Source organism: Apostichopus japonicus, chromosome 22, assembly GCF_037975245.1.
Source record: "Apostichopus japonicus isolate 1M-3 chromosome 22, ASM3797524v1, whole genome shotgun sequence".
In the NCBI taxonomy this organism is placed as follows: Eukaryota; Metazoa; Echinodermata; class Holothuroidea; order Aspidochirotida; family Stichopodidae; genus Apostichopus; species Apostichopus japonicus.
The window spans coordinates 25281647-25526342 of record NC_092582.1 but is presented as its reverse complement, the minus strand read 5'-3'; the positions used below and the strand labels follow the sequence as shown (position 1 = coordinate 25526342).

At 37.8% G+C, this 244696-nt stretch overlaps 4 protein-coding genes and 3 long non-coding RNA genes across 13 annotated transcripts; 4 read left to right on the top strand and 3 right to left on the bottom strand.

Moving 5' to 3' along the window:
* Positions 1–1957: 1957 nt before the first annotated feature.
* Positions 1958–46463, top strand: LOC139963827 (uncharacterized). Of its 4 annotated transcripts, XR_011791768.1 has the most exons (13): positions 19682–19693; positions 27117–27245; positions 30862–31058; positions 32010–32156; positions 32547–32630; positions 33434–33487; positions 35665–35823; positions 36816–36910; positions 38221–38343; positions 38592–38750; positions 40067–40209; positions 40987–41162; positions 44301–46463. XR_011791768.1 is itself a non-coding variant. In XM_071965011.1 (12 exons), the coding sequence occupies exons 6-12, from the start codon at positions 14258–14260 to the stop codon at positions 35689–35691; spliced, it is 669 nt and encodes a 222-aa protein (XP_071821112.1). In that variant the 5' UTR covers positions 1958–2219; positions 5849–5951; positions 7097–7308; positions 9177–9401; positions 11145–11282; positions 14187–14257; the 3' UTR covers positions 35692–35821. The 4 variants fall into 4 exon arrangements, 1 of the variants encoding a protein (XP_071821112.1); XM_071965011.1 differs by lacking the exons at positions 32010–32156; positions 36816–36910; positions 38221–38343; ... (2 more) ...; positions 40987–41162; positions 44301–46463 and adding exons at positions 1958–2219; positions 5849–5951; positions 7097–7308; ... (1 more) ...; positions 11145–11282; positions 14187–14292 and having other exon boundaries at positions 19555–19693; positions 27117–27249; positions 35665–35821; XR_011791769.1 differs by lacking the exons at positions 19682–19693; positions 27117–27245 and having other exon boundaries at positions 31003–31129.
* On the bottom strand, positions 22628–25210 carry LOC139963828 (uncharacterized). Its single transcript, XR_011791771.1, has 4 exons — positions 24984–25210; positions 23935–24122; positions 23332–23545; positions 22628–22816 (listed from the first exon to the last, which is right to left on the bottom strand). It is a non-coding gene; the product is annotated as an uncharacterized lncRNA (long non-coding RNA).
* Positions 46464–51442: 4979 nt separating the features above from the next.
* On the top strand, positions 51443–126851 carry LOC139963941 (uncharacterized). 2 transcript variants are annotated; one of them, XM_071965180.1, is made up of 11 exons: positions 51443–51626; positions 80465–80534; positions 81598–81900; positions 83856–85034; positions 88742–89058; positions 92317–92525; positions 97417–97511; positions 105969–106024; positions 117080–117115; positions 123996–124060; positions 124560–126851. In XM_071965180.1, the coding sequence occupies exons 2-10, from the start codon at positions 80471–80473 to the stop codon at positions 124056–124058; spliced, it is 2322 nt and encodes a 773-aa protein (XP_071821281.1). In that variant the 5' UTR covers positions 51443–51626; positions 80465–80470; the 3' UTR covers positions 124059–124060; positions 124560–126851. The 2 variants fall into 2 exon arrangements, with proteins under 2 accessions (XP_071821281.1, XP_071821282.1); XM_071965181.1 differs by lacking the exon at positions 117080–117115.
* On the top strand, positions 56175–62492 carry LOC139964156 (uncharacterized). The gene is made up of 3 exons (XR_011791853.1): positions 56175–56768; positions 58434–58648; positions 59364–62492. It is a non-coding gene; the product is annotated as an uncharacterized lncRNA (long non-coding RNA).
* On the bottom strand, positions 65550–73943 carry LOC139963943 (uncharacterized). Of its 2 annotated transcripts, XR_011791800.1 has the most exons (4): positions 73322–73943; positions 69907–70159; positions 69142–69331; positions 65550–68402 (listed from the first exon to the last, which is right to left on the bottom strand). It is a non-coding gene; the product is annotated as an uncharacterized lncRNA (long non-coding RNA). The 2 variants fall into 2 exon arrangements; XR_011791799.1 differs by lacking the exon at positions 73322–73943 and having other exon boundaries at positions 69907–72972.
* Positions 126852–130793: 3942 nt separating the features above from the next.
* Positions 130794–135443, bottom strand: LOC139963972 (monocarboxylate transporter 12-like). The gene is made up of 3 exons (XM_071965241.1): positions 135327–135443; positions 133389–134246; positions 130794–132704 (listed from the first exon to the last, which is right to left on the bottom strand). Exons 2-3 carry the CDS (start codon positions 134203–134205, stop codon positions 132574–132576), a joined length of 948 nt encoding a protein of 315 aa, XP_071821342.1. The 5' UTR covers positions 134206–134246; positions 135327–135443; the 3' UTR covers positions 130794–132573.
* Positions 135444–139798: 4355 nt separating this feature from the next.
* LOC139963556 (4-trimethylaminobutyraldehyde dehydrogenase-like) lies at positions 139799–157338 on the top strand. Of its 2 annotated transcripts, none has more exons than XM_071964412.1 (9): positions 139799–140041; positions 142040–142185; positions 145942–146071; positions 146852–147058; positions 149079–149203; positions 150236–150376; positions 151750–151938; positions 153328–153557; positions 156989–157338. In XM_071964412.1, the coding sequence occupies exons 1-9, from the start codon at positions 139879–139881 to the stop codon at positions 157194–157196; spliced, it is 1539 nt and encodes a 512-aa protein (XP_071820513.1). In that variant the 5' UTR covers positions 139799–139878; the 3' UTR covers positions 157197–157338. The 2 variants fall into 2 exon arrangements, with proteins under 2 accessions (XP_071820513.1, XP_071820514.1); XM_071964413.1 differs by lacking the exon at positions 139799–140041 and adding an exon at positions 140100–140127.
* Positions 157339–244696: the final 87358 nt, after the last annotated feature.

Here is a 244696-nt window from a genome sequence, read left to right as displayed (position 1 = left end):
AATATCTGAATCATCTGCAGGCATGATTTTTAACGGTTTTAAATTTTACTTGTTTTTTTCCTTCTTAAAGAAGCGAATTTCCCTCCTCGTCCCCATATGAAGATCTCTCCATCCATTGTGTTGATCATTGACGTCTCTGCACGCGTGAGGGGGGGGGGTGGTCTTGCAGTAAACGATATGTATCGTCTCGTTAACACCGCGGTTTATGGTATGCCGCCAGCTGGCAGATTGTGGCAATTCATCCTAAGCAAGAGATAGTATCAGATTGATACAAAGTTCAGTGGTGGGATAATGAATGCTCCTTGTTTTACGTGTTTCATTAGTCAACGTACTGATAATAATCATTAAATTTATAAACAAATAAAAGAGAACACACATCATAAGTTCAAAATAGGAAAGGGAAGTCGGGTGTGGATGGCTGGAAATCTGGACACACTAGCCTATATGACGTCATGATCAATTGTTGGTGCGCAAGATATGTATCACCACATATATCAAGACTGGGGTGGAGGGTGGGATGAAGGGGGGGGGGTGAGGTTGACGTGGTTAAGTAACATTATTTAGGTTGTACTGAGGCCACATGTGGTTCAATATCTTACCACGAACATTGCCTTGCCAAAGTCAAATATAAATGAAGCAATTTTAGCTCCTATTTTGCCGGAAGACATTGTTTTCCAAGGTAAATATATTACGTAAAACGACAGTCGATCCATTGTGAGAGTGAAGCAGGAGCGGGAATTGTGTGGGAGGCTAATGTGACCGGAACGATGGTAAAACCTGATCATGTTTGGTTAGCGTACGTATGAAAATAATTTAACATTTAACGACACTTTAAGTAGCATGTTTGTGTGTAAATTTGAAACTTCAGCTTGAGCAAACTTGAGCAAAGCGTACGAGCGCCCTCTAAAATAATAAAGTTTGCATCACCCAGGAGAAGGACACAACTATCTTCTGATTATAACAAAGGTATCGTAAGTTGAAGACTGTGGATTACGGTCAGGATAGTCAGAGTGAGGATGAAGGATTACTTCGATCATCCATGTTTATTTGAGATTAGAAGGGCCGCCCTGAAGTTCGTTAGTTGTTGATGTTTACAATAATGAATATTCAAAGAAAATAATGATATAAATATTAAACATCAAGAGAAACAAAGGTGGAACCAGAGTAATGTACAGCTTACTACCGCAAAAGCTATTTCCATTCATTGGAGGTCGGAGGCGGGGGAATTGTGAGAGATTATAACCAAGTTGATTTCGTTGACGTTGTGAATGCAACTATACATTTACAGGCTAAATTTAGTTATAGCTGAACCATTCATTTAAACGATTTGTTTATGATGGGAGTTAAAGGCCAAACTTGGACAGGCTGACTATCGAAATATTGCTTGTTATGGACATTTGGCATATATGGATACAAACGATTATTCCGGTTAATTAGTCTATAATCTAGCTTTTGAACGATAAGTCTGCAAAGTCGGTCAAAAAACCTTGATTAACAATGATAAACTCCGATTATTAACCAGACAATCGGTCAAATTTTTATAATCCAATTTTATTGACTATAAGCTTTCATTTTCAGATGTAAAACCTGGAGTACCGGTTCAAAACAAGACCGGCATTTAGCAATGATCTAATTTTTCCGATAGAATCAAACTGGAATATATCATTAGTGGGAATTTGCTTTGCCATAGTTGCTTTGCCATGATTCAGGAATAATTTCGACATGCGAGTAAACATCCGGTAAGATTAGCATAACAATACGAGTAAATTCCATTAATTCTGAGTGAGAAGAAAACCGCAGGTGGCTTTAGCTTTGTGAACAATCCAGGGACAGATGTTCTGTTAGTCATACAGTATTGTCTTAATGTGTAAAAGTAAGTTGGCCTGACGTTTCGATCCTAGCAGGATCTTTTTCAAAGGCTTAATGACAAGTAACAGTAACAAAACGGACAAAAACACGCACAAAAATACAGACAGGGTTAATGACAGGTGGCACAGTAATTACTGCAAAGCTGTTACACGTTGAACTACGAGTCCGAATGGTGAAAATGCGCGGCGGCTGGGTAACGAAGACTACTCCCTAGCCGTACAAACGGAGTACATGGTCGACACACTGCTGCGGCGGTTATTTTATACTGCATGCGAGATTCAGATGGTAGCCTAACTTTTCTCCAATCGTTTTAGTAAATCCATTTTGATTGAAACATTCTTCACGGACAGGTGAGTGTGTGCAAGTCTCAAATAGATACAAAACAGATACACAAAATGGGTTTTTCCATGACATAAGTAAACTTGTAGTAGTAACCGAATCTAGGTCTAGTGACATTCCGCCATAGCTTAGGTACATGCCGCCATACATTTCCGCCATAGGATTCGAGCATTTCCCCATGGCACCGCATAGGGCGGAAACGTACATTTTAGGAAGGACTTTACACTGGTGTACAGGAATGTACCGTTGAAACTTACTTTAAATCGCATGGAAGGAGAGGTACACCGTCATCAAATGTTTAAAGGGTGGTTGAAGTAATTGAATTAAAATAAAAATTGAGAGATTCTAGTTGTTGATTTAGAAATTAGAAGGCCTATTTGCGTACAGACCTGACTTAATTGGTAGTTTGAAGTGGAGCAATATACAGTGCATGTGTAGAACATTGCACAATGCTTGAATCATAAATTGTCCTAACAAAGCTTTACAATATTCCATACCTCATATTTCTAGGAATTTCTTGTTCCCTAGCCCATCTTTAACGCATCCTAACAATCCGTTACTTGATATTCCTAACTTGCATGCTAACGTTACCCCTACCAACAGTTATGTACTCTTATCGCCATCATAGAAAAAGTGCTTTACCACCATGGTGTTCACATGGCGGAAAGGCATGCACTTTTCTAAGTGGTAAGTACCCCTTTTGACCCTAATTCATAAAGGGGTATGTAGTTGAAGAAACCATATAGATATTTTTATGAAATTTGGGTTAGGCCTAAACGGTCACTTAACTGACAGTGACAGGCAGGTGTTCCTGGTGTTATAAAATTTACACAGTATATAATATAGGCCTAGGCTATGTACGAGAAGGTGAATCACTTCTAAGCAATGTAGCACTAAATTGTCCACCCTTTCCGTTAAGTCTCGGAAAAAAAAACAGGTACTTGATGCTATCGTTAATACAGTACCTTGCCACTGAAAAGTATAAACAATTTGGTTTGAACTGAGCAGTAAACTATATACTAAATGCATGAGAACAACTCTGGAACACTCGTATGTAATTTGAAGGGGTAAAATTGAAGGCAATTAAGGCAGAGAAAATAGGATTTTTTTCTTTTGAGTTTGGTGCTAGAGTGATGACTGACGGGAAGCGATTCTCCTTCTCGCATATATAGGCATAAATATTTATATTAACTTACTGTGGAAATTGTATAATGCTAGGGGAAAAAATGGCCACTAATTGTGATAAACCTAACTGAAAGCATGTCAACGACATTAAAGGTTTGTCCTATACATAGCACATTTGTTTTCTTTATTGCAAATGCCAAGGATTCAGTCAAGGTGGAGTAGTTTGCAACACAAATCCTCATAATACTACCAAAGACCTACTGTAGTCCACTGTGTACGGTGTTTAATTCTTTGTACATTATCTAGTCTTATATTATTTAGTCTAACTTGCTAAGCCTAGGATATGTCTTCTGTGCATTAGAGTATGAAATTTGCCCCTTAAGAAATGTCTGCTCTAGCTAGTTATCAAAGGGGTGTTAAATTTCAGCTTCTCAATCTGTATGCAACTAAAATAATGTCACTGCTAATGTGTTTACTAAAGGGGGGGGGGGTTAAAACATTTGGTGATTACATTTAGTTGCTGGTAACCAGACAGTTTGAAAAACCAAGAGAAATTTGTTAGCCATTGGGTGTGCACGTACCATGCATGGAGAGTCAAACTGAACGCAGTACAGTATCTGTAGTACTAATAGCCTTTCACCAACTTCTTGTATGAGCCCATTGCTATTTACTTAGTATTTTTTGGGATATCAGTTGAAGTTTGAATGTGAAATGTGTATGTACAGTACATGACCATTGCATCATGCATAGAAGTTATATCTTTTATATCTTGAAACTTTAACTAGGAAACAATGTAATTAAATGACTCACATAGTTTCACTGCTGTTATATTGTACAACAGAGGAGAAGCTTTCTCACATCAAATTTGTATAGAAAGTCCTGCTTACTCACCACTTCGATAAAATGTTAGGTTGGTTACTCAGCATCCCTCTGAACCTAGAAGAGACTCTAAAGCTCTCAAATAATGCAGGTGTTTTTTGCCAAATTACAATAAGTCATTCAAGCTTCCATGTGGCAATATAACCAAAGAAAAGTAAAACCAACTGCTAGACATGCACAGGATTGTAAAAAAAATGTAAAAATGGTCTCTGCACGATCTGTACAGTAAGTACTTACACATGTATACATGTCCTGTCAAGTACGGGTTATCATTATTTCATGCCTAAAATTATAACCTTATTGATGTATAATTTGAACCGTGGCTAATTTTTTTCTGCATTGGCATTTGGCTCCAAGAGTTACAGTACTTAGCTGTTCTGAAAGAGATATTGAAACAGTAGTATACATTGGCATTTGCTGCAAATTTCACAACATGGTTACTCATGATTGCTTTTGGTACCTTTTACTGAATGATCCCAAGGTGGGATTTACAGTATGGAAATCACGGCTTTCACTTACAGTAGTTCCTCCTAGCAGGAACTTACAGTATATGCCAATTTCTAGTGTTCTTGTATGGTTACATTAAGGTACTGTAATGTGTACTGTAGTGGCATGGATGAATTAAAACAGTACACTCAATGAAGCTACAAATTCTGATTCTTCCCTCACCTACTACAGTATGAGCTTGGTGAATTATGAATGTAATGCATTTTGTCACACTGTGTGTTACACAGTTATAAAACTATGATGTTCTGTGAAGATTAAACTGCAGGTTAGGACAATTGATTTTCATGCTTGTATCGATCATAACCTTATATAATGCTACACTGTACTCTACTAGGCTGAGCTTTATGTAACACAATAACATGCAGGGAAGGGGTCGGGGAGAGGGGCATTGAAGAGATCTATTCGCTACTGGTTGATCATTTCTGGTAAAGTTGGATAGATAACGACTAACTGTGTAATTTAAACAGAAATTTTTTAAAGTAACCTACTTCAATGCATGCAAGTCTCGTAGAAGGCTGCCTGTAGATTGCAATGATATCCAACCTATTAATGTAATATATATCATGTACAGGAAGAGGAATATGACACCCTCACCTGGTACACTGGGCCTTCCATTTTTGATGGAGTCTGCTTGGGGACCTACAAATCTGGTGCCCTATGTTCAGATAAAAATGTATAATAGGCATGGCAGACAGAGACATTACTCTAAGATCCAAGTCTTCCAAGATATTAAAAAGACATGTTACTTAAAGCAACCGTCTGTGCGAGGCAACCTCTCTTGCTCAAGACACCTCCCATCTGCACCCCCCCTCCCCCCCTTTCAAAAAACCATGTGCAAGGAATCTTGCACTTATGGAGCTTTCATAAACTTTCTACACCACCTTTGTAATACACTGAGATATTATGGCACTCTTCAAAGTTGGGGTACCTGTAGTACACACTTTTTCAAGATTTTTTATTAAAACTACATTCTGGAGAGATTAAAAAAGACCCTGCTGCACAGTATTATAAAAATCTTCAAGAAATGAAAGTTGCTTTTATTTGACAACACTTTTATTGACCTTTAAGTGATGAGCATAATGTGGTCTAGATAGCTATCTATCTGCTTTTTATGTTTATTTGCTCACAGAATGGATACCGCTCAACTTTCAATTTCTGCAGAGAGCTCATTGCCTCACAACACAGTTGTAACAAGAAATATTTGAAGTCAATCAGGTTATTTGACAAACATGGTAAGAACATACACTGTATAATATCATGATGTGATAGCTTCTATGTGCCATTCAACTGATAATGCCATGTTGCATTTTTGTGTTGAAGGATATGGGTTTGTGACTCTTTACTGTGTGGGATAACCACACGAGGGAGTAATTGATTATCATCATACTTGGCGGGTGGATTTAGTGCAATGTTTCTCCATATTAACCACGCCATACCACATTTGGTCACATGTTGAAATTGTCTATGTAGTTGCAAAAATGTGGCAAAACGAAAGTCAGAAATTCTCTCAAATGGGTATGATGATACTGCATGGGTTTATACACACATGCTATACACATACAATTGTTTCATATTAATAAGGGGTTTAGCTTAGATATATTCAGGATAAAAGTGTCTTTAGAGCTTTTGTATAAATTTTTCCTAAGAAGCAAACAAATTATGAAATGATTCTCTATTGGAAGATTGCAAAGAAACTATAACCATTGCAATCTCCTTTGTGTTTGTTGAGTCTCCTCTTCAGTGTGTGTTTGCCTAGTTGTAATCTATATGTGCCTCTTTGCTCTTGTGTATTGGAATCAGAATTCACAGTCGATTGAAATTGATGATGTTCTTATGCAGCCCTTAATAATAATGCCATGAGTCATTACAATTTCTCAAGAAAGGGAACCATGATAATTACTTGGTATTATTTTGCCTTCATCCCTCTCCCCTGCATTAAAGAAACCAATAGATATCAGACACAGGGGTTTGGTGATCTGTTGATTAAAGGCATTGAAGACTCGCCCGAAACCGCGTGCCCCATCTGAAAAAAGTTAACTTTCCGTTGCTTGCAAGTGATTTTTTTTGTGTCGCTACAAAATGCAGACAGTAATGAAACGTAATACTTTGTTATCTTTTATCTAGACCTGAGATGTCTATCGCTGCTATGTACACTGTGTTGTGGGTATTGACCGTAGCTGCATGTAATAATCTTGCACAAGTGTCTAATTACCGACGGTAGCAACATGTGTGTATTTTCTGGGATCGATGGTGGTGCCTAACACTTCTGTTACACCTCATTCGAAACTAGGTTAGATGACCGGCATGAGATACATTCTTTGTGCGTGAGTCTTCAATGCCTTTAAGCATGCCTCTCTTTTCCATTTAATCATTACAGGAATGGCTTTTTCTGTTCAAGTGACTTTTTGCCATTGCACAAATGATGCAGAGAGTCTTGTGAGATGTGGTTATTGGCCATCCAGTCCAAGGAAACCAACTTCTGCAATAAGTATCTGCTTGCTAAAATGGATTGCAACAATGGAGATGCAATCTTCTCTTAAGTCTATATGCCAATCATTGATGTGGCTACATGGAATAGCAGATAACGATGTGAGTATGTAGTAAACTTTGCAGCTTGTTGTGTTCTCCTAGATCTGGGTCTTGAAATAATTAGAAACTTTTGTTGGTAAGAATTTTAGGTAATGGAATCAGAATTCAACATGTAGTAATACTGACTGCACATTGATGTTCCCAGGAAGCAGTGCGATGTTGTTTTATCAGTGAGTAACCATTTGAAGTTAAGCACACATAGGGGACTCCACCGCAGCTAACAAATGTCTTATTTAATACTTTAGATGGCTTGCTTTCTTGTCTCAAGTTGCTTTTTAAAATAAAAATTTGTTTTTGACACAGTTTAAATGTGCCAAAAGGAAAACATATCTTAGCTTTGATTGATAGTGGGTTTGGGGGAACTGTATGCGATTAATTTTAAATGTGGATTTTGTCGGTGGACACTTTTTTCATTATCTGCAAATGTCCTTCATTACTCGCCAATTAATGATGTTTGCAGGGAAAACCTTGGCTAATATCTTAGTTTGCTGTTTTGTGATTGATATATGTAAAAACCTCTATGGACATGTTAAAAAAGTGGAAAACAGCGACAAAATGAAAAATGTTGCTTTCAGTTTTGATGTGCTAATATTAAAAAAGTAACAAGAAATAAAATATCATCATGAAAGCATATTCAGTAACAGTGTTGGAATAAACAAACATGATCTAATTTTCTGGAAGTGAACAGAGCAGACCAGTTTTAAATCAATCATAAAAAGTAGTTGCACTCTCTCCAAATTTAAATGATGCTTTGTTTGCACACTTAACATCTGGAATCCTGAAAATATTAAAGTGGATAGTACTATTTTTATCAAGTCCCTTGAGAGGACAGAATAGCATGGATTAAAGCCTATTACAATACATAATCCCTCATCAGTCTTGTTTGTCTCACCATCTTTATCAAGAGGTTTGTGTCTGTGAACATGTGGTTTATGTTGATCCCACAACTATTTACATGCAGTATGACATGGTTCTAGGACAAAATCCCCCCGGACAAAATCCCCCCCGGCCAAAATCCCCCCAATTAAACCAAAATCCCCCCGGACAAGATCCCCCCAGACAATATCCCCCTGACCCATACAAAGCCTGCCTGCAACAACCAGGGATGGCCCAGGTGTGACAGTCAAGGCATGGGTCATTGCACTGGTTAGGGTACCGGTCAGGGGACTGGTCAGGGTACCAGTCAGGGTACCAGTGAGGTTACTGGCGAGCATAACTGTGAGGGCTCCTGTTAGGGTACCTGTGAGGGTACCGGTCAAGGTTCTGGTCATGTGACTGGTCAGGGTACCGGTCATCATACTGGTCACTGTACCGGTCAGGGTTCCACTCAGTGTACTGGTTAGGGTACTGGTCAGGATACCAGTCAGGATACTGGTCGGTACCGGTCAGTGGACTGGTCGGGAGATCAGTGAGGGTAATTGTGAGGCTACCTGTTAGTGTGACATTCAAGGGACCGGTCAAGGTACTGGTCAAAGTACTGGTCATTGTACCAATAATAGCAAGGGTACGTGTCAGTACGTGTCAGGGTACGTGTCAGGGTGCCTTTGACGATACCAGTGTGGATACCGGTCGGGGTACTGGTTGAGGTACCGGATGACGGTACCCGGGGGGACCGGGATGACGCATTTTTGTAAAGAATTGATGGATTTTTTATAGCTTGGGGGGATTTTGTCCTGGGGGGATTTTGGCTTGGGGGGATTTTGGCTCGGGGGGGGGGGATTTTGTCCGGGGGGGTTTGTCCGGGTTTCTTTTTTGTCCGGGGGGATTTTGTCCGGAGGGATTTTATCCTGTGACCTTATGACATGTGTCCATTTCATTTACAGTTTATGGTAATCTTTCATTTTACATTTTTTCTACTCCCCTAATAGGAAGAGGGGAACATTTTTGTCAGTTTTTATGCCAATTTTGGTCTTGTCAGAAAGAGCAACTCAGGCACAAGTTCACAGTCACTGAAGCATGCTACAAGGTACTTCCTTGATGATAAAGAAGTTAATTCTTTTGTAGACAGCTACCAATCTGATGAAGTGGACAAAGAAGACGCTATGGTAGGGGACTTACACACTTGGAAAACAAAGACTTTCAAGCTATCATGTGTAAGTTCATGTATTTTCTTTTTGCCTAGGTAGAAGCTCAGATATTTATGATCAGTTAATGATGTAGTATCCAATGATGAGCTCACATTCTTAAACAATTATGTTTGTCCTCCTGACCTAACTCTGGTGCTGACCTGGGAGTGACCTTCTGGTTCTTTTTTTTGTCCAAAATGAGAAGTTTTAACTTTTCTCTTGTTGAAACACAGTATTTGTATTCAATGAACAAAAAATATACATAAATTTATTTCATCTGAAATCTACCATATATCTGCAATTCTGATCAGCTCAAATGGTACAGCTTTTGCAGGCAACCTGATCATTTCGAACAAAAAAGGAGGGTGGGGGGGGGGCGTTTATCTAACTAAACGGAGGTATTGTCCTCAAATGACTATAATTTTTATCTTTGCATGCCTACACTTGCAATCTATGTCTCTGAGTTTTGCACCTGGTTGGTGCACTCGAGTCTATAGCTTCTTTTGTGTTCTCTTGTTTTCAGTTGTTTCAAAATTATTGAACTTCTTGAGTTATTATTCAACTACATTCATTTAAGCCACATTTGAAATGTGCAATCTCCTTTGATGTACATTGTGTTGTATTTTGTGTCATATCTCTACGATTGTAGCAACTTCCAGGCAGCCAATTCAATTCGCTCAAAGAACAAATCCGCAAAATTGCCATCAAAGGGTGTCTTCGGCTGTGCATGTAGACATGGTATTCCTCACCTTTCCTTAAGCATGCGCTGTGTCGGGTGTCCACCCAGGCCTTACATTGTACCCAGTACGCACTAATATTTTGTAACATTCGGCGCTTGATAAATTCCACCAAGATTGCAAAACACGACCCGCATAGAGACGATATACAGACGTAAACAACAATCTCACGCAACTCAGGTCTTTCCCGACTTGAAGGTTAAATTATAGTTTGAAACTTACTCTTTACACTGATCAGAATATTTGAGTGTCCGATGTCAACCTCACGTGCAAAGAATCACAGTCTTGTAAGTGATATTGGCGATATTTTGAGATAGATTTGCGTTTGGCTGAATCGCTTTCAGTACCAGTCTTACTACACATTTATATACCGTTGTTTTTTCGTAGTTACCAGATTCGTGATTATCTGATTTGATTTCATCTTATTTACCTTTTCTCGAGGTTTATCCTCAAGTGCCCCTACCATTGTTTTGCCCAATGCATTTCACGATATACCACAGGCCCTGCCCGTTTAGCTATAAATTATTTGACCCACAATTGCTATTGTTCGAGTATCGGTACCGTTAACGCTGCGTTATTGATGAGTAAGCATTAGTCATTGTGTTGCCAATCAGTTGCCGATCCGTGATTATATTTAATCGAATTCTAAGGCTGTAATTATTAGTGGGTTAAAACTATTTCGTTATTGGGGGATAATACTAGGTTAAGTGGTCATTTGATTCACTTATATTTATTAGATATCATTAAATTTTACATTTGATTAAACCCCTTGGAGACATGATTTAGAGGGAACGTTTTGCTCATGAGACCCGCATGGGTGGGCGGTTTGTGGACATTTATGTTGGGTTGGGGCCTTATAAAATACTTACCTCCTTGGTATTTTAGTTATTCTTCCCATGTTTAGCGAGCTTCAGACTGGAACATTTTCAGATTTAAAGGGCTACATTGTAAATTAATGGTGTAGTTTTAAGAAGTGTGTATGCATTTTCTCTCTTGGTTATTTTGAATGGCCTTTATTGTTTTATCTTGACAGTTTACCTTGAAACACAGACAGTGGAAACCAAGTACTGACCTTTGGCCGTTATTTCTATTTCATGGTTAAAACTCAATGGGGAATTCGGGACACACCTATACGCACCCCCTGAACCCAGTAAATGCGCCATGGTGAACGGTGAGTATATCAAGTTGTGCTATGATTGTAACTCAAGTTCTGTCAAAAGTATATAATTTATTGAGAATTTAATGAGAAATTTAATTCAGATGTACAGTATAAAAAATAAACAAGTTATAATACAATCAAATTAAGAAATAATCAGCTAGCTACATTTGTTGGTCAGGAAGTTATATCATTATTTTTGCATCCATGATACAAGGAACGGGGTGTTGTGCTGCTTCAGTCAATTCGTGTAAAGAACCTTGTACTATAAGCTCTGCAGTACCCTAGTAGCCATGTTTGGGTATGCACTGAATAGTAATACTTCCATGGGCAAGTTTGAGGGTATAGCTTAGGATCTTTCAACCACTTGGGCAGAATATACCAATTTGATGTGGTTGGGAATGGCCGATAGATTTAAAGCCTGTAAAATGTTTGTCATACTGCAGATGCTCTGTAAACATATCTTTGACTCTTTCAAGATCCTCTGCCATATTTTAAGCCTAATTTATGTGTCACAACTATGAAATGTTGAGCATTAATAGAAAATACCAAGATATCCAATGATAGACAGGCCACAGATACTGTTATTTCTCACATAATCTCATTCCATTAGTTAATGTATCTTTAACAAAGGAATATCATTACTGAAATATCCTTTCAAGGGCTCTGTGTCACATACACTTCCTTGACCATAGGTCTGATGAAATGGATTATTAGGTATAGTACAAATGCATAATGTTTGTGTTGCTTTGATATATGATGATGTTAGTGAAGTTCAAGTGATGTAAACCAAAACTTCAACCTATTTGGCAAATTTGCATGTCAAACTCAACTTGCTAGAACTCTTTGACTATCAGGAATGAAATTTAGTTTGCATACTTCAGAAACTAGTGCATTGTTTGTAGTAACTCCTGAAGGTTATTCATCACGTGAACACAATGAGACATGCTGGTGGTTGTCGTGTGCATTCCTGAATGAAGTCCTGAACTGCTGTTCTTTGCCCTCTTTTTATTTCAAGACTATGCTTTTCTTCAGACCAAACTACTATATCCTTTTAGAGATGTTAACATCTTTTCTTAATGATGATAAGATGCATCAGAGGTGCAAAGCACACTCAGTATCCACAATCGAATTAATGCATTCCATATCAATTCCTTAGCGCTCTTCCTTGTGCAGCGGCGGAAAGTCACGATAGTTACTACCCACACCCCTCGTTGACTTACTGTTAGGCCATGTTTTTCTTCACTGATAACAGTTCTTTCCTCATTTCATTACACTTTGTCTAAAACATCTTTAGAAAGGTGGAATAAATCTCTTCATATCTCTGTTGTTTCCTAGTTTCTATTTAGCATGGCACAATCGGACTTTGGGGGTTAAAAAATGTAAAAATACGTAACTTTTGAAAACCAAAAGTCACACGTAAAACACACATTGCAACATGTAGCGTCGTGTGGCTTTTCAAACTCCCATTTTTGAAAGTTCAATTGCGTCACTATAACACTGGCCCTCCTCTTTGTCTAAATTGAATATGCATTACAAATGAGTGACAGATTCTGTACATATAAAAATTATTGTGATTGGTTCAAGTTTTCAATCGGACCTAGGGGTAACAAATGAGAGTCTTCGTTAGAAAATATCGACCTTCTAGCCCAACCTCGAGAGACGCTATTGAAGACGCCCACGTGGTAGCGCCTAGTATAGGGGACTGTAACTACGCACTGTTTAATCGTTTATGTGTAATTGTATTAAAATTTGTTATTGTACTGTTAAGAACTCAAAATTAGTTTAAAAACACATTTATTGGTAGTTTTTTTTACCCAAATTCCCATATACATTGAGAATGCAATAGTTTGCGTCACAGCAATACAAAAAAAAAACCCGCAACAGAATGGATCAGTCCAATCTTCCTGACCGCGTTGATCACAGCGCTCACGTATGGGAGCGATGAGTCACACTTAATCCTTCAAAGAGCTTATATTGCAGTACTTTTTAGTGTCGTTTTGGGGGGTGAAGGAATTGATATGATTGATCTTGTCATCCTAGAAGCCTGCACATGTATCGAAAAGTGTATGCTCTCCCTACGCTGCATGTCAAATTGTATGTAATTGGTTTCTGTAGTATTTACACACCATATATTACTGTTTATGTGGTGTAACTTGGCCATTGTGGTTGCACAGATATCAAACTTCTGTATATTTAGTATGTCTGAGAAATTGGTGAAGCAAAGATTGCTTCTGATCATGCTCTTTTATTTACTCATCCTGAGCATGAAATAGTAAGGGATAATTCTAGTGAACAATTTAAAGCATTTTCTGATGGAAGATTTTTATACATTGTCCTCATAGTTCTTATTTCTCTTTCTAACCAAGTGAAACTTGTCCCCTTTTGATGTTTTCTGCTTGTACAAATCTACTTTTAAATATTCACCAGTTTCTCACTAAAAGCACCATTTGTTTGAGCACATCTATTGGGTGAATGATGTAATGTGTGCAAATTGGCAAAACAATCGACTTGCAGTTGGCAATTCCAAGTACACGCACAGGTGATTCCCTATTATATATTACTGTACGTACACATTGTGAACGTAGGTATACAGCCTACCATGATCACTTGATCATACATAGCTAATCACTGGTAATATTGATGCAGATTTAGATTATATTTGTACTTGAAGATCTGCATTATTGGCCTAAATTAGCACCCTATATTGCAAAAGTAGTCTTGTATTAATTAATGGTCTTGCCATGGTATGAAATGAGCTCTGTACTTTCCACAGTAGTTCTAAATAAGGATCATCCTTTAAGCCTTGAACTAACACTAAGAATTTTCTCTCAAGTCCTGAAGGGGCATAAGAATTGAAAGGTATATTAGCAGCTTTCTCCATGTTAACACTTTTAGGTAATTTTTGTCCTTTTGCAGGTATGCATACCCGGCACTTAGACTGTTAAAGAAGTTGGTTAATGGCAGTACATTACACTATCATGTAATTTATGATATTGCGTGCAAATTCAAAGGACACATTAAGGTGCGTACCTTCAACACCTGTATGTGGAATACAATATGCCCAATACGTAATGTATTTTCCTTACCATTGGAAACAGATTTACAATGTAGAGTTAATCTAGGTTTCAGAGTGATTTCTAAATCTGATTCCTTGAATTCGTTGCGGCACATTGTTGTATTAATTGAATTTCATGTAGGAGGAAAGTATGCGTCACATTCTTAGCTCACACTAGTATCCGACGTAGACATCGCCCAATTTCAGATCCATCTATCTGAAACTATCTGTCTATAGATCTGTCTGACCGTCGGTCAAAATTGGGTTTATTTGCATTATGAAGCATTTTTATCACAGAAAATTGGCATACATGTGATGCATTATAGCTGCATAGTGAAGGTTTTAGGTAAGCAATAGAAGTTCTCATGTGTAGAACCCTGTTGTGTGGACAATTCCACAAGACCAAGATCAGATTATGGTAATAAATTCACACATAAGACAGTAAGTATATTGCAATTGCAGCAATTATAAGTAATGAGTATGTCTAATATCATGTAAGTGTCATATCATGATCAGTGGTTCTATAACTGTATGTCAAAACCAGTCAAATCATGATAAACTTTGTTCCGTATGTTTTCCTTTACTAAATTTTAATGTAACCTCCAGGGTGCATGAGGCATTAGCCAAAACAGAAGAGAGGAATGGCATATCAGTCCAATGGTCTCAAGAATCCCCTGAGTACAGTGATGTGTCAAGAGACAGAACAGAAGCATGAAAGTCATGCAGGAACAGATGAGAATTCAAGCAGTAGAATACTGTTACCTCAAAGAAATATCACGTAAATATAGTGGTATGTACACATGGTATCTCCATCTGTGTTATGTGAAGTATTCTGCCAGTCGGTGCATTTATATCAGATACTGTTGGAAAGTCAAACCTTTGCTCTTGTATAACTTGTATTCATGAATAACCTACCCAATAGCACACAACAACTTGGGCAATAATATTTTACATGCACTGAGTAAGAATGTGGCTTGATTTATAGTACATAGAAAGGAAGGTTTAAGATATTAGTTAATTTGGACCATACATATACTTATTTGAAAGACATGCAACTTGAGGTACTCTGCATTGCTTTGTATAGGTGGCCCTGTTCTTCAGTATGCATGTAGTGTCAGTGATGGAAACACAAGAGTGACTAACAATATGATGAATGTGGTGATGGTTGTTCATGTTGCACAGGTTATACTATCATTAAATATGATACAGGAAAGTCATCACTGGAATTTCTTGATTTTGTGATGAGTTGACAAATATAGTTTAGGAATATCTTGAAGAGCATATTATGAATAACCTATATACACTAAACCTGCAAAATATTTCATTAATTAGGGCAATAGCAAACACACTGAGCAAGTTTTGTTAGATGGGAATGGTTTGATATTCAACTGTGTCAATCTTTACCAGGTACATTGTCATTGAATCACCAAACCTATTATTGTGTAAGTGATTGCTCTACTTCTTTATGATACAGATGGGCAGGCTATTGCACAGAGAGTGACAAAGCAGCTGAAAAGGTCTGCTGGTTCATTGAAGAGCTCCATTTGTGGATTCAATAATAAATTTCCCTATCAGCAATCTGTAACATTTGCCCAAGTTGCTGATCCTTCAAGTGACTTCTACCATCTCATGAGTAGTGATGTACTCAGTGTGAGTAGTTGTTTCAATATACAGTGTACATTTGATGATCCACATATTAAGTCTACACACCATCTCATTAATTTGAGAGCCTTCCATGTTGGGGCTCGTGGAACCATTACATACCCCCTATACTGATAGACCAAAGTGTATACTCAGCATTTGACCACTGTTTCATCACTCAAGTTGTTAATGAAATGCAAGAAAGTCAGAGCACTTTCTAACAGTGACTTTGGAATAGGTGTTAAGGCATTGTTAGCTCTCAGTGACCTATATGAACTGGGCATCTTACTCCAGGGGGGGGGGGGTGGATCTTGACTCCTGAAGATAATAATTTGAACCAACGTAGTGAAAGTTGAACGTTATTTTATTTCCTATCAATAATCTATTTGCTTGCAGTATAATCAAGACATACCCCTTGTCGTCTGGAGAAAGGCCATTGATGCTCTGAATCTGTGTGACAGAGGCCACGAAGAGGAAGAAATTGTCAGAACAGAGATGAGAACAGAGATGAAAAACACTCTCTGTTTTTACCAGAGGGAACAATCTATCATCCAGGCTGAGATATCAAAGTTGGACCTAGGGAGTAGATCACTGGTAAATATGGGCCTAAAATGTTTGCTGCATGACAAGCAGAGTTATTATGAACAATTGGAAGAAAATGCTACATTACAGTTTGAGCAAGCAGTAACAGAATATCTTAACATTGAAGCTAATGAATTGCTCTTAAGTGATGATGACACATTGGAAGAATGATCAATACAGTTTCCATAGCAAAAATGCAAATGTATAACCTGATTGTTGTAGCTCTTCTCAAAGTACTCATAACAGACTGTTTGTTCTTTTATTCTCATTATTCTTTTCCTTTTATCTTATTGCTTCCATAGGGAGGATGAGATTTTGTAGTTCCTTTGCTAGTTGGGCTATATACAGATATCTGAGTTGTCATAGCAACAGTTGCCAGGCTAAGGATGTGCGGTCTTAAGCTAAGCTTTTATGTACAGCTCACTTTCAATACTGGCCTTTGTAGAGTCAGTGGCGGAGCTACGGGTATTGGTCAGAGGGGGCGAAAATGGTCTGTAGGGCGCTTTTGACACTATCTAAGCGGAGCGCCACCACAGGTTGGCGCGGAGCGGACAGAATTTTTTTGAGTAAAGATACTCCCTAGATCGCCGGAAATGACCCTTTCCTGGCCATGCTAATTTGCAGATAAACGAAGACTAAATAGCCGCTAGAGCATTTTGTCAGAAAATAACACCAACAAAATGTGACAAATGTCAATAGGTAGATGAGAGCGCGATAAACAAGTCAATAATCGCAAATAAGTAAAAAAAGGTTAAAAGCTGAACAGGGCGCCAGCAGACCATTTGAGTCCGTCAGGGGGGCATCCTCCCCCCTGACTGTATGGATGCTCCACCACTGTGTAGAGTTTTTTAATGGTAACTGCTGATCTTTTGCGATTCAGCTCACATACCCTTTTAAAAAAGCAGATGATGATAGCCTGTCTTACACCAATCATGATTACTAACAGCTAGTGATATGCTCCATAGTTGTGCAGGCAATGCATCGCCGGATGCAATTCCACAGTAAATGTTATGTGAACCTACAATATGGACCTCAGAAAGTAATTCAAACTTCAATATTTTTATGTTATGTAGAAACCAAATGTGTTAATATGCGTCATTTTATGTTAGTATTATATTGTGAAATGTACTAGCTCAATATGAATTGACCAAAATAGGCCCAGCGGTATGTGGTCTGATGCCTTCGATTGTAAAAAATTAGATCAGATTCCCCTCTTTGATTATTTGTGGGACACCAAAAGGACCTATGGGATGGTTATGTGGTGTATGTGTGAGAGTGTATGAGGGATGTGTATGAGGGGTGGGGAGACGGAGAGTGCCTCAGCTTGTCCAAATCTCAAAAAGGGAAAGTTACTTTAACTCCGAATTAATATGTGAATAAATGATTGTTTTTCATAGAGATCAAGGTCATTTGAGGTCAAAGTCTGAAAAAATTTGAAAATGCTACATCTAAGAAAGAAATATTGCTTGAACTTCCAAATTTGTTTCTTAGGTACTGTACCCTTTGGTGAGTAAGTCTCTACTGATGTTCATGGGGTCAAAGACCGTGTGAGGTCTAGACCTAGATACAAAGGCTTTGAGATTAATATGCATACATTTTACAAAACCTTTGCATTTTGCCATTGCCTGCACAGATTAACTATTTTGCTCACCAGATTGAGATTAGTGCATGGCCCAATGTACCTTCCAATGGATTGTTACTTCTCCTTGTATACATAAAATGGACATTAGTGCAGAGGCAGTCAAAATAAGCACCAGCGGTATTTACATACATTGCAGAGCATCTCTTGAAAGTATCAGCATTTCACCTCAAAGCCCTTAATTGCATCAGCAGTAGGTGGTTTTCTGTCCATTGAGAGTGTTGCAGTTGTCCAATGGTCCAGTATGATTTCAGACTTTTACAACATAAAGAGATATCTTTGTATGTTTGTATTTCAACATGAATACAGTATGGAGTGTTAACATGCATCACGTGCATGCAGCTGAAAAAAATACAATTACATGTAGGCTACCTGTGATGTGCTTGTGATTTTGCAAGTTGTGAAAGAATTCCATTGACTGGCACAGAGAAAGCTCTTTCCCCACATATCTGAGGTAATCATGCCACATATAGACATTGACACAGATGGCTACAATATACTTAATAATGATGACAGTACCAATTGTTCATTTTCCATCTACTCATAGCTAAATGGCACATTATTGCTCTAAATATTTTCAAATGTTTTACAGGTACCTTATCTAACATTCTGTATACAGGGCAGTTACAACATAGGCCTGTAGTTTGTCCCCCATCCTCAATCAATGTAGTGATATTCTTTTAACTGTTCCTAAAGGAGGTTTTCTTTTAGCTGTTACCAGGCCTGTTGATTAGTGTTGCAGTAGAAACTAAGTGTTTTTGAAATAAATATTAATTCCACTGCAATTTGTTACTGCATCCTGTCCTTGGAATTTATCTCAGCTTGAAAAGATTTTGAGGTTAACTTTATGGCATTAACCCTCAGCAGCAGCTGTGATGACATTTACCTTAGTTACAACCTTCTAAAGTCTTGCCATATTCCCCATTGACAAATTAGAGAAGAATCAACTGAGGTAGCATATAACCTTGAAGTCACTTGTAAAAAATAGTGAGGACAAGCTAGTCATAATGTAGGAAAGACCTGGGCACCTTGCATGCTCACCTGAATATTGCCAAGTAAGGACATGTAGAAATGGTAAATTTCCTCTTGATTGGTAATAAAAAGATTAAAGAATTTTGTCCAAAGGTGACCATATTTGAAAATCTAGCATATAGGGCCAAATACAGTAAACCTTCAATGTTGTAAAGTCCATTATAAATTTGCTGGTACATGAAATATTGGGTGGTTTAATTAAAACGTAAATAAACATTTAACAAGCATTTAAGCAATTATGCTTTTGAAATATGACTACATGTTGCTAAATAGGCTTCATGTAAATTAAATAAATTGCTTCCCCAGCAGAATTTACATTTCTGTTTCTTTTGTAGGAATTCACTTACGGCTGATGAGATTAAACTACTTGAGGAATATTGGTGTAATGGGCTGCAGAGTTATGGGAGCAGTTTGAACAAGAAAAAGATATTGGAGTTAACCAAACAAACTTCATTAAGTGCAAGAAGAATAAAGGTCAGTTTAATATTTATTATTTTGCTCAAATTTGAACAATGGGTTAATTTTCTGCCACCGCTGTTTTGTTTCCTATGAGTATATTTTGAGAGCTCAACCCGGGCGGGCCTGATGTTAGAAAGCCCACTTAAATGTACTCTAAGGTCTTTCCAGTAAGAAAGCCAATAATGGCTGGTAGAGTCAGTTGTGCCATGTAAAATTAATCCATATTTAAGCAGAACGTGAAAGTCGGTGAACAGCTGTACTGTACATCGGCTAGGGATGGTGCAGGTGTAAATTGTGCAAACTGTTCTGTTAATTAAGAGGTCATCACTTCTGCATCTCTCAGAAACCTCATAAATAGGTCTTACTTGGACACATTGTATAGCACTTGTCTATGTGTTCTCAATATACTGTAGGAAACACTCCCTGTTTAATTTCCCATAGGAGCAGTACTCTATGACTCACAGACCAGAGTGAGCAGTTTCATGCAAGCCATGATACATGCCTGTCCTCTTGAAAATTCATTTATACCCTTATACAGTGTTTACATAGTACATAGGCCTACTCATTCTTACCCTGGTCAGCAGTATAATTTAGTCATTAACCTTTAAGAAATGCTGCAAACATGACATGTATCTGACATTTGTTAGATTGCAAATTTGGATGTTCTATTAATTATTCCCACTCCCCCTCACCCCCCCCCCCCCCCCCCCCCCCGCTATACTGGATGTTCTTTCAATAGGCTAGTTTATCATGAATATCCTGCTTACACTTAGATCCCCAGTGTGTGATCATGCCATTGGAATTAGGTATAAAGTGTTATGTGACCAATACAGCTGTCTTGCCATGTATAAAACTATGTCACATAATTTGTGTACAGGTCTCAGTTGATCTGTGGTCATGAATGAACAGCTTTGTTAGGGATCTACTACCCCTCTGAAGGGCTTATCTTGTAAATTCCTCAAACACAAGGTCTTTAAACTTTTGATGGTTCAGATCTGCATTTGAACTGCAGAACAAATTTACCATCCATAATCTTAGGATTTCCTAGGTTGGACCTGAACTCCTTCAGGGGGTCCACTGTAAACAGAGAAATTTAATTCATATATTGTAGTTGTATGTTTTTGTGTATAGTGGAGGCAAATTACCTCAATCTGTGGCCATTTCCTGAAATGTCACAGCTGAATGTATTTCCAGCGCATTGTGAAAGAAGTTTTGTTTGGGCTTTCCTACCCAGGTGAAAATTCCAGTTAATACCTGTTGAACTGGTTTTAACAGGTACCTGTTGCAACTGGTATTTGGTGACAGGTAATAACAGGTATTAAATGGTATTAACGGGTGTTAACTGGTATTGACAGGTATTAACTGGTATTAACAGGTTTCAACTGTTTTCAACAGGCATAACAGTTTTTAACTGGTATTAACAGGTATTAGCTGGTATTAACAGGTTTCAACTGTTTTCAACAGGTTTCAACAGGCACAACAGCTTTAGCTGGTATTAACAGGTATTAACTGGTAATAACAGGTTTCAACTGTTTTCAACAGGCATAACAGTTTTTAACTGGTATTAACCGGTTTCAACTGTTCTCAACAGGCACAACAGCTTTTAACTGGCATGAACAGGTATTAACTGGTAATAACAGGTTTCAACTGTCTTCAACAGGCGCAACAGCTATTAACTGGTAATAACATACTGTATGAACTGGTTTCAACTGTTTTCAACAGGGGTAACAGGTTTTAACTGGTTCTGTTTTCAACATGTCTTTACTGGTATTGAAAACGTTTGAACAGGTAAGAACATGTATGGAAGGTTTTAAGCTGGTTATAACAGTAGGATTTTCCACAGGTTCAATTGTTTTCAACAAGTTATCTGGTGAAAACAGGTGGCGATGAATTTCAACAGGTTAAAATTACTCTTTACAGTTGCACATGATGTAGGTCTAACACTTAACAAGCAAGTTAAGGCGAGGGAGAACTTCCAGCAGATGGAGTAAAAATCACTGTTAACAAAAATCTGAAAATATCATTTTATTCCAACAAAGTTAAGACAAGTTTAATGGATCAAACATGAATGGCAAAAGTATAGTACTGCACAGTAATGCAAAGTTGAGGGCAATGAAAAAGAAAACATAAATTTGTAGTCTAACAAGAAAGCAAACTTCTGAAGTAAACGCTTTCATATTACACATTAAAAACTTACATATATTATGAAATACCAACTAAATATGTTCATTAAAACAATGATTTCATGTATTGCTGTGGCAATTAAGAAAGGAAACTCTATCTGTTAAAACAATATAAAGGTTAATTTTTTATCAATCATTATATCAAAATAAAAGTTACAGCTGAATAGATAAAAGTTATTCAAGAGTTAGCATTACCAAACTATGTAGTGTGCAATTCTGCATCCAAGCAGACAATAATAACTAGTTAGACAGTAACCTTTTGAAAGGAATTCATTCTTAAATTGGCTACCAATCAGATCTTAAAAAACAATATTTACCTACAAAGCATGTATTTGTAATGCATATTTATACTGAACACATATGTGACGACAATATACTGTCTATTCTGGAGTTGAATAAAAATCTGAATACTGTTTAATGGCATTTGTCCATACTGATTACTAGAAATGTTAGTTCTTTAAAAAAAATAAGGCAAAAGTGGAAACATGACTTTGCCAAGTAAAAGTCAACATCAGTCTATAATAGTCATGGTTAAACCACTTTCAAGAAAAAAACTGTCCAGAAGGTCTCCATTGAAAACTTGAAATTGAAAAGTTGTAATTGACAGCAACATACTTTCCATTTCCTGAATTTAATTAAAAAACTAAATACCATATAATGGCAAACAATAACTGTTTAAACATAATAATAAATATGGGTTTAATCCTACTTTGAAAAAAGAACTGTCTAAAAAAATTCCTCTGAAAAGTTAACTTGTCAGTGACAGCAATATGCTTGAATAAATCTAAAGACTGTTTAATGGTAAGCAATAACCATTGAAAAAAATAATATGATACTAATGTTTTAAGGCCTTCTTTGTTTTACGATTGACGTCAGCTTCTCGGATATGTATTTGCTGAACCTTGCAGCTTCCTCAGTAAACTGCAGCTTTCTTTCAAACGTTCCACGAATTTTGCTGCAAGAAACAAAGCGTATGAACACTTAAGAATTGAAATCATGATTAACAGTAACAGTGTGGTCCTTAAACTTAACAAACTCTCTTGCATTGCTAGATGAGCGCTTTCATGGAAAGTTAAGGTCAAAATTTCCTATGGTTTAGAATGTCTCACGATATTTATCTCTGTTGGTATCCAACCTGAATGGACTAGCAATCACAGTCTAACCAAGAACATTCTTTTGGTTTAGAATTTGGGTTTGCTCAATCTTTTCGTTGGAAAAACTACACCACTATGGTAGTTTGATTGTAGGCTTCCTGTCAGAACTCAAAGGCAATTAAGAACCAACCAAAATGATATCAGTTGTTAACTCATGATACTGGAATGCATAATCCTACTGATAAATAGTTCTGTCAGTGTTAAAAAAATCCTGAAAAACAGCTTATTCAGTAAATTATATTGTACACTTGTGTACTAAGTCATGAGCTTGTAATATAAATGGTAACTTGTTTGAAAGCTTTTCATAATGACTAACCTTCCATAGCATTAAGCTTCACAGGAGACAACAGCGGTTTTGCATCTCTGTCACTGTTGAATCGTGTGCAAGCATTCCCAACGACTTTCGTTTTCAAAGTGTTGGTACCCCAAATCAACACCAGTAAAGTCTTCACGAACAGAGAGTGTTTCTCTTAACTACAAATGGCCTCCCACTTGTCTTCAGGAAGCCCAAAATCTGCACCAATATTGACCTGTGAACAGAAAATATGATATACAGTACCTGTAAGCATATATACAGATATAGCACATGATAACTCACATTATCATAAACATACATTAACATTAAAATTTTATATCAACATATTGGGAGGTAAACATTTAAATCAAGGTCCCTCAAGTTATAAGCCAGGAATAGCAGCTTTACCAAATAATTACTAGCTTTGCACTATAACACCAAGTTATTTTTCAAAGCTTAGTAACCATGTTTATAATTATCCCAAATCAGTAAAAAATTGGCCAAACTTATGATGCTTGTACGTAAATGATGTACCAGACTGTTTTTTATATATTATATATAAACAGGTTATGAAAAGTATCAAAATAATATCATTACACATTTGGGTACAATAGTTAAACTCACCCTTCCATCTTTTTTCTCTATGGCACTTGTTCCTTTGCTTTTTGGACTCTTGGATAAACTCTTAATATCATCTTACACCATTATGTCTTTAAGCCATATATATACGTTCTCCTCTTCTGTTGTTGCCTCCACACTGGTGTCGTACATCACAGGAAACCTCACCTGGATATTTGGTTTTTCAATTCTTCCTGGGAAAAGGAAATAGCAAAGCAGTAGTCATGAATCATTTGAAAAAATGAAATAAAGTTGTCACCACAAAGTGATGTGAGATTTGCTTCCACAATAGTCTGAAAAAAGGATTCCCAAAGTCTGAAGCAGACTGTATAAAGCTGAACATTTGAACCAGAGTGTCATCATTGCAACCAGAATCAAATGCCCAGACTACAGAGATAGAAAAACATGGGCTTAATATTTGTTTGTTTTTAAGATCTAAAAATACAAGATTTTAGAAACACAAATGCACTGAGCCAACTTATTTATAGGCCTAATTGTTTTACGTTGTTATTTTGCTTGCTCACTTAACAAGTCTTATTTAGACCTAGGCTAGAGAAGAAACAGTTCTTTGTCACACTAAGTCAGTTTGTCTTTCACTCGTTTTTTTAGTCTTACTAGTAGTAGTACTAAAGTATATAATACCGGTGACTAGCCAACATAATTTGTTCAGCCTAATGTAACAGTAAGTTTGAAGGTCTAGCCTTGTTTTATTCAATATCACATAGCCTACCCATTCAGATTCACATGGGAAATTCAAGAAATCTTTACCAAATGAGTGTAGACCTAAGCTTCAAGTAAACTACAGTATTGAAACTCAGTCCCAGCATTTGTTTGGAAATAAATTAGAAGATTATGTGCGACTGTTCAATCTAGCGCAATACACACATAACACATTGTTAATTGGTGTTTAGAATGCACAGTTTAGTGTTGAGAATGCACTGCAGTATTCAATAGAAAACCTAGGCTACTCACTGTCATTGCACTTGTGTATTGCGAAACGCTAGCCTAACAACGGTCACAAGTGCCAGTGGCCTAACAATTAACGTTAGTTTTACCTCCAAGTTTAAGGAACAACAGGTAGGCCGATGGTGGCGGTTAATACTTCCATTCTTCTATAGATCTTCTTGGGTGATTAACAGTTGAAAGTTGCTTAGAGTGATCGTATTAAACCATGCCAAGCAATGCTTACGCTGTGCAATGCAAGTTGCCGTTGCTCCTCGGTTTCGAAATTGAATATGGTGTTGAAGTCAAAGTTCAACCTCGTACAAAATGTGATTATCGAAAATTTACAAAATTGTCTTTGGCCCCAATTTGAGAGTTTCATGTCACTAAAAATTACAAATATCATTAATTGATATCAAAAATTTAAAACAACTGTAAATAAGAAAGAATTAAATCATAATACAATTTAAACATTAATTATTTTTATCTTGATCTTGACTTGGCAATATGTGTCTTACTTTCTTAGACTATGAATCACTGATCTAAATATAGATGCGAGCTCGTCTCAATCTTTTGATGTATGTGTATGCTACGTATTCATATACTATCTGGAAGAACTCTCTCATAAATTTAATGTGAATTTTTCATTTTACCTTAATGTACCAAATAGGATAAACAATTCAGTGATCAGACATATGTTATACCACATCTTTGCAGTGGCAAACCAGCGAGGGCGGGGAAGGGGGAGGGCAGGGGAAAGAGTACCTCCACAAAAATGTTTGGGGACGTGATGTCCGACGGTGAAAAAAACGAAGGGAGCAAAAAAAGAGGAAATAATTGCATTATTTTGCATATAAGCCCTTTATGAGAAACAAAAATTTTCAAGCCCCCCTCCCCTCATAAACCTTCCCTGACAACGGTGATCCACCATTATGTGCCTTAAAGTGGAGACAGAAATTTGAACCAACTGGTACCTGTTGAATGCAACTGGTGTAACAGGTACCTGTTAAACCAGTTGTTTTCAACAGGTACCTGTTAAACCAGTTGTTTTCAACAGGTACCTGTTTAACCAGTTGTTTTCAACAGGTACCTGTTAAACCAGTTGTTTTCAACAGGTACCTGTTAAACCAGTTGTTTTCAACAGGTACCTGTTAAACCAGTTGTTTTCAACAGGTACCTGTTAAACCAGTTGTTTTCAACAGGTACCTGTTAAACCAGTTGTTTTCAACAGGTACCTGTTAAACCAGTTGTTTTCAACAGGTACCTGTTTAACCAGTTGTTTTCAACAGTTACCTGTTAAACCAGTTGTTTTCAACAGGTACCTGTTAAACCAGTTGTTTTCAACAGGTATTTTACCTGTTGAAAGCAACTGGTTTAACAGGTACCTGTTAAAACCAATTGGTACCTGTTACAGCTTACAGGTAATTTACCTGTTGCAACAGGCAATTAACTGGTATCAACTGGTTTTGGTCACAATACCTGTTAAAACCAGTTGTCGTTAACAGGTACCTGTTAGTCCCTGTTGGTTCCGGTTAAAACCAATTGAAATTGTAACAGGTATTAACAGGAATTTTCTCCTGGGTAATAAAGAGTTAGCAGATTGATTTGAAAATTTACATAGTTTGGGTTCATTTGAATTATATCATTGTATGGCAGCCTGCAGCAATCAGGCTATCAGGATATATCTGAGCTCAGGTTAAGATTCATCATCTCAGCTACCAGTATGTAGAATGCTGGGGCATTCCTTGCAAGGTTTAAATGTGTTTGCTCTGTGGTGCTCTACATTAAGCATTTGAAGCAAGTCTTAGCAGCAGCGTGGCAAGTTGTTTTCCATTCAACCTACATCTCCCATCATTACGTTATAACGAAGTGTACAGTACTTTGACTTCAACCTTCTTTCACTTAAATTCATTGGCAACATAATGTGCTACATCAGCATATTCTTAGGCCTGTCTGGATTTTGTATGGATTACACTGTTTACCAATTGTAACTTACACTTGCATCAGTGACTATTCATTCAATGCTTGCCACGCATGGCAATTGCCACCAGCTACCATGATGTTGATGAGCCAAATGTTGGTAAGCTGAGTTGACCAAATCTGTCTTATTAATCTGACGATGAAAAATTGCATTACATAGTTTTTTAATTGAATTTAGCTTCTGACTTGATCATACTTTATTGGATTGTTTGTAATTGTTTGAATGACACTTGACAAACCGTTTGTTTATTTATATATCTCATTAGAACTGGATTGACAACACAAAAACAAAGCAAGTCAGAAGAAAATTTGGCAGCCGCAGCAAAGTACCTTCACTAAAACCCAGAAAAAGAGTGCCTATAGCTGCTTCATGGCAGAGTATATTTCAGAACATGGTGGGTAGATATGAAGTTCATTACTATTTGAGTTGTCAAGAAAACCCAACCTTGATTCTGATGCAAGTCACAAGTCTTTTGATTTTATTTTATATTGAGCAAACATCCAGCTTTACTATTGGCCTTCTTTATGGTGGTTTTGAAGGAGGTGGCTTGCATCACCCCCCCCCCCCACCCCCTTAAAAATCCTTCCCAAAATCACTTTCCTTGATTAGCTGTGACATAGATTGTTAGCATGCATGCCATGATATTTCAAAGAAAAAAACTAAGAAAATGTGATACTTAAGTACTGATCATAATGGTGGTACTACACCTAGCTGTTTGCTCTTTCTGACTGGGGTAGGAGTCCAACTTCCAAGTATTCTTAAGTCCAACACAGGACTAACAAAATGTAGGGTGACGTGTCGGTTACTAAATTTCCATAAGAAGAGAAAGTGGTGAGCTTCTAATGATTTCTTTACCATACGTCAGCTCATACACAGCTCAACATGACAATGTTCCCCTTTATGCAACCAAGGTAAGGATATCATGTCTGTCTGACATAAGTCTACAGTATCTGTCTGTCAGCCTGCCTCTGTGTCCAAATTTTGATTCTTCTTTTCACTCAGTATCCAATGTAACTGGATAAAATTTGATGAAGTTGGATGGTTTGTTATCTGTGCTGTTCATGAGTTTGTGATCAAGGTCATGTATGGCTTATAATGTGTCATAGATATGCCTGGGATATTCAAGAATTTGAATGGGAGCCTACTTCTATATAGAGCGGATTATTAACATGTGATTATATTTAGTTTGCAATGCCTGATCAAGATTCATAGTGTTCTCTAGTCCTGATAGTTTGTGAGAACTTAATTACTTGAGGCCTGATCAAAAGTCGTGTAGGGGTTCCCTTAAAGTCATTTTGTGTTCAAAATATCGTGCTTCTATGTAAGCATGCATGTTTTGTAGGATATGGGTTTGTCTCCTGCACAGGTACAAATGTGTACAATAGATCTGCATGCAAGTTGTCAAGTAATACTGTATAACGTTCTCTGGAGTGATCTATAGATGCTACACTCGGTACTTTCATTGCATGAAACAATTAGTTCTCTGTCTGAATTCCAAGTAAGGGAAGCCTCGCAAATCTAACCGCCGGTTCCGGGCCGGCGGAAATCTCGCACTCCTTGCTCATTATGCATGTGCATATTGGTCCCATGGTTGAATGCACACACGCTGGTTGCCAGCCGGAGTAATGAGCACAGCGCCCTGACAACACAAGGCTGGTTATTCTTCACAAACAATTAGCAAACTTGGCCAAGTGACCGGATTAACTTTTGCGGTTTTGACAGTCAATAGGGCGGTAGTTTATGTTGCAAAGTGACTTATACACTAAAATCCGCCACTACCAAATGTCCGAGATTCAGTACTTTATATAATTCTTGCAAATCTTCCACGTTATCAAACCTCACAAATAAAATTTCTTGGGTCTCTTATGAACAATTGTGAAACTCCGCTACTCGAAAGTTCGATAAAAGCAGCCTTTACCTGGGCCTATACATTATGAGCCTTGTTCAACGAGTGGTACGTAACTATGAATTAAAAACTGAATCAGCCATTGCATTAAATATATGCCCCCAAGAGCTTCAGAAAACCCATATTGACAAACCAGAATTTAAACAAAACAATAGTTAAGCTATGCCACATATGTATGTTAAAGAGAGAACATCGACCGTAACGTTGATCTCTGAAGCTAACTGCGACACAAATTCAACGAATAAACAGATGGTTTTGATTTCCCATTGACTGAGTGTGTTAGGCTGCCATGTGGTTAGAGATATGTTACTATTCGGTGAAAATTTTACTATACGTACATCAGTTTACAACTGCAGTGTTTACCCCTACTTAAATATCATCGTAGGCATACTGCCAAACAACCCCCCTGTTTAACACCTGTTTGTTAACATTTTTGGCACGTTTCCAAAAAACTTTTCATGGAGTAAACTATTTTGGCTCCACTCTAGAATTAATTAGGTAAGTCAGTAAAGGATCGGTAAAGTTATGCGAAATATTATCTTAGACGTTCAAGAAAAGTATATATCCCCGTAACATTAAGGTAAGTAAAACACACCTCAAGCCAACCGACTCCTCCGCATGAACAAAACATTCTATTCCCCATGATACACGAGTCTATACCATACAGACATAGCACGATATCAAGGCCCCAATAGCTACAGTATGGCTATCTTTATGAAAGTAAACCTTTTAATCCCATGTTTTAGGCCACTTGGCATGATTAACTGAATGCTAAATATTGTTTCCATGTCCTTGTAGAAAACGTCAACTTCGCAAAATACAATTAGTTGTGTTTTTGTTGTTACGTGAGATCCGTAACCGGCGAAGTGGTTAGGCTATTTACTATACACTTAACTATGGTAGGATATTAATTTTTCCTTTTTTTTTGGGTGGAAATTCTAGAAAATACTTTCTTTTCCCCCCGCCAGATGTGGTCATATGGTTTATTCATAAATGGGTGTACTAGAGCCTTGTCTACATGACATTAATTGCATTTAGCACGATATGCCAGTTTCGCGTGAATTTTTCGAAAGTATTTTGCTCGATCTTTCGTAAAATTTGAAAGGTGTACCAACTTACTGCTCGTACACAATTGCTAATTTCTCTACTGATTTTCAGAGTAGTTAAAGGACGTTTTTTTTTACGAAGTTCAAAAGTCAGTAAATGGAGTTGATAAACTTTATTTCTTTCAACTTTCTTTAATGCTAGAATAACATTTACACTTAAAACGGAGAAAGGATAATCGCATTTTTTCCGCATTTATTTCACAAGAAATTATCGTCATTTGTTCAATCCTCATGTCTACGATCTAGCTGGCTAAAAAAAAGTACAGCTTCGCTGGAGTGCGAAAGATTCCCTACAGTCAACCGTTTTTTTTTCACCTAGCTAGGTAGTTTAGGTCCTGTTCTATACAACTTAGTAGGATTATTCTAAAGTCATCCCGTATGTTAGGCTCTGGTTCACGCTTATGTGCACGTGTACAAGAAGTGAGATTGTGATTTCAGTTTTTTAGATTTTTAAATCTTAAAAATTCAGGAAACTTAATGTCCTTGCAAGAAGGCAACGAAACTTTTTGTTCCTACTTGGCCGACTGGGAAAATAAGAAAGATAGCATTTTAGATTCCTGCAGTGTAAATTCACATTTCCTTACTTATTTTTCACAAGAAGTTTTGCTTCTGCAGTAGGATAAAATACGGCGTATAAACATACTATCTTTTTTGAAACGTTTGAATACCTTGAGACTTAGCTATGATGTTTTGTTCAACTCACTATTGTGTTCAAATCGGCTTAGTAAAAACTTGACCGCGGCTGTGAATGTAACTGTATAGCTTGGAGGGTGGTTTGGAGAGAGTGTGCACTCAAGTGTGACTCATTATCTGCTTGTGGCTGTGCTCATTATAGCCGCGGAAAAATCCACCGGCCCGGACATGGCGGTTAGATTTGCGAGGCTTCCCTAATTAACCACCTTTAGGGATGCAGCTATCTGGATAAAATACCTACATTGAGCTGCCTTTTATCACCATTGCCAAAATGAGTTAATCTTCTATTCTTCTTTGTTTTGCAGCAACATCACCTGAGAACCAGGGTGCAACCCTTAACAAAGCCAATAAAGCATGGAAGAAAGTCAAGGGTACACCAGAAGTCAGCAGATACAAAGAGCAAGCAGATAACAAAAATAGGATGGAAGCTGAAGGTACTACAATCAGGCAGGAGCATGAGAAGGTCATGGCCAGGCACATTTTGACTGAAATCAAGAAAATGGTAAAAAACTGAAATAGCAGTAACAAAAGGCTTTCATTTGCAGTGAGAGTGTTAATACATACAATTTCATGGTATGTCAGTAATTACATACTGCAGAAATTTTAGTGGAAGACTGATGAATATAACAATCTGTATGCAAATTAGCAAAAAATTAGAGCTGCATATCGTTTCACTCCCATCTGTAGGTATGACATTGCAGGTGTTATCATGGCTGCTTATTAAATAGTCTTTCACTTATGTTTTTATTGCCTGAGTAGGACTCCAATGACTATGCCAAATTATGTTTCTCTATATTTCATTACCGATGAAAATACTTTAGTACAACATTCCCATGCACTTGACACTTGACATAATCATTAAGACGCAAAGTCTAACCAATTTCCCCCATATGATAGAACTTGCATGGAACCGCTATGTACCTCCACATTTTGTACTATTAGTGTGATATCATTGCAATTAATGCAGAGGAAAAATCTTCACTGTTCCTATTGTTTTTTATTAATATCCAACTAGGAAGCTACAGTGATGTGATTTCAGTAGTAGTGGGTGAGGGAATTTTCTGCTCTGTACTGAAGAACAGCAAAGTCATATTTCAAAGTATTAAACAAAAAAACAACAATCACAATCAAATTTACCACAAAAGTCATAACCAGTGAAGCAGATTGACTCTGTGATGTTGCATGTTAACTCCAGTTACTGTATTTGTTCATCAGTAGAGGTTACCAGCATGTCCGCTATGATATCGTTGACTCAAATAACTAGCAATTCAATAATGCACCTGAAAATTGCAATGAATTATTATTGGGGCATTGTGGTGGAAAACAAAAAGAGATTCCATCTTTTTTTGCACGTTTGTTTGTGTGTGAGCGTGTGTTAGATTGTTGAGGGTGCTTTAATGTTTGTTCGTATTACTGCATGGGAGTAATATAATTGTTCTTCATTTCTTTCCAGTGTTTTCATCTTCAAGAGTTGGACTATGAAGCAATGTTCGTTGCCATAGATACCGAGCAAAATCTCCATAGTTCAGGAACTACTGAAGGCCAATGTTTTTAGATAAAGAGGTAGAACTCTTACGAAAATTTGGACTGAGTGTTATAGGTATGCAAAACAATTTCAGTGTTGAGTTACTATTCATTGCAGTTATTTATTAGTCAAGTTTTGTGGCATAGAGACTTTAAATGCCTGGAAGTCAGATTGCTTTGACTTCATCCCTCTTACCGACCAACATCCCTCTCAAGTTCTAGCAAACCAAGAAAAGAAAAAGAGTTGCTGATATAAATTTGAAGTAGTAAGGAGAATTTCAACACCACAGCAGTAATATGAACGGGTTTTTCAGTAGAAGTCAAATCTATTAAGTGGTGTAATGTACAGTAGCATAATTATCCAACAAAAATCAACTGCATATGAGGAAATATCTAAAGGTCATACATTCATTTTGAAGATAGATTAAACTTGTGATAGTTTTTTTCTTTCTGTTTCATTCAATAGAGGGTAATGCTGATGGTCCTGTTAAAGAAGCAACCCGTGCAACACTACGTACCAGCGTGCAGGAGCTCTTTAACGAAAAATACTGTAAGTGAAACTGACTAACTCATGTTCATCGATTGCATCTTGGGAGAGAAATATTAGTGTTGTCTTATTGTCACTTACTCTTTAGCAATTAACAGGATTTTTTTTTATATGATAAAGTCAAATTCCATTCTTTAATTGCTGAGTGAAATACAAACAAATGGAACATCAGTCAATCAGTTTCCCAATTGTTCACAGTGCTACTTACATTAGCTGCCCAATATTGATTGTTCATTATGATGAGCTGCAGACATTAAAATGCAATATTCCATTTTTTCAGCTCATAGTAAAGTATTTACTACACAAACAATACTGTGGTTTCCGTTTAGTTGAAAAAGAAAGTAATTTAGATGTCAAAGTTAGCAGATTCTCACTGACCAGAAACCTGATTCCTACAAGCTAATAGACGTACAGGTCACCGTGTGATGTCATTCTGCAGAGTGTACCGCTAACGCAAACAATAACAATGGACTTTCCTCGTACTTCTCGTAAGAAAGTAAGCCTTTTATTAACTTCAGTCTTGCAATAAACATGCAGTTACAAGAGAAAGAAATGGTTGTTAGATTGTTCACACATGGCTACTTGAACTCATTTTGGTTGGCAGTTCTTCAGTTACAAGTAAATTATGGTTACAAACCTGCATCAACGACTGATCATATTTTGTAAGATTCGTTGCCATTATAGGCCACTTTACATAGTGTGCAGTATAATATTGAGGTCTGGCTGCAATTCCGATTCCTACCTTGTGAAAAATATCAACATTTCAGGTATTTCTTCATTTTTGTTGCAATTAATCGTGTTTGCAGTTAGCTTTCGGTCAGTGGATGCAGTTGAATCCAAGAAATACAAAGCTTTGCGGGGTATGTCTCAGTCTTGCTGCCATAAAGTACTTTTCAGCAAGTCACACTCCACAAAAGCAGATACACAAGAAATTGGAACACCACAGAAAAAAATGCCTGATGGATTCCTTGTTACACATTTTAAGAGTTTCAAAAGTGAAAAATGCAATAACTTTTACTGTCTCAGTAAAATATATACATGCTCACAATGCAAATCGTCCATATATGTTGTTATAGCTGGTGTCGTTGGTTTTGCTAAAGAGAACTACGTCACACAGGACCTCCTTGTGTAGCAGCGTACAACTATCTTTCGTATATAACTATCCAACTATCTTTCGTGTACAACTATATTTCGTAACATGATCTATTTTAATGCACTTATGGGATAAATCACAGCTGAAGCTAGACAATTGAGTATGCACATTAGAATAACAATTAGGCAATCGTGGCTAATGAGTTGATGCATACTGTATATCAAAATTAGCTAGGGAGACAACCTTTAGAGGGCCTCTGCGTAGACACTGACCTCGACATGTTTTTGTAGACAGATTAATGAGAGTGGGCTACGGGGAGGTGCGCAAGGGGACGGTAGTCGAGCACAATTGGATTGGATAATTTCAAATGGTATAGCACACATGCCAAATATTCAAAGCATACTACCAATAAAGATCACTATTGTAATGTATTGGTATGGAATCGTATTGGGTGATAATTTATATGTGTACACCTTGTATTGACCTGGGAGTGACCTCTTGAGTCTGGTAAGCAATAAAGCAGAAAGCGATCAAAAACCGTTGTGTTATTATCCTTCTCAATCGGTCAAATCGAACCCGAGACATAACAACTTTCTCCATTAACATAAGGCCCAATTGGAACTAATCAGACTGTGCTAGAAGTATCGATCTAGTATAGCCCATCATTCTTCCTAAGGTAAATAGAAAAGCTTAAACTATTCGCTGGTTGAATAAGTCATATTTTCTTTCATCCCCATTGTCTATAACCCTTCGTATAAACCTGGATTTACCTAGATATGACCATAGGCGTAGGAGCCCAATTTGATTGGGGGGGGGGTGGCTGTTATTACCATTTTGGGGGAAGTTGTTACAATGATGATGATAATAATGTAAGTTTAACCATTGAAAAACACATTGCAATTTATTTTTCTTTCAGTAGGTGCCGAAAAATTCTCAGCATATTGCCAGAATTTTCACAAATACGTATGATTGAGGGGGGGCTGCAGCCCCGCCCCCCAGCCCCCGCCTCTTACGCCTATGGATATGACTAACTGACATGAAAACAGCAGTCAGCCTAGCGTATGAAAGATATCGTTTATACCAAAAGGTAAAAATTGTGAGTTTAGAAGTAAACATCTAACATAACAGCAATTCGTTCCAAGGAAACTTTTCGGAAGGATGTATCCTCTGTCCCAGTCATCATTTCTGAAGTATGCTGAACATATTTTTGCCGGCATATGGTGGGAAACCTGGGAGCGAGAAAGGCTTTGCAAGTTCTCCTTACAAAATAAATCCCAAGCCTGCAGCGTCTGTCGTCGGTTTGATGACTGGGAAACACAAAGAAACTAAATCTTCGGTTCTAAAAAGTGTATTGGCACCATCCTACTACACAAATCATTGGCATTTTGATACTAACAGTTTATATATGACAGAGTGTCGTACAGGCATAATGTAAGCACCGTACTGAAGTGAATAGCTGGATCGAAAGGTTTTCCTCAAACGACTCCGCACATCTACGTCACAGGGTGACCTACAGTCACTTGAGCGCTTAGGAATGTTTGCGAAAATAGGAATTTTTTTTATCCGAAAGTGCTAGGTTTTACTGAGTCCCATAATTACTGTACATAATGCAATGTGTCATAATGGAAGTGAAAAGATGTAACATAAATTTGAACGGATTAGAGGATGTAGAAAAACCACCAGATATGCAATTTAATGGAAACTTGCAAAGCTTTAATGTTGGGAAGGTTTCCACTGAAAAGAACAGTTCTTGTGTGTAAATATTACACTGTTAGCTGGATGGAGGCATGAGCTCGAGTTTATCATGTGAACTAGTAAACTATGTTACTAGCTATCTGATTTAAGGAACATTGCTATCCCTGCAACATTTTAAGGACACATGTTTATAATGGCAATACAATGCAAGTTGAATACACATTGTTAAACTGGTTTATATGATCACAGATGCAGGTACGGGCAGAAGAGCAATGAGCTACAAGCAGCTTGCTATGGGGAGTATTGTGGTAGATGGTCTGCCACCTGGTATTACCTGTAAACGACCGTCTGCGTATGGAGTCCATGATCTGCAAGCAATATTACGCAGCCAAAATAGTATTACCATCCGTAAGTTTTGTGTTGTGTTTGCATGTCTTACTAGTAAAGCCAGCTCATGAGACCAACAAGTTATACTATTCAGTGAGCAGATATCCTTTTGCTGTTTACAGTCATTTACAGTCATCAATTGTTATAAAGCTAAGCAGGACAATTTGAACACTTATAAACATGATACGAGAGGAGGGGGGAGGGGGTGGACGGGAGGGTGGTGGGTGGACGAGAGGGTCTGGGTGTTTTTGCTGCAGAACTTCATTGAAATTGTCACATGATACATGCTGGTAGGTACACACAATACGGGCTTGAAGGGAAATAATCACAATGAAATATATTCACTGAAATGGAGGAGGGAGGGGTCTGTCCATAATAGAGATAGTGGTATGTTATAGTTACACCACTACATAAACATTTTGACCCTGGGCTTAGGGTACTTGCTGTTTTTTCATCCTGTAATAGTGTTCATGACTGTACACATTTATATTGTCCATATATTGTTGTATATACTTATAGTGTGTGTAAGCTCTCGTGAGAACATAACATTGTAACCAATAAAATTTGTTTCATTTTCATAGGAAACATTCCTGCTTTTCCTCACAAGGTATTTCCAGCAATGTAACTAGAACTCCAGATGCCAATTGCCTATCAGCAACTGAACATGGTACGTACAAAACATATATCGAACTTAAAGTTTGCTGATATAACATATTTTTTAACGACATCTTTTGTTCGATTTTACAGCACAAGTCATTCCACTTCCTGTTCAAGATCTAAACCTTTTGGTTTAAGTTGACCATTTGTAAAAAATTCTCTTTAGCAAAATGACTGTACTACACTCAGGCTTATTGTAATTCTGTAGCTTTGTAATGACCATGATCAGAATGTTAATATGCCGGCAGCAGAATTGCACTTATCAAAGCTTAAAACAAAACACAAATATAATTAATTTTATATAATGTGCTCGCTCACTGTGTTTGTTCCCTTTTCTCTGTAATTTCTGTTTGCAGTGTCTGTGAGTGATGATAGTCAAATGCTAGACCAGGATCAAGACCAAGGCTCTAGATGTGTGATGAAGCTGTTCATCCATCCTACGACCAAGAGGGTCAGTGGTTTGGCTGTCATGTTCTACTTCATTTCTATCTTTATTGCAGTGGTTAGAAAATTCTTTGCTTATGCATGCAACAAGCATTGCATTTCATCATTTTTGGTTTTGATGATCATCGTACACCTTTTTAGCTGTGATGCATGCATGTGTATGTGTTGTGAAGCAAAGCTTGTAAACACGATATCTCACAAAGAGAAGCATGGACATATCTAATACATAGAATATCGGTTTACCACATTAAGTGCAAGAACTCTTTCATTTTGGTGGAGGTCAGAGGTTTTTTGGGGTCAACAGAGGTCAAAATTGTAAAAACTTCATAAACAAGATATCTCTAGAAAGGAAACCTAAAGAACTATCTCATGTTTGATATGTGGATGAAATACATTGAATGTAAGTAGCCTTTCAGTTTGGTGAAGGCAAAAGGTCAGTTGGGGTCAACAGGTTAAGCTGTGAAAGCCCTTTAAACATATCTCAAGAAGGGAAGCTTGGAGCTATATCATACATGGTATTATAGTTGTATCAAATTTCAAGAAGCCCATGATTTTGGTGGAGGTCAAATGGATCAAGCTGTGAGGAATTGTCTATTCAATATCTCAACAGGTAGTTTGCTGCTAAATAATAAGCTAATATGTCACAATGAGTTCAAGAAGCTTATCAGTGGTTACATCAGGGCAGGAGCTTTCATTATGGATAGTATCTTATATATGCTTTCTCTGTCTTATTGAGATCTATGTTGTACAGCCTCACCACACAGTAGGTCAGATCGTTATAAAGGTCAGATTGTTATGCTATTGCTTATAAATCTTTCATCATTGAAACCACAGTGCATTTGTGCAGTCTGGTTCTTCTTTCATGTGAAATGTCAGATTTAAACACATGTTTTGTGAAGTGACATGCAAGGTGATATATTACCGGGTCTTTATTTTGTATCTATTATCTCCAAAAGTTACTGGAGTGACAAAGATTTTGTAGTATCTTAGGGGAGTATTTGTCACCATGACACTCAAACAAACCCTTCTTAGTGTACCAGTGTGCCAGTGAGCATTCCTATCCTAATAGGTGTTGATTGGCACCTCCATGACTCAAAAGTGAATCACATCAAAGCCATTTAAATTGTAGCTTCTGTCCTTCTTAAATGAGAATGGTACCATTACTTCCAGTCATTACATTGTGCTGAAATTACAAATTGTTTATTCTTTTTATCCCTTTCATCATCTGATTTCATTGGAAGTTACGAAGATTTTAACATCCGGATGCATGAGTTTGCACTTCTAATGAAACTATGTATCATCTTCATTTCTCCATAGGGACCTTCAGTCATTCTGCTTGACATAAATGAAGACTGTTGCAGTCATGTCCAGAAAATACTGAGGGAGATGTGCGTGAAGAGGTAGAAGCAGGAGAAGAAAAAGAGCAGGAAGACGAAGCAGGTATGGTGATCCTCTTTCCATGGTATTACACCTTAACCAACAATGTAGATGATTCTGTTGCTTTTAACAGATTTCTCAACATGCTTACATCTGTTGCACATTGTGGGTTCCTGCTTCTAGGGCATAGGCCTACTGATTTGAACATAGTTTTCAAGCTGGAGTAGCAACTTCCTGATTAATCATTCACCACTATTGTTGTTAAATGATTAAGTTTACCATGCTAGTAAAGGTATTTTTTTTTGTTTCAGCTGATTTCTTCCCGGTGGAGAAGGTCCTGAAGAAGAGGCAGAAGAAGGGAAAAACTGAGTATCTGGTCAAGTGGCAGGGGTACTCTTCAAAATGTAATCAACGGGTAGATGCAGGGAGTATCTCAAAGGAAGCCCTGGATATGTATTAAGGCAAACCAGGTATTTTAATTAGCATTTAAATGTGTATGTACTCAGGAGGATCATTTGTTGGATGATGTTGAATCACTTATGACCTATTCCTGGCCAGAGCTTAAGTTACACATCATTTTGAGGTTTACCTGTTCTTTAATTTTATGGTATCATTAATGAAGTGAGCAATCACAAATTTATGGTGACAATCTTTACATAGAAACATGTTAGTGTTAGAGTTTCATTACCAGCCATTACAGGCGAGGAGTTACTCTTGGTGGAAAATGGACAAAAGGTCAGACGAGGGAACATCATGTCAATATAATGGGCAGGCTATCCAAACCCACATCAATCCGCTTCATCAGGATCCCTTCCCTTAGTCCCTATTCAATGTTCTGGGACTGGTACAGCAATATAGAGACTGTTACCTCTCCCCACAGAGGTTGAGTACCAAGCACCACGAACAACAAAGTCGGCGTCAGACGGGCATCCCTGCTCGTTTAAAGGATTTCTTCTTATATCACCTTAATTGAACTTTGTATTTAGAATAGCATAATTGTATAAGTAGTAGCTGGACAAGTGTTTGGTTGTATGTTGAGTATAATTGTGATGTTTTAGTAGAGTAAATGCCGGGCTATGGCATGCCGTAGCTGTATTTATATGTATTTAATGCATCTACATGTGTGGATGGGTTTTTTTAAATGTTTTATGAGGAAATTTGAATAATATATTTGTATTTGTGAAAAGATGCATGGAAAAATGAGGACATTTTCTAAAGGGCGGGGGAGTGAGATAAGAGTTGACGTTATATCATGTTAATTGTCTATATGTGCAAATGTAGCTTATTGCATGTTACAAGTATTTTAGACAGCTGCTGTGTATGTCAATGTTATTTCTGTTATGTGGTTATGCTAACCCTTGATTTGATTTCAATCAGTCAATAAATGAGAGAGGTTTACACAGATCAGTAACAGTTCCAGGCCTGCCGTTACGCCTCCAACATGCTAAATCTCGGTGTGCAAATAGTGGATAAGTCTTTAGTGTTTCTAACATTAAACCATACTTACACTAGGAGAAAATACACACAATGTGGAAATTGTTTTATTGCAACTATATAATTAGTTTTGAATCAATATAATATAGTAACAGGGAATATTATTGCTTCAGAGACTGACATGCACCAGTGCAGTAAAATGCTTACTGTCTTCAATTTCATGGGGGTGAACGCCTCATGTGTACCCCTTCTCCCCTCTGGGTCAGACATTGATCGGGGTTGGGATATTGGAGTCCAAGGACACTAGCATATTATCATATTCAGGTTTACTAACTGCTCCACTTTAAAACAGACCTTCAACATCAGGAAGTAAAGAGAAAAGAAAGGTTCAGCACAAGTTACCTGTTCTTCACAAGAAGAGGAAGGGTAATAAGGATCAGCCAGTTGTCAGCCCTTTAGAAAGCATCAAGAAGTGAGCCCATGCAGTATTCTTAGGTGAGAACCCTTAGAAGCTGTCAGGTACGGTCGCAGTACAATAAACTGCCTCAGGAATTGGAACCGTTGTGGTTTTAGAACAGGGGGCCCCTACTAGCCAGATTGAGCATGCCAGACAATCTAATCTGGCCCACCAAAATCGAAGGAAAAAAACCCAAACTTTTTGGTTCACCAACTTACTGGACAAAAAAAAACGTGAAGAGAATTGGATTAAGCTTTTCATCATAAGTTTCATCACGAATAAACATTGATAAAAGTTTGTCCTAGATGCTAATACAATCATCTTCCATGTTCAGCAATCTATTTTTGGCCTTCTCCTGTGGCTACCATGGTGGGCCCGCATACTGTATGAGTATTATTCAGCAGCCCACAACTAAAAGGACATTAGGCAGCTGTTAACTTCATTTTACATCACTTTCTGTGCAGTTTCCTTCATACTGAGCCATCTGTATGCTTCCTACTGCATGCCCATTAAGAACTGCCTCAACTGTTGACTTTTCACCAGAAATATACAACATCGACAGTAGTACCAGCTTTTATTTGAGTGTTATCGGGGAGGGGGTCAGAAGTTAACCCCATAAATAATGTGTTCATTAACTGAACATTGCTTTTGAACATTCTGTAACAATCATTATAGTCACTGTGCCCATTTGGTTTGAATAGTATTGTCATGCTTTATGGAAAACCTTTTGCATACCTACAGTATGGCATTTCCCTGTCAGTTGATGATAGCTTTGTTACAGAAATTTATTTACCATTGTGTTAACTTCTCCACAGGTGTTGCAAATATTGACATAGCAAATCTAGAAGTTGGTCTGAAGTTGAGAGAAGTGAATGTGTAATTTCTCACCAAGCTGAAAGAGGCTATGTTAGATTTTAAAAACCACAGTTATCAACCACTGACTGTTATAGCAAAAACTTTGAAAAACTGGGAGAAATTTTCAGAAGCCACGGTGAGTATAATCAGCGCTTGATTATAAAGTGATTTTTATAATGGAGTGCTTTTTAATTGTTTATCAAAAACCATGCAGTAGTGACTGCGTGTGTGTGTATATGTGAGAGAGAGACACCTTAGCTCAAATTTTGAGAACTTTGATAATTCAACAAGTGCAATATGCATGAAGTTACCTTACTGAAGTAAAGGTTAAGTGAAATTAGTATGCTTATCCCTCAATCGAGTGCTTACCACTTGCTGTTATTTAGTACGTCAAAAATTGTTTGAGGTCCGCATCACTACAAAATCTGAAACTTTGTTAACAGGTTATCTCACCATTTACAGCTTACATCAAGTTCACACTTCGAACAATTAGAAGAATGTATTCGGTATCTACCACCTTAGTAAATTCTTCACTGTTATTGCTTTGGGAGGGGCCAAAGGTCATATGAGATAACCAATGGTCTAAACCTGAAAACTTTGTGAATGAGCTAACTCAAGGAATAAAGCTACATAGAATGTCAAATTTGTCCCTCTGATTGAATACTTGCCATCTATTGTTTACTTTTTTTTAGGTACAAATGTCATTTGAGGTCAATTTGAGTTAAATTCTGAAAACATCTCACCAAGTACAGCTTGCATGAAGTTAATGCTCAGTATGTAGACACTCTTAGTAAATACTTCAGCTGGTAGTGTGTTGGGAGAAGTCAAGGTCATTTGAGGTCACTAGTGGTCAACAACTGACAACTTTTCTAACTGAAGAAGTGAGGTTTTGGTTACCCTTACCTAACACGAATATATTCGATAAGTATTCTATAAGTATTCAAAGATTTCCTTAGCATTCAGAAAATCTACCATATAACACACAGTACAAAATAAGTATTCGATTACTAATACGAATAACTATAAGCCTTCGTCAGAGCCGAATTATGTAAATGAGTTAAGTATTCGAATACCTGTTAGGTATTCGAATAGCTCTTCGAATATGTATTCGAGTAGCTTTTGGAATAGCTATTTGAATACTTAGCTCATTTACATATAAGTATTGGCTCATTTAAATAATTCGGCTCTGACGAATACTTATAGTTATTCGAATACTTATTCGCTAGTATTCGAATACTTGTATGCTAATTAGTTATGTTATGAAGGCTTAACAGGTTTCTGAATACTTACTTGAAAACTTATTGAATACTTGTATGCTAATTAGTTCCAAGTAAGGAGAGTTAGGAGTTTGGCCAGCTCAAGTTGTCCTAGCTTCTTGATTAAATCTGCTATTAAAAGTTGAATAACATTCACAAGGAATAAATATCTATTTGAAATGGAGTATTAAGCACAGAATACTAAAACAGTAGGTCTTATGAATATGATCGATGAAATTTTGGAAACGCTTCAGCTTTTAAATCCTCTGCGGTATATTTCAAATATTTTTGCGCTGTTCAAAGTGTAAGGGTGTTTGCCACTGAAAATAAATGTTTGTTCTTGATCAGAGAACTCTGGGTTTGGTGGGAAGACCAAACGCAGAGCAGATACTTTAAAACTGGAAAACTCAACCGGATTGGATCAAAAGAAATTATAATTATGAATAACAAACAATATTCAGCTGATCTGGGCCCAGTCAAAGAATTAAATAAAATAACTTAGTCGTGAGGTCACACCCAAATGTTAAAGTAAATACACTTAATTTAAAAGTCTGTTCTGGTGAGTTGGCCTGCTGGTGACATTAAGTATTCTACGACATCATATCTTCCACGACATCAGATATTCCACAACATCAGAAATAGTTGAACACAATAAATGTCCGATCCCAACAAAGTATTATCCTTCAATTTATAAGCAATGGTGTCGCAGGGTATCCTTCAGTAAAATAATGTCAATATCCTCTGTAGTAAAATAATGTCCTTTATAAGAAATGGTGTCCCAGAATATACTTTATTGTAAAATAATATCATTTATAATAAAATAGTGTCCCAGACAGACAGTTGAATATCACAACTTCCATAAAATGATAAGGACTACAGTAACTTGAACTATGTAAATTAAGGTTTAAAACAAACTATCCAGCCATTAAAACTATCTTTCTCTTCTTTTGCAACTGCCTTGCTCAGATACTTATAGCCAACTGCCTAACTCCTTATAACCCTCACAAAACTCCCTTTGTTACTAAAATATACACACACAGACCCCATTTCCTGTGAGAGCTAATTTCCAGGAAAACAAGATAGTTGCCTAGCAACCTAGAAGAGGTAGAAGTGTAGAGGTTTTAATCCACAAGACAACATACAAATATACTGTACAAATGTATAGCCCCTCTGTTCAGTGAGCACTGCACAATGCACCTAATAAACAAGTAAAACTATGGTACAAAACAAAACTTTATGTTAGAGCTGACCATCTTACAAAAGGAAATAGGTATTCGAATAGGCATTCAATGAAATAGGTGTTCGAATACTTATTGGAATAGCTATATTTAGCACTCTCTAAGCATTCGAAGGAAAGAAGTATTCGAATACCTATTGGAATAGTTATTTTAAGTATTCGATTAGTTATTCTAAAGTCTGAATGCTTAAATTTTTGAAATACCAACTATATAGCTATTCGAATACTTAGCAAATACTTAATAGTTATTCGTGTTGGGTATAAGGGTAATGTCAAATTTGGTACGAATTAGGTCTCCTTAATAAGCATTTGTCTTCTATTTTTTGGGCTGTTGCGGTCAAGGTCACTCGAGGTCAGTTAAATTCACAGTCTGAAAAACTTCGTAAACATTAGAATATAAGCCCTAGACGAGAAGAACAACATGAACAGATCTTTTACTTGACATGTGGATTCCTACATACATCAAAATATTAAAAACCTTTGCAAACACGATAACTCAGGGTTGTCCACACCTTATCTTTGAGTACACGTTTAGTTCTCCTTCGCTAATAGTTGCAAGAGAAGTTTTTCCATTTCACTGTGGATCCCGTGTACTCAGTAGAACTCTCCCCTCCAATGCCCTACAATAACAATAGGCAAAGGAATCACTAAGCCTCGTGGCTTTCTGTTTGCATGTCAATTACACCTGATCTTTGAGGACAAAAGTCATGACATTACGCTACTTTGACTTAAATTACTGTTAATATTCATTTTCACATTTTGTAACAAATTTGTCTTTCAGGCAAATGGATACCATTATGAAGTTATTGGTGGCATCCACAATCTGACAGCCTGTTAGGAGTTGAGAGAGAAAAATCCAGACAAGAATGTGTTCGCTTCCCGTCTCTGTATAATTTACAGTAGGTCTCTGTCTAAAGATGCAAAACTTTGGTTAGCAAACAAGCACAACAAAATAGGGGAAACTCAGGCATCAGATGAGCATTAAGGAAAAGGTGACTACCGTGAATGTAACATTGTTTTTATAGAAGAATTTCTGTCGAGCAGTTATTCTTCTCATTCCTCCATATTGTATATTCAGGTTGCAATGACCAATGCATTATGACATTGAAAGTGTGCATGGAAAGTCCTTGTCTATACATAACACATAACTCTGTGTTGTGCACACAGAATAGCTCTGTTACAGTATGTGAATTTTCAAATGATTGTTATCTAATCACTCTCATGGGGAGGATTAGGTACAATATTGTAGTTCCTTTGCCAGTTGGACCATTAACAGTAACACGCAACAGTTGCCATGGTAGTGGTTAGTTTTCCCTTGTAGGGATAATCGAGGGGTCATTCATTGTGGGGTATTGCATGGTGACCGGAAGGGCATGACTGAGGGAGGGGTAAAGAGTTTTCTGTGTGGGGGTCCAATTTTATGTCAAAAAGTCCTCTTAAATGGCTGGGTTGAGTTTCTTAAACATTGGTATGAAGCTGTCCTAGGGTAAACTTCTAGCAGACCCCGGAAACATAGGTCAAATGTCACATCAAATTAAATTCAATATTACTCCAAGGGGATACATTACATTCAAATGGAATCTGCACTTGTATAATGGGAACAACATGTAGGCTACTAATACAGGCAGAAACATGGCCTCTTTCATAGTATTACTCAGATTGTAGAGGACAGCATAGTGATAGCACTGCAATCATATGACAGTATAGTCCTGCTAACTTATCATATCAAAAAACATTTGCAGTCTTTGTTCATTTGTTTTTGACTATGAATGCAACAGATAGGAAATAAAATGGTAAGACTGTCAGGGTAGAATAAAGTTTTATTTCTCTCTTTTTTCTGAAGATGACACAGAAATGCTCACGCAGAGTCTGTTTGTTCTGGCCATTGTGTTTAAGAGGGAAACCAGTGCAAGGAAACTTTGATGGGATGATGGCACCGAACTTAATGTGCTTACTGTTGCTAGGGATGATCCTCTGACCACAGAGGATGAAAAAAGGTGTATAGCACTGATTAAAAGAAGCCTATAGATTTTGGTGAAGGTCAAAGGTCATTTGGGGACAACAGGGAACAGGGAGGTTAATTGTCCTGTACGGTATATGTGTTCATATTCAGGAAGTGGCAACACTGAAACAGCCACATGGTCTACTACTCTGCAAATCCATAAATGCTTGTTTTAAGTGTGAATGAAATCAAAAGGGGGGGGGGGGGAGGGGCGGGTAAGGTTACAGGACTTCTCCTATCATTGTATTTTCTTGGTGAGACATTATTAGTAGGGGTATTGGGATGCCCATTAGAGCAATCTGAGGGTCTTAATACATTCTTCAGAACTGCATTGTAAGCCACTTACTGTTGTAATTAATCATGTAATTTCTTATTGCTAAATGACACTCCGAGCAGTAGTGGGGCGTATTGGTGCGCTCCTCAGAACTATATTGTAAGCAACTAAATGGCGTTACTTCTTGGTGCTAAATGAGACTCCAACCAGTAGCGGGGCGTATTTGTGCGCCCTTCAGAACTGTATTGTAAGCCACTTAATGGTGTTACTTCTTGGTGCCAAAATGACACTCCAACCAGTAGCGGGGGCATATTGGTACGCCCCTCAGAACTGTATTGTAAGCCACTTAATGGTGTTACTTCTTGGTGCTAAATGACACTCCAACCATTAGTGGGGCGTATTGGTACGCCCCTCAGAACTGTATTGTAAGCCACTTAATGGTGTTACTTCTTGGTGCCAAAATGACACTCCAACCAGTAGCGGGGGCATATTGGTACACCCCTCAGAACTGTATTGTAAGCCACTTAATGGTGTTACTTCTTGGTGCCAAAATGACACTCCAACCAGTAGCGGGGGCATATTGGTACGCCCCTCAGAACTGTATTGTAAGCCACTTAATGGTGTTACTTCTTGGTGCTAAATGACACTCCAACCATTAGTGGGGCGTATTGGTAGCTTTCTAGTCACTTCGCCCAACAACCATTTCGCCCAACTGCCATTTCGCCCAACCAGCCTGGTCATTTCGCCCAACCAGCCTGGTCATTTCGCCCAACCAGCATGGTCATTTCGCCCAACCATCATAGTCATTTCGCCCAACCTTATTTTTACTAATATTCAGTCAGAATAATATTACTTTTTCTATTCCACTAGTTCAATTTGATTTATTTTGGGTTAGGTTACTTCGTAATAGGTAAATAAAAAAGTGAGGTCCGCTCGATATCGATCGGAGTCTGAGCAGTTATTTCGGGTATAATGGGAGGATTACACTACTTTAGGCGTTTACGCATACAATGGAAGTTATATTATTATACAAACACAAGGGAATCGGTCTTTATAAAAACCTATCAAACCTAACCCCTAAAACACTGATCCATCCTACTGACTAACAATTCCCGAACGTTTCCTTATTAAATTGAAAAAAAAAATATATAATCACATATGTAATCAATTTAACCACGACTTCAAGTTTCCTTAATACTCGGTTCGTATCCCGTAACGTTAACAATTCCCGAACGTTTACTATATCAAACCTATCAAACCTAACCCCTAAAACACTGATCAATCCTCAAGTTTCCTTAATATTCGGTTCGTATCCTGTAACGTTAACATTTCCCGAACGTTTCCTTTTGAAATATCATATTTAATCAAGGTTGGGCGAAATGACCAGACTGGTTGGGCGAAATGACCAGGCTGGTTGGGCGAAATGACCAGGCTGGTTGGGCGAAATGACCAGGCTGGTTGGGCGAAATGGTAAGGTTGGGCGAAATGGCAGTTGGGCGAAATGGTTGTTGGGCGAAGTGTCCTGCTTCCTATTGGTACGCCCCTCAGAACTGTATTGTAAGCCACTTAATGGTGTTACTTCTTGGTGCTAAATGACACTCCTAAGCAGTAGCGGGGCGTATTAGTTCACCCCTCAGAACTGTATTGTAAGCCACTTAATGGTGTTACTTCTTGGTGCTAAATGACATTCCCAAGCAGTTGTGGGGTGTGTTGGTTTCACAGATTCTCTCTTGTACAGGAAAAAAAGGTATTTATTTTCCTTTTACTTCATGTAACGTACTAAAATTCAGTTTATGGTCATGTTCATAAAAGATCATATGTAATACATAAGTTAGTACAAACACAGAATAATTTTCTCATTGTGTTATATTTTGTCTCACATTTATATATCTGCAGTATGATTACAATGCATTTGCCTTTTTAACTCACATTTTGAAGGTTTATAGACAATGACAGTCATAGCGTAGTTTTTTCCCTTATATATACCGTATTTTTATACCCGATTGCAAACGTCATTAGAAGCAATATAAATTCTGGTAAATTTATCAATGTTGAACAAAAAGTTTTTTTTACTTAGATAAAAGTCAGGTTTAACTAGTTCTTAGAAACCCTAAATGTTCCTAGTCTCTTTCATCTAACCACCTACGTAAATAATAAGTGGACTGTCCATACCTAGTCAGCACTGTAAGCATATTAGCAATGTCTCTCATCAAACATGATTATTCCTTCTTTTTTTTGCAGTGCCGGAATCAATATTTGCATAATACCCGAATTTCCCTGAAATATGTTCTTGTTGAAAGAGGGGTACGGGGGGTAGGGCTGAAATCCCCCGCCCCCAACTTCCCAAATTCGATATGAATATTGTCATACGGGTACAACTCTAGCAACCTAGAAATTCACAAAAAGGTTGGTTGTTCCTGTCACCATGGCCACTTGTAAAAGTGTAACATTGCATCATGCATGGGATAGAAGGTCGAACTGGGAACACTTAGTATCATTCAATTAACACATATGAGTGAATTACAGTAAACAGGGAGCAGTGCTTGACAGCATCTTAACGCATAGTAACACTAGCACATATCCAATTGTGGATGCATGTTATACCAGCACATTCGATACTCTTACAGTAATATCAATGTAGGTCGCATCATAAAGATACACATATCAGCTTGTTTTGGTTGAGTGCAATATAAGTGCCATAATCAACTATATAAACATGTTATTATTCAACAGTTAAGATGACGTAGGATTTGCATAGGTAACAAAAATAATGGCTGAACCTGTAGGCTCTAAAATTTACAAAAAAATGCTTATGTAGCATGTACAGTAAGGGTTGCTACACTTGGTACAGGGGAACAAAACTATAGCAACAACTATTGTAGCGTATGAGAGTTACTTCACTTGGTACAGGGGAACAAATCTATTACAACTACTAATGTAACATATTAGGATTGCTACGGTTGATAACAGATAAACAGCATTTCTATCCTTTTCCTTTGTCAGGTAAATTTCGTTTGTTTTATATTTACTTTTATATACTCTTTTTGATTCCTCTTTGTATGCTTTTCTTTATGTTTGCTACCATTTCAGTGAATTGGATTTGCACGAAAAGATACGAGTGGCCTCTTCAGCTCTACTCCATTTTGTTTTGTTTTGATATGTTTTCCATCCTTCCAACAAATTGTTAAACGTACAGCGGGTAAAATAGAAAATGAAACCTCATTCAATGCGTTTATATATTGTTTGGATTTTTCCGGCAAAGGAAATGATCGTGCTAGGAGTATTGTTACGCCCTGGGTTGTTCGGGATGCGTGTACCCCGTATTCTGAACACGCCCAGGGCTACTAAGAATATGTTTTCCCGTTTTGTTTGAATAATTTACCCCGCGATTTGTTGCCATTCACCATTCCATTTACTTTTCTTTTATTATGCAGGTCTCTTTCGCTCTCCCCGTCGTCTGCCATCACCAGCATTCCAGGCATTCGCTCTTTTATTACGCGAGTTGTTCTGTTTAGCGTTTATCTATTTTACTTTCACTTGCTCTCTATACCTTGTTTCATTAAGACGTTGTTCTTCTTATGTATTTTGTGTAATGGAAACCTAATTTATTTCGTTGAAGTTCGGGCAGAGAACTCATGGAAACCAGCGGTGAGCAGCACGGCTATTGCAGTAAAGTAGTATTTCAAAGACAAGGTTTATTTATTTTAGAGAGCGGGTCCGGGAGTGAGGGCTGACTAAGGGCGCCATTTCGTATTTGTATTGTAAAGTAATAATTTCCCGTCCAGGTTGGCTTCTTTGCATGTTATAGACACCTTAGGTAGGGTCAAAGTAGGGCTCTCCCCGGAGGTATTGCAGGAGTTAATCGGGCGGGAACACATTAGGCGGTATTGTTCAGTTTGCCGTTGGCGCCCCGTGTAGGGTACTCACTCTCGTGATTCTTAAGAGCCGTGCTGTCCACGCCCTGGTACGTAGTTATTGGTTATTTATTTAAAGTGAATCTCTGCCCGTTGTTTGCTTTTATTTGTATACGGCAGAAAGACACTACCTTATTTTTGTATGTTTAAAGTTAATGAAGTAATTAAATTGTTGATTTGAGACCCAGTTCTCTTAAACTTTATTCTTCTCTCCTTTTTGTGTATTGGTTCAAGCCCTCCTAACATAGTCAACGCCCCCCCCCCCTTTTCCCCTGCCCTGACATCAGGTGCATGGCCTCCAGCTACCTGATAACCCACGCTACCGCTCGGCCTCGCGGGGTGCGAATTTCTTTTTCCTGAACCTTTCGGGCAGTGTACGTGGAGTTTAGCCAATCAGAGCGAGGCTGCGTTGATGACGTACTACTCAGTAAAGATGGTCAGTTGGGTAAATGCGTTGCTTCAATAACATAAGGTGGAAAACGAAAGTCCGCGAGTTCAGGCCCCCGTGTGGATTTTTCCCCCATTTTTCTCATGTCCAAGTATTATATCATGAATTGAAAATCGATATTATAAGTTATGTCATGGTTTTAGTGCATGGTCATCTTATATATGAAACTCCGAAGATAGTGTGGCGAAAATATATATAGTTTCATTTGTTTATTTTCCTTCTAGATCTTATTAGAGGGAAATCGGTCTCAGTCCCAAAATGTGGTACATCCGTTTTAGGAAAGTTTATCCTAATTTAAAGGCAGATGACTGGCTAGAATAATAGACAAGGGAAACAAATATTCATTCTGGAACAATTTAAAAGAGCGGATTTATTGCATAATAAAACAAGGGCAGTGCTTGCACTCTTATTTACATAAATCGCTCATCAGTTTACAACAAATATTTGGCAGTTTCCACAATGAACCGTTAATTACCGGACCTCGTCTCTCTCAAGGAGTTGCTGTAGGAAAAGTTATTTCATTGCAATCGGACCTCCGTTAGGTTTCCAATAATTAACACATAGAGCAGGATTTTTAATAAATAAACAATAAACCAATGATAATTTACAAGTAAAGAAAGTCAAATATGCTTTATCTAACTGATGTTAGTCGATTCCTAAACACAGTTCCAGGCGCAGAAAATCAAAATGACAATTAAATACAGGATCAGACAAAGGCTTTTTAAAAAAATATATGATTAAACGGCCAACTAAAATTACTTTTTTACTTGCAAACAGCAACTTGACGAGTGAGTCAAAATTTAATAATCTTAGCACTATAGCAACAACTTGAAATTCACAGCGATCATACATCGCCGTTTTTCAACAAAGAAACCGATGCAAACGTCACGTAAGTTGTGCACAATGATTCAGTATAATGTTATTAGTGCAAGGCCTACATACCTTAATACTTTCTGTTGTAGTACAACAATGATGTTGACTTATCGAATGTGATTTCCCCACTTCAACATTTGGTAAGCACGTAGAACGTCATCAACACAGCCTCGCTCTGATTGGTTAAACTCTACGTACACTGCCCGAGAGGTTCAGGAAAAAGAAATTCGCGGCCGGGGTACAGGGGCGTTACAGTATTTCTAATAACTTTCTATACGCAATGTTTGGATTAATAGTTATTGCATCCTTCCGCCAGTTCAAACGCACGCGCATGGTAGGCTTTATTGACCTCACATTATGATAATATTATGTATGTTACGTATCTATATATATCGCGTGTTGTAGAACAATATTCTTTTCCGGGTTTGCGCTCTTCACTAAACTACACATGTGCTGCCTTATGAGTAATTTGTGACACACGCGCTCAAAAACAACTTCAGCGATGAAGCTGTTCAGAAATCCATAGTGGTTATTATACACCACGGAGCTGTCTTTTACTTTATTTTATGAGAAGATTGGATCAGGCGAATTGAAGCGTACGTACAAAATGACTAAAGTTACTTTTGACTTCATGTTTAGGCCCAGTTATAATTAAATATCAACGCGATCCAATTAGCGCTCAACGTTGTGTATACTATATGATTTGCCTACAGTAGATGTAGGTCATATAATTAAGCCAGTTATAGTAGTACTTGATTTACCTCTCTGTCGTTACAGACCAGTCTAGTAGGCTACAACTCGTTTGATTTTATTGCAGAGTAATACCATAGCGATAGAGTTGTTAACATTAACGTTTTTGCTTCAGCTCAAACACATTGATTTTTGCACACTACGTCACTGCCGTAACTTTAGGTCTTTGTAGGCCTATATCAATTATTAAGTCTGTTTGGGGCAAAGAGTAGCTATTTGCGATCGTTAATATCTTATATAGAACATTATCTGAGGAAGTAAAGCCCATTATAATATGAAGGTAGGATACTATTAAGCATGGTGGGCTCATAATTGACGCACTTCAGGATTTGATCAAAGATATCTATCAAGGAAAGCTACAAATTACTCAGCTGTATGTGTTTTTCATATGTGTAGTTCCTCAGAAATGTTATGATCTCAAAGTATTTAAGGTTCTGTACTGTGCTTATGCACTGTACTACAATTGAGCAGAATTTGGCCACAAAATGTCTGCTGTGTCAAGGTCTTTCATACCCCTAAATTGACACATTCCTCAAGTAACTAACTGTAGTGTAGGCCTAAGTATACATCCATTGACTTTGGATGCTGTTTGCTATGCTCTGAACCTCTAAGCTCAGACAGGTCAGGTCCCAGAGAGAAGTGGTGCATATAGAGGTAATTTTGGTTATTTTTAGGGAGTAAGATTTCCAAATGTCCAAAAACTGTGCAAAACTGGGGGAGGGTGTTAAAAGCTGAAATGGATTTAAACTCATGAAATATGTAATTCTGCTTGACTCCAAAAAGAATTAGGTGGCCTGCTGTATCTATGCTAGTTATAATTGAAGGTGCGTCAATTACGGGGGTGCGTCAATTATGAAGCCTTTACTATACTGGTTCTTGTCAAAATCACAGTCACTATGGTAGCTCACACCCATTAAAAGCCCCATTGACTTACACACTAAATCACAAAAGTAATGTGGTCTTTAAGTCTAGATAGAAGTTTTCGATCACTAGCTAAACGCTACCCATCACCGGATAGCTGACAAATTGGCCTTTCATGGCACCATCAATTTTCCGTATCATGACCGTGTAGATTTTTTGCTATCCGAGCAGGGGTGGATCCAGGGGGGGGCCGACCCAGCCCCGGCCCCCCTTTTTGGAAATCAGTTGCTTTTTTTTTTATGTGGGAGTACTTCAAAATCATAACTTGGTGAAAGAAAAGCCTAATATATCCAGCTGCTCTTCCCTGAAATGCGATCGTTTTTATTCCAAATTTGAAACTCAGACAATTAGTTTCAAATGAAAGGGGGGGGGGGGGTGTAGGCGGTTTTACACTATGTAACGCAAAGTAGTCGCCAAGAACCTGAAGTATTTTTAAGGGAGGGCCCGAGGAACATGAACTTATAGCATGCTCCTCGTGGTGAATTGAGTGTACTGTTAATAGTAGGAGAGACTAGCCCTCATTGCATCTGAGGCCACCTGCAAATGCAAAAAATTCCAAAGGTGAGGGGGACACCCCCTCCCCTTAGACCCCTCCCCCAGGCTGGCCATCAGTCTTCAGCCCCCCCCCACTCAAAAGTACCTTCTTACGCCACTGTAATTATCTCATTGAATATATCTTGTTTTATGTGTTTTCTTGGGGTAAATCTGGTGTCATAATTTTTGTGCAAAAGAAAAAACGAATCGACGCAATAATAGTGTATCCATTGTACATGCACTGTTGAGCGTTGTTAAATATGTGTCTATCGAGAAAAAATATTTGCACAAAAAAAGTGTCTGCAACGTTTCTGGTTTTTCTAGTTTTTGGCGAAATGTTTCACCATTTTGCATCTAAGCACTCACAATTGTATGTTTGTATGTGTGTATGTATGTATATTAGATCCTCCTGCAAGCAGGAACTCGCGAAGAAGCCTCATTGGCTTATCAAAGCCGCAAGCTGACCGAAGTCAGTCTCAGTCAGTCCCTTACATTCATATTTAGCGTCCATTAACCAAAAATTTCAAAGGGGAAGGGGACAAACCCTCCCCCTAGACCCCTCCCCCAGGACGCAGATCACTAAAGTGCTACTATCAGGATGTCGGCACCCCCTTTCTCAAATTCCTGGATCCGCCCCTGCCGAGCCAGAAGTTTTCGTCACTTGTAAACAAACCTCTTCACTCAGTGGTAAACAAATTTCCTACGCTGCTCCTGGGAGGCCTAAAGGGGTCTAAAATGCCTCAATTGACCCAATTTTCTCACCACATATACTTACATGTACTCACCCATACATGCTCTTCAACATGCAAGCCACAAAAGACTAGATCATGTTTGATAACAGGTCACAAAAGATGTTCTCCTGCTGCTTTTTGGCACTTTTCCTGACGGAGAACAATCGAGCGAATTGATATAGACTCTAATAGGAGTATGCCACCCTATGCATTGGTGTGCCCAAAATCCCTAGTGCATGTATAGCTCTGTACAATCTCGTGAAGCATATAGCGTATGTATATGAAATAGGTACGTGATCTAACACTGTAGCTATACCTACCCATACTGTACGTCCGTCAGTTTCACACGAGTCCCGTGATTGCGTACTAGAGAAATCGTTGCTGAATAAGGAAGTTTACCATTGTAACATATAGGCTAAGGCTGTATACATATTGTAACTTTACATGTTCAACTATAGTAAGGAGAAACTAGGGGCAAATAAAATTGTGTTTCACATTGTGTTATAACTGAAAAACTTTAAGGGAAATTTTAAATGAGGGATGATAGTAAAATGGTTCTGCTGAAAATACCTGATATCACTTGTAAATATGCACAACAAATTAAGACGTTTCATGTTTGGTGGAGAACAATGTTGAGCGAGGGTTATATGACAAATGAAGATTCAGATACTGCTTCCCTGAGCTTGATATTTATAACAGCCATTCTTGTTCGAATAGTATACTCATATCAAATACAAAACATAATGGGGTTGCTGATGCGACAAATTGCCTTGGTGTTCGCTTTGGAGAGATCTGCCTCATTGCACCATTTACGTAAGACTATATTCCTATATTCCGGTCAAACACAACTGCTGTGAATTGTTTGCATATATATGGCTTAAAACCACAACCTGATATTTTGATAAGTGGAGATACACATTGTCAATAATTTGTGATGTTTTATGCTGACATGTGTCAACTTGAGCAAAATTAGTGATGTTATTATGGCAACATTTCCTCTCTTCCTCCTGAAGCGAACTGCGTATGGCGGGGGAAATTACCAGATTTAGGGTCCTGCCCTTCGAACTCACAAGTTATAAATGAGGATGCAAGAGTGTTCTTGCGTTGAAACTACGGCTGACAATTTATTACACAACTCTAAATAACAATATATACATATGAATAAATCATGAAACATGATAATATTAATGGCTTATTGAACTCCTTTAGGGGGAAACTTATATAACTACCTTAATCGCAAATCATAAAAAAAACAAATAAAACAGATGAATGACACCAATCTGTACTTCCCAACACCATTAGTCTGACCTGACTAAACACTACTTGGGTTTTCAAGACACCAAGAATACCAAAATATGGGACAGTAGCACAACCTATCAATCATGGGAGCCTCTGCTCAGCCCACGCCATTGGTGAAACTCCTACATACTGTAGTAAAGCGAAATTTTGTGGTTTGCACCCTATGAATATTTACGTGTTATTACGTAATAGACTATGTAGCATTAGTTGTGCCGTATAGCTATTGCACGTGTGTTTGTCAATTCTGTACCCGCTGCAATGATGGCTAACAGCGTCTCTGCAGAGTTCCAGGGTTCGACTCGTAAACCCCATAGTATTTCTTTAATTTTATTGCTCTCGGGTCATAATCTGCCCAGAGTAACCGATATTTCGACTGTCTGGTTGTAAGTGAGGAGATGGCCCCCTTCTAAGAGGCAGGATGCCTTGGGTTTTGGCTGGTTTTCGGCTTCAGACAAGAAGCCACTGGTTTCCAAGATGGCGGTTCTACCAACATGCAGCGAGCTGGCGAGAGAGTGACCAACGCACCTTATGGAGTCTTCGATGTCCACGATCTTACGCGCCGCGAGCGTAAAGAAGTTTTCTTGAAATGTGGGGAAAATGCAGGGCCTGATCACATACAGGCAATGAAGCTTCTCACCCCCTCGAACAAACAAAATAAAACCCGCTAAACTCCGCTTAATATAAATAGTTATCCCCCTTTGTTCCATATTGGGACAGTTTTCTGAGTGTGATTTCCCTTTTTTCGTTAATTATTTGTATCAGTTGAGTTTGAACTTATCAGTGTGATGTTATGTTGTTTATGTGTATATACTGTATATATGTGTGTGTATATATACTGTATATATATATATACAGTATATATATATATATATATATATATATATATATATACTGTATATATATATATATATATATATATATATATATATATATATATAGCACTGGATTGGTATTTACGTTTACTTCTCCAAGTTGGTGCTTAGGTTTACCTGAGGTGAAATGATTGGATCAACTTGAAATTTTACATCAGTATACCTTATGGTACTAGGACTGCATATCAGTCGTTATAAGTTGCTACCTACTTTTTGGGTCATTTGGCAAGGAAAAATCCAATTGGTCAAACCCTTACGGTAAACCTAAGTCTTGCTCTCAAAGTATATCCCCCAGTTGGTATATAAGTTGACCTGACGTACAGGCATCCGTAGTTTTCTTGACTGCGGCAGTAGCCTGTATTCAGTGTATACGCTCTACACTGTGTACACTGTATACGCCCGGGCTAACGCTAAAGCATACCCGTAGGCTGCATTGCATGCAACCCAATAACAGTTTCGGCTAATATAAGATGATGTGTAGTATCTGTTCCCTCTCGATGCAAGGGGACTGGGCTTGAGATCGGGTCAGTCGTTCGCCGGGTAGTTTGGTTTTCGTGCCCAGGTTCTTTCCTTGTTGACTTTTTCTTAAAAAAGTACCGTTAACACGAAAACGTCTCACCAACAACTTCAGGTAAGGTCCATGAGATTAGTCAATAAAGTTTGGTGATATTAATAACGTTGATATTATAACGTTGTTGCATACAGCTTCACGTAATTTGTTCATACCCATATTCCAATACTATAGTCTAGACTAGCTTCTACTTCTAGCCTACAACTTGTAAGGCCTAGCCTACTGTACGTTCGGCTGTAGCCTAGGGCCATAGTCCAAGTCCTAACACTACCTTAGCATTGGGTCAAGGGTAAACTGGTCTGTAGTTTGAGCTACAAATTAATACCAACTGCCAGAGAAATTAGATTTCAAGTAGGTCAGCTTAACTTCTTAGCCTACTGTGCATGTATGTATCATATATGGCCTTAGATTTTGCTGGACAATGTTACTGTACATTGCCCTAATCATGACCAGATACTGTAGCATGGTGGGCTTATAATTGACGCACTTAAGGATTTGATCAATGATATCTATCAAGGAAAAATCCAAATTACTCAACTATGTGTTTTTCATACGTGTTGTTCCTCAGAAATGTTCTGATCTCAAAATATTTAAGGTTCTGTGCTTATGCACCGTACAATTGAGCAGAATTTGACCACAAAATGTCTGCCATGTCAAGTTCTTTCATACCATTCGTCGATAAGCTAACTGCAGTGTAGGCCTTAGTATACATCCATTGACTTTAGATGCTGTTTGCTATGCTCTGAGCCACTAAGCTAGTGTTATCATATTGAGGTAATGTTGGGTATTTTTAGGGTGTAAGATTTCCAAATGGCCAAAAAACGTGCAAAACTGGGGGGGAGGGTGTTAAAAGCTTAAAAAATACCACAATTTGGTCAGCAAATACCTCAAATGGATTCAAACTCATGAAATACTGTATGTAATTCTGTTTGACTGCAAAAAAGTTTAGGTGGCCTGCTGTATCATTGCTAGTAATAATTTAAGGTGCGTCAATTACGGGGGTGCGTCAATTATTTATTATACTGTACAGTAGCTATGCCTAGATTATTAGAGACTGAAGTCACCATGCAAATGCAACTTACAAGTAGCCTGTATTGAATAAGAGATGCTATAAGTGCTAGAACTTTTCAAAAAGTTCTTGGAAGTCTTTACTCTCCAAAATATTCTCAGACATTCTAAACACCACTGTACTGTAAGATGTCTGAATATCCCAGTGAGGGTATCAATAAAAACAGTTAAAGGATATAATACTTGAAAATCCAGCATCAAATTTGGGCCAATGCAGAATACTGTACCTTTAATCTAAGTCTCTCAAGTGATACATTGTGTTTCTTTTGTGTCTTATTGATAACTAGCCAAAATTTGTACAAAATAACAATGCCATGCGTCCAAAAGGTTATTGAGTCAGTACAGTTCCATAATGTAACTGTTACAAAAGCAGAGTGCACCTAATTAAAAGTTAACATCTTCCAAAAATCTATATAACACAAAAATTTGATAAAGCCTTCTATCCCCTCCCTTGCATATAAGTCATTTTGTTAAGTCTATTTAGATCCATAAGTAATACCAAGTTGACTAAATGTGCAATATTCAGTGTTAAAGATCTGAGCTCTGTATTGGCCCAAAATATATTGGAGAGAAGTGTACAATAAAAATTGAAATAATGCACATTTACACTCTGACCATTTGATATTTATTTGATTGGCACTGTTAATGTTTTCTCAGACAAATTTGATGATCAACATTCTCAAGATGAATGACAACAGCCCACTATCCAAGGGAATAACACTGTACGATGTAGCTGCCATGCAGTGAAAATGTCAATGTTGGAACGGTAGCAATCATAGCTAGAGCACAGATGCCGTCTGGGACAGACTGATGTGGTGACCTACTGCACCATTGACATCAAAATGGAAGATATTTTCTGAATTAACCAAAAAGTAAGTTAATATTCTGTAGGTTTGACATCGCATAAACTTGATACCATAGGACTCTATTATCTCAAATACGAGTAACATCTGAGGTAATTTATTCCAAAGTTATGGAATGAAGAAAGAAACAATCAGAAGGGATGAAAACTTTTGTATGATCTGGTTAATGTGGTGGTATCTTTCCCTCTATCTCCATAGTATTTAACTACACTAGAGCTATATCCACTCTCTGGTTTTTCACTCTTAATTAAAGGTCAATGCAGGACAACACCAAATTGTCAGGCTAGGTCCACATAAAATGTACATGTATATTTAAATTTTGAAATCTTTACAATTGGTAAAGCTTAAATGACTTGCAACTTTTAAAAGCACTTGCTATGGTAGGGAGCTGTTTCAGCTCCAATTGAATGCATGGCTGCATAAATAAAATGTGTAATGTTGTATACAAGGCAAGATGAATCAAGAATTAATGGGCCCAAAATGGGATGGATAAACGAATTGAAATTTACAGTGAAAATATTATATATGAAAGGTTGTGAGATGATTAAAATATTGGCTGAATTACAGGAGATTTAGTTTTGTAAAGCAGTCCATTGTTTTCTTCATTTGTAGAGTGTGAGGTCTATTCGGTAATCGCAAAACATTCCAAGCTATATTGCACGTGCAATAATTGGGACCAAATCAGCATATCTTTAAGAGAAAGCTTTTCTTTTTGTACCAACAGATGGATAGATCTACAGGCTGATACAGCAAAGGATATGCTCTAATTAGAAATGCCAGGCAAGATGATCACACATTTTACAGTGGGGTGAATTCAATCATCAACCAAGCTTTTCATCATGCTGTACATAGTGGTATAGCTCCTTGTTGGGCTTATCAATTAAAAGCTTGCATAGAAGCCGATGCCAAGCAAAGCAAAAGTATGTCCTGTAAATCGCAAAGTAGATTCACACGTCTCATGTACATCCTCTGGGACACAGCACATCTTTCAATGGAGTTAGGAAGTTGCTGGGAATAGTTGTTGGATTGGCACAGTAATATAGTATTTGCTTCACATAAATGCAGAGCAGTAACAGAAAACTAACTAGTTCCAGGATATGTTACACTGTTACACCATATAAAAGATAGAGGAAATTAATATGATAAGCTTCAAGCAGACAGAACCAAGAGAATGCAGACCAGTCTTCATGGGAAGTCTTCTACATATTTAACTGTATGAATGGACTCATTCTTTTGCAATGTACTTCTTGAAATATTTTAGTTTGGTGACATTGTGGCACCACATGTTTTTGTAAGTATTAGGGAACATTTGCAGCTGCTTGTCAAGAACATGGAACTTGTTATACAACTGAAGTGGTCCTGATGCTTAAGTGTTGAGGTTACTGGATATCTTGCTGCCTTACCTTGCTTTAACTGTTCTTAAATGCATTTCTCATGTTTTAAGATGTTTTAATTTTGTATTCCAAGCAAGATCAGCAAGCCATAGTTCAGTAATTTTCAACAACCACAACACAGATACTTGTGCAGGACTAAGGGCATTTGTTAAGCAGATTACTATTATAAAAATCTTTCAAACTTTTATCCCTCAAAATCTCCAGGGGTACACTGCATTGTTTCTGAACCACAGTTTCACAATTCTACAAGTGGGGTTCAGGGATTATGCTATGGGAAAAGTTTACAATATTAGGCCTGACTTAATTACTGAAAGCTTGTGGTCTTTTATTACACTAAGAACCAGTTTACTCTTGAAACAAAATTAAATTATTTCCCCTCAAAATTGAGGGGAGTGAATACAGCAAAGGCACATGCAACTAGCACCAATGTCATGGAAACCTAGTGCAGCCCAATCAAACATACTGTAAAACCACAATATTTGTATGAAATTGTGCAATCCAGGGGTATTGTGTATCACTTTGTCCCTCCAAGCATGGAAACTCCATGATATTGTGGTAATTTGCATTGGTTACAGTATTAGATACAGCATATACTGGTAAGTCTAGATAAATACTTGAGGTATAAGTTAGCTCCCAAAATGTTTCTCATGTATGACAGAGGTCAGTAAATTGAGGTCATGAAATAGTGCAAGTATCCTGTTTTATGTGAAATAAATCTTGTGGAAAATATAAACTGGGATTGAAAATGCAATCAACTGCTTGAATATGATTGTACAATTTTTATTGTGTCTCGTCTTTTAATATCATGCTAATCTCCACTACTGTATGTGTTTGGTAATAAGCCAGATTTCTGGGTAGAAGTTTAAAAAACAAATCGTCAACAATTTTTGATGAATTTTAAGCAATCACATTCACTGCCTATATCTCTGTTTATGTTTTGAGTCAGCAACACAGTATACTGTACAGTAGTGTACAGAAAGGGACACTTTCTGTTGTACTCCTGATCAATTGAAAATTGTTTGTTGTTTGACTGTTTGTAGCAGTATTCCTCTGAGGAGTGAAAAAAATTAAACATACAGTGAACAGTTGCAACTGCGCATGCATTTATACATTACTTAAATTATGTTCTGATGCAATTCATGTAATATTCACTGTCAATTTTAATTCAAAACTGCCAATATACCATTAGTTCCTGAGCCATACTTTTTTTGCTTTAAAAATCTGGCTTTGAGTGTATAGTATTTTGTCAAAAACATAAAAGTGGAGGGGCTGCTTTTCATCATTCCCTGAACAGGCTTTACCCAATTTGTTAACCATAATGGTAACATATCAAAATGTCTGGGGGACTTGCTGCAGTGCTGACAATTTTCAAATATTTCCATGGTTCCACCAGGGATGTTAGAGATAGACAAACAACATTTAAGCTTTCTTTAACGTTTGGTTTGTGCCAACAATACTGTTTTGGGTCCAATACTAATACCTAAATAGGGTGACAGGACAAAATCCCCCCGGACAAAGTCCCCCTAGGACAAAATCCCCCAGAGCCAAAATCCCCCTGGACAAAATCCCCCTAGACAAAATCCCCCTAGGACAAAATCCCCCCAAGCCAAAATCTCCACAAGCTATAAAAAATCCATCAACTCTTTACAAAAATGCGTCATCCCGGTCCCCGGTATCGTCATCCGGAACCGTCATCTGGTACCGTCATCCGGTACTCTCACCGGTAGTTCCATTGGTACTCTCAGTGGTACTCTCAGTGGTTCCCGGACCAGTACTCCGACCATAACCTGACCGGTACCCTAATAGTGAGCCTGACAGTTACCCCCACCGGTACCCCTCCCTGACCAGTACCCTGGACTTTACCCCGGCCGGTACCTTGACCGGTATCCCAACTGGTATCCTGAAAGGCACCCTGACACGTACTCTGACATGTACCCTTACTAGTACTGGTGCAATAAACTTTGACCAGTACCTTGACCAGTCCCTTAAATGTCACACCATGGAGCTATATCCCATGGCCACACTAACAGGTAGCCTCGCAATTACCCTCAATGATCTCCGGACCAGTCTCCTGACCAGTATCCTGACCAGTACCCTAACCAGTACACTGAGTTGAACCCTGACTGGTAGAGTGACCAGTATGATGACCGGTACCCTGACCAGTCACATGTCCAGTACCTTGACGGGTACCCTAACAGGAGCCCTCACAGTTACACTCGCCAGTACCCTCACTAGTACCCTGACCAATCCCCTGAACGGTACCCTAACCAGTGCAATGTCCCATGCCTTGACTGTCACACCTGGGCCATCCCTGGTTGTTGCAGGCAAGCTTTGTATGGGTCAGGGGGATATTGTCTGGGGGGATTTTGTCCTAGAACCCCTAAATAGCACTCAAAACGGATAATGGTACCAGACGGTACCTGTACGTTGTCTGCTAGATTCATACGATGTCAAAAGGCTAGAACCAGCGTTACCAGCGACAGTTGACGAAAAAACGCTAGATTTGCGAAAATAAAACCCTAGAAAACGCTAAATGGTAGTTTCCCTAACATTCGTGTTGTTTGGAGTCAATTTAGCACAGATTCGTAGGATGAATGGTCACCGATCACAAAATAGATTTTGAATAGTTGATTTGAGTGATAGTCTGACCCAGAAAATTTGAAAAAAATATGGAAATTTTCGGTAGGAAGTTCCGAAGATTGGGCAAAAATACTCAAAATAAATTTGGATGGGTCTCCAAGTAAGAATTTTGTCTAAATAATCTGAAAAGTGGTCAATTTTTGGTAAATTGAACTAGTTTTAGGCAAAAAACGGTAGAATTACCAAAATTAGAAAAAACGTGCGCTAGAACCCCACAAATGACTAAAAACGCTAGATCTAGTGTAAAAACGCTAACTCTGGTAACACTGGCTAGAACATGCACTATAATACTGTTAACAGTCGTCAGTAGGTATATACCGCACTCATCTCATATCAGTATTTGTTTCTAATGTCACAACAGGCAGCGGCGGAGCGTCCATACAATCAGGCGGGGGGGGGGGGGGACTCAAAACACACTCCGCTCTATAGGGTTAAAAGAACTCAGCGAGAGCAGGCAGTAATGAAATTTACTTACGTTAATGAATTTTTTAAATCTCATTTAGGACAAATTATTAGGTCTCCCTGGTAACATCATTTACCCCCCCATTCTCCCCTTCCCTTCCTCACAATCACCGCTTCTCTTACACCTAATATATGAGATATCCTCGTAAAGCGTGATGAACTAGGTCCCTCATTTATCTAATGCGTGGGAGGAACTCGAAACTTTCTTCCTTATCCGCATATTCCAAGCTTTCTCCAAGAAAAGAGTTACAGTACCTATTACCCAGATTTTTAAAAATATCCTCCCTCCTCATAAAACGTGATGATCTATGTCTCTCATTAATCTAAAGCATGGATGAACTACCAACTTTAAGCATATTACAAAGTTTTTCCACAAAAGAGCTACGGAACCTACAACACACAAATGATGTAAATGTCACTAAACGGCATCCGTAGGGACATCGTTTTTGGGTCCACATTTGAGTTTCCATCATATCTTTAATCTGCTTTTCATGTATATCTTTTATTGTGATTGTTATGATGACCACATCTAAGGACTTTTGAGTCGTATTATTGTATCCAGTGGAATTGTCTCGCTGAGATATAAAAGGATGAATTTTCCGTACGTTTTCACGGTAGGCCCCTCTGTTCAAGGTCAATGCACGACTATAACATTAGGTCCACTAAGTGCGGATATTGGTCTCCATTTGCCACTATTGCAGTAAACCCAACCGAGCAACGTATCTACGGTGTCTCTTAAAAGAATATTATTAACAAATTCGAAAAGAATTTTTAGTCTCTTTGGTGTCATTTTAAAAATATTTCTGATAACATTACGTACAGAATTCTTTTATATGAGAAAGGTACATATGAGAAACATGACAATGACCGTGATAAAACCAATTTCAAGATTACTAGCGATCAATTCGCTCAATTTGTTTCAAAAAAATGATTGAAAAGTGATATGAATTCCTCCTCATTCATTCTTTTTATTTGAGCATGTTGAACGCTTGCGATAACATGTCATTACGAATCATTGCAGACGCTCACCCAAACCGTTAAAAAATACCGCCCCTCTCCCCCTTCCCTTCCTACACTGAGCTCCCAACAGTGGCGGAGCGTCAATACAGTTAGGGGGCGGATGCCCCCACCCCCCTAACGCACTCAAATGGGCTGCTGGCGCCCTTTTCAGCTACTTATCACTTTTTTACTTATTCGCGATTATTGACTTTTTTATGGCGCTCTCATCTACCTATCATGTGACATTTGTCACATTTTGTTGGCGATGACACCTATTTATTCTTCGTTTATCTGCAAATTAGCAAGGCCCGGAAAGGGTCATTTCCGGCAATATAGGGAGTATCTTTACTCAAAAGATTTCTGTACGCTCTGCACCAACCTGTGGTGGCGCTCCGCTTAGATAAAGTCGAAAGCGCCCATACAGACCATTCTCACCCCCTCTTACCAATACCCCTAGCTCTGCCACGATAACAGGAGTGACTTTCCATATGTTATTGGTAGGAAATTGCAGGAATTATTGGAATCCTCTATGAAAACTATACGTAGGTAGTCTTGTTTGCGTGGGGATTGAGTTGTGTAAGTTACACAAAAATGTAGATATGCTTTCTTTACTCTTGTGGAAAGCCGCTTTCACTTTGATATCAGATAAACCTGTGGTACATGCAGTGACGTAGCCAGGATTGTTCCAGTGGAGGGGTGGGCGCTTGGGGGGGGGCTTGACAAATTCCTGGGAGGGCCTCTTGTTACTACCAGAGTAGTAGCCCCCCCCCCCCCCCCCCCGTGGCTACGCCACTGGGTACATGGTGCCGAAGCACATATCTTCAAAGTACTGTCTCCAACTTTCAATTGTTTCAAGCTACTGTGTGACCAAAAAGAAGTTCTCAAGATGAAGTTGCAGATCTGAAAGGACCAGTTATTTAGGAAACCTTTCGACCACGTACACCTTTGAAGTAGGATAGGATTACACAGTATTTGAATTCTTCATCGATCGGCTTAAATTCTTAGCTTTATTCGTTGTATATCCATCTCTAGAAAACACATTCCAGGTTCTACAAGGCTTTGTATTAAATTAGCTGAAACTCTATAGACCAGTCTTGCAAGGTTTAAAGAAATGGCTCCTTACATACTTTGATGATTCAAATTCATACAGTGCAAACTCATCCAGATGCAAATTCATCAATATTGGTCGAGAACTTGCTAGAACATTCAGTAGGTATATTCAAATTTAAACAGTTGGCAATGAGGTGCCACATCAATCTCATATTAGACGACAGGGAGATGGGTTAAACAATCTCCCAAACCTGTACATCTATGTTACCCTAACCTACAGCGAAAGTTAAGAATAATGAATGAAATTCATACTTCAACCAAAGCTAGTCATGTTTGTCAACAATAGCGATAACTGGAATTTTGCATCAAAGGAAAACCCTATTTCTCACCAGGCAAGTCATAACAGTAAGCTGTCTGAATTAGCATCTTCAGATCGAATATGGGTTTGCTGAGTTAGGGAGCAATATGTTCGAAGTACAAGGATCAACCAATGAACACAATTTTAACATAAGAGGCAGAGATAAGACACTATAGCAGAAATCATTATGTCTTCTTTCTGTTTATTACTGATAAATGCAAATATTTTCATTAAAAATCAATATGAAATTTTATGTTACTTTCAGAAATATATAAACAGAGCAACTTCTACAACTTCAGCTCATTCACATTCATGCTATCAGCTAGAAAATTTACCATGAGACACATTTTCTATGAGGCATTGATGTGAATACTACTGACATAACTTGTGCTATTCAAATAGATAAAGGGCTTGGTCAAGTCATGAATAAGGCTCTGCCCCATATATTGCACATGTACAAAAAGGGTTACTGCTGTACATGCAATACTTTTTAAATGGGGAGAGGGGGGGGGGGAGGGGAGAGATGTAATAACATGTTGAAAACACATCTTTTAATTTGTCATTTTTCTTTTGAACATATGCAAATGCAAGAAATGAAAGCATTTGGAAATTTCTTAAAGAGATAGGCAGTTGTTGCCCTTGCACTGCCTTGAAGTCTGAACCACTGTAAATATTGTTGAAGGAGTAGAGTTCTGCGAATCTCTTGATATTCAAGTAATAAATTTTTCTTTTACTGTTTGTTAAACAGCTCCTAGCAGTAATATGTATTTACACGACATTGTATCTGAGGTTCATTATGTAACCGGTGTTTTCTACATACAGTCAAATTAAAAACCAATGTTAAACTTGTTCACCTGCAATGGTCTAAATTCAGAAAGTACATCAATATCATATCTCTTTTGCATGTTGTGTAACGGTACTGAATTTTAAGTGGATTATATTTATCAATGAATATAGCAATGTTTTGGGTAAAAGCAATTAAAGCATCCATTTGAACTTCATGTTTTCCTTGCATTGTTTGCTACTTCCTCCTATCTAGATTCGAAAGGGACATATAGATAAATGCTCAATACCTCAAACAACATTATTTAACCTTGTTTCCCACAAAAAATGTTCTGTCCCAGTTTCTGTAAACTACTCGGGATAAAGGGAGGGGTGGGGGTGGGGGGGGGAGTTGGACAGGTTGGGAAACTAAATATTTGAAAGAAGTTGTATTTGACAATAAAATTCACCTTCCCAAGAAAGTAATACAGTTCTTTAAGTGGCATTTTATGAAGGACCTACAGTATGTAATGATGGCAGAATTGGTTATTGCCTCCTGCTGAAATGTCCAATAAAGACTCGCAGTATTGGAATGTTCATCAGATTCCTCATTTTATAGAAACATCTGTGTTTATTGAAACTTTCCTAGGATGTTGCCAACAAGATGCAGTTGAAGTCTACTGTACCTTGTTGTCAAAGGTGGAGCTCACAAAAAGTCCTATCAACTAGTCTTATTCAAGCAGTAGCAACATGTGGGGGAAAAAAAAGCAAAATATGGTACAATTTTGTTAATATTATTTTGAACTATTTATCCCAACACCCTATCCTCCTTTTAAGACTTTTGCAAGCTTGTAAACCAGTTACAGCACTCATGCAACATGATATGACAAAGGTTCATTGCCAGAACATAAAGCTAGCAATTTGGAGTAAATTTGTTAAAGAATGATGAAGTTAATACACTGCAATATTGAATGGGGCTCAAAAGAGCTTAAGAAGTCTTTTGAGGTACATTACTTGTTCTGATAAATATATTAATTGCCCTAAGATTCAGCTATTAAAGCAGCTACTAGTCAGATACTAGATAGTATGGGATCATGACGGTTTTCAGATTTTACCTATATTGGCCTCAATTAACCTTTGACTTGGCTAAAAGCATTAGCGTGAACTCGGCACATGATACACCTGCATACAAACTTCCATTCATCATTCCAATATTGAACTATCATGTTAACAGGGCTTTCAGTTTCAGATATCTAGTTATCTCACATGGGCTTCTGCTATACTGTACAAATTTATAGACTAGTACTCAATGTCAGAAACCTATATGCACTACATATGACTACCAACTTTTCCTTGTTGAGTTAGATGCTCTATGTTACTCTACTGACCTTGAGTAGCCTTTGACCCTCAATGAAGCCAACACCTACTGAAAATTCCAGTATAAATATAAAATTAATGAAATGATTCAGAAAATACTTTAACAGAAAGAAAAACTATTATAAACACTTTGTTCATACTGACCTCAGCGTAAACAATTTAGAGACCAAGAACATATGGTATAATAAATATTAGCTAACATTTCTTCCTTCTACTCTGCAATTTTGAGAGAACAATAAGCAAAATTGATACTGGCAATGTAACATGGCAACAATAACAATAATTCACAAATGATGATGACATCAGAAAAAGTAGCAACCACGACAATGATGATGATTTGAAAGTCTTAATGAGCAATCCTAAATGTAACTAGAATATCACTTTTAGTAGAGCAGGGTTCTCACAAACACGTTTTAACCTGGCGGTGGTCGTGGTTTGAATATGATTTTGCCTCTCCCTGCATGGTTTGAAAGTTGAGCGCCCGGGCTGAACATTTATGAACCAGGAAAAGCTTGCTGCCACTTATTTGGTCCGAAAAAAAATTATAGCATGAGGTAAATTTCCTCCTGGGTGCATAATTATCATAACAGTTCAAGAATTTTTACCAAAAGTGATCTTTGGTATCTGGAGTCGGCTCGGACTTGAGGGGTCTTGGATTTGGCTCAGACCAGATGGACTCGGACTTGGATCGGACTCTGGCTAATTGGACTCGACTACAGCTCTGCAGTAAATATAAAGAGATAATGGATTGTTAATAATTTATGATATGATGTTGTGAAGGTAGAGACTTAGAGAGTACTCCTAAATGTAATGGATAGCATTAAACTCTTTGTTTCACTAACAAAAGGATTCTCAAATACAGTACTAGCAACATTACAGCTAGAATAGTTGATTACCAATATGCTGCAGTGAAGTAAGGGAGTTATATAAAGAGCATCCCTCAATGTAATGACTAGGATGAAACTCTTAGTTTCACTAACAAAAGTATACCACATGCAGTACCAACATGTGAGGGGGGGGGGGGAGGATGCCCATTACATTGAGGGTCCACTAGACTTAAGGTTTGCTAGACCCAACATCCCCATTGTGGGAAGCATTATTGAGCATCTAGTTAGCATTAATAGGGTAACTGAAGTATTAAAAGACCTTGGTGTCTCCCCTCCCAGCAGTATAACAACTGGAATAATGCATTGGTGAAACAATGTTTTATTTCATACAGTGAAGTAAGGGAGTTACATGAATAATAGTTAATGCAATGAATATGATTAAAATCTTTGTTTTACTAACGAAAATTATTCTCAAATACAGCAACATAAGAATTTGTATAAATGGATTATTAATAATGAATTTTATGATGCTGTGAAGGAAGAAAATTCATTAACAAATTTTAATTTGTATGCATGTCATATACCTGTCCAGAAACTAAAAAGAAAAATTAAAACTCATAGAATGCACCGTACCTGGCTCCAAGCAATGACATATAAATCTAGTCCCCATTGTATCTACAGAAGTTGTTTGTCCAATTTTAATCGAAAGCCTTTCCTTTCATTGAAAATTTTGATCTTCAGTAAAAATATTCTTCAGTCTGCAGATTTTATTGATGACAGTACTTCCTTCTCTTGTGGAGAAATTCCACCAGGTCTTGTTAACCTACAACAAACCAAAACAACATTTCAATCATATGTCAAAGTTTCACTGAAGTACATTCCATGTAAATATTTTTTAAAAGCCTCACATTTTGATATTGACATTGTTGCAAAAGGTACAAATAAACACATCATAATCAAGGTTAAAATGTGATGGTGTGTTAACACCTCAAGTGTTTGCTTCACAATCCTACCTACAATTCATTCCAGCCTGTCAGATGGCAGATTTACAGTACATTTGGTTTTCAAAGACTACACATAAAGTCATTTCAATTCTGATAACATTCTATGATGGTGGAAGTAGCAAAGTAAAACAAAAGGTTTGGCAGTGGACTTGGTGGGAAGTGGAAAGTCTTTCTTACATTACTTTGTTAGCCGTTGCCTTAGATCGTTTACCGTTTTTGAAAATAAACAGCAAATTTTCATCATCTTTGTTCGTGTTGAAACTTAGTACAGAAAATTTATATTATGTATAGTGTGTGTTGATCAGACTTAGAGGATATTAAAGGGAAGACTTTAGAAAACTAACTTTAGGTCATAGGGATTTAAAATATATCTCACAGTCAATACTGTACTTACTGAATATTAAAGACAACTGGGGATGTTTGCAATATATGCTTGTGGGAGCTCCTTATTTCCATATAAGCCATTTCTCGCTGCATCCCATGGTCAGCATGAACCAGCAGCTCAAAGTTACAGTACTTTGATATCCTGTGTCGACCTTGAAATTGCAGCCCTGTACTTCTTGCAATAAAGTGGAGCATATCTGCTGTGGTGTTCTCATTCTGCACTCATGCATTCCTCAAATTGTGCCAAATTTAAGCCATCTTTTCTGACAAGAGAATGAACATAAATAAGTCCAGATAATTGTTTCATAAATTGCAAGTGGAAGTCTTGACAGTGCAGTTCCCTATTTGATGTCAATACTTAGTGTACATGTTGTCCAATATTCATGTCAGTTTAGTTAATTTAGCTATCACTTTTTTCATGGAAACCGCATATGCAACAATTGAGAAAAATGCCACACTACTAAGTTTGAATATTGACCTATCACTTGGTATGTAAGTTGTACCCAGGAATTTAGCATGCAATCACTTCAAGAGATTGACTGAGTATTCATGCATGGTTCAATGCCTCATCCCGCATGCAGTTCATTTACTTAAAAATTGCATGCACCATAGACTATGTATACCGGTACATTTAGTCCCTCAACGTATCATTTGGGGTTTAAGCTCAGGACTACTCGTGTACACAGACTTTGGCATTATGACTGAGTTCATTTTTAATGTGTGGTTTCAACGATGTTGAAACTTTCCACTCACAATGGCATACAGTATGTGTGCGTGTGCATTGGTGGGAGTACTGTGTTTGTGATCCTAGCTTGTAAACACAGTTTCTCATGACAGTAAGCTTTATTGGACAGATCTCATAGTTGGTACAGTATGTACATAGATGCATCACAAGTACAAGAAGCCTACTGTTTTTGGTGAAGGTCAAAGGTAATTTAGGTAAAACTGGTCAAATTGTGAAAACTCAATTTGAAGCATAGATAGATCTATTTATTGGTATGTCTAGGCCAGTGGTTAGGTCAACTGGGCAAACTTTTTTGAAAACCTTATTTAAACCATACATCTCAAGCCAGGGTACATTAGCTTGCAGTGATATATAATGTTTAGTATCATGCTATATCGCTACAGAAGGCTTTCAGTGGTCTTTTTAGATCCCCAACTGTCACTTTGAAAATGTTGTTTATCACAGTTCTCAATAGTTTTTTGCTGTATATTATTAAGATACAATAAGTTGTACATGCAGCCTACACATATACAGTAGCATATATGTCAGATTGGCAAATTCATAAAATAAAACTTATTACATAATGGAAACCATGTGCAGTGCAGTTTGCATAATGGTGATTTATTTATACACCCAACCAGCTAGTATCGGATCATAGCAACATGTTACCACATGTATGCATTTAAGTATTTTGTCACACAGTACAGTGCTAACATCATACAAGGGAGTTGTTACTGTTCCATAATAACTCTGATCATAATAGCCTGTTCGTGCAGGGAGTTGTAATGGAACAACTCCCTGGTTTGTGCCACGGACATGAGAACTATCTAGTGCCTGTTGAACATTAGTCTTGTGCATTTTCATGTTACTTACTAACACCAAATTACTACACACAGATGGTCATTTTTAAAAGTATGAAAACTGAATATAATCAAGAGCTTTTATTTGGACATGATACCCAATATGAAACTACTTTAGTTGCACATACTGTATGTATGCTGGTTTTTATCATGAATGATTTTTTAGGAGCCATGAATTTGTTTTTTTTATGAAGTAGTTCTGGATTCCCTTGGCATTTTAACCTGATTGAAATTTAGCCTCTGTGATTGCACTAATATGTGAGACCATTGATTAACCTAATTAGTAGCTTTTAATGATGAAGACACTGATAAAAATTTCATAACTCATTAGTGTGAACACAATGCAAGGTTCAATGAGGTACTGTGTATTTCCTTAAAATGCATGGCTGGTGGTTTTTCAACATACTGTATATACTCTAATCCTTTCAAATATGTTACATTGAATCTTTACACTTTTCCATTGATATATCACAGACTGTGTTTGTTTGTTATGGGACTCCATAAAACTGGATCAAACCTAGCAATTTTGGACAAGGAATTTGCTCTCTTCGCAAAAACCCCTAAGTGCTCAAGTGACTGTAGTTCACCCTGTGATGGCATTGTGGGACTTTTTGGAATACTTTTGATCAAGCTATTACTTCAGCACTATTAACACTACCCCCATCATAACGTTAATATCAAAATGTCTAAATTACTTAGCCATGATTGCCTTGTTATTCTAAAATGCATACTCAGTTGTTTACCTTCAGCCATGATTCATCCCATAGGTGCAGGGGAAAAAAACTCATGATTCAAAAAAATGTTGTACACAGCTACACTGAGGCCCTGTGTGACTTAGTTCTCCGAATCAGAACCAATGACACACCACTACTACTGTACGCACAGGGCTAAGTGATGCACACTAACACGTACAGAGAATATTGTGGGGATGAATATTGTACCGAGACGGCAAACGTTTTCACATTTTTTACTTTTGTAACTCGTTTATGGAATATGGAATCTATCAGGCCCTTTCTTTTACGGTAGTGTTCCGTTTGCTTGTGTATCTGTTTTTGTGGAGTTGTGACTTTCTGACTGCCTTATTTTATGGCAGAGAGATTGAGACATACCCAAAGATTTATATTTCGTGAAATGGTTCATAATTGCATCGCACGAATGCAAGTTCTTTCATACCCCTAAATTGACACATCTGTCGATAAGCTTACTGTAGTGAAGGCCTAAGTAAACATCCATTATCTTTGGATGCTGTTTGCTATGCTCTGAGCCTCTAACCTCAGAAAGGTCAGGTCCCAGAGATTAGTGGTATTATATTGAGGTAATTTTGGTTATTTTTAGGGAGTACGATTTCCAAATGTCCAAAAACATGCAAAAACACAAATTGATCAGCATATACCTGAAATGGATTCAAACTCATGAAATATTTAACTCTGCTTGGCTGCAAAAAGTTATGGTTGCCTGCTGTATCGTTGCTAGTACTAGCTACAGTAATAGTAGGCTAGTATAGTAGTAGTAATATTTGGAGGTGCGTCAATTATTAAGCTAAAAGATCTGGAAGATCACCAGGCTGCAAAATGTGTAGGTTGACCAGTCTGTTACAAGTACATACTTTAGTTAATTTATCACATTTTATATTCCGAGTATCAGCAAAGGCAGTAGCAGGCAGCTGTGGTTTGCCATAGCCAGTAATACTGATAGGTCTAATTTAGGACTAACGTTAGGCCTAAGCTTGTCTACTCTTAGTCTAACTCTAACCATGGCCTTACTTTATTTGTGTTCAGCATGAAGATATTTACTCTAAATGTTATTAATATATCCGGAACACTTATAAGGAATTTACTTACAATGCATATACTCCACCAAATTTCCAAAAGCCAACTTCAAATGGACAACGTTTACGGTAACCTGCGGCACTTTCCTTTGTAGACTACCTGGCTAGGCCCACATAAAGTAACGTTGAATGTAGGCTATTGGGATAGCAACGATACGATCCGATCGACTGCCTTGTACCGAACACAGAAAGAACTGCTTATGGATGGGGGCGTTGTTTCGTTACGTATAAATTTGCCAGTTAAAATAGAAACTCTTATTTTCTTAAATATCCCAAATTAATGGAAGAAAAAGTACAAACGCGAAGATTTCAGTGTAATTAGAGGAACCTGTAAGTTTCGGAACTATATATAGCCGCATTTGGTCAAAATCGAGGTGTAAAGTTGGGATCAACATATATACCATGTACGTAATTCTGTTATATACCCTTCAGAATTACCTCCACTTTTGAGGGGAAATTTTACCCTTTAAATGAACGATTTTTTTTTTGTAACTTCGGAATTGAAAAGTTTATGAGGTAATCTCTTAACTCGAAATAATCATTCCTCAAAGGAAGTGAAATTGATTGAACAAGAAGACCCTAGACTTAGGTTTACCTGGTGTCAGGTAAACATATCCCCGAGGTAAACCTAAGTCCCAGCTATCATGCCATGAAGTAAACCAAAATACCAATGTATATATATATATATATATATATATATATATATATATATATATATATATATATATATATATATATATGTATTGTGAACATCGTTATTTGATCTACTCCGAAACGGCTGTGTTATTTCATTTAAATTACGTATTGGAGTTTATATTTCACGGATGTTGGACTTTATTATATTCATATGCCACTTGTGAGTATTCTTTGAACCAATTTGACATTGTTTTCGCCCAATTTACGGCGACTTGAAACCCTTTTGCCTCTGGGCTGTCAAGCCTAAGTTGTCTTGGATACTTACATCAGTTCTGCGAAACTTATTTCTGTGTGTGGTGCACACGTTAACTATGTCTACCTCCATTGCCGAGTGCACAGTGTGCAACTGCATGCAGGCAAACCTATTGTGTTGTTTTCTTTGCCAATCATCAGTGCATGCATTTGATTGTGGAGACAAGAAGAAGCTATGCACATCATCATTGTATAATATGCTGGACAATGCATCTAAACTCTACCCAAATTTTTTCTACATCTGTAACTCTTGTAAATCAAACAAAGAGGTTAGTGTCAACTCCCCTGATCAATCGCGAATGTGCGATATAGAAAAGAAAGTCGATCGCCTGGAGCTCAACCTGAATGAAATTAAGAATCTCATCGAATCTAAAGGCCAATCTCAGCAATCAGCTGAACAAGCCAAAGGATCTAATCATGCTAGCGTTCCGACTGCCCCTGTCATTGGCGAGTGTTGGTCAAATGAGGAGAAAATGGTCGAAATAAGGAAGGCTCGTGTAAGCAAATCCGCACTGGTTATTCCAAAATCTCCTATTGACACCACCACACTTGAGAAAACTATTGTTGACAGCAATGTCCAAATTAGCAAATCTTTCAAAAACAAATCAGGCGAAACCATTATTGTGTGTGACTCAGCTTCATCACGTGACAAACTATCTACTGCCATCACTAACAACCTGCCCAAAATTGGAACAATTAAAAAAGCTGGTACCATGCTGCCAACGATTGCAGTTGTCGGGTTTTCTGCGTCCTTTGCTGATGACCCTTTGCCTGTTCTACTTCAACAAAATCGTTGGTTGGAAGAATATTTTGAAATCAATACTCTTGGAGATCATATTACTCATCTTGTTTCAAAGCCGTTGAGAAATGATGAAACCGTCTTTCAAGCCATATTCAATGTGTCCCCATCACTTCGTGACTTCATGAAAAAACATGGTGATCGTATCATCTTGGGTATGAACTCCTGCAAAATTTATGATAGATTCCATGTCAAGCGATGTAGCATATGTCAACTGTTTGGGCACTATCATAAAGAATGCTCTAACAAAACCACCCCTTCTTGTGCCATCTGTGCAAATGACCACGAAACCAGGCTATGCAAAATCTCCTTTGACGAGACAGATAAACATTCTTGCATTAATTGCAAACGTGGCAACTCTGGAACTCGCGCGAATCACATGGCATCATCTATAACCTGTCCTCAGTACGTCGATGCGCAGAACAAAGTTAAACGACTGATTGCTCGTTTAAACTAGACATTAGTTTCCAGGACGGCAATACTAAGACTTGTCGGCAATCACAAAGGAAATTTATATTGGAGACTGCTAATGTTCGCTCAGCTCGAAATAAAACTTCTTTAATCGTTGATCATATAATTCATTCTGGCACTGACTTATGCTGTTTAACTGAAACTTGGCTTAAGTCAAGTGATACTGTCTCCGAAGCTGCCTTAGCGCCTGAGGGTTATTATTACCTTGGAGTTCCTCGACCGCAGGATAGAATTGGTGGTGGGACTGGTTTAATTGTTCGAGCCTCAATTAAGACCAACCTCTTGCATTCTGATGAAAAGGCATCTTTTGAATATTCTGAATGGCTGGTTGCTATTGACAATCTCAGAGTTCGTTTAATAATAATCTACCGTCCTCCATATTCAGAAGCCCACCCGGTCACCATTTCAACTTTTTTCCGAGAATTCAGTGACCTCCTTGAAAACTGTGTGCTTTGTCCTGAAAAACTTATTCTTATTGGCGACTTTAATATTCATGTGGATAATCACACTAGTACTGATGCGACTAAATTTACTGATATTATGAATACGTTTAGTCTCCAGCAACATGTCTCCATTCCAACTCACGACTCCGGACACACGCTTGATTTAATCATCACACGATCCACTAACGATATCGTGTTATCATCTCCACAAGCTGCTTTAAAAGTGTCTGATCATTGGTCAATTAGATGTTATCTTGACCTTCCTATTACCAAACATTCAACCAAAGAAATCAAATACCGGAAATATCGAAGTATTCATATTGATCAATTTTGTACAGATATTTTGCAATCCTCATTATGCACAACTGAATGGCTTGACTTAGAGAGTTTAATTGAATGCTATGATCGTACTTTAACATCTGTCCTTGATATCCACGCACCAGTTCTGACCAGAGTAATTACCGTTAGGCCAACAGTACCTTGGTTCTCCGATCATTTGAAAATTTTACGTTCCGCTTGTCGAAAGGCTGAGAGAGTTTTCCGCAAATCTGGTCTTGAAACTCACAGACGGGTCCATCGCTCTTTGCGGAATGAGTATTCATTCCATCTGGACTATGCTAAAAAGTCCTTTTATACATCAACCATCCGGGACTGTGAAGGCGACACCAGGAAACTGTTCACTGTTGTAAAGTCATTGTGTAATAAAAAGCAAGTTGTTACTTATCCGCCACACCAGAACACTGTGGAACTTGTTAATGACTTCGGACAATTTTTTATATCTAAAATTGATAAAATTAATGCTAACATTGATTCTATTGCTACTGGTCCTTTTGAACCTTATGTTCAACAGCATTTCCAATCGAAGTTGACTGGGTTCAAGCCACTTTCTAACGATGAAGTTCGCACAATTATCAAATCCTCTAATACGGCTACCTGCAATCTTGACCCAATACCCACTTGGTTACTTAGAAAGTGTCTTGACCCCCTTTTGCCTGTATTGACTACCATGATAAATCTTTCACTTAAAAATGGTAATGTTCCTGACAAATGGAAGATTGCTACCGTTACTCCATTGTTAAAGAAAGCAGGTTTGGACCCTATCTATTCTAATTATAGACCAATAAGTAATTTGAGTTATGTTTCTAAGTTAGTTGAACGTGCTGTAGTTAATGAGATTGTCTCACATTGTTCATCACATGCTCCTTTTCCTGATTGCCAATCTGCGTACAGGCAAAATCACTCTACAGAAACTGCACTTATGAAAATTCATAGTGATATATTGATGAACATGGACCAACAACAATGCACTCTTTTAATCCTGTTGGATTTGAGTGCAGCGTTCGATACTGTTAACCATGATATTCTTATAAACATATTGCGTACCCAATTTGGTATTGTTAATAATGCACAAAAATGGATTGGTAATTATCTGTCTTTCAGAAAACAGCATGTATCTATAGAAAATATCTCATCGAAAGATTTCTCTTTGAATTGTGGTGTACCACAGGGCAGCTGTCTCGGTCCTGTTCTTTTTCTTTGTTATGTTTCTCAGTTGTTTACCATTGTCTCTAAACACCTTCCTAACGCACATAGTTATGCTGATGATACACAATTATATTTATCTTTCAATGCTGGTTCTCTGTTATCTGAAGAACGGGCTGTTCTGGCAATGCAATCACTTATATTCGAAATAAGACATTGGATGATCAGCAATAGGCTAATGATCAATGATTCTAAGACTGAGTTTCTTTTAATTGGGACTCGCCAACAAGTTGCTAAGACTCGGGTTCAGTTGATAAAAGTAGGTAACGTGGATATTAAGCCATGTGATAGTGCAAAAAATCTTGGGGTTTATCTTGACAGCAACATGTCAATGGACATTCATATTGGAAAAGTTTGCTCAAGGGCATACCATGGACTCTATAATATTCGTCAGATCAGAAAATTCCTGGATGAGGACTGTACTAAAACTCTTATTAATGCTTTTGTAATTAGTCACATCGACTACTGTAATGCACTCTTGATTGGTTTACCTGATTATAAGCTTCGTAGAGTTCAAATGGTACTTAATGGAGCGGCTCGTTTGATTTACGCTCTTCCTAAATTTTGTCATAGTACTTTTACTTTACAATCTCTTCATTGGTTACCTGTACAGCAACGCATTGAATTTAAACTAATCTTGCAAGTATTTAAATGTTTAAAAGGTCTTGCACCTAAGTATTTATGTGATATGATCTCGGTGAAGTCTAGTTGTTACTCTTTGCGCTCACATTCTCGAATCACACTGCATGTTCCTTGTATCAATCATAATACATTAGGCAATAGGGCTTTTGCCTACAAAGGACCTCGGTTGTGGAATTCACTTCCGGTGGAATTGATGCGTATCGACTCCTTGACCCTAGATGCTTTCAAGATAAAGTTAAAAACATATCTGTTTAAGCTTGCTTATTCTGATTGACCCGACTGGTTGGCTTTTTACTTGTTAAGCGCTTTTGAATGTTTTGTACAAAATTAGCGCTATATAAATGCATTTATTATTATTATATATATATATATAATTAAAGAAAAAAGGGAAATCACACTCAGAAAACTGTCCCAATATGGAACAAAGGGGGATAACTATTTATATTAAGAATATATTAAATTGAACCGTGAGGATATATATATATATATATATATATATATATATCCTCACGGTTCAATTTAATATATTCTTAATATAAATAGTTATCCCCCTTTGTTCCATATTGGGACAGTTTTCTGAGTGTGATTTCCCTTTTTTCTTTAATTATTTGTATCAGTTGAGTTTGAACTTATCAGTGTGATGTTATGTTGTTTATGTGTATATATATACTGTATATATATATATATACTGTATATATACATGTTTATAAATAATTACTCACAAACGGAATGCGTGTGTTAGGAGTTTTGGACCGTAATTCAATAAGTCCTCACGGTTCAATTTAATATATTCTGAAGGGGCTGTTCGACGCCACTTCTCCACGGAAGCCACAATAATATTATCATTGACGATATTTTTTTTTATCTGGTCACATGGTGAAGAATCACTCAAGTCATTCTTTGAACTATTTTCATGAGAACATTACATTTTCTGTAGACTTTTTTTTTTTTTATAGCATATTTGATTAGTTTCACTATACCTTGGTGACGAAATGGCATGTCACATTGGACAAAATGGTAGCACATTCAATAAACATGTCACGTAACATAACCTGTCAGTTCCGATACAGAAGCAACATTTGTTCACCTCCATCTATATTCATAATGGATAATGCTTCGGTTTAACGTTGCCTTCGTGTACTAACCGACCAAAGAAAATTAACTTCCACGCTGAAGTCTCCATGGTCTATTGCAACCTCTCTATTGTCCTACATCTGGAACTTTCATGACAGATGGAGTCACTCAAATTCAGTGACAGCTCCCTGCCTATACTTCACAGGTCTCAATAAAAACGGATCCTGCTAAATAATCCCACTGTTCTCGTTGAAAATAATTCTTTGATATAAAGAACAACATCAAATTTTAAACTGGTCGGAAGGGTGTGGGAGATTAATTTCTTATGGTATATCACATTTGACCACATATGTACATTTGATAAGGAATTATGCGCATCTAATGAAGGGAAGCACAACATTTAAAGTTACCCATATCACATAAGAGGCACCAGAGGATGTCGTTTGCATAACAATGAAAGTGTGTACACAAATTTATACAGTGAAATTTTGCTTGACCTTTTGTGTAAGAAAACCATTCAGGAGATCTCGGCCTTGGACCTTCAGATCTCGGCCTTGTTATTTTTAGTACACTTTAACGATAACTAAGATGTCTGCAAGTTTGAGCCTTGTTGTTGTTAGTACACTATAACGATAATAACTACGATGACAGCAAGTTTGGTCCTTGTTCTTGTTAGTACACCTTAACGATGTCTGCAAGTTTAAGCCTTGTTCTTATTACTACACTATAACGATAACAACTACGATGACAGCAAGTTTGGTCCTTGTTCTTGTTAGTACACCTTAACGATGTCTGCAAGTTTAAGCCTTGTTCTTATTACTACACTATAAGGATAATAACTACGATGACAGCAAGTTTGGTACTTGTTCTTGTTAGTACACCTTAACGATGTCTGCAAGTTAAGCCTTGTTCTTATTACTACACTATAACGATAATAACTACGATGACTGCAAGCCTTGTTCTTGTTAGTACACATTCATTTTACGTGGAGTAAAAGTCACAGGTTATAGCAAGCAAACAATAAGTTTGCATTACTTTTACACAAAAACACAACACAAAAACACACATACAATAATCTAGGGAAAATTCTGACAATGAATTGCTGAGTCGAGTGTGGTTTTTAAAGACAATCTGGTGTTTTTGATAAAGTGAATATAACAAGCTGACGTATCTTAAATGTTTAGTTGTAAATGATACCGTGACGTCAGAAACTAACAGTTTCAGTTTTGTTCTACAGGTCAATATGGCACAGGCGGACCCCTCTCAAAGCCCAGGGAAGGACACAGGGACAAACCCTGCAGAATTAGGTAAGATACTTTCAGTGAACAAGTAATAATAATCGGACTACATACGTATTGCTTTATCTGTCCTTGTGTCAGAAAACCTCTGTACAAGACCAGAGTTTACATGTTTTTGGTGAGGGATGGGGGAGGGGGCTTTGGCAGACATACGTTTTAAGACTTTTAATTGAGTGTACAGCAAGAAAGGCAGTGACTGCGTATACATTCCTTTGTTCAAGTATACACAGTTGAAAAGCGTGTATGTTCAGCGCACTGCATTGTAAATTTATCTCTCGCACAGTACAATTAATGTTCTTTACAATACAGTAGCCATATTAGACTTGAAATACTCCATTCAGCACTTGTAATCCTTCTCTGGTACAATCTGTACATGTGTACTCGAGAATTTGTTTTAAGGTTACTCCATGAATCAAGTGAACACATAACCTTCCTACAACCGTTTAGACCTGACATTTTGTTACACCATAGCCGCCAATAGCTCGGCTAAAATTTGACAACAATTCAAGCGTCTTATTCTGAATGAGAACGCACATATTAGCCCATCAATGTTTGAAGTAATTTTGCCAATGACTGGTGACATTATGCATATATTTGAGATAACTTGATACTCTGAGTTAGAAAACTTAAAGCGACCTTAATTGACATTCGACTTAGGATATGTTTAGTGAGTAGGAGCAGAGGAATACATATTTCACTAGGGTTGAGGATGTTCTCTGTATGATCAAATTAGTGACGAATTAATTTATTTCTTGCACTAACCATAACTATAACTGCGAACTATATAGGTAACTAACTACATGGGTTAATTAAGTGACATGGATGCAAATGTCTTTGATTTATGTCGTGGTAGTAATATAGGTATATACATTAAGACGGTACACAAACCCAATTGCACTCTTTGACTGACAGCATTGTAGTGAGGAACATCCGTGGAAAAAATAGTGAAAAGGAAAGGAACGATGTACGCCTATCGATAAACTGTGGAGGCTTAGCATGCACGTTAACATGCACACCAGACTGATGTAGTTTTGAACTCTTTGCATCGCCTTCATTTGTTCCTATTTCGCAGGTTTCGGTCTTTTTAAAGTCGACCTAGCTGATCATCTGAATGTTACCACGATTAAACGATTATCAACTTTGCTTGGATTAAAACCTGGAGAGATTGATAGCATCAATAGATCCAAGACACCTGGATTAGAAATGGTGGATCTTTTGGAGGATCGAGGAATTATAACTCCGACTGATATAACAGATCTTTTAAAGATGTTACGCAAATTGAAGCTGGCTGGTCTCGCTGCGCGAATACGAAGTTCTTTCCAAACAAAGACTTCCCAAGCAAAGAAGAAGAAGAAGAAGAAGAAGGATCTTGAAGGTAATCATCTGTTCTAAATATTTTCATGTTTACAATCACTCAAGCAAGAGAAAAAAGTCACAAAAGTATTTAAGATCGGACTATAACATGATAAAATGTGGCTATAACACTTGGCTTTGATAATATTAATTCTCATTTTCAAAGATACCGATATTTGTTGACTAACTTGACTATTCATAAGGGTTGAGTTTGGAAAGAAGAATAGCCGAATAAAAGAGAAAATGTCTGATGTATCGGAGTATCATAATTGAGTTTATGTAAAAGCCTCTCTTGTATATAAAACCGAACTAACTAGAAAATAACAAGTCCCTACATATGAAGTCACTCTGTATTCTCTGACAAAAGATTGGTGACTGGGATTTATATAAGAGAAATTCGATTTTTGTAAATACGTCAAATGAACTTCAAATGAGCGATATGAAACAGGAAATTATGGAACGAAAACATGAAAATAATATAAAAACCTAGTTGAAACGAACGAACGAGATAAAAAATAGACAAACATTTTGACTGCAGCGGTATTCAAAGCTCATGAAATAATAACGTTATTTGTATGCTCTCCTTGATGATTTCCAGATAGTTCATCGTTTAAGGTTATTATTTATTTATTGCTTTGCCCGTTTTCATTACACATTTCAAACTGTATCCTGAATGTCACGTATTAATATATAATGGTTTGGGTCTAAACTTAATTTTCTGATAGCAGCCATTGTTCCAGGGACGTAGCCAGATGGGAGCAGGAGAGCGGCTGCTCACCCCTCCCCCTTTTCAGTGTCGCAAACAATGTTAAAAGTGTTGTTTTTTGGCATGGTATTTTGTCAGTGCTCTTTTGATCTTGAATACTGTTCAGCTCCCTTAACACAATTATAATCGTAGTAGCATTCAGGACTACTGATGCAGTACTTACAGTAGTTTGGCAGATGCAATTAGCTAAATTTAGCCTATTACAAGCCTACAGTTGGCCACTGGGTAATACAAATTATAGCCTGACTCGATGGAGTGTTAGCAACTGTATATGCACAACGTGCGTTCTCATCCTTTCTATGATTCGTCATAAGTTGTTGCACGAACAGCATGTTAAGCTAGCAATTGTACGTGATACACGCTTCCTATACATACTAATTACACTGCTAAATATAAAAGTTTATATTGTCCATCAGTTAAGTTCGTCAAATGTATTAAAGTCCAGACATTGGACAATAAACAAGAATCATCCTACTGGAAAAATTGCACAAGAGCACTACTGTATGTTTGTCTATCTGATATAATATGTAAAAGATCGAACATGTAAAAGAATAATTCGAACCCGAAAAAAAATCTGCTGATAATATGATAAAATATGATAATGATGAAACTGGGAAAACATTGCACCAGATCGCATCTAAGGACCTTCAACTGTTCAAAAATTTCTCACCCCTCCCCTTACATCCCTCCTCCATTTCAGTCGCAAAATGTTCTCCCCTTACAAATGCCTGGCTACGTGGCTGCAATGTTATCCGGTGTCAAAAAAAAGAACGTCGAATAATTTGTTGAAATGTTTCGTTCTTAACTTGGACAAAGTGTTTATGCTAGGCTTATTCTGATTACTGTAATATTTTGTCATTAGCAGAAAGAAGCATATCTTTGTTTCTTTGTTCATCCCTCTACTAATTCGCAAAGCACGAAGCGAGGTAAAGGTAATATAGGCCTTATCATCTGTTCCAATCAAAGCATCAATTCGTGTAGTTTGTATTTAATATCTGCATAGAAGTACTAGTTAATTTCCATCCTGTGTGTTCGAGGAACACTGACCTACACCATTTAGACATAAGAGAATTGACAAGGACTTAGTGACAAACTCTTACCTTTATATACAGATTTAAATAAAAGTAATTTTCATGTGCCTCTAAATAGAGGACAGTGTTTAAATGTAAATTTTAAAGTGTTCAAAAAGCTTTGTGTTTTTTTATTCTCAGAAAAGAAAAGAGATTTCATCAAGTTTTCAAAAATAGCCTATCGAAAGCATTACGAAACAGCAAAGCCATTTCCTTCCATGAACAAGTGTGGTGTTAACAGTATATTTGTTGAGGGAGGTATTTACTACTTGGCTCAGGAGGGTGATGCCATGCAAAACCCCGATGTTCTAGAATCGTTAGAATCTTACAACGATATTCTGAGCAGCCCCAAAACTGAGTCAAAAAGAAAAATCATTGAGGCTGACCCTGGGTACGGGAAAACAACACTTGCATCACAGATTGTCTATGACTGGTGTACTGAGGACCCTGAATCTCCTCTCAAAGTTGTAGAAATACTTATATTTCTCCAGTTGAGGGAACTGAAAAGTGTTCCGTCTATATACACTGCTATAAAGAATTCCATAGTGCCCAAAGATGAGGACATGGATGAAGCTTGCATTAGGGAAATCCTCAAAGCCTACAGAAAGTCTGTTGTCATGTTATTTGACAGTTATGATGAGTATCCTGACAAGAATGAAACCGAAACAGATATCTTCTCCATCATTGAGATGAAAATGTTTCAAGACATTCTTGTCATCATACTTACCAGGACATTGATCCTCCCGCCTAACTTACACCCCGAAACAAAACGAATCAGATTAACAGGGTTTGGGGAGGCTGAACGTCGAAACTATGTCCTGAAGGCGGTGGCTGTTGATGTCCACTTGGCAGATCGGATCGAAAATCAGCTTCAGAGAAACCCCTTCTTAAAAGATCTCTGTCAGGTCCCTCTCTTCTCCACTATGGTTGCTCACATAGTACACGAGAGGCCAGAAATCGAGATATTTAGCACAGTAACAAGATTTTTCACTTATGTGATCGAATGCAATCATAACCATATGAAAATCAAGAAAGATGCTAACACTGGGGTGCCTGCTTTTGAAACGGAACTAGCTAAGCTGTACCGTATTGCTTTCGACGGCCTCACACAGAAGAACCAGCAGCTGGCATGGGAGAAGACATATTTAGTTTCAGAACTTGGACAAGAGTTCTATGATAACTATATAAAGCTCGGGATGTTGGTACAGGAAGTGGTTTTTGACATTCCCAAGGGTCAATTTAAGAAGGTTGCACGAATATGGCACAAAATCATCTGTGAGTTTTATGCCGCTCATCATCTGGTTTGGATTCTTAGTGAAGGTAAGTTTTCAGTACCGATATCATTGATGCACAGTTTATCATCTCTGATGTGTAAGATAATTAGTTAACTTGAGAGATGAATGTTTTGTTCATATGTCCTCTCATGTGCATAAATAAACCAAAAAAAATAAAAAAATAATAAACAGCTTATGCTCCTCGTACCCCACCCCACAGTGCCTGCTGTACATTAACATTCATACAACACGTGTGACAATGTAAGCAAATAAAGAGTCATCATTTGCCACTGACCCACTTTAACGCAAGAACGAATTGGGTTTGGATCTTTTTATATTTTTGTTTGTTGTATTTGAAGATACGAGAGTCTTAATGTAGAGATACCTTCAAGAAGACCAAGGCAATGTCAGATAAAGCAGACTACACTGGATTTTCAAACAAAAACAAATCGTACACATCTGGGTAATCTGGGATGGACATGAGTTCTTATGTTGCTGTGAATATATAACCATATTGAATACTTTGACTTTTGTATTTATTAAACAACACGTTATTCAGCCTACTGTATTAACTAGGTTTCTGCTATTTGTGCTCATCAAAAAGATCAGAGAAAGGTAATGATCAAAACTATGCAAGTAAATATATAAACCAGATCCTCATCACATTTTGTATCACAAAGATATGAATTATTAGAGTGGGTAATATTTTGCATCTGGCAACATTACAATGAATGATATCATCAAGGCAACACTGCTGAAAATATCTTTGTTTTTATTCATCATGTTTCAATCACTTATCAAAATAGCCATGTAGTGTTAGCCCCAAAAATCGTATTTTTACCTAAATATGAGTAGTAGCATTGATATTCATGATTCCATTTTCCTTTTAGTGTTCGATTATTTGTTAAGTCAATCTAATCCAAAATGTATAAAAAATTAAGCTTTTGATTATATCTCATCTCACAAAGATTTCATAGATGACCTGGTCGACTACCACAATAACAATACACAAAATGTTAGAACGTAAACAAACGCCGTGACTTTCTCCATCCTCGGCAACTTAAGTTTGCAAGTAACAAGACAAGATCACAAACTAATAAATAACATTTAAAGGAATCTGTAATTTGTGTGGCATTATACAAGTAAAATATGTGACAAGCCAGTCAAAACCTAATACCAGATAAACCAAAATATTATTTCAAATTAAATCATCTTCTGAATTCTCTCTTTTCCCTGTTATTGTTTTTCAAAGTAAGTTTACAATTTCGAGGGTAATATGCTGAGAAGTATTTTTCAAAACATTTACCAATTCAAGCAGAGAAGAACTATAGATCAGCAACACTGATGACCCTAACTCACATGAGGTCAATACTATAGTTCATATGCACAATTATTTGCATAATAATTTGCACATAGATATGTTACTGACAAAGGAACTTAAGGTCGTACTCTATATTAATAAAAAAAACACTAACTTTAAATAATTATAGTCTTAAAACAACTCTTTTAAGAGCCTGAAACCCTGAATCAGGATGTCCCTTTTACCTTGTAATACCATGTTCAGGCCATACCACTCCAAACTCAAGAAGCTAACTACAGTACTGTATATATGCAAAATATCGCAAGTTATGCTACAGTAGTAGTAGTATCTGTACCACCAACCACAATATCAGCCAGGATATTGTAGGAATAGGTTTGCTCTCCAAGCCTCTGTCAATGGAGTTTGCAAGTTTGTTGGACTGTGGAATCAAGGAAAAGTGTTAAATTTTATTCGGTGGAAATGTGAAATCAAAATCTAAAGGTCAGAAAGTTTCAAAACAAAGCACATTAAGCAGCTTGAATGGAATGATTTATCGAGAATGAAGTATCTTTATCAATATGAAGCTAGATGCCAATGGCACCTCATAAATATTCAGTGTACTGTTTTAAACAAGAAGCAGAATCCAAAAATGCATTGTGGTTTAGATGATGTAACATGAGCAGTTTTCTTTATGAATCTGACGTAATGTACAGTGAGGATGTACAAGTTTACAAAGTTTTCACAACTTGACCCCTGGTGACCTCAACTGATCTTTGCCATCCACCAAAAATGATAGGCTTCTTTTACACAATGTGGTACTCTTACACACCAACTACAGTATGAGGTCTGCCCATGCTTCCCATCTTGAGATATCGTTTTTACAAGTTTTCACAAGTTGGCCCCTGGTTACCCCACCAAAAACAATAGGCTACTTGTAATTAATGTGGAACTTCTACACATCAAATATGACATTGGTCTGAACTTCCCTTCTTGAGATATCGTGTTTACAAGCTGGGCGTCACAAGCGAACTCACGCACACACACACACACATGTTTGCATTACATTCAGACCGAGGACCCCATTGTATTTTCCATTGTTCAAATCCATGTACTCTAACCTTAACAATACCCCATACAATAGAATTCTTCCGAGGACGTGGTGATTCTTTAGAAATCACAACCGAGGACCTGAAATTGTTTTGTTCAAGTCCTCGGTCAGATAGCAAAACAAACGCACACATTATACGTCATTATGAGTGCATATGTTACGATTATCATCAAAACCAAAAACTACTGCTTAACCAGGAATGCAAAAAACCCATTGAGGTTTAGATTACATGCAATAAGCTGTATATTCTAATATCTGATGATTACATTCTTTTATAGACATCATTCTTACAAGTCTCTACAGCTGGCTCTCTGTTTCACTGACATGAAAAGACCAATGAAGTTCACAAACTAGAACGTAGCGATGTATATCAATTATGTAAAACAACTCAGACATTTCCTTATTGACTGACAATATCATCATAGCCTGTTATAACAGTTGACCTTCTTAAAACAAAACAATATGAGGAGGTCTGTAAAAGGATGTTACAATTTGACCGGTTGAGAGAAATACTCATTTACTGCATCCAATTTAATGTTTTCACTGTAATATAGATCTACACAGATGATGCTGACTTTTTTCTGTGTTGTTTATTGTGCCCCTTCACAAACTGAATTGTTAAGACCAAGCTTACTGACAATGTGAGCAGGCATCTAGCTGAGATGCAGATTTGACTCATTCTTCCAGTTGATTGCTAATAACCTCATATAACCTTTGACCCTAATTGACCCTACTTTTGGTAAAGATTAAAGAAGCCCTCACAGGATGACAATTTGGACAAGTTGCATAAGCAATGGGACCATTGTGGTAAACCAGTCAGACTGACCTACATTATATTGAGTAATAATGATGATTCTGTCCTAACATACTTAAATGAAGCATGTAATGAAGGCGGGCTTAGAGTAACTATTTACTTTTATACTGGCCTGTCAGTACCACAAGCCAGCAATAAAGCTTGTAATGAAGGCAGGCTTAGGTTTACAATTCACTGTCGTACTGGCCTGTCAGTACTTACATTGCAGTAACAAAGCATAAAATGAAGACAGGTTTCAATGTTATTATTCAATGTCACTAGGCCTGTGCTTAGACCTGATTCCTATTTATAATTACAGTGATATTAATGATGTCACAACAACATAAAACATCATTGACATACACAAAGGGATTGATAGTTTTACAAATAACACTATATACAATGGTTACTTATTAAATTATAGGAAGATTTGATGCTACAAATAAGACAATGGTACAGTGACACTATTACAATGTGTCAACACCTTGATCTCATGCCTACAGTGAATTGTACACATTAAAACCCATATAATCTGTCTTCTTGGATTTGTAGGAGCGTCTTCAGCAGCGTCATCAATCAATGTGAAGGAAACCTTGAAGAGCATCAACCCGCTTGACCTCCAGTATGTCTATCGCTTTGCATGTGGACTCAACAAGTCAGCAGCAGACATCATCGTGAAACACCTGCAGGAAACCGAAGAGGGACGTCAGTTTGCTATCCTTTGCATGCTTGAACAAGAAGAAAAGTCAGACCAATTTATGCTGTCAGTTAAGGACTCTTTGTCATATATCTTTTATATTGGAAAAGAAGATACCATTTTGTTACAGAGGTCTAACATACAAGTCCTTGAAGCTGCTTCAGCTAAGCAGGTAATTTTCAATTTGTGTACTATTGATACTCTCATCACATCAGAACCAATTCTTAAGTTGAAAAAGTTAATCCATCTTGGTTTAATTTATTCAATATTTGTGACTCAACTTTGCTACCCACATTGTTAAGATTCTATTACAATAGTTCATTGCAATTATCGGCCAACACTTTTTGTATTTATTCATTTGGGTTCTGATGTTCATTCTCATTGTGGATAGACAACAAACTAACTAATTAAATTTCCTTCCTGAATGCCAGGGAAATGTAATAAATATGGCACCACATTTAGTGTGGACCATTGACTCATTGTCTAAATGTAGCAGCAACGATTGAATAATAAATGATGATATAAAAGGCGAAAAAATTGTTTACCCTCGTGTAACACGATTTTCAAGCAATTACATATTGGATGCTTAAAAAAAAATGAATTATATTCTCTACTGACAATGTTTTCATGTTCAAATACGTAGGTGTAAGATAAGGTATAAAACCTTCCTCAATAATTTCTATTTGCTTTTGTTTCTTTCATTAACTTGTTAATAACTTCATGTAATTAACATTACTACTAACATCGCACTGCCGTCGCTGCTTATGCATGCTCTCCACGTCTATTGATCACACCATATAAATATCCAATTTAGCTATTATTAGCTATATTAAACAGTTTTAACTACTACTATCTATTATGCAGGCCCAGGGCATTAGCGCGATAGCGCGAGATTGCGCGATACGCGCAATTTGATTGCATTTGGAATAAACAATTAGTAAAAGCCACTTGCGATTATTATTTTTTAGTTAATCCGTCTATAATCCATAAACATCTCGTAAAATTCCTTGTCAGCCTCTCCTATGAAATAAACGAATGAATAAATAATAATTTCTTCCACATGGTAGCCTAACTCCACACTAAGTCAATGAGAAATCTAGCTAAGCCTAACCATCTGTTTTCAAGTGGTTACCTCATGAGCTGACCTGGGTCAAGGAGGGGTTGGGCATTTGGGGGTCTACTGGCAGGGGTACCCCACTAATAGAAATTTCTGGAAATGCCCATCCCTTACATATGAAGTGACCCCTATCATTTTCCAGTAGGTTTCAACTGGTTACATCATGAGCTGACCTAGGTCAATGAGCGGGGTGGGCATTTTGGGGGTCTACTGGCAGGGGTACCCCACTAATATAAATTACTGGAAATGCCCATCCCTAACATATGAAGTGATACCTATCATTTTCCAGTAGGTTTCAACTGGTTACCTCATGAGCTGACCTAGGTCAATGAGGGGAGGGATGGGCATTTTGGGGGTCTACTGGCAGGGGTACCCCACACATATAAATTACTGGCAATGCCCATCCCTTGTATCTGAAGTCCTAACCATCATTTTCCAGTAGGTTTCAAGTGGTTACCTCATGAGCTGACCTAGGTCAGCCGTGAGGGGTCAATTATTGATGACTGGCAGGGGTACCCCACCTCCAATAATTACTGGCGATGGCCATTTGTTGCTCTTGGGGCCATACCTGACACATTGTACTTACTTTGATATGGTTACCATGAAATATGATCTAGGTTAGCTTTTAGGTGACTTTAAAATTGCTCTCCCAGCCACACACCAACCACAGCCGGTTTGCCAGTCATCTGGTTTCGTTTACAGGAATGCACTGTGGACATTGTGATGTACAAGGCAACCGGTTACCTTCTCAGCTAACCAAACCCTCTGGGCTCCCGCTCTATGATGATTTGAGATGAATATCAAAGATGGAGTTGATGTGATTTTACTGTCCAATTATATTTCAAATCATATTTCCAATATTAAAGCAAAATGCAAATCAAATAACAAACAAAGTACATTCAAGATTATATCCATAGTTGTGTGACCTACCTAAACTATTCAAGGTTTTTTGTTTGATGGAGTGTTCATTACAAATACCTCTAACACATAGCAAAAGATCCAAAGGGGAGGGGGACACCCCCTCCACTTAGACCCCTCCCCCAGGCCGGCCAACAGTCTTCAGCCCCCCCCCCCCGCTCAAAAGTACCTTCCTACGAAACTCATGGCCACATGATATTTAATAATTAATTAAAATGGTTTTGAAATTTAATGTGCGCCATTTCTTTTACGCTGCAACACGCCATAGCAGACGTTAGGCAGAGCCGTAGCTCTAATTATTAATTAGTATAATTAACCCTCAAGGATATGAAGTGTATCCATTTAACAATATTATTTGTAAAGAAAAATGTAAGAAGCGGGTGATACTATTTAATTAGAAGAAACGATAAAGTTTAGAAATTTAAGGTCATAAGCAATACCTTGAAATATCTACAAACAGAAAGAAAGAAAAATGTTACATTTCGAAAAAATCCACGACAAGTTATTTCACAATCAAACCGTAACTTAGGAATGAATTTAATAACTAAACACAGATAGACAAAATCTTTTAACAAATCGTATTAATTGGAAATATTTATAATTCAAGCAGAATAGTAGGATTTGGATCAATAATTTTATAATTTGTATATTAAAATTTGAGTTTCAGCCTCATCGACCTTCTCTCTTGAAACTTGAATTTGATCTACATCTGCTTCTCTAAATTGCATTTTTAATGATACGAAACAATCTATTTATTTAAATATAATTCTTCCAAATCTCCTTAAACTTTATAAAAACCTTGTATTATAGTTGAAGTAGAAGTTTCCTTTTCATGATTCCTACTACACTAGTGACTAATATTTACATTTAAATTACTTTTACCTTCTGAAAGTTCTCAATTAAAACACAAATAAATTTGATCAATATTTTTCTTCAAAAGATAGAATAATCTCAATTTCTATTTACCCTTTTTATAATATAATTATCAACCCGTCATTGAGATTTGTTTCCTACTAACTAATAAATTAAAATATGTAGACTCACATTCTTATTTTATTAAACCTTACTAATGTAGCTATAACACATTTAATTAATCATTTAATTGTAAAACAATTAAAGAAACCCTTTAATACTACATTATTTTCCTCTAATCTAATTATTTCTGTTAATATTTGTCTCCCCTTAAAATCAATCCCTTATTTCCTTTCCATTAATTTATTCCTATTCACAAATAAACACGACCCAAATGTTTTAGTTTATCGCTTTACTTTCCTCTATTTTTATTGCGTTATTTTTATTATTTATAATATGATAATAATTATTCTAGTCCTAACCAAATCCAATCTTTTTATCTCTATCTACTCTATTATCAGTATCTCTATTCTTTCATTCTAGATTCCTATCTCCTGTGTGTATCTATTCCACTGCTCTCCTAGAGTTGATGAGTCTCGTCTGAACCTTATCCTTAAGTCTGGTCTCTCTCTCCCTATCCTGAGTTCTCTCAAGAAGCTGGAGATCACTGACAAAGAAAGGAGACTAACTAATGAAGAGTTGGTGGCCATCTTGTCTTACTCCTCACAGTGTAAAAGCTTGAAGGTGCTGGAGTAAGTATTCCGGTGTAGATGTTAGAATCATCATAACAGTTAAACAGGGAATTAATTTAATTAATAAAAGTTATCAATATTAAACTAACAATAGAGAATGTAAAGTCTGCTGTAGTTTAATGTCAAGGATTGGATTTAATTAGATAAGTTGGATTTATTTGAATAATTAGGTCATCGAGACAGGAATTCTGTAGGATATTATGATAAATAAAACAAAATACAATGGATTAATAGGGAATATTTTAAGAGAGTATTTGTAAGAGAGGGGTGGAGGGGTGGTTGGGGTTGTTTAAAACGTTCTTTGTTTAGTTCATTGTTAACATTTAACTAAGAATTAGGTTTTAGAATGACAGGAATGTTTATTAGGATAAAATAAGATATACACAAGGTAGTTGGATTTAGTAAAATTAATATTCTTTCTATTTAAAGTAGTTTTATAAGGAATAACTGTTACTTTTGACTGAAACCTCTGAAATATTTGATTTTCAATTATGAACAATTAATTTAAAAATTTCTCAACGAAAGGGATTGAAAATCGTTATTAATATTAAAGTAGTAAAATGATGGCAATAAAAATAGTAATAACTCATAACTTTGTTGTTATAGACTCCCCAAAGTTGTGATCAGATTATGATACTTATAGCAAATACCAAACAAGCAACCAATAAAACAGTTTTAGTAGTCAAAACTTCAAAAATAGCTACTCAAAATAGGTTAACAAATTAAAACAAAATAAAAGTTAACAAAAAGGATATAAATACTTGTTATTGAGTTAACTATGAAGTTTAAAAAAAAAATTATTGCCGTAAATATCATTAAAGGCAAATCTGTATCTGATAAATTTTAGAGGTTCAAGTTTAAACCACTTAAAACTACATCAATTTCTTCTTTATATAGTTTGAAATACGATGTTATACAAAATAAGCAAATTTAATATTTATGCTTATATTTTAACATAACTAAAAATGTAACCGAGAGCTTCAGCTTTGTATAATTCATAACTTTCAACAAAATCTGTTTAATGTTTTAATATTCCTCGTATTAATGTTACTTCAAACTTGATTCGATCATGACGTCCCTACTTGGCCCTTTACAATTCAGTGTTAATTAATCCTCCAAGACCCCCAACCCCCCCCCACCCCAAACCACCCCCCCTCTCGCTCCTTCTCTCGCCTTCTTTGGTCTCACAGATCAAACCTCGTAAAAGTGTATCCTTTCCGTCCTTACCATTCACTAAACAATCAGTGACATCTTCAACTTACAGCTGACGTGTTTACTAAAAAGAAAGTCGCACCCGCCCCCCCCCCATCGCACCTCCACCAAATATTTAGTATGTGGAAAGAAAGCTGCTTAATATATGTTATAAGTGAAATACCGCCATTCCAGGAATAACTGTAACCAAGGAGAAAAATATTACTGGAAATAATACACTTTGGGGTTTTGTTTGGTCTGACTATAAAAAAAATGTAACACATTATGTTTATTCCCTATCTAGACTAAATACTTTACATTAATCCCAGTGTGCTCTTGGGTAAGTTTAGTCTTGCCCCCTCTACCCCACTCCCCTTCAGACACCTTACCTGGACCCACCACCACCCCTTCCTTCGCCACTCCCCCATCCCCGTCGTACATAATCGTTTTTTAGGCCCTTCAAATCAATTCTGTTTCTACCCAATAACATCATCAACGTTTTACCACACACAGTAGGCCTACTCTGCTTGTACAACAGTTTTCTGCACAGACAATTGATTCAAACAATTTATTTCTAAAGTAAAAAAAGTTAACAGTAGAGATGACACACCTGGATCTCCTGTAAATACCTAATTAGCATAATAATAGATGACAGGAGCCGGTTAAAGATAATGAATAGAAAGATAAATGAGTCACGCATCTATTGTACACCTGGAATGTTGTAACTGCCATGCAACGTAACTATGGAAACTGACGATAACTAGGTCTGTCCGTGTCTAGCAGTGGCTGGGAATAATGCATCATTTTATTCAATACGGGTTAGGTATATATCAAACAGCCATTCAGTGATACTGTATGTCATATGCCATGATATTACAACGTGTTCTCATTGCTATTCTCTGTTTATATATTTGAAATGAGTAAACTTGATTTCCTTGGTTGTTTAATACATCCCTCACTTGCTCCTCTCCTTAATTTGATAGAAGGAATGTTTTATTTCCCTTTCTTCAATTTTTCTTTCTTTATGCACTCCTTGTTGGTATATGGAAGTCTGCCTAATTAACACATAATTGAATAGCCATTAATATAGCTCACATATCTAATATGTGACTACAAACATTGAAGGTTCTTAATTGCCTAGCTCTATGAAGAACATTTTTATTCTGTAAAGTTGATTAAACGTAACCTTGAAAATCTTTGAGGTTTTATACAATATGTTCATAATCCCATTATGACGTATAAAGCTAACAAATTATGCTCCATATAATTTGTCTTTCCTTAAGCTGTGGAAAAGGAAAATGGTTAATTTTTAACTGATAAACTATTTAATTTGAAAATCGAACGTTTTGAATTCTTTAGTTAGCCAGCCCTGTCTACTGTTTTGTTCTTATCAAATAATATCAAGTGACTCAAACGTCTTCGACATTTATGCTGAAAAGTGTCAGCACCACATGTTTTACAGCGGCATCTTTATCATCAAGAATTGGTTGATTTTAGTGTTTACCATTACAACCAATAATATTATGATTAAATCGTGCGAATTTATTAAGATGAAATATTGTTCGTGTTTAGCAGGGAATGAGTTATTCGAAGGTTCATGCCGCCTATAGCAAATCTAAAAATATAGTCATAAGATCCAATACATCCCTTAAGTTAACATATTTCGCAACATTTCTCAGCCATAAACATAAGCAAGCAAACAACAACACGAATAAGAAAACAAAGCACATGAGAGCTATTAAGATTCGTTTTATGGGATCTTATCTCTCTTTAAATATCGAATTATATACTGCACTAGTTGTTTTAATCTGCACAGAACAGGTGACAGTGAATTAAATTATTCCATCGAAGTTTAAAATGAATAATATACAATGACAACTAGAAATCGATTTCAAATTTGCAACTAAACTGTTTCTAGCGAATTTAGAAAGACTTAGAAGGCTGTCATCATCACCTTCATACTTTCTTCCAAATGGTTTACATTATTGTAATAACACAAGCTAACAAACAGATTTCTACACAATGAATGAACCTACAAGTTAACAATCGGAATCAACACTTTTACAACTGCCAGGTCGTAAATATGGCCATTGTCAGTTAATATCAGAAGTATATACCAAGTCAGTATAAAATCAGAACCAAGATTAGCATAGAAAAAATAAATAGAAGCAAGAACCATGTCACAATTCGCTAACTCCTCCCCCACCCCCCTCAAGGAGACAGATGGCAAGGGGGCTCTTGGTGACCGCATGGCCCATCCAATAACAGAAACCAGGAATACCTACCAATGTGCCTTTGAATGTACAGTTGATGAAGTTATAATACAATTACCGCATGCTCTGCTTCCAAAGACACCTTGATATCTGTCTCAGCAAAGTAAATCTGATATGGTTCATGAACGCCCATGGTACATATATTGTTTGTTGCCGAGTTAAAGAAAAGACAATTATTCACTTGTTTAAATTAACTCATTGCGTAATGATTTGCGACGTTTTACATGAATCATGGTGTTATGCTGATTAAAACTTTTTTATCAGTACACTGTGATAGTCACATGGTCGCCAAGTAAAAATAAAAGGAATATAAAACAGAAAATAAACCGAAGGAGAGGTGTTATGTTCCTGGGAATACAGTTAGTAGAGATCTGTGGGTTATAGTATTCCGTCGGTCGCACATCCGGGGTTTTCGTTTCGTCAAGTCGCAGCGAATAGAGTTAAAACATGTTAAGTTATTGTGCCTAAATATCTCGAATCTACGCTTTCAGAAGGCATAAAGAGAAAGAAGAATGCTCTACGCATAGACCGCTAGGCATAATAATGCAAGATAAAGTTGTGTATACCTTCGTGACGGGTGGGCACATAACGCGTAGTCAATTATTCAATGCTTTAAGTTGTTTGCTCGTATATCAATAAATCAACGATTACGTGAGACATGATCTAAGTTTTAAGCTGATGAAGAACCATAAACCCACATTTTGTATACATAACTAAGGAAAGTCACTATCTTCTCGAAACTTTTTTGACCCATTTTGTATATATACACACACACGATTAACTATCTTAACACTACACATTGTATTAACCCCAGCCACATGACGTAATACACATTGTACATGATGACAAACTCGGTGATACATGTTGAAAATTTATAAATATAACCAAGGTGAAGAGTGTTCTTTAAATTTAAACAATTGTAAACACATAACGACACTTTTAATCAATCTGACTTCAAGCATTAACGCTTTTATTTCATTTCACCTTTACCTATTGTCATTAAGCTAATTAAATAATCCAATGCTCTTAACTCCCTCTTCCCAAATTCTAATTAAATTTCATTTCATGTACTTAATAACATGAACTACAGTAACAGTGTTGCAACTAAAATTGTATTTTTACAGAACTGAGATCAAGGATTGAGGTTCCGATGGAAATTTAATTGTTATATTTGATACATCACAATGCTTCGTAAGCAGCAATTTTGTTACACTTCAAAATAAACTTGTCATTATGTTTCCATGTATGTATACCAACATTTGACCTCCAATCTCATTTATCCGCCTTAATTTGATCCACAATATCATTCATATCTTATTTTGAACATATGAGGTATTTTAATTTCTTTATTATATAAGATGGATAGCACGCCAGTCTCCTTAGAATCGTTACCATGATGTGATTCTTATTATTACTAATATTCACAGGTTTGGTCCATTTTACACTGCAAAAGGATATATTCTACCAGACACTATTCCGGTCACATCGATCCCACCATCTTTGAAATCAAGAAATGTCAAAGGTAAAAGAAATGACGTCAGTACATTAAAAGTATGGACAAGTAATATTAATTAATACATGGACGCTTTGAGAGTAGGGTGTTCTAAATAAACTAAATTTACACTATATGGAGCATATCTGGAATATGCTCTCTTCTAAATTATTCAAATTATTATAGTCCTACATTTCAGAATATTGCATGAGGAGCAAGCTATCATTAAATATATCACAAAGTACTGGGTAGGCAATCAGGACTGGAAATTACTCCGTATGTGGTGTGTAAGAGTTAATGAACAGACTAATGTATACATAACACGTGTAGAAGCATGAAACCAGCTATTTAAGCACTAAGGATATTCTACTCATATATATCACATTCAATTAACGTAACATGTAAGGATATTTATGGCATCCATGGTTGTGTTTTATTTATTACCAGCGAAATAGGATCAAGTAATTAGAAAAGGTATACATAACACGTATAGAAGCATTAAACAAGTTATTTAAGAAAAACTTCAAATATACTAAGCATATTCCACTTGTATATATCGCATTTAATTAACGTAACATGCTAGGGATAGTTAAGGCATCCATGTTTGTGGTTTATTTATTACCAGCGAAATAGGATCAAGTAACTGGTGCAATGATTTGTATATGAATGCTATAAAGTACGTCTGCTTACACCAAAGGTACAATACTAGTTGGAAGTCTTACCATGATTATTCAACAACAAATTAAGAATGTGCTGATATGCTTATTAAGCTACATATATATATATCGCAGGTTTTCCTTAGTTTTAAATTAATCGATATAATATTATACAAATAATGAATGGTTATGAGTGCAATAGTGCAATATTTCATGAGTTGAAAGATGGAATGTTCCATTCAGCGAGGCGCAGCCGAGTTGAATTGAACAAATTACATCTTTCAACGATGAAATATTTGCATTATTGCACGAATGGAAACCATTCATTATTTGTTTTATACAACATATTATATTAAGATGGGTAAAATGCACTCATGCAACAGATTGTTTTGAACAGACAGGTTTCTCTGCTCTCTTACCATTGAGAAAAGTGCTACCAAAAAAGTATAACCCATGGTTCTATTTCATAGAGTGGAATAGAGCGGTTTTTGCATGCAATCAACGAGCAATTGACCAATCAAATGACCAGAATACAATTAGGTGTTGTATAATAATTAATAATTGGACGCTTTGAAAGTAGGTTGTTATAAATAAAATAAATTTACACTACATGGAGCATATCTGGAATATGCTCTCTTTTAAATTATTTAAATTATTATAGTTCTACATTTCCGAATAATGCATTAAGGAGCAATATATCATAAAAAAATATCACAAAGTAGGCAGGCAATCAGGACTGAAAATTACTCCGTATGTGGTCTGTAAGAGTTAATGAACAGGCTAATATTCCAGATACTGTATAAGAAAGTGTATACATAACACGTGTAGAAGCATTAAACAAGAAAAACTTCAAAATATACTTAAGATATTCCACTCGTATAAATCGCTTTTAATTAACGTAACATGTGAGGGATATTTCAGGCATCCATTGTTGTGTTTAATTTATTATGAGTGAAATAGGATCACGTAATTAGTGCAATAATTTGTATATTGAATGCTATGAAATACGTATGCTTACATCAAAGTTACAATAATAGTTTGTAGTCCTACCATGATTATTCAACAACAAATTAAGTAAGTGCTGATATGCTAATTAAGCTACATATTCCCAGGTTCCAATCTTCGGTCACCAATATCTGAACAGATAAACACATAATAAGCGTCGCAGTAAGCACTCGAGCAGACATGCGCACAACAAGCTGTACAGTACCACCAAGTCAAATATATTCATACTGAGGTAGCCTGTATAGGGACACATCCACATCAACTCTCAGACTGGTTTTGTACTACTGCTGTTTTAGATTAATTCATAGCACTTTAGGGGAAATCTTACATCTGACTCAAAATACTTTAGTAACCAAACTGAGCAGCGAAGATGTTATTTTAAAACTTATTTAAAGGTTAACGGTCATTTGAGATTAGCAGAGGTCAAAGTCTGCCGACATTGTTAAACACGAACTTTTAAAAATGTTTGGATGTATGTCAATCTTTGTATGATGATTTTGAGTCATAATAAGTATACCTTAGCCTTATCATTTTAGTTAACTTCAATGGTTATTCAATGTCCTACAAACAGAGATCTGTGGAAGCCTATATTAGAGGGTTATCTTCTGATATCAGATTCCTAAAATATTTCAGTAAGTACGTCACTGAATTTTCATGCATTGTTCATCTCTGATATTTTACTACAAGAGAGGTTGCCAAGTAAGGTCAACTTTCAAGAATGTCACAAATTGTTCGATTGTTTGTTTATAACAAATGTCTCCATCTGAGAATAACGTTTCCTTGTCGTTATATCCAAATATATCTTAAAGCTCAGTACTTTACTGATTAGTAATAAAATAGAATAAAAAGATGAATGTAAACACTACAGTGAATTTGTATGTAAAGTAAAGTGGAAGTTAATTTGATATATTTTACTAGATCGATAAAGTCACTGCTATAAGTCCAGGTTGTATTTCAAATTTAGATATTGTATGTCACCTATTAAAAATATTCATATTAAAGTTGAGTTATAATAATTTTCAAAACTGTGGATAACATTTAACATTTAGGCATGCACTGAGAAGCCCATGTCTTCATTTATTTAACCTTAAAAAGCAGAGATTTAACATATTGTAAAACTGAATATCTTGATAACCGGGATAGTTTCACAACATCACAAGCAATCAATACCTTTACTAATATTCTACCTACTGTTAATTCATTATTTAAATTAATTCATAGTAATTTAAATACATACAAACCTCTCTACAGTATCTCCACCACTCAATAATATTTCTCAGACTCGTACACATTGTACCCTCATTCATTGTTCTGTTTTTAAAGGACACATCGAGATTCCCATTGTTAATGGTGGAGTGACGTCACTGCTAATGATGTCATCATTGATCAATCTCAAAGAAATAAGTAGTTAGTGTAAACAACACATTTGCTCACATAGAGTTAATGTTTGGCTATATTAGACAGATGTGTGTTTAATAGCTACTAAATTATCTCGTGAGGAACAGCTAATTAACGAGAGATTCAGAGAATATGTATTCAAAGTCACATAAGTTTGTGCATTATTTAGAATTTCGGAAAGGTCGATATTTGGACGAGTAACCAAGTGTAAAAAACTTAAATTGATAATTTTATTTTCGGACGCTTTCATAACTTATTCCTGCCGCCATCCCCCCCACCCTCCTCACCCCTATCCACTTTGTAAAGCGAGGTATCAGCTGTTACATGCACCGTGTTCCTACATCTCTGGTGTATTCTTAGAACAGTTTAAAGAGAATTAAACAAAGGAACCCTAGGCGTAACACAAAAAAAAACTTCCTTTACCGAACTGGAATGCTCTTAGATCCAGCAGTCCTCTTACATGGAGACTGGCTACGTGGTTATGAAATTGTTATATTTATACTTTTACATACTGTCGTGTCAAGCACTTAAAGTGTCGTGACCCCTTGAACCCCTATGTATATTAATGTATGCCATTTATAAATTCTCTGTTAAACTTCCCTTAAGTCATTTTCAGGAATTAAAGCATGTATGATTCTGAATGGCTGTTTACTGGCATGTGACATTAACATAAATTTGTTATTGGGTAAAAGTGTCATGTCTTTTAACTCGTGTCTGGCGAGTTCTATAAGCCAAATCAGTCTTGCTGTATACCTTTACTGTATAAGATCTCTGTGCGTGTGTGGCACGTTAAAATTTATTATTATCACCGATTGTCGGGTTCATCATGTTAATTCAGTTATAACCCAGTAGAAAAAATTGCAAGAAATCATTTAAATATCTCTAATATTGAAATCAAGAAATGTCAAAGGTAAAAGAAATGACGTCAGTACATTAAAAGTATGGACAAGTAATATTAATTAATACATGGACGCTTTGAGAGTAGGGTGTTCTAAATAAACTAAATTTACACTATATGGAGCATATCTGGAATATGCTCTCTTCTAAATTATTCAAATTATTATAGTCCTACATTTCAGAATATTGCATGAGGAGCAAGCTATCATTAAATATATCACAAAGTACTGGGTAGGCAATCAGGACTGGAAATTACTCCGTATGTGGTGTGTAAGAGTTAATGAACAGACTAATGTATACATAACACGTGTAGAAGCATGAAACCAGCTATTTAAGCACTAAGGATATTCTACTCATATATATCACATTCAATTAACGTAACATGTAAGGATATTTATGGCATCCATGGTTGTGTTTTATTTATTACCAGCGAAATAGGATCAAGTAATTAGAAAAGGTATACATAACACGTATAGAAGCATTAAACAAGTTATTTAAGAAAAACTTCAAATATACTAAGCATATTCCACTTGTATATATCGCATTTAATTAACGTAACATGCTAGGGATAGTTAAGGCATCCATGTTTGTGGTTTATTTATTACCAGCGAAATAGGATCAAGTAACTGGTGCAATGATTTGTATATGAATGCTATAAAGTACGTCTGCTTACACCAAAGGTACAATACTAGTTGGAAGTCTTACCATGATTATTCAACAACAAATTAAGAATGTGCTGATATGCTTATTAAGCTACATATATATATATCGCAGGTTTTCCTTAGTTTTAAATTAATCGATATAATATTATACAAATAATGAATGGTTATGAGTGCAATAGTGCAATATTTCATGAGTTGAAAGATGGAATGTTCCATTCAGCGAGGCGCAGCCGAGTTGAATTGAACAAATTACATCTTTCAACGATGAAATATTTGCATTATTGCACGAATGGAAACCATTCATTATTTGTTTTATACAACATATTATATTAAGATGGGTAAAATGCACTCATGCAACAGATTGTTTTGAACAGACAGGTTTCTCTGCTCTCTTACCATTGAGAAAAGTGCTACCAAAAAAGTATAACCCATGGTTCTATTTCATAGAGTGGAATAGAGCGGTTTTTGCATGCAATCAACGAGCAATTGACCAATCAAATGACCAGAATACAATTAGGTGTTGTATAATAATTAATAATTGGACGCTTTGAAAGTAGGTTGTTATAAATAAAATAAATTTACACTACATGGAGCATATCTGGAATATGCTCTCTTTTAAATTATTTAAATTATTATAGTTCTACATTTCCGAATAATGCATTAAGGAGCAATATATCATAAAAAAAATATCACAAAGTAGGCAGGCAATCAGGACTGAAAATTACTCCGTATGTGGTCTGTAAGAGTTAATGAACAGGCTAATATTCCAGATACTGTATAAGAAAGTGTATACATAACACGTGTAGAAGCATTAAACAAGAAAAACTTCAAAATATACTTAAGATATTCCACTCGTATAAATCGCTTTTAATTAACGTAACATGTGAGGGATATTTCAGGCATCCATTGTTGTGTTTAATTTATTATGAGTGAAATAGGATCACGTAATTAGTGCAATAATTTGTATATTGAATGCTATGAAATACGTATGCTTACATCAAAGTTACAATAATAGTTTGTAGTCCTACCATGATTATTCAACAACAAATTAAGTAAGTGCTGATATGCTAATTAAGCTACATATTCCCAGGTTCCAATCTTCGGTCACCAATATCTGAACAGATAAACACATAATAAGCGTCGCAGTAAGCACTCGAGCAGACATGCGCACAACAAGCTGTACAGTACCACCCAGTCAAATATATTCATACTGAGGTAGCCTGTATAGGGACACATCCACATCAACTCTCAGACTGGTTTTGTACTACTGCTGTTTTAGATTAATTCATAGCACTTTAGGGGAAATCTTACATCTGACTCAAAATACTTTAGTAACCAAACTGAGCAGCGAAGATGTTATTTTAAAACTTATTTAAAGGTTAACGGTCATTTGAGATTAGCAGAGGTCAAAGTCTGCCGACATTGTTAAACACGAACTTTTAAAAATGTTTGGATGTATGTCAATCTTTGTATGATGATTTTGAGTCATAATAAGTATACCTTAGCCTTATCATTTTAGTTAACTTCAATGGTTATTCAATGTCCTACAAACAGAGATCTGTGGAAGCCTATATTAGAGGGTTATCTTCTGATATCAGATTCCTAAAATATTTCAGTAAGTACGTCACTGAATTTTCATGCATTGTTCATCTCTGATATTTTACTACAAGAGAGGTTGCCAAGTAAGGTCAACTTTCAAGAATGTCACAAATTGTTCGATTGTTTGTTTATAACAAATGTCTCCATCTGAGAATAACGTTTCCTTGTCGTTATATCCAAATATATCTTAAAGCTCAGTACTTTACTGATTAGTAATAAAATAGAATAAAAAGATGAATGTAAACACTACAGTGAATTTGTATGTAAAGTAAAGTGGAAGTTAATTTGATATATTTTACTAGATCGATAAAGTCACTGCTATAAGTCCAGGTTGTATTTCAAATTTAGATATTGTATGTCACCTATTAAAAATATTCATATTAAAGTTGAGTTATAATAATTTTCAAAACTGTGGATAACATTTAACATTTAGGCATGCACTGAGAAGCCCATGTCTTCATTTATTTAACCTTAAAAAGCAGAGATTTAACATATTGTAAAACTGAATATCTTGATAACCGGGATAGTTTCACAACATCACAAGCAATCAATACCTTTACTAATATTCTACCTACTGTTAATTCATTATTTAAATTAATTCATAGTAATTTAAATACATACAAACCTCTCTACAGTATCTCCACCACTCAATAATATTTCTCAGACTCGTACACATTGTACCCTCATTCATTGTTCTGTTTTTAAAGGACACATCGAGATTCCCATTGTTAATGGTGGAGTGACGTCACTGCTAATGATGTCATCATTGATCAATCTCAAAGAAATAAGTAGTTAGTGTAAACAACACATTTGCTCACATAGAGTTAATGTTTGGCTATATTAGACAGATGTGTGTTTAATAGCTACTAAATTATCTCGTGAGGAACAGCTAATTAACGAGAGATTCAGAGAATATGTATTCAAAGTCACATAAGTTTGTGCATTATTTAGAATTTCGGAAAGGTCGATATTTGGACGAGTAACCAAGTGTAAAAAACTTAAATTGATAATTTTATTTTCGGACGCTTTCATAACTTATTCCTGCCGCCATCCCCCCCACCCTCCTCACCCCTATCCACTTTGTAAAGCGAGGTATCAGCTGTTACATGCACCGTGTTCCTACATCTCTGGTGTATTCTTAGAACAGTTTAAAGAGAATTAAACAAAGGAACCCTAGGCGTAACACAAAAAAAAACTTCCTTTACCGAACTGGAATGCTCTTAGATCCAGCAGTCCTCTTACATGGAGACTGGCTACGTGGTTATGAAATTGTTATATTTATACTTTTACATACTGTCGTGTCAAGCACTTAAAGTGTCGTGACCCCTTGAACCCCTATGTATATTAATGTATGCCATTTATAAATTCTCTGTTAAACTTCCCTTAAGTCATTTTCAGGAATTAAAGCATGTATGATTCTGAATGGCTGTTTACTGGCATGTGACATTAACATAAATTTGTTATTGGGTAAAAGTGTCATGTCTTTTAACTCGTGTCTGGCGAGTTCTATAAGCCAAATCAGTCTTGCTGTATACCTTTACTGTATAAGATCTCTGTGCGTGTGTGGCACGTTAAAATTTATTATTATCACCGATTGTCGGGTTCATCATGTTAATTCAGTTATAACCCAGTAGAAAAAATTGCAAGAAATCATTTAAATATCTCTAATTTGTGTAATTCATGTCGTTCCTGCCACCATATCATCGGAATAAGCCTTACCGGGACGGACGTGACACATACAGTATACATCATTTACCTTTGAATTTAAACAAAATCCGTTTTTTTTCTTTTACCAAAACTATTTAAACAGTTTCATAATGGTTCTCGTGATGACGTCACTTGTGTTGGGTGTTCTCTGATCAGTTCATTGTCTCTTGGATTATTATTCTTGATCTAAGTGTATAATTGATCAGATATATTAATGAGATGATATAAATCCTAACCTGATTGGTTTTATAACTAAGAGGATGTTGGTTGTAAACTGATCTGGTATAACACCGAGATGATAATGATAGTAAACTGATCGGTAATCTTACTGAGATATCATGGTTGTAAACTGATCAGCTACACTGTACTGAGATGATAATGATAGTAAACTGACAAGATCAAAATTAAGGAATCAACCAGATTGATTACTCAGCTGATATGAAGTTATCATCGAGAGCCAACATAAATCCGGTTAATGAAATGTTCATCACTTCAATCCAGACCAATTAAGCTTAAGTATGCACTGATACTTAACATTAGTCTCTTTCATTTTATTTATACAGTTTGGAATAGTAGCGACCCTACATGTCGTCTAAACTTGCAGACCGGTCAATGGCAGGTAAGCGATAATTCACCTTTATGGCAGCTATTAATGATAAAACAAGTTCGCCCTCTGTCTTTCATTCACATTAATTATTAATAACAATATCGTGATAACATTTGCCGGTTAAATGTACATGACTGCTGTCAGCCTAATAATCTTTAACAAGCAACATAAATATTAATAGTAACTGGTTGGTGCGGGCTGGGGTTGGTGGGGGGGGGAGGTTGTAGTCTGTATGAAATATTAAATGTTTCATACAACATAACTTCCAGATCCCTTCCCCTTGCTTCTACTGCAAAGTTCCGGTCCAATTTACTTCCTTCTGACCCTGAATGTAGCCCCGTGTGTCTTTACTTACTCAACTTTATAATTATAACAATTCTCCTCAAGTACATACATTGGCGGACTGGCCACACGGGCATTTGGGTAATGCCAGGTGGACCGGGGGGCCGGTGGGCTGGGGAGCCTGGTAAAACAGCCAATTTTCACAGTAGCTAATAGAATACAGACGGGCTGTGTAGTAATATATTTGTAACTGGGAATCAGCTCATGACATCACCATGTTAGTTAGTCTGCTAGTTCGTAACAAAAGAACGTGTTAATGGCAACCCGTCCGTACTAATATTTTTACGACAAGATATACAAGTACGGTGACCAATGCATTCTGACATATACATAGCACGTTGTTAACGTTTTTAACTCAGTTTCATCAAGTGTTACTTCTGGAAAATTATTTTGGGCCTTTATTAAAAGATCGTTGTAACCTACAAAATTGAGAAATGTCGCACCATTTTGCATCTAGGCATTCCTTAACTTAAAAAAAGTCCCTAAACCCCCCTCCCCCCCCCCCCCGGACGACGATCACTATGTAAGTAACATATCAATAAATAATGGGCCGGTCTAGGTGAAAAATGCCCGGGCCGGTTTTAAGACCAGGCCGCCCTGAGTACATATTAATAACAATGAAACATATTCACTTACATTAAAGTATGATGAACAAAATCAGTCTAATCATGTTTTTAGCATCACTCCTCCATAACGTCCTATACAGAAAACTGTTATATTGTGCATGATGCATATGTTTTTCAAGCTCTAAAATTCATTTCGAGACAGCCGTCACTGCATTCAAAGATATAGCAATGTGTAAAGGATACTCCATTCTAGTAGTTTCAGTTTTCAAAGATGCGACACTGTCTCTCGCATCATTCAAAGAAAAGGGTAATTTACATCGCTAAGAAAGAAGGGATGAGAAATATTGAGGGATGGGAGCTGTAAAAGACAACAGATGGGGTGGGGTCGTGATAGCATTGTTTTCCTGAATACCATTCAGCGATCACAACACTAAGTTATATACTGACACACCCGTATCACTACCATGTCAGTGACAGCGTTGATATTACAAGTATTGTAAAGATAGGCCTATAGATTAAAGGTATACCTTTAGACTGCAGGTTTGTTACACATTGTGCAGTATGTTGAAGTTAATGTTTTTATTTGTGTGGGTTGTGAGTGTACATCCAATGAACTTGAAGTTTGGATTCCGATGAAACCATAGAACGTTATGAACATTGTCAGGTCTTTTATATGTTCATTTAATTTCGGTGACAATAATAATAATAATAAAATAATACTTATATAGCGCGTTCATCAGCAACGCTGCTCGAAGCGCTTTACAAGAATTGAAACAATTAATATACAGGAAACAATTAAAAACAGGAAACAATCAAAAGCATATAGTTGAAAAATATCGCCTAAAAGGTATTTACCATAAAACTTTTAAAAGGATAGAAAAATACATTAAAGCTAAAATGTTAACCATGGCACATTCAGCAGTTGTAACAGTCGTATAACAGTCCGGTTAATCTACTCTTTAGCCTACTGTAGCCGCCCGCTAGCTGCCCCCGTATAGATGCCCCCGTATAGCTTCCCCTGAATAGCTGCCCCTGATTAGAGGTTCCTGTATAGCTGCCCCAATAAAGCTGCCCGTATAGCTGTCCCGTATAGCTGCCCTACACAGCTGCCCTACACAGCTGCTCGTGTATAGCTACCCCAGTGTAGCTGCCCCGCGTATAGCTGCCCCTGTATAGTGTCCCCGTATAGATGCCTCTAATATAGCTGCCCCTGTATAGCTGCCCCCGTATAGCTGCCTTCGTATAGCTGCCCTACACAGCTGCCCTACACAGCTGCCGTGTATAGCTGCCCCAGTGTAGCTGCCCCGTGTATAGCTGCCCCTGTATAGTGTCCCCGTATAGATGCCTCTAATATAGCTGCCCCTGTATAGCTGCCCCCGTATAGCTGCCTTCGTATAGCTGCCCCTATACAGCTGCCCCTGTGTAGCTGCCCCAGTATTGCTGCCCGTGTATATAGCTGCCCACGCATAGCTGTCCCAGTATAGCTGATACATGATTCTAAGTGGTTTTGTTTACGGGGACCGTCCAAGCATTATCACGACACAAAATGGTAGTTAGCTTTAAATAATTTGTCTCCATCCAGTAATTACTAAACAAGTTAACTGTTACAATTTTTGGGTGATTTGACCTGAAACTTATTATCTATACCACTGTCTGGTATAACAGACAGCACATAGTAATACACTGAAAACTTAAATTGGTCCACCGACTAACATAGCGTTAGTCCATCTGGTGCCTCTACCGACTAACATAGTCTTAGTCAGTTGCTATACCGACTAATTTATTCCTTAGTCAGTTGGATTTCTTAGTCGGTCATCTTAGTCCGTCAGCTTAGTCGATCAACAATATCTTAGTCGGTAAATGTATATTAGTCAGTTACATTAGTTGGTGACATTAGTCGGTTTTACCGACCAATTTATATGAGCCACCGACTAGTTTATAGCAGGTTTTACATTAGTCAGGATGGTGCCTCTCCCGACTAACCTTTCTTAGTCGGTATTGACTGACTAGTTGCAATGACTAGAATCACTGAAAGAATTAAACCCGTCTAGTTTCACTGACTAGGATCACTGAAAGAAAAGAGAGCAGAAGAAACACAAATAATGTGTACGTTGGCAATATTTATTTCTGATAAACTTCTGATGTCTGCAAAAGCTGACTTTCGACCGATGGAGAAAAAATCACTGTACAAAAATCTGAAAATATCATTTTATTCCAACAAAGTTAAGACAAGTTAATGGATCAAACATGAATCGCAAAAGTATAGTACTGCACAATAATGCAAAGTTGAATCTTGAGCAAGAGTTCCTCATGACTTTCGTTTTAAAGTGGTACCCCAAATCGACACCAGTTAAGTCTTCACGAACAAAGAGTGTTTCTCTTAACTACAAATGGCCTCCCACTTATCTTCAGGAAGCCAAAAATCTGCACCATTATTGACTTGTGAACAGAAAATATGATATACGTGTAAGCACAGATACAGATATAGCACATGACAACTCACATTATCATAAACATACATTTACATTAAAATTTAATAACATATTGGGAGGTATACATTTAAATCTAGGTCCCTCAAATTATAAGCCAGGAATAGCAGCTTTACCAAATAATTATTAGCTTTGCACAGCATAACACCAAGTTATTTTTCAAAGCTTAATAATCATGTTGATCATGTTAATAATGAGCCCAATAGACCGGGAGTCCAGAGGGTTTGGTTAGCTGGGAAGGTAACCAATTGCCTGGTACATCACAATGTTCACAGTGCATTCCTGTATATGAAACCAGACGACTGGCAATCCGGCTGTGGTGGGTGTAGCTGGGAGAGCAATTTTAAAGTCACCTGATAGCTAACCTTGATCAGCTTTCATGGTAAACACATCAAAGTAAGTACAATGTGTCAGGTATGGCTCCAGGAGCAACAAATGGCCGTCGCCAGTAATTATTGGTGGTGGGTTACCCCTGCCAGTGATCAATAATTGACCCCTCACGGCTGACCTAGGTCAGCTCATGAGGTAACCACTTGAAACCTACTGGAAAATGTTGGTTAGGACTTCAGATACAAGGGATGGGCATTGCCAGTAATTTATATTGGTGGGGTACCCCTGCCAGTAGACCCCCAAAATGCCCATCCCCCATTGACCTAGATGAGCTCATGATGTTCAGTAACCAGTTAAAAACTACTGGAAAATGATAGGTATCACTTCATATGTAAGGGATGGGCATTTCCAGTAATTTATATTGGTGGGGTACCCCTGCCAGTAGTCCCCCAAAATGCCCATCCCCTCATTGACCTAGATGAGCTCATGATGTAACCAATTGAAACCTACTAGAAAATGTTGGTTAGGACTTCAGATACAAGGGATGGGCATTGCCAGTAATTTTTATTGTTGGGGTACCCCTGCCAGTAGACCCTCAAAATGCCCATTCCCTCATTGACCTAGGTCAGCTCATGAGACCAGTTGAAAACTACTGGAAAATTATTGGCAGGACTCTATTTGTAAGGGATGGGCATTTCCAGTAATTTATATTAGTGGGGTACCCCTGCCATTAGACCCCCAAAATGCCCCTCCCCTCATTGATCTAGGTCAGCTCATGAAGTAACCAGTTGAAAACTACTGGAAAATAATTAAAGGATTCTATATGTAAGGGATGGGCACTTCCAGTAATTTATATTAGTGGGGTACTCCTGCCAGTAGACCCCCAAAATTCCCCTTCCCTCATTGACCTAGGTCAGATCATGATTTAACCAGTTGAAACCTACTGGAAAATGATAGGTATCACTTCACATGTAAGGGATGGGCATTTCCAGTAATTTTTATAGGTGGGCTGACCTATGAGCTGACCTAGATCAATGAGGGGATGGGCATTTTGGGGGTCTACTGGCATGGGTACCCCCCCCCCAATATAAATTACTGGAAATTCCCATCACTTGCATATGAAGTGATATCTATCATTTTCCAGTAAGTTTTCAACTGGTTACATCATAAGCTCATCTAGGTCAATAGGGGATGGGCATTTTGGGGGTCTACTGGCAGGGGTGCCCCACCAATAAAAATTACAGGCAATGCCCATCCCTTGTATCTGAAGTCCTAACCAACATTTTCCAGTAGGTTTCAAGTGGTTACCTCATGAGCTGACCTCGGTCAGCCGTGAGGGGTCAACTATTGATCACTGGCAGGGGTACCCCACCACCAATAATTACTGGCGTTGGCCTTTTGTTGCTCTTGGGGCCATACTTGACACATTGTACTTACTTTGATGTGGTTACCATGAAAGCTGATCTAGGTTAGCTATTAGGTAACATTAAATTGCTCTCCCAGCCACACCCACCACAGCCGGTGTGCCAGTCGTCTGGTTTCATATACAGGAATGCATTGTGAACATTGTGATGTACCAGGCAATTGGTTACCTTCCCAGCTAACCAAACCCTCTGGACTCCCGCTCTACAGATCAGTAAAAATTTGACCAAACTTATGAAGCTTGCACGTAAATGAAACCAGACTGTTTTATTAAAACAGGTTATGAAAAGTATCTTTAATATCATTAAACAGTTGGGTACAATAGTTAAACTCACTCTTCCATTTTTTTTCTCTATGGTACTTGTTCCTTTGCTTTTTGGACTCTCGGATAAACTCTTTTGTTCTGCGAAGGGTATCAATATATCATCTTAAAACATGTCTTTAAGCCATATATAACACAGTTCTCCTCTTCTGTTGTTGCCTCCACACTGGTGTCGTACATCACAGGAAACCTCACCCTTGACTTGGATATTTGGCTTTTCAATTCTTCCTGGAAAAAAGAAACAGCAAAGTATTCATCATTTGAAAAAAAAAATTTAAAAAGTTCTCACCACAAAGTTATGTGAGATTTGCTTCCACTATAGTCTCAAAAAAAATCCCAAAGTTTGAAGCAGACTGTATAAAGCTGAACATTTGAACCAGAGTGTCATCACCATTGCAACCAGAATCAAATGCCCAGAATACAGAGACAATAAAACATGGGCTAAATCTTTGCTTGTTTTTATGATCTATAACAATATAAAATTTTAGAAACACAAATGCACTGAGCCAACTTATTTATAGGCCTAATCGTTTTTAGTTGTTATTTTGCTTGCTCACATAACAAGCCTGTTTAGACCTAGGCTAGAGAAGAATCCGTACTTTGTTACACTAAGTTTGTCTTTCGGTCGTTTTGATTTAGTCTTACTAGTAGTACTAAAGTATATAATACCGGTGACTAGCCAACATAATTTGTTCAGCCTACTGTGACTGTAAGTTTGAAGGTCTAGCCTTGCTTATTCAATATCACATAGCCTACCCATTAAGATTCACATGGGAATTACAGGAAATCTTTACCAAATGAGTGTTGACTTCAAATAAACTATTGAGACTTATAGTCCCAGCATTTGTTTGGGCATAAATTAGAAGATTATGTGCCACTGTTCAATCTAGCCCAATACACACATAACACATTGTTAATTGGTGTTTAGAATGCACACTTTAGTGTTGAGAATGCACTGCAGTACCCAGTAGAAGCCTATAGGCTACTCACTGTCATTGCACTTGTGTATTGCGAAACGCCAGCGTAACAACGGTTACACGTACTGCGTAGCGTAACACTAACCATAATACAGTACTAGTGCCAGTGGCCTAACAATTAACTTTAAGTTTACCTTCAAGTTAAAGGAATAACAGGTAGGCCGATGATGGCAGTTAATACCTCCATTCTTTTGAAGACCTTCTTGGGTGATTTACGGTTGAAACTATGAAACTATGCCAAGCCCAGCAAGCTACCGTTGCCTCTCGGTTTCGAAATTGAATTGAATCGAATTGGGTTAAAATACATTAGTCCGTCGACACCCGACTAAGCTACGATTATGGCGTAAATCGGGTGTCCGTATCGTTCTTAGTCCATGGGTTAAAATACCTTAGTCCGTCGCCACTGAATAAGCTGCGATTATATTTTCCTTAATCAGTGTAAACTGACTAAGAAGCAGTGATGAAACAAAGATTTTTGCTAGTTCGTGTGCATTAACTAACGTTACAGACTACTGTAATTTAACGTTAGTCCGTGGCAATATTGACTAGTTTATTTTTTCAGTGTATAGTATATTGCTATAGGTATTCTATTGCAGTCGCTACGGACTAAGTCTTGTTTGGTTATATGGATGAAAGTGCTACAGTATGCACATAGGCGTCAGAGGCGGGGGGCTGTAGGGGCTGGGGGGACTGCAATTCTCCCAACCAAAAAGTTTTGTGAAAATTCGGGCAATATGCTGATAATTGTTCGGGCACCTACTGAAAGAAAAATAAATTGCAATGTGTTTTTCAATGGTTAAACTGATATTATTATCATCATTATTACCGTATTGTAACGACTTGCCCAAAAATGATAACCAATATTGAAGGGTAATAAGAAGGCAATTGATTGTATGTGATTGGCATGCGATGTAATAACCGATGTATGGCTATATACAGCTATGTACAATAAGATGTTGTACACACGCACAAAAAAATGGTTATATTTTTCGGGCAAGTCTTTACAGCTCTCCCAAATCAAATTGGGCTCCTACGTCTATGAATATGCATAGCTATAGAGACTTTAAACTAGTTTTGGTGATTTTCTACCTTTAAAATATTGACATAAATTATTCAGTTGAACATTTTCATTAGATTTGTTTTAAACTGTTACAGATCAGTGAGCTTTGGGACATTAGTAGGTGATACAGGTCACGGTAGGTTAGAGCGTTAATCTAAGACAGGTTTGTCTAACCTACGGGCCACAGTCCGGCCCGCCGCAGGGTTGCGTCCGGCCCGCCAGAGATTCTCTACGGTGCGAAATTTTAGTGAGCGGATTTATTGATAACTTGAAGCTATATAATCAATCATTCGAACCTTCTGGGTCCACAGAACTGCATACAGGTCAGTATGTGTGACACTCTCAGCAGGGGGAGGGGGGTGGGGGCTGGACTTTATTCATCTGTTTTATCAGGAAGGAAAATAAATCAGTGCGCTCCGCGCAGTGCTCACATTTTGTTGCCTTGGGCTTCGGGCAAAAATCGGAAAATCGAGCGTAGGGTTCATGCGGCCACATCCTTCATCATAATCATTCCATGTGGCCCTCCTCTGCAAAAGGTTGGACAACCCTGATCTAAGATATGATCTTCATTTCCCCCGACACTCTTGAAATGGGCACAATGTTACATGTTGTGAGGTGTCTACTTCCTGTCAGGCTTACAGTGTACGCCATAACCCCTGTGACGATATTACAAAGTTTCATCACCATTTGTATCATCCATAGCTTTCTATTTTGTTCAAGTTTCTGTTGCGACTAGAAAACTACATTTTTTATTTTACTATTAATTGTCCCTACTCCTCTGTTTCAACTTCCTGTCAACTGACATGAAACAATATTCATGTGTTCCTCAAGCAGACATCTCCGTTATTGTGTTATATTATTCATTTAACATGAAACGAAACCTTATACACAACCATAAATGAGTAGATAGATGAAGTGTTAATTCATGTTATCACATGTCGCACTGTAGGACAGTAGTCTAATCCAGTAAACTTCAACCCAATTAAAGACAACCGGTCATAAAAATCCATGTATTGTCTAATTATCGTAATAGCATATATTTCTCTGGTTTGATTTGTTATTTATAAATGAACATATCAAACATGCAAACAACTTCCTTAAATATTCTAATGGAGGGGGGGGGGGGGTGTGGCTAGGTTTCTATACTGAAGTAACGATAATTATATTTTAAAAAATGTTCATTTGTCAACGACGAGGAGTTATTTGTCCAGGATGTTTGTATCGTACAATACAACGTATACGTCAGAAACCTTGTGACTAGGTATAGTGCAAATAACATGAGGTATGTTACAAATAACATGAGGTATGGTACAAATAACATGAGGTATGTTACAAATAACATGAGGTATGGTACAAATAACATGAGGTATGGTACAAATAACATGAGGTATGGTACAAATAACATGAGATATGGTACAAATAACATGAGATATGGTACAAATAACATGAGGTATGGTACAAATAACATGAGGTATGGTACAAATAACATGAGGTATGGTACAAATAAATGAAACTAAATGAAGTCTCCCTTCCACGCTCGTACTCCAGCACTTTCGTCCTATTTCCTAATTATTCTTGTCCTTCTTTCTCCGCATGTAGACCTCTTTGTGCTTTCATTATAGAAGTAATTGCCTTGTGAATCAATACAAATTCTCAATATTAAAGTAGAGAATATTCAGACAGATAAATCCTTATTAAACAAAATTAGTCTATCGTGCTTGCAATGTCTCTCTTTCACTCCGTCTCTGTCAAAAATGTTTTATTGGTGAAAATATCGATGCATACTTTTCATCTCTAGAATATTTACGTTGTGACGCCTCTGTACGCAGTAATACAACAGTCAATAAATGTTACTCGGTTCTAATAGTTTCAGTTGTAATGGGATTTGAGGGATCCCTATTGATTATATTTTATTATTTATTTGGATGAATGTATGTATACGTGGCTGATATGAATGTCTGTGTCCAAGCAGGCTTAGATATGGAACGATTTTTAACTTGAAACAAAGAAACAGGTGTATTTTTTAGGTAGATTTCATCAACTAGATGTACTTTAACTTATTTGAAAAATTAAAGTAGAGGTGACTACATTAAAGTTCAACTTAAAGGTGTTAAATTTAAGATTTTCATTTAACTTTCAAGAAACGTCTTTTGTACCATCCTCTGTGTGTACAGTACTATGAATAAGCAGCAGCAATATGATACAAAAAGAGGCAACGGTGAATCTGAACTAATAATGGTTTAAAATAGTTGCATTATTTCTTTCTTCTGTGAATAACTACTAATTTGTATAACGTAGAGTCTTGAAGGAGCCTGGGCCAGATAGTGGGGAAGGGTGGGGTGTTCAAAGTAACTGGTAATGTGGTTGATTTTTAAACAATTAACACCCTGCAAATTAATAATTATATTCAAGGGCTGAAAATATCACAATGCAACATCCTGGCCTTGTATCCTCACTTGGTTCATATTCTTTCCACCAGAACAATTCAATATGTTTGTATGTTATAGTATTATAAACGCTCTGATGTAGTTGAGTCCAATTATTCCTGATTCCGAGCCTAGTCCGACAACCACTTGGTTCGAGTATATGGTAGTCTCGAGTCTGAACAGAGTTCTAGAGAGATATGAGCAACCCAAACCAGGTCTGAGTCCAGCTAATACATAGAGACAAAGCAATGCAGAGCTCATACTGTTTCTGCCTATACTAGTCTAATAGACACACAGGGCGTATCGGTTAAATATACAGACTCTAGTCATTCATAAATTTACAGACCGTCGCCTCCTGGTCTAAATTTTCCCTGCCTTAGTTGAACAGAGAGAGTCAACTATTGCGAAACTGATTATTTGCACATGTAAAAAACTTCAATAAACATACAAACACAGGGTAAACTTAGAAAGAAAAACATCTGTGCAGGGTTTATTACATTTCCTTATTTTTTCAGTGTTAACAGATCTCCACCAGTCTATTTAATGCTCCCTAATTGTGTCTCTTATTTTATGAGTTCATCACACAACTGCATTTCCAAAACTTTCATGGATATCTCTACACGATCAACAACACGATAGAAATATCCCATCTAAGACGCGGTGGGGGGGGGGGGGTAACCAATATGCTGCTTTGTGAACTGAACAATATTTTGCTTTATTTTGGCCATTACGTCAATCCAACCACGATGTTCTGAGTTCTATCTTTGAATACTGCCCTCTTTTCCCTCCTCGTCATCCTCTCGTCCATGGTATCCATCTGATCATCTCAGTGAGAAGTTTATCATTATGACGTCACTCAGTGTTTGATGACGTCACTCAGTGTTTGATAACGGGTTTAAAACTAATGTTTGTGTTTATGTTATTAAGTCCGCGCATCTTATAGTGACGAGTCTGTCTCCTATATTGACTTTAGTGTGTTCAATACAGATGTGCGCATATCTGCCAGCAATAGTTTATTGCGATATTGGTGAACATATATCATTCTAACTTATACATGTTTTACTTTGCCTTTTTTTGTTTTCCTGAAACACAATTTCAACATCTCATGATAATAACCTATCACTTCCTTTCAGCCCTGTGACGGACTGGGTAAACTACCAGGAGAAAGGGTAAGAGAGACAGGGATTCATGTTCCAGTTAATTAGTAACAGTTATTTAGTAACAGACAAGGAGGTGTTAATTACTGTGGAACTAAGAAATAAGACAACAGAGTATTATACTTTGTTTCTCATCAGGGAGGAAAGATTTATAATTGAAGTGTATCGAACAGGGAATTTAGATAAACCACTTACAAGTTTATAACTCGTATTGGGGGTAGCATTGTTCTCAATGTCAAGTTTAGATGCGGCCTAAATTATCTTCCTTCCGCATACACATTCAAAGAAATGCTCAACAAAGAAACGGAGAGACTTTTAAATACTACAAGATTTAGTAAGATGTTATGGAGCGTGACAAGCCGACACACGTACACACTCACAAAAACTTGAAATATTGCTTTTGAAAATATCTGCCTAAACCCCTCCCCCCCCCCCCTTCCGGTAGATGCTTAATGATTATTTCATATCACTCTGCTGATGTACATATCATAATTCGTTACTGGTTCAAAAAGTATCAAAGAAGCTATTTTAAATTTCTTATAGTAAATCCTTTGTTCATTCATTTCTTCGCCAAACATAGTTTCACAGTTTATCAACTATAAAGGAACTGATTTATTTTGTAAAAGTCACTTCTATTGTTACATGAAAAAAATATTAACATCATTAAATGTCAGATGACGATTACAGTGGTAACATTTTTCTCAACACACAAAGCGCTAACTCTAGAAGTTAATACTCAAATTTCGCATTAATCTCTACTCCGGTATACTTTGATAATATAAAATAATGAGAATCATTCTCTAGGGTCAGGGAGGGGTTGGGGATGGTTTAGGAGGAGCTTAGCTTCTCGCAGAAATTCGGTAAACGATACAATAATGTTTGCATGTAAGCATCATCACATACCCGTCAAACAGGAACACTTTAATTATTGAAATTGAAGAGATAAACTGGTCCTCTCTTTTGGTAATGTGAGTATGAGTGAGTCTAGGAGCAAGATGATTACTGGGTTGTGAGGGTATCCGTTGGGTTATACCATCATTATTATTCATTGTGATTTGAGAGGGTCCACTGTGACATAAAATGACTAAATCAGAGTAGAAACCATTCACTGTGGAATGTAAGCAAACTAAGCTGTTGATATACCAAATGATAAGGAACTAGAAACAATATAAAAAGTAAATGTTTTAGTATCTGAGGGATCACGTGTGCGACGTCTTTCTACGTCGGATTCCACGGATTTAACCAGATTCTAACAAAATACGAATGGATGATTGCTCTTGCTCTTTTCCCCAACTGAATGTTTCCCCCTTTTTGGTTAGCCGTCTTAATGGCTCAGATATCGTTGCCAAATTTGGGATAAATCTAGAACAATATTGTACCAGACCGAGAAAGCTGAGCTGTCTAGCATCTTTAATTGCCTCAACTTTCTCATCACTTGGGCAGATTCCGTCCACTAGACAGTTTATGTCCCATGAAAACAAGTTCAGTCATTCGGAGTTCACATTTCCGTTTGTTCAGTGTTAATCCAGCCTCTTGGATCCTCTGCAGAACCTTCTCCAGTCTTTGGTCGTGTTCCTCCACATTCTTGCCGTGTACGATAATATCATCGGATATGTTATGGGTGCCATCACATCCACTCACAACTTGCTGAATAATATGCTGGTATAGCTCTGGTTCTGAGCTGATGCCGAACATCAACCGTTTATAGCGGTATAGTCCTGTGTGCGTAACAAATGTAGTGATTGCACGTGACTCCTCGCTTAGCCCGATCTGATGAAATCCCATATTCAGATCTAGCTTACTGAATACCGAGCTGTCGTTCATGTTGTGTATGATCTCCTCTATAGTTGGAATTGGATACCGTTCACGGATTACAGCTTGATTAGCCAATCTCATGTCGACACAGAGTCTTATGTCTCCTGACGGCTTGGGTACAACTACCACAGGGCTTACCCATGGGGTCGGTCCCACCACTTTCTCAATGATATCCTGTTCCTCTAGCTCTCTCAGCTTCATTTCCACTTTGTCGCGCAAGTTGAATGGTACTTGTCTCACCTTTTGGGCTACCCGCGCAATGTTTATTTTTGCCTCATAGTCCTTCAACTTGCCAATTCCTTCAAAGCACTTCGGAAATTTCTCAAGAACATCCTCTTTGGTTTCGATTTTCCGGATTCTGGAATTTCGGGGTCCCAGCTCGAGTACCCTCAGTGCCATCGCTGTCTTTTTCCCGAGCAGAGAATCTGCTTTCCCTTTGATTACGAAGAACTCGCTGTTTGTCTCCTCTCCATCGATTTCCGAAGTCGTTTGGAATTTACTGAGTACATTCAGGGGCTTCTGATTCCCATATGCGAAGAGCTGTTTGGTCGCTTTTTCAGATTTGCACTTGACATTATTTGCTTTGAGATACTCCCATGTCTCTTCTCCAATGACACTGCATGTCGCTCCCGAGTCGATCAGTAATGAAATTGGAACACCCCCTACATTGACTTCCACAAGTCCTGATCCGGTTTGATCCGTCATAATAAATACATATTCATTGTCAGACTGTACCTTGTTTACTTTATCGCTACTTGGGCTGCGTTCCTTTTGAATTCTTTCTGGCTTGGTTTTACACAGTTTCGCGTAATGCCCCTTAAGTTTACATTTATTACAAGTGGCGTCTCTGGCAGGGCGTTTGCATCTCTTGCGATGTGACCTGTATTGCCACAATGAAAGCATGTCCCTGTAGGCCTATTCTGATTGGGCCTATCTCTGTTCTGTCCCTTCCCACCTTTGGGGCCTGTTCTCTTACCGTGGAATTGTTTGTTATCCACACTGTTGACTTGAGCAGCAGCTTGATGTGGAGTAACATTCTCCATTTGCCTGAGCTGTGTATATCCACTGCTTCAATCGATCGTGCTATTTTCTGCAGTTCTGCCAGTATTAATGTTGACCCTTTCAGCAGTAACTTACGTCTCAGTTCATTTTTGTGACATTTGTCGATGACTTGGTCTCTAATCTGTTCGGATTGGTTTTCAAATCCACAATTATGTGCTTGTCGCCGAAGTCTAGCAACAAACTGGTCCACCGTTTCACCTTTGTCCTGACTCATCTGTCTGAATACGTGGCGCTCAAATGGAATATTAATTTGTGGTTTGAAATAGTTGTCTAGTGTCCTCAGTGTCTTTTCGTACTCGTCTGCTGTGTCTGTAACACCCGAGGTCACTCCTGGATCAGCTAAAGTCTCGAATACCTCTTGTACGTCCATACCGGCTGTATGTAACAATAACGCTTTCTTCTGTTTAGGGTCGGTGATTCTTTTTCCCACAACATAGTACTGTAGTGCCCGTTTCCATCTAGTCCACCTGGGGCCTATGCTGGTAACATCACCTGTCACGTCGAAATTGCTAATATTCGAGTCTAAATTGATTGCCATCTTGGTTGTTGTTGAGTTTACCGAGTTTTGTATCCATCCTCGTCGCCAATGCGACGTCTTTCTATGTCGGATTCCACGGTTTTAACCAGATTCTAACAAAATACGAATGGACTCGCGGCTTTGGTTCGATTAATTTATTCAGCCTTTTTTGTAGAACAATAACTCATTGTGACCAGCCATCAAAGCCATCAAAGCTGGTGACGCTATTTAGAATCATGCGACAGTACACAACAACGTGCATCAGGTAAGTTACAATGAGGGTCCCTTTAGACTAAACTGACATGATAGCAACGGCGTAGGTATTTAATGAAGATGAACCTACGTGTATGTGAGGTGACTTCTCAATATTTACAATAAAAAGTCAAAAGAATGAAACACAATAATCGGGCAATATGCTTAAATTAATTTCGATGTGTCAGTCCAGAGTCGCGAAAAATACAAGCAATTTTCAAGATTGCTGTCTCAAATTTGATTGATTTCCAGCACAACCTGATACTGCTAGTATTACATGTTATGTAATCGGCCAATGTTTTAAATATTTTACCAAACTAATATTATACTAGTCAAATTGAGATATAAGGCATCATTCCATTTATTTTCCAAGTCATGAAATTAAATTTTGAAATATTTAATGTGAATATTAATCCTATAAGCATGTCGCCTAAACACATTTACAAACAGATGGCGCATGTAACACCAAATCAGATTTTTTTTTTTTTTTTTTTAATTTGTTTCATTATATGTAATGACACCTGGTTAGTCCAGCTAACAGCAATGTTCTTATGGATGTTTTTTTGCATCGAATTATGTCTTCTTTTCTAGAATTAACACTGCTGTTGTGCTGTTTTCATGTTATATCTAAATTACTGAGGCCCTGTTAATGTTTAGTTAGCTTACACGTACAGCTAGGATTGTTTGGACGTAGTGGTAATAACGAGTATTGGGTTTGTATAGTCACCATGCAGAAGACGGATGAGTTGACGTGATGAAGTATTTCTGTTGAAAGGCAGAAAAATAGCAGCTTGTAGTTCAATTTTTTGAAGGCCGAGGGAGGAAGGATTCATCTGACTAAAGTATTTAATTCTAAAATATGTTATCCAAAGTTGAATGAAGATGTATATCACCCTCACCCCCCCCCTCACCCTCCACCACCCCAATAGGCTCAGGAGACCAATTTGTTTTGAGGGGCTGTAACGGCTTGCCTGAAAATATAAGCAAAAAACACATTGCAAATTAGATTTCTTTCAGTAGGTGGCCGAACATTTTGATTTGGTATGGGGGCTGCATACCCCCCCAGCCCCCCCCCCATCGCCTTCCCCCCATCGCCTCCTACGCATATGACCACCACCACCATGGACGCATATTAAACGTCATAAACCGCCAATAATGTTATAATTTGTTTATAAACAGCTGTCATATTTCCCTTTGATCGTCCGTATTGCCCTTCGTTTTTAATTAGGAATCGCTATACTGATACTGTACAAGGAAACTAACAACATAGTAGAAACTTCTAAGAAAGTAATCTGGCTCATAATTTCTTATTTTGGATGTTTCCATAGCTGCAAAGTAACAGGTTCCCAGACATTGGTACTATGGTAACCACAGATGCCCGGATGCTGTGTGAATGGGATGTTAGTGTATTATGGTCGCGAATAATTTTTAGAGGAACAGTGATTTTCAATCATACATGGTTGTGTATATTTTCGCATTGGGGTCCCGGGATGCCATACAAAATACTTAAAAACTTGATTTTAGGAGTTGTTTAGACTTCGTAGGCATTATGCCTCCAGGTCCAACTAGACCACTGACCATGGGTTTTAAGCGGGCACTTGACCGTCGGAACATTCACAGGGCAACGCTTCAGACCCACTGAACATAGGGCCTGAGTCCGCCTGCCCCCCCCCCGCCCCGTCCCCCTGTTCATCTCAAACCTGTGTTATTGGGACTAGTTTAAAAATCACCATGGACCTAAAATCTGAACGATTTATCCTTAATTAAATTATAGTTTTGGAGAACAAGGTAACACTAGCAAACAAGACTCTGTCTTGCGCACTATAATATGCATTTAAAATTAACTCCTAAACTGTTAATAGTCTTTCGCACTATAATATGCATATATAATTAACACCTAAACTGTTAATATTCCTCCACTGAAAACAAATGTTGCTAACAAATAACACAAGTTACGCCATAACAAAACATAAGAGCAGAACCCGGTCTAGCATGGTCAAGAGAACCGACTAAAATAACGATCCCGTTATATGTCACGAATGGTGACGTCATGGAATTTCCTTATTAAAGGAACAACAGTATACACGTCAGATAGTGACACGGCCTACCCAACATTCTACTTAACCTTTAAACAAAGTTTAATCAAATTGGTTTCAAAGTTCTAGAGGGAGAGGGGTGGGTCCAGCTGGAAATATATAAACCACATTTATGGATTAAACTCAGTTTACCTTCAGAATGGGATACACTGGTGACTGGTCATTTTAACACCCTAAGAATGATGCACCTTTCACCAACTCTTGAACTCTCACCTTTCTATTGCATAATCACATGAGTCAATGTCCAGTTTGATTTGACTCCTACATTTGTGAATTCTTATAAGAATTACCCAGAATGAGAGATGAGTGACCTGGGTATGTTCCTATCATGATTAAATTAATGTTTGAAGGAATTGTAGAACTTTCATGATGATGAGAATGTTAAACCCTGCGGCTAAATTGAAAATGGCTACTCAGCTTGACGGGATCAGCTTATAAACAGGACTGAACATTTCCCTGCATCCAGCAATGTGTGATATTACATTGGGTTGCATTGATCGAGTCATCGTGATATCCATGGGAAATCCCCTGAGTATGTCATTTGATGGTTACCGGCAGGGAAAAGGATGGGGTTTGGAGATAATTGTACAGTAATCCTGTTTTACACAGAAATCACTGTTATAGATTGGGAGAGGATTAGATCCTTGAGTTATGAGTCAAAAATTGTTGACATAAAATAAACTTTCAGTTTTGTTACTTTAATAGTTATTTTCAATATTTCAAGCAAACAGTGGAACTTTTCTATAGAATCCAATCCTCGCAAATCAGTCCTTTCAAGCACGGAATTAAAGCGTCCACAGCATTATAGTGACGATCTAGTTTTTACTGTGGTACAAAACTGTAAGATTTACAGTAGTAACTGTGTTCCCTATGTGTATCGGGTGGTTCACTACTAACAATATTCGCAGGACGTACTCGTTAGAAATCCCTAAAATAATATCTGAAATAATAATAATAATAAACCGGACAAAAATCGTCAAGACATTTGAAAACATGCAAAGTTTAATGTAACATGAATCGATTTATCTGAAATAACACTTTTAATATGGATGCATATGATGAATATTTACAACATTTAACTATACTGCATTGTCTTTGTTTCTGTATTATCTTATACATATGCATTACTTATATTTTACCTCTTGTTTAGTTATTCGGTGATAAGAGTTATCAGAAAAGCCTGGCGGAATTCAACCAAGCAAGGCGCAAGTAACTGTAAGTCAATACAGCTGAATACTCTCTACCTTAGTATTTAACATTGTATTTGTTAACAGTGATTGTCTGATACTTTTAATTGTAAAATCTTAATATATTAATAATAATCTCCATCCATAACCAGAATTTGTATTCCTATATCGGTGATTATCTAATTTTATCTGGTCACTAATATAATTTGCTTCAATTATCATTGGTTTTATTATATCTTTCATGAACAAAGCAAAGCCCTGATTAATGTATGGAAATGAGTGATAAGTTCCTTCCATTAACAGAAACATCGTTCGCTTGTTTCCCGTGTCGCGGTGTTTTGTTTAGCTGGTGTGTTAAATTATGTCTTGGCTCATGGTACTGCTGGCGCTTTTTCCGGGGGAGGCGGGTTGGGAGGGGGGTTGTCTAGGTATTACTTCCCCATTATTCTACAAATAAGTATTTGCTTGACCCATTTATTATGATAACAATGTAACCTAATATATCTCATTTTATATCTATCTTACAGTTCAATGCAAGATGATTGTTCGTCTGACGTCGCCAATCATCAGCAGGAATATATCGTCATTCACTCATTCCTGAAAACGATGGCAGTAATTTCAGTGAGAAAGAATCTAATGAAGATTTAGATTGTAAACTTTTAATATCTCCCAAGTATTAAAAACAGCGCCAGATAGAGCTCCAGTATAATACACATGCAACTAGTCTTGTATGATTGTGACGTCATCAAATGCCTATATTCTCAAGACAATGGAATGGTGACTTGGTGAAGGCTGTAACTTTTACATTCATTGTGAATGGATGTTGTAGAGATATGGTTGTACAATGATATTAATAACTCCATATACAATAAAGAAGTGAAATTTGAAAGATAACTTTTCAATTTACATTTTGTTTTAGAGGATTACTTTAAGCGGAATTTCAGTCTTTAAATGTTATTATCTAAAAAGGAGTGTTGTTAATGTTTCTTCAACATTTCTGGGTTGGTAAGATTAATGTCTGGAATACTCCTTTAATGCTAAATTGCTGATGACGTCAGCCCCTTAGTACAGGCCTAAATATTCATGTTAATAATGTGATTTATACATTTCAATAACTCAACAAAATCAAGTTTTGTAACTCCGTTCTTAAACCAGAACATAGATTTCAACTACATTTGTCGGTGTAGAATGTGTACTTCAATGTTAACATGTTATTTGAGGACATAAAGTCTTCTCATCCCATTGTTTTTTGTGTTGTATTTGATGAACTGACATAACTGTCTCCGTATTATATTATATAGTCCAGTTACCTTTACTGATGAACTCAGCTGTTTAAAGTAACATGTCTCAAAATTAAACAAAATGTTATAGTAAAAGCAGCCTAGACTGAAAGCCAGTGGTCTACAACATAACAAAATTAATGTTGTGTTCATTCATACTTAGTAAAGATTCCTAAATCCTATTGGTCCATTCAGGTCAGCTGACCGTGGTTAATCCTGTGAGCAACGCACGGTAAAATTACGGGGCATCACTTTAATAAATCTTTGGTTATATGTAACCAAAAATGTTTTGTTTTATGATTTTTCCCCACACAAATGGTAGTGTATGAATGAACGAGGTTAATCAACGGTCTAGCGTGCGTTACTCACAGGATTAATGCACTCCGGGTGTTAATGCTATCGCTGGATGCACTCGGGCTCCGCCCTCGTGCATCGCTTGCATTATCCCCCGATCGTTCATTAATCCTGTGAGTAACGCACGCTAGACCGTTGATTAACCCCTTATTAACACTAACATTTCATTAGTAACAATCAAGTTAATGATGCGTTGATCATGCGCAATTAGTTCAATCTCTCCAGGTATGATAACATAACGTTGATATAAGATTTATAAAATTCCTCCAGAAATTAATGAGATAGACAAGGTTCCCATTATTTTTAGGGCTTTTAATGGATATCATATTGTTATTTTTCAATAGCTTACTTTAAATTGTTGCTACATTTTTAAAACTGTATGTTGAAGTGTTGGTTATATTTTGACTCAAAAGAGACTGTAAAGTTGATTATCTTAAAGAGGAAAGAGGAAAATGTACATTAATTAGACTTATTAAAGAGAATCATATACTAAGCATACTGGTGAAATGTGTATCCAATTCCTACATTACGTTTTGGAGATATCGAAAGCTGAAATTGTAACAGTTTGTACCAAAAGTATACTTGAAGCAAACAGGTGTGATGTCTTAGTTGCACACTGACAGCAAAATGTTTAGTTTATTGCATACAAACGTTGATTCCTTATCGAAGGCAAAAAGAATATATGCGAGAGTGATGGCGTGTGCGTGTATGTTTCCGTCTGTGACAATTGCAACGGAGCTATGCATATTTGTCATACTTGTTATGTAGATGCATTAGAGTAAGAAGGTGTGCCCAATTTTTGTAGCGCTGACCTTATGAATATTAATAAGGTTATAGTGTCAAACGTAAAACGGTTTACGTTGCAATAACTCCGCAACCCGTAGTCGGATTGCAACCGAACTTTGTGAACAGTTGCTGGTTAATATCTGGGTAATAATTATTCCTTTATTTTGTTATTGTTCTTGGTATCTTTCATATTTCTGCATGTAAGTACAAATATTCAATGTTTACAACCAAACACACTTGTTCCCTTTGAGGCGTACCGGTCTCTCATTGTTATACAATTACAACATATTCATCCCATTAATCTTTTACTATATCATATCGTAGAATCTTATAATGAAATTATTGATATGTATTGATGTTGTAATGTCAATGGAAGCAATGAAAGAAACTAATCAGAGATATATTGTCAACAGTGTTATCTCTGTGTACATAGGCGGCGATCAGATGGGGGATATCTACTATCCCCCCCCCCCCCAATATTTGGTGGCATAGTTTTTTGTGTGGCTATAAATAGAAAATAATGCGTGAGATTATTTATCCATATCATATTAGGCGGTGGCTGAAACTTCATCCAAAGCATGCTACATGAGGAAAATGACACTTCGTGGTCGTTTCTGTGACCTGTGACCGTATAGCAAGTTGTAACTCATGGTTATTATCATAATATCTGTACATCTCTTGTGTATGAGTGTAAGTACGTACAATCATAATGATCCACGTCGATATGGGTTCACTGGGTTTCCATTTGGCCTGTTTCCTACAAGATTTATAACCGCCGGCGCGTAGCCAATGGGTGGGGCGAAGGTAGCGACCGCCCGCCCCGCCCCTCGAGCATAATTTTGTATTTATTTATGATATCACTAGTAATTTCAAAAGAGAAAATGCTTAGATGCAACTTACAAGGCCTAGGAAGTGCCATTTCCAGCGATCTGGGAGGCATTTACGGCCAAATTTTTCTTTTATACGCTTCGAGCCAAACCATGGTGGCGCTACGGTTAGATAGTTTGCCTGCAAGCTTCACCCCTCCCTTGGCATATTCCTCGCTACGCGCCTGTCTAACCGTGACACAATTTGTTACTCAATATCACCAAAAAATATCACACACTTTCACCGAAAGTATAGTTTTCACCTTTTTTCGAAATGTGTATCTATATATATATATATATATATATATATATATATATATATATATACATATATACATACATACATACATACATATATATATATATATATATATATACCAAATATCATAAAGCGTGAACAATTTTGGGGATGAAAGTTGCTACGCGCCTGCACCCAAGCAAATCCCCCCCCCCCAAAAAAAAAAATTGAAACAAATCGCCGCCCCTGTCTGTGTAACATGTATTCGATGTACTGACTTGTAATTTCAAGTTATACTCTTTTCCTGTCCTGCATTAAGGTCACACAGAAGGTTATGGCTATACAGTAACTCTTAAACAGGTGAGGCTGGTATAGTTGAGGTTGAGATAAAGAAATTCTTGTCCTTATAAAAGTGCTGATATCGCTATGTGTGCCTTAAATTTAAACTTATGTCTGTTAATGAGAGTTATCAATAAAGTAAATAAAGCTTGCAACCTGTCGTCACCCAGATAGTTTTTCTATTTAATTAATCCTTTGAAGAACTAAAGATGAACTAGAAAGATCCAAACCTAATTTACTGTTAGTTTGAATTAATCGTTACAATTTTAACGAACAATTTAACTACGGTATTCCTGAAGCAAATAACAGATTTACTCAAAATCAACCTAAATATTTGTTATAAATATACAAATAAAATTCTAATTAGCCTAAAACGTAAGAGTCCAACGTTACAGACTAGCATTCAATCTAAAATACACTTATACTGCACTGGTCATAACAATATCAGCAGTGATCGCTGCACAGTTCTTATTCATCTGTGAGCAAAGCGTACGAGCGCTCTCTAAAAACAATAAAGTTTGCATCACCCTTCTGATAATAATAAAGTTATCGTAAGATGAAGACTGTGCATTACGGTCAGGATAGTCAGAGTGAGGTTGTAGGAATATTTAGATCATCCATGTTTATCTGAGATAAGAAGGTCCGCCCTGACGTTCGTAAGTTGTTGATGTTCATAATAATGAATATTCTAATAACATAATGATATTGATATTAAACATTAAAAATACACAGGTGGAACCATAGTAACGTACAGCTTACTACCGTGGAGGCTAATTCCACTCCTTAGAGGTTGGGAGCGGGGAAATTTTGAGAGATTATGACGAATTGATTTCGTTAACGTTGTGAATACAACTATACATTTACAGGCTGAATTTAGTTACAGCTTAACCCTTTGTTTGAACGATATATATACTGGGAGTTAAAGGCCAAGCTTGTTTTTATGTACATAATTTAAACATGATGACCAACGAAATATTGCTCGTAATGGACGTATGGCATATATGGATACAAACGATTATTCCGGTTAATTAGTCCACAATCTAGCATTTTGAACGACAAGCCTGCATAGTCGGTCGAAAAACCTTGATTAACAATGATAAACTCCGAATATTAACCAGACAATCGGTCTAATTTTTAACCGATAATCCAATTTTATTGCCTATAAGCTTTCATTTTCAGTTGTAAAACCTGGAGTACCGGTTCAAAACTAGACCGGCATTGAGCAATGATCCAATTTTTCCGACAGAATCAAACTGGAATACATCATTAGTGGGTATTTTGCATTACCATACATGTGATTCGGGAATAATTTCGACATGCGAGTAAACATCCGGTAAGATTAGCATAACAATACCAGTAAAATCCCATTCTGAATGAGATGAAAACCGCAGGTGGCTTTAGCTTTGTGAAAAATCCAGGGACAGATGTTCTTTTAGTCATACAGTATTGTATTAAGAAAGCTTGAATAGGCTCGTTGCTCGTGCATACAATCCAACGTAAGCAATTGAATGTACAGGGACTGTGTTTGTTAGTGTAACCAAGCACTTAGTGAAATAATATTTATTTCAAAGGGGACTGGGGTTAGAAGAGGATCAGTCGTTCAGTAGTTTGGTTTTCGTGCCCAGGTTCTTTCCTGGGCGACTTTTTCATAAAAAGTATTTACTTCAAAGGCATAAATTAAAGACACTGCAATCTTCTCATCGTGCTCTACGTCCATGGAAATGTTTGTGCCAATTATTCTCGTTGGATCAATATCCCAGGATTTTACCTTGTGAATATTTCGCAATGATTTCGTAATCCAAAATGATGTACCATGAATTCAGGACCAATATAGTTTCAGAGACCTGCATCTTTTTGTGGGCTGAGAAAATGATTTCTTATGGAGGAGGATTTAATTTTTCGAGAGGATCACTGGATACACTTTAAACTATAGCATATAACGATAGATCTTATCAGATGGTGAAGTTCGTACGTAATTTATGTTACCTTCCTGACTTCTCGAAAGTTTTCTAGATCAACAGATATTGGATGTCAAAGTGTTGTCCCGTTGACCCCTCGTCAACTCATGTGAGTACACATTCCAATGAATATATTTGTTAATAGTAATCAACTGGAATAAACGGTACTAGGTTAAACACGTACAACAATTTTCTTCTCAAAGTCAAAGACATATCGTCACATCAACAACCAGAACACAACCCAGAATTAAAAAAAAAAAACTTGATCTAGGCCAGCTTGAATTTTCTTAAATAAAGAAGCAACTTATAATGACATTTGTTATAAGTAAGTTGAATAAATTAAATACCAGAAAACGTATCCCTTGATGTAAACAATGACATGGCAGTAGCTGTTAATTTAAAAAAAAATGGATATGGGATAAATTTCAATCGCCTTTCCTGATATATCGATCGGAGAGGAAATAAACATACCGCTGATACCGGTCATAAAGTAAAATAGCGGCTTAACCATTAACAGCCTAAATTGTTCTGTGGTTAAAATAATGTTTTGAACATCCTCCGATGGTCGAGTACCACCCCAGTCTACCCCTCCCATTAAAAAGTGCATTGTGTAAGACAATAGTCCTTCACTTTCAGCGGAGTTATTGTCAATCATTTGTGCTGAAACACAGGAACCAAAAAAGTACACATTCAACTGCGGTATGGTAATTAGTCATACCCCGGGTATACACATTCTCGACAAGCTGTATAAAAGTTGTGAACGGCTTCAGATCGGTTTATATGCAGGTTTGATACCCATGCAAAATACGTATATAATCTACATAAGACTGGGCCATCATACTACGATGGCCCGTTAGAGCCATAGTGTCAAATTGTCAAGTAAAATTTTTAAAAAAAATTAAAAACAGTCAATTGGAGAGATAAAATTGACAAATGAAATTTTTGTGACAAATGAAAAAAAAATTGTGAAATGAAAATATAAATTGTGCAATGAAAAAAATTCAAACAAAGAAATAATCTGTCATAACACTAGATGTTCTGTAGTAACAGATTATTTTATCTGTGGTAACAGAGTATTTAAACTGCAATAATGCTGACCAAAATCACGGAGGGGCGTTAACTGTCACAACACAGTGCGAGTGCAACATATACAGTACCGCATATAGTGCATGACATAGACCTACCGAACAGTCATTAGAAGTTAAGTGTGCATAGCTAGTATAGTTCTAGAAATACAATTCTACGTCATTATGAGGGGGGGGGGGGATTTTTATTAACATATAAGGTTCACATAATTTTGTACTGCATTTTTGTCGGTTTTGGCATTCCATACTGTTTGTTTGAGGTGTGAAACCGACTTTTGTCAAGAAAAAAAATTACTTGTCATTTTTTTTCTCACGTGAATTATTTTTTCTTTGGCATGTTTTTCCTCATTATTTCTTGGTTTTTTACTTGACAATATTGTTTTCACTATGGCCCTAATAGGCCTCCATCGTATTATACAGTCAGCTTTCTAGGAGAGAAAATCTGATGAACATAAAAGTCATGATATTTGTGGGAAACCTTGAGCATGATTCTACCCTGCTCATGTTTTTGTTTTATGAAAAAAGGTGGGTAGAGGTTGGGTGGGGCAAGTTTATGGGAGAGGAAGGGATAGGGTGACCTACCGTGTCGATACTTTATGGAGAATTAATATTAATTTGACGTTCCTAACTATATAGGAAGTTTCTGTTCGCTGTTAGTATATATTGCATATACTCTGTACAAAATAGCTAATATATACGGTGTTGCAGATGGATGCATTTACACACACATGCATGCACAATGCATTGCAGTTCTTTTCTCTCTTCGCCTATCTCTCCTCCTTCGAGGAATTAAGATTTATTTTGGTTAACATTGTTAGTATATGGGAACCTGCTTGATTCGACAACTTACAGGAATGTGTTATGACATGATATTATAGCATAGATTGTCTTGTAAATAGCTTTTTCCGCCAAAAGGCGCTTCAGTGAGCCAGGGGCGAAAGCCCAGACCGATAAATAATAGGATAGCTAGGATCATGACATGATAGAATCATTCTTTTTTTTATAGTCGTTACACCGCAAGGTAGATCTCAATCAATAGATATCAATCAATATTTCAATAGATATCAATCAAAAGTATATATTAACCAATGTTACAATGTAAAAGACCCGGAGATGATTACGTGCAAACCACTTCAAATGCTTTATGACTGATGAAAGCATTGCGTTGCATACCATATAACGAATAATTATCAAGGCCGTTTCAACTGCATGTACATATTGACGTTCATTAAGTTGTTAGCAGATTACTAGTTTAGCAAAAAGTTGTAATAAGCAAAAGATTTCACAGATGTTTTCTGTTATTCTTATCATCCGTCTTATTCTTATCATCTGTCTGTGTATATACTTATGTCTTCTTGTATGTCAGTACGTCAAAAAGTTGTCAGTTGATATGTGTCTATGTCTGGTTATGCCTTTCATTTTAACAATTGTTGCATCATTTTGTCCCTATATCTGTTTTTCTCTATACATGTGTGCGTCGGTCTAACGAAATCCTCTTTAACATAAAAGTACATCTTTCATGTGCTGACTATACAATGAATAGAATGGAATTAAAACTGTCACGTGATTCGTGTGTACGTCGATAACTACTAAATATTACACACTGTAGTACTACTAAACTGTGTGTTGAACTCCTCAGTTGCTTCTCTTTCTCTTAAAGTGTAGCAGTGTCCATAACACGACCATGAGAGTTCCATTTAGGATACTGATTACCCCAAATAAGAGAAATGCTCCGTTTAAGTGTCCGGTGTGATCAAGAATGTAACCTGTAAGAAGAAAGTGGATTTGTAATCAATGGAATTGTTTACAACTGCCACTTTGTCAATCTAATTATCAGAAAGAGATATTTTGAATTTGGCAAACAATGTAATGTAATGTAAATAAAATCTAATATAGCGCACTACGCGCGATGCATCTGTGCGCATTACAAACAATCTAGAAAATACAATGCCATAAAACAATAAATAGAAAAACAGTAAATACATATACCATCTACAGAAATATACAGGAATATGAGATCGAAAAACTATTAACAGCACTGGTGAAGCACAAGATCCGAGCAATGTCATCACATTAAACTTGTATATAGTATGCCTATATCGTGACCACCAGCGAGCCGTTGTAATCATAAGTTTCTAGTATAGTTAGTTAATCATAAGTACACTGATGGAGATGTATACTAGCATTTGGTACTTGTATTCTAAAATGCTCGGAAACTGGTACTTGGTACTCAGAACCTCAAGTATACTCGTATGTACTTGGTACTTGGATAAAACTATACCTGACTACAACACTATACCTACACTATCAATTAAGTTAGATCGTGCAAACTTTTACGGCCAACTCGCTGGTAAAAGGACTTCGGGCCGGTGTATGGGCTTTGCCTCGACCCCCCCCCCTTCCCAAAATTGGTTACCGTATATAAACCGGAAGAGTTCTTTGCTACTTACCGGGTGTGATCCCTGCCACTAAAGCTAGTATTCCATTACCAAAGTCCAGTAATCCGAAAGCGTCCTTGTAGTTGTCCGGTTCCACGATGTAAGTCAATAGTCCCGCGATCATCCCGGACTGCGCTGATAGGAAACACGCGTTAATGGCACTTGTAATAAACTGTAGGGCCAAAGAACCTTGGAAGGACGAGAACACTTCTTTGATGATAAAAACGACTCCATTAATGAAATAATAAAAAGTGATTACAAGTATAGGTGAAATTTGACATTTAAAGCTGACAGAGGCAATTACTCTGCCAAACATCCCAGCAAGTCCTCCTATGCTTGCCGTCTGCGCTGCCTCTGAGGAAGTAAACCCTATCTCGATTGTGTGTGGAATCAGAAACAATGTCCATCCATCGGCCGGTAATTTTCGAGTGTTTGAAACAATAAAAAATAATACAAATACGGGACTTATTAATAGCAGATAATATTTTTTGATACCAGTTTTAAGTCTCTGCATCCACCTGGTATCATCATTCTGGTTATTTTCATCTCCGTTGTCAAAGTTATGTAACAATTCAATAGTTTCGTGTTCATCATCTGACTCATAAAGTTTATCATTATTCGCTGACACTATAAATCGTGGCTTTCGCAGAAGTAGTCCACATGGTATCAGGTGCAAACAGAGCGCGCCGAAGAGGATGAATGTGCCGTCATCTCCATAGGCAACGTGACATAATTCCATAAAAGGAGGAACCGCAATCATTCCCGCAAAACTACCCATCATCGACAGAGGCATTACGGACGGAAAGTCCTCTCGGAAATGGTCCTTCATACAAACAGCCACCGGCAGTAAAAGACAGGCGAAACCAATTCCTGCATATAATATAGAAAAGGAAACTGTACGCTGCACAATTGAGGTGCATATATTTGACTATCTTTGTCAATAGAAAACGTTGTAAAAGAGGAAAGTCCACGATTATTAAAGTGTGGGCAATGGTTAATATACATTGTTTGTAGCGTGGTAGAGTCGGGTCCGTTAAAAGACCCCAGAAGTGTCCCTTTTCATAAAGTTCATAAACTTTTCATAAAATTCCGCTCACTTAGAAAGTGCTTTTTCGTTAAAAACTTATAATAAGGAAAATTTTAATTAAAAAGTGCCGTTTTTTTAAACACTGATACTTATTGTGCAGGATGCAAAGAGTGTCCATTTTTGTCAGGAGTTTTGAGTAAATTAAGGGCTTTACTCTCTCAAATGTCCCAATGCATTTCGAGGTTTGAACAACCCCCCCCCCTTCAACCAAAATAACCCCCCCCCCCCTCCACTGCCTAAGTCTGCCCTTTAATTACACTGAAAACACGACACTTCCGTTGATACAATTTCTTTCAGGACTGTGTCGGGTGTAAATTGTGACCCCCCATCCCCGCACCCCCCGGCCCTCTTCCTCATATCATTACAATCATACCTGATATTAAAGAGAAGACAATAAGCAGAACAGTTGTTGGCAAATAAGCCAATGAGGATGTAGCCAAGACCAACCAGAAATCCTCCAAAAGTACCAAGAACTCGATAACTAAAGAAGTTTAGCAGTATGCTGGATATCGGGCCTGAAGATTTAAACAGTTCATAAGTTTGAATTTATCCGGTGTAGTCATATAAGAGTAACTATACGGATTTTAATAAAGCCAAATTACAGAAAGATCGGAAATAATAATAACTCCCCCCCCCCCCCTTACACCTGAAAATGCTTCTTTTTTCTAGAATATAGGTCTTTATGATTCACCAAATACATTGCTTTTAATAATTGTGTAACATTTAAGCTCTCCATGGTTAAATAATAAAAAACATCATAATGTATAACCATTTGCCAAGTGATACTATCCCTTTCCCTGGGCCGCTTTTACACAACCACCGGGAACAACAACAATAAATTGATAGTATTCTTTCTTGCTCACCACATAGACGTCCGAGTGCATACGGTAAGAGAAGAATGAAGCCTGCTAACGTTCCAGATGTTTCTCCAGAGATAGAATTGAACAAAATTCCACCTGTCTTTACAGAACCAGTCAAGAAAAACAAAAACCTACTAGTAAAAACCAGCCACCGCGACAAATCGGCCAGTCTGTTATCTGCACATAGAAATGTATATATGGAGTATATATGGAAATGTATGGATACATATATGGATATATAAAAATATAGATTTATATATATTTATATGAAAATATAGAAAATAAGACATACGTACCAGTCAATGCACGTGCCATTTCTCGGCTGCCAATATTGTAATCATTAAAACCAGATAAGGAATGTAGGATTAATGAGACCGGTGTAGGCTTTTCTTTACAAAGCCTACTGTTCCGAGATTTGGAAAGGATTTTGAAAACAATACATGTGTACTCTCCGAAGACAAACTGAATATTAACAAGAAAAGTTGGTTGCCAGTGATAGAATAGTTTAAACAGCTCTACTTTGTTATATATGTGTTTGTGTGAAGAATAAACTCTTAAGTTGTTCATGTGTGAAGGTCGCAACACCTACGGGGAAGAGTACCATTATCAGCATTATATCAAGCATGGTGTACTGCAATATATTTGTAGGCCTATAGCTCCCACAGTCTCACGTATTTAATCATGCCAAACGCGGAATTCGTTTATTAAGGGGTATACTAGCTATGGCCAGAGTATCGAACTGTGAGCAATTCAGTCCCTGAACCAGGATTTGCGAAGCGATACGGTTATCATTTACTTCAACTTATTTGCGGGTTTCACAACTTAAATACAGCCAACTGGAATCGTAGCCGAATTGCTAGGCCTATATATATAAACCAGCACATGCACTCTGCTTTAACGTGAATGTCTGAGTACGCATCGTAACGGACATAATCAGGCGCGTAGCCAAGGGGGGCGAAGGCGCCCCCCCCCCTTGAACATATTTTTTTTTAATGTTTTTATGATATCGCTAGTAATTTCAAAAGAGAAAATGCTAAGATGCAACTCACACCGGCCTGGGAAGTGCCATTCTGGCGATCTGGGAGGCATTTTCAGCCAAAATTTTCTTGTACCCTTCGCGCCAATGTTTGGTGGCGCTATACGCTTAGATAGTTTGCAATGCCGTATCTACGGCTCTGATAGTTTGCCTACATTTTCGCCCCTCCCTTGGCAAATTCCTTGCTACGCGCCAGGACATAATATTGCTGGATGTCGGCCCAACATACTACATTAATCAATAAAAAGCAAGATACCCTTGTAGTTCCTCAAGATTCGTCGGAAAAGTAACGTCATGACCATAGAAACCTTCACTCCGACGTTACCAAAATTCATTCGTTGCAACGAAGATATACCCGTCCTATATGTGCGGATGTCTATTCAATAGTTTCCTCATGATTTACCCCAATGTAGATAAACATGTAATTCAGCATGATATGTCGATTTAAATAGGTATATGTCAATTTGAGTTGCTAGAAACTGGTATAACTCCACGGTAATTGACTTCTACCGATTTAATTCGACATATCATCGATTTAAACTGGAAGAAGTCGATTTAAATTGACATATACCAATTTCATTTACATATCATCGATTTAAATTGGTATATGCCAATTTAAATCGGTATATGTCGATTTAAACTAGTAAAAGTCGAATTAAATTGGTATATGTCGATTTAAATCGGTATATGTCGATTTGAAGTGGTATATGTCGATTTAAAGTGGTACATGTCGATTTAAATCGACGTATACCGATTTAATTCGACATATCATCGATTTATTTTACTTATGATCGATTTAAATTGGTATATGTCGATTTAAATCGATGATATGTCGAATTAAACTGATATATGTCGATTTGAATCGGTAGAAGTCAACTTAATTAAGCTGCTGGAAACTGAGTGGAAGGAAACTGGTATATATCGATTTAAATCGGTATAAGTCGATCTCCCATGATTTGAGACTGATGGCCCGCCATAGGCAATATGTATTGTATTAAGCAGTGCCTTAACTCTAGGCTTCAGGCTAAATTTAGCTAATTGCTTTTGCAAAACTAAGTAAGTAGCTGCATCAGAAGGCCTGAATGTTACTACGATTATAATCGACTTAACGGAGCTGACGAGTATTCAGGATCAAAAGAGCACTCACAAAATACCATGCTAAAAAAAAAACATTTTTTAACATTTTTTCCGACACTGAGAAGGGGGAGCAGTCGCTCCCCTGCCCCGCCCCCTCCCCCTGGCTACGTCCCTGGTATATATGTATACATTTATAAAGATTATATCAAGATAAACCAGAGTACGTAGTCTATGTGTTTACCCTGGTAACTGAAATCCAGGTCAAGTGCATAGTTTTAGCAATAAGGAAAAAATGTACCCAACTCTTCATATTCTTTCAGTTTGTGAGAAATTAAGGCGCCCCGTATTGAAGACGATCAGAAGTAAAGGTCATGCAGAGGTCAAATGAAGCGATACGCGACTTTTGTCTATGAATACGAAGGCAAATCTTGAGAACTTTGTGAAACCGTCACAGTACGTTCAGTACTATTAATTATCAAAGATGGAACGAGTCAGGTTAATTTTTGCCTGTTTGTTAAAGCGAGTCTATATGACACACATTTGTTTAGAAAAGTAGTCCATATCTGCAATGTCATGCAGCGAGAACACACCACTCTATATTTTGGTTTCTCTAAGTATTTCGTGCACATCCATATTTGAAGTTACTGTTTAATTTTGATGAAACCACTTGATTATATGCATGGAAGTAGGGATGCACCGGATATCCGGTCCGGCCGGACTATCCGGCCGGATAGTGAGAAATTATCCGGTTCCGGTTCCGGCCGGATATTTTTCAAAATCCGGCCGGATCTTTTTCAAAATCTGGCCTGAATAATTCCTTAAAAAGGTGTTGGTATTAACTTAAATCAATGTTAACTATTTCCAAAAATTAATAAAAACATTTAAAGTAAGGAAAAATTAGGTTTAACATGTTTAATTTAATTTTCTCAATGGTCTGACCACTGTTTCTAAAGATCAACCAAAATAATACAACTACTGTAATAATATGAAACTATACAACAAATAAAGTTTGCAGTGAAATCATTTCTTGCAGCCTTCATCAGTTTAATATTGTGCAGTTAAAATAGACCATTCATATACTTATCAGTCAAAATACTGTTCCATTGAATCTTTACTTTCCCATTATTGTTGGCATTCATGTTTTCATAGAGAAACACTTGCATGAAATGAAATGTCCAAAATCCAAACATGTGCATTAGGACCTTAAGAAGTCAAAACAATGGATCTTTTTTTTGTGGACTACTACAGTCCATTTCCTGTCTAGAAAGCTGTCAATTGTTACTCATTGTTTGTGGTCATGGCAATATGCAAATTGTAATCTTGGCACTTTTATAAATAGATGAAGCAATGGACTAGAAGAGTTTCCACCAAATGGGGTGCCAGTCACAGAAAAAAACAGTATCTAATTTTCTCACAGAAAGAGATAGCTCTTGTCACCATGAAAGTTCCTAAAAGTTAATGAAAAACCTAAATCATTAAGTGTTCTAATGAAAATTCAATTCTATTTTAAAGGATAGATAAAAGATAGATAAGAAGTTTCTTCCACTTCTGGAAAGATGCAATGCTTTTTTTTTTTTACAGATAATATTGCAGTGTAAAAATTTGTTACCATATAATGAATAATAAAAGACAATTCTAAATCCTGATTAGCAGTGTTACTACAACAATTAAATAATCTTTTTATTCAGTATAAAGTATGAGATTTGTGAAATGTAGCTTCACATTTTAAAACAAACTTCATAGGTAGTATGCATTATTTTTCCAGCAAACAAATTTACATACTGTATCAAGCTTGTCAACAATTATATTGTTGTTATTTTATTAAAGAATGTAGATTGTTACACCACTTCAAGTCATATTTAATCTCATAAATTGGGTCTTAATTTCACCTTCTTTATAATATGCGTATACCTGAACTAAGATTTGCTCCTTGTTTCATACTTCTACTTCTTATTAATGATTTTCTTTTGTGTAATGAAAAAATCCGGTTCCGGCCGGATAAAATCCGGCCGGATTTCATGTACTATCCGGCAAAATCCGGTTCCGGCCGGATCCAAAAATTTGGATCCGGTGCATCCCTACATGGAAGTATTTCCTGTCAGATAATATTTCCACGATTTTACCTCGGGTGTCAATCCATACAGTTGAAACGTTGATTGGGACGATCCAGGGTATCAATATGACAGATCACCTGATAACTGTGTTTGCGTAGACAGGTCACGGAATGTACGTACCTGCAGTATGGCGGGCCATACGTGTTTCCTTCTGTACTTCCATGCACTAAGATATAGAGCTTAGGCGACCTAAGTACACATGTATATGCATTCATATGTTGCAACGCTGATACGTTACATAGGATTTTTCCATTCGTACGAGGTGACAGTGGTGCTGATTCTGGAGCGATAGGAGAACGCTCCCTGTAAGTATTAAGTCTAGCAAAAGATGCTGAGAATTAACCATAGACTCTTGAACATGGCATGCGTACGAGAACAAGTCACCCGAGCAGCTAGTTCATTTTTTGAGAAACCGCTGAATTTCGTAGATGGGGTTCGTGTGGATGCATCCCAACCTACGCACAGCTTTGTGGTGGAGGAGCCTGCTACTGGTACTAAGCTGGATGTCCTACTGAACTCTATGCACACTAATCTATTAGTACAAGGCCTAACCACATGTGACTTATGCCTCAACTTGGTATATCACTTAAGTACAATAATGCATCCATAGCATTTGACATGTATAGCCTAGTATAGCCTAGGTAGACACTATGCCTAGATAGCCGTACCATGGGCCTAATGTGTTAGTAATATGTATCCTAACATTAGGGTAATGTATTTTTAGTATTTTGTTGATACTTTAGTAAGGAACGGGAGCCTTGTCTACACACGAGGCTATGACTAAGACAGGCCCTAGTCTAGTTGTAGCCCTAAGATCAGTTAAGCGATAGGCTTAACAAGGCCACTTTTATAAAGTCTACGTCAGGCTTTGGGGGGTAGTTAGCCCTACGTTTGTGGAAATTGTTCCATTTGCCAGTAGGCTAGCCTACAAAGTGTTTTGTTTAACCGAAGGTTTCAGCAGCAAAATTATTCACAAATTCTGTATTTATATCATGATCAATGACTGTGACCCCAATTAATTTGTTCACCTTGAAAAAATATTTCCAATGACTAAATGTTATTTTGTTTTGTAGCCTAGGCCTATTACAGTATGTCTTACATGGAATCCCTAGCATATCAGGGAATGTCATTACATGGCACAGTGACAGTTGTAAGCAGACTGTTTGTAGGATGGTAGATATACAGTAACCCAGAGATGCTAAAAGGAACCAGCGTTCTTTTAAAGGTCAAAGGTTGAGTTTTATCCTTCAATTATGTCATATCATTAATGTTTTGATGATAGCCCAACAGACTAGAATTTACAGTACAATTTTTAAAGATGGGTGAAACATTTGATGAAATGCCTCAGAATTCAAAATGTTGTTTGCTTGTTCCATGTTGTAGCCATTAACATTGAGGCTTGCACACAAAGGAGGAGTTACAATTTGAGTTACAGACACTGCAGCTTCGGAATCTCAAAAAAAGTTTCATAAATATATACACTCTGCAGAATGCAGAGTATGGGAACATGCAAAGTTATCATACTTTTTGAACATGCTTCTGGAATGTCCTGGAACATGATAAAAAACATGTTTATATTGTTATAAGCTAACAAAACTGACTGGTCAGCCATGTAAGAGGAACAGGTGACATATTGTATGATTTATTACACACCAATCACATAAATTCAATGGCTTCAGTGGCTAATACTGTATCTTCACATTCAATATCCAGTTTAACTGTCACGATAGACAAAATTCTGATTAATTCAGAAAGTAAACACTAGCATACTTTACAAGGTGTTGAACAGTTCATTGCAAACACCACTGGCATCTCATTCCCTATGTTATGGTATTGTTTTCTCTGTGGTAACCTTAAATTTGATGCAAAAACAGCTCCAACCTTTAGTAAAAATCAGTCGTATTCCTGCGAACTACAGATATCAGCCTTACCCCACAAGGCTGTAATTATATATGTAATATATTCTTAAAAGGCGCATTATATACATGTAAAAACATCTCAACGCGTCGTACAACAAAATTACCAGTGATACGGTGTGGATATGTGGCTATGTGGCTATACTGATATATCTTTATCAACTTAATTTACTATTCCTCCATTCCCCGCTGGTTCTCATTGTTTTGAAAATTAGTTTCTAGATTTTTTTTAATAAATTTTGCATTAAATGAAAATAAAGACTTTTTTCCCCACTTCTCAATGATGGGTCATAGAATAGAAGTGGAAGTATTAATGTTATTATATAAGCTCTGGACTTGAAGATGTTAACGAAGTGATACAGTCTACCAAGGGCCATCATGGATTTGTGGTGTCTGTTGTGTCGTTTAAGTTCGGAAGTACTTTAATTGTCCAAACAGGTAAAACAGCTCTGCCAGTGTCCATGCTTGGACTTCATGTTAACGAACTGTAAAGTCTCCAAGGGGACTAAATATATATATATCTATGTCGTGTTGTTTGAGTTCTGAATCAATTTGTAAATTGTTTCCCTACAGGAAAACAGCTCTGCAAGTGTCCAAGCTCTGGACAGGAAGATGTTAACAAAGCTGTACAATCTGCCAGGGAGGCCTTTAAATCCTGGTCTCAGCTGTCCGGCCTGGAGAGAGGGCGCTTGCTTCAGAAGGCTGCCTTGAAGTTACGGGTTAGTATTTGTCGTGGTCTACCCTGAGGTGGAGTAAGGTAACCCTGGTGTTGTCATGATAAATACTATGCCTTATGATGATGCAAGGCCACCATTACATGCAATCTGGCATTCTCTTTGGAAGGGCAGTGATGGCTGACTCTTTAGATACAAGTAAATGATAAATTTACAAACTTGATGACACATTAACGATATATATTTGTGTTGTTTTTGGCGAATTTATTACATTTCACTACACTTAAACTTAAACTTAAACCACAAAACAGATTGCTTGCGTCTGGGAAAACTTTTTTACTTGGGAAATAAACCCCAAGTACACACACGAGGCCTATGCAACCCATAACAAAATACAGTTTCTATTGAATGTCATATTTCTTTCTTTTAAAAAAACAACACATCTTCTCCTGCAAAGAACAAATTTTTTTTACAACCGACTGAATTTGTTTGAAAACAATTAATCGTAACATCCAACCCGAGGTACAGGGTTAACAACATTTTCATTACAGAGATTTTCATGCTAAAAATAGTCAATGTTTCCTGTGATGTGCTTGGCTTATAGTCCCTTACCGATTGTCTGCAGACATTCTTGCATCTGCAGTGCTCAATAAACATAAAGTATGTAACCACTTGTAGCGTTCTTTTCCCCTGTGTGGAGATATCGTAATTTGTGGTACAGGCTATCACATGTGTGCACTCAAATATTATAACAAGATGCACTTGAATTGCTATGAGACTATCAGTCATATTTAAATAATGGTTTTTATCAGAAAATCTTATGAGTTGAGGAGACAATCTATGAATTTTGTGAGAAGCTATCATCTCTTATAATCTTAGGATTTTTCATGTCACAGTATGTTTCTTCTCACTGCATTGAGAGTTGCTAATGTAAAATGTGCATTCATACCACAGAAGTTTCTGTTGCAATTTTTTGTGCCTCATTGACCACATGCTTCTTTAATTATTCTCTGTGCAACATTCGTAGTGTACATTACTGTACTTTGTGCATCGTCAAAAGTAGCCATTGAAGTTTGATTTTCTTTTGTCATCAACATTGCGTAAAAGGTTATTTACATAGGCCTACTGTAATTTTGCAAACATAGCAAAGAGTTCAGGATAAATGTTGGATCAGGTTTTGAGGATTTGAGCATGTGTATTTGAGACTCATTGTGGAATTTAGCGAGAGATATGCACGCACACTGTAGGTATGGGGATATTTGAAGAGCTGGTTGGTGGAATCACTTCAAGGTCGAAAAACATGGAGCTACTATGGAGTTGGCGAGTAGGGATGTACAAGGGCTGCCCCTGTGTAAACCAGTGAAGCTAAGGCACTGGGCCATCTGCAATTTATATTGTGTAAAACACTCACAAAGTAAAAGCAGTGATACAACCACAAAGTAGGTCATACAATAAACGCAACTGGTGTTCAATTGGTACCCAAGTTGTCTTTTACGGGATGCAAACTTTGGAGGGCTTGAATGATTTATCCCTGGGATGCAAACTGTTTCCCTCTAATAACATTACTGTTACTTCAAACTTAAGCAACCTGACTGGAAATGGTTCCATTTGATTAAACTGGTCAATCTAAATCCCCCCCTACCTCCCCGACCCCCATACTAGCATATGGCTTCAGTTGATTAAGTAATGTTTAGAACTGCAATTTCGTGAAAATTCAAGTTACTGTATAGTGTCTAACTCAAAAGTGGATGAAAGTTAAGCACAAAAGCTAGTTTAATGCTGTAGGTACAGTACTAGTATTAAAGGTGACTATAATGGTCAGAAGCTATCATTTTATCAGTTTGAATTATCATATTCCAACAACCACACTCAATGATTACATTGTGTTCTTATTCCGGTTGTCGAGATATTCAACATCACTATTATGTGTCTGGACTAAGTTCATGCTAACATCAAATCCTCAGAGTAAACTTGATTGTTAACTTTCATTGACTTTTCTGTATATTCTATACTAGTCAGGCTTGGGGCGATTACATCTGAATGTAATCGATTACGATTACGATTACTTGAGAATGTATGATTACGATTACGATTACAGCCTAAAGTTGAAGTCATCGATTACGATTACATTGTAATGTAATCGTGATTACAATCATGATTACATTGTGGTTGCACAATCCTCTGCATATCTGTTTAATATAACTCTCTGCCGGGAAATAGGGCAAAGGAAGGGCATTTACAGTATATACAGACAAAATTGTGGAAGTATATCTACAATTCCTACCAGGCATTACACATTTATGCCTTAACACGTTTAAGATGTGTAACCCATAAGTCCAGTAAAATATACAATTTAAACAGACAAAGAGTAAACAGACAAATACTAAAGTAAAACAAATGAAGATTTTCATGCAACAATATATTTTGTAAACTAATAATTTCTGCATAGCAGCAAAACTAAAAACTCTTTTACATTATAACACCAAAAATAAAACTAAACAGCTTTGAAATGGGGCATTCCAATGATTCCACAGTACATGGGACATGGAAGGCCAAATTAAAAGTAAATTATTTTCATCAAAAAGTGGTCAACTCTGGTAATGAGAACAATAGACTGACATAAATAGCAATGTGCTTTCAATAGCTGCTACACCTGAGCCTTGTGGCCCACTGAACATGGCAAATGGAATTATTTATCAAATTAACTTACTTAAATGAATTTAAAGGGTGTATTTTGTCAGCCTGACTGTTATTGTTTGTTAAGTGTTTAATATACTAATGAAATAATTTTCTATAATCAGCACACCATGTCAACTAATGTCAACCAGTTGTGTATGCAAAAGGATTGTGAACGCTGAGAGGCAGCATTGAACAGAAAAATTCAGGTGATAAAAAATCCTTGAATATGGTTATCAAATCCTCAGTACTTCTAATAGTGTAAGTTTATTGTGCTAGAGAATTCTAGAACAGGAACACTTCTTTGGTCACACTAAAAGCCAATAGTAAGAATTAGTTTTGATCATTTCTACTAATTTTGCCCTTCTCATTCAAATTTCATTGTAATCATAAATGTAATACGATTACGATTACTTTGCCCTTGTAATCGATTACGATTACTTTGTAATTTTCACAAAAGTAATCGATTACGATTACTTCAAAAAATGTAATCGATTGTAATCGATTACGATTACTGATTACGATTACCCCAAGCCTGATACTAGTGTACATCCAACGAACCTCATCATGTTCAAAGCAATTAAGTCGATATAGGATGAAAGCAACACCATTTCGAATCATTTGTACATCAATGAGAATGTGTTGTTTGTCGTGACAAAAAGGTCCTTTGAATTCCAATTTATAATTTGTGTTGCTTCTGAAGAGTTCACCTCCTGAATATTTTGGTAAATATTATATTTTAGATTATTTTAGTACACTTAAAGCTTCCTGCACTTCTATTTACAAGCCAAATAAGGTCAAATCTTGTAGGAAGTGCTGCCAACCTGTAACATACACAGATTGAAGTGATTATTAACATTCTCCAACAGACTAAATCACATTTGTGTCTACGGTTATCCTTTGAAATCCTTTAATGTTGACCAGCACGCAGAACCAACTTTGCATCGCTGCTTTGAACGTCATGAGCAGAGATTATATCAATTATCTGTCTCATGTTGCTTTAGATCATTAATATCATAGCTCGTTCCCAAACTTTGTGGATGTGGCCACATTGGTATCCAGGAACAATCTGCTATTCCATTGGCATCTGCTATGCGGTGTTTCTCCGTTGTTCCTTCTCTGTAGGAAAGACAAGAAGAGTTTGCAAGAATGGAGAGTGTAGACCAAGGAAAACCACTTTGGGAATCCCGGTTTGATATTGAGACAGTCATCGATGGGTTGGAGTACTTTGCTGGTCTGGCGCCATCTATAACTGGTTTGTCTATAATTTTTGCTATTTCATGATCCCAGTAAAGTGGAACTGTTTTTCGTTCGAAATCACCTTTGTTGAAGCGAAGACCAGTCATCACATGTACAGTGCAAACGAGCATAATGATACTTTTATCCCAGCCTAATTTGTTCTTTCAGTAATAACAAGGAATGTTAGAAACTCATTTTCTGAAGGATATCTTGCGTTAATGGCAGTGTGCGCCTTTAGTTGAATAACGAGGTGTCATTTCTTTTACTGCACAATAGCAGGACCATTGTATGGATTAAATGCAATCTGAGAAACTGTGGTTTGTATGTATATATGAAAATTCAGTTATGGAATGAACTGCACGGCGCTTGGTGAGCTATTGTGACACTCATATAGGACATCAAATCTTCTTGTGGAAATATAAATGTGTGATAGCTTTCTAATTACTATGTACATTTGCAAGCTAATGTAAGATCTCGTTTTTGTTGTCATCTTTGACATGCACTGAACAGCACGCCTCCACCCCCACCCCTCCCCCCCCTTCCCAAAAATAACAAAAAAATGTATTCTTCCAGAACATATTTGTGAACTTTTAGGCATTCCATTCTAAAGGGTGCTGCATTGAGAAAGAGACTGCTAGGTCAGTGGTCAGTACAGTATGTGACTTGATTAAAAGCTGGCACATCATCACAATAGTGACCAGAACTTTAACGTTGTCAACAGTGGTACTAGTAAATCCCATTGTGGCTCAAATCTGCCACGATAAACTAAAACAATGATCTATTGTCTTCTTGTCAGGTGACCATTTGCCCCTCCAGGGAGGCTCTTTTGGTATTGTGAAGAGGGAACCGCTCGGTGTGTGTGTGGGTATTGGACCATGGAACTACCCAGTGCAGATGGCAGGGTGGAAGTCAGCCCCTGCACTGGCATGTGGTAACACCATGGTGTACAAACCATCACAGTTTACCCCTATCACTACAGTCATGTTGGCTGAGCTTTATATCGGTAAGTGGTGTTCACATAGTTTAGAAGCATTGTAATGTGAGTCCCTTGTGGCAAGTAGAATAAGTGAAGTTCAAGAGATGTCGGAATCAGCAAGTACCTCAAGTCAGAGACCGGACTGTCAAACTTTTTAACTTATAATTCTGCAAAGTCATTAAAGAATATGTCAGTAACAATGGTTTATCCATAATATTCCATATGTGACATCCATATATATAAGTAAATCACAGGTGATGTCAGAGACCACAGATTCAACACAAAATTCAGGAGCAAGCTCAGAGTATGCACACACTCAGAAGTGATCCAAGATGGTGTCACAATATATGCATTTCTGTCCAGCTGCAAAATCATTTTATGAAACTTTTTTGAACCTTGAACATTGTTGTAGTCACTTGTGAAAGAAGTGTTAACACAATGGCGAGTGAGGTAGGCTCCCAATTTCGTCCATTTGGAAGAAGGGCCTGCCATGGTTTGGTTCCCTCATCATTTATGGACATAGATCAAACATCGTAAAACTGCTAATGTTGATGTTGATTTATCAAACATTGGCACCAGTCTGTATCAGTGTCTGAATAAACATGACAAGTATCTAGGATTGGAACCAAGTAACGAAGAATGATTTTAGCAAGTATTTATTTCTCTACTGGTGCAACATGATGAGTTGACGTCATACAGTTATTTTATAGTGTCTGTCACCAGCCATTATTTTATACATTCCCTTCAAATAGTGTCAATAGGTGTTTCTTGATATTTCAGGAAGATAAGATCAGATGATATTTAGCAGAGCTGTTGTTGCTCTGCCAGCTACAATATAATGATTTTTTCTGAATTATAAGTGCAAGAACCAGCTGAAAGGGTCTCCTTCCTTGTTAAATGTCTCAACATTTTCAACATGATATTTGCCATCAGCCTTGTTGCTAATACCTTTTTCTCAAAAAGTTGGATTGCTTCAGTTGGCTGCCATAGTAGTGTAGCTGTGACAGTGAGATTAACACCATCGTGGTAAGACTCTTAAATTGTGACTAATCCTGTGACGGTAGAAGACATCTCTTATTGTGATTAAGCAGTCATGGTAGCAGACACCTCTGTGAGTAATTAATCCTGTCATGGTAGCAGACACCTCTGTGAGTGAGTAATCCTGTCATGGTAGCAGACACCTCTGTGAGTGAGTAATCCTGTCATGGTAGCAGACACCTCTGTGAGTGATTAATCTTGTCATTGTAGTAGACACCTCTGTGAGTGATTAATCCTGTCATGGTAGCAGACACCTCTGTGAGTGATTAATCCCATCATGGTAGCAGACACCTCTGTGAGTGATTAACCCTGTCTTGGTAGCAGACACCTCTGTGAGTGATTAATCCTGTCATTGTAGCAGATACCTCTGTGAGTGATTAATCCTGTCATGGTAGTAGACACCTCTGTGAGTGATTAATCCTGTCTTGGTAGCAGACACCTCTGTGAGTGATTAATCCTGTCATTGTAGCAGATACCTCTGTGAGTGATTAATCCTGTCATGGTAGCAGACACCTCTGTGAGTGATTAATCCTGTCTTGGTAGCAGACACCTCTGTGAGTGATTAATCCTGTCATTGTAGCAGATACCTATGTGAGTGATTAATCCTGTCATGGTAGTAGACACCTCTGTGAGTGATTAATCCTGTCATGGGAGCAGACACCTCTGTGAGTGATTAACCCTGTTGTGGTACTAGACACCTCTGTGAGTGATTAACCCTGTCTTGGTAGCAGACACCTCTGTGAGTGATTAATCCTGTCATTGTAGCAGATATATTCTGTGCATGATTAATATTGTTGTGGTGCTGTATGCCTCTTGGAAAGATTTTTGCAAAATGTATGTTGAACCTTAATTCCAGCTTTGAAGGTTAGGCATTCATATTTCTTGTAGATCTCTGCATAAAATCTTCATAGATATTAAGTTATAAATGTAATTACGACAACCAGTAGTGAATCCTTTTGTTTGGGAGATGATGATGTAGTTGCATAAGACATTTTCATATATTTTCCAGAGGTTGGTATTCCTAAAGGAGTGTTCAACGTTGTTCAGGGAAAAGGTGAAACAGGACGTTTCCTGACTTGCCATCCTGGAGTTGATAAAGTGTCCTTCACTGGTAGTGTCCCGACTGGCAAAAAAGTGAGTGTTACACTTGAGTATGGACATGAATATTCATAAAGCAGTGATATGAATTATTGACTTAAGGAGCTGTTCATGCTGTATGGACAGAAGGTGATAGTAGAGCTAACTATCAATCCTGGAAGGTGATATTAGAACAAAGGCTAACTATCAATCCTGGAGTGGATAAATGATCCTTTACTGGTTGTGTAGCTACTAGGAAAAAGATGAGCTTTACACCAAAGTAGAGACATGAATATTCATGAAGTACCTACATGATTATTCTTGATTATTCATTAATTTTACAGCCAGTTTGTTTAGCACTACATAGAAGTAGTGACATGAATAATCATGAAGTTCTGATAAGCATATTCATAAGGGCTTTAAAAGTTGTACAGTTAGAAGGTGATATAAACAAAATGCTGACTAAGGATCCTGGAATTGATAAGGTGACCAATATTGGTACAGTAGTCTGGCAACTGGGAAAAGGCGAGAGATGTATTATTACTTAGTGTGTACATGAATGCAGGTGGTACAGGGCTTTACCTAACTAAGCCTTCAAGGAGAAAATAGTGTCCTGTTACAGTAAGTCCACTAAGTAGGAAAGGATGGTGAGCATTATACGACAGTACTGAGAAGTATAGTCAAACATTGTGTGTTTAATATCTTGGGGCAGCTGCTTGGGCAGCTTACTGATTGGTCCCCCTAATGTCATCTTGGGGCAGCTACTTACGCAGCTTACTGATTGGTCACCCTAATGTCATCTAGGGGCAGCTACTCGGGCAGCTTACTGATTGGTCACCCTTATGTCATCTTGGGGCAGCTACTCGGGCAGCTTACTGATTGGTCACCCTCATTTCATCTTGGGGCAGCTATTGGGAAGGTTACTGATTGGTCCCCCTAATGTCATCTTGGGGCAGCTTACTGATTGTCATCTTTGGGTCGCTACTGGGGCAGCTTACTGATAGTTCCCCCTTATGTCATCTTGGGGCAGCTACTTGGGCAGCTTATTGATTGGTCCCCCTAATGTGAACATTTTTTTTCTTTTTACAGGTGATGGCAGACTGTGCATTAGGAATCAAGCACGTCACTCTTGAGCTGGGAGGCAAATCACCGCTTCTCATCTTTGCTGATGCAGACATGGAAAATGCTGTCAAAGGAGCTATGATGGCTAATTTCCTGACCCAAGGAGAGGTTGGTATTTCAAAGGGGGTGATTGGGGGGGGGGGAGGAGACAGGAATGAGTCACTTCATCCTTTATGAACATTAGTTAATACCTCAGGATGTGCAAAATAGGCAAACAGCTGAGTGATTCAGGCAGAGGAATGGCACCATTATGATACCTTATTTACAGTTATTTACATTTTACAAGCCTAATCTAACGAATATATTGTTTTGAGTTTTGTTTTGCACACAGTGTGCTTGTAAGGAAGCCTACATCTGATTTGATATGGCAACTACATACAATACCCATGTGTGGAAGGGGGTAAGAGGGTAGAAAGTCATCAGGGGGGATATAAGGGGGACCGCTCAAGTAGGGGAACTGTGTACCTTTAAACCTTTTGATTTGGATACCTATTACCAAACCAATCACGTTACTCAGTGGCCATGCTTTTATTTATTGAAAATTTAGTGTCACTCTTGTGTTTGTCAAGTAAGATCAAGAAAATCACCCCTCCGCTACCCCCAGAACCTCTTCCAAAAAGAGAAAGGTAAATAGCATTCACTAGAGCTTGAACTTCAGTAGGCTATTCAGCATTGTTACGAATGCAGGATTCTGCATCTCGGACGCAATCGTTCAGCCAGGGACGCAAAACCTTCAAATTGCTTGCGTCCTGCCAATGCAAACTGTTTTGGGGGGAAACAAACCCTAAGTACACAAACTCACAACTTGGCCCATTCACCTTACAGACTTATCACTATAGCTCTCCGTTGCGCATTGTTTTGGCAGGGGATGGTCATTATAACTAAGTATTGTGCATTCCTGTAGAGGTATTTTAAAGTGAATGTTTTCATGGAGGACTGTAGGGACACAAGTTTTTCCCGAGCGGATGCAAACATTTTTAAGACGTTGCGTCCCGGGAGGCAACTTCTAAAAATCCTGGTAACTAATACTGCTAATACACTTTCATTAACTATCTTTTGATGGTCAGAACGTCCAGCCAAATGAGTTTTCTATTTGTTTGTAATCTTGCATTTGTTGTCAAATTTGTTGGGTATCGCTGAAGACTTCTAAGATACCATAAGTTACTGCCCAGAAAGTAACCTAGACCAAACTTATGTACACTCAAACAAATGAACAAGTTATACCAGATCTGAGGACACTGGTCGTAGAACGTATTTGGATATGATGTGTAAAAGCAGACAGTAAAAACAATTCCCCTGCCGTTAATATTTATTGCACGTGGTAAGAATTCATAATTTTGTTTTAAGAGTGAGAAAATAAAAAATTTGCTTTGCATATCCCTCCCGCCCCTAGTAAACCCCTCTCTACTTTAATACCCACTTTACTATTCGTAAGTTCATTCACGTCCTCCTTTCATTTTGTTCTTACTTATTACTTTCAGGTTTGCTGTAACGGTACGAGAGTCTTTGTAGAACGAAGCATTAAAGATGAATTTGTTGAGAAGCTCGTCAGCAAGACCAAAGGGATGAAGATAGGAGATCCAACGAAGGATGGAACTATGATGGGAGCCGTGATTTCAAAAGAACACAAGGAAAAAGTACTGAATTATGTCCAAGGAGCCAAGGAACAGGTGAGTAGACCAAAGTAAACAACCCTCTTTGTGAAGTGACTACATCTGAGATCAATGTACCTGCCTACCTTTCACCATTACTATTCTACATGGAGTTTGAAATGTTTGTGGAAGCTGTGACGAAGGAGGATCAATATATCAAGAGGTGTTGAATTGGTTAGATAGCTTCAAGTCGGCAATATGTGTTGGTTCTCAACCTTCAACAAATGTAATGCTTTACAGGGAATTAATGTTTTTATGTGACTTAAACAAGCACCAGTCATGAACCCAAAACATTGTTTCAGTCTGTGCTCATGTGTCATTGACAGAAAACAGTCTTTCAGTCTGTGCTCATGTGCTTCAGTATACAGAGATCAGAACTATGGCTCATGAAGGATATCAAAAATAAAATAGTTCATTACAGTTGGGACGTGTTGAAGCAGGCAGTGACCAGTTTTAAGAAAGGCGTACCATGTTGTCAACTGATATAGGGATTGTGTATGTTCAGTATCTGATTTAGTGTACTCGGTATGGTGAGTCAGTTGGTGAAAGGTACATGGTCATATGACCAAGAAATTCATTAATATTCATGAATGGGCGTGGCTAGAGTGTTATCACAGTGAAAAGCTTCTAAGCAATGATATCTCAAGACCAAGGAGTTGTCTTTAACAGATGTACAGTCATCCAGGAAAGTTCAAGGAAAGTTGATATGTACTTATCTCTTAAAGCATTCTCAAGTGTCTGTTATCAGTTTCACCCTTAGAGCTTCAAGGGGTCAACAGGTTATCTCAAAAGGTGGAAAAAATTGTCTCAATGGTCAAAGGGTTATCTCAGTTGGTCTCAGATTGGCAATTTGTTTTGTGATTTATACCAGGTGACTACTAGATTGTCAAAATATTTCACAATCTGTTGTAGAACTCTTAGTCTATAATATAACAGGGATTTGCATTAGGAATTGGAATAACAACTCTATACTGTGAAATTCTTACCAGTGAATTAAATGGTTGTTGCTTTGTCAACATAATAACTGATTCCTGATACCTTTTTTTATATGTTGCCCCATTAGTCAATAGATAATGGTAAATTCCTCTTCATTGTGGTGTGCACAAGTCCATATATATTAACATGTATGGCTTACCACACTACGAATATGTTTAGGCATAGAAACCACTGTTTTGTTTTGGTAATATTCTGTCTGCCTGTGGGCAGAAATAAACATTGCTGTTCCCTTGGACTTAGTATCAATTTAAATTTCACTGGCTCCCAAACCGAGTACAATTTTTGGCTTCAGAGAAGCTTTGATAATTTTTTTTCTCCAATAAATATGACTAGTAACCAGTGTTAGGGTTGTCACTCTAGTTTGATTAATAAATTGTAATACTCTGCTGACTATTTTCAAACACTTTACAGGGAGCTAAAGTACTTTGCGGAGGTGAGTCTTTCACGCCCGATGACCCTGCCCTCAGCGGTGGCTACTACATGACACCATGTATTCTAGATCAGGTGGAAGATCACATGACCGTTGCTAAGGAGGAGATCTTTGGCCCAGTCTTGTCTCTCTTCACTTTTGACACAGAGGAGGAAGCCGTACGGCGAGCAAATGATTCAGAGTTTGGACTTGCAGCAGGAGTGTTCACAAAGTAGGTGTTACGGATACATTTATCACCCTACACAGTATTACTTCAGCGTAGGTGTTACGGATACATTGATCACTGTAATTACTACAACGTAGGTGTGATGGATACATTTATCACTACATAATACAATGTAGGTGTAACAGATACATCACTGTAATCACTACAACTAAGGTGTTACGGATACATTTATCACTGTAATTAATACAACGTAGGTGTTACGGATACATTGATCACTGTATTTACTACAACTTAGGTGTTACGGATACATTTGCCACTGTATTTACTACAACGTAGGTGTTACAGATACATTTATCACTGTATATACTACAATGTCGACGTTATGGATACATATATCACAATGAAATTACTACAACTTAGGTGGTACAGATACATTTATCACTGTAATTAGTACAGCTTAGGTGTTACGTATACATTGATCACTGTATTTACTACAAAGTAGGTGTTACGGATACATATAGCACCCTACACTGTATTATTACAACGTAGGTGTTACGGATACATTTATCACTGTAATTAATACAACTTAGGTTTTACGGATACATTTATCACCCTACACTGTATTATTACAACGTAGGTGTTACGGATACTCTTATCACCCTACACTGTATTACTACAACTTAGGTGTTACAGTGACATTTATAATCCTACACTGTTATAGATACATATATCACCCTACACTGTATTATTACAACGTAGGTGTTACGGATACATTTATCACTGTAATTAATACAACTTAGGTGTTACAGATACATTTATCACCCTACACTGTATTATTACAACGTAGGTGTTACAGATACATTTATCACCCTACACTGTATTATTACAACGTAGGTGTTACGGATACATTTATCACTGTAATTAATACAACTTAGGTGTTACAGATACATTTATCACCCTACACTGTATTATTACAACGTAGGTGTTACGGATACTCTTATCACCCTACACTGTTTTATTACAACTTAGGTGTTACGGATACATTTATCACTGTAATTAATACAACTTGGGTGTTACAGATACATTTATCACCCTACACAGTATTAATACAATTCTATTCACTTTTGGAGTATCCTTGTGTGAAAGATCAAGCAAAGTATCAAGCAAAGTATTTTGCATTCTGAGATGTCTGTGGACATTAAATCAACAACGGAGTGATGGATATCTCTGTCATACTTGCTGCGTAGATGTATTATAGTGAGAACATGTGCCCTATTGTTTTTGGCAGCCAGTTGGGACAATTGGGACAATCTAAACTGTACCCGGATATCCTGCTCTCAAAGCACTGATATTGTCAGTACAAACAGTTCCTAAACTTGATCTGATAGAAACATGATATTCATACTGCTCGCACTGACAATACGAGTGCTCTGAATCGGGACATGATACTACAGTATAGAAAAAATCGTCCTAACTGGTTGGTTTTGGAACAGACCTTATGAGTATAAATGATGTTATGGGGTCAGACATAAAAATCTTTATCGTTCCCTCGCCCGCCCATTCGAGTTGTCATCAAAATCGGTATACAGTTGGTGTAGCTGGTACATGTAGACCTTATTTTTATTCGAGGACCATCTGAGACCCAATTCTGGGTCCTTTTTTTTTGGATTAGTGGGCCCAAATTTTATTTCCAACTCAAATTCATTTCTTTGAACCCGAATTTGTGGAGCCCAATATTTTTGGGACCATTTGGGCCCCCATTTTGCTTACATTTGCAACTGTAATTCAGATTGTTGCCAAACTTGATATAAAGTTGTTGGCTAATAGTACATGTGTGCCTAAATATTTTGGGACCATGTGGGCCCAAACAATTCCAGGCCCATTTCTGTGCCAGGTGGGTCCAAATTTTATTAGTTCAACCCACTAATGTGGGTAGAGCTTATGTTGAGAATAGCTAGTCTCATTTCTCAAGCCTACTTCTACAATTGTTGGCTGAGTTTGTGAAATTTGCAGCGAAGGTGCCACATTGGGATGGCAATATAGCTTGTTCATTTAAAGATGATTTAATAAAACTTTGCACCATTTTTCAGTGTCTTAGCATTCGTTTTAGAATTCTCACTCCTTCGATAATATTGATAATAGGATATGGTAGTGAGCTCTATCTGGAGGGAGGACGCTCATCAGGGTATGTGGAACAACCTTAAGTCTTAAGCCATTGTACATCAGAAGGCAGATCCTTCGTATGCCAATGAGGTACTTACCCATGTGTGCGTGTCAATTGCCCTGAAGGTGTATCACCCCTTACCCTTAGTTGATGTTGATGATTGCCAGTTTATCTCAGGGTGCTTTTTCACTAGATCTGGATCAGATCTCAACGTCAGAGTCTGATCCTGACCTCGGGATCACGCAGTTCAGATCCGAATCTGATCCTTCCTATTTTGATGCTGGAAGAGACCAGGATCTGATCCAGATGTCGAGATCAATTTTGCAATTTAAACACTCCCACATCAACAGAGACCCGAGATATCCAGCGACCTCATTACGTCACATGCATTCTCGCATGAAATTCCAGTCCTGTATCATGCATGTGTTAATTCATTTTTTTTGTCATCATTAGCAGGTTAAACAATAAGCAACCGACCGAGCAAACACTTCCTTAGTTAACAGAAATTCTTAGACGATTGTAAGTAAATATTTACTTGTACTGTCAGAGAAGATCAGAGAAGTTTTCTAGCTGTCGAGACCACCAGGTGATCGGGAAGGCCTGTTTTTTTTTCTGAACACAACTTAAACATAGTGAAGTACAGTAAACACAAGACAAACGATACTTGTCCGTGATGTAAAACTTTAAGGAAACATTTCACCTACACATTTCCTCTCGACATTTTTTACTTCAGTTAAGTTAATGTGGGTCATAAAAAGAGAGTCATGAAGACAGTAACATTCTTGAATTTATTCTCCTTGGATTTACTCTTTACTACCAACGAACTAGACTTGGACCACTGTAGGCAAAGCTTCAAAAATACTCATCTTAGAGATCGCGACACCTCCTTCAGAGAATTAGATGTTTTCAATGCAATTCAGGAGGGGAGGGGAGGGAAAAACCGGTTTTTGAGCCAGATTCGTTTTTTTTTTCTAGCCAAATAAACGGTTTTTAGTCTTCGCGAAACCGTGCAAGCTTACATGACACATATCCAATCCAATTTTTTGCCAACATCCGGTGAATAGTGGTGGAGGATCAGAGTACGACTCATGTGTAAATGCGTTCGGATCAATGCATAAGTTTACCCCATGGAGAGATGATCAACTGATAACATCAGGGTATCTGGTCCAGATCTAGTGTCAAAGCACCCTAAGTCTAAGCAGGGAAGCGGTCCAAATTAACAGGCGTTAACAATTTTTTTTCAACTAAAGCTCAATGTTTATCTGTACTAACTGACTAGAGATTGTCTGTATATATTCTTTACTTCTAACAGTGATCTGAAACGAGCTCACCGTCTCTCTGCTCAACTTGAAGCAGGCTACGTCTGGGTTAACAACTTCAACCTGAACCCGGTTGGATTGCCCTTCGGTGGTTTCAAGCAGTCTGGTATCGGAAGAGAGAATGCTGCCGCAACAATTACCCAATTCACACAGCAGAAGAGTGTTTACTTTGAGATGGGTGATGTAGACTGCCCATACTAACTATTGAAGTCAATCAGCTTCCAGCAGTTAACTCATCATGGGAATTGTCTGGGAGATGGGTGATGTAGACTGCCCATACTAACTATTGAAGTCAATCAGCTTCTATCAGTTAACTCATCATGGGAATTGTCTCGGCAGATAACAGCATACTTGCAGTATCTTGGACGGTTTTAACATGTAGTGGGTTCTTCAATTTGAGGATGCCTTTGGGCAATCTTGGTGATGGAGTGTGTGCATGTGTTTGTTTATGAAATGCCTCAGCTTGGAAGGCAATTTGGATTTATGTCATACATGGTATGTGGATCCACATTATGAAGTACATTGAAACCTATTGTTACTGTGGTTGGAAGGTCAAAATCTGAGAACCTTGTAAACAATACTAAAATATGATAACATCAAAACTGAAGGTTTGATACTTGGTATGTGAATTCACTTTGTTGAGTTCAAGTTTTGTTAGGAGGTCATTGGAGGTTAACAGACCAGATGCCTTGTAAACTCCATAAAATTCTCTTAAGGTAAAGAATGGATTTACTTAAAACTTGGTTTTGTAGTTCTACCTTACTGAGTAGACATAGCCTTTTGGGGGAGTTCAAAGGGGAATTTGAGGTCAAAGTCTGAAAACCTTGTAAATATGAAAACCTAAAAAGTAAAACTTAGACTTACCTTTCAAAATTTGTATGTTGATCCACCTTATTGAATACAAGATCCCTAGTCTTGGCTGTGGAGGTCAAAGGTCAATTGAGACCAAATGATGTCATAGTCAGACTAAAAATTGTAAAAAAATTGAGTTACTTTACACTTTGTTTGTTTTCCCACCTTTTTGAAAACAAAATCCAGAGTCCTGCCTGTGGAGGTCAAAGTCATTTGATGTCGGAAAGAAGTTTGGAAAACTCTTAAACACGATAACTCCAAACGTAAAACTGTGCACAGTTTACATGTATCCTTCCTTAAAATCACTGTTCATTTTTATGTAATCACATAAAGCCAGCATTTGCCATTATTCCATTCAAATTGCTGCGTGTATGATTTAATATAGCATTGCTAACTCGCTTGTTCAGAATAATTGTGTTTTTGTTTATCAGTGACACACACAAGTATGAAGCCAAAATCTGATTTTGTATCACACCTGGTTTCCTTTTAATATGTATTATAATTGTAATTATCATTCCGTCATAGATATGGAGATACAATCTTTGTTGCCTCTTCTAAGATTTTCTAACAAGCCAACAGGTTGCTTTTAATATCGTCACTGTGTTATCTCTTTCCCAGGGAGCCAGGGTAATTAAAAAACTTAATTCTAAGTCAAGTAAGAGTCATTTACTTTAACATTTACTTATAAAAATTCCTGCATTGACACAATGGTGACAATCACCACAATAATATTGCAATATTTTGTTGAATTTTTGACACATTGTGAGTATATTAAGTGATATTGTATTCTTACAGTTGATTAAATCTGTAGAGCCTAAAACCATAGAGCAGCTGGTCCAACCATTGTTTGGTTTCAAACCGTTCCACAGTGCATAGAACTTAATACTCTTGCTAATGACTTATGGAGTAATTAGCAAATTTGACCATTTTTTCAAGTATTTTGTGATGAATATAATACAAAAATACTGGATAACTTATTCCCTAGGATGTTTCTTGTTTATAAATGTATTTGATTATTTTTATCAGTGAGGTCTCTTACTGATAGCCCATCTTTGTGACACCACTCCCATTATTAAACTCATCTGTGACACCTCTTCCCTTATTTAACTACTCTGTGTGACACCTCTTCCCTTGTTAATCTCATCTGTGTGACCAATCTTCCCATGAAAATCATGTGTGACACCTCATCTGTGACACATTATTATACTCATCTGTGTGACACCTTCCCTGAAGCTTAATTGTGTGACACCTCTCCACTTATTGAACTCATCTGTGTGACACCTCTTCCTTTATTAAAGTCATTTGTGTGACACCTCTTCCTTGGTTAAACTCATCTGTTTGACACCTCTTCCCATGAAAATCATCTGTGACACATTATACTCATTTGTGTGACACCTTCCCTGAAGCTCAATTGTGTGACACCTCTCCACTTATTGAACTCATCTGTGTGACACCTTCCTTTATTAAACTCATCTGTTTGACACCTCTTCCCATGAAAATCATCTGTGACACCTCATCTGTGACACATTATACTCATTTGTGTGACACCTTCCTTGAAGCTCAATTGTGTGACACCTCTCCACTTATTGAACTCATCTGTGTGACACCTCTTCCTTTATTAAACTCATCTGTTTGACACCTCTTCCCATGAAAATCATCTGTGACACCTAATCTGTGACACATTATTGTACTCATCTGTGTGACACCTTCCCTGAAGCTCAACTGTGTGACACCTCTCCACTTATTAAACTCATCTCTGTGGCACCTCTTCCTTTATTAAACTCATCTGTTTGACACCTCTTCCTATGAAAATCATCTGTGACACCTCATCTGTGACACATTATTATACTCATTTGTGTGACACCTTCCCTGAAGCTCAATTGTGTGACACCTCTCCACTTATTGAACTCATCTGTGTGGCACCTCTTCCTTTATTAAACTCATCTGTTTGACACCTCTTCCCATGAAAGTCATCTGTGACACCTCATCTGTGACAAATTATTATACTCAATTGTGTGACACCTTCCCTGAAGCTCAATTGTGTGACACCTCTCTACTTATTGAACTAATCTGTGTGACACCTCTTCCTTTATTAAACTCATCTGTTTGACACCTCTTCCCATGAAAATCATTTGTGACACCTCATCTGTGACACATTATCATACTCATTTTTATGACACCTTCCCTGAAGCTCAATTGTGTGACACCTCTCCAATTATTAAACTCATCTGTGTGACACCTCTTCCTTTATTAAACTCATTTGTGTGACCTCTTCCCTTATTGAACTAATCTGTGTGACACCTACCCTTATTATATTCATCTGTGTGACCCATATTTCCATGAAAATCATGTGACACCTCATCCTAATAAACTCATCTGTGTGACACCTCTTGTTAAACTCATGTGCGACACCTTAAAGTAATCTTTGTGACACCTCTACCCTTATTTAACTAATATTGGACACCATATTAAAGTCATTGTGACACCTCTTCCCATGAACCTCAGCTGTGTGACACCTTTTATTTAACTCATCTGTGACACCTTCACTGAAGCATATGTGTGATACCTTATCAAACTCATCTGTGTGACCCATCTTCCCATGAAAATCATCTGTGAACACCTCATCATTTGAAAGTTATCCGTGGGACACCTGCCTTGAAACTAATTTGTGTGACACCTCTTCCCTTTTAAAGTAATCTGTGTGACACTACTTCTCTTATTAAACTCATCTGTGTGACACCTTTTCCTCATTAAACTCATCTGTGCGATCCTTTTACCTTATTAAACTCATCTGTGACCAATCTTCCCATGAAAATGTGTGACACCTCATCCCATGAAACTCAAATGTGTGAGACCTCGTCCCTTAAACTCATGTGTGACACATCTTCCACTTTAACTCATCGTGTGATGCCTTGTGACACCTTCCCCTGTGTTAAACTCATGTGTGACAACTCTTCCTTGGAAACTCATCTGTTGTGACAACAGTGTCAACGCTGTCTTTGTTTACTTGAACACATTTTGTTGTTAAAAATTCAACCAGAATGCAAAATGCATTGAGGTTTCGATGACTTCAATACACTACACCTCTGCTTGTTAACCAGAAGTAGCTGTTACAATATATAATGGCCCGAACCACTATTTTGATGTGCAATTACACAATGGCATGATGCGGGTCCACTACTGGATTACAATAGTGTAACTCCCAACCTTGACGGACATTTTGTTCTCAAGTTATTGCAAAAATACTAGTTTTTAACCCCTGGTTGACCTTGTTGTCCTTGGATCACATGACCGTTATGTATTGAAACGATCCCTTACCCCATTCACAACTACCCCCAAAATATCACCCATGTCGGACCCTGTCACTGGGAGTTATTGCTTGTTTCAATATTTTTGTTTTTGGCCTCTAACTGACCTTTGGTGACCTTCAAAGGCACCAAAAACAATAGGGTTCATCTACTCAATGTGGTACTCATATACACCAAATATTAGATTGGTCCAAGCTTCCCTACTTGAGATATCGTGTTTACAAGCGAGGCGTCACACACTCACATACACACGCACCCACACTTAACACCTTATGGGGAACACCTTGTGAGGAACAGCAATGAGCGTGAGGATACCGTAGGGGTAACAGTGAGGATGAAGATACCTTGTGAGGAACAATGGTGGCTAGCATACACATTAGTGTTTTAATTATTCCTTAATTAATTGGACAATTAAATAAATGAATGACAATTTTTAGGATCGTGTTGTATTGTGTGGTGTTGTTTAATCCTGATTTGTTGTAGCTCAACTGAGTATACTAGAAATGGTTTTAAGCTGTTCCATGAACAAAACATATGATGATTGTGGTGTAAAAAAAAAATAATTAAGTTCAAGGTTACACTACATACCTTGCGTTGAATTACGGATCAGGGAGTGAGAACCTTTGCTTAGAATCAAGTCAAATACATGTGTAAAAGTTAGGAGCTACCAGGTAAGCTAGGATATATTGATCCCTCCAAGTCAATTAGATTTACCTTTACTGTGTAGCCTGAAAGGAGATTACCTAATTACTATCACAAGCAACTGTACATTGTTGTATCATGTTTCTTGTGTTATTGTTACCATTCGCATTCTAGGACCTAAATATTATATGAGTACCAGTGTAGCTTGTGGGGTATCAAACTTAAATGTGATCTAATATATCTTAATGCAACTAAGTTGCAGTCTAAAGTAGATGCTTACATTGCTATTAGAAGTTAAACAATAACTTTGACCCTGGTTTTATACTGGAATATGAAAATTCAACTATTGATGCTGTATTCTGGTCATGTTGTATGAGTGCCAGGATACATTGTGGGTTACAGACAGTAAAATTAAATTACAATTTGTCTCTCAAGAACTAAACAAGAACTTAATCCATCTACCTAGCAAACAATGGAAATTCCTTGATATAAATTCATCTAATTGACAGCAGAAATCCGTACAGGAAAATACTAATTATTTGCATAATTGTAAGACCTAAATATTATATGAGTACTAGTGTAGCTTGTGGGGTACAGAACTTTAGTGTGATTTAAATATACCTTAATGCATCTCATTGGCAGCCTATTGTAGATGACTTCATTGCTATTAGAAGCCAACAATAACTTTGAAGCTGGTTTTATACTGGAATATTAAAATTCACCTATTGATGCTGTATTCTGGTCATGTTATATATACACATACAGTGAAATAAAATTTGTCTCTCTAGCCATTTTGAGCCAAAAATGAAAGTTCTCAAATCTCTCTCAGACTACGTAGAAGGGACTCCCAGCACCTAGTAGACGCTTCTCTCGAGTCAAAAGTGGCATTCCACGAAGTTTTAGGCATTTAAATAAGATATGAAATGATGTCAAGATATGGTTATTAAATTTCATTTTTCCACCAAAATATAAGTGTTTTAACCACTCTTGTCACCTGGAAAGGAATCCAAAGGGCGCCAAAATCATAAGGGTATAGCCTTATGAAATTGGCCATTTTCGGCCAAAAATGAAAGTTCTCAAATCTCTCTCAGACTACGTAGAAGGGACTCCCAGCACCCAGTAGACGCTTCTCTCTAGTCAAAAGTGGCATTCCACGAAGTTTTAGGCATTTAAATTAGATATGAAATGGCGTCAAGATATGGTTATTAAATTTCATTTTTCCACCAAAATATAAGTGTTTTAACCACTCTTGTCATCTGGAAAGGAAACCAAAGGGCGCCACACACCACAGGTACAATTTTGGGAAGAATTAAAAAAGTCGCAAAATCGGACAAAATCATAAGGGTATAGCCCATAAGGGTATACCATAAGGGTATAGCCCAAAATCATAAGGCCTTATGAAATTGGCCATTTTCGGCCAAAAATGAAAGTTCTCAAATCTCTCTCCGACTACGCAGAAGGGACTCCCAGCACCCAGTAGACGCTTCTCTCGAGTCAAAAGTGGCATTCCACGAAGTTTTAGTCATTTAAATTAGATATGAAATGGCGTCAAGATATGGTTATTAAATTTCATTTTTCCACCAAAATATAAGTGTTTTTAGCACTCTTGTCATCTGGAAAGGATTCCAAAGGGCGCCACACACCACTGGTACAATTTTGGGAAGAATTAAAAAAGTCGCGATTTTGCCCAAAATCGGACAAAATCATAAGGGTATAGCCTTATGAAATTGGCCATTTTCGGCCAAAAATGAAAGTTCTCAAATCTCTCTCAGACTACGTAGAAGGGACTCCCAGCACCCAGTAGACGCTTCTCTCGAGTCAAACGTGGCATTCCACGAAGTTTTAGTCATTTAAATTAGATATGAAATGACGTCAAGATATGGTTATTAAATTTCATTTTTCCACCAAAATATTAGTGTTTTTACCACTCTTGTCATCTGGAAAGGATTCCAAAGGGCGCCACACACCACAGGTACAATTTTGGGAAGAATTAAAAAAGTCGCGATTTTGGCCAAAATCGGACAAAATCATAAGGGTATAGCCTTATGAAATTGGCCATTTTCGGCCAAAAATGAAAGTTCTCAAATCTCTCTCAGACTACGTAGAAGGGACTCCCAGCACCCTGTAGACGCTTCTCTCGATTCAAAAGTGGCATTCCACGAAGTTTTAGTCATTTAAATTAGATATAAAATGACGTCAAGATATGGTTATTAAATTCCATTTTTCCACCAAAATATAAGTGTTTTTACCACTCTTGTCACGTGGAAAGGATTCCAAAGGGCGCCACACACCACAGGTACAATTTTGGGAAGAATTAAAAAAGTCGCGATTTTGGGTAAAATCGGACAAAATATACCATAAGGGTATAGCCCAAAATCATAAGGCCTTATGAAATTGGCCATTTTCGGCCAAAAATGAAAGTTGTCAAATCTCTCTCCGACTACGTAGAAGGGACTCCCAGCACCCAGTAGACGCTTCTCTCGAGTCAAAAGTGGCACTCGACGAAGTTTTAGGCATTTAAAATAAATATGAAACGACGTCAAGATATGGTTATTAAATTTCATTTTTCCACCAAAATATAAGTGTTTTTACCACTCTTGTCATCTGGAAAGGATTCCAAAGGGCGCCACACACCACAGGTACAATTTTGGGAAGAATTAAAAAAGTCGCGATTTTGGCCAAAATCGGGCAAAATCATAAGGGTATAGCCTTATGAAATTGGCCATTTTCGGCCAAAAATGAAAGTTCTCAAATCTCTCTCAGACTACGTAGAAGGGACTCCCAGCACCCAGTAGACGCTTCTCTCGAGTCAAAAGTGGCACTCGACGAAGTTTTACTCATTTAAAATAAATATGAAATGACGTCAAGATATGGTTATTAAATTTCATTTTTCCACCAAAATATAAGTGTTTTTACCACTCTTGTCATCTGGAAAGGATTCCAAAGGGCGCCACACACCACAGGTACAATTTTGGGAAGAATTAAAAAAAGTCGCGATTTTGACCAAAATCGGGCAAAATCATAAGGGTATAGCCTTATGAAATTGGCCATTTTCGGCCAAAAATGAAAGTTCTCAAATCTCTCTCAGACTACGTAGAAGGGACTCCCAGCACCCATTAGACGCTTCTCTCGAGTCAAAAGTGGCATTCCACGAAGTTTTAGGCATTTAAATTAGATATGAAATGGCGTCAAGGTATGGTTATTAAATTTCATTTTTCCACCAAAATATAAGTGTTTTTACCACTCTTGTCATCTGGAAAGGATTCCAAAGGGCGCCACACACCACAGGTACAATTTTGGGAAGAATTAAAAAAGTCGCGATTTTGGCCAAAATCGGACAAAATCATAAGGGTATAGCCTTATGAAATTGGCCATTTTCGGCCAAAAATGAAAGTTCTCAAATCTCTCTCAGACTACGTAGAAGGGACTCCCAGCACCAAGTAGACGCTTCTCTAGAGTCAAAAGTGGCATTCCACGAAGTTTTAGGCATTTAAATTAGATATGAAATGGCGTCAAGATATGGTTATTAAATTTCATTTTTCCACCAAAATATAAGTGTTTTTACCACTCTTGTCATCTGGAAAGGATTCCAAAGGGCACCACACACCACAGGTACAATTTTGGGAAGAATTAAAAAAAGTCGCGATTTTGGCCAAAATCATAAGGGTATAGCCTTATGAAATTGGCCATTTTCGGCCAAAAATGAAAGTTCTTAAATCTCTCTCAGACTACGTAGAAGGGACTCCCAGCACCAAGTAGACGCTTCTCTCTAGTCAAAAGTGGCATTCCACGAAGTTTTAGGCATTTAAATTAGATATGAAATGACGTCAAGATATGGTTATTAAATTTCATTTTTCCACCAAAATATAAGTGTTTTTACCACTTTTGTCACGTGGAAAGGAAACCAAAGGGCGCCACACACCACAGGTACAATTTTGGGAAGAATTAAAAAAGTCGCGATTTTGTCCAAAATCGGACAAAATCATAAGGGTATAGCCTTATGAAATTGGCCATTTTCGGCCAAAAATGAAAGTTCTCAAATCTCTCTCAGACTACGTAGAAGGGACTCCCAGCACCCAGTAGACGCTTCTCTCGAGTCAAAAGTGGCATTCCACGAAGTTTTAGGCATTTAAATTAGATATGAAATGACGTCAAGATATGGTTATTAAATTTCATTTTTCCACCAAAATATAAGTGTTTTTACCACTCTTGTCACGTGGAAAGGAAACCAAAGGGCGCCACACACCACAGGTACAATTTTGGGAAGAATTAAAAAAGTCGCGATTTTGTCCAAAATCGGACAAAATCATAAGGGTATAGCCTTATGAAATTGGCCATTTTCGGCCAAAAATGAAAGTTCTCAAATCTCTCTCAGACTACGTAGAAGGGACTCCCAGCACCCAGTAGACGCTTCTCTCGAGTCAAAAGTGGCATTCCACGAAGTTTTAGGCATTTAAATTAGATATGAAATGACGTCAAGATATGGTTGTTAAATTTCATTTTTCCACCAAAATATTAGTGTTTTTACCACTCTTGTCACGTGGAAAGGATTCCAAAGGGCGCCACACACCACAGGTACAATTTTGGGAAGAATTAAAAAAGTCGCGATTTTGGCCAAAATCGGACAAAATCATAAGGGTATATCCTTATGAAATTGGCCATTTTCGGCCAAAAATGAAAGTTCTCAAATCTCTCTCAGACTACGTAGAAGGGACTCCCAGCACCCAGTAGACGCTTCTCTCGATTCAAAAGTGGCATTAAACGAAGTTTTAGTCATTTAAATTAGATATGAAACGACGTCAAGATATGGTTATTAAATTTCATTTTTCCACCAAAATATAAGTGTTTTTAGCACTCATGTCATCTGGAAAGGATTCCAAAGGGCGCCACACACCACAGGTACAATTTTGGAAAGAATTAAAAAAAGTCGCGATTTTGGGTAAAATCGGACAAAATCATAAGGGTATAGCCCATAAGGGTATACCATAAGGGTATAGCCCAAAATCATAAGGCCTTATGAAATTGGCCATTTTCGGCCAAAAATGAAAGTTCTCAAATCTCTCTCCGACTACGTAGAAGGGACTCCCAGCACCCAGTAGACGCTTCTCTCGAGTCAAAAGTGGCACTCGACGAAGTTTTAGGCATTTAAAATAAATATGAAACGACGTCAAGATATGGTTATTAAATTTCATTTTTCCACCAAAATATAAGTGTTTTTACCACTCTTGTCATCTGGAAAGGATTCCAAAGGGCGCCACACACCACAGGTACAATTTTGGGAAGAATTAAAAAAGTCGCGATTTTGGCCAAAATCGGGCAAAATCATAAGGGTATAGCCTTATGAAATTGGCCATTTTCGGCCAAAAATGAAAGTTCTCAAATCTCTCTCAGACTACGTAGAAGGGACTCCCAGCACCCATTAGACGCTTCTCTCGAGTCAAAAGTGGCACTCGACGAAGTTTTAGTCATTTAAAATAAATATGAAATGACGTCAAGATATGGTTATTAAATTTCATTTTTCCACCAAAATATAAGTGTTTTTACCACTCTTGTCATCTGGAAAGGATTCCAAAGGGCGCCACACACCACAGGTACAATTTTAGGAAGAATTAAAAAAAGTCGCGATTTTGACCAAAATCGGGCAAAATCATAAGGGTATAGCCTTATGAAATTGGCCATTTTCGGCCAAAAATGAAAGTTCTCAAATCTCTCTCAGACTACGTAGAAGGGACTCCCAGCACCCAGTAGACGCTTCTCTCGAGTCAAAAGTGGCACTCGACGAAGTTTTAGTCATTTAAAATAAATATGAAATGACGTCAAGATATGGTTATTAAATTTCATTTTTCCACCAAAATATAAGTGTTTTTACCACTCTTGTCATCTGGAAAGGATTCCAATGGGCGCCACACACCACAGGTACAATTTTGGGAAGAATTAAAAAAGTCGCGATTTTGGCCAAAATCGGACAAAATCATAAGGGTATAGCCTTATGAAATTGGCCATTTTCGGCCAAAAATGAAAGTTCTCAAATCTCTCTCGGACTACGTAGAAGGGACTCCCAGCACCCAGTAGACGCCTCTCTCGAGTCAAAAGTGGCATTCCACCAAGTTTTAGTCATTTAAATTAGATATGAAATGACGTCAAGATATGGTTATTAAATTTCATTTTTCCACCAAAATATTAGTGTTTTTACCACTCTTGTCATCTGGAAAGGATTCCAAAGGGCGCCACACACCACAGGTACAATTTTGGGAAGAATTAAAAATGTCGCGATTTTGGCCAAAATCGGACAAAATCATAAGGGTATAGCCTTATGAAATTGGCCATTTTCGGCCAAAAATGAAAGTTCTCAAATCTCTCTCAGACTACGTAGAAGGGACTCCCAGCACCAAGTAGACGCTTCTCTCGAGTCAAAAGTGGCATTCCACGAAGTTTTAGGCATTTAAATTAGATATGAAATGGCGTCAAGATATGGTTATTAAATTTCATTTTTCCACCAAAATATAAGTGTTTTTAGCACTCTTGTCATCTGGAAAGGATTCCAAAGGGCGCCACACACCACAGGTACAATTTTGGGAAGAATTAAAAAAGTCGCGATTTTGACCAAAATCGGGCAAAATCATAAGGGTATATCCTTATGAAATTGGCCATTTTCGGCCAAAAATGAAAGTTCTCAAATCTCTCTCAGACTACGTAGAAGGGACTCCCAGCACCCATTAGACGCTTCTCTCGAGTCAAAAGTGGCATTCCACGAAGTTTTAGGCATTTAAATTAGATATGAAATGGCGTCAAGGTATGGTTATTAACATTCATTTTTCCACCAAAATATAAGTGTTTTTACCACTCTTGTCATCTGGAAAGGATTCCAAAGGGCGCCACACACCACAGGTACAATTTTGGGAAGAATTAAAAATGTCGCGATTTTGGCCAAAATCGGACAAAATCATAAGGGTATAGCCTTATGAAATTGGCCATTTTCGGCCAAAAATGAAAGTTCTCAAATCTCTCTCAGACTACGTAGAAGGGACTCCCAGCACCCAGTAGACGCTTCTCTCGAGTCAAAAGTGGCACTCGACGAAGTTTTAGTCATTTAAAATAAATATGAAATGACGTCAAGATATGGTTATTAAATTTCATTTTTCCACCAAAATATAAGTGTTTTTACCACTCTTGTCATCTGGAAAGGATTCCAAAGGGCGCCACACACCACAGGTACAATTTTGGGAAGAATTAAAAAAGTCGCGATTTTGGCCAAAATCGGACAAAATCATAAGGGTATAGCCTTATGAAATTGGCCATTTTCGGCCAAAAATGAAAGTTCTCAAATCTCTCTCGGACTACGTAGAAGGGACTCCCAGCACCCAGTAGACGCCTCTCTCGAGTCAAAAGTGGCATTCCACGAAGTTTTAGTCATTTAAATTAGATATGAAATGACGTCAAGATATGGTTATTAAATTTCATTTTTCCACCAAAATATTAGTGTTTTTACCACTCTTGTCATCTGGAAAGGATTCCAAAGGGCGCCACACACCACAGGTACAATTTTGGGAAGAATTAAAAAAGTCGCGATTTTGGCCAAAATCGGACAAAATCATAAGGGTATAGCCTTATGAAATTGGCCATTTTCGGCCAAAAATGAAAGTTCTCAAATCTCTCTCGGACTACGTAGAAGGGACTCCCAGCACCCAGTAGACGCCTCTCTCGAGTCAAAAGTGGCATTCCACGAAGTTTTAGTCATTTAAATTAGATATGAAATGACGTCAAGATATGGTTATTAAATTTCATTTTTCCACCAAAATATTAGTGTTTTTACCACTCTTGTCATCTGGAAAGGATTCCAAAGGGCGCCACACACCACAGGTACAATTTTGGGAAGAATTAAAAAAGTCGCGATTTTGGCCAAAATCGGACAAAATCATAAGGGTATAGCCTTATGAAATTGGCCATTTTCGGCCAAAAATGAAAGTTCTCAAATCTCTCTCAGACTACGTAGAAGGGACTCCCAGCACCCAGTAGACGCTTCTCTCGATTCAAAAGTGGCATTAAACGAAGTTTTAGTCATTTAAATTAGATATGAAACGACGTCAAGATATGGTTATTAAATTTCATTTTTCCACCAAAATATAAGTGTTTTTAGCACTCATGTCATCTGGAAAGGATTCCAAAGGGCGCCACACACCACAGGTACAATTTTGGAAAGAATTAAAAAAGTCGCGATTTTGGGTAAAATCGGACAAAATCATAAGGGTATAGCCCATAAGGGTATACCATAAGGGTATAGCCCAAAATCATAAGGCCTTATGAAATTGGCCATTTTCGGCCAAAAATGAAAGTTCTCAAATCTCTCTCCGACTACGTAGAAGGGACTCCCAGCACCCAGTAGACGCTTCTCTCGAGTCAAAAGTGGCACTCGACGAAGTTTTAGGCATTTAAAATAAATATGAAACGACGTCAAGATATGGTTATTAAATTTCATTTTTCCACCAAAATATAAGTGTTTTTACCACTCTTGTCATCTGGAAAGGATTCCAAAGGGCGCCACACACCACAGGTACAATTTTGGGAAGAATTAAAAAAGTCGCGATTTTGGCCAAAATCGGGCAAAATCATAAGGGTATAGCCTTATGAAATTGGCCATTTTCGGCCAAAAATGAAAGTTCTCAAATCTCTCTCAGACTACGTAGAAGGGACTCCCAGCACCCATTAGACGCTTCTCTCGAGTCAAAAGTGGCACTCGACGAAGTTTTAGTCATTTAAAATAAATATGAAATGACGTCAAGATATGGTTATTAAATTTCATTTTTCCACCAAAATATAAGTGTTTTTACCACTCTTGTCATCTGGAAAGGATTCCAAAGGGCGCCACACACCACAGGTACAATTTTAGGAAGAATTAAAAAAAGTCGCGATTTTGACCAAAATCGGGCAAAATCATAAGGGTATAGCCTTATGAAATTGGCCATTTTCGGCCAAAAATGAAAGTTCTCAAATCTCTCTCAGACTACGTAGAAGGGACTCCCAGCACCCAGTAGACGCTTCTCTCGAGTCAAAAGTGGCACTCGACGAAGTTTTAGTCATTTAAAATAAATATGAAATGACGTCAAGATATGGTTATTAAATTTCATTTTTCCACCAAAATATAAGTGTTTTTACCACTCTTGTCATCTGGAAAGGATTCCAATGGGCGCCACACACCACAGGTACAATTTTGGGAAGAATTAAAAAAGTCGCGATTTTGGCCAAAATCGGAGAAAATCATAAGGGTATAGCCTTATGAAATTGGCCATTTTCGGCCAAAAATGAAAGTTCTCAAATCTCTCTCGGACTACGTAGAAGGGACTCCCAGCACCCAGTAGACGCCTCTCTCGAGTCAAAAGTGGCATTCCACCAAGTTTTAGTCATTTAAATTAGATATGAAATGACGTCAAGATATGGTTATTAAATTTCATTTTTCCACCAAAATATTAGTGTTTTTACCACTCTTGTCATCTGGAAAGGATTCCAAAGGGCGCCACACACCACAGGTACAATTTTGGGAAGAATTAAAAATGTCGCGATTTTGGCCAAAATCGGACAAAATCATAAGGGTATAGCCTTATGAAATTGGCCATTTTCGGCCAAAAATGAAAGTTCTCAAATCTCTCTCAGACTACGTAGAAGGGACTCCCAGCACCAAGTAGACGCTTCTCTCGAGTCAAAAGTGGCATTCCACGAAGTTTTAGGCATTTAAATTAGATATGAAATGGCGTCAAGATATGGTTATTAAATTTCATTTTTCCACCAAAATATAAGTGTTTTTAGCACTCTTGTCATCTGGAAAGGATTCCAAAGGGCGCCACACACCACAGGTACAATTTTGGGAAGAATTAAAAAAGTCGCGATTTTGACCAAAATCGGGCAAAATCATAAGGGTATATCCTTATGAAATTGGCCATTTTCGGCCAAAAATGAAAGTTCTCAAATCTCTCTCAGACTACGTAGAAGGGACTCCCAGCACCCATTAGACGCTTCTCTCGAGTCAAAAGTGGCATTCCACGAAGTTTTAGGCATTTAAATTAGATATGAAATGGCGTCAAGGTATGGTTATTAACATTCATTTTTCCACCAAAATATAAGTGTTTTTACCACTCTTGTCATCTGGAAAGGATTCCAAAGGGCGCCACACACCACAGGTACAATTTTGGGAAGAATTAAAAATGTCGCGATTTTGGCCAAAATCGGACAAAATCATAAGGGTATAGCCTTATGAAATTGGCCATTTTCGGCCAAAAATGAAAGTTCTCAAATCTCTCTCAGACTACGTAGAAGGGACTCCCAGCACCCAGTAGACGCTTCTCTCGAGTCAAAAGTGGCACTCGACGAAGTTTTAGTCATTTAAAATAAATATGAAATGACGTCAAGATATGGTTATTAAATTTCATTTTTCCACCAAAATATAAGTGTTTTTACCACTCTTGTCATCTGGAAAGGATTCCAAAGGGCGCCACACACCACAGGTACAATTTTGGGAAGAATTAAAAAAGTCGCGATTTTGGCCAAAATCGGACAAAATCATAAGGGTATAGCCTTATGAAATTGGCCATTTTCGGCCAAAAATGAAAGTTCTCAAATCTCTCTCAGACTACGAAGAAGGGACTCACAGCACCCAGTAGACGCTTCTCTCGAGTCAAAAGTGGCATTCCACCAAGTTTTATGCATTTAAATTAGATATGAAATGGCGTCAAGATATGGTTATTAAATTTCATTTTTCCACCAAAATATAAGTGTTTTTACCACTCTTGTCATCTGGAAAGGATTCCAAAGGGCGCCACACACCACAGGTACAATTTTGGGAAGAATTAAAAATGTCGCGATTTTGGTCAAAATCGGACAAAATCATAAGGGTATAGCCTTATGAAATTGGCCATTTTCGGCCAAAAATGAAAGTTCTCAAATCTCTCTCAGACTACGTAGAAGGGACTCCCAGCACCCAGTAGACGCTTCTCTCGAGTCAAAAGTGGCACTCGACGAAGTTTTAGTCATTTAAAATAAATATGAAATGACGTCAAGATATGGTTATTAAATTTCATTTTTCCACCAAAATATAAGTGTTTTTAGCACTCTTGTCATCTGGAAAGGATTCCAAAGGGCGCCACACACCACAGGTACAATTTTGGGAAGAATTAAAAAAGTCGCGATTTTGGCCAAAATCGGACAAAATCATAAGGGTATAGCCTTATGAAATTGGCCATTTTCGGCCAAAAATGAAAGTTCTCAAATCTCTCTCGGACTACGTAGAAGGGACTCCCAGCACCCAGTAGACGCCTCTCTCGAGTCAAAAGTGGCATTCCACGAAGTTTTAGTCATTTAAATTAGATATGAAATGACGTCAAGATATGGTTATTAAATTTCATTTTTCCACCAAAATATTAGTGTTTTTACCACTCTTGTCATCTGGAAAGGATTCCAAAGGGCGCCACACACCACAGGTACAATTTTGGGAAGAATTAAAAAAGTCGCGATTTTGGCCAAAATCGGACAAAATCATAAGGGTATAGCCTTATGAAATTGGCCATTTTCGGCCAAAAATGAAAGTTCTCAAATCTCTCTCAGACTACGTAGAAGGGACTCCCAGCACCAAGTAGACGCTTCTCTCGAGTCAAAAGTGGCATTCCACGAAGTTTTAGGCATTTAAATTAGATATGAAACGACGTCAATATATGGTTATTAATTTTCATTTTTCCACCAAAATATAAGTGTTTTTAGCACTCTTGTCATCTGGAAAGGATTCCAAAGGGCGCCACACACCACAGGTACAATTTTGGGAAGAATTAAAAAAAGTCGCGATTTTGGCCAAAATCATAAGGGTATAGCGTTATGAAATTGGCCATTTTCGGCCAAAAATGAAAGTTCTCAAATCTCTCTCAGACTACGAAGAAGGGACTCCCAGCACCCAGTAGACGCTTCTCTCGAGTCAAAAGTGGCATTCCACCAAGTTTTATGCATTTAAATTAGATATGAAATGGCGTCAAGATATGGTTATTAAATTTCATTTTTCAACCAAAATATAAGTGTTTTTACCACTCTTGTCATCTGGAAAGGATTCCAAAGGGCGCCACACACCACAGGTACAATTTTGGGAAGAATTAAAAATGTCGCGATTTTGGCCAAAATCGGACAAAATCATAAGGGTATAGCCTTATGAAATTGGCCATTTTCGGCCAAAAATGAAAGTTCTCAAATCTCTCTCAGACTACGTAGAAGGGACTCCCAGCACCCAGTAGACGCTTCTCTCGAGTCAAAAGTGGCACTCGACGAAGTTTTAGTCATTTAAAATAAATATGAAATGACGTCAAGATATGGTTATTAAACTTCATGTTTCGACCAAAATATAAGTGTTTTTACCACTCTTGTCATCTGGAAAGGATTCCAAAGGGCGCCACACACCACAGGTACAATTTTGGGAAGAATTAAAAATGTCGCGATTTTGGGTAAAATCGGACAAAATCATAAGGGTATAGCCTTATGAAATTGGCCATTTTCGGCCAAAAATGAAAGTTCTCAAATCTCTCTCAGACTACGTAGAAGGGACTCCCAGCACCAAGTAGACGCTTCTCTCGAGTCAAAAGTGGCATTCCACGAAGTTTTAGGCATTTAAATTAGATATGAAACGACGTCAATATATGGTTATTAAATTTCATTTTTCCACCAAAATATAAGTGTTTTTACCACTCTTGTCATCTGGAAAGGATTCCAAAGGGCGCCACACACCACAGGTACAATTTTGGGAAGAATTAAAAAAGTCGCGATTTTGGCCAAAATCGGACAAAATCATAAGGGTATAGCCTTATGAAATTGGCCATTTTCGGCCAAAAATGAAAGTTCTCAAATCTCTCTCAGACTACGTAGAAGGGACTCCCAGCACCAAGTAGACGCTTCTCTCGAGTCAAAAGTGGCATTCCACGAAGTTTTAGGCATTTAAATTAGATATGAAATGGCGTCAAGATATGGTTATTAAATTTCATTTTTCCACCAAAATATAAGTGTTTTTAGCACTCTTGTCATCTGGAAAGGATTCCAAAGGGCGCCACACACCACAGGTACAATTTTGGGAAGAATTAAAAAAAGTCGCGATTTTGACCAAAATCGGGCAAAATCATAAGGGTATAGCCTTATGAAATTGGCCATTTTCGGCCAAAAATGAAAGTTCTCAAATCTCTCTCAGACTACGTAGAAGGGACTCCCAGCACCCATTAGACGCTTCTCTCGAGTCAAAAGTGGCATTCCACGAAGTTTTAGGCATTTAAATTAGATATGAAATGGCGTCAAGATATGGTTATTAACATTCATTTTTCCACCAAAATATAAGTGTTTTTACCACTCTTGTCATCTGGAAAGGATTCCAAAGGGCGCCACACACCACAGGTACAATTTTGGGAAGAATTAAAAATGTCGCGATTTTGGCCAAAATCGGACAAAATCATAAGGGTATAGCCTTATGAAATTGGCCATTTTCGGCCAAAAATGAAAGTTCTCAAATCTCTCTCAGACTACGTAGAAGGGACTCCCAGCACCCAGTAGACGCTTCTCTCGAGTCAAAAGTGGCACTCGACGAAGTTTTAGTCATTTAAAATAAATATGAAATGACGTCAAGATATGGTTATTAAATTTCATTTTTCGACCAAAATATAAGTGTTTTTACCACTCTTGTCATCTGGAAAGGATTCCAAAGGGCGCCACACACCACAGGTACAATTTTGGGAAGAATTAAAAAAAGTCGCGATTTTGACCAAAATCGGGCAAAATCATAAGGGTATAGCCTTATGAAATTGGCCATTTTCGGCCAAAAATGAAAGTTCTCAAATCTCTCTCAGACTACGTAGAAGGGACTCCCAGCACCAAGTAGACGCTTCTCTCGAGTCAAAAGTGGCATTCCACGAAGTTTTAGGCATTTAAATTAGATATGAAACGACGTCAATATATGGTTATTAAATTTCATTTTTCCACCAAAATATGAGTGTTTTTAGCACTCTTGTCATCTGGAAAGGATTCCAAAGGGCGCCACACACCACATGTACAATTTTGGGAAGAATTAAAAAAAGTCGCGATTTTGGCCAAAATCATAAGGGTATAGCGTTATGAAATTGGCCATTTTCGGCCAAAAATGAAAGTTCTCAAATCTCTCTCAGACTACGAAGAAGGGACTCCCAGCACCCAGTAGACGCTTCTCTCGAGTCAAAAGTGGCATTCCACGAAGTTTTAGTCATTTAAATTAGATATGAAATGGCGTCAAGATATGGTTATTAAATTTCATTTTTCCACCAAAATATAAGTGTTTTTACCACTCTTGTCATCTGGAAAGGATTCCAAAGGGCGCCACACACCACAGGTACAATTTTGGGAAGAATTAAAAAAAGTCGCGATTTTGGCCAAAATCATAAGGGTATAGCGTTATGAAATTGGCCATTTTCGGCCAAAAATGAAAGTTCTCAAATCTCTCTCAGACTACGTAGAAGGGACTCCCAGCACCCAGTAGACGCTTCTCTCGAGTCAAAAGTGGCACTCGACGAAGTTTTAGTCATTAAAAATAAATATGAAATGACGTCAAGATATGGTTATTAAATTTCAGTTTTCCACCAAAATATTAGTGTTTTTACCACTCTTGTCATCTGGAAAGGATTCCAAAGGGCGCCACACACCACAGGTACAATTTTGGGAAGAATTAAAAAAAGTCACGATTTTGACCAAAATCGGGCAAAATCATAAGGGTATAGCCTTATGAAATTGGCCATTTTCGGCCAAAAATGAAAGTTCTCAAATCTCTCTCCGACTACGTAGAAGGGACTCCCAGCACCCAGTAGACGCTTCTCTCGAGTCAAAAGTGGCACTCGACGAAGTTTTAGGCATTTAAAATAAATATGAAACGACGTCAATATATGGTTATTAAATTTCATTTTTCCACCAAAATATAAGTGTTTTTAGCACTCTTGTCATCTGGAAAGGATTCCAAAGGGCGCCACACACCACAGGTACAATTTTGGGAAGAATTAAAAAAGTCGCGATTTTGGCCAAAATCGGACAAAATCATAAGGGTATAGCCTTATGAAATTGGCCATTTTCGGCCAAAAATGAAAGTTCTCAAATCTCTCTCAGACTACGTAGAAGGGACTCCCAGCACCAAGTAGACGTTTCTCTCGAGTCAAAAGTGGCATTCCACGAAGTTTTAGGCATTTAAATTAGATATGAAATGGCGTCAAGATATGGTTATTAAATTTCATTTTTCCACCAAAATATAAGTGTTTTTAGCACTCTTGTCATCTGGAAAGGATTCCAAAGGGCGCCACACACCACAGGTACAATTTTGGGAAGAATTAAAAAAAGTCGCGATTTTGACCAAAATCGGGCAAAATCATAAGGGTATAGCCTTATGAAATTGGCCATTTTCGGCCAAAAATGAAAGTTCTCAAATCTCTCTCAGACTACGTAGAAGGGACTCCCAGCACCCATTAGACGCTTCTCTCGAGTCAAAAGTGGCATTCCACGAAGTTTTAGGCATTTAAATTAGATATGAAATGGCGTCAAGGTATGGTTATTAACATTCATTTTTCCACCAAAATATAAGTGTTTTTACCACTCTTGTCATCTGGAAAGGATTCCAAAGGGCGCAACACAACACAGGTACAATTTTGGGAAGAATTAAAAAAGTCGCGATTTTGGCCAAAATCGGACAAAATCATAAGGGTATAGCCTTATGAAATTGGCCATTTTCGGCCAAAAATGAAAGTTCTCAAATCTCTCTCAGACTACGTAGAAGGGACTCCCAGCACCCATTAGACGCTTCTCTTGAGTCAAAAGTGGCATTCCACGAAGTTTTAGGCATTTAAATTAGATATGAAATGGCGTCAAGGTATGGTTATTAACATTCATTTTTCCACCAAAATATAAGTGTTTTTACCACTCTTGTCATCTGGAAAGGATTCCAAAGGGCGCCACACACCACAGGTACAATTTTGGGAAGAATTAAAAATGTCGCGATTTTGGGTAAAATCGGACAAAATCATAAGGGTATAGCCTTATGAAATTGGCCATTTTCGGCCAAAAATGAAAGTTCTCAAATCTCTCTCAGACTACGTAGAAGGGACTCCCAGCACCAAGTAGACGCTTCTCTCGAGTCAAAAGTGGCATTCCACGAAGTTTTAGGCATTTAAATTAGATATGAAACGACGTCAATATATGGTTATTAAATTTCATTTTTCCACCAAAATATAAGTGTTTTTAGCACTCTTGTCATCTGGAAAGGATTCCAAAGGGCGCCACACACCACATGTACAATTTTGGGAAGAATTAAAAAAAGTCGCGATTTTGGCCAAAATCATAAGGGTATAGCGTTATGAAATTGGCCATTTTCGGCCAAAAATGAAAGTTCTCAAATCTCTCTCAGACTACGAAGAAGGGACTCCCAGCACCCAGTAGACGCTTCTCTCGAGTCAAAAGTGGCATTCCACCAAGTTTTATGCATTTAAATTAGATATGAAATGGCGTCAAGATATGGTTATTAAATTTCATTTTTCCACCAAAATATAAGTGTTTTTACCACTCTTGTCATCTGGAAAGGATTTCAAAGGGCGCCACACACCACAGGTACAATTTTGGGAAGAATTAAAAATGTCGCGATTTTGGCCAAAATCGGACAAAATCATAAGGGTATAGCCTTATGAAATTGGCCATTTTCGGCCAAAAATGAAAGTTCTCAAATCTCTCTCAGACTACGTAGAAGGGACTCCCAGCACCCAGTAGACGCTTCTCTCGAGTCAAAAGTGGCACTCGACGAAGTTTTAGTCATTTAAAATAAATATGAAATGACGTCAAGATATGGTTATTAAATTTCATTTTTCGACCAAAATATAAGTGTTTTTACCACTCTTGTCATCTGGAAAGGATTCCAAAGGGCGCCACACACCACAGGTACAATTTTGGAAAGAATTAAAAAAGTCGCGATTTTGGTTAAAATCGGACAAAATCATAAGGGTATAGCCCATAAAGGTATACCATAAGGGTATAGCCCAAAATCATAAGGCCTTATGAAATTGGCCATTTTCGGCCAAAAATGAAAGTTCTCAAATCTCTCTCCGACTACGTAGAAGGGACTCCCAGCACCCAGTAGACGCTTCTCTCGAGTCAAAAGTGGCACTCGACGAAGTTTTAGGCATTTAAAATAAATATGAAACGACGTCAAGATATGGTTATTAAATTTCATTTTTCCACCAAAATATAAGTGTTTTTACCACTCTTGTCATCTGGAAAGGATTCCAAAGGGCGCCACACACCACAGGTACAATTTTGGGAAGAATTAAAAAAAGTCGCGATTTTGACCAAAATCGGACAAAATCATAAGGGTATAGCCTTATGAAATTGGCCATTTTCGGCCAAAAATGAAAGTTCTCAAATCTCTCTTAGACTACGTAGAAGGGACTCCCAGCACCCATTAGACGCTTCTCTCGAGTCAAAAGTGGCATTCCACGAAGTTTTATGCATTTAAATTAGATATGAAATGGCGTCCAGATATGGTTATTAAATTTCATTTTTCCACCAAAATATAAGTGTTTTTACCACTCTTGTCATCTGGAAAGGATTCCAAAGGGCGCCACACACCACAGGTACAATTTTGGGAAGAATTAAAAATGTCGCGATTTTGGCCAAAATCGGACAAAATCATAAGGGTATAGCCTTATGAAATTGGCCATTTTCTGCCAAAAATGAAAGTTCTCAAATCTCTCTCAGACTACGTAGAAGGGACTCCCAGCACCCAGTAGACGCTTCTCTCGAGTCAAAAGTGGCACTCGACGAAGTTTTAGTCATTTAAAATAAATATGAAATGACGTCAAGATATGGTTATTAAATTTCATTTTTCCACCAAAATATAAGTGTTTTTACCACTCTTGTCATCTGGAAAGGATTCCAAAGGGCGCCACACACCACAGGTACAATTTTGGGAAGAATTAAAAAAGTCGCGATTTTGGCCAAAATCGGACAAAATCATAAGGGTATAGCCTTATGAAATTGGCCATTTTCGGCCAAAAATGAAAGTTCTCAAATCTCTCTCAGACTACGTAGAAGGGACTCCCAGCACCCTGTAGACGCTTCTCTCGAGTCAAAAGTGGCATTCCACGAAGTTTTAGGCATTTAAATTAGACATGAAATGGCGTCAAGATATGGTTATTAAATTTCATTTTTCCACCAAAATATAAGTGTTTTTACCACTCTTGTCATCTGGAAAGGATTCCAAAGGGCGCCACACACCACAGGTACAATTTTGGGAAGAATTAAAAATGTCGCGATTTTGGGTAAAATCGGACAAAATCATAAGGGTATAGCCTTATGAAATTGGCCATTTTCGGCCAAAAATGAAAGTTCTCAAATCTCTCTCAGACTACGTAGAAGGGACTCCCAGCACCAAGTAGACGCTTCTCTCGAGTCAAAAGTGGCATTCCACGAAGTTTTAGGCATTTAAAATAAATATGAAACGACGTCAAGATATGGTTATTAAATTTCATTTTTCCAACAAAATATAAGTGTTTTTACCACTCTTGTCATCTGGAAAGGATTCCAAAGGGCGCCACACACCACAGGTACAATTTTGGGAAGAATTAAAAAAAGTCGCGATTTTGGCCAAAATCATAAGGGTATAGCGTTATGAAATTGGCCATTTTCGGCCAAAAATGAAAGTTCTCAAATCTCTCTCAGACTACGTAGAAGGGACTCCCAGCACCCAGTAGACGCTTCTCTCGAGTCAAAAGTGGCACTCGACGAAGTTTTAGTCATTTAAAATAAATATGAAATGACGTCAAGATATGGTTATTAAATTTCATTTTTCCACCAAAATATAAGTGTTTTTACCACTCTTGTCATCTGGAAAGGATTCCAAAGGGCGCCACACACCACAGGTACAATTTTGGGAAGAATTAAAAAAAGTCGCGATTTTGGCCAAAATCATAAGGGTATAGCGTTATGAAATTGGCCATTTTCGGCCAAAAATGAAAGTTCTCAAATCTCTCTCAGACTACGTAGAAGGGACTCACAGCACCCAGTAGACGCTTCTCTCGAGTCAAAAGTGGCACTCGACGAAGTTTTAGTCATTAAAAATAAATATGAAATGACGTCAAGATATGGTTATTAAATTTCAGTTTTCCACCAAAATATTAGTGTTTTTACCACTCTTGTCATCTGGAAAGGATTCCAAAGGGCGCCACACACCACAGGTACAATTTTGGGAAGAATTAAAAAAAGTCACGATTTTGACCAAAATCGGGCAAAATCATAAGGGTATAGCCTTATGAAATTGGCCATTTTCGGCCAAAAATGAAAGTTCTCAAATCTCTCTCAGACTACGTAGAAGGGACTCCCAGCACCCTGTAGACGCTTCTCTCGATTCAAAAGTGGCATTCCACGAAGTTTTAGTCATTTAAATTAGATATAAAATGACGTCAAGATATGGTTATTAAATTCCATTTTTCCACCAAAATATAAGTGTTTTTACCACTCTTGTCACGTGGAAAGGATTCCAAAGGGCGCCACACACCACAGGTACAATTTTGGGAAGAATTAAAAAAGTCGCGGATTTGGGTAAAATCGGACAAAATCATAAGAGTATAGCCTTATGAAATTGGCCATTTTTGGCCAAAAATGAAAGTTCTCAAATCTCTCTCAGACTACGTAGAAGGGACTCCCAGCACCCAGTAGACGCTTCTCTCGATTCAAAAGTGGCATTCCACGAAGTTTTAGTCATTTAAATTAGATATGAAACGACGTCAAGATATGGTTATTAAATTTCATTTTTCCACCAAAATATAAGTGTTTTTAGCACTCTTGTCATCTGGAAAGGATTCCAAAGGGCGCCACACACCACAGGTACAATTTTGGAAAGAATTAAAAAAGTCGCGATTTTGGGTAAAATCGGACAAAATCATAAGGGTATAGCCCATAAGGGTATACCATAAGGGTATAGCCCAAAATCATAAGGCCTTATGAAATTGGCCATTTTCGGCCAAAAATGAAAGTTCTCAAATCTCTCTCAGACTACGTAGAAGGGACTCCCAGCACCCAGTAGACGCTTCTCTCGAGTCAAAAGTGGCACTCGACGAAGTTTTAGTCATTAAAAATAAATATGAAATGACGTCAAGATATGGTTATTAAATTTCAGTTTTCCACCAAAATATTAGTGTTTTTACCACTCTTGTCATCTGGAAAGGATTCCAAAGGGCGCCACACACCACAGGTACAATTTTGGGAAGAATTAAAAAAAGTCACGATTTTGACCAAAATCGGGCAAAATCATAAGGGTATAGCCTTATGAAATTGGCCATTTTCGGCCAAAAATGAAAGTTCTCAAATCTCTCTCAGACTACGTAGAAGGGACTCCCAGCACCCTGTAGACGCTTCTCTCGATTCAAAAGTGGCATTCCACGAAGTTTTAGTCATTTAAATTAGATATAAAATGACGTCAAGATATGGTTATTAAATTCCATTTTTCCACCAAAATATAAGTGTTTTTACCACTCTTGTCACGTGGAAAGGATTCCAAAGGGCGCCACACACCACAGGTACAATTTTGGGAAGAATTAAAAAAGTCGCGGATTTGGGTAAAATCGGACAAAATCATAAGAGTATAGCCTTATGAAATTGGCCATTTTTGGCCAAAAATGAAAGTTCTCAAATCTCTCTCAGACTACGTAGAAGGGACTCCCAGCACCCAGTAGACGCTTCTCTCGATTCAAAAGTGGCATTCCACGAAGTTTTAGTCATTTAAATTAGATATGAAACGACGTCAAGATATGGTTATTAAATTTCATTTTTCCACCAAAATATAAGTGTTTTTAGCACTCTTGTCATCTGGAAAGGATTCCAAAGGGCGCCACACACCACAGGTACAATTTTGGAAAGAATTAAAAAAGTCGCGATTTTGGGTAAAATCGGACAAAATCATAAGGGTATAGCCCATAAGGGTATACCATAAGGGTATAGCCCAAAATCATAAGGCCTTATGAAATTGGCCATTTTCGGCCAAAAATGAAAGTTCTCAAATCTCTCTCAGACTACGTAGAAGGGACTCCCAGCACCCAGTAGACGCTTCTCTCGAGTCAAAAGTGGCACTCGACGAAGTTTTAGTCATTAAAAATAAATATGAAATGACGTCAAGATATGGTTATTAAATTTCAGTTTTCCACCAAAATATTAGTGTTTTTACCACTCTTGTCATCTGGAAAGGATTCCAAAGGGCGCCACACACCACAGGTACAATTTTGGGAAGAATTAAAAAAAGTCACGATTTTGACCAAAATCGGGCAAAATCATAAGGGTATAGCCTTATGAAATTGGCCATTTTCGGCCAAAAATGAAAGTTCTCAAATCTCTCTCAGACTACGTAGAAGGGACTCCCAGCACCCTGTAGACGCTTCTCTCGATTCAAAAGTGGCATTCCACGAAGTTTTAGTCATTTAAATTAGATATAAAATGACGTCAAGATATGGTTATTAAATTCCATTTTTCCACCAAAATATAAGTGTTTTTACCACTCTTGTCACGTGGAAAGGATTCCAAAGGGCGCCACACACCACAGGTACAATTTTGGGAAGAATTAAAAAAGTCGCGGATTTGGGTAAAATCGGACAAAATCATAAGAGTATAGCCTTATGAAATTGGCCATTTTTGGCCAAAAATGAAAGTTCTCAAATCTCTCTCAGACTACGTAGAAGGGACTCCCAGCACCCAGTAGACGCTTCTCTCGATTCAAAAGTGGCATTCCACGAAGTTTTAGTCATTTAAATTAGATATGAAACGACGTCAAGATATGGTTATTAAATTTCATTTTTCCACCAAAATATAAGTGTTTTTAGCACTCTTGTCATCTGGAAAGGATTCCAAAGGGCGCCACACACCACAGGTACAATTTTGGAAAGAATTAAAAAAGTCGCGATTTTGGGTAAAATCGGACAAAATCATAAGGGTATAGCCCATAAGGGTATACCATAAGGGTATAGCCCAAAATCATAAGGCCTTATGAAATTGGCCATTTTCGGCCAAAAATGAAAGTTCTCAAATCTCTCTCAGACTACGTAGAAGGGACTCCCAGCACCCAGTAGACGCTTCTCTCGAGTCAAAAGTGGCACTCGACGAAGTTTTAGGCATTTAAAATAAATATGAGACGACGTCAAGATATGGTTATTAAATTTCATTTTTTCACCAAAATATAAGTGTTTTTACCACTCTTGTCATCTGGAAAGGATTCCAAAGGGCGCCACACACCACAGGTACAATTTTGGGAAGAATTAAAAAAGTCGCGATTTTGGCCAAAATCGGGCAAAATCATAAGGGTATAGCCTTATGAAATTGGCCATTTTCGGCCAAAAATGAAAGTTCTCAAATCTCTCTCAGACTACGTAGAAGGGACTCCCAGCACCCAGTAGACGCTTCTCTCGATTCAAAAGTGGCACTCGACGAAGTTTTAGTCATTTAAATTAGATATAAAATGACGTCAAGATATGGTTATTAAATTCCATTTTTCCACCAAAATATAAGTGTTTTTACCACTCTTGTCACGTGGAAAGGATTCCAAAGGGCGCCACACACCACAGGTACAATTTTGGGAAGAATTAAAAAAGTCGCGGATTTGGGTAAAATCGGACAAAATCATAAGAGTATAGCCTTATGAAATTGGCCATTTTTGGCCAAAAATGAAAGTTCTCAAATCTCTCTCAGACTACGTAGAAGGGACTCCCAGCACCCAGTAGACGCTTATCTCGATTCAAAAGTGGCATTCAACGAAGTTTTAGTCATTTAAATTAGATATGAAACGACGTCAAGATATGGTTATTAAATTTCATTTTTCCACCAAAATATAAGTGTTTTTAGCACTCTTGTCATCTGGAAAGGATTCCAAAGGGCGCCACACACCACAGGTACAATTTTGGAAAGAATTAAAAAAGTCGCGATTTTGGGTAAAATCGGACAAAATCATAAGGGTATAGCCCATAAGGGTATACCATAAGGGTATAGCCCAAAATCATAAGGCCTTATGAAATTGGCCATTTTCGGCCAAAAATGAAAGTTCTCAAATCTCTCTCAGACTACGTAGAAGGGACTCCCAGCACCCAGTAGACGCTTCTCTCGAGTCAAAAGTGGCACTCGACGAAGTTTTAGGCATTTAAAATAAATATGAAACGACGTCAAGATATGGTTATTAAATTTCATTTCTTCACCAAAATATAAGTGTTTTTACCACTCTTGTCATCTGGAAAGGATTCCAAAGGGCGCCACACACCACAGGTACAATTTTGGGAAGAATTAAAAAAGTCGCGATTTTGGCCAAAATCGGACAAAATCATAAGGGTATAGCCTTATGAAATTGGCCATTTTCGGCCAAAAATGAAAGTTCTCAAATCTCTCTCAGACTACGTAGAAGGGACTCCCAGCACCCTGTAGACGCTTCTCTCGAGTCAAAAGTGGCATTCCACGAAGTTTTAGGCATTTAAATTAGATATGAAATGGCGTCAAGATATGGTTATTAAATTTCATTTTTCCACCAAAATATAAGTGTTTTTACCACTCTTGTCATCTGGAAAGGATTCCAAAGGGCGCCACACACCACAGGTACAATTTTGGGAAGAATTAAAAATGTCGCGATTTTGGGTAAAATCGGACAAAATCATAAGGGTATAGCCTTATGAAATTGGCCATTTTCGGCCAAAAATGAAAGTTCTCAAATCTCTCTCAGACTACGTAGAAGGGACTCCCAGCACCAAGTACACGCTTCTCTCGAGTCAAAAGTGGCATTCCACGAAGTTTTAGGCATTTAAAATAAATATGAAACGACGTCAAGATATGGTTATTAAATTTCATTTTTCCAACAAAATATAAGTGTTTTTACCACTCTTGTCATCTGGAAAGGATTCCAAAGGGCGCCACACACCACAGGTACAATTTTGGGAAGAATTAAAAAAAGTCGCGATTTTGGCCAAAATCATAAGGGTATAGCGTTATGAAATTGGCCATTTTCGGCCAAAAATGAAAGTTCTCAAATCTCTCTCAGACTACGTAGAAGGGACTCCCAGCACCCAGTAGACGCTTCTCTCGAGTCAAAAGTGGCACTCGACGAAGTTTTAGTCATTTAAAATAAATATGAAATGACGTCAAGATATGGTTATTAAATTTCATTTTTCCACCAAAATATAAGTGTTTTTACCACTCTTGTCATCTGGAAAGGATTCCAAAGGGCGCCACACACCACAGGTACAATTTTGGGAAGAATTAAAAAAAGTCGCGATTTTGGCCAAAATCATAAGGGTATAGCGTTATGAAATTGGCCATTTTCGGCCAAAAATGAAAGTTCTCAAATCTCTCTCAGACTACGTAGAAGGGACTCACAGCACCCAGTAGACGCTTCTCTCGAGTCAAAAGTGGCACTCGACGAAGTTTTAGTCATTAAAAATAAATATGAAATGACGTCAAGATATGGTTATTAAATTTCAGTTTTCCACCAAAATATTAGTGTTTTTACCACTCTTGTCATCTGGAAAGGATTCCAAAGGGCGCCACACACCACAGGTACAATTTTGGGAAGAATTAAAAAAAGTCACGATTTTGACCAAAATCGGGCAAAATCATAAGGGTATAGCCTTATGAAATTGGCCATTTTCGGCCAAAAATGAAAGTTCTCAAATCTCTCTCAGACTACGTAGAAGGGACTCCCAGCACCCTGTAGACGCTTCTCTCGATTCAAAAGTGGCATTCCACGAAGTTTTAGTCATTTAAATTAGATATAAAATGACGTCAAGATATGGTTATTAAATTCCATTTTTCCACCAAAATATAAGTGTTTTTACCACTCTTGTCACGTGGAAAGGATTCCAAAGGGCGCCACACACCACAGGTACAATTTTGGGAAGAATTAAAAAAGTCGCGGATTTGGGTAAAATCGGACAAAATCATAAGAGTATAGCCTTATGAAATTGGCCATTTTTGGCCAAAAATGAAAGTTCTCAAATCTCTCTCAGACTACGTAGAAGGGACTCCCAGCACCCAGTAGACGCTTCTCTCGATTCAAAAGTGGCATTCCACGAAGTTTTAGTCATTTAAATTAGATATGAAACGACGTCAAGATATGGTTATTAAATTTCATTTTTCCACCAAAATATAAGTGTTTTTAGCACTCTTGTCATCTGGAAAGGATTCCAAAGGGCGCCACACACCACAGGTACAATTTTGGAAAGAATTAAAAAAGTCGCGATTTTGGGTAAAATCGGACAAAATCATAAGGGTATAGCCCATAAGGGTATACCATAAGGGTATAGCCCAAAATCATAAGGCCTTATGAAATTGGCCATTTTCGGCCAAAAATGAAAGTTCTCAAATCTCTCTCAGACTACGTAGAAGGGACTCCCAGCACCCAGTAGACGCTTCTCTCGAGTCAAAAGTGGCACTCGACGAAGTTTTAGTCATTAAAAATAAATATGAAATGACGTCAAGATATGGTTATTAAATTTCAGTTTTCCACCAAAATATTAGTGTTTTTACCACTCTTGTCATCTGGAAAGGATTCCAAAGGGCGCCACACACCACAGGTACAATTTTGGGAAGAATTAAAAAAAGTCACGATTTTGACCAAAATCGGGCAAAATCATAAGGGTATAGCCTTATGAAATTGGCCATTTTCGGCCAAAAATGAAAGTTCTCAAATCTCTCTCAGACTACGTAGAAGGGACTCCCAGCACCCAGTAGACGCTTCTCTCGATTCAAAAGTGGCACTCGACGAAGTTTTAGTCATTTAAATTAGATATAAAATGACGTCAAGATATGGTTATTAAATTCCATTTTTCCACCAAAATATAAGTGTTTTTACCACTCTTGTCACGTGGAAAGGATTCCAAAGGGCGCCACACACCACAGGTACAATTTTGGAAAGAATTAAAAAAGTCGCGGATTTGGGTAAAATCGGACAAAATCATAAGAGTATAGCCTTATGAAATTGGCCATTTTTGGCCAAAAATGAAAGTTCTCAAATCTCTCTCAGACTACGTAGAAGGGACTCCCAGCACCCAGTAGACGCTTATCTCGATTCAAAAGTGGCATTCAACGAAGTTTTAGTCATTTAAATTAGATATGAAACGACGTCAAGATATGGTTATTAAATTTCATTTTTCCACCAAAATATAAGTGTTTTTAGCACTCTTGTCATCTGGAAAGGATTCCAAAGGGCGCCACACACCACAGGTACAATTTTGGAAAGAATTAAAAAAGTCGCGATTTTGGGTAAAATCGGACAAAATCATAAGGGTATAGCCCATAAGGGTATACCATAAGGGTATAGCCCAAAATCATAAGGCCTTATGAAATTGGCCATTTTCGGCCAAAAATGAAAGTTCTCAAATCTCTCTCAGACTACGTAGAAGGGACTCCCAGCACCCAGTAGACGCTTCTCTCGAGTCAAAAGTGGCACTCGACGAAGTTTTAGGCATTTAAAATAAATATGAAACGACGTCAAGATATGGTTATTAAATTTCATTTCTTCACCAAAATATAAGTGTTTTTACCACTCTTGTCATCTGGAAAGGATTCCAAAGGGCGCCACACACCACAGGTACAATTTTGGGAAGAATTAAAAAAGTCGCGATTTTGGCCAAAATCGGGCAAAATCATAAGGGTATAGCCTTATGAAATTGGCCATTTTCGGCCAAAAATGAAAGTTCTCAAATCTCTCTCAGACTACGTAGAAGGGACTCCCAGCACCCAGTAGACGCTTCTCTCGATTCAAAAGTGGCACTCGACGAAGTTTTAGTCATTTAAATTAGATATAAAATGACGTCAAGATATGGTTATTAAATTCCATTTTTCCACCAAAATATAAGTGTTTTTACCACTCTTGTCACGTGGAAAGGATTCCAAAGGGCGCCACACACCACAGGTACAATTTTGGAAAGAATTAAAAAAGTCGCGGATTTGGGTAAAATCGGACAAAATCATAAGAGTATAGCCTTATGAAATTGGCCATTTTTGGCCAAAAATGAAAGTTCTCAAATCTCTCTCAGACTACGTAGAAGGGACTCCCAGCACCCAGTAGACGCTTATCTCGATTCAAAAGTGGCATTCAACGAAGTTTTAGTCATTTAAATTAGATATGAAACGACGTCAAGATATGGTTATTAAATTTCATTTTTCCACCAAAATATAAGTGTTTTTAGCACTCTTGTCATCTGGAAAGGATTCCAAAGGGCGCCACACACCACAGGTACAATTTTGGAAAGAATTAAAAAAGTCGCGATTTTGGGTAAAATCGGACAAAATCATAAGGGTATAGCCCATAAGGGTATACCATAAGGGTATAGCCCAAAATCATAAGGCCTTATGAAATTGGCCATTTTCGGCCAAAAATGAAAGTTCTCAAATCTCTCTCAGACTACGTAGAAGGGACTCCCAGCACCCAGTAGACGCTTCTCTCGAGTCAAAAGTGGCACTCGACGAAGTTTTAGGCATTTAAAATAAATATGAAACGACGTCAAGATATGGTTATTAAATTTCATTTCTTCACCAAAATATAAGTGTTTTTACCACTCTTGTCATCTGGAAAGGATTCCAAAGGGCGCCACACACCACAGGTACAATTTTGGGAAGAATTAAAAAAGTCGCGATTTTGGCCAAAATCGGGCAAAATCATAAGGGTATAGCCTTATGAAATTGGCCATTTTCGGCCAAAAATGAAAGTTCTCAAATCTCTCTCAGACTACGTAGAAGGGACTCCCAGCACCCAGTAGACGCTTATCTCGATTCAAAAGTGGCACTCGACGAAGTTTTAGGCATTTAAAATAAATATGAAACGACGTCAAGATATGGTTATTAAATTTCATTTTTCCACCAAAATATAAGTGTTTTTAGCACTCTTGTCATCTGGAAAGGATTCCAAAGGGCGCCACACACCACAGGTACAATTTTGGAAAGAATTAAAAAAGTCGCGATTTTGGGTAAAATCGGACAAAATCATAAGGGTATAGCCCATAAGGGTATACCATAAGGGTATAGCCCAAAATCATAAGGCCTTATGAAATTGGCCATTTTCGGCCAAAAATGAAAGTTCTCAAATCTCTCTCAGACTACGTAGAAGGGACTCCCAGCACCCAGTAGACGCTTCTCTCGAGTCAAAAGTGGCACTCGACGAAGTTTTAGGCATTTAAAATAAATATGAAACGACGTCAAGATATGGTTATTAAATTTCATTTCTTCACCAAAATATAAGTGTTTTTACCACTCTTGTCATCTGGAAAGGATTCCAAAGGGCGCCACACACCACAGGTACAATTTTGGGAAGAATTAAAAAAGTCGCGATTTTGGCCAAAATCGGGCAAAATCATAAGGGTATAGCCTTATGAAATTGGCCATTTTCGGCCAAAAATGAAAGTTCTCAAATCTCTCTCAGACTACGTAGAAGGGACTCCCAGCACCCAGTAGACGCTTCTCTCGATTCAAAAGTGGCACTCGACGAAGTTTTAGTCATTTAAATTAGATATAAAATGACGTCAAGATATGGTTATTAAATTCCATTTTTCCACCAAAATATAAGTGTTTTTACCACTCTTGTCACGTGGAAAGGATTCCAAAGGGCGCCACACACCACAGGTACAATTTTGGAAAGAATTAAAAAAGTCGCGGATTTGGGTAAAATCGGACAAAATCATAAGAGTATAGCCTTATGAAATTGGCCATTTTTGGCCAAAAATGAAAGTTCTCAAATCTCTCTCAGACTACGTAGAAGGGACTCCCAGCACCCAGTAGACGCTTATCTCGATTCAAAAGTGGCATTCAACGAAGTTTTAGTCATTTAAATTAGATATGAAACGACGTCAAGATATGGTTATTAAATTTCATTTTTCCACCAAAATATAAGTGTTTTTAGCACTCTTGTCATCTGGAAAGGATTCCAAAGGGCGCCACACACCACAGGTACAATTTTGGAAAGAATTAAAAAAGTCGCGATTTTGGGTAAAATCGGACAAAATCATAAGGGTATAGCCCATAAGGGTATACCATAAGGGTATAGCCCAAAATCATAAGGCCTTATGAAATTGGCCATTTTCGGCCAAAAATGAAAGTTCTCAAATCTCTCTCAGACTACGTAGAAGGGACTCCCAGCACCCAGTAGACGCTTCTCTCGAGTCAAAAGTGGCACTCGACGAAGTTTTAGGCATTTAAAATAAATATGAAACGACGTCAAGATATGGTTATTAAATTTCATTTCTTCACCAAAATATAAGTGTTTTTACCACTCTTGTCATCTGGAAAGGATTCCAAAGGGCGCCACACACCACAGGTACAATTTTGGGAAGAATTAAAAAAGTCGCGATTTTGGCCAAAATCGGGCAAAATCATAAGGGTATAGCCTTATGAAATTGGCCATTTTCGGCCAAAAATGAAAGTTCTCAAATCTCTCTCAGACTACGTAGAAGGGACTCCCAGCACCCAGTAGACGCTTCTCTCGAGTCAAAAGTGGCACTCGACGAAGTTTTAGGCATTTAAAATAAATATGAAACGACGTCATGATATGGTTATTAAATTTCATTTTTCCACCAAAATATAAGTGTTTCTACTACTCTTGTCATCTGGAAAGGATTCCAAAGGGCGCCACACACCACAGGTACAATTTTGGGAAGAATTAAAAAAGTCGCGATTTTGGCCAAAATCGGACAAAATCATAAGGGTATAGCCTTATGAAATTGGCCATTTTCGGCCAAAAATGAAAGTTCTCAAATCTCTCTCAGACTACGTAGAAGGGACTCCCAGCACCCAGTAGACGCTTCTCTCGAGTCAAAAGTGGCACTCGACGAAGTTTTAGTCATTTAAAATAAATATGAAATGACGTCAAGATATGGTTATTAAATTTCATTTTTCCACCAAAATATAAGTGTTTTTACCACTCTTGTCATCTGGAAAGGATTCCAAAGGGCGCCACACACAACAGGTACAATTTTGGGAAGAATTAAAAAAAGTCGCGATTTTGACCAAAATCGGGCAAAATCATAAGGGTATAGCCTTATGAAATTGGCCATTTTCGGCCAAAAATGAAAGTTCTCAAATCTCTCTCAGACTACGTAGAAGGGACTCCCAGCACCCATTAGACGCTTCTCTCGAGTCAAAAGTGGCATTCCACGAAGTTTTATGCATTTAAATTAGAAATGAAATGGCGTCAAGATATGGTTATTAAATTTCATTTTTCTACCAAAATATAAGTGTTTTTACCACTCTTGTCATCTGGAAAGGATTCCAAAGGGCGCCACACATCACAGGTACAATTTTGGGAAGAATTAAAAAAGTCGCGATTTTGGGTAAAATCGGACAAAATCATAAGGGTATAGCCTTATGAAATTGGCCATTTTCGGCCAAAAATGAAAGTTCTCAAATCTCTCTCGGACTACGTAGAAGGGACTCCCAGCACCCAGTAGACGCTTCTCTCGATTCAAAAGTGGCATTCCTCGAAGTTTTAGTCATTTAAATTAGATATGAAATGACGTCAAGATATGGTTATTAAATTTCATTTTTCCACCAAAATATTAGTGTTTTTACCACTCTTGTCATCTGGAAAGGATTCCAAAGGGCGCCACACACCACAGGTACAATTTTGGGAAGAATTAAAAATGTCGCGATTTTGGCCAAAATCGGACAAAATCATAAGGGTATAGCCTTATGAAATTGGCCATTTTCGGCCAAAAATGAAAGTTCTCAAATCTCTCTCAGACTACGTAGAAGGGACTCCCAGCACCCAGTAGACGCTTCTCTCGAGTCAAAAGTGGCACTCGACGAAGTTTTAGTCATTTAAAATAAATATGAAATGACGTCAAGATATGGTTATTAAATTTCATTTTTCGACCAAAATATAAGTGTTTTTACCACTCTTGTCATCTGGAAAGGATTCCAAAGGGCGCCACACACCACAGGTACAATTTTGGGAAGAATTAAAAAAGTCGCGATTTTGGGTAAAATCGGACAAAATCATAAGGGTATAGCCTTAGGAAGCCTTGGGAAGAATTAAAAATTTCATATGAAATTGGCCATTGTCGGCCAAAAATGAAAGTTCTCAAATCTCTCTCAGACTACGTAGAAGGGACTCCCAGCACCAAGTAGACGCTTCTCTCGAGTCAAAAGTGGCATTCCACGAAGTTTTAGGCATTTAAATTAGATATGAAATGGCGTCAAGATATGGTTATTAAATTTCATTTTTCCACCAAAATATAAGTGTTTTTACCACTCTTGTCATCTGGAAAGGATTCCAAAGGGCGCCACACACCACAGGTACAATTTTGGGAAGAATTAAAAAAAGTCGCGATTTTGGCCAAAATCATAAGGGTATAGCGTTATGAAATTGGCCATTTTCGGCCAAAAATGAAAGTTCTCAAATCTCTCTCAGACTACGTAGAAGGGACTCCCAGCACCCATTAGACGCTTCTCTCGAGTCAAAAGTGGCATTCCACGAAGTTTTAGGCATTTAAATTAGATATGAAATGGCGTCAAGATATGGTTATTAAGTTTCATTTTTCCACCAAAATATAAGTGTTTTTACCACTCTTGTCATCTGGAAAGGATTCCAAAGGGCGCCACACACCACAGGTACAATTTTGGGAAGAATTAAAAATGTCGCGATTTTGGCCAAAATCGGACAAAATCATAAGGGTATAGCCTTATGATATTTGTCATTTTCGGCCAAAAATGAAAGTTCTCAAATCTCTCTCAGACTACGTAGAAGGGACTCCCAGCACCCAGTAGACGCTTCTCTCGAGTCAAAAGTGGCACTCGACGAAGTTTTAGTCATTTAAAATAAATATGAAATGACGTCAAGATATGGTTATTAAATTTCATTTTTCCACCAAAATATTAGTGTTTTTACCACTCTTGTCATCTGGAAAGGATTCCAAAGGGCGCCACACACCACAGGTACAATTTTGGGAAGAATTAAAAATGTCGCGATTTTGGCCAAAATCGGACAAAATCATAAGGGTATAGCCTTATGAAATTGGCCATTTTCGGCCAAAAATGAAAGTTCTCAAATCTCTCTCAGACTACGTAGAAGGGACTCCCAGCACCCAGTAGACGCTTCTCTCGAGTCAAAAGTGGCATTCCACGAAGTTTAAGGCATTTAAATTAGATATGAAATGGCGTCAAGATATGGTTATTAAATTTCATTTTTCCACCAAAATATAAGTGTTTTTACCACTCTTGTCATCTGGAAAGGATTCCAAAGGGCGCCACACATCACAGGTACAATTTTGGGAAGAATTAAAAAAGTCGCGATTTTGGGTAAAATCGGACAAAATCATAAGGGTATAGCCTTATGAAATTGGCCATTTTCGGCCAAAAATGAAAGTTCTCAAATCTCTCTCGGACTACGTAGAAGGGACTCCCAGCACCCAGTAGACGCTTCTCTCGATTCAAAAGTGGCATTCCTCGAAGTTTTAGTCATTTAAATTAGATATGAAATGACGTCAAGATATGGTTATTAAATTTCATTTTTCCACCAAAATATTAGTGTTTTTACCACTCTTGTCATCTGGAAAGGATTCCAAAGGGCGCCACACACCACAGGTACAATTTTGGGAAGAATTAAAAATGTCGCGATTTTGGGTAAAATCGGACAAAATCATAAGGAAATTGGCCATTTTCGGCCAAAAATGAAAGTTCTCAAATCTCTCTCAGACTACGTAGAAGGGACTCCCAGCACCCTGTAGACGCTTCTCTCGATTCAAAAGTGGCATTCCACGAAGTATTAGGCATTTAAATTAGATACGAAATGACGTCAAGATATGGTTATTAAATTTCATTTTTCCACCAAAATATTAGTGTTTTTACCACTCTTGTCATCTGGAAAGGATTCCAAAGGGCGCCACACACCACAGGTACAATTTTGGTAAGAATTAAAAATGTCGCGATTTTGGCCAAAATCGGACAAAATCATAAGGGTATAGCCTTATGATATTTGTCATTTTCGGCCAAAAATGAAAGTTCTCAAATCTCTCTCAGACTACGTAGAAGGGACTCCCAGCACCCAGTAGACGCTTCTCTCGAGTCAAAAGTGGCACTCGACGAAGTTTTAGTCATTTGAAATAAATATGAAATGACGTCAAGATATGGTTATTAAATTTCATTTTTCCACCAAAATATTAGTGTTTTTACCACTCTTGTCATCTGGAAAGGATTCCAAAGGGCGCCACACACCACAGGTACAATTTTGGGAAGAATTAAAAATGTCGCGATTTTGGCCAAAATCGGACAAAATCATAAGGGTATAGCCTTATGAAATTGGCCATTTTCGGCCAAAAATGAAAGTTCTCAAATCTCTCTCAGACTACGTAGAAGGGACTCCCAGCACCCAGTAGACGCTTCTCTCGAGTCAAAAGTGGCATTCCACGAAGTTTAAGGCATTTAAATTAGATATGAAATGGCGTCAAGATATGGTTATTAAATTTCATTTTTCCACCAAAATATAAGTGTTTTTACCACTCTTGTCATCTGGAAAGGATTCCAAAGGGCGCCACACATCACAGGTACAATTTTGGGAAGAATTAAAAAAGTCGCGATTTTGGGTAAAATCGGACAAAATCATAAGGGTATAGCCTTATGAAATTGGCCATTTTCGGCCAAAAATGAAAGTTCTCAAATCTCTCTCGGACTACGTAGAAGGGACTCCCAGCACCCAGTAGACGCTTCTCTCGATTCAAAAGTGGCATTCCTCGAAGTTTTAGTCATTTAAATTAGATATGAAATGACGTCAAGATATGGTTATTAAATTTCATTTTTCCACCAAAATATTAGTGTTTTTACCACTCTTGTCATCTGGAAAGGATTCCAAAGGGCGCCACACACCACAGGTACAATTTTGGGAAGAATTAAAAATGTCGCGATTTTGGGTAAAATCGGACAAAATCATAAGGAAATTGGCCATTTTCGGCCAAAAATGAAAGTTCTCAAATCTCTCTCAGACTACGTAGAAGGGACTCCCAGCACCCTGTAGACGCTTCTCTCGATTCAAAAGTGGCATTCCACGAAGTATTAGGCATTTAAATTAGATACGAAATGACGTCAAGATATGGTTATTAAATTTCATTTTTCCACCAAAATATTAGTGTTTTTACCACTCTTGTCATCTGGAAAGGATTCCAAAGGGCGCCACACACCACAGGTACAATTTTGGTAAGAATTAAAAATGTCGCGATTTTGGCCAAAATCGGACAAAATCATAAGGGTATAGCCTTATGATATTTGTCATTTTCGGCCAAAAATGAAAGTTCTCAAATCTCTCTCAGACTACGTAGAAGGGACTCCCAGCACCCAGTAGACGCTTCTCTCGAGTCAAAAGTGGCACTCGACGAAGTTTTAGTCATTTAAAATAAATATGAAATGACGTCAAGATATGGTTATTAAATTTCATTTTTCCACCAAAATATTAGTGTTTTTACCACTCTTGTCATCTGGAAAGGATTCCAAAGGGCGCCACACACCACAGGTACAATTTTGGGAAGAATTAAAAATGTCGCGATTTTGGCCAAAATCGGACAAAATCATAAGGGTATAGCCTTATGAAATTGGCCATTTTCGGCCAAAAATGAAAGTTCTCAAATCTCTCTCAGACTACGTAGAAGGGACTCCCAGCACCCAGTAGACGCTTCTCTCGAGTCAAAAGTGGCATTCCACGAAGTTTAAGGCATTTAAATTAGATATGAAATGGCGTCAAGATATGGTTATTAAATTTCATTTTTCCACCAAAATATAAGTGTTTTTACCACTCTTGTCATCTGGAAAGGATTCCAAAGGGCGCCACACATCACAGGTACAATTTTGGGAAGAATTAAAAAAGTCGCGATTTTGGGTAAAATCGGACAAAATCATAAGGGTATAGCCTTATGAAATTGGCCATTTTCGGCCAAAAATGAAAGTTCTCAAATCTCTCTCGGACTACGTAGAAGGGACTCCCAGCACCCAGTAGACGCTTCTCTCGATTCAAAAGTGGCATTCCTCGAAGTTTTAGTCATTTAAATTAGATATGAAATGACGTCAAGATATGGTTATTAAATTTCATTTTTCCACCAAAATATTAGTGTTTTTACCACTCTTGTCATCTGGAAAGGATTCCAAAGGGCGCCACACACCACAGGTACAATTTTGGGAAGAATTAAAAATGTCGCGATTTTGGGTAAAATCGGACAAAATCATAAGGAAATTGGCCATTTTCGGCCAAAAATGAAAGTTCTCAAATCTCTCTCAGACTACGTAGAAGGGACTCCCAGCACCCTGTAGACGCTTCTCTCGATTCAAAAGTGGCATTCCACGAAGTATTAGGCATTTAAATTAGATACGAAATGACGTCAAGATATGGTTATTAAATTTCATTTTTCCACCAAAATATTAGTGTTTTTACCACTCTTGTCATCTGGAAAGGATTCCAAAGGGCGCCACACACCACAGGTACAATTTTGGTAAGAATTAAAAATGTCGCGATTTTGGCCAAAATCGGACAAAATCATAAGGGTATAGCCTTATGATATTTGTCATTTTCGGCCAAAAATGAAAGTTCTCAAATCTCTCTCAGACTACGTAGAAGGGACTCCCAGCACCCAGTAGACGCTTCTCTCGAGTCAAAAGTGGCACTCGACGAAGTTTTAGTCATTTGAAATAAATATGAAATGACGTCAAGATATGGTTATTAAATTTCATTTTTCCACCAAAATATTAGTGTTTTTACCACTCTTGTCATCTGGAAAGGATTCCAAAGGGCGCCACACACCACAGGTACAATTTTGGGAAGAATTAAAAATGTCGCGATTTTGGCCAAAATCGGACAAAATCATAAGGGTATAGCCTTATGAAATTGGCCATTTTCGGCCAAAAATGAAAGTTCTCAAATCTCTCTCAGACTACGTAGAAGGGACTCCCAGCACCCAGTAGACGCTTCTCTCGAGTCAAAAGTGGCATTCCACGAAGTTTAAGGCATTTAAATTAGATATGAAATGGCGTCAAGATATGGTTATTAAATTTCATTTTTCCACCAAAATATAAGTGTTTTTACCACTCTTGTCATCTGGAAAGGATTCCAAAGGGCGCCACACATCACAGGTACAATTTTGGGAAGAATTAAAAAAGTCGCGATTTTGGGTAAAATCGGACAAAATCATAAGGGTATAGCCTTATGAAATTGGCCATTTTCGGCCAAAAATGAAAGTTCTCAAATCTCTCTCGGACTACGTAGAAGGGACTCCCAGCACCCAGTAGACGCTTCTCTCGATTCAAAAGTGGCATTCCTCGAAGTTTTAGTCATTTAAATTAGATATGAAATGACGTCAAGATATGGTTATTAAATTTCATTTTTCCACCAAAATATTAGTGTTTTTACCACTCTTGTCATCTGGAAAGGATTCCAAAGGGCGCCACACACCACAGGTACAATTTTGGGAAGAATTAAAAATGTCGCGATTTTGGGTAAAATCGGACAAAATCATAAGGAAATTGGCCATTTTCGGCCAAAAATGAAAGTTCTCAAATCTCTCTCAGACTACGTAGAAGGGACTCCCAGCACCCTGTAGACGCTTCTCTCGATTCAAAAGTGGCATTCCACGAAGTATTAGGCATTTAAATTAGATACGAAATGACGTCAAGATATGGTTATTAAATTTCATTTTTCCACCAAAATATTAGTGTTTTTACCACTCTTGTCATCTGGAAAGGATTCCAAAGGGCGCCACACACCACAGGTACAATTTTGGTAAGAATTAAAAATGTCGCGATTTTGGCCAAAATCGGACAAAATCATAAGGGTATAGCCTTATGATATTTGTCATTTTCGGCCAAAAATGAAAGTTCTCAAATCTCTCTCAGACTACGTAGAAGGGACTCCCAGCACCCAGTAGACGCTTCTCTCGAGTCAAAAGTGGCACTCGACGAAGTTTTAGTCATTTAAAATAAATATGAAATGACGTCAAGATATGGTTATTAAATTTCATTTTTCCACCAAAATATTAGTGTTTTTACCACTCTTGTCATCTGGAAAGGATTCCAAAGGGCGCCACACACCACAGGTACAATTTTGGGAAGAATTAAAAATGTCGCGATTTTGGCCAAAATCGGACAAAATCATAAGGGTATAGCCTTATGAAATTGGCCATTTTCGGCCAAAAATGAAAGTTCTCAAATCTCTCTCAGACTACGTAGAAGGGACTCCCAGCACCCAGTAGACGCTTCTCTCGAGTCAAAAGTGGCATTCCACGAAGTTTAAGGCATTTAAATTAGATATGAAATGGCGTCAAGATATGGTTATTAAATTTCATTTTTCCACCAAAATATAAGTGTTTTTACCACTCTTGTCATCTGGAAAGGATTCCAAAGGGCGCCACACATCACAGGTACAATTTTGGGAAGAATTAAAAAAGTCGCGATTTTGGGTAAAATCGGACAAAATCATAAGGGTATAGCCTTATGAAATTGGCCATTTTCGGCCAAAAATGAAAGTTCTCAAATCTCTCTCGGACTACGTAGAAGGGACTCCCAGCACCCAGTAGACGCTTCTCTCGATTCAAAAGTGGCATTCCTCGAAGTTTTAGTCATTTAAATTAGATATGAAATGACGTCAAGATATGGTTATTAAATTTCATTTTTCCACCAAAATATTAGTGTTTTTACCACTCTTGTCATCTGGAAAGGATTCCAAAGGGCGCCACACACCACAGGTACAATTTTGGGAAGAATTAAAAATGTCGCGATTTTGGGTAAAATCGGACAAAATCATAAGGAAATTGGCCATTTTCGGCCAAAAATGAAAGTTCTCAAATCTCTCTCAGACTACGTAGAAGGGACTCCCAGCACCCTGTAGACGCTTCTCTCGATTCAAAAGTGGCATTCCACGAAGTATTAGGCATTTAAATTAGATACGAAATGACGTCAAGATATGGTTATTAAATTTCATTTTTCCACCAAAATATTAGTGTTTTTACCACTCTTGTCATCTGGAAAGGATTCCAAAGGGCGCCACACACCACAGGTACAATTTTGGTAAGAATTAAAAATGTCGCGATTTTGGCCAAAATCGGACAAAATCATAAGGGTATAGCCTTATGATATTTGTCATTTTCGGCCAAAAATGAAAGTTCTCAAATCTCTCTCAGACTACGTAGAAGGGACTCCCAGCACCCAGTAGACGCTTCTCTCGAGTCAAAAGTGGCACTCGACGAAGTTTTAGTCATTTAAAATAAATATGAAATGACGTCAAGATATGGTTATTAAATTTCATTTTTCCACCAAAATATTAGTGTTTTTACCACTCTTGTCATCTGGAAAGGATTCCAAAGGGCGCCACACACCACAGGTACAATTTTGGGAAGAATTAAAAATGTCGCGATTTTGGCCAAAATCGGACAAAATCATAAGGGTATAGCCTTATGAAATTGGCCATTTTCGGCCAAAAATGAAAGTTCTCAAATCTCTCTCAGACTACGTAGAAGGGACTCCCAGCACCCAGTAGACGCTTCTCTCGAGTCAAAAGTGGCATTCCACGAAGTTTAAGGCATTTAAATTAGATATGAAATGGCGTCAAGATATGGTTATTAAATTTCATTTTTCCACCAAAATATAAGTGTTTTTACCACTCTTGTCATCTGGAAAGGATTCCAAAGGGCGCCACACATCACAGGTACAATTTTGGGAAGAATTAAAAAAGTCGCGATTTTGGGTAAAATCGGACAAAATCATAAGGGTATAGCCTTATGAAATTGGCCATTTTCGGCCAAAAATGAAAGTTCTCAAATCTCTCTCGGACTACGTAGAAGGGACTCCCAGCACCCAGTAGACGCTTCTCTCGATTCAAAAGTGGCATTCCTCGAAGTTTTAGTCATTTAAATTAGATATGAAATGACGTCAAGATATGGTTATTAAATTTCATTTTTCCACCAAAATATTAGTGTTTTTACCACTCTTGTCATCTGGAAAGGATTCCAAAGGGCGCCACACACCACAGGTACAATTTTGGGAAGAATTAAAAATGTCGCGATTTTGGGTAAAATCGGACAAAATCATAAGGAAATTGGCCATTTTCGGCCAAAAATGAAAGTTCTCAAATCTCTCTCAGACTACGTAGAAGGGACTCCCAGCACCCTGTAGACGCTTCTCTCGATTCAAAAGTGGCATTCCACGAAGTATTAGGCATTTAAATTAGATACGAAATGACGTCAAGATATGGTTATTAAATTTCATTTTTCCACCAAAATATTAGTGTTTTTACCACTCTTGTCATCTGGAAAGGATTCCAAAGGGCGCCACACACCACAGGTACAATTTTGGTAAGAATTAAAAATGTCGCGATTTTGGCCAAAATCGGACAAAATCATAAGGGTATAGCCTTATGAAATTGGCCATTTTCGGCCAAAAATGAAAGTTCTCAAATCTCTCTCAGACTACGTAGAAGGGACTCCCAGCACCCAGTAGACGCTTCTCTCGAGTCAAAAGTGGCATTCCAGGAAGTTTAAGGCATTTAAATTAGATATGAAATGGCGTCAAGATATGGTTATTAAATTTCATTTTTCCACCAAAATATAAGTGTTTTTACCACTCTTGTCATCTGGAAAGGATTCCAAAGGGCGCCACACACCACAGGTACAATTTTGGGAAGAATTAAAAAAAGTCGCGATTTTGGCCAAAATCATAAGGGTATAGCGTTATGAAATTGGCCATTTTCGGCCAAAAATGAAAGTTCTCAAATCTCTCTCAGACTACGTAGAAGGGACTCCCAGCACCCATTAGACGCTTCTCTCGAGTCAAAAGTGGCATTCCACGAAGTTTTAGGCATTTAAATTAGATATGAAATGGCGTCCAGATATGGTTATTAAATTTCATTTTTCCACCAAAATATAAGTGTTTTTACCACTCTTGTCATCTGGAAAGGATTCCAAAGGGCGCCACACACCACAGGTACAATTTTGGGAAGAATTAAAAATGTCGCGATTTTGGCCAAAATCGGACAAAATCATAAGGGTATAGCCTTATGAAATTGGCCATTTTCGGCCAAAAATGAAAGTTCTCAAATCTCTCTCAGACTACGTAGAAGGGACTCCCAGCACCCAGTAGACGCTTCTCTCGAGTCAAAAGTGGCACTCGACGAAGTTTTAGTCATTTAAAATAAATATGAAATGACGTCAAGATATGGTTATTAAGTTTCATTTTTCCACCAAAATATAAGTGTTTTTACCACTCTTGTCATCTGGAAAGGATTCCAAAGGGCGCCACACACCACAGGTACAATTTTGGGAAGAATTAAAAATGTCGCGATTTTGGGTAAAATCGGACAAAATCATAAGGGTATAGCGTTATGAAATTGGCCATTTTCGGCCAAAAATGAAAGTTCTCAAATCTCTCTCAGACTACGTAGAAGGGACTCCCAGCACCCAGTAGACGCTTCTCTCGAGTCAAAAGTGGCATTCCACGAAGTTTTAGGCATTTAAATTAGATATGAAATGGCGTCCAGATATGGTTATTAAATTTCATTTTTCCACCAAAATATAAGTGTTTTTACCACTCTTGTCATCTGGAAAGGATTCCAAAGGGCGCCACACACCACAGGTACAATTTTGGGAAGAATTAAAAATGTCGCGATTTTGGCCAAAATCGGACAAAATCATAAGGGTATAGCCTTATGAAATTGGCCATTTTCGGCCAAAAATGAAAGTTCTCAAATCTCTCTCAGACTACGTAGAAGGGACTCCCAGCACCCAGTAGACGCTTCTCTCGAGTCAAAAGTGGCACTCGACGAAGTTTTAGTCATTTAAAATAAATATGAAATGACGTCAAGATATGGTTATTAAGTTTCATTTTTCCACCAAAATATAAGTGTTTTTACCACTCTTGTCATCTGGAAAGGATTCCAAAGGGCGCCACACACCACAGGTACAATTTTGGGAAGAATTAAAAATGTCGCGATTTTGGGTAAAATCGGACAAAATCATAAGGGTATAGCCTTAGGAAGCCTTGGGAAGAATTAAAAATTTCATATGAAATTGGCCATTTTCGGTTAAAAATGAAAGTTCTCAAATCTCTCTCAGACTACGTAGAAGGGACTCCCAGCACCAAGTAGACGCTTCTCTCGAGTCAAAAGTGGCATTCCACGAAGTTTTAGGCATTTAAATTAGATATGAAATGGCGTCAAGATATGGTTATTAAATTTCATTTTTCCACCAAAATATAAGTGTTTTTACCACTCTTGTCATCTGGAAAGGATTCCAAAGGGCGCCACACACCACAGGTACAATCTTGGGAAGAATTAAAAATGTCGCGATTTTGGCCAAAATCGGACAAAATCATAAGGGTATAGCCTTATGAAATTGGCCATTTTCGGCCAAAAATGAAAGTTCTCAAATCTCTCTCAGACTACGTAGAAGGGACTCCCAGCACCCAGTAGACGCTTCTCTCGAGTCAAAAGTGGCACTCGACGAAGTTTTAGTCATTTAAAATAAATATGAAATGACGTCAAGATATGGTTATTAAGTTTCATTTTTCCACCAAAATATAAGTGTTTTTACCACTCTTGTCATCTGGAAAGGATTCCAAAGGGCGCCACACACCACAGGTACAATTTTGGGAAGAATTAAAAATGTCGCGATTTTGGCCAAAATCGGACAAAATCATAAGGGTATAGCCTTATGATATTTGTCATTTTCGGCCAAAAATGAAAGTTCTCAAATCTCTCTCAGACTACGTAGAAGGGACTCCCAGCACCCAGTAGACGCTTCTCTCGAGTCAAAAGTGGCACTCGACGAAGTTTTAGTCATTTAAAATAAATATGAAATGACGTCAAGATATGGTTATTAAATTTCATTTTTCCACCAAAATATTAGTGTTTTTACCACTCTTGTCATCTGGAAAGGATTCCAAAGGGCGCCACACACCACAGGTACAATTTTGGGAAGAATTAAAAATGTCGCGATTTTGGCCAAAATCGGACAAAATCATAAGGGTACAGCCTTATGAAATTGGCCATTTTCGGCCAAAAATGAAAGTTCTCAAATCTCTCTCAGACTACGTAGAAGGGACTCCCAGCACCCAGTAGACGCTTCTCTCGATTCAAAAGTGGCATTCCTCGAAGTTTTAGTGATTTAAATTAGATATGAAATGGCGTCAAGATATGGTTATTAAATTTCATTTTTCCACCAAAATATTAGTGTTTTTACCACTCTTGTCATCTGGAAAGGATTCCAAAGGGCGCCACACACCACAGGTACAATTTTGGGAAGAATTAAAAATGTCGCGACTTTGGGTAAAATCGGACAAAATCATAAGGGTATAGCCTTATGAAATTGGCCATTTTCGGCCAAAAATGAAAGTTCTCAAATCTCTCTCAGACTACGTAGAAGGGACTCCCAGCACCCAGTAGACGCTTCTCTCGAGTCAAAAGTGGCATTCCAGGAAGTTTAAGGCATTTAAATTAGATATGAAATGGCGTCAAGATATGGTTATTAAATTTCATTTTTCCACCAAAATATAAGTGTTTTTACCACTCTTGTCATCTGGAAAGGATTCCAAAGGGCGCCACACATCACAGGTACAATTTTGGGAAGAATTAAAAAAGTCGCGATTTTGGCCAAAATCGGACAAAATCATAAGGGTATAGCCTTATGAAATTGGCCATTTTCGGCCAAAAATGAAAGTTCTCAAATCTCTCTCGGACTACGTAGAAGGGACTCCCAGCACCCAGTAGACGCTTCTCTCGATTCAAAAGTGGCATTCCTCGAAGTTTTAGTCATTTAAATTAGATATGAAATGACGTCAAGATATGGTTATTAAATTTCATTTTTCCACCAAAATATTAGTGTTTTTACCACTCTTGTCATCTGGAAAGGATTCCAAAGGGCGCACACACCACAGGTACAATTTTGGGAAGAATTAAAAATGTCGCGATTTTGGCCAAAATCGGACAAAATCATAAGGGTATAGCCTTATGAAATTGGCCATTTTCGGCCAAAAATGAAAGTTCTCAAATCTCTCTCAGACTACGTAGAAGGGACTCCCAGCACCCAGTAGACGCTTCTCTCGAGTCAAACGTGGCATTCCACGAAGTTTTAGTCATTTAAATTAGATATGAAATGACGTCAAGATATGGTTATTAAATTTCATTTTTCCACCAAAATATAAGTGTTTTTACCACTCTTGTCATCTGGAAAGGATTCCAAAGGGCGCCACACACCACAGGTACAATTTTGGGAAGAATTAAAAAAGTCGCGATTTTGGCCAAAATCATAAGGGTATAGCCTTATGAAATTGGCCATTTTCGGCCAAAAATGAAAGTTCTCAAATCTCTCTCAGACTACGTAGAAGGGACTCCCAGCACCCAGTAGACGCTTCTCTCGAGTCAAAAGTGGCATTCCACGAAGTTTTAGTCATTTAAATTAGATATGAAACGACGTCAAGATATGGTTATTAAATTTCATTTTTCCACCAAAATATTAGTGTTTTTACCACTCTTGTCATCTGGAAAGGATTCCAAAGGGCGCCACACACCACAGGTACAATTTTGGGAAGAATTAAAAATGTCGCGATTTTGGCCAAAATCGGACAAAATCATAAGGGTATAGCCTTATGAAATTGGCCATTTTCGGCCAAAAATGAAAGTTCTCAAATCTCTCTCAGACTACGTAGAAGGGACTCCCAGCACCAAGTAGACGCTTCTCTCGAGTCAAAAGTGGCATTCCACGAAGTTTTAGGCATTTAAATTAGATATGAAATGGCGTCAAGATATGGTTATTAAATTTCATTTTTCCACCAAAATATTAGTGTTTTTACCACTCTTGTCATCTGGAAAGGATTCCAAAGGGCGCCACACACCACAGGTACAATTTTGGGAAGAATTAAAAATGTCGCGATTTTGGCCAAAATCGGACAAAATCATAAGGGTATAGCCTTATGAAATTGGCCATTTTCGGCCAAAAATGAAAGTTCTCAAATCTCTCTCAGACTACGTAGAAGGGACTCCCAGCACCAAGTAGACGCTTCTCTCGAGTCAAAAGTGGCACTCCACGAAGTTTTAGGCATTTAAATTAGATATGAAATGGCGTCAAGATATGGTTATTAAATTTCATTTTTCCACCAAAATATAAGTGTTTTTACCACTCTTGTCATCTGGAAAGGATTCCAAAGGGCGCCACACACCACAGGTACAATTTTGGTAAGAATTAAAAAAGTCGCGATTTTTGTTTAAAATCGGACAAAATCATAAGGGCCTTATGAAATTGGCCATTTTCGGCCAAAAATGAAAGTTCTCAAATCTCTCTCAGACTACGTAGAAGGGACTCCCAGCACCCAGTAGACGCTTCTCTCGATTCAAAAGTGGCATTCCACGAAGTTTTAGTCATTTAAATTAGATATGAAACGACGTCAAGATATGGTTATTAAATTTCATTTTTCCACCAAAATATAAGTGTTTTTACCACTCTTGTCATCTGGAAAGGATTCCAAAGGGCGCCACACACCACAGGTACAATTTTGGGAAGAATTAAAAATGTCGCGATTTTGGGTAAAATCGGACAAAATCATAAGGGCCTTATGAAATTGGCCTTATGAAGCCTTATGAAGCCTTATGAAATTGGCCATTTTCGGCCAAAAATGAAAGTTCTCAAATCTCTCTCAGACTACGTAGAAGGGACTCCCAGCACCAAGTAGACGCTTCTCTCGAGTCAAAAGTGGCATTCCACGAAGTTTTAGGCATTTAAATTAGATATGAAATGACGTCAAGATATGGTTATTAAATTCCATTTTTCCACCAAAATATAAGTGTTTTTACCACTCTTGTCACGTGGAAAGGATTCCAAAGGGCGCCACACACCACAGGTACAATTTTGGGAAGAATTAAAAAGGTCGCGATTTTTGGGTAAAATCGGACAAAATCATAAGGGTATAGCCTTATGAAATTGGCCATTTTCGGCCAAAAATGAAAGTTCTCAAATCTCTCTCGGACTACGTAGAAGGGACTCCCAGCACCCAGTAGACGCTTCTCTCGATTCAAAAGTGGCATTCCTCGAAGTTTTAGTCATTTAAATTGGATATGAAATGACGTCAAGATATGGTTATTAAATTTCATTTTTCCACCAAAATATTAGTGTTTTTACCACTCTTGTCATCTGGAAAGGATTCCAAAGGGCGCCACACACCACAGGTACAATTTTGGAAAGAATTAAAAATGTCGCGATTTTGGCCAAAATCGGACAAAATCATAAGGGTATAGCCTTATGAAATTGGCCATTTTCGGCCAAAAATGAAAGTTCTCAAATCTCTCTCAGACTACGTAGAAGGGACTCCCAGCACCCAGTAGACGCTTCTCTCGATTCAAAAGTGGCATTCCACGAAGTTTTAGTCATTTAAATTAGATATGAAACGACGTCAAGATATGGTTATTAAATTTCATTTTTCCACCAAAATATAAGTGTTTTTACCACTCTTGTCATCTGGAAAGGATTCCAAAGGGCGCCACACACCACAGGTACAATTTTGGTAAGAATTAAAAATGTCGCGATTTTGGCCAAAATCGGACAAAATCATAAGGGTATAGCCTTATGAAATTGGCCATTTTCGGCCAAAAATGAAAGTTCTCAAATCTCTCTCAGACTACGTAGAAGGGACTCCCAGCACCAAGTAGACGCTTCTCTCGAGTCAAAAGTGGCATTCCACGAAGTTTTAGGCATTTAAATTAGATATGAAATGGCGTCAAGATATGGTTATTAAATTTCATTTTTCCACCAAAATATTAGTGTTTTTACCACTCTTGTCATCTGGAAAGGATTCCAAAGGGCGCCACACACCACAGGTACAATTTTGGGAAGAATTAAAAATGTCGCGATTTTGGCCAAAATCGGACAAAATCATAAGGGTATAGCCTTATGAAATTGGCCATTTTCGGCCAAAAATGAAAGTTCTCAAATCTCTCTCAGACTACGTAGAAGGGACTTCCAGCACCAAGTAGACGCTTCTCTCGAGTCAAAAGTGGCATTCCACGAAGTTTTAGGCATTTAAATTAGATATGAAATGGCGTCAAGATATGGTTATTAAATTTCATTTTTCCACCAAAATATAAGTGTTTTTACCACTCTTGTCATCTGGAAAGGATTCCAAAGGGCGCCACACACCACAGGTACAATTTTGGTAAGAATTAAAAAAGTCGCGATTTTTGTTTAAAATCGGACAAAATCATAAGGGTATAGCCTTATGAAATTGGCCATTTTCGGCCAAAAATGAAAGTTCTCAAATCTCTCTCAGACTACGTAGAAGGGACTCCCAGCACCCAGTAGACGCTTCTCTCGAGTCAAAAGTGGCATTCCACGAAGTTTTAGTCATTTAAATTAGATATGAAATGACGTCAAGATATGGTTATTAAATTTCATTTTTCCACCAAAATATAAGTGTTTTTACCACTCTTGTCATCTGGAAAGGATTCCAAAGGGCGCCACACACCACAGGTACAATTTTGGAAAGAATTAAAAAAGTCGCGATTTTGGCCAAAATCTTACAAAATCATAAGCCTTATGAAATTGGCCATTTTCGGCCAAAAATGAAAGTTCTCAAATCTCTCTCAGACTACGTAGAAGGGACTCCCAGCACCCAGTAGACGCTTCTCTCGATTCAAAAGTGGCACTCGACGAAGTTTTAGGCATTTAAAATAAATATGAAATGGCGTCAAGATATGGTTATTAAATTTCATTTTTCCACCAAAATATAAGTGTTTTTACCACTCTTGTCATCTGGAAAGGATTCCAAAGGGCGCCACACACCACAGGTACAATTTTGGGAAGAATTAAAAATGTCGCGATTTTGGGTAAAATCGGACAAAATCATAAGGGCCTGATGAAATTGGCTTTATGAAGCCTTATGAAGCCTTATGAAGCCTTATGAAGCCTTATGAAATTGGCCATTTTCGGCCAAAAATGAAAGTTCTCAAATCTCTCTCAGACTACGTAGAAGGGACTCCCAGCACCCAGTAGACGCTTCTCTCGAGTCAAAAGTGGCATTCCACCAAGTTTTAGGCATTTAAATTAGATATGAAATGACGTCAAGATATGGTTATTAAATTCCATTTTTCCACCAAAATATAAGTGTTTTTACCACTCTTGTCACGTGGAAAGGATTCCAAAGGGCGCCACACACCACAGGTACAATTTTGGGAAGAATTAAAAAGGTCGCGATTTTTGGGTAAAATCGGACAAAATCATAAGGGTATAGCCTTATGAAATTGGCCATTTTCGGCCAAAAATGAAAGTTCTCAAATCTCTCTCAGACTACGTAGAAGGGACTCCCAGCAGCAAGTAGACGCTTCTCTCGAGTCAAAAGTGGCATTCCACGAAGTTTTAGGCATTTAAATTAGATATGAAATGGCGTCAAGATATGGTTATTAAATTTCATTTTTCCACCAAAATATAAGTGTTTTTACCACTCTTGTCATCTGGAAAGGATTCCAAAGGGCGCCACACACCACAGGTACAATTTTGGTAAGAATTAAAAAAGTCGCGATTTTTGTTTAAAATCGGACAAAATCATAAGGGTATAGCCTTATGAAATTGGCCATTTTCGGCCAAAAATGAAAGTTCTCAAATCTCTCTCAGACTACGTAGAAGGGACTCCCAGCACCAAGTAGACGCTTCTCTCGAGTCAAAAGTGGCATTCCACGAAGTTTTAGGCATTTAAATTAGATATGAAATGGCGTCAAGATATGGTTATTAAATTTCATTTTTCCACCAAAATATAAGTGTTTTTACCACTCTTGTCATCTGGAAAGGATTCCAAAGGGCGCCACACACCACAGGTACAATTTTGGTAAGAATTAAAAATGTCGCGATTTTGGCCAAAATCGGACAAAATCATAAGGGTATAGCCTTATGAAATTGGCCATTTTCGGCCAAAAATGAAAGTTCTCAAATCTCTCTCAGACTACGTAGAAGGGACTCCCAGCACCCAGTAGACGCTTCCCTCGAGTCAAACGTGGCATTCCACGAAGTTTTAGTCATTTAAATTAGATATGAAATGACGTCAAGATATGGTTATTAAATTTCATTTTTCCACCAAAATATAAGTGTTTTTACCACTCTTGTCATCTGGAAAAGATTCCAAAGGGCGCCACACACCACAGGTACAATTTTGGGAAGAATTAAAAAAGTCGCGATTTTGGCCAAAATCATAAGGGTATAGCCTTATGAAATTGGCCATTTTCGGCCAAAAATGAAAGTTCTCAAATCTCTCTCAGACTACGTAGAAGGGACTCCCAGCACCCAGTAGACGCTTCTCTCGAGTCAAAAGTGGCATTCCACGAAGTTTTAGTCATTTAAATTAGATATGAAACGACGTCAAGATATGGTTATTAAATTTCATTTTTCCACCAAAATATTAGTGTTTTTACCACTCTTGTCATCTGGAAAGGATTCCAAAGGGCGCCACACACCACAGGTACAATTTTGGGAAGAATTAAAAATGTCGCGATTTTGGCCAAAATCGGACAAAATCATAAGGGTATAGCCTTATGAAATTGGCCATTTTCGGCCAAAAATGAAAGTTCTCAAATCTCTCTCAGACTACGTAGAAGGGACTCCCAGCACCAAGTAGACGCTTCTCTCGAGTCAAAAGTGGCATTCCACGAAGTTTTAGGCATTTAAATTAGATATGAAATGGCGTCAAGATATGGTTATTAAATTTCATTTTTCCACCAAAATATAAGTGTTTTTACCACTCTTGTCATCTGGAAAGGATTCCAAAGGGCGCCACACACCACAGGTACAATTTTGGTAAGAATTAAAAATGTCGCGATTTTGGCCAAAATCGGACAAAATCATAAGGGTATAGCCTTATGAAATTGGCCATTTTCGGCCAAAAATGAAAGTTCTCAAATCTCTCTCAGACTACGTAGAAGGGACTCCCAGCACCCAGTAGACGCTTCCCTCGAGTCAAACGTGGCATTCCACGAAGTTTTAGTCATTTAAATTAGATATGAAATGACGTCAAGATATGGTTATTAAATTTCATTTTTCCACCAAAATATAAGTGTTTTTACCACTCTTGTCATCTGGAAAAGATTCCAAAGGGCGCCACACACCACAGGTACAATTTTGGGAAGAATTAAAAAAGTCGCGATTTTGGCCAAAATCATAAGGGTATAGCCTTATGAAATTGGCCATTTTCGGCCAAAAATGAAAGTTCTCAAATCTCTCTCAGACTACGTAGAAGGGACTCCCAGCACCCAGTAGACGCTTCTCTCGAGTCAAAAGTGGCATTCCACGAAGTTTTAGTCATTTAAATTAGATATGAAACGACGTCAAGATATGGTTATTAAATTTCATTTTTCCACCAAAATATTAGTGTTTTTACCACTCTTGTCATCTGGAAAGGATTCCAAAGGGCGCCACACACCACAGGTACAATTTTGGGAAGAATTAAAAATGTCGCGATTTTGGCCAAAATCGGACAAAATCATAAGGGTATAGCCTTATGAAATTGGCCATTTTCGGCCAAAAATGAAAGTTCTCAAATCTCTCTCAGACTACGTAGAAGGGACTCCCAGCACCAAGTAGACGCTTCTCTCGAGTCAAAAGTGGCATTCCACGAAGTTTTAGGCATTTAAATTAGATATGAAATGGCGTCAAGATATGGTTATTAAATTTCATTTTTCCACCAAAATATTAGTGTTTTTACCACTCTTGTCATCTGGAAAGGATTCCAAAGGGCGCCACACACCACAGGTACAATTTTGGGAAGAATTAAAAATGTCGCGATTTTGGCCAAAATCGGACAAAATCATAAGGGTATAGCCTTATGAAATTGGCCATTTTCGGCCAAAAATGAAAGTTCTCAAATCTCTCTCAGACTACGTAGAAGGGACTCCCAGCACCAAGTAGACGCTTCTCTCGAGTCAAAAGTGGCACTCCACGAAGTTTTAGGCATTTAAATTAGATATGAAATGGCGTCAAGATATGGTTATTAAATTTCATTTTTCCACCAAAATATAAGTGTTTTTACCACTCTTGTCATCTGGAAAGGATTCCAAAGGGCGCCACACACCACAGGTACAATTTTGGTAAGAATTAAAAAAGTCGCGATTTTTGTTTAAAATCGGACAAAATCATAAGGGCCTTATGAAATTGGCCATTTTCGGCCAAAAATGAAAGTTCTCAAATCTCTCTCAGACTACGTAGAAGGGACTCCCAGCACCCAGTAGACGCTTCTCTCGATTCAAAAGTGGCACTCGACGAAGTTTTAGGCATTTAAAATAAATATGAAATGGCGTCAAGATATGGTTATTAAATTTCATTTTTCCACCAAAATATAAGTGTTTTTACCACTCTTGTCATCTGGAAAGGATTCCAAAGGGCGCCACACACCACAGGTACAATTTTGGGAAGAATTAAAAATGTCGCGATTTTGGGTAAAATCGGACAAAATCATAAGGGCCTGATGAAATTGGCCTTATGAAGCCTTATGAAGCCTTATGAAGCCTTATGAAATTGGCCATTTTCGGCCAAAAATGAAAGTTCTCAAATCTCTCTCAGACTACGTAGAAGGGACTCCCAGCACCAAGTAGACGCTTCTCTCGAGTCAAAAGTGGCATTCCACGAAGTTTTAGGCATTTAAATTAGATATGAAATGACGTCAAGATATGGTTATTAAATTCCATTTTTCCACCAAAATATAAGTGTTTTTACCACTCTTGTCACGTGGAAAGGATTCCAAAGGGCGCCACACACCACAGGTACAATTTTGGGAAGAATTAAAAAGGTCGCGATTTTTGGGTAAAATCGGACAAAATCATAAGGGTATAGCCTTATGAAATTGGCCATTTTCGGCCAAAAATGAAAGTTCTCAAATCTCTCTCGGACTACGTAGAAGGGACTCCCAGCACCCAGTAGACGCTTCTCTCGATTCAAAAGTGGCATTCCTCGAAGTTTTAGTCATTTAAATTGGATATGAAATGACGTCAAGATATGGTTATTAAATTTCATTTTTCCACCAAAATATTAGTGTTTTTACCACTCTTGTCATCTGGAAAGGATTCCAAAGGGCGCCACACACCACAGGTACAATTTTGGAAAGAATTAAAAATGTCGCGATTTTGGCCAAAATCGGACAAAATCATAAGGGTATAGCCTTATGAAATTGGCCATTTTCGGCCAAAAATGAAAGTTCTCAAATCTCTCTCAGACTACGTAGAAGGGACTCCCAGCACCCAGTAGACGCTTCTCTCGATTCAAAAGTGGCATTCCACGAAGTTTTAGTCATTTAAATTAGATATGAAACGACGTCAAGATATGGTTATTAAATTTCATTTTTCCACCAAAATATAAGTGTTTTTACCACTCTTGTCATCTGGAAAGGATTCCAAAGGGCGCCACACACCACAGGTACAATTTTGGTAAGAATTAAAAATGTCGCGATTTTGGCCAAAATCGGACAAAATCATAAGGGTATAGCCTTATGAAATTGGCCATTTTCGGCCAAAAATGAAAGTTCTCAAATCTCTCTCAGACTACGTAGAAGGGACTCCCAGCACCAAGTAGACGCTTCTCTCCAGTCAAAAGTGGCATTCCACGAAGTTTTAGGCATTTAAATTAGATATGAAATGGCGTCAAGATATGGTTATTAAATTTCATTTTTCCACCAAAATATTAGTGTTTTTACCACTCTTGTCATCTGGAAAGGATTCCAAAGGGCGCCACACACCACAGGTACAATTTTGGGAAGAATTAAAAATGTCGCGATTTTGGCCAAAATCGGACAAAATCATAAGGGTATAGCCTTATGAAATTGGCCATTTTCGGCCAAAAATGAAAGTTCTCAAATCTCTCTCAGACTACGTAGAAGGGACTTCCAGCACCAAGTAGACGCTTCTCTCGAGTCAAAAGTGGCATTCCACGAAGTTTTAGGCATTTAAATTAGATATGAAATGGCGTCAAGATATGGTTATTAAATTTCATTTTTCCACCAAAATATAAGTGTTTTTACCACTCTTGTCATCTGGAAAGGATTCCAAAGGGCGCCACACACCACAGGTACAATTTTGGTAAGAATTAAAAAAGTCGCGATTTTTGTTTAAAATCGGACAAAATCATAAGGGTATAGCCTTATGAAATTGGCCATTTTCGGCCAAAAATGAAAGTTCTCAAATCTCTCTCAGACTACGTAGAAGGGACTCCCAGCACCCAGTAGACGCTTCTCTCGAGTCAAAAGTGGCATTCCACGAAGTTTTAGTCATTTAAATTAGATATGAAATGACGTCAAGATATGGTTATTAAATTTCATTTTTCCACCAAAATATAAGTGTTTTTACCACTCTTGTCATCTGGAAAGGATTCCAAAGGGCGCCACACACCACAGGTACAATTTTGGAAAGAATTAAAAAAGTCGCGATTTTGGCCAAAATCTTACAAAATCATAAGCCTTATGAAATTGGCCATTTTCGGCCAAAAATGAAAGTTCTCAAATCTCTCTCAGACTACGTAGAAGGGACTCCCAGCACCCAGTAGACGCTTCTCTCGATTCAAAAGTGGCACTCGACGAAGTTTTAGGCATTTAAAATAAATATGAAATGGCGTCAAGATATGGTTATTAAATTTCATTTTTCCACCAAAATATAAGTGTTTTTACCACTCTTGTCATCTGGAAAGGATTCCAAAGGGCGCCACACACCACAGGTACAATTTTGGGAAGAATTAAAAATGTCGCGATTTTGGGTAAAATCGGACAAAATCATAAGGGCCTTATGAAATTGGCTTTATGAAGCCTTATGAAGCCTTATGAAGCCTTATGAAGCCTTATGAAATTGGCCATTTTCGGCCAAAAATGAAAGTTCTCAAATCTCTCTCAGACTACGTAGAAGGGACTCCCAGCACCCAGTAGACGCTTCTCTCGAGTCAAAAGTGGCATTCCACCAAGTTTTAGGCATTTAAATTAGATATGAAATGACGTCAAGATATGGTTATTAAATTCCATTTTTCCACCAAAATATAAGTGTTTTTACCACTCTTGTCACGTGGAAAGGATTCCAAAGGGCGCCACACACCACAGGTACAATTTTGGGAAGAATTAAAAAGGTCGCGATTATTGGGTAAAATCGGACAAAATCATAAGGGTATAGCCTTATGAAATTGGCCATTTTCGGCCAAAAATGAAAGTTCTCAAATCTCTCTCAGACTACGTAGAAGGGACTCCCAGCAGCAAGTAGACGCTTCTCTCGAGTCAAAAGTGGCATTCCACGAAGTTTTAGGCATTTAAATTAGATATGAAATGGCGTCAAGATATGGTTATTAAATTTCATTTTTCCACCAAAATATAAGTGTTTTTACCACTCTTGTCATCTGGAAAGGATTCCAAAGGGCGCCACACACCACAGGTACAATTTTGGGAAGAATTAAAAATGTCGCGATTTTGGCCAAAATCGGACAAAATCATAAGGGTATAGCCTTATGAAATTGGCCATTTTCGGCCAAAAATGAAAGTTCTCAAATCTCTCTCAGACTACGTAGAAGGGACTCCCAGCACCCAGTAGACGCTTCTCTCGAGTCAAAAGTGGCATTCCACGAAGTTTTAGTCATTTAAATTAGATATGAAATGACGTCAAGATATGGTTATTAAATTTCATTTTTCCACCAAAATATAAGTGTTTTTACCACTCTTGTCATCTGGAAAGGATTCCAAAGGGCGCCACACACCACAGGTACAATTTTGGAAAGAATTAAAAATGTCGCGATTTTGGCCAAAATCTTACAAAATCATAAGCCTTATGAAATTGGCCATTTTCGGCCAAAAATGAAAGTTCTCAAATCTCTCTCAGACTACGTAGAAGGGACTCCCAGCACCCAGTAGACGCTTCTCTCGATTCAAAAGTGGCACTCGACGAAGTTTTAGGCATTTAAAATAAATATGAAATGGCGTCAAGATATGGTTATTAAATTTCATTTTTCCACCAAAATATAAGTGTTTTTACCACTCTTGTCATCTGGAAAGGATTCCAAAGGGCGCCACACACCACAGGTACAATTTTGGTAAGAATTAAAAATGTCGCGATTTTGGCCAAAATCGGACAAAATCATAAGGGTATAGCCTTATGAAATTGGCCATTTTCGGCCAAAAATGAAAGTTCTCAAATCTCTCTCAGACTACGTAGAAGGGACTCCCAGCACCAAGTAGACGCTTCTCTCCAGTCAAAAGTGGCATTCCACGAAGTTTTAGGCATTTAAATTAGATATGAAATGGCGTCAAGATATGGTTATTAAATTTCATTTTTCCACCAAAATATTAGTGTTTTTACCACTCTTGTCATCTGGAAAGGATTCCAAAGGGCGCCACACACCACAGGTACAATTTTGGGAAGAATTAAAAATGTCGCGATTTTGGCCAAAATCGGACAAAATCATAAGGGTATAGCCTTATGAAATTGGCCATTTTCGGCCAAAAATGAAAGTTCTCAAATCTCTCTCAGACTACGTAGAAGGGACTCCCAGCACCAAGTAGACGCTTCTCTCGAGTCAAAAGTGGCATTCCACGAAGTTTTAGGCATTTAAATTAGATATGAAATGGCGTCAAGATATGGTTATTAAATTTCATTTTTCCACCAAAATATAAGTGTTTTTACCACTCTTGTCATCTGGAAAGGATTCCAAAGGGCGCCACACACCACAGGTACAATTTTGGTAAGAATTAAAAAAGTCGCGATTTTTGTTTAAAATCGGACAAAATCATAAGGGTATAGCCTTATGAAATTGGCCATTTTCGGCCAAAAATGAAAGTTCTCAAATCTCTCTCAGACTACGTAGAAGGGACTCCCAGCACCCAGTAGACGCTTCTCTCGATTCAAAAGTGGCATTCCACCAAGTTTTAGTCATTTAAATTAGATATGAAATGACGTCAAGATATGGTTATTAAATTTCATTTTTCCACCAAAATATAAGTGTTTTTACCACTCTTGTCATCTGGAAAGGATTCCAAAGGGCGCCACACACCACAGGTACAATTTTGGAAAGAATTAAAAAAGTCGCGATTTTGGCCAAAATCGGACAAAATCATAAGCCTTATGAAATTGGCCATTTTCGGCCAAAAATGAAAGTTCTCAAATCTCTCTCAGACTACGTAGAAGGGACTCCCAGCACCCAGTAGACGCTTCTCTCGATTCAAAAGTGGCACTCGACGAAGTTTTAGGCATTTAAAATAAATATGAAATGGCGTCAAGATATGGTTATTAAATTTCATTTTTCCACCAAAATATAAGTGTTTTTACCACTCTTGTCATCTGGAAAGGATTCCAAAGGGCGCCACACACCACAGGTACAATTTTGGGAAGAATTAAAAATGTTGCGATTTTGGGTAAAATCGGACAAAATCATAAGGGCCTTATGAAATTGGCCTTATGAAGCCTTATGAAGCCTTATGAAGCCTTATGAAATTGGCCATTTTCGGCCAAAAATGAAAGTTCTCAAATCTCTCTCAGACTACGTAGAAGGGACTCCCAGCACCCAGTAGACGCTTCTCTCGAGTCAAAAGTGGCATTCCACCAAGTTTTAGGCATTTAAATTAGATATGAAATGACGTCAAGATATGGTTATTAAATTCCATTTTTCCACCAAAATATAAGTGTTTTTACCACTCTTGTCACGTGGAAAGGATTCCAAAGGGCGCCACACACCACAGGTACAATTTTGGGAAGAATTAAAAAGGTCGCGATTTTTGGGTAAAATCGGACAAAATCATAAGGGTATAGCCTTATGAAATTGGCCATTTTCGGCCAAAAATGAAAGTTCTCAAATCTCTCGAGAATCTCTCGAGAGATATGAAATTCTCAAATCTCAAATTCTTCCCAAAATTGTACCTGTGGTGTGTGCGCGCCCTTTGGAATCCTTTCCAGATGACAAGAGTGGTAAAAACACTTATATTTTGGTGGAAAAATGGAATTTAATAACCATATCTTGACGTCATTTCATATGATTTTGTCCGATTTTGTCCTTTATGATTTTGTCCGATTTTGGCCAAAATCGCGACTTTTTTAATTCTTCCAAAAATTGTACCTGTTGTGTGTGGCGCCCTTTGGAATCCTTTCCAGATGACAAGAGTGGTAAAAACACTTATATTTTGGTGGAAAAATGGAATTTAATAACCATATCTTGACGTCATTTCATATCTAATTTAAATGACTAAAACTTCGTGGAATGCCACTTTTGACTCGAGAGAAGCGTCTACAGGGTGCTGGGAGTCCCTTCTACGTAGTCTGAGAGAGATTTGAGAACTTTCATTTTTGGCCGAAAATGGTCAATTTCATAAGGCTATACCCTTATGATTTTGTCCGATTTTGGCCAAAATCGCGACTTTTTTAATTCTTCCCAAAATTGTACCTGTGGTGTGTGGCGCCCTTTGGAATCCTTTCCAGATGACAAGAGTGGTAAAAACACTTATATTTTGGTGGAAAAATGGAATTTAATAACCATATCTTGACGTCATTTCATATCTAATTTAAATGCCTTAAACTTGGTGGAATGCCACTTTTGACTCGAGAGAAGCGTCTACTGGGTGCTGGGAGTCCCTTCTACGTAGTCTGAGAGAGATTTGAGAACTTTCATTTTTGGCCGAAAATGGCCAATTTCATAAGGCTATACCCTTATGATTTTGTCCGATTTTGGCCAAAATCGCGACTTTTTTAATTCTTCCCAAAATTGTACCTGTGGTGTGTGGCGCCCTTTGGAATCCTTTCCAGATGACAAGAGTGGTAAAAACACTTATATTTTGGTGGAAAAATGAAATTTAATAACCATATCTTGACGCCATTTCATATCTAATTTAAATGCCTTAAACTTGGTGGAATGCCACTTTTGACTCGAGAGAAGCGTCTACTGGGTGCTGGGAGTCCCTTCTACGTAGTCTGAGAGAGATTTGAGAACTTTCATTTTTGGCCGAAAATGGTCAATTTCATAAGGCTATACCCTTATGATTTTGTCCGATTTTGGCCAAAATCGCGACATTTTTAATTCTTCCCAAAATTGTACCTGTGGTGCGTGGCGCCCTTTGGAATCCTTTCCAGATGACAAGAGTGGTAAAAACACTTATATTTTGGTGGAAAAATGAAATTTAATAACCATATCTTGACGTCATTTCATATCTAATTTAAATGCCTAAAACTTCGTGGAATGCCACTTTTGACTCGAGAGAAGCGTCTACTGGGTGCTGGGAGTCCCTTCTACGTAGTCTGAGAGAGATTTGAGAACTTTCATTTTTGGCCGAAAATGACAAATTTCATAAGGCTATACCCTTATGATTTTGTCCGATTTTGGCCAAAATCGCGACTTTTTTAATTCTTCCCAAAATTGTACCTGTGGTGTGTGGCGCCCTTTGGAATCCTTTCCAGATGACAAGAGTGGTAAAAACACTTATATTTTGGTGGAAAAATGAAATTTAATAACCATATCTTGACGCCATTTCATATCTAATTTAAATGCCTTAAACTTGGTGGAATGCCACTTTTGACTCGAGAGAAGCGTCTACTGGGTGCTGGGAGTCCCTTCTACGTAGTCTGAGAGAGATTTGAGGACTTTCATTTTTGGCCGAAAATGGTCAATTTCATAAGGCTATACCCTTATGATTTTGTCCGATTTTGGCCAAAATCGCGACATTTTTAATTCTTCCCAAAATTGTACCTGTGGTGCGTGGCGCCCTTTGGAATCCTTTCCAGATGACAAGAGTGGTAAAAACACTTATATTTTGGTGGAAAAATGGAATTTAATAACCATATCTTGACGTCATTTCATATCTAATTTAAATGCCTTAAACTTGGTGGAATGCCACTTTTGACTCGAGAGAAGCGTCTACTGGGTGCTGGGAGTCCCTTCTACGTAGTCTGAGAGAGATTTGAGAACTTTCATTTTTGGCCGAAAATGGCCAATTTCATAAGGCTATACCCTTATGATTTTGTCCGATTTTGGCCAAAATCGCGACTTTTTTAATTCTTCCCAAAATTGTACCTGTGGTGTGTGGCGCCCTTTGGAATCCTTTCCAGATGACAAGAGTGGTAAAAACACTTATATTTTGGTGGAAAAATGAAATTTAATAACCATATCTTGACGCCATTTCATATCTAATTTAAATGCCTTAAACTTGGTGGAATGCCACTTTTGACTCGAGAGAAGCGTCTACTGGGTGCTGGGAGTCCCTTCTACGTAGTCTGAGAGAGATTTGAGAACTTTCATTTTTGGCCGAAAATGGTCAATTTCATAAGGCTATACCCTTATGATTTTGTCCGATTTTGGCCAAAATCGCGACATTTTTAATTCTTCCCAAAATTGTACCTGTGGTGCGTGGCGCCCTTTGGAATCCTTTCCAGATGACAAGAGTGGTAAAAACACTTATATTTTGGTGGAAAAATGAAATTTAATAACCATATCTTGACGTCATTTCATATCTAATTTAAATGCCTAAAACTTCGTGGAATGCCACTTTTGACTCGAGAGAAGCGTCTACTGGGTGCTGGGAGTCCCTTCTACGTAGTCTGAGAGAGATTTGAGAACTTTCATTTTTGGCCGAAAATGACAAATTTCATAAGGCTATACCCTTATGATTTTGTCCGATTTTGGCCAAAATCGCGACTTTTTTAATTCTTCCCAAAATTGTACCTGTGGTGTGTGGCGCCCTTTGGAATCCTTTCCAGATGACAAGAGTGGTAAAAATACTTATATTTTGGTGGAAAAATGAAATTTAATAACCATATCTTGACGCCATTTCATATCTAATTTAAATGCCTTAAACTTGGTGGAATGCCACTTTTGACTCGAGAGAAGCGTCTACTGGGTGCTGGGAGTCCCTTCTACGTAGTCTGAGAGAGATTTGAGAACTTTCATTTTTGGCCGAAAATGGTCAATTTCATAAGGGCTATACCCTTATGATTTTGTCCGATTTTGGCAAAAATCGCAACATTTTTAATTCTTCCCAAAATTGTACCTGTGGTGCGTGGCGCCCTTTGGAATCCTTTCCAGATGACAAGAGTGGTAAAAACACTTATATTTTGGTGGAAAAATGAAATTTAATAACCATATCTTGACGTCATTTCATATCTAATTTAAATGCCTAAAACTTCGTGGAATGCCACTTTTGACTCGAGAGAAGCGTCTACTGGGTGCTGGGAGTCCCTTCTACGTAGTCTGAGAGAGATTTGAGAACTTTCATTTTTGGCCGAAAATGACAAATTTCATAAGGCTATACCCTTATGATTTTGTCCGATTTTGGCCAAAATCGCGACTTTTTTAATTCTTCCCAAAATTGTACCTGTGGTGTGTGGCGCCCTTTGGAATCCTTTCCAGATGACAAGAGTGGTAAAAACACTTATATTTTGGTGGAAAAATGGAATTTAATAACCATATCTTGACGTCATTTCATATCTAATTTAAATGCCTTAAACTTGGTGGAATGCCACTTTTGACTCGAGAGAAGCGTCTACTGGGTGCTGGGAGTCCCTTCTACGTAGTCTGAGAGAGATTTGAGAACTTTCATTTTTGGCCGAAAATGGCCAATTTCATAAGGCTATACCCTTATGATTTTGTCCGATTTTGGCCAAAATCGCGACTTTTTTAATTCTTCCCAAAATTGTACCTGTGGTGTGTGGCGCCCTTTGGAATCCTTTCCAGATGACAAGAGTGGTAAAAACACTTATATTTTGGTGGAAAAATGAAATTTAATAACCATATCTTGACGCCATTTCATATCTAATTTAAATGCCTTAAACTTGGTGGAATGCCACTTTTGACTCGAGAGAAGCGTCTACTGGGTGCTGGGAGTCCCTTCTACGTAGTCTGAGAGAGATTTGAGAACTTTCATTTTTGGCCGAAAATGGTCAATTTCATAAGGCTATACCCTTATGATTTTGTCCGATTTTGGCCAAAATCGCGACATTTTTAATTCTTCCCAAAATTGTACCTGTGGTGCGTGGCGCCCTTTGGAATCCTTTCCAGATGACAAGAGTGGTAAAGACACTTATATTTTGGTGGAAAAATGAAATTTAATAACCATATCTTGACGTCATTTCATATATAATTTAAATGCCTAAAACTTGGTGGAATGCCACTTTTGACTCGAGAGAAGCGTCTACTGGGTGCTGGGAGTCCCTTCTACGTAGTCTGAGAGAGATTTGAGAACTTTCATTTTTGGCCGAAAATGACAAATTTCATAAGGCTATACCCTTATGATTTTGTCCGATTTTGGCCAAAATCGCGACTTTTTTAATTCTTCCCAAAATTGTACCTGTGGTGTGTGGCGCCCTTTGGAATCCTTTCCAGATGACAAGAGTGGTAAAAACACTTATATTTTGGTGGAAAAATGAAATTTAATAACCATATCTTGACGCCATTTCATATCTAATTTAAATGCCTTAAACTTGGTGGAATGCCACTTTTGACTCGAGAGAAGCGTCTACTGGGTGCTGGGAGTCCCTTCTACGTAGTCTGAGAGAGATTTGAGAACTTTCATTTTTGGCCGAAAATGGTCAATTTCATAAGGCTATACCCTTATGATTTTGTCCGATTTTGGCCAAAATCGCGACATTTTTAATTCTTCCCAAAATTGTACCTGTGGTGCGTGGCGCCCTTTGGAATCCTTTCCAGATGACAAGAGTGGTAAAAACACTTATATTTTGGTGGAAAAATGAAATTTAATAACCATATCTTGACGTCATTTCATATCTAATTTAAATGCCTAAAACTTCGTGGAATGCCACTTTTGACTCGAGAGAAGCGTCTACTGGGTGCTGGGAGTCCCTTCTACGTAGTCTGAGAGAGATTTGAGAACTTTCATTTTTGGCCGAAAATGACAAATTTCATAAGGCTATACCCTTATGATTTTGTCCGATTTTGGCCAAAATCGCGACTTTTTTAATTCTTCCCAAAATTGTACCTGTGGTGTGTGGCGCCCTTTGGAATCCTTTCCAGATGACAAGAGTGGTAAAAACACTTATATTTTGGTGGAAAAATGAAATTTAATAACCATATCTTGACGCCATTTCATATCTAATTTAAATGCCTTAAACTTGGTGGAATGCCACTTTTGACTCGAGAGAAGCGTCTACTGGGTGCTGGGAGTCCCTTCTACGTAGTCTGAGAGAGATTTGAGAACTTTCATTTTTGGCCGAAAATGGTCAATTTCATAAGGCTATACCCTTATGATTTTGTCCGATTTTGGCCAAAATCGCGACATTTTTAATTCTTCCCAAAATTGTACCTGTGGTGCGTGGCGCCCTTTGGAATCCTTTCCAGATGACAAGAGTGGTAAAAACACTTATATTTTGGTGGAAAAATGAAATTTAATAACCATATCTTGACGTCATTTCATATCTAATTTAAATGCCTAAAACTTCGTGGAATGCCACTTTTGACTCGAGAGAAGCGTCTACTGGGTGCTGGGAGTCCCTTCTACGTAGTCTGAGAGAGATTTGAGAACTTTCATTTTTGGCCGAAAATGACAAATTTCATAAGGCTATACCCTTATGATTTTGTCCGATTTTGGCCAAAATCGCGACTTTTTTAATTCTTCCCAAAATTGTACCTGTGGTGTGTGGCGCCCTTTGGAATCCTTTCCAGATGACAAGAGTGGTAAAAACACTTATATTTTGGTGGAAAAATGAAATTTAATAACCATATCTTGACGCCATTTCATATCTAATTTAAATGCCTTAAACTTGGTGGAATGCCACTTTTGACTCGAGAGAAGCGTCTACTGGGTGCTGGGAGTCCCTTCTACGTAGTCTGAGAGAGATTTGAGAACTTTCATTTTTGGCCGAAAATGGCCAATTTCATAAGGCTATACCCTTATGATTTTGTCCGATTTTGGCCAAAATCGCGACATTTTTTAATTCTTCCCAAAATTGTACCTGTGGTGTGTGGCGCCTTTTGGAATCCTTTCCAGATGACAAGAGTGGTAAAAACACTTATATTTTGGTGGAAAAATGAAATTTAATAACCATATCTTGAAGCCATTTCATATCTAATTTAAATGCCTTAAACTTCGTGGAATGCCACTTTTGACTCGAGAGAAGCGTCTACTGGGTGCTGGGAGTCCCTTCTACGTAGTCTGAGAGAGATTTGAGAACTTTCATTTTTGGCCGAAAATGGTCAATTTCATAAGGCTATACCCTTATGATTTTGTCCGATTTTGGCCAAAATCGCGACTTTTTTAATTCTTCCCAAAATTGTACCTGTGGTGTGTGGCGCCCTTTGGAATCCTTTCCAGATGACAAGAGTGGTAAAAACACTTATATTTTGGTGGAAAAATGAAATTTAATAACCATATCTTGAAGCCATTTCATATCTAATTTAAATGCCTTAAACTTCGTGGAATGCCACTTTTGACTCGAGAGAAGCGTCTACTGGGTGCTGGGAGTCCCTTCTACGTAGTCTGAGAGAGATTTGAGAACTTTCATTTTTGGCCGAAAATGGTCAATTTCATAAGGCTATACCCTTATGATTTTGTCCGATTTTGGCCAAAATCGCGACTTTTTTAATTCTTCCCAAAATTGTACCTGTGGTGTGTGGCGCCCTTTGGAATCCTTTCCAGATGACAAGAGTGGTAAAAACACTTATATTTTGGTGGAAAAATGGAATTTAATAACCATATCTTGACGTCATTTCATATCTAATTTAAATCCCTTAAACTTGGTGGAATGCCACTTTTGACTCGAGAGAAGCGTCTACTGGGTGCTGGGAGTCCCTTCTACGTAGTCTGAGAGAGATTTGAGAACTTTCATTTTTGGCCGAAAATGGCCAATTTCATAAGGCTATACCCTTATGATTTTGTCCGATTTTGGCCAAAATCGCGACTTTTTTAATTCTTCCCAAAATTGTACCTGTGGTGTGTGGCGCCCTTTGGAATCCTTTCCAGATGACAAGAGTGGTAAAAACACTTATATTTTGGTGGAAAAATGAAATTTAATAACCATATCTTGACGCCATTTCATATCTAATTTAAATGCCTTAAACTTGGTGGAATGCCACTTTTGACTCGAGAGAAGCGTCTACTGGGTGCTGGGAGTCCCTTCTACGTAGTCTGAGAGAGATTTGAGAACTTTCATTTTTGGCCGAAAATGGTCAATTTCATAAGGCTATACCCTTATGATTTTGTCCGATTTTGGCCAAAATCGCGACATTTTTAATTCTTCCCAAAATTGTACCTGTGGTGCGTGGCGCCCTTTGGAATCCTTTCCAGATGACAAGAGTGGTAAAAACACTTATATTTTGGTGGAAAAATGAAATTTAATAACCATATCTTGACGTCATTTCATATCTAATTTAAATGCCTAAAACTTCGTGGAATGCCACTTTTGACTCGAGAGAAGCGTCTACTGGGTGCTGGGAGTCCCTTCTACGTAGTCTGAGAGAGATTTGAGAACTTTCATTTTTGGCCGAAAATGACAAATTTCATAAGGCTATACCCTTATGATTTTGTCCGATTTTGGCCAAAATCGCGACTTTTTTAATTCTTCCCAAAATTGTACCTGTGGTGTGTGGCGCCCTTTGGAATCCTTTCCAGATGACAAGAGTGGTAAAAACACTTATATTTTGGTGGAAAAATGAAATTTAATAACCATATCTTGACGCCATTTCATATCTAATTTAAATGCCTTAAACTTGGTGGAATGCCACTTTTGACTCGAGAGAAGCGTCTACTGGGTGCTGGGAGTCCCTTCTACGTAGTCTGAGAGAGATTTGAGAACTTTCATTTTTGGCCGAAAATGGTCAATTTCATAAGGGCTATACCCTTATGATTTTGTCCGATTTTGGCCAAAATCGCGACATTTTTAATTCTTCCCAAAATTGTACCTGTGGTGCGTGGCGCCCTTTGGAATCCTTTCCAGATGACAAGAGTGGTAAAAACACTTATATTTTGGTGGAAAAATGAAATTTAATAACCATATCTTGACGTCATTTCATATCTAATTTAAATGCCTAAAACTTCGTGGAATGCCACTTTTGACTCGAGAGAAGCGTCTACTGGGTGCTGGGAGTCCCTTCTACGTAGTCTGAGAGAGATTTGAGAACTTTCATTTTTGGCCGAAAATGACAAATTTCATAAGGCTATACCCTTATGATTTTGTCCGATTTTGGCCAAAATCGCGACTTTTTTAATTCTTCCCAAAATTGTACCTGTGGTGTGTGGCGCCCTTTGGAATCCTTTCCAGATGACAAGAGTGGTAAAAACACTTATATTTTGGTGGAAAAATGAAATTTAATAACCATATCTTGACGCCATTTCATATCTAATTTAAATGCCTTAAACTTGGTGGAATGCCACTTTTGACTCGAGAGAAGCGTCTACTGGGTGCTGGGAGTCCCTTCTACGTAGTCTGAGAGAGATTTGAGAACTTTCATTTTTGGCCGAAAATGGTCAATTTCATAAGGCTATACCCTTATGATTTTGTCCGATTTTGGCCAAAATCGCGACTTTTTTAATTCTTCCCAAAATTGTACCTGTGGTGTGTGGCGCCCTTTGGAATCCTTTCCAGATGACAAGAGTGGTAAAAACACTTATATTTTGGTGGAAAAATGGAATTTAATAACCATATCTTGACGTCATTTCATATCTAATTTAAATGCCTTAAACTTGGTGGAATGCCACTTTTGACTCGAGAGAAGCGTCTACTGGGTGCTGGGAGTCCCTTCTACGTAGTCTGAGAGAGATTTGAGAACTTTCATTTTTGGCCGAAAATGGCCAATTTCATAAGGCTATACCCTTATGATTTTGTCCGATTTTGGCCAAAATCGCGACTTTTTTAATTCTTCCCAAAATTGTACCTGTGGTGTGTGGCGCCCTTTGGAATCCTTTCCAGATGACAAGAGTGGTAAAAACACTTATATTTTGGTGGAAAAATGAAATTTAATAACCATATCTTGACGCCATTTCATATCTAATTTAAATGCCTTAAACTTGGTGGAATGCCACTTTTGACTCGAGAGAAGCGTCTACTGGGTGCTGGGAGTCCCTTCTACGTAGTCTGAGAGAGATTTGAGAACTTTCATTTTTGGCCGAAAATGGTCAATTTCATAAGGCTATACCCTTATGATTTTGTCCGATTTTGGCCAAAATCGCGACTTTTTTAATTCTTCCCAAAATTGTACCTGTGGTGTGTGGCGCCCTTTGGAATCCTTTCCAGATGACAAGAGTGGTAAAAACACTTATATTTTGGTGGAAAAATGAAATTTAATAACCATATCTTGACGCCATTTCATATCTAATTTAAATGCCTTAAACTTTGTGGAATGCCACTTTTGACTCGAGAGAAGCGTCTACTGGGTGCTGGGAGTCCCTTTTACGTAGTCTGAGAGAGATTTGAGAACTTTCATTTTTGGCCGAAAATGGTCAATTTCATAAGGCTATACCCTTATGATTTTCTCCGATTTTGGCCAAAATCGCGACATTTTTAATTCTTCCCAAAATTGTACCTGTGGTGTGTGGCGCCCTTTGGAATCCTTTCCAGATGACAAGAGTGGTAAAAACACTTATATTTTGGTGGAAAAATGGAATTTAATAACCATATCTTGACGCCATTTCATATCTAATTTAAATGCCTTAAACTTCGTGGAATGCCACTTTTGACTCGAGAGAAGCGTCTACTGGGTGCTGGGAGTCCCTTCTACGTAGTCTGAGAGAGATTTGAGAACTTTCATTTTTGGCCGAAAATGGTCAATTTCATAAGGCTATTCCCTTATGATTTTGTCCGATTTTGGCCAAAATCGCGACATTTTTAATTCTTCCCAAAATTGTACCTGTGGTGTGTGGCGCCCTTTGGAATCCTTTCCAGATGACAAGAATGGTATAAACACTTATATTTTGGTGGAAAAATGAAATTTAATAACCATATCTTGAAGTCATTTCATATCTATTTTAAATGCCTTAAACTTGGTGGAATGCCACTTTTGACTCGAGAGAAGCGTCTACTGGGTGCTGGGAGTCCCTTCTACGTAGTCTGAGAGAGATTTGAGAACTTTCATTTTTGGCCGAAAATGGTCAATTTCATAAGGCTATACCCTTATGATTTTGTCCGATTTTGGCCAAAATCGCGACTTTTTTAATTCTTCCCAAAATTGTACCTGTGGTGTGTGGCGCCCTTTGGAATCCTTTCCAGATGACAAGAGTGGTAAAAACACTTATATTTTGGTGGAAAAATGGAATTTAATAACCATATCTTGACGCCATTTCATATCTAATTTAAATGCCTTAAACTTGGTGGAATGCCACTTTTGACTCGAGAGAAGCGTCTACTGGGTGCTGGGAGTCCCTTTTACGTAGTCTGAGAGAGATTTGAGAACTTTCATTTTTGGCCGAAAATGGTCAATTTCATAAGGCTATACCCTTATGATTTTCTCCGATTTTGGCCAAAATCGCGACATTTTTAATTCTTCCCAAAATTGTACCTGTGGTGTGTGGCGCCCTTTGGAATCCTTTCCAGATGACAAGAGTGGTAAAAACACTTATATTTTGGTGGAAAAATGAAATTTAATAACCATATCTTGACGTCATTTCATATCTAATTTAAATGCCTAAAACTTCGTGGAATGCCACTTTTGACTCGAGAGAAGCGTCTACTGGGTGCTGGGAGTCCCTTCTACGTAGTCTGAGAGAGATTTGAGAACTTTCATTTTTGGCCGAAAATGGTCAATTTCATAAGGCTATACCCTTATGATTTTGTCCGATTTTGGCCAAAATCGCGACTTTTTTAATTCTTCCCAAAATTGTACCTGTGGTGTGTGGCGCCCTTTGGAATCCTTTCTAGATGACAAGAGTGGTAAAAACACTTATATTTTGGTGGAAAAATGGAATTTAATAACCATATCTTGACGCCATTTCATATCTAATTTAAATGCCTTAAACTTGGTGGAATGCCACTTTTGACTGGAGAGAAGCGTCTACTGGGTGCTGGGAGTCCCTTCTACGTAGTCTGAGAGAGATTTGAGAACTTTCATTTTTGGCCGAAAATGGCCAATTTCATAAGGCTATACCCTTATGATTTTGTCCGATTTTGGCCAAAATCGCGACATTTTTAATTCTTCCAAAAATTGTACCTGTGGTGTGTGGCGCCCTTTGGAATCCTTTCCAGATGACAAGAGTGGTAAAAACACTTATGTTTTGGTGGAAAAATGAAATTTAATAACCATATCTTGAAGCCATTTCATATCTAATTTAAATGCCTTAAACTTCGTGGAATGCCACTTTTGACTCGAGAGAAGCGTCTACTGGGTGCTGGGAGTCCCTTCTACGTAGTCTGAGAGAGATTTGAGAACTTTCATTTTTGGCCGAAAATGGTCAATTTCATAAGGCTATACCCTTATGATTTTGTCTGATTTTGGCCAAAATCGCGACTTTTTTAATTCTTCCCAAAATTGTACCTGTGGTGTGTGGCGCCCTTTGGAATCCTTTCCAGATGACAAGAGTGGTAAAAACACTTATATTTTGGTGGAAAAATGGAATTTAATAACCATATCTTGACGCCATTTCATATCTAATTTAAATGCCTTAAACTTCGTGGAATGCCACTTTTGACTCGAGAGAAGCGTCTACTGGGTGCTGGGAGTCCCTTCTACGTAGTCTGAGAGAGATTTGAGAACTTTCATTTTTGGCCGAAAATGGTCAATTTCATAAGGCTATACCCTTATGATTTTGGCCAAAATCGCGACTTTTTTCATTCTTCCCAAAATTGTACCTGTGGTCTGTGGCGCCCTTTGGAATCCTTTCCAGATGACAAGAGTGGTAAAAACACTTATATTTTGGTGGAAAAATGGAATTTAATAACCATATCTTGACGCCATTTCATATCTAATTTAAATGCCTAAAACTTGGTGGAATGCCACTTTTGACTCGAGAGAAGCGTCTACTGGGTGCTGGGAGTCCCTTCTACGTAGTCTGAGAGAGATTTGAGAACTTTCATTTTTGGCCGAAAATGACAAATTTCATAAGGCTATACCCTTATGATTTTGTCCGATTTTGGCCAAAATCGTGACTTTTTTAATTCTTCCCAAAATTGTACCTGTGGTGTGTGGCGCCCTTTGGAATCCTTTCCAGATGACAAGAGTGGTAAAAGAACTTATATTTTGGTGGAAAAATGAAATTTAATAACCATATCTTGAAGCCATTTCATATCTAATTTAAATGCCTTAAACTTGGTGGAATGCCACTTTTGACTCGACAGAAGCGTCTACTGGGTGCTGGGAGTCCCTTCTACGTAGTCTGAGAGAGATTTGAGAACTTTCATTTTTGGCCGAAAATGACAAATTTCATAAGGCTATACCCTTATGATTTTGTCCGATTTTGGCCAAAATCGCGACTTTTTTAATTCTTCCCAAAATTGTACCTGTGGTGTGTGGCGCCCTTTGGAATCCTTTCCAGATGACAAGAGTGGTAAAAACACTTATATTTTGGTGGAAAAATGAAATTTAATAACCATATCTTGACGCCATTTCATATCTAATTTAAATGCCTTAAACTTGGTGGAATGCCACTTTTGACTCGAGAGAAGCGTCTACTGGGTGCTGGGAGTCCCTTCTACGTAGTCTGAGAGAGATTTGAGAACTTTCATTTTTGGCCGAAAATGGTCAATTTCATAAGGCTATACCCTTATGATTTTGTCCGATTTTGGCCAAAATCGCGACATTTTTAATTCTTCCCAAAATTGTACCTGTGGTGTGTGGCGCCCTTTGGAATCCTTTCCAGATGACAAGAGTGGTAAAAACACTTATATTTTGGTGGAAAAATGAAATTTAATAACCATATCTTGACGTCATTTCATATCTAATTTAAATGCCTAAAACTTCGTGGAATGCCACTTTTGACTCGAGAGAAGCGTCTACTGGGTGCTGGGAGTCCCTTCTACGTAGTCTGAGAGAGATTTGAGAACTTTCATTTTTGGCCGAAAATGACAAATTTCATAAGGCTATACCCTTATGATTTTGTCCGATTTTGGCCAAAATCGCGACTTTTTTCATTCTTCCCAAAATTGTACCTGTGGTGTGTGGCGCCCTTTGGAATCCTTTCCAGATGACAAGAGTGGTAAAAACACTTATATTTTGGTGGAAAAATGGAATTTAATAACCATATCTTGACGCCATTTCATATCTAATTTAAATGCCTAAAACTTGGTGGAATGCCACTTTTGACTCGAGAGAAGCGTCTACTGGGTGCTGGGAGTCCCTTCTACGTAGTCTGAGAGAGATTTGAGAACTTTCATTTTTGGCCGAAAATGACAAATTTCATAAGGCTATACCCTTATGATTTTGTCCGATTTTGGCCAAAATCGTGACTTTTTTAATTCTTCCCAAAATTGTACCTGTGGTGTGTGGCGCCCTTTGGAATCCTTTCCAGATGACAAGAGTGGTAAAAACACTTATATTTTGGTGGAAAAATGAAATTTAATAACCATATCTTGAAGCCATTTCATATCTAATTTAAATGCCTTAAACTTGGTGGAATGCCACTTTTGACTCGACAGAAGCGTCTACTGGGTGCTGGGAGTCCCTTCTACGTAGTCTGAGAGAGATTTGAGAACTTTCATTTTTGGCCGAAAATGACAAATTTCATAAGGCTATACCCTTATGATTTTGTCCGATTTTGGCCAAAATCGCGACTTTTTTAATTCTTCCCAAAATTGTACCTGTGGTGTGTGGCGCCCTTTGGAATCCTTTCCAGATGACAAGAGTGGTAAAAACACTTATATTTTGGTGGAAAAATGAAATTTAATAACCATATCTTGACGTCATTTCATATCTAATTTAAATGCCTAAAACTTGGTGGAATGCCACTTTTGACTCGAGAGAAGCGTCTACTGGGTGCTGGGAGTCCCTTCTACGTAGTCTGAGAGAGATTTGAGAACTTTCATTTTTGGCCGAAAATGGTCAATTTCATAAGGCTATACCCTTATGATTTTGTCCGATTTTGGCCAAAATCGTGACTTTTTTAATTCTTCCCAAAATTGTACCTGTGGTGTGTGGCGCCCTTTGGAATCCTATCCAGATGACAAGAGTGGTAAAAACACTTATATTTTGGTGGAAAAATGAAATTTAATAACCATATCTTGACGCCATTTCATATCTAATTTAAATGCCTAAAACTTGGTGGAATGCCACTTTTGACTCGAGAGAAGCGTCTACTGGGTGCTGGGAGTCCCTTCTACGTAGTCTGAGAGAGATTTGAGAACTTTCATTTTTGGCCGAAAATGGTCAATTTCATAAGGCTATACCCTTATGATTTTGTCCGATTTTGGCCAAAATCGTGACTTTTTTAATTCTTCCCAAAATTGTACCTGTGGTGTGTGGCGCCCTTTGGAATCCTTTCCAGATGACAAGAGTGGTAAAAACACTTATATTTTGGTGGAAAAATGAAATTTAATAACCATATCTTGACGCCATTTCATATCTAATTTAAATGCCTAAAACTTGGTGGAATGCCACTTTTGACTCGAGAGAAGCGTCTACTGGGTGCTGGGAGTCCCTTCTACGTAGTCTGAGAGAGATTTGAGAACTTTCATTTTTGGCCGAAAATGACAAATTTCATAAGGCTATACCCTTATGATTTTGTCCGATTTTGGCCAAAATCGCGACTTTTTTCATTCTTCCCAAAATTGTACCTGTGGTGTGTGGCGCCCTTTGGAATCCTTTCCAGATGACAAGAGTGGTAAAAACACTTATATTTTGGTGGAAAAATGGAATTTAATAACCATATCTTGACGCCATTTCATATCTAATTTAAATGCCTAAAACTTGGTGGAATGCCACTTTTGACTCGAGAGAAGCGTCTACTGGGTGCTGGGAGTCCCTTCTACGTAGTCTGAGAGAGATTTGAGAACTTTCATTTTTGGCCGAAAATGACAAATTTCATAAGGCTATACCCTTATGATTTTGTCCGATTTTGGCCAAAATCGTGACTTTTTTAATTCTTCCCAAAATTGTACCTGTGGTGTGTGGCGCCCTTTGGAATCCTTTCCAGATGACAAGAGTGGTAAAAACACTTATATTTTGGTGGAAAAATGAAATTTAATAACCATATCTTGAAGCCATTTCATATCTAATTTAAATGCCTTAAACTTGGTGGAATGCCACTTTTGACTCGACAGAAGCGTCTACTGGGTGCTGGGAGTCCCTTCTACGTAGTCTGAGAGAGATTTGAGAACTTTCATTTTTGGCCGAAAATGACAAATTTCATAAGGCTATACCCTTATGATTTTGTCCGATTTTGGCCAAAATCGCGACTTTTTTAATTCTTCCCAAAATTGTACCTGTGGTGTGTGGCGCCCTTTGGAATCCTTTCCAGATGACAAGAGTGGTAAAAACACTTATATTTTGGTGGAAAAATGAAATTTAATAACCATATCTTGACGTCATTTCATATCTAATTTAAATGCCTAAAACTTGGTGGAATGCCACTTTTGACTCGAGAGAAGCGTCTACTGGGTGCTGGGAGTCCCTTCTACGTAGTCTGAGAGAGATTTGAGAACTTTCATTTTTGGCCGAAAATGGTCAATTTCATAAGGCTATACCCTTATGATTTTGTCCGATTTTGGCCAAAATCGTGACTTTTTTAATTCTTCCCAAAATTGTACCTGTGGTGTGTGGCGCCCTTTGGAATCCTATCCAGATGACAAGAGTGGTAAAAACACTTATATTTTGGTGGAAAAATGAAATTTAATAACCATATCTTGACGCCATTTCATATCTAATTTAAATGCCTAAAACTTGGTGGAATGCCACTTTTGACTCGAGAGAAGCGTCTACTGGGTGCTGGGAGTCCCTTCTACGTAGTCTGAGAGAGATTTGAGAACTTTCATTTTTGGCCGAAAATGGTCAATTTCATAAGGCTATACCCTTATGATTTTGTCCGATTTTGGCCAAAATCGTGACTTTTTTAATTCTTCCCAAAATTGTACCTGTGGTGTGTGGCGCCCTTTGGAATCCTTTCCAGATGACAAGAGTGGTAAAAACACTTATATTTTGGTGGAAAAATGAAATTTAATAACCATATCTTGACGCCATTTCATATCTAATTTAAATGCCTAAAACTTGGTGGAATGCCACTTTTGACTCGAGAGAAGCGTCTACTGGGTGCTGGGAGTCCCTTCTACGTAGTCTGAGAGAGATTTGAGAACTTTCATTTTTGGCCGAAAATGACAAATTTCATAAGGCTATACCCTTATGATTTTGTCCGATTTTGGCCAAAATCGTGACTTTTTTAATTCTTCCCAAAATTGTACCTGTGGTGTGTGGCGCCCTTTGGAATCCTTTCCAGATGACAAGAGTGGTAAAAACACTTATATTTTGGTGGAAAAATGAAATTTAATAACCATATCTTGAAGCCATTTCATATCTAATTTAAATGCCTAAAACTTGGTGGAATGCCACTTTTGACTCGAGAGAAGCGTCTACTGGGTGCTGGGAGTCCCTTCTACGTAGTCTGAGAGAGATTTGAGAACTTTCATTTTTGGCCGAAAATGGTCAATTTCATAAGGCTATACCCTTATGATTTTGTCCGATTTTGGCCAAAATCGTGACTTTTTTAATTCTTCCCAAAATTGTACCTGTGGTGTGTGGCGCCCTTTGGAATCCTTTCCAGATGACAAGAGTGGTAAAAACACTTATATTTTGGTGGAAAAATGAAATTTAATAACCATATCTTGACGCCATTTCATATCTAATTTAAATGCCTTAAACTTGGTGGAATGCCACTTTTGACTCGAGAGAAGCGTCTACTGGGTGCTGGGAGTCCCTTCTACGTAGTCTGAGAGAGATTTGAGAACTTTCATTTTTGGCCGAAAATGGTCAATTTCATAAGGCTATACCCTTATGATTTTGTCCGATTTTGGCCAAAATCGCGACATTTTTAATTCTTCCCAAAATTGTACCTGTGGTGTGTGGCGCCCTTTGGAATCCTTTCCAGATGACAAGAGTGGTAAAAACACTTATATTTTGGTGGAAAAATGAAATTTAATAACCATATCTTGACGCCATTTCATATCTAATTTAAATGCCTTAAACTTCGTGGAATGCCACTTTTGACTCGAGAGAAGCGTCTACTGGGTGCTGGGAGTCCCTTCTACGTAGTCTGAGAGAGATTTGAGAACTTTCATTTTTGGCCGAAAATGGCCAATTTCATAAGGCTATACCCTTATGATTTTGTCCGATTTTGGCCAAAATCGCGACATTTTTAATTCTTCCAAAAATTGTACCTGTGGTGTGTGGCGCCCTTTGGAATCCTTTCCAGATGACAAGAGTGGTAAAAACACTTATGGTTTGGTGGAAAAATGAAATTTAATAACCATATCTTGAAGCCATTTCATATCTAATTTAAATGCCTTAAACTTGGTGGAATGCCACTTTTGACTCGAGAGAAGCGTCTACTGGGTGCTGGGAGTCCCTTCTACGTAGTCTGAGAGAGATTTGAGAACTTTCATTTTTGGCCGAAAATGGCCAATTTCATAAGCTATACCCTTATGATTTTGTCCGATTTTGGCCAAAATCGCGACTTTTTTAATTCTTCCCAAAATTGTACCTGTGGTGTGTGGCGCCCTTTGGAATCCTTTCCAGATGACAAGAGTGGTAAAAACACTTATATTTTGGTGGAAAAATGGAATTTAATAACCATATCTTGACGCCATTTCATATCTAATTTAAATGCCTAAAACTTGGTGGAATGCCACTTTTGACTCGAGAGAAGCGTCTACTGGGTGCTGGGAGTCCCTTCTACGTAGTCTGAGAGAGATTTGAGAACTTTCATTTTTGGCCGAAAATGACAAATTTCATAAGGCTATACCCTTATGATTTTGTCCGATTTTGGCCAAAATCGTGACTTTTTTAATTCTTCCCAAAATTGTACCTGTGGTGTGTGGCGCCCTTTGGAATCCTTTCCAGATGACAAGAGTGGTAAAAACACTTATATTTTGGTGGAAAAATGAAATTTAATAACCATATCTTGAAGCCATTTCACATCTAATTTAAATGCCTTAAACTTGGTGGAATGCCACTTTTGACTCAAGAGAAGCGTCTACTGGGTGCTGGGAGTCCCTTCTACGTAGTCTGAGAGAGATTTGAGAACTTTCATTTTTGGCCGAAAATGACAAATTTCATAAGGCTATACCCTTATGATTTTGTCCGATTTTGGCCAAAATCGCGACTTTTTTCATTCTTCCCAAAATTGTACCTGTGGTGTGTGGCGCCCTTTGGAATCCTTTCCAGATGACAAGAGTGGTAAAAACACTTATATTTTGGTGGAAAAATGGAATTTAATAACCATATCTTGACGCCATTTCATATCTAATTTAAATGCCTTAAACTTGGTGGAATGCCACTTTTGACTCGAGAGAAGCGTCTACTGGGTGCTGGGAGTCCCTTCTACGTAGTCTGAGAGAGATTTGAGAACTTTCATTTTTGGCCGAAAATGGTCAATTTCATAAGGCTATACCCTTATGATTTTGTCCGATTTTGGCCAAAATCGTGACTTTTTTAATTCTTCCCAAAATTGTACCTGTGGTGTGTGGCGCCCTTTGGAATCCTTTCCAGATGACAAGAGTGGTAAAAACACTTATATTTTGGTGGAAAAATGGAATTTAATAACCATATCTTGACGCCATTTCATATCTAATTTAAATGCCTTAAACTTCGTGGAATGCCACTTTTGACTCGAGAGAAGCGTCTACTGGGTGCTGGGAGTCCCTTCTACGTAGTCTGAGAGAGATTTGAGAACTTTCATTTTTGGCCGAAAATGGTCAATTTCATAAGGCGTATACCCTTATGATTTTGTCCGATTTTGGCCAAAATCGCGACATTTTTAATTCTTCCCAAAATTGTACCTGTGGTGTGTGGCGCCCTTTGGAATCCTTTCCAGATGACAAGAGTGGTAAAAACACTTATATTTTGGTGGAAAAATGAAATTTAATAACCATATCTTGAAGCCATTTCACATCTAATTTAAATGCCTTAAACTTGGTGGAATGCCACTTTTGACTCAAGAGAAGCGTCTACTGGGTGCTGGGAGTCCCTTCTACGTAGTCTGAGAGAGATTTGAGAACTTTCATTTTTGGCCGAAAATGACAAATTTCATAAGGCTATACCCTTATGATTTTGTCCGATTTTGGCCAAAATCGCGACATTTTTAATTCTTCCCAAAATTGTACCTGTGGTGTGTGGCGCCCTTTGGAATCCTTTCCAGATGACAAGAATGGTAAAAACACTTATATTTTGGTGGAAAAATGAAATTTAATAACCATATCTTGACGCCATTTCATATCTAATTTAAATGCCTTAAACTTCGTGGAATGCCACTTTTGACTCGAGAGAAGCGTCTACTGGGTGCTGGGAGTCCCTTCTACGTAGTCTGAGAGAGATTTGAGAACTTTCATTTTTGGCCGAAAATGGTCAATTTCATAAGGCTATACCCTTATGATTTTGTCCGATTTTGGCCAAAATCGCGACATTTTTAATTCTTCCCAAAATTGTACCTGTGGTGTGTGGCGCCCTTTGGAATCCTTTCCAGATGACAAGAGTGGTAAAAACACTTATATTTTGGTGGAAAAATGGAATTTAATAACCATATCTTGACGCCATTTCATATCTAATTTAAATGCCTTAAACTTCGTGGAATGCCACTTTTGACTCGAGAGAAGCGTCTACTGGGTGCTGGGAGTCCCTTCTACGTAGTCTGAGAGAGATTTGAGAACTTTTATTTTTGGCCGAAAATGGTCAATTTCATAAGGCTATACCCTTATGATTTTGTCCGATTTTGGCCAAAATCGCGACATTTTTAATTCTTCCCAAAATTGTACCTGTGGTGTGTGGCGCCCTTTGGAATCCTTTCCAGATGACAAGAATGGTAAAAACACTTATATTTTGGTGGAAAAATGAAATTTAATAACCATATCTTGAAGTCATTTCATATCTAATTTAAATGCCTTAAACTTCGTGGAATGCCACTTTTGACTCGAGAGAAGCGTCTACTGGGTGCTGGGAGTCCCTTCTACGTAGTCTGAGAGAGATTTGAGAACTTTCATTTTTGGCCGAAAATGGTCAATTTCATAAGGCTATACCCTTATGATTTTGTCCGATTTTGGCCAAAATCGTGACTTTTTTAATTCTTCCCAAAATTGTACCTGTGGTGTGTGGCGCCCTTTGGAATCCTTTCCAGATGACAAGAGTGGTAAAAACACTTATATTTTGGTGGAAAAATGGAATTTAATAACCATATCTTGACGCCATTTCATATCTAATTTAAATGCCTTAAACTTGGTGGAATGCCACTTTTGACTCGAGAGAAGCGTCTACTGGGTGCTGGGAGTCCCTTCTACGTAGTCTGAGAGAGATTTGAGAACTTTCATTTTTGGCCGAAAATGGCCAATTTCATAAGGCTATACCCTTATGATTTTGTCCGATTTTGGCCAAAATCGCGACTTTTTTAATTCTTCCCAAAATTGTACCTGTGGTGTGTGGCGCCCTTTGGAATCCTTTCCAGATGACAAGAGTGGTAAAAACACTTATATTTTGGTGGAAAAATGAAATTTAATAACCATATCTTGACGTCATTTCATATCTAATTTAAATGCCTAAAACTTGGTGGAATGCCACTTTTGACTCGTGAGAAGCGTCTACTGGGTGCTGGGAGTCCCTTCTACGTAGTCTGAGAGAGATTTGAGAACTTTCATTTTTGGCCGAAAAATGGTCAATTTCATATTTTCGTGGATATTGGTGGATTTTGTCCGATTTTGCCCGTGGAATGGTGGAATGCCACTTTGACTCGAGAGAAGCGTCTACTGGGTGCTGGGAGTCCCTTCTACGTAAGCTGAGAGAGATTTGAGAACTTTCATTTTTGGCCGAAAATGGCCAATTTCATAAGGCTATACCCTTATGATTTTGATACCCTAATCATTTTATGATTTTGACTTGAGAGAAGCGTCTACTTTGTGTCCGATTTTGGCCAAAATCGCGACTTTTTTACTTATTCCCAAAATAGTACCTGTGGTGTGTGGCGCCCTTTGGAATCCTTTCCAGATGACAAGAGTGGTAAAAACACTTATATTTTGGTGGAAAAATGAAATTTAATAACCGTATCTTAAAGTTATTACATATCAAATTGAAATTACTAAAACTTGGTGGAATGCCACTTTTGACTCGAGAGAAGCGTCTCCTGGGTGCTAGGAGTCCCTTCTATGTAGTCTGAGAGAGATTTGAGAACCTTCATTTTTGGCCGACAATGGCCAATTTCATAAGGCTTATGATTCTGTGATTTTGATTTTGTCCGATTTTATGATTTTGTTCGATTCAAATTTTATGAGTTTGGCCAAAATCGCGACTTTTTTAATTCTTCCCAAAATTGTACCTGTGGTGTGTGGCGCCCTTTGGAATCCTTTCCAGATGACAAGAGTGGAAAAAACACTTATATTTTGGTGGAAAAATTTAATTTAATAACCATATCTTGAAGCCATTTCATATCTAATTTAAATGACTTAACCTTCGTCGAATGCCACTTTTGACTCGAGAGAAGCGTCTACTGGGTGCTGGGAGTCCCTTCTATGTAGTCTGAGAGAGATGTGAGGACTTTCATTTTTGGCCGAAAATGGCCAATTTCATAAGGCCATATGATTTTGTCCGATTTATGCCAAAATCGCGACATTTTTAATTCTTCCCAAAATTGTACCTGTGGTGTGTGGCGCCCTTTGGATTCTTTTCCACTTGACAAGATTGGTTTAAACACTTATATTTTGGTGGAAAAATGAAATTTAATAACCATATTTTGACGTCATTTCATATCTAATTTAAATGACTAAATCTTCGTCGAATGCTCATTTTGACTCGAGAGAAGCGTCTACTGGGTGCTGGGAGTCCTTTCTACGTAATCTGAGAGAGATTTGAGAACTTTCATTTTTGGCCGAAAATCGCCAATTTCATAATTTTATGATTTTGGCCAAAATCGTGACTTTTTTACTTCTTCCCAAAATAGTACCTGTGTTGTGTGGCGCCCTTTGGATTCCTTTCCACGTGACAAGAGTGGTATAAACACTTATATTTTGGTGGAAAAATTAAATGTAATAACCATATCTTGACGTCATTTCATATCTAATTAAAATGACTAAAACTTTGTCAAATGCCACTTTTGAATCGAGAGAAGCGTCTACTGGGTGCTGGGAGTCCCTTCTACGTAGTCTGAGAGAGATGTGAGAACTTTCATTTTTGGCCGAAAATGGTCGATTTCCTGAGGTTATACCCTTATGATTTTGTCCAATTTTGGCCAAAATCGCGAGTTTTTTAATTCTTCCCAAAATTGTACCTGTGGTGTGTGGCACCCTTTGGATTCCTTTCCAGATGATGAAACAGGAAGCTAAACCTTTCAATAACTGTACAATACACTTACAATACTGAGGTATCTGGAGACCTCAGCATTTCAAATACTGTACCCAACAATATACGGACAATACTGAGCTCTCCAGAAACAAGAAAACCTATGCGCACAAGTATTTTTTGAATGTACTCGCCTGTTCTCAAATTGAACAAATCCGATTATTTTTTGTTGTCACTCTGGTGTCCACACTAGTGATTCAAAAGTCCAGTTCCTTCGCCCTCCAGAAGCAATGCCAGGTCCCAATGGTAGCGTTACTAACCTGGGAATCGTTACCAACAGTGGCGTAGGAAGGTACTTTTGAGTGGGGGGGCTGAAGACTGATGGCCGGCCTGGGGGAGGGGTCTAAGGAGAGGGGGTGCCCCCTCCCCTTTGGAATTTTTTGCATTTCCAGGTGGCCTCAGATGCAATTTGGTGCAATATAGCACACTTCAACACCCACTCCGTTTTGTAAACTTAATTTTGTATTTTCACCTGGCCTTAGATGCAATTTGGTGCTCCAAATGAGATTTTTTTTCTCATTTGGAAATGAAAAAGGGGTTTTCTGACTTGCGGAGCGGGGGGGCGGAATGATACTTCCGCCCCTCCACAATTTTCACTGGGGGGGCTGGCGCCCCCCCAGCCCCCCCGGTTCCTACGCCCTTGGTTACCAAGGTAACTAGAGACCCAAGCCAGGTTACGAGTAGAAACAAGAAAACCTATGCGCACAAGTATTATTTCAATGAACTCACCTGTTCTCCGAAAGAACAAATCTGTTTTCTTTTATTGTCACACTCTGGTGTCCATACTAATGATATATACGGAGACCTAAACCTTTCAACTACTGAACTCGACAATATACTTACAATACTGAGGTATCTGGAGACCTCAGCATTTCAAATACTGTACCCAACAATATACGTACAATACTGAGCTCTCCAGAAACAAGAAAACCTATGCGTACAAGTATTTTTTGAATGTACTCGCCAGTTCTCAAAACGAACAAATCCGATTATTTTTTGTTGTTGTCATTCTGGTGTCCAGACTAGTGATTCAAAAGTCCAGTTCCTTCTGCCCTCCAGAAGCAATGCCAGGTCCCAATGGTAGCGTTGCTAGCCTGGGAATCGTTACCAAGGTAACTAGAGACCCAAGCCAGGTTACGAGTAGAAACAAGAAAACCTATGCGCACAAGTATTATTTCAATGAACTCACCTGTTCTCCGAAAGAACAAATCTGTTTTGTTTTAATGTCACACTCTGGTGTCCATACTAATGATATATACGGAGACCTAAACCTTTCAACTACTGAACTCGACAATATACTTACAATACTGAGGTATCTGGAGACCTCAGCATTTCAAATACTGTACCTAACAATATACGTACAATACTGAGCTCTCCAGAAACAAGAAAACCTATGCGCACAAGTATTTTTTGAATGTACTCGCCTGTTCTCAAAACGAACAAATCCGATTATTTTTTGTTGTTGTCACTCTGGTGTCCACACTAGTGATTCAAAAGTCCAGTTCCTTCGCCCTCCAGAAGCAATGCCAGGTCCCAATGGTAGCGTTGCTAGCCTGGAAATCGATACCAAGGTAACTAGAGACCCAAGCCAGGTTACGAGTAGAAACAAGAAAACCTATGCGCACAAGTATTATTTCAATGAACTCACCTGTTCTCCGAAAGAACAAATCTGTTTTGTTTTATTGTCACACTCTGGTGTCCATATAATGATATATACGAAGACCTAAACCTTTCAACTACTGAACTCGACAATATACTTACAATACTGAGGTGTCTGGAGACCTCAGCATTTCAAATACTGTACCTAACAATATACGTACAATACTGAGCTCTCCAGAAACAAGAAAACCTATGCGCACAAGTATTTTTTGAATGTACTCGCCAGTTCTCAAAACGAACAAATCCGTTATTTTTTTTTTATCACTCCGGTGTCCACACTAGTGATTCAAAAGTCCAGTTCCTTCGCCCTCCAGAAGCAATGCCAGGTCCCAGTGGTAGCGTTGCTAGCCTGGGAATCGTTACCAAGGTAACTAGAGACCCAAGCCAGGTTACAAGTAGAAACAAGAAAACCTATGCGCACAAGTATTATTTCAATGAACTCACCTGTTCTCCGAAAGAACAAATCTGTTTTGTTTTATTGTCTCACTCTGGTGTCCATACTAATGATGAATGTACGGAGACCTAAACCTTTCAACTACTGAACTCGACAATATACTTACAATACTGAGGTATCTGGAGACCTCAGCATTTCAAATACTGTACCCAACAATATACGTACAATACTGAGCTCTCCAGAAACAAGAAAACCTATGCGCACAAGTATTTTTTGAATGTACTCGCCAGTTCTCAAAACGAACAAATCCGTTATTTTTTTTTATCACTCCGGTGTCCACACTAGTGATTCAAAAGTCCAGTTCCTTCGCCCTCCAGAAGCAATGCCAGGTCCCAGTGGTAGCGTTGCTTGCCTGGGAATCGTTACCAAGGTAACTAGAGACCCAAGCCAGGTTACGAGTAGAAACAAGAAAACCTATGCGCACAAGTATTATTTCAATGAACTCACCTGTTCTCCGAAAGAACAAATCTGTTTTGTTTTATTGTCTCACTCTGGTGTCCATACTAATGATGAATGTACGGAGACCTAAACCTTTCAACTACTGAACTCGACAATATACTTACAATACTGAGGTATCTGGAGACCTCAGCATTTCAAATACTGTACCCAACAATATACGTACAATACTGAGCTCTCCAGAAACAAGAAAACCTATGCGCACAAGTATTTTTTGAATGTACTCGCCAGTTCTCAAAACGAACAAATCCGATTATTTTTTGTTGTTGTCACTCTGGTGTTCATACTAGTGATTCAAAAGTCCAGTTCCTTCTGCCCTCCAGAAGCAATGCCAGGTCCCAGTGGTAGCGTTGCTAGCCTGGGAATCGTTACCAAGGTAACTAGAGACCCAAGCCAGGTTACGAGTAGAAACAAGAAAACCTATGCGCACAAGTATTATTTCAATGAACTCACCTGTTCTCCAAAAGAACAAATCTGTTTTGTTTTAATGTCACACTCTGGTGTCCATACTAATGATATATACGGAGACCTAAACCTTTCAACTACTGAACTCGACAATATACTTACAATACTGAGGTGTCTGGAGACCTCAGCATTTCAAATACTGTACCTAACAATATACGTACAATACTGAGCTCTCCAGAAACAAGAAAACCTATGCGCACAAGTATTTTTTGAATGTACTCGCCAGTTCTCAAAACGAACAAATCCGTTATTTTTTTTTTTATCACTCCGGTCTCCACACTAGTGATTCAAAAGTCCAGTTCCTTCGCCCTCCAGAAGCAATGCCAGGTCCCTGTGGTAGCGTTGCTAGCCTAGGAATCGTTACCAAGGTAACTAGAGACCCGAGCCAGGTTACGAGTAGAAACAAGAAAACCTATGCGCACAAGTATTATGTCAATGAACTCACCTGTTCTCCGAAAGAACAAATCTGTTTTGTTTTATTGTCTCACTCTGGTGTCCATACTAATGATGAATGTACGGAGACCTAAACCTTTCAATAACTGTACTCGACAATATACTTACAATACTGAGGTATCTGGAGACCTCAACATTTCAAATACTGTACCCAACAATATACGTACAATACTGAGCTCTCCAGAAACAAGAAAACCTATGCGCACAAGTATTTTTTGAATGTACTCGCCAGTTCTCAAAACGAACAAATCCGTGATTTTTTTTTTATCACTCCGGTGTCCACACTAGTGATTCAAAAGTCCAGTTCCTTCGCCCTCCAGAAGCAATGCCAGGTCCCAGTGGTAGCGTTGCTAGCCTCGGAATCGTTACCAAGGTAACTAGAGACCCAAGCCAGGTTACGAGTAGAAACAAGAAAACCTATGCGCACAAGTATTATTTCAATGAACTCACCTGTTCTCCGAAAGAACAAATCTGTTTTGTTTTATTGTCACACTCTGGTGTCCATACTAATGATATATACGGAGACCTAAACCTTTCAACTACTGAACTCGACAATATACTTACAATACTGAGGTATCTGGAGACCTCAGCATTTCAAATACTGTACCCAACAATATACGTACAATACTGAGCTCTCCAGAAACAAGAAAACCTATGCGCACAAGTATTTTTTGAATGTACTCGCCTGTTCTCAAAACGAACAAATCCGATTATTTTTTGTTGTTGTCACTCTGGTGTCCACACTAGTGATTCAAAAGTCCAGTTCCTTCGCCCTCCAGAAGCAATGCCAGGTCCCAGTGGTAGCGTTGCTAGCCTGGGAATCGTTACCAAGGTAACTAGAGACCCAAGCCAGGTTACGAGTAGAAACAAGAAAACCTATGCGCACAAGTATTATTTCAATGAACTCACCTGTTCTCCGAAAGAACAAATCTGTTTTGTTTTATTGTCTCACTCTGGTGTCCATACTAATGATGAATGTACGGAGACCTAAACCTTTCAACTACTGAACTCGACAATATACTTACA

Bases quoted from the DNA above. Each gene is read 5' to 3' on its own strand.
- LOC139963827 (XM_071965011.1), top strand. From the start codon at position 14,258: ATGATATTGCGTGCAAATTCAAAGGACACATTAAG. The intron at 14,293-19,554 runs GTGCGTACCTTC...TTTCTTTTGTAG, and splicing joins AATTCAAAGGACACATTAAG to GAATTCACTTACGGCTGATG. The intron at 33,488-35,664 runs GTATGTCTCAGT...ATATGATCACAG, and splicing joins GAAATACAAAGCTTTGCGGG to ATGCAGGTACGGGCAGAAGA.
- LOC139963941 (XM_071965180.1), top strand. From the start codon at position 80,471: ATGGCACAGGCGGACCCCTCTCAAAGCCCAGGGAAGGACACAGGGACA. The intron at 89,059-92,316 runs GTAATTTTCAAT...CTTTCATTCTAG, and splicing joins AAGCTGCTTCAGCTAAGCAG to ATTCCTATCTCCTGTGTGTA. The intron at 92,526-97,416 runs GTAAGTATTCCG...TAATATTCACAG, and splicing joins AAAAGCTTGAAGGTGCTGGA to GTTTGGTCCATTTTACACTG.
- LOC139963972 (XM_071965241.1), bottom strand. From the start codon at position 134,205: ATGAAGGACCATTTCCGAGAGGACTTTCCGTCCGTAATGCCTCTGTCG. The intron at 132,705-133,388 runs GTAAGTAGCAAA...TTCTTCTTACAG, and splicing joins AGTGGCAGGGATCACACCCG to GTTACATTCTTGATCACACC.
- LOC139963556 (XM_071964412.1), top strand. From the start codon at position 139,879: ATGCTGAGAATTAACCATAGACTCTTGAACATGGCATGCGTACGAGAA. The intron at 140,042-142,039 runs GTACTAAGCTGG...GTTTCCCTACAG, and splicing joins GGTGGAGGAGCCTGCTACTG to GAAAACAGCTCTGCAAGTGT. The intron at 149,204-150,235 runs GTGAGTGTTACA...TTCTTTTTACAG, and splicing joins GTGTCCCGACTGGCAAAAAA to GTGATGGCAGACTGTGCATT.